Raw genomic sequence first — 250762 nt, 5'->3', positions numbered from 1 at the left:
TTTGTTTGCTGTTTTTTTCCTCTGTTAGACTTTATTTGTATACTTTTGTTGGCGTTCTTGATAATACTAGTTTATAAGTCCTGTTATAAATAGTACCGAAGTCAGTTTACCTACTTACCTTTGAATATTATGAACAATGCTTATTCTGCCTTTGCTGCTATGTTCACGATGCATTTCCAAGTATTAGGGGTAGGCGGGGCAATATGGACACCCTAAGGTTTTTGCCAACTTTACCTGGCAAGATGTCAAAAAAGTTTAGTTTTTTGATACATGTATCCTTTTAAAGTCTATTTAGCATCTATTGCATAAGAATGCTCACGAAGAAAAATTATTTATCCACTTCAAAAAATGTTTTGAAAAATGTTAGTTTTTCATGGCCGTCTTCAAGCATACGGGGCAGAATGGACACCCCCATGGGGCAATATGGACACCATGAGACTTTTGCGAATTTCGTACATTATTTACACCTATAAAGTAATTTCATTACAAAACAACTATTATGGATGAATAATACGCCGAAGTAGTTCATTTTTGTTCAGTTAATTTAAATTCAGGCTGTTTTGGATAAAGCTTCGTTTTTGTCGGCTGTACAGCTGTGCCTAGAACAACTATTTTCCACTGCTGTCGTTTTTTGACCAATTTGTTTCACCCTATGTCTACTATAGTAAACATTTAACCGAAAATATATTGAAATCGAAGAATTTGGTTGGTTTGTGATTTAGGTTATATTTTTCCCTTGCCGCTTCTTTCAAAAAGGTGAGTGTCCATTTTGCCCCGGCAGCAGAAGATATTTCCAAACATGATTTTTGATATAATAAAGAAGAAAATCTAAACATATTAAGCATGTAGATACAGCAATACTACTTGCACGTGTTTTAGGAATATCAGGTTTTAATCGACCTGCAATAAATTAATCATTAAATCTTATTTTAGATGGTGTGAAAATTAAAATTTCCATGCACAAAAAACGGAGGACGCAACTTTTTCGTGTAAAATCAAGTAGAATTTTAATTTAGAATGTTTCTTTCCTGAAACTACGTTTTAGACAAATGGACTATATTCTCTATTCATTAAAAGTTCAAAAAAGTTCGCATATTTCAAAATATTGAGGGTGTCCATTCTGCCCCGGATGTCCATATTGCCCCGCCTACCCCTATGCCATATTACATATCCGTAAATCACCTAATTCAAATGCCATAAAATCTGCTGTTACCATTCTTTGTCAGTCATACACCATTCTCGCTCGGTTAAACGCCAAGAGTCCATGTTTTCGATTGCATTCGGCTGCTGTTGGGCTGGCTGGTCGTTAAGCATGGAATATGAATTGAAGGTACCTACCTAAATCGCATTCGCTCGTTGAAATGCTAATGAGATTACATGACCACCATCGCATCGCCTTGCCATCAGCTCCTTTTATTGAGCCACGCGGCCTAACAACCTACCTACCATGGCCACAGTCACACTGATGACGACGGTGATTTTTTTTAGAAGAAGTATAATTTTATAATGCGATTTCATCGTTTAAGCAAGCCAATCGGATTCGGTTCCTTCCTCATACCTAAGTAGGGCGGAAAAAACCAACTTGGTGTGATTGCCTCTTACAGCCTACTTAGGGCGCGATTAGCTTTCAACGAGCGAGTTAATTTCGAGATTCAACCAAAGTATAAAGCGTAAAACCAAGAAGGCTCTGCCTGCCACACTGTTTAGGAATGCAAATCCTCCGATTTTTCCTGTGCTGAATCTTTACTTTTTTGTTTGTTTGAGGGAGTGTTGTCCTTCGGTTCGGCCTTTCAAAAGCTGCGGATAAGGGGGATGTATGGGAGCGGCCTCGTCCGATGCATACTTGTTTCCGTTTCCGGTTCATTTGGAATATCAGTTTTGTCGGTTTGTCTGAAAAGTCCGAACAAATACCTAGGTATGACTGAAAAAAAAATGTTTAAATAGAAATGAGTATTGCGGCGTTAGCACTAAATTGGTTTCCGAAAAAACTTCATTGCCTTCCGCTGCCTTTCCTATCCGTTAAACATTACGTCGGAAGTAGTGCACTGTGTAGAAAACCAGATTTACTGTACAGCGCACTACTTCAGGCGTTATGTTTAACGCATAGGAAAGGCAGCGGAAGTCAATGAAGTTTTTTCGGAAATCAATTTTGTGCTAAACGCACAATAGTGGAGCAGATTGCTTAGATTGCACGCTGAATTAAAGACCTGGAAAAACGAGCGAAAAGGAGTTTTCAAGAAATGACAACACCAGAGTTAAAGCACATTTACGAAATATGTTTATTATGTCTATTTTTCTTTCTTTTTGTTACTTTTTCATTATTTTTTCCATTTTTTTTTCTTCTGGGTTGTACAGTATAATATCATATGTGACTTTTGTGTCTATGTGTTTCTTAATGCGTTCGGAAATCACATGTTTCTATGGTTTTCGAACTGATTTGTGCTTGACTGTCGTCGCTTGCTGCGACCAGCACACGTTTATTCCATTTTATCTCATCACGTGTTCATGTGTCACAGTGTATCTCCTATTCTCATTTCTATCGGGGGGAAGTTCAACGGTAATGAGTGATGATAATGGAAGTGGAGAGCAAAAGCTGGGACCTAGCTTAGGATGGTTATGAACTTGTCCTGTTCCTCCTCAATGTAGTGTGGTTGTTTTTGTGTCTGTGTCTTAATTTATGCGTTTCAGGAAACCATAAATAGAGTTACTTCTGCTGTCGATGTTGTTTCGACTTTTTTTTCTGCTTGCTTGCCCGTGTTACGGTTGCGCTTGAACAGACGTTCTTCTTCCGATTCGTTACAATCATATCAATTTTGGGAACAAGTCGCAGCTGGCGTTGGCAAAACAGAAAGTCACTGAGTAAATGAAAGTTACATCACATGTAAGCGAAAGCCTCCTTGATTGTTTTTTTTTCTACTTCCATATGTGATTCCATGGCTTACTGCGTCAACAAACGCTGTTTTGCTCCGAAATTGGTGGTTCATGCTGTGCAGAGCAATAGATCTTGCTAATTGACATTATTTACGCGAGAGCGTGCCCACGTGATTTCTTTTTTTTTGCGATGTTGATGGAAACATAAGGAGCGCACTAAACACTTCACGCATCAACTGAAGTCAAAGGGAGTTCCAAGCACGAGTAAAGGATTGAGTGCCTATCACGATTATTAGTTTGTGCTTTTATAGATACAGGAAATTGTTACTCTCCTTTCACAAGATGGGAGCTGGAGGCGCTGTAACAGTGGATGGTTTTCGCACGTCAGTTGTGATAACTATGGATTTTATTTCTCGAGTGCTTGTTGCGCAAGAAGTCAGCCTTAGTTTCTTATTTTGGATTTACTGTGTACGTGTACTTGTGTATTTTATCCCCACTGATCCTCACCGTGGAGGTCAACAATGTTTATTCTGCTTGTTTCAACCGCTAATTTCACTAAATTACTGATATTTTCTTGTCTATTAGCCGATATTTTCTTTTTACAATCCTAATCAAAAGAATAATTTATTGCCAATTTCTCTTCTATATCTTCTTTTTTTTATCTCGTTTCAAATTTCAAAAGCTCGTTACTAGTAATATAACAATATAGGAAACAAAATAGTTATTGTACAATTTGCCAATTCTATGTTTCCAAACTTCGATCAAAATATCCGTTTTTTTTGCCTTAAAAATAATTCACCCGAATGAATTTCGACCAAACCGACCGCTTTGTCGCGAATTTTGTGTGTTTATTCTAGACTTTATTTTATGTTTATCTGTGCCTTTTTCCGCGATGAAAAGGCTTCTCACACATTGTTCTGTCTTTGTCGCCGATGCGTGTTGTCGCGCGTTTTCGCTTCTAATTGTCTAATTTTGTTTACTTTATATATACTTTTTCAATTTTCTCTACATTACCCCTACAAATGTACGACTGCTGCTAATGCATCATCATAAAGTTTTTTCTTCTTCTTGTTTTCCCCTATCCTTTTGTGGGTGATCAATAACCCTACTTGTTTGACAGAAATCTTTCTATAACGGTGACAGCAACATGGATTACCATTTAATTGTTTGTTTACGGTTCGTTTACTTGTCGACAGCTGACAGCTTTTCAGTAGGCTGATTTGGTAAATTATTTTATCTGCGAAGCCCTTTTCTGTTAGGTATGCGTAAGAACAGAATAAAGTACATGTTATATGAGAACAGTTAGGCATAAAACGCGAAATAAAGTTGTTGAACGGCATATGGTTCGCTTACTTTACCCTGAATTCCCCTATTTCTTTGAACATGACCTCATTTTCCATCTCAATCTTCTTTGTTCGTTTTTTTTTTTATAAATTCACGATATTCTTTATCTTAAATTTTGCAAATCAACTTGACGTTGATTTTCTTTTTCAAATTATTTTGGTATTTGGTATACTAACATAAATCGAAATCGAATTCTTCCAATCAAGAAAGTAACATGCCAATCCAACCAACACCTACTTTATTCTGTTCTTTGCTTTTCTGATCAACGCTTGCTTGTTGTTTTTAAATAACCTAATTTATGCCCTTTGCGGATTGGGTTGGAGCGTGTGTTTGTCGGGTTGCTTTGTTGGGCGAATTTCTTCCCCGCGCTGATTGACGTAAAAAGCGGAAAACTATATTCATCTCTACACGCAGTATATATATAGTAGTAGAAGGTATGCTTCTCCAAGTAGATTATCACGATTTTCTTCCTGTTTCAGAATGGACTGTGGTTTCGGATTTTCGGTTTCCATTCCGACGAAGCGATACCATAGAACAGCAACAATGTCCGCGCGGTCAGCCGGTTGAAGAGTGTGCTCGCTGAGCGAGCATGCCATATAGGAGTACCTAGTAATAAGTAACCGACTGCTGCAGCAGCAGCGGTTCCGTTTGAAACCGCGGAATGTTTATGAGATTTTTTCGTTATAACTAAAAGTGGACCGACGCGGTGGAAGCTGTTTAAAGGGTGTCAAAACATATGTGTGCGCGCGCGCGTTATCGCTCGATCATAAACGCAAACGCACCTTGACCCACTGGCCTGCGGGGCACCCGAAATGATATCGTGTGAAAAAGATTGCACCATAAAACGCCATAAGCAGAGTTTTTACTTATTCATGGGGTGGCGAAGCTGTACCTACTTCCTAAAGCGGGCGGGGTGGGTGGTTGTGGTGGTAGCAGATAGTAGGCGCAGAAGACTGCTGTGGGCACAAGAGATGTGATGGTGGTGAAAATGTGCTGCTGAAACACACGTAGCATGCCTTGATTTAGTAACTTCTTTTTATAGGATCACGTCCACGATAAGCGAAACGTTGACGAATGTGTGAAATGATAAAATAAAAAAGGAAATTGTTCACACAGTATGTTGGGTTGTGCTGCACGCTCTTCTTATCCTCGAGGATTGCTTTATTGTTTTGGCTTCTAGCAGAATTCTGGGGGAAATTGTTTGCTTTTTTACGATTTATGTTCGGATTCTCTGGATCTTAAAGGAATTAGTGTGGGTTCGACTCGAGCATTGAATGAGTAGAATTAAAGCATGCCGAAATCATTTCACCTTATGGTTATTAGTATCACAATACTAACCTTAACTGGTGTTATCCAGTTTGGAATATAAAAGATACGCACCCCTTTTAGCTTGATTATTCATAATAAATTGAACTACAATCTACTGTCAGAGTAGCTGAGGCAGAAGTTTTGTTTTAATTGAAATGCCAGAATTATATTGAGTAAATTTATTAACATAATGGAAACAAATAATTTCTGCATGAATTATGTAGCTTGTTATCCAGTTACGTCAATTATTAAAAATTTTCGAGACTTTACCTACTTCGATGAATTTTCACAAATTGTCAGCAGATTTGGTAGAAATCCTATAAAGGCTACTTCAAAGGCTATCTGAAGATTTCGGAAGAGTTCCTGGAGACTGAATTTAAGAGTGCCTTCTTTGATTCCGGCAGTAATCCTACTGGGACTTTGAATTATTCCTGCTAAGAATTCTCCAGGAACTCCCGCATAAATTACTAAAATAATTTGTGCTGGATTTCATAAGGAAATTTCTCCAGTGATTTCTTCAAGGATTTCTCCAAGGATACCTGTTACTGTTACTCATGGATTTTTTTCCGGCATTTCCCCGGAACACTTTCTGTGATTACTTTGGAGGTTATTCCAAAGACTCCTTAGAGAACACCTCCAGTAATTTTTTGTAGATTTTTTTGTTTCAGAAATACCTCCTGTGATTCCTCCAAGAATGTTTTTCAGTTTTTTCTGCAGAAATTCCTTATTTTTCTTGGAATTCCTTCAAATGGTCATCCAAGTACTCCTCCGCGAATTCCCCAAGAAATTTCTCCTTTTCCTAAAAACTTCTCCAGAAATTGTCCCAGTCAGAATTTCTCCAGAGATTCCTCCGGGATTTTTTTTAGGGATTTCTCCAGAAATGCCTCTAGAAATTCCTCCAGTGCCTCTTCAAGGATTTACACCTCTCGCGGTTCAAGAGTTTTGTTTTTTCATGGGATTTCTCTTTTTGTGTAGGGTTTTTTTTAGTTATTTTACAGGAATTCCTCCAGTAATTCATAGAGAAATTCCTCTCGGGGTCTAACCAAAAAAATATCTTGGGATTCTTTCAGAGGCTCTCCCATTTATTCCTGAAAAACTTGTAAGTGTTTGGTTTGTTAATTGGTTGTGTTGAAGTGATTTTGTATTTATATGTGCGGAAATATAGAAAGGACAGGTAGGTTGTGTGCTTGATATTCACGTTTTTCCCTAGCAGTCCCACCTGGCATACAAGTAGGGCACTAGTAGGCGAAACCACCCTGGCTACCACCACCTACCAGCTTAAGAAACCCACCACCAGAGGTCTGCAAGCGACCCATTCAGGCGGCCATTAGGAGGCAGAAATAGGAACCATTACAACAAACCCGAATGAAAGGGTAATGACCGATGGCCCAGGTCAAGAACCTTGAAGGCCAATGAATAAATTCCACTCGCTCACTTGCCTAAAAACAGTTGAAGAGACTAGTTCGAGGAAAAGTTAAAAATTGTGAGCAAATTCAGTTACCCGAAAGCTATAGTGGAAAGAGTGGAAAGACGAGAGGAAGAAGAGGAAGAAGTGAGCGGAAATTGGACATCAGGACCCCGCCGTTTTGGTATAGAAACCACCACATTTCTATTACCGCCCCTACGCTGTCATAGTGCCCCATTCCGGGTGAATTCTGGCATCGTTGTTGGCCGAAGACCGATCCGCCAATATCGGTAGCCTAGGACGCGTGGGAAGGTCCCAGGAAGCTGTAGCGAGAACCCCTAGAGCCATCGCAGAAGCGGAAAGTGGCCAGACGTGGCCGAAGCCGTGAAGAATTAACGGAGAACATCGGCGGCCGTTACCAGGCTGCGAGGAAAGCGTGGTCAGGTGGTTGGTGAGGAGCAGAGGGGCCCCGACGAAGAGAAAAAGGTCAGATTAGCGCATAAGAAAGTGGGAAAAAGTGTAGGATAAGGAGTAGGCCAAACTTGTGTCAGAATAAACAGTTAAGAAAGACAGAATTAAAGTGGGAGTTTTTTGAAAAGTGAAGTGCTTGTGGTTTTCCTGGGTCTAGTGTGAAATTTCCCTGTCCCGCGATAAATTAATGGTAGGCGTGCCGACCCTGAGGCAGTTGAGTCGGGGAGTCTCTTGGACGCTCCCGATTGGCTGACCGACACTTACAAACTTGAACAACCTTTAGGGATTGATCAAGGTATTCTTCTAGGGATTTCTCCAGGGATTCCTCTATAGATTCTTCCAGGATTTTGTCCAGGGATTATTGTAAGAATTTTTATTTTTTAAGAGAATCCAGGGATAACTCTAGGTATAAGTGTGCTTTTCCGTTACTGGTGTCCTCAATACTAGTATCACATGTGCATCATTGACAAACTGTATAAGATGTTTTCGGTGGATAAGGGCTCTTCCTTGTGATCAGGGTTATTCCGATGGGTCACTGGGTCAGATTCTTATAAAAAGGACTGTTTTTCAGTACATAGCATGTTTGCTAATAACATTCGAAATTACATTCACTTTTTCTCATTAAAACATATACTTCGTGCATCGAACAAATTTGGGCCATTTAACCCTATCGGGACGGAGCGCTAAAAGGGAAATTTCCATACAACACAGCAAATTATTTTGTAATTTCCATGCGCGTAATTCTTGGCGATGTATCCATTTTTGAACGTAGTCTTACTCGGATACATCGTTTTCCAACAATTATCACACTCACCATGTACACCCTGCTTGGCACCGTAAAGTGTCAACAAACCCATTCCAGCAGATACTTAGAAGCAGTATCATATTTATCACCTTCCTTCTAACTCGGTGAAATAGCTGAAAGGTAAGGGATATGCCTCACAATCAACGGACCAGTGTACGAATCCATGCCAATATTTTACTTATATATGATTCATCTATAGATCCGGTTCTAGCGATTGCTAGACCTACTCGCGGCGGCTAATTTGTTGCATGAAAATGATGTAATTGTTTACATCACTTTTACGACGCGACTGATGTGCAGCGAAAATGATGTGATATCACAAGAATTTTTTTGCTGCGAAATTGCTCAAACTTGGCGCTCCAGAACACTCAGACATTTTAACATATCAACACTTTTTCTTTGGCATTTGCAAGAACTACTCTTTGTCTTTCGATTCCTATCTTTGTCAAAAAAAAAATAAAAAATAAAAATTTGCGACAGATAAAACTTTTTTATGTTTTTTAATTTTTGCTAACTTTTTGTTTAACTTGTTGAGGTAAATCTCGCACACAACATAAACAGTTTGCTCGCATGCAAGTATAAGTAATGGCTCAATAGTTAAAACAATTTACAAACAATAAACCAAGGACTGAACAGTTGAAAAAATTACGCAAAACTGTTATTGTTCAACATTACAATTGAGCTGGTTCGTTACGAAAGGGTTAAGAACACCTGGATGTGGCCAGCGGACAATCTCCGGATGAATCTCCTACTCATACTGTATACTGGGATTCACCTCCATACTCAATGTTTTGTTGCCTCAAGTATTGACTTTAGCGGTATGGTGTCTCAGAAGAAATATTTAACTAAATATTTTAGAATTTTTACCTTTGTGATTAATCCACATAAAAGTGCGACATAAATTCACTTTTTTCATCAATGGAGGAAGAGTATCGGTGTTTTCTGTTAAGTTGCAGAAAATGTATTGTTGGAAAGTTTTCCGAAAAAAACTATTGCCTTACTTGATAAATTGTAAGAGTTATGTGTCATTTTTGTGGATGATCCCGTAGGATAGTATTTTCGTTATCATTTTTTCTATGAGTTTTCGGATGAAATACACCTCCTTCTGATTTTTTCCCTAACCTTGCGTGTCTCGCGCGGTTGGCCACCACCGTCAGCACCGCGCTGATGCTGAGTACAAAAAGCGAGATTTTTTCAACGTGTTGTACAAAATACAACAGCGCGATCGCTCGACGGTTAGAATAACGCTCCAAGTGGAGCAGAGTCTGCATCTCAACGGAGAAATCCCTTGAAATTTTCTGGTGCTGTTCCTGGAGAAATCACGGAAGGAATTTCGGAGAAACTTACGATTGTAACCAAGGATTGTTTTATTCAGAAATTCTTTCAGGGACTGCTCCAGGAAGGATGCTGATATATTTCAGGAATTTTTGGGGGAATCCACCTAGAAGTCTTGCTGGGATTCCTCAGCAAGTGAGCAATTGCTGAAGAAATCTCAGCTGAAATTCTTTCAGAAATTCCAGCAAGAATTCCTGAACAAATCTTAGAATAGTGAACACCACCCTCGTACAATAAATGGTTACGATCGTAAATCGATAGCTATTTTGTACTACCTATTGTTGTTAAATGTGAACGACGAGCAGTGTCTTGTTCTCTTTACTGCTTCAATAGTAAACTATACGGCACCTAGTGTTTTAGTCACAGCAAGAAAGAAAAACTATAAAACATTATTTAACTTAACGTTTTCTGCGATAAACATGTTGATCAAATATAAAACGTAGTAGGAATATCTGAAGGAATCCAAGTAGGAATTACTATTGGCTTTCCAAAAAGAATTCTTAAGGAAATCATGAAAGAAATGTCTAGCGAAATCACAAGAGGAATTTCCATGGGCATCCTTGGAAGAATTACGTAGAATTACCAGGAAGAAGCCTCTACAGTCTACATGTTTAACGGACCCATTTTATAGGAAGAAAAAAACAGAAAATGTCCCGATTTTGGCAGTCCAAAATAACGTACACCGGGGCAAGATGAATCGCGAAGCTATGAAAATGTTTTCAATACAATTTGGTTGTTTGATTTAAAATCTATGTGTTAAGACATTCAAATTGATTATGATGATTAGATTAACCCGTTGTTCCATCTTATAACTTGTCCCGGTGTGCCTTACAATCAGGAACTGTTATTGTTCCTGAAATTCCTTAAGCAATTTCTCAAAAAAAAAAAACTATAAAATCTTCCAAAAATAACCTTTAAAGTTTTTCCAAATAAATTGAGAGAAGCTAGTATTGCTCACCTTTAGCAAACAAGAATCACGAAGTAGGGCAACAGGACGAGCTATTCCTAAAAATACCTGTGGCAAAATATTGTAGGTTTTCTTTGGAAACCTTTGGTTAACTTAGTTAACTTAGAAACGAGTAGAGAAATTGCAATTCTGAGCCCTGAAGGGTCCTAAAATCAAGGGTTTTACAGTGAGGACCCGGTTTTGTCAGCCCTGGTAGAATTTTGGGCTGGCACGAAAAAATTTTCTGAGCTCGAGCAGCGAGTGGGTGGGATTCTGCTTTGTGGTAAAAAGTTCGAGTGGGTGTTGAGGGCACTGAAAAAAAATGAATCTTAAAGTTTGAATCATAACTTCTAGCTTTTGCTGTCAACGTAAGAAAATGCACCAATATCTGATCGACAAGTATGTTATAACTGATAGGTACTGCCCGAATTGGCTACATTTCCGCTGCCTTTTCTTTTTTATTTCCAAAGCGTTTCTGGACTACTAACCCGAGGCATCACGGAAATTTACAAGACATGTCATGTGAAATTCTGGAAAAACTATTAGGGTAAATCCACATAACATAAGTGAAACTCTGGCTCAAAAAGTTGATGCCTTTCCGTTTCCGTACGCTGGTATACAAGGCATCAAAATCAAATGCATTATAACATTATTGCCATACCATTTTTCAGCGCGTATATATACGGTATTCCATTTTTCATTGCTGTGAAGTAAAACAAAGACCTCATAGATCTAGACTGGCAGCACATGGAGATAAGATCTAAAATAGGATATAAATTGTGTTGAAACTTTGTAAACTCAAGTCAAAAATACGTTTTCTAGCCTTAAATATAAAGGGAGATTGATATGTGAAACGTAGATGTTCCGCAGATTTCAATGAATTTATGACAAATGAAAAAGTGAATTTCCAGCAGCCAGTTTTGCGTATGTCTCAGATGCCAATCTTCGTTCCTGTATACTGGAACTAAAATACTGGTTGGATCAGATGTTTTTTGTTTACCAAAATAAATGACAGTTCGACGCTGTTTATAAAAGATATAACAGTTTCACGTGCTGGAAAAAGGATACAACTTTTACCTTCGCTCTAACTTATGTTATGTGGTAAACCGCCAATTATTGCACACCTTTAAAACTCGCCAGTTATTGCGCACTCCATGCTTTTCTAATGAGGTGTGCAACAATTGGCGAGTTTTTAATGTGTGCAATAACTGGCGATTTACCTTAAGTGCATCACGTCATATAAAATTACACGTTTCATTCAAACTGTTAATATTGATCATTGTTTTCGTTTTTCCTTAGCGATTCTTGCGTACAAACAAGGGGGTATGGGGTGTCAAAAAATCGTTATAACTCTCTTATGTAATAGGGTTCCTGTACCAGTTATCGCATTATTTCTACGAAAATAAGAAGAAGACCGACGAATGTTTCAGTATGTCAAATGATTGTGTTGTTTCCATGCTTTACAGGAAAAACAAACAAACTGAGCAAAACTAATTTTAGTATTTATTATGGCGTGTGCCAATGATAGGAACCCTGTACCAGTTATGGACACATTTTCTTATTTCGGTTCCACTTCGCACTATTTGCATGCATTCCTTATGGGATTAGCCATAACTGGTACACTATGGCGAAATGCGCGAAATAGGGTGCAAGGAAGCCGAAATTATAAGTAAAATGATTTATTTCTATAACAGTTTCAGCAAATTGTGAACTTTGAATGATTGCAATCATCTTTTGTGAGTGTGATCTTGTATTCACACAATATTGCGCGCAAACCCCAAAATTTTATTCCCACCTTTGGGTTTCCGCGCCGAAGACCCAGCGCCAGATTCGGCGACACAGAGACATGACAGCAGTCGCCGGACAGTTGGTAATCCTGATATTTGACGGCGGTCATCCGTTAGTTGTGAGAGTGGATTGTTTTCATGCAAATAGAGCATTTCGCTAAAAACGCACGTGTATTAGGTAAATATTGACAGATTTCTTGCTGTGTTAGTGTGGTACTTAGCGGTTTGCTGTATCGCGGAAGCCATCGCTGGAAGAAAACGTCATGAAATTCAACGAAGCATCGAAAATTTTCAGTGAAAAAAGCAATATTTCATGTTGTTTTTCATCGTTAAAGGTTGAAAATCAACTATAGCCAATTTTGAAGTACTATAGCCATAACTGGTACACTGAGCCTAAATGGTCAGCCTCATCCCACTGATCAATGATATCCCGTGTACATGTGCGGTACATTTATGTTTGGATTGGTTTGGTGGATGGAAATCCCATGCACAAAGCCATTGACTTTACCCAATCTTCTTGAAAATACAAAGACATTCGGAGATAACACAGGAACAAAACCATAAGATGCCATTTCAACAGAAGAAAATCGACACAAAATAGCAATTTGTATCAATCAACACGACTAGTCCTCACAGCTCACACAAAAAAAAGGAAAAAGAAAAGCCAATTTCCAATTTCCGAGAAGAGCCATCGAACTGATAACGGATGGCCTGGCCACACTCGACACTAATCTCAAACTTCTCATCTTCTTCTCGCAATCAAATACTCACATTATTGGAGACAGAAAGGAAGTGGAGAAAGAACATGCACAAGGGTCTGGCTGGATGATAGTCTCCGATCAATGAGACAGACACATTTCTTGTCTGACACCTACTTATTTTGCGGGTTTTGGAGTTGGGCAACGTGTGCACTTGCAGTGTATAGACAATTCATTTGACATTCATGATGAAAAGTTAAGTCAGGATACGGTTAAGACATAGACGATTCCTAGCTAGCTTGAGCGATTCCTTTTGAAAACGAAACTAGAAAGGGGGGAGGGGCATGTAAGGCCCCGACAATAAAATGGAGCATAACAAACGATTTCGAACTCAGCGAGGTCGCGGCTGCGAAACAAATCATCTCCAAAAGGTTAAGGAAGGATTTTGTGACACTTTAGAGTGTAAGAACAATCAACCCACCGCAGTACTATCCGAGCGTGTTTCGTTAAAGTGATAGTTAGCAGTCCGTTTTTCCATTTCCACGTCATGCTAGAACTTCGCCACCTTTTCAGTATTTTCTTCCCCAGCCTACTGCCCGCTGGATGCAGCAAGGATATATGGCTATTGGGTGCGGCAGGTGTGGTACCGCACCGCTGCTGCTGACGCCATGACAAATGGAATACTCGTGTAGAAAGTGCCCGCCCGCTTTCGTTCACCAGGTGTGGTGTATGCGAAAGTGATTATGCTTATGAGCAAAGTGGATAATAGGCTTCCCCACCAAAGCGCGGTTTGATGCGCGCGGTGGCGACGATGGATAATTGGTCCCACAGCAATCATGATTCATTTGTGTGGGGAAGGTGTGGCGCTGCAAACACTAAAATAAAATTGTGTCCAAAATAGGGGATCATCCATTTATCCTTTTTTGCGTTTTCATCACAATTGTGACTGGTTGAAGGTTGCGTGTTGGGAGCTAAAGGGACAGTTAATGGATAGACCGATTCTATTTACGATCGGTTAACAGTTTATTGATTGGGGATTGCTGTATTAAACTTGCTCACGTGCTCAGGAATATAAACTGTGGGAATGGGGCAACAAAACTTAATAATCGCAGCAGGCGGAAGCTTTTACGAGCGATAGAAGAGCACAATGTCAGGAATGGGTGCTTCATTCTTTTATTTGCGTTTCCCGAGAGTTTTTGTGATGTTTTATTATTAATTACTGAATTGCTGGTCATTTACGTTGACGTCGTTGCATTTTTGTGAATGTCATGGCAAATTGCTGAATTGGTCATTAAACCGGTACGCTTTGCACTCATATGTTCATAATGACTGGTAACTGGTGTTACGCTCGGAAGGAGGTGAAAGCACACCTCAACTTCAGTAGAAAATTGTTTGGCAGTGTAGTAGGTTGAAAAATCATTCAAAAGTGATTCAAAAGGAATTCTCGAGTCCGACTTGTACATATATGGATATCCAATCTGATTAGTCAACGCATGTGCTGTTATGCGTCAGCAAAACGCGGTGCGAATCAGCAGACATGTACATAGAATTTGCAGGTCTTCATCTACCGTTGTCTGCGGTTTGTAATTCTTCACTAGTAAAATTCGTAAACTTCTGGGGGAATCCAAGTAAGAATCTGAGAAATAATCTACAATAGGAATTCTCAGAAAAATCCCTGCATAAAATCAAGGACGAATCACGGGTAATTATTATATATTGCCTGCGTATTCAACCAAACTGAGAACAAATTTAAATAATATTTTTTTATATCAGTTTAGCTGTCCCGACAAGCTTTGACTTGCCAAGCTGTATGGGTATAACAACAGAAGGACTTAGCACCGCACTCTAGATTAGTTTTATTTGGATTGTTTTGATTTTCTTCCCAGGTCATAAATTATCAGTAAATTGTCAATTTTATTACTTTTTTTTTTTGTTTAATTTCGTAACTTTTTTCACTTATAAACACAGACAGCAAGAATACGAAACAAACCATGCAAGAGTCATCCTTATCGGTTCATCTTTTCTTTAGCTTTGTTGCCTCAAAGGAACTTCAAAGTAATTTATATAAAAACTAGCTGTACCCGGCAAACTTTGTCTTGCCTACTGCGTTTTTTGACGTTTCAAGTTTCTAGCCAAGCCCAAGTCCCCGGTGGAAGAGGTATAGAAAATCGATTTTCGAAAACTCTCAATTTGTCCATGTTTAAGGCCTCATAAACCTTCCTTGTGTGAAAACTAACAGAACAAAACTAAGACGACCAAAATCGGACCTTCCGTTCGCAAGTTATGCGCGGTCCCACGTATGCCACTGCATTTTTATATATCTACTAGCTAACCCGGCAAACTTTGTATTGCCCATTTCAATTGTGGCTCTTGCACTACGACACTTTAGATTGGTTTAGTTGAGATGGTTTTGAATTTCTTCTCTTCTCATAAAACTTATTATAATTTCACAGTTTTTCTAATGTTTTTGTTTATTTTCTTAACACAGTCACCATGTAAACAAATTAAACAATTCAAAAATCTTGTTGATCATTTCTTTCGTTTATTAGTATTGAAGCCATGTATTCAAAGGATATGTAAACTAATTTGTATACTCATCCGAAGGCCGGCTCCAGAGTCACGTTATCTTCCATTTTGGGCAATTGTTCCCATCTGTTATCATAATCCCAAATGCTTGACTAATGAGAAGTTCAAGCTTCTATTAAAACAGGTCTCTTATAAAAAAAAACACACACACACACCGTTCGTGTTTTATTTGCCTGTATAAATGCAATTTTTGGTTGATTTTATGTGACTTTCCACTCTTTCGTAACAGTATAATTCGAAAGAATAGCCTATTTTTAAAAGAAGGAAAAATCTTTGATGAACTATGCAGTATGGTTGCTAACCAACTCTTTATCAGTGTTAAATTCTACCACAGGTTTAACAGTTCAACTGCCATAAGCTTAACAACAATATGCCACTCGGAAGAAAAACCTTTGTTTAAAAGAAGGGAACATTTTTGTTTTAATTTTCAGTATTTGAAGCACAAATGTAACAGTGTGACTTGACATATTTAACAGCCTATTCCTAAAAAAAGTTAAAATCTCAGATATAGTGAGCATTATAAGCAGCAGGAAGTATATATTGTATGGCAATGAGGGCATGTTGATCATTCTGCCTGATGGCAGTTTGGTTCAATGGCCATTTGACCTAGTATCCATTCGGGATATTGTTCATTTGGTTGTATGTTGTTCGGCCTAATGGCTGTCGGCCGGACACCATTTCCAAATTATGCGTTCATGGATTATGGACATTGTTAGCCTTTAAAAACTCCAGATTCTGTAGAGAATCCTGAGAGGATTCTAGAGAAAATCCAGGTGGATTCTGGACAGAATCCTGGGAGAATCCTGAAAGGATTCTAGTGAGAATCCTAAGAGAACCCTGAATGGATTCTAGAGAGAATCCTGAGAGGATTCCGAAGAAAATCCTGAGAGGATTCCGGAAAGAATCCTTCAGGAATATTGGAAAGAATCCTGCAGGAATATTGGAAAGAATCCTGCAGGGATATTGGAAAGAATCCAGCGAGAATTCCAGAGAGAATCCTGAGAGGATTCCGGAAAGACTCCTGAGAGGATTCTGGAGAGAATTTTGAGAGGATTCCGGAGAGAATCCTGAGAGGATTCCGGAGAGAATCCTGAGAGGATTCCGGAGAGAATCCTGGGAGGATTCTGGAGAGAATCCTGAGAGAATTCCGGAGAGAATCCTGACAGGACCGGAGAGAATCCTGAGAGGATTCCGGAGAGAATTTTGAGGAGATGCCGGAGAGAATCCTGAGAAGATTCTGGAGAGAATCCTAAGAAGATTCCGGAGAGAATTCCGGAGAGGATTCCGGAGAGAATCCTGAGAGGATTCCGGAGAGAATCCTGAGAGGATTCCGGAGAGAATCCTGAGAGGATTCCGGAGAGAATTCTGAGAGGATTCCGGAGAGAATCCTGAGAGGATTCCGGAGAGAATCCTGAGAGGATTCCGGAGAGAATCCTGAGAGGATTCCGGAGAGAATCCTGAGAGGATTCCGGAGAGAATCCTGAGAGGATTCCGGAGAGAATCCTGAGAGGATTCCGGAGAGAATCCTGAGAGGATTCCGGTGAGAATCCTGAGAGGATTCCGGAGAGAATCCTGAGAGGATTCCGGAGAGAATCCTGAGAGGATTCCGGAGAGAATCCTGAGAGGATTCCGGAGAGAATCCTGAGAGGATTCCGGAGAGAATCCTGAGAGGATTCCGGAGAGAATCCTGAGAGGATTCCGGAGAGAATCCTGAGAGGATTCCGGAGAGAATCCTGAGAGGATTCCGGAGAGAATCCTGAGAGGATTCCGGAGAGAATCCTGAGAGGATTCCGGAGAGAATCCTGAGAGGATTCCGGAGAGAATCCTGAGAGGATTCCGGAGAGAATCCTGAGAGGATTCCGGAGAGAATCCTGAGAGGATTCCGGAGAGAATCCTGAGAGGATTCCGGAGAGAATCCTGAGAGGATTCCGGAGAGAATCCTGAGAGGATTCCGGAGAGAATCCTGAGAGGATTCCGGAGAGAATCCTGAGAGGATTCCGGAGAGAATCCTGAGAGGATTCCGGAGAGAATCCTGAGAGGATTCCGGAGAGAATCCTGAGAGGATTCCGGAGAGAATCCTGAGAGGATTCCGGAGAGAATCCTGAGAGGATTCCGGAGAGAATCCTGAGAGGATTCCGGAGAGAATCCTGAGAGGATTCCGGAGAGAATCCTGAGAGGATTCCGGAGAGAATCCTGAGAGGATTCCGGAGAGAATCCTGAGAGGATTCCGGAGAGAATCCTGAGAGGATTCAGGAGAGAATCCTGAGAGGATTCAGGAGAGAATCCTGAGAGGATTCCGGAGAGAATCCTGAGAGGATTCCGGAGAGAATCCTGAGAGGATTCCGGAGAGAATCCTGAGAGGATTCCGGAGAGAATTCTGAGAGGATTCCGGAGAGAATCCTGAGAGGATTCCGGAGAGAATCCTGACAGGATTCCGGAGAGAATCCTGAGAGGATTCCGGAGAGAATCCTGAGAGGATTCCGGAGAGAATCCTGAGAGGATTCCGGAGAGAATCCTGAGAGGATTCCGGAGAGAATCCTGAGAGGATTCCGGAGAGAATCCTGAGAGGATTCCGGAGAGAATCCTGAGAGGATTCCGGAGAGAATCCTGAGAGGATTCCGGAGAGAATCCTGAGAGGATTCCGGAGAGAATCCTGAGAGGATTCCGGAGAGAATCCTGAGAGGATTCCGGAGAGAATCCTGAGAGGATTCCGGAGAGAATCCTGAGAGGATTCCGGAGAGAATCCTGAGAGGATTCCGGAGAGAATCCTGAGAGGATTCCGGAGAGAATCCTGAGAGGATTCCGGAGAGAATCCTGAGAGGATTCCGGAGAGAAACCTGAGAGGATTCCGGAGAGAATCCTGAGAGGATTCCGGAGAGAATCCTGAGAGGATTCCGGAGAGAATCCTGAGAGGATTCCGGAGAGAATCCTGAGAGGATTCCGGAGAGAATCCTGAGAGGATTCCGGAGAGAATCCTGAGAGGATTCCGGAGAGAATCCTGAGAGGATTCCGGAGAGAATCCTGAGAGGATTCCGGAGAGAATCCTGAGAGGATTCCGGAGAGAATCCTGAGAGGATTCCGGAGAGAATCCTGAGAGGATTCCGGAGAGAAACCTGAGAGGATTCCGGAGAGAATCCTGAGAGGATTCCGGAGAGAATCCTGAGAGGATTCCGGAGAGAATCCTGAGAGGATTCAGGAGAGAATCCTGAGAGGATTCCGGAGAGAATCCTGAGAGGGTTCCGGAAAGAATCCTGAGTGGATTCCGGAGAGTATCTTAAGAGGATTCCGGAGAGAATCCTGAGAGGATTCCGGAGAGAATCCTGAGAGGATTCCGGAGAGAATCCTGAGAGGATTCCGGTGAGAATCCTGAGAGGATTCCGGAGAGAATCCTGAGAGGATTCCGGAGAGAATCCTGAGAGGATTCCGGAGAGAATCCTGAGAGGATTCCGGAGAGAATCCTGAGAGGATTCCGGAGAGAATCCTGAGAGGATTCCGGAGAGAATCCTGAGAGGATTCCGGAGAGAATCCTGAGAGGATTCCGGAGAGAATCCTGAGAGGATTCCGGAGAGAATCCTGAGAGGATTCCGGAGAGAATCCTGAGAGGATTCCGGAGAGAATCCTGAGAGGATTCCGGAGAGAATCCTGAGAGGATTCCGGAGAGAATCCTGAGAGGATTCCGGAGAGAATCCTGAGAGGATTCCGGAGAGAATCCTGAGAGGATTCCGGAGAGAATCCTGAGAGGATTCCGGAGAGAATCCTGAGAGGATTCAGGAGAGAATCCTGAGAGGATTCCGGAGAGAATCCTGAGAGGATTCCGGAGAGAATCCTGAGAGGATTCCGGAGAGAATCCTGAGAGGATTCCGGAGAGAATCCTGAGAGGATTCCGGAGAGAATCCTGAGAGGATTCCGGAGAGAATCCTGAGAGGATTCCGGAGAGAATCCTGAGAGGATTCCGGAGAGAATCCTGAGAGGATTCCGGAGAGAATCCTGAGAGGATTCCGGAGAGAATCCTGAGAGGATTCCGGAGAGAATCCTGAGAGGATTCCGGAGAGAATCCTGAGAGGATTCCGGAGAGAATCCTGAGAGGATTCCGGAGAGAATCCTGAGAGGATTCCGGAGAGAATCCTGAGAGGATTCCGGAGAGAATCCTGGGAGGATTCAGGAGAGAATCCTGAGAGGATTCAGGAGAGAATCCTGAGAGGATTCCGGAGAGAATCCTGAGAGGATTCCGGAGAGAATCCTGAGAGGATTCCGGAGAGAATTCTGAGAGGATTCCGGAGAGAATCCTGAGAGGATTCCGGAGAGAATCCTGACAGGATTCCGGAGAGAATCCTGAGAGGATTCCGGAGAGAATCCTGAGAGGATTCCGGAGAGAATCCTGAGAGGATTCCGGAGAGAATCCTGAGAGGATTCCGGAGAGAATCCTGAGAGGATTCCGGAGAGAATCCTGAGAGGATTCCGGAGAGAATCCTGAGAGGATTCCGGAGAGAATCCTGAGAGGATTCCGGAGAGAATCCTGAGAGGATTCCGGAGAGAATCCTGAGAGGATTCCGGAGAGAATCCTGAGAGGATTCCGGAGAGAATCCTGAGAGGATTCCGGAGAGAATCCTGAGAGGATTCCGGAGAGAATCCTGAGAGGATTCCGGAGAGAATCCTGAGAGGATTCCGGAGAGAATCCTGAGAGGATTCCGGAGAGAAACCTGAGAGGATTCCGGAGAGAATCCTGAGAGGATTCCGGAGAGAATCCTGAGAGGATTCCGGAGAGAATCCTGAGAGGATTCCGGAGAGAATCCTGAGAGGATTCCGGAGAGAATCCTGAGAGGATTCCGGAGAGAATCCTGAGAGGATTCCGGAGAGAATCCTGAGAGGATTCCGGAGAGAATCCTGAGAGGATTCCGGAGAGAATCCTGAGAGGATTCCGGAGAGAATCCTGAGAGGATTCCGGAGAGAATCCTGAGAGGATTCCGGAGAGAATCCTGAGAGGATTCCGGAGAGAAACCTGAGAGGATTCCGGAGAGAATCCTGAGAGGATTCCGGAGAGAATCCTGAGAGGATTCCGGAGAGAATCCTGAGAGGATTCAGGAGAGAATCCTGAGAGGATTCCGGAGAGAATCCTGAGAGGGTTCCGGAAAGAATCCTGAGTGGATTCCGGAGAGTATCTTAAGAGGATTCCGGAGAGAATCCTGAGTGGATTCCGGAGAGAATCCTGAGTGGATTCCGGAGAGAATCCTGAGTGGATTCCGGAGAGAATCCTGAGTGGATTCCGGAGAGAATCCTGAGTGGATTCCGGAGAGAATCCTGAGAGGATTCCGGAGAGAATCCTGAGTGGATTCCGGAGAGAATCCTGAGTGGATTCCGGAGAGAATCCTGGGAGGATTCCGGAGAGAATCCTGGGAGGATTCCGGAGAGAATCCTGGGAGGATTCCGGAGAGAATCCTGGGAGGATTCCGGAGAGAATCCTGGGAGGATTCCGGAGAGAATCCTGGGAGGATTCCGGAGAGAATCCTGGGAGGATTCCGGAGAGAATCCTGGGAGGATTCCGGAGAGAATCCTGGGAGGATTCCGGAGAGAATCCTGGGAGGATTCCGGAGAGAATCCTGGGAGGATTCCGGAGAGAATCCTGGGAGGATTCCGGAGAGAATCCTGGGAGGATTCCGGAGAGAATCCTGGGAGGATTCCGGAGAGAATCCTGGGAGGATTCCGGAGAGAATCCTGGGAGGATTCCGGAGAGAATCCTGGGAGGATTCCGGAGAGAATCCTGGGAGGATTCCGGAGAGAATCCTGGGAGGATTCCGGAGAGAATCCTGGGAGGATTCCGGAGAGAATCCTGGGAGGATTCCGGAGAGAATCCTGGGAGGATTCCGGAGAGAATCCTGGGAGGATTCCGGAGAGAATCCTGGGAGGATTCCGGAGAGAATCCTGGGAGGATTCCGGAGAGAATCCTGGGAGGATTCCGAAGAGAATCCTGGGAGGAATCCGGAGAGAATCCTGGGATGATTCCGGAGAGAATCCTGGGAGGATTCCGGAGAGAATCTTGGGAGGATTCCGAAGAGAATCCTGGGAGGATTCCGGAGAGAATCCTGGGAGGATTCCGGAGAGAATCCTGGGAGGATTCCGGAGAGAATCCTGGGAGGATTCCGGAGAGAATCCTGGGAGGATTCCGGAGAGAATCCTGGGAGGATTCCGGAGAGAATCCTGGGAGGATTCCGGAGAGAATCCTGGGAGGATTCCGGAGAGAATCCTGGGAGGATTCCGGAGAGAATCCTGGGAGGATTCCGGAGAGAATCCTGGGAGGATTCCGGAGAGAATCCTGGGAGGATTCCGGAGAGAATCCTGGGAGGATTCCGGAGAGAATCCTGGGAGGATTCCGGAGAGAATCCTGGGAGTATTCCGGAGAGAATCTTGGGAGGATTCCGGAGAGAATCCTGAGAGGATTCCGGAGAGAATCCTGAGAGGATTCCGGAGAGAATCCTGCGTGGATTCCGGAGACAATCCTGGGAGGAATCCGGAGAGATTCCTGGGAGGATTCCGGAGAGAATCCTGGAGGAGGTTGAAATCTCCCAAAAAATGACCACGTTGTTTATGGACAGCCCCTTAGTATTTTTCATACTCACAATATGCAATAGGTTCTCAGATCAGCGGCTAGATATTGGGCTCCGATGCACCGAGATTCCATGAATTCAATGCTACGCAGCGCACTACGTAGTGGATCGGTACCTACGACATCCTTGATCCAATCAAGCAGTATACGCTGGCCGTTAACATTATCGACATGGTCTGGCTAGGGTTAACGTACGGTTTAGTGCAATTGATCCTCAGTCAGGACTTCCTGTGGTTTGCAATTACCTTTGAATTTGTGGTACACCTTGATCGCTGGTAACTTCGTATTTCTCCTGAATAGCGTCAGGACGCTGGCACATCCGGTCCGTCCTTATTGATTTGTCCTTGATCAAACAGACTTTGCCACTGACACCCGGATAACACTTTTGAAATGTTGATTACACATAGCCGTCTCGGCAAACGTCGTACTGGCTGCCTACTATGTTTTTTGACATCCAGTTCCATAGCGAAGTGCCCCGCAAATTAATCTGTATGGGAGACCCCCGTTCCAGAGACCGGAGAGGTCTCACACCAAGCTAAGAACCTTCCCCGGCCCCAACAGCACCCACATACAAAATTTCACACCGATCGGTGCAGTAGTTTCCGAATCCATAGCGGTCAGCAGAGATGTCCATATCCTCAGTGTGGGAAAGAGAAATAGAAAATACACCACTCACGCTGTGCATCTGAACAGGAGCCCTTCTCTTATATGTGGATCCACCACTGCGATTCGGATGCGCGCAAGCTTGGTGGGTAGAAATAAATCTCTTAGCTCCCTGAGCACTGGGCCACACAACAGTGCGGCGAGAGCGATTTAAAATTCTCTTCGGTGAAAGTGTAAAAAATCACCCGGGCGCGCGCTCCAGTGAGGTTTTTGCGCCAGAGTGCGCGCTGCGGTGAAACACCGGAGAGTTCTCGCCCCGGCGACACCATGGTGATAATTCGGTGACTGCTGGGTGAAAACACGGGAGAGCGCTGGAGAGCGATGCGCGTGAAAGAGTGAGCCACACTCGATCCAAGGCGGACGAGCAAGAGCACGCACTAGCGCTTGGTCTACCTACCACCCAAAACAAGAGAAACTGGCTTCTTGGTGTGGTGAAAAATGTTCCTATCCCCAGTGTGGTCGATAAACTGACGCCGCAGTGAATCGCTACGGTGAAATGCCATCTCTGGCGGTCAGACAGACAGACAGACAGACAGACAGACGGAAATCCATTTTTATATATATAGATAGATAGATAGATAGATAGATAGATAGATAGATAGATAGATATCTATAGTTATCTATATACTAGCTGTCCCGGCAAACGTTGTCTTGCCAAGCTGTTGCGGTTTGACAACTGTTGAGGTCAGCGTAGCAACGCACTCTAGATTGATTTAATTTCGATCACGCTGAATTTCTTCCCGGCTCATAAGAAATCAGTATTTTCACTATTTTCATGCTTTTTTAAATGGTTTTCGTAACTTTTTATTACATATAAACACAGCCACCACGAATACGAATCGAACCGTGCAAGAGTCATGCTGATCAGTTCAGCCGTTCGTGACTTTTGTTGCCTCAAAGGGACTTCAAACTCATTTTTATATAAATAGATATATAGATATAGATATATAGATATAGATATAGATATATAGATATAGTAAAACAGTAAGTTTTCCATTTATTATGAAACTTTGGAATTGATTTTTACGTAGATAATAGTAATGAGGTTTACACGTCATGTAAACTTCATTTTAATCATGTAATCTGCATGCTATGATGGTTTACATGATATATCACGTAAATATGTGTTATGTGTCATGTAAACATTTGGAGTCATGTTGAATTACATGACATATAATGGAAGTTTACATGAAATTTCATGACATTTACATTATATGTCATGTAAACTTCTGTGATATCCCACGCTACCATTATGTGCATTAGGGGAACCAACATATTTTGGACACAGCAACGCGCCAATATTTTTTGGACACTTACGGCAAAAACAAATGGAAGTGTCCAAAATATATTGGCGTAACGCTGTGTCCAAAATACGTTGATTCCCCTATATGTCACAGACACATTCTACCGTGACGTTACAACGTTTTGACCGATACGCAGTCAGATTTTCCACTATAATTTATGAAAACGAGCGTAAACCTCAAAATATTTTTTCATATTCGGATTCCTTGTAAAATTTCTGATATATTTGACCCATTGAACATTTAGTTTTCATTAGAAAAACGTGTTCAAAATGCGTATTTGTAGCGTGACGTTACAACGCGCTTGAATCCGACCCTCTCTAACGCGCTACCAACATCTTTAAAAATCTGCTCGGATTTTTATGATATTCTGATTTTTTTTCCACCATTGAAATTTATTGGTTTGTTCTCCAATTCAATGGAATAAAACATTTAAATTTCGGATATGTTTTTATATAATCGAGTTTTACATTTCGTGACGTTACAACGCCCGTTCAGTTTCAAACAGGGTTCTGCTCGTGTTGTAACGTCACGAAAATGCACATCATTTTAGAATCAGAATAATCAGCCCAAATTGCCCTAATTAGTGAATATATTATTGCATTATTTTCACTGCTCCTAGAGCAATTTTATTCTATTGAAAATCCGTTTTGCTATCAGCAGTATGAAAACTCCTTCATGAAGGTTAATGGTGCCCATCTTCGGTTTAGTACCACCCATATTCATCTAATTTTGTCCCAAAGACTAAACCATTGATATTCATTACTTCGCACCGCTAGATATTTAGATTTTTCAGCATAAAACTAATCACGCCGTCGAATTAAACATGTTTTCAATAATTTATGCAATGTCATTGATTCTATTAAAAACGCTTTAAGATGTGCGAGCAGTTATTGAACCAAAGACATACCTGAGGATCTGCATACCACTTAGGGGCATAAATTTCTGTGATTCCAGAGACAAATTGACCTAATTCTGACAAAAAAATTCATCCTATATATGTCAGAGTCATAATTACTTAGAGAGTTAGTGTCTTTGGCAAAGTTGTTTGTGATAAGTCAAATACTTACAGCTGATTTACTATTGGATGTGAGATTCTGACACACTGGGTGACGCCAATTAAAAGTTTACAATAGTTTACAAACGATTAGAATTTCTCAAAAAGTTTTCAACAAATTTTGACTAGTTGAGAAACTCTTTTTTGGAAAAAATTTTTGGGCACTTTATAAAAAGTTACAACATGTTGAATATTTTTTAAATAAATATAAAGCGCATGTTTTTTCAAAATTTCAACTACCATTAGTCAATTGGAAACTTGAACCAAACGGCTTTTAAACTGAAAATTCTTGCCAACAAAAACAACTTTTCCAAAGACATCAACATTCTAAAGGTCTAAAGGGTCTTGAGATATATGAGTTTCAATTTCGTAGGTGTTACGTCTGTTTGTCGGTGATTCTTGTTATATCAAAAATGGATGTAATACTGACGTAATATCCATCCCATATATTCCTAGATCCTAACTATTTATACAGTTGGTGTCCTCGACAAAATTGTTTGGCTGGTCAAGAACTTTCAATGAATTAACTACATCGGCTGTTTTCCTACTCTCCGCATCGACCAATGTGGCGCTAGCTTCTATGCGCGAAAAATCGCTAAAAGTAAATCGCAAAAATATTGTATGGTGAATAGCATCTAAAGGCAAATTTATCGAAGTGGAATATATTATTCGAAAAAATATTTGGTAGTGGTTGTGCACAATGGTGACTACTATTAAGCCTACCAAATATTTTTTCAGCAAAAGCTTTCTATTTCAAGTGATTCAAGTTTAGATACTTTTCACCATACAAAATAACTTTGATTTACTCCTGCTGATCAACTGTGGGTGTGCGCCAAGCGGGTAGTCCATTGATGGGCCGTATGATTTCAAATCCTTCCACTAGAGGGCGCTAGAGGGCATACACATTTTTAGTTTTACTTATCTCAGGATCGTGATTAATTGGAAAGATGGTTGCTTCATTAAAGTTGTTTGGTAGATCAAGGACTTTCAGTTTAATAGCCGTATGGCTGCAAAACGGTGAGTCGATAAGGAGAGCGTCCAACATAGCTCTGGTCCTCACAAGTTCCTACCTCATGCTTCCACGGGTCAAACGATGACAAAGACCGCCAGCTAAGAGTTGTGTGCTTAGCTGGTAGCGCAGCCTGGGCACTGTTGCCCTTCTGACTTCAGCTAAATTGAGGAGGTACGTCCCGAGCGTCTGTTCACCAAGGAGGTGCGGCTCAAACAGCGTCTGTTCTGGCATCCAGCGGCTGAGTATGAAATGCTGTATTGCGTCAGCTATACCTAAGAAGGCAGCCCCTTCAACGCAATGTAGGCAGCGCGGCCCCGGTAAGGTAGCCTGCTGAAAACCTTCAAACACCCAGAAAAGCAATAGTAGAGTAAACGGATTGATTCAACGGCAACAGACCCGGCAACGAATAAAGGACAACGATTGGAAAGTCGGATCTTGGAACGTGAGAACTTTGAATGAACCCGCACGTGTTGGGCTCCTGGCTCGTGAATTGCAGAATGTCGGCGTTAGTGTGGCCGCCATCCAGGAGATACGCTGGCCCAAAACTGGAGAACGCGAATTCCGAGCGGTGGATCCCATCGCCAACACTTCATTCAAGTACCACATCTACTACAGCGGCGGCGATAAGGCAGAACGCGGAGTTGGCTTTATAGTGATCGGGAAGCAGATGAAGCGAGTTATTCGGTGGAAGCCGATAAGCGACCGAATCTGTGTGTTGAGGATGAAGGGCAAGTTCTTCAACTACAGCCTGATCAGCATATATGCGCCAACGAACGACAAACCCGATGACATGAAGGATGAGTTCTATGAGAGCCTTGATAAGGCCTACGGAGAGTGCCCAAAACAAGATGTCAAAATAGTCATCGGAGATGCAAATGCGCAGATCGGCAGAGAAAGTTTCTTTCGGCCTGTCATTGGAACGGAAAGCCTTCATTCTGTTACCAACGATAATGGTCTGCGCCTTGTGACATTCGCTGCTGCTAGAGGGATGGCAATCAGCAGTACCTACTTCGCACGTAAGAATATCCGAAAACACACCTGGCGACACCCGAGTGGTGACACTTGCTCCCAGATAGACCACGTGCTGGTCGACGGGCGACATTTCTCGGACGTCATAGATGTGAGGTCCTACAGAGGCCCGAACATCGACTCGGATCATTATCTTGTAGCCGCTAAAATTCGGGCGCGATTATCCAGCGTCACGAGTTCAAGAAACAACAGGACGATGCGTTTCAATATCCAGCGCTTGTCAGCCGAAGGGGTTGCTGCACAGTACCATCAGAAGCTAGACGACAGGATAGGAGAGACGAACGGATCTGGAGATGTCAACAGCTTGTGGGGAAGTATCCACGAAGCAGTGACAACAACAGCGCAAGAGGTGATTGGTACCGCTCAGCGACGCCAACGTAATGGTTGGTTTGACGAGGACTGCCAACGAGCGACGAACGAAAAGAATGCCGCCAGAAGTCGAATGCTAGTGGCCGGTACCCGGCAGAACAGAGAGCGGTACAGGGTTGCAAGAGCAGAAGAGAAACGAATCCACCGCAGGAAAAAACGGCAACACGAAGAGAGTGTTATTGCTGAAGCGCAGGAAAGTATGGACAGGAACGATATGCGGAGGTTTTATGCAACTGTCAATGGCGCGCGGCACAAGACTGCGCCAGTGCCCGCCATGTGCAATGACCGGGAAGGAAATTTGCTGACAGACAAAACAAAGGTGGCAGCCAGGTGGAAGGAGCACTTCGAAGATTTGTTGAATGGTAGCAGTGAAGGAGCACCCAGGAACAGGATTAACATAATGGATGACAGTCAAGCAGTGGAACCACCAACACTGGATGAGGTTAAAAAGACCCTTAACGAGCTGAAAAACAGCAAGGCTGCTGGGAAGGACGAGATCCCGGTCGAACTTTTTAAGCACGGAAGCGAGCAGCTACATCAATCAATCCATCAGATTATTATAAAGATTTGGGAGGATGAAGAATTGCCCACCAGTTGGTTGGATGGCCTCATATGCCCAATCTACAAGAAAGGACACAGACTGGAGTGTGCCAATTACAGAGGGATTACCCTTTTAAATTCGGCGTATAAGATACTGTCGCGTGTCCTGTTCAACAGACTGCGACCTCTTGAGGAGTCCTTCGTCGGCGAATACCAGGCTGGTTTTCGTGAGGGCCGATCAACGACGGATCAAATGTTTGTCCTGCGGATGATCCTAGATAAATTTCGGGAATATAACTTGCAGACTCACCATCTGTTCATTGATTTTAAAGCAGCGTACGATTCAGTGAAAAGAAATGAGCTTTGGCAGATAATGTCAGAACATGGTTTTCCGGCGAAACTAATTAGGCTAATACGCGCAACGCTGGATGGATCAAAATCAAGTATTCGGATCGCGGACGAAGTGTCTACGTCGTTTGTGACCTTGGATGGATTGAAGCAGGGAGATGCTCTTTCAAATTTATTGTTCAACATTGCACTCGAAGGAGCGATTAGGAGGTCAGGCGTGCAGAGGAATGGCTCTATCATCACACGGTCGCACATGCTCCTCGGTTTTGCGGACGATATTGATCTCATCGGCATCGATCGTAGGGCAGTGGAGGAAGCTTATGCTCCTCTGAAGATAGAGGACAGCGAGGGTAGGCTTGACGATTAACTCTACAAAGACGAAGTACATGATAGCGGGTAGAGACAGAAGCAGGCCTAGTGGTGTTAGTGCTGAGGTAGTGATTGGTGGGGAAGTGTTTGAAGTTGTTGAAGAATTTGTTTATCTTGGAACACTTGTGACATGTGACAATGACGTCTCCCGTGAAGTGAAAAGGCGTAATGCAGCTGCGAATAGGGCCTTTTACGGATTGCGTAGCCAGCTTAGGTCCCGTAACTTGCAAACGCAAACAAAATTCGCTCTGTATAAGACGCTGATTCTTCCGGTTGCCCTCTACGGTCACGAAGCGTGGACGTTAAAGGAGGTAGACCGAAAAGCTTTTGGAGTTTTTGAGCGCAAAGTGCTGCGGACAATTCTCGGTGGGAAACAAGAAAATGGAGTGTGGCGCAGACGCATGAATCACGAGTTGTACCAAGTGTACGAAGATGCGAATATTGTGAAACGTATAAAATACGGCAGACTTCAGTGGGCTGGACACGTAGTGCGAATGTCGGAAGAAAGAATAGCGAAAGCAATATTCAGCAGAGAACCCGGTAGAGGTAGGCGACTTCGTGGGCGGCCGCGAACTCGCTGGCTGCACGCGGTTGAAGAAGATCTACGATCCCTACACGTTCGGGGAAACTGGAGGAACATCGCCCAAGACCGACGAAGATGGTGCTCTACTATACGCTCGGCATTGGAGTAAAGTTACTTTGTAGCCAACAGGGTATCAAGGTAAGGTAGCCGTATGGTATTAATATCTGCCACACAGTGGTGGTAGTTGCAAATTTTCAAAAGCATACCAATTTTATTAATTACCCAAAACACATTCAACAAGCCGTAACTTTTTAAAAAAATATATAAAAAATTCTCAAATTTTGACTGATAATTCCTCATCTTGTTATCTGTAATTTCTACAAATTTGGACTTGATTAATCAGCTCTACACAAAGATGGAGCGCTTTAAGCAGAATCATTTTTTTGACTGTTGTTCTATTAACTCTTATATCTTAGAAATAGGTGAATCAAATCAAATTGAAATTTTGAAAGTAAAGAATTACACGGTCCGACAATTTTTTTGCCCAGCTCCAAATTTCACCTTTTCTGATTGCTTCCGACTAGAAACTCATAAATCTGAAGTTTTGACCCTCCCCCTCCTGGGAGAGGGGAGGGGCATTGATTTGAAATTTTGGAAAATCGAAAAATTTCGAGGTTTTTCGATCGCCATTTCGGCTAAATGCACGATATCAAAAAAGGAAAAGGTTGACCACGGAGCTTTAGGGGTTGTGCAACTACCATGAAAATTTCACGAAGATCCGTCAAGCCATTCTCGAGAAACGGTGTTTTTGCGAAATGATGTTTTTAAGATTTCTTATATTGCACGCAAAGAATCCAACTACTATATGACACAATTGCTGATTTAACCATGCCGTTTAGCATCATGGCGTCTTCGAGGAAGTTTTTCACTACAATAACGTGCTTCTTTTAACCTGTTTGTAAAAATGATCAATCCCCCTAAAAGTGAGATAGAAAAATTACTTTTTGAATTTTTCAAGATACAAGGTTGATGTCTTCACAAGAGTTGTAGAAGATGCTGTTCTGAATAACTTTGTCGAAGACGCCAAGTTCGTAACTCCGTTAGTTTTTAAGATACGTTACGTTTTTGTTACCGACGGCCCCTTGAAAATGTTTTTTTTTTCAATAACTTTTTTTAATTTTGATTCCACAATTCTATTCTCACAGTCTTCAATAGGTCAATCATTTTGACTTTCTAAGAGAGATAATTACTTGTACTTTCGCATTTGTATGGGATAATTTGCTTACAATCGTATTCACTTCTCAACAAGTTGTCTAAGGAATGCCTTTATCAAAACCTGGAAAAAACCAATAATGCCATTTTCACAACATTTTTTCTGAGATCAAGTTTCTTATTTTTTAAGGTTTTTTACGCAACATAAGAACTACCACGCAGTTTCTTAGCCTTTCTGAACACATTTTATTTAAAGTAATTTATTTTTTTAGCTCATTTCATACTTTGGATGGCAAAGCTTGTCATACCACAAAACGAACACAGTAAACAGTAATTAAAACATTCGTTTGCTTTACGTTTGCTGCTACTGGTTTTTAAAGAAATTTGAAACAAAAGCTTTCGCTTTCAGAAGGCCCGTAATAATAGTTCTTGATCAAATATCCAATGAAAATTACTTTTACCAGTCGAGAAATACCTTTTCTTATCTTACAGTAACTTTCATAATGTTTGGAAATACAATATTGTTTATGAGATGTTTTTCCTTTCTACTATGCTATATTTTTTCCTCCTCCTGTTTACAGAGCCCTATTTCTTAAGTTTAGCAAGAAACATCAGCAAAGTTGATATTATTTGCTTCGTTAGAATGTGTATCATAAGAGCTAGTAGAAACTTGTTTGGATATTGTACTCAAATGGAAATGGTAGTCAATCTTTAGTGTAGTTATAATTTCTGAAACAGTCTATACATGTTGCACAAAATACATATTTCCAAATACCATAAAAAATTATCACGATCCGACAAAAAATCAACTTTTCTTCTGCCCAGCTCTGAAGTTTTCTGAATCGTTTATCTAAAACTAAAATATCTCAAGTTTTGGAGGGGCATTAATTTGAAATTTTAAGAAATCGAATATTTTCGAGGTTTTTCAGTCGCCATTTTGTTTTAAAGCACAACATCGGAAAATGTAAGATTTACCACAGAGTATTAGAGGTTGCGCAGCTACCATAAAAAATTCACGAAGATCCGTCAAGTCATTCTCGAGAAACGGTGTTTTTTGCGAAATGAAGTTTTACGTTTTTATATGACTTGTCAGCCTTATAACGTATTAAATCGTTCTGAATGTAATTATGCGTTCTGATCCTGTACTATGCTTCTACAGATTAGAGGACAGACAGAGACACATTTCAAAAACTTTTCAGATATTGTACGCCATCCAAAATACCGTAGAGATCAGGTCGTCAAGATCTACAGGGTCAACTGTAATGAAAAATGTTAGTACATTGAACGTAAATGGCCATTTTTCGTGTTCACAGTGCTCCTGCTACCTCAATACTATGTCGTGAAGTTTCACTGATTCAACGAGGTGTTGTTAATAACCCTAGAGTGGCCAACATGGCCCTGGGTAGCTTTTTCGACTTCAATTTTCGATTTTTTTAATGGTTTTTCTAAAATTACGTAAATATATACTAGAGTGCTGTGCCGAATGTCAAAGCGAGGAGGTGCAGGAGAAGGGGTTTTCTTTATGCCAGTAGATTACTTGGGCGAAATTGAAACACTTATTTCTTTTCCCGTTGCTGCGTTATGAATAACGCTCCTTGAGGCTTCTTAAACCTGACGGGTTCACAAGATATCGTATTTTTTTTCAGAGAAATATATGAAGATGACAAAAATGTTCTATATTTGAAGAAATAGCAGTGATGTTAATTTTTTTTTTTGCTTTTTCTATCAGTAAAATGCTGGTAGAAACGATTTCTACGGGCATGGGTTATTCGACTGCATCTTTTGAAATTTGCGATTCTTTTTCTTCTTTTTTTCTGGTCAACCGACACCGTACGTTATTAATTGCAGTTGATCGTCCGCCTATTCTGGTACTATGCCTAAACAAACACGGACGCTCAGGGAGACTTCCACACAAACTTATTACCCTGCATATAATACCCATTGACACAGGGGACGGCTAGACTTTCCTTCCAAAGTAAGACGTGATAAGGTATTTTGTCTCACCGACTGAGGTGAGAGGTAACCAACCACGCTCACCACTATACCACCGACGCCACTGAGAGATGTGGTTATCAAACTTTACTCTCTATAGTAGTCCACAACAAAAGCAATAGATACAAACAAAACAAGCAGTGCACAATGGTACAGAGACGTATCTGGTTGGACGAAAAGCATATCGGCCAAATTATAAGTTTTTGATTTATGCTGGCTTTGGAGAAGTTTCTTTATTTTTTATACTTTTTTTTTAATATTCGAGGGCCAAATTTTTCTTAAGATCAAATTATGAACTTGTTATTTTTTTATATAGAGCAATGAATGTTCCACAAATCTCTGAATACTTTTAATACTTGTAATATCATACATTTGTGTTTAAGACTAAAATCTCGTATCCTTTTATTTGTTTTTGTAATTATGGCCATTTTAATATGAAAAATTCAATATTTTCAAAATTTACTTAAGGACAGACTTGTTAGAATCCCAAAATGGCCGGCACAATGGCCGACTTTGGCACCTACTCACGATTTCAAGCGCACAAATCTCTTCGTAAAGAAAACAAGCGCTCCTGAGCTTCTTATTTTAAGCATATTACAAGTGAGCAAGGACAGAATAATGGAATGCACTTTTGTTTGAAGCTTGCATTTTGAGATTTGTGCGTCTGAAGTTTTGATGCACTGTTGAAGCGGGATTTCAAGACGTTTGTCCTTAATCGCGTTAAACAAAAAAAAAACATCTTTTTAGTTTCTTCGTTATTAAAAGGTGAAAATTTTATCTTTTGAACAATACTAATGAACTGAAAATCCACTTGAACCATCACAAGATAAGAAGTGCCAAAAATGAACCATTTTTAGAAGAAATCCAAGGATAACTTTTTCAAATTGGCTTATTGAAAACTCCCTAATTTTACAATATTGACAACATAGCTAAATCTATTAGTTTAGGTGAAAAGCTTTTAGTTTAGCTATAGATACGGCACTGGACCATTGTGCAGTGGTTCATTGTTCCATGGTGAAAAAAGAAGAGGAATGTGGACCATCCTGGTCACGCCAATGACAATATAAACATATACGGTCTAATGTTTTAGGATAAACAAACCTACCCAAACATCACGGCATTATGATATCCACTGTATCGATTTTCTATGGAATGGCTGAATTCTAATCGCTGAGGAGTTGATACAGTGTGGTCGATGAGTCGTGAGTCACACGGTGAGACACGTAATTGTCTCAGCACCAACTTTTCAAAAGGGCGTAACTACTTTTGCAATCAATGCCTTCTTACAGAGCTGTGAATCATATTTTATTAATCTCAAGCAATTCATAAACATTAAACGAAAAAGGTGGATTTTTCCTTTCTGTTTGTGCTAGTGGATTGCTCGGGAGGGATGAGATACGATCCACAGCTTTGTGAGAAGACATTGGTCGCAAAAGCTGTAACACCCTTTTGAAATGTTGGTGCCGAGATGATAGATAGGCACAGAATGAAACGGCAAAATGTGAAGTGAGATAAGCGTCAAAACAAAGAGGGAAATCAAACATATAAAAATAGGGAGAACACGGTGTTTGTGGTAGCAGAATAATATTTAAAAAAATCAGTAAGAGCAAAATGATCTCTCGGGATTATTTTTCCATATAAATTTTGGGTAAAAAGTACCCAAAAAAATGAGTATTTCTTGGAAAATTGTTCTGGAAATCCCGAGAAAAAAAATCTAGACCCCCCGATAGAACATGTCGCTCTTACCACTAAATGAAAGGGGACATCCTTAGCTTTCATTTGATGGGTGACTTAGCGATACTGATTTTTTTTTTGATAATATTTTTCGCCACAGACACCGTGAGAAGTTATGTTTGATTTAGAGAAACGAAATTGATGTTGTATAAGTATAGCTAAATTTCAGGATCGTGCAAGTTAAGGTAGTGACGTATCGGATTCGAAACAACTTTATGTTGAACTTAGTTATATGATTACATCTGAGGAAAACTGTAAGTACGATGCAAACATAGAAAGCAAATCAAACAAATTATATTGAACACTCATTACATAGTCAATAATATTGAGACGACAGAGAGTACAGTGGACTTTCAAAGTACGCGGACTACCGTCGACAAACGTTGCTAAGGTAAATTATGCAGAAATTAGTAGGAAGTACGTAAATAATGTTTGATTATTACTTTGGTGACAGATAACGGACGGAGGTAGAAACAGCATTCGGAATAATTAAGATACTTCACATATTTGAGATTCTATGCACGGTGGAGGCAAGCCATAGAGAAGGAAGACAAACCAAAAATTGTAAGTATAGAAAGTTAAAACTTTCTTATAAAATTCCAAAACAGTATAACCCCTGAAATATGTATTTATTTTATATTACAGCTTGATCTATCTGGAAAAGGTTGATTCCAAAAACGGGTTGTGATATTTAGTCCGAACAGGTAATGTAATTAAGTAGCAAGAAAAGTTTGTTATATAAGGGGACTCACTAAACAGATTAAATAACTGCGTACGCCATGATTATCTGATTAATGAAATGATTCATGAAATTGCGAATGATATACTCAAAGATTGCCTTAGTGATTGCGACGCTTAATCAGGATAATATTTAATCATCGGTTTACGCTTTCTAGTGAATCCCTTTAATATTTTAGTGATAAACTGAAAATTTGTCACTACCGGCATATTTTTGTAATGATTTTGATTGAATTTCCTGCACTATATTTTCTGTGTATTGTTAGATAAAATGTCAAATGCAAGCTGTAATCATTCCCCGGATCAATTCTGCTACATTTGCGGAAAATATATCAAAGCAAGAAAAGAAAAACGTTCTTTGGGGACTGATCTTGTTTTACAAGAAGCATATAAAGCATATTTCGGCCTCGATATTGCAAACCAGGATCAAGATTGGGTTCCGCATTTCTCCTGTATGACTTGTAGATTTGTGCTGTTAGGTAAGTAATGTTAACGTTGTTTTTCGTGAATAAACATGAAATATTTTTGGTATTTATCTTTGTTATATATTATGACATAATTTGAAAATATTTTTGAATATGCTGTAAAAGTTGTAGGCATATTTCAGTTTCCTTAATTTTTTCCGAAATTTGTATGTAGTCTCGTGAACCTCTTTTAGTCAAAGTGGCACCAATTTGTTCATTCTCTTAAGAAACATACTCAGTTGACCAAATTAGAAATTGAAATTTAAAATGCGGCTTCTACCGAAGTGCCTATTCTGGACAAGGCAACCTTCCATACTAAAACTATGTTTTTGTCTAGTTATCGCATTTTTTTTTACAAAATTTGGACTACAAATTTGCACTTGGTGTTCCCAGTGTTGGTAAAATCACACTCAAGTCTCACTCATGAATCACTCTTGCGTGAGCGAACTCGCACGCGATTCTGAATCATTTTCTCACGCGCGAGATTTTCATGCGAAATCTCACTCTCGCGAGTCAAGCGCCGAAAACTCGTTTGCTTGTAAAATAAATCCAAATCAATTTAAACATCATTTGTTGTTATTGCAGGCCAAGACCAAACCTTGTCTCATTCTGTCATACAATTGTAAACACTCCGTTGTAAATAATAAGCAGACCAAGAAATAAGGCAATGAGTAAAATCATGAGTCAACTCATGCTTGATTTTTTTGGCGGTGAGTTTGGCGAGTCAAGAATCGCGCGTGAAAAAAACTCAACCATGAGTTTTGAGAATTTGAGTTTTTACCAACACTGGGTGTTACGAGACAGAAGCTTTCGAAGGTTTGTCAAAATATTTTGGTTGGCTTAAACTAGCGTTTCTTCTGATTTTACTTAAAACCAGCAAAATTGCTGAATTTCTGCCAGTTCGTCAGCTACACTTGAAAACAGTGTTTCAAAAATCACGAAATTAAATCATTACATAATAAATACACAACAGTTAAAAATAGTTTTTTGTCTTCCAGAATGGATCAAAGGAGAAGATCGGAGTTTTAAATTTATCTTCCCCCGATTGTGGTTGCAACCAACAGATCATTCCACCAACTGCTACTTTTGCCTAGTAGATGTTTTGAAACACCATGAAGAATCTATTCCAATTATGGATATACCTAGCAGTGGGGCGCCAATTTTTCGTACAGCTCAACATATTCTACCTGTTCCTCCTGGATTAAAACGTGATGAACCTACATCATCAACAACATGCCGCTTTTCTCCGGATCAGTTCTGTTATGTCTGCGGAATTTTTTTAACACGTAGTGCAGAAAAACGACTAATTGATTTGAATGATTTGGCAAGTCAATCGTATAAGGCGTATTTCGGAATTAACATTATAAATCAGGATAAACCATGGGCTCCGCATTACATGTGTGATAAATGCAGAAGAAATTTGACAGGTAACTCATTTTATTATATTTTTTTTTTCAATTTAAAACCAGCAATAAACTTTACAGGATGGTTTGCAGGAGAAAACAGAACAGTCTCACTTACAATGCCTAAATTATGGTTTCAAACTGTTCATAGCGATAGCTGTTATTTCTGTCGTACGGCCAACGCTTCTGGAAGGATCAACGTTACGAGTGATGTAAATTTAAATGCTTCTACTTCATCAGCACCTTCCCTTAATCCTGTCGAACCGCAAATAGAAAGTGGAAGCTACAGTACAATTACCCACGACAGTTCTACAACTATGATCTGCAGCACTGATTCAGAAAACAAAGCTCCACATTTTATCAATAAACAGGATTTGAGTGATCTAACTAGAGATTTAGGACTATCGAAGGAAAAAGCCCAAATCCTAGCATCCAGATTAAAAGAATGGAATTTACTAAAGGAAGATGTGAATATTACAGATATAAGATCTCGTCATAAACCATTTTTGAAATTTTTCACTACTCGAAATGATATCGTTTATTGCTGTGATATAAACGGACTGTTTAAGGCGCTGGATATTGAGCACATTCCAGAAGAGTGGCGACTGTTCATAGATGGTTCTTCGAAAAGTTTGAAGGCAGTGCTTCTTAATAATGGGAACAAACTTTCATCAATTCCACTAGCTTATACAACCAAATTGAAGGAAACCTATGAGAGTACCAGCCTTATACTTCGATTAATTAGGTATGAAAATCACTTGTGGGAAGTAATTGGTGATTTCAAAATGGTTACTTTTCTAATGGGATTACAAGGTAAGTAAGAATTTAGAGCATTCCATTGTATTCGAGTCAGTAATTTCATTTTTTTTACGTTTTCAGGTGGATTTACAAAATATTGCTGTTTTCTTTGTCTGTGGAACAGCAGGGATATTAGCAATCACTTTGTGCGACGAAACTGGCCCAATCGAGAAAAATATCAAGTAGGAAAAGACAACATAAAATATGTACCGTTAGTAGATCGAAACAAAGTGTTAATGCCTCCTCTTCATATAAAGCTCGGTTTGGCGAAGCAATTCATCAAAGCACTTGACAAAGAATGTGAGGCCTTCCGATATCTTCGGGAATTATTTCCTGCCATATCTGAAGCTAAGTTGAAAGAAGGCATTCTTGTTGGTCCTCAAATCAAAAAGATCATAGAAAATGAAAGATTTCAAGAACTTCTTCCTAGTAAAAATGAGAAGGATGCATGGCAAAGCTTTGTATTAGTAACACGGAATTTTTTGGGGAACAATCGAACTGCAAACTATCGAGAATTAGTCGAAACGATGATAGAGCACTTCAGAAAAATGGGATGTAAGATGTCTTTGAAGCTCCATGTTCTACATTCACACCTTGATAGATTCAAAGATAATAATGGCGCATACTCTGAAGAACACGGAGAGAGATTCCACCAAGATTTGAATGAATTTGAACAACGCTATCACGGAAAAAACTATGAATCAATGTTGGCTGATTTCATGTGGTCGACAAAGTACGATCTACCTAATGTTGAGCATCACCGAAGGGTTTCTTATAAATCTTAAAATAGTATTTTCATTGAATCCAGTCTAGCTTGTACCCACAAAACAATTTATAAACTATTTGTTAGATTTTTTCATAATGTCATTTTAAAATAAAATATTATACTGAATAAATTTGTTTAAATTACCAAATCGTCATTTTTCACATGCACACAAGTAATTATCTCTCTTAGAAAGTCAAAATGACCTATTGAAGACTGTGAGAATAGAATTGTGGAATCAAAATTAAAAAAAGTTATTGAAAAAAAAAACATTTTCAAGGGGCCGTCGGTAACAAAAACGTAACGTATCTTGAAAACTAACGAAGTTACGAACTTGGCGTCTTCGACAAAGTTATTCAGAACAGCATCTTCTACAACTCTTGTGAAGACATCAACCTTGTATCTTGAAAAATTCAAAAAGTAATTTTTCTATCTCACTTTTAGGGGGATTGATCATTTTTACAAACAGGTTAAAAGAAGCACGTTATTGTAGTGAAAAACTTCCTCGAAGACGCCATGATGCTAAACGGCATGGTTAAATCAGCAATTGTGTCATATAGTAGTTGGATTCTTTGCGTGCAATATAAGAAATCTTAAAAACATCATTTCGCAAAAACACCGTTTCTCGAGAATGGCTTGACGGATCTTCGTGAAATTTTCATGGTAGTTGCACAACCCCTAAAGCTCCGTGGTCAACCTTTTCCTTTTTTGATATCGTGCATTTAGCCGAAATGGCGATCGAAAAACCTCGAAATTTTTCGATTTTCCAAAATTTCAAATCAATGCCCCTCCCCTCTCCCAGGAGGGGGAGGGTCAAAACTTCAGATTTATGAGTTTCTAGTCGGAAGCAATCAGAAAAGGTGAAATTTAGAGCTGGGCAGAACAAAAGTTGATTTTTTGTCGGACCGTGTTATATATTGATCTTTGATTACAATTTTATTTGAATACAATATGTCCAAAGTGAAAAAAGTTCCAGCTTGTAGAATACTTTTCGAGAAATTCTGATCCCTTGCCTGCTCTTGCAAAATGGAAACTAACGTCTTCTAGTGGCAAAATCTCGCATCTATTGGTAAATCAACTGCAAGTCCTTTACTTACCAAACAACTTTGCCGAAGAAATCGTATTTCTATATAATAGGGATCCTGAGATGTATGAAATTTAAAATTTGTAAGTTCTCTGGCGCCGCCTGTTGGTGGAACTTTAAATCAAACTATCTATCAACTGTAAGTCTTTGACCAACTTAATAACTTTGTTATTTTGTCAGTGTTTCGTCTGTTGGCCACTGATATCACAGAAATTTTCGGTTTGAGTGGTATTCGATTACGATTAAAAAAATTTACCATATCGCAGTACAATTACATCGTAGATTTTGGCCAAACACCATCTCCCCCGTCCTTCAAAAGTATACGTAGTTTATGAACGGGCAACGGTACGCAATTTATAAACGATATCTTGAAAAAGAGCTCATACACATTGAGAACGAAACTATTTTGTAAATAGAACTACGTTTGTCCAATTCAGAAGCCGTCCAAGCCAGAAAGATTTGGTCTATTCCACATTTTTTTTTTGTGACGTTACAATGCAAACTTTAACCAGGTGAAACTCAGGCTTCCGTGAACCGATTTTCTTTCTTTTAGTCTCGTTTGAAAGATCTTTTCGAGTACAAAGAGCATACAAAATTTCATATTTGTAACGTTTTCCATATTTGAATAAAATTTAAAAATGTTGAATTTTCGTGACGTTACAACGCAATAAAAACCCATACTATGATCTGCCATATTTCAGAGTTGGAAAGCTTTCCGATTAAAAATCTTTATATGCTAAAAAATCTACATACATTTATCTACAAATGATAGAAGACTTTTGAAAAATCAGTGTGTTGGTTTTTAAAATACGACAGTTTTGATGAAAAGTGTGCCTAAATGACTTAAAATCACGATTTTAAAGTTAATCTTAATCGTCTTTCAATTTATATTTATTGTCACACTAGTATCATGTCGAATCCATTTTTGGATGACAAAAGTAATGTAGAATGTGATAAAAATGTCAAATATGCCAAATGCCATAACTCAACTTTGAAAAATTGGTATTAATGATACGGGGCCCGTAGAATGTGTCCACAGAATTTTACATTCTTTTTTCGATCTGTGTACTAGTAATTTAAGGACAGACTTGTTAGAATCCCAGTATGGCCGCCACAATGGCCGACTTTGGCACCTACTCACGATTTTGAGGGCACAAATCTCTTCGTTAGCAAAACCAGCGCATCTGATCTTCTTATTTTAAGCTTATTACAAGTGAGCAAGAACAGAATAATGATATGCACTGTTGTTTGAAGCTTGCTTCTTGAGATTCGTGCGTCTGAAGTTCTGATGCACTGTTGAAGCGGAATTTCAAGACGTTTGTCCTTAACATTATTGTCAATTTATGCAAAAGGCGATCTAACTCAATTTGGCCAAAATAGACAACTGAACTGCTCGAGAAAAGCTGAAATCAAATATGCTTCTTGCTCTTTTTCTATCGGTTCCGCATTAACCTTTTGGAGATGAGTTGAGTTGTTGTCCCACAACAACGCTGGCCTCGTACACGCTTATAATGCTCCGTTTCATCGACAGAGACAAATATAACTCATATATGTACAAAATATGTACAACCGTCTCAAGCGGTTTAACAACAAACCATGCGTCTCCATTCGCCAGTTAAAGTGGGTGAAAAGCTTATGAAAATGAACATCAATGACCTTTTTTGCTACCAGATTTCAACGAAGCGTGACCACAAATTAGCATAATATCATACATCATACGTTACACGTCATCAGTTTTGATGCTTTCCGTCTTATACTGCGTCATCATTGATTTGATTAACATATCCTCAAAATATACCTATTTAGCCGGCTTCGCCACATTGGACAAGTGACAAGCCAAACATAGCGCAAGCAGCTCATGGATGACATTATCAATCATGTTTGCTCGTCAACGCAACTGTGCAGAATTGATGAGCTTAATCACATCGACCATCAAAGTAGGCCGCTGCTCATTCAATTTGAAAACAGACAAGTCATGGCTAGCTGTTCCTCTCTCTCCACGGGAGGCTGTATTCGCTGGGATAATACACCATCAAAACGTGGCTGCGCTCCATGACTTGCTGTAATCCCCGTCTCTATATGTGAGCGAGCAGATAAGTAGTTCAATAAACGTTATAACTTGTTGCTCCAGTTCGACAGAAACACTAAACCAAAGTGATCAGCTTTTTAGTTAATAATTTTTCCCCATCCTCTCCGACGTCTTTTGCGGTTTACTGTGCTGTACACTGCTAACCACGACCACCACCTTTGAACACCCATCCCGTGTCCTAACCGAACGGCATCAGGTTTTGACTCTTTTCCGACCGAGCCACAAAAGGTAGTTAAATGTGACGCTTACCTACTGCTGGCTGGCTGTACGGTTCCCGTTCTGCTCGTTGCCTACTCTGTGTGACTGTGACATACGAGTAGTATGGAAGTTGTTAGCTTCGCCGACCGAATGATAGCGCTAGGTACCTACCTATCGGTTCCCGGTTTTCCCATGACCTGTGCTGCGCTGCTTGGCGGCACATATGTAAGGTTACATCTACACTAAACACACATATAATGTATGTTTGTTCAATAAAAACGCTTTTCATGCTCCGGATACGGGGTTTTGTTTCGCTGTATCTTTCCGGGTGTTCAGGATCAGGGACTCCGCGCGCTCGCCGCGCACTCCATGCAGTAAGTCGGTGTCTATTTAGAGGTGTAGATAGTAGACAGAGGGTCACGATGAGCAGTAGCTAGCGGTGCGCCGGGAAACTATCCAGTGGACCGACCGTTCAGGAAGATATGAAGATGTATGACATGGTGCTCGTCCGATTTGCTGTTTCCTCGAGGCACGGTGTGCACATGTTCGACCGATGCGATGCGATGGCACGGTGGTTCGTTCGCTCAAGCAGGAGAGAGAAAAAAGTTTTCAGCTGCTATGGGTTTCCTACATTTCTCTTCGTTTTTTTTGCTCGGTCTTTCCTGCTGCACTGTTATTTTGTTTCTGCTGTATAAATGTTTAAATGCATACAAAAAGTTTCGAGTGTCCTGCACATTTCTGCTTATTTTGAGAGTAGTATACAAAAAGTGTTTAGTGTCTGTTAGTAAGTTGTAGCAAATGTTTACAGAGTAAGTGGGAGGGGGAGGTGGATTTTTTGTGCTCCCGTAGGAAAGAGCTGCCTCTTCTCCCGTGGGCTAGGTTCTCATCATTGTCGGTTGTCTCATTTGTTGTACGTCATTGTTGGACATTGTCTAACGATTTATGCTCGCTCCAGTTCTTTCGATAATAGTTATAATAATCATAAAACGGTGACACGTCGTCGTTTCGGCTCAAATCGGTTCATCATCAACAGTCGGATTGTTTAATTTTACGGGTCACTATTCTACAGTCTATGACGAGCACTTGCTGCTGTTTCACCTAACTTCCGTTTCCGCTGCTGCTGCTACTGCTGGTACCTGCTACTTGCTGCTACGCGGACGTTCAAGAAGTCTTCTTATCCCCGCTAGTCGTCGGCCCCGCCGCCGACCCCGTCGTCGACAAATTCGCATTGTTGACGTCCTCGTTATTGTTGGCACTTGATTCATAACCTGCGACTAGCGTTTCGATTATGAATTTGATAGTCAGCTTGTAAATTCCTTCGACGTTTTGCGTGTATCGATCTCCCAGCGTGTTCGATACCGCCGACAGAAAGGGTTCCTCTATTCTCTGCAAAGGGATAAGAAAAAGACAGATAATATCGTTACAATATGTTAATGCGAGTGATTTATCTTCGATGTGGATCGACGACATGATTTGGGATGATACACGGCATGAGATGGCGCTCCATGGGCGGGAAATTCCCAAATTCCCAGGAGAGCTTCCCGCTCGTAATTTATTTATCGATTCTTGCTGCTTGATTGTGCAGAAAAATGACAACCATAAAGCACAGACAAACAGACGTAACACTCTGATAATTCCCATCGTACACCGATTTAACGGTCAATTTGAAAATTTGATAGTTGGCCAACTTACCACCCGTAGCGCTCGCATCGTTTTTGTTCGAGTTTGACGTTTTCCCACTACCGCCACCTAGTTTATAGTCGGCCAAACTCAGTCCTTTTAGCATTGGGCGAATGTGTTTCCGTGACTATAATTTGAATCGGAAATTGTTCGAAGTGTTACGTCTGTTTGTCTGTGCATAAAGGTTCCTGAAAGCAAGGTTGCAACCATTCATTTGCAAAGATTTACATTCATTTGGTATTATCTCAGTTCAGAAGCATGCTATCGAAAAACAATGTATGGATGAATTTAACCTTGTAGTTTTATCTGAAAGTTTGCCGAATAACATTGGGGTCGCACACGCATACCAAAGTCGTGAGCGAGCTGTGAAGGCAACTCTCCACAGCGTGAATGTAATTTACATTCATCACGTGGAGAGTTGCCTTCACAGCTCGCTCACGACTTTGGTATACGTTTGCGACCCCAATGATATTCGGCAAACTTTCAGATAAAACTACAAGGTTAAATTCATCCATACATTGTTTTTCGATAGCATGCTTCTGAACTGAGATAATAGCAAATGAATATAAATCTTTGCAAATGAATGGTTGCAACCTTGCCTGAAAGTCTTGGAAATCTCATATCAATCAATATCTCTTGAGACTATTAAACGGATTGACCTTATAAATTTCAAAATGACTTTTTTTATCTACCGAAACTGGTGATAACATGAACACCCCCAGCGTTAGTTGTCGTTTCCAATAGAATTATGACAAAATCCTCTTTTGGATTTTTTAAGAATTCTCAGAATATATTTCCGTTGAAAATATTGCATGGTAAATATTTTAGACGGAAATATATTCTAAAAATGAACAATGAGCTCGCTGCACTTTACGGCGAACCCAGCATCCAGACGGTGGCCAAAGCCGGAAGGATACGGTGGGCAGGGCATGTTGCAAGAATGCCGCACAACAACCCTGCAAAGCTTGTGTTTGCAACTGATCCGGTTGGTACAAGAAGGCGTGGAGCGCAGAGAGCACGATGGGCGGACCAGGTGGAGCGTGACTTGGCGAGCATCGGGGATGGAGAGCGGCAGCCACGAACCGTGTATTATGGAGAAATATTGTTGATTCAGTTTTATCTTGAATTTGATGTAATACTAAATAAATTGAAATGAATATTCTAAAACAAAACTTGAAAAACCTATGCGTGTAATATGTGATTTTTTACATCTGGCGTTCTTCAATACCGAATTAGTTTTATCGCATCTGGCCTTTTTGTTCTGTGATTATAAAGAGGCCGACCTTGCCCAGTTTTGGTAGTGGTTACGGTAATGACATCTCAGATCAATTTTCAGCATAAAAGTACATCAACGATAAAACTTTACGAACTTAATGGTACAGCCAAAATGGCCTTATCACAATAACCTTACTTTCGCAAGGAGAATATCTATCTAGGAAACCTTTTGAATCCGATTTTTGTTACTTTCGGTAAAATGAAATGGAAACCTCGCATGACATGCCTCGAGCATGTGTGCTTGTCAAAGACGCAATTATCTCCCCATTAGGAAATACGTCTATTGCAAAGCGTTCATGATTAACAAAAAAATTAATCATGATTAATCATTGATGATTAAAATTCCTATTTCTGTGATAATTGATTACGATTATGATTAATTTGATTTTAGGATGATTAGTGATAATGATTTGATCTTATATGTGATTAGTGGTGATCAATTTATGATTTATCATGATTAATCAATCACAAACAAACAAAACTGGAAGTGATTAATGACTAACTAGATCTGAGTTTTTTTTTTAAATATATTTGGATCAAAAAAGTAAAGCTAAATTTCCTGTTCCCAAGTATAGCGCTCAAGTAGAATTCCTTCTTTTTCCGCAAGTACTTTTGGCAACTGGTCTAGTATTGGGGGGAAGCGTTACTTTTCTTCACGGAATAAGGCAATCCATGACGACTTTTCGCGATGGGGGTGACAGCCAAAAATGTAAACACAGTGTGAGTACTACTTAACAAAGTTTCGTCAAGTGTCGTCGGTGCTTAACAAATTTCTTTGTGCTCAACTGTCACCCCGATCATCGGATGTCAAAAATACATGGTAAACAAAAAAAATCAGCTGATCGCATCTGTCTCATGGATTGCCTTATAATTGAGCGGACTATTTTCCGCGATAAAAAGTGACAGCTCCATTTGAATTGCACGGAAGACGTTACCGGTGTTACACTTTTCTTGTCGTCTGCGAACTGGTAAATAAATGTTGAAGCGGAACCATTACTTGTCCTATCTTTTTGTACAGTACGTACGAAGAATAAACTCAAGGGGTTTCCAACAAGTTAATTAGTGACAAGTAATCAATGATTACTTTTGATTTCTCTGAGTAATCATGATAATCACAAGTAATCATGGTAATCAGAAGTAATTATTAGTAATCCGAGGTAATCAATGGTAATCAGATGTAATCAATGATAATCCATGGTAATCAAAAGTAATCAAAATAATCACAAGTAATCATGGTAATCAGAAGTAATCATTAGTAATCCGAGGTAATCAATGGTAATCAGATGTAATCAATGATAATCCATGGTAATCAAAAGTAATCAAGGTAATCACAAGTAATCATGGTAATCAGAAGTAATCATGGTAATCAGAAGTAATCATTAGTAATCCGAGGTAATCAATGGTAATCAGATGTAATCAATGATAATCCATGGTAATCAAAAGTAATCAAGGTAATCACAAGTAATCATGGTAATCAGATTAATTACAAGTAATCACGAGTAATTAATTGTAATCTTACGACAACCGCAGGTAATCATGAGTAATCAAGAGTAATCTTGATAATCAAAAAATAATCATGGTAATCAGAGTAATCACAAGTAATCATGAGCAATCACGAGTAATCACGGGTAATCAATTGTAATCATATGGTAATCACAGGTAATCATGAGTAATCACCAGTAATTTTGGTATTCAAAAAATAATCATGGTAATCAGAGTAATCACAAGTAATCACAAGTAATCACGGGTAATCAATTGTAATCATATGGTAATCACAGGTAATCATGAGTAATCAGCAGTAATCTAGGTAATCAAAAAATAATCATGGTAATCAGAGTAATCACAAGTAATCACGAGTAATCACGAGTAATCATGAGTAATCACGGGTAATCAATTGTAATCATATGGTAATCACAGGTAATCATGAGTAATCAACAGTAATCTAGGTAATCAAAAATAATCATAGTAATCATGGTAATCAGTGAGTAATCAGAGTATTTTTTTCGGTAGTGACAAGTAATCAGTTTTGTTGGAAACCCCTTGAATAAACTAGCCTGTATAAGAGATTTATGAAAAAAGGAATTACAAATTATATTACACTGGAACCTCTTTTTATGCCATTGGCTGGGGGCGCATAAATTGAAACGGGCATAAAAAAAGGAAAATTTGTACATGAATTAAGTCACGGCTTTTATGAAGGAATGTCGTTCGCTTGCTCTTGGGCATTTCAGATGGCGCCAAGAGGATTCCCAGGAAGTTCCCAGAAAGCCCAACGAAATGGGGTTCCAAGGGTCTTCAAGAGCGTTTCAGGGGATTTCAGAGACATTCCAGAGATATTTCAGAGAGTTTCAGGAAAGTTCCAAGAGGTTTAAGTTTTTTTTTTAAATTTCAAAATGATAATGATGATTTCAAGGGCAATTCAATGGGAATATGGAGTTTTCAGGGGCGTTTTGCGGCATTTCAGGTAGGGTCATATCAGAGGAAAATAAAGAACATTATATGGCTGCAGTGGCTTTCCAATGGATTATGGGGATTTCAGGGGCATTTCCATGCGATTATAGAGGTTTAAGGGACGCTTCAGGGCATTTCCGGGACGTTTCAACGGTTTTTTGGGAAGAGGTATTTGAAAATCCTCTGAAACTTCCTGGAACACGTCTGGAATCCCCCTAGAACCCTCACGGACCCCAAATATCTCAAGTAATAATTTTGATTTCATCGAAGTTTTTTAGCGATTCAAAAACCCTAACAATAAAACTATTGATGACGACTTGAAAGTCTTCTCGAGCTCTTATATGCCTCCCAAGGCCCACGTTTTGGCTAGTTGGCCCAATCTTATTATGATCTATAGGACTTCGTGTGCATACCGGCTTAGGATTTCCAATTGTATCATAGTTTTATCGTATCCCCGATACAACCTTCTAAATAAAATCATCTTCTAACTTGTCAAATACTTGTTTTGTTTATTTTTCACTATCAATGTTCGATCGTCGGAATAAATTATGCTTGGTTGTTTATCCAGCCATTAATTGGAAAGATGCCGACATGAAATTCAGGTTTGTTTTCTATTTATTACGTGTCAGGAGACATGCCACGGGAAATTTGTGGTGAATGTAACTGTGATAATGACAAAAATAAGTGCGCTACACAAACTGTGCATTAAATGGATGGTTAATGCATTTAATTTACTCGGTGGAATTGGGTACAGAAAAGGTTTTTTTAATACATAGTGGAGTTTCAAAGACAAAATGTAGTTTTTCTGAAAATAAAATGACGGAAACGTTTTGAATCTTAAAGTTTGATCTTAAGCTATACGTGAAATCAAAAAATTGAGTAACGATTTTTCAGTATTTACATAAATTATCCCGCCTATGTGACAGGTTTTTTTTGTGATAAAACTCTGTGTTCCTCATGATTTCTCCAATAGGACTAACCCTCCTAATGTGGTCATAACGGAGCTCATGATAGAACTAACGGTTTTATCACAGCATTTCTTGGTCTATGATACGGCCACGAAATCTTTTGTTGGTTTTGTATATTTGTATACTAAAATATCTCCGAAAACAACTGCAAATGCAAGTTTTATTGAAATGGCATATAATAAGTGATAAGTCCAATTCATGACCACTTGCAAGTCTTTAACTGAAGATGTTTATAGCAGAAGTTATATAATAGTTTTATGGAATGCCAAAGGTGCAAAGTAAAAAACTACCACATAAAACTAATATAGAACAACTAGCTTTTTCACATGCTCGTATAAAACCAGGATAAAACATGAATAAACCTTCATGGCATGCTGATTGTTACTTGGGTTGTTACTTGGGATTTCACCTAAGACTACGAAAACACCGAAAACGCCTATGTACCGCCTCTAAAACCCGCTAAAAATCCTCTGAAGCTTCCTGAAATGCCTCAAAATTCTTCCTAAAATGCCCATGGGCCACATGTAACGCACCCGAGATCATCCGAAACCATCAAAAGCTTACCATCAAACCATCAAAAGCCTCCAAAACCTGTCGAAAATCCACTGAAACTTCCTGAAATGCCCCAGAAAATGCCCCTAAAACCTGCTCCGAAAATCAATGTCCCCGGCCTGACCTCCAGGTACCTTTCTGAAACCACTTTTGTATCCCTTGAAACCCCTCTAAGGCCTCTTAAAACGCCCTCGAGATTCCCTGAATCGCCCATAAAAGCTCCTAGAGCCCTCCTGAAATGCTCCTGAGATCTTAAGGTACCCCCTGAAACCTCCTGAATCCCTTGAAACGTCCCTAGGAACCCCTGGAATCCCTTGTGACCCCCTTAAACGCTCCTAAAACTTATTGGTACAGTGCACACTCTGGAATGTATCTGAAACGTCCCTGAGACCCGCTAGAATTCCTCTGGAACTCTCTGAGCCCCCCTGGAATTCCCCTGAGACATCCTGAAACGCACCTGAGACCCCCTGTAATACTCATGAAAATTACTAGAATCCCTGAGATGATCCTGAAAGCCCCTTAAACGCTCTTGAGATCTCCTGGCACACCCTTGAAACACCCGTGCAATTTCTGGTAACCCGCTGAACCCCGTTTTTAACCCCTGAAACCTCCCTTTGTTCGTCCCTATAAACGCTCTTTGGTCGGCATTGCCGTAGTTACCGTCATTATTACATTTTCTTATGCACAATATTGGTTCTGAGTAGCTCATGCATAAAAAAAATCTGTGTAAAGTATTCAGTATTCAGAACAGTATTCAAACTAATTTAAATTCGATCATATATTTCATATGGTAAATCATTTTTTATGATGAATGATTAATGATTTATTATTTGATTGACTAAATTGCGAAAACAGTGTGATTAAGATTAACGATTAAAGGATATTTTGATATAATGATTTTTGATTAATCTTAAGGTTGAAGGTTTCGTCATTGAAATAATCGTCATCATTGAAAATTTAAAAGCAGTTTTCTCGTTCAAAGTTGATATTCATCATGCTGTCAAACAAGTTTTAGCATAAGTATGGCTCACATTTATATAAAAAAAAACAAAAAAATCGAAAGATGCCAAGTCTTACCTCCTGAATCAGTTGTTACGGACTCCCAAAAGCTACGTTTAAAACTTGAGCGATATCGGTTAAATCTAGAGGAGCGCTCAACAAGCTTGAAGTTTGTATGGAAAAACTTGACCAAATGTAGACAGAAAGCCTAAGTTTTTGAATTTTAGGGCCGTAGGTGGCGCTGTAAGCGCCCAATAATTAAAATATTTGATATTCTTGTAGGTGACTATACGCCAAATAACTTTATCGAAGACCGCAAAGTGATCCGACGCCTGCGAGAAAAAATGATACCCTAGAAAAAATCCTCTGAAACTTCCTGAAAAGCCTCTGAAATCCTGCTAAGACCATATCGGACCGCGTATAACTTACCTGATACCCTCCGAAACCCACAAAAATGCCTTCGTAACGCCTCCGTAATGCCTCTGAATACCACCGAAAATGGTTTGAAACTTATTGAAATGCCTCAAAAACCCGCCTAACACCTCTTCGCGCCTCATGTAACGCGACTGAGATGTTCTTAAACCCACAAAAACTTCTTCGTAATGCCTCTGAATCCCTCCGAAAATGCTCTGAAACATCCTGCCAAGTGCCTCAAAAATCCCCCTTAAACCCCCTTTCGAATCCTACGTAACGCATCTGAAACTCTCCGAAAACCCCAAAAGCGCCTCTGCAACGCCTCTGGAACCAGCCTAAAACTAGGACTTTCTGAAACACCTCCGAAACCCCCTTAAGACCCACTCGGATCCCATGTAACGCACATGAGACCCTTGGAAACCCCCCGAAAACGTACCTGTAACGCCTCCAAAGCCTGTTGAAAATCCTCTGAAACTCTCTGCAATGCTTTCAAAAATCCCCTCAGACCCCCAAAACCCCCCTCCCCCCACAGATCTACTGGTACCCTGCTGGAACCCCTTGGGTCCCCCTGAAACGCCCGGTAACCTTCCTTTGCTCTCCCCTATAGCCGTTGCAATAGTTACCGTCATTATTAAATTTTCTTATGCACAATATAGGTTCTGGGTAGCTTTCTAGGGAGCTTTAGCAGGTATCAATGTCAGACAACTTGGTTTAGTAAATATTTTCCATTTTCCATAAGTGTCTCATTGTGTCCAATATGCCCCTGAAAAATAATCTCCAATAAGCTCGTCAAAAAGCAAGTTGAAAGCTAATAGAAAATAGATTATATTACTGCTCCAATCTTAAAATATGATCGACCCAATTTCCAGCGACACTGCTGTGCTGTCAGTTAAAATTTATTTTCTAGAAAATTTGTCAGCTTTTAGTTAAGCTTACATACAAATGTTTTCGAAAAAGTGTCATGTTCAAAAGTTTCTATGACTTATTATTATCTTTTGAATGAGACCTATGTTCTTGAAATCGGACGTAAATTGGCGAAGATATGCGCCAAATAAGTGCAGAATAAATAACCTGATTTTCGGTAAAAAAGAGATAACAAGTGAGCATTTTGACCAAACAACCATATTATTTCAAACTAATAAAATCAAAAAATGTTTCTCTGTAAAATTACTAATAAAAACGAAGAGTTTTGCATCTTTGATATCACAGCGCAACATTTTTTTTGTCTCAACAGCAAACTTATGTGTCTCTGACATATTTTGGGCCGCTGAATCCAAATCCGGGCTCAGATTTGCTCCAGCACGTCACAATTTTGAGCTATACTTCAGTTTATAGGGCAAAATATGCGATTTTGGGCTTTTTTGACTGCATGCCATTAAGCATGGAAATATATTTTTTAAGCAACCAAAGGATAAATTGGCAAATTAACATCTTAATAAACGACTCATACAAAATATTTCGTTTAACCAAATCAAATTCGATAGATTTAAGCATTTTATGTCAGTATGTAAACTTGCATGCAACTTTCGGAGGGTCACTTGTATGGGAAATATCGTACATAACATAAATCGCTCAAAACCATCAAATTCGATTTGGTATAATGAAATATTTTGCATGAGTCGTTAATTTAGATGTTAATTGACCTTTGATTGGTTAAAAAAATATTTCCATGCTTAATGGCATGGAGTCAAAAAAGCCCAAAATCGCATATTTTGCCCTAAAAACTGAGGTATAGCTCAAAATTGTGACGTGCTGGAGTAAATCTGAATCCGGATTCGGATTCAGCGGCACAAAATCTGCCAGAGACACATAAGTTTGCTCTTGAGACAGACCAAAGGTCAATTTTTGTTACGCTGTGTACTGCCGTTCTACACATAGTTGTCCCATGTTATATGGGATTTCCATATAACATGGGACAATCGGGTGTAGAACGGCAGTGTATGTGTAGCAACCAAGACTAGAACGATGTAGCTGTCACTGCTGAACTCAGCCAAATATCAACGGTGTAAGAAGTTCTTGTAGACCGTAACAACTATTGGCTTTGACGGAACCAAAAATGCACTCACTCCAATGGGAAATCCCATTTGTATCTGTCACCAATAGAGTTAGTAAACTATAGAGGACGAATGTCGCTGCTGTTCCCTTTGTTCTCGTTCGCAAACATCCCGGGTATCTATCTGTCAAACTGCATACTTTTTCGCTCTGACACTCATATCCCTCCCTATCTTCGCCAGCAAGAGATATTGCGGCGGCGACGCCAGCGACATTCTCCCTCTATAGTTTATTACCTCTATTCTGTCACCGTGTGCGACAAGAAGTATAAACAAACGTGTTTTGTATCTTTTTTTCTCACGTTTGTCATATGACTCCCGCTAGGCGGCAGCACACTGTGGGATCATTCTGAAAAAAAAGACGATCAAAACCTCTAAGAGCCGTTAAATGACATTTTAGCATATAGGTGTCTTTGGAAGATATGTTCAGAAAAATCTTCTCTATTTTTATGCATTTTCACTGTATGGTAAAACTGTAGGGTGAACCCGAGCAAAAAAATATTTTTTCAAATCTGGAGCTCGATTTGAATAGGTCGTATGTGCTTTTGTCGATATAAAATTCGATCAGTTTATTTTAGTCATTGTAGCAATATTGCAGATGTTTTGCAAACTTTTAATGATGGAACAAAAAGCCTGTTTTGTGAGGATTCTGCTGTATGTATCAACTTTGCTCAATTTCAACGGTTTCCGCTATAATAAGCGAATCCAACTGATCGAATTTTTAATCGACAAAAGCACATACGACCTATTCAAATCGAGCTCCAGAAATTAATTTTTTAGAGAGTAGATGCCTTCAGCAAAGCTGTAGAACAAATAATTTCAAGTAACTTTGCTGAAGACATCATATAGCTTGGACTTCATTTTTAGGGAGAAAATATGAATGTTTAAAAAACAACCTCAACATCAGTTTTTTGAACTTTTCAATGATTATATCGTAAAATTTCAACGTGATATGTTCTACAAGTTTGTAGGTACTACTGGAATACACTATCTTGCCGAAGACACCAACTCTGTAAAATTGAAAATTGCTCCAGTAAACATTTTTTTTGAAATTTTTTCACTATTTTCACTATTGAATATTTTTTGAATAGGCACTTTTTGGCAGCCGTGCTATCAAAATTTCAATGCCTTATCATGTCCAGAATAGACCAAAAGTAACTTAACAATCGGGTCTGATAAGGCACTTTGATTTCTAATGCTATTTTATTAGTCATTTTTCAAAGAAAATATTCACAATTTTCATACAAATCATTTAATACAAACTGAAATCTCACGAAAACTTTTCGTCATTAATATTTGTTAATCCAAATAGTATTCTTGTTGAAATAGCCTACATTTCTAACACTGTGATTGACTTTACATTGAATACCCGACAAAAAATATCACTTTTTTAATTTTTAGATAAGTTAAAAACTCACTATTGAATATTTTTTGAGTAGGCACTTTTTGGCAGCCGTGCTGTCAAAATTTCTATGGTTCATTATGTCCAGAATAGACTAAAATTGACTTAACAATCGGGTCTGATAAGGCACTTTAATCTGAAGCTATTTTAATAATAATTTTCAAAGAAAATATTCACAAATCCCATACAACCTTTCGATATTATTTTTAGCTCATCCAAGTAGTAATTCTGAATAAAAAAAAACAAGTTAAATAAATGTAGACTATTTCAACTGTCAGTGTAATTTATTTTTAACTACAAATTTTGAAAGAGGGAAAAGCCTCTTTGAATGATTTCCTCATCTACGAAATCTTTCTCAAAAAGGCACAAATTATCTTTTCAAAAAATCGTTATATATAATATAAACTTAAAACTAAAGGGTCCTCCGGAAAAGTATTCATAGTCGAGCCGTGATCTTGATGCGGATTTGTCAAGGGATGAACCAAGGTAATATGACGAAGGAATTTTGAACATCAAGGACAGGAATCGACCTAACGGACGCAGTTCTTGAAAACTGGAAAAAATAAATTTTAAAGAGTATCAAACAGCATAACCAATTTTAATAAAATATCTGTGAAGAATTTTCATCATGACGTAAGATTTACAACCTAGAATATCTAGAATAATCTCTAGCCAGTATCTGGGCTATTTCAATGTGATGTAACAATGTTTCACTTGTTTTATTTTATTTTTTTATTTTCAACACAAAACTTGTAGAGGCATTTATATATTTTCGCCTTTTTAGTTTTTCAACCGAAGTTATAATGTTAACATAGCAAATGAAAAAAAAATGTTATCATTGCTTTAGTTCATTAATTAATGTATGTATTTTAACATAAACAAATGATTTGGGAATTACAATAAAAAATTAGATAAAAAACACAGTTATTAATTGGTATTAAAAACTCATCTAAAAATTTAAAAAGCGATATTTTTTGTCGTATATTCAATGTAAAGTCAACCACAGTGTTGGAAATGTAGACTTTTTCAACAAGAGTACTATTTGGATTAACAAATTTTCGTGAGTTTTCAGTTTGTATTAATTGATTTGTATGAAATTTGTGAATATTTTCTTCGAAAAATGACTATTAAAACAGCATCAGAAATCAAAGTGCCTTATCAGACCCGATTGTTAAGTCACTTTTGGTCTATTCTGGACATGAGAAAGCATTGAAATTTTGATAGCACGGCTGCCAAAAAGTGCCTATTCAAAAAATATTCAATAGTGAAAATAGTGAAAAAATATTAAAAAAATTGGTTTATTGGAGCAATTTTCAATTTTACAGAGTTGGTGTCTTCGGCAAGATAGTGTATTCCAGTAGTACCTACAAACTTGTAGAACATATCACGTTGAAATTTTACGATATAATCATGGAAAAGTTCAAAAAACTGATTTTGAGGTTGTTTTTTAAACATTCATATTTTCTCCCAAAATATAAAGTCCAAACTATATGGTGTCTTCAACAAAGATACTTGAAATTACTTGTTCTACCACTTTGCTGAAGACATCTACCCTCTAAAAAAATATTTTGAAAACATATTTTTTTGCTCGGGTTCACCCTACAGTTTTACCATACAGTGAATATGCATAAAAATAGAGACAATATTTCTGAACACATCTTCCAAAGACACCTATATGCTAAAATGTCATCTAACGACTCTTAGAGGTTTTGATCGTCTTTTTTCAGAATGATCCCACTGTGCAGCAGTGCAACGCCGTCAAGGCCTATGAAGCATCGATGCCCAACATGAAAGAAAAGAAGATGTGGTAGTTTAGATGCCATCGAGTAGGCGGTGTGGTTGTGATGGATCATATTATACAAGCTGTCATCAAGAATGGATGTGAAAACTCCACAGGTTTGATATGTTTTAGTATTTTTGACAGAGTAGAGCACCCAGAAATCGCCCACACCCCAGTTTTCGCCTTCTTACTGGATTTTAGGATCTTAGGAATAGGTTAAAAGAGACCCATGCTCAACTGAGCTCAAACTATGTGTGAAATTATTAGAGGTGCCAAAAATCAAAGTGCGCAAAAAATGTATAAAATGCTACACGTACATTATTGCTAATTTAGAGAAAACTTTCCGTTTTACGGTAGAACGAAAAGCTACCGCAGCTGTCAGACTACTGATTTTCACTGAGGTATCATCGATCTACCCTAGCGATGCCTTGGATAGCCTTGGATACGACGCCGATGATCATTGTTTGTTGTTGGTTTTCAGTTCAATTCACCTTGCAAGCATACTTTGATTTGGCCTTCAGTTTCAATGATAGGATGATTTTCATGCCTGCGGTAGGACTTTGACAGCTGCGGTAGAACTCGGCGGCTACCGCAGGGTGGAAATTTTTCTAAAAATCCGCAATATATGTTCACGTACATTATATCAAATACTATCTAAATTGAGTAATACAAAGCTACATAGTTCGAACTTTTGTGGTTTAAAACATTAAATTCGAAAAAAAATCGGAAGGCGAGAACTGGTAATCAATCGCAGCAATCGCCCTGGGCGAACTATCATATACATAATGTTATCGTTTTTCACGCGACGCCAGATTTCGACCCGCCTGTGCCAATTTTCTGAAAAAGGTTGTTTTTTTCAACTTAAATGGTGAGTATACTCAAAATTTAATCACAATAAACATTCATCTACGCTTTAAACCAGGAATCCGAACCAAGTAAGAAATATCGTACATCGTACTTTGCGGATGCAATCGCCGCTGCTGTTCGAAAAGTTCGGAGTAAAGAGATGGGCGTGAATAAAGCAGCTAAGCATTACGGCGTTCCGAGGTCAACTATCCGGTCCCGTCTGAAAATGAAAGATCGTGCAGTGTATCGGTCTGGGCCAATGTCGGTATTAACCTTCACGTACCCGACCCCTAACATCTCATTTTCAAAATGCTGGCATTTCGTCAATTTTCATCCCATTTTTTTTGAAGTTACCCTCTATCGATCATAAATTAGTGCACGTTTATTACAACGAAGTGGCCATGCAATATCCGGAACCATTCCGGATATATTCCGGATGTTACTGGGGTCAGGGAGGGTGCCGAAATGACTAAAAATGATTATTTCGTGTGGTGTTGTGTTTGAACCATCGATTTTCAGCGGAATTTTCATTGCGAACAATAAAACACAACTGCGATAATCAGATTTGAATAAGGTGATCCATCCGGATCACCGTGACAGGTTTCGCGGGGGCCTCATTTGGGACACTTCTGGTTTTCATCCAAAACATGTCGTGCGACATATCAAACTTCCCCAAGTCACCATGACGCTGTATATGGAGAAATCATTTAGCTTTATAGTGTATTATATGACATGCGATTTAAAGTTGTTTTGTCATATAGGTACCATCAAAGTACGTTTAAAGTTGAAAGTGGCGCTACTATTGTTGATTTAGAGCAAGCTTTACTGTGATAATTGCTAAAGTATATAAAATGCTTGTACCATACAGCTAATGCAATGAAATCGTATGGAATGCATACGTAAGGCACCATGTCAACAAAAGAAAAAAAGTTTTTTTTTTTATTTTTCTATCTATTTTTATCTTCTCATAGCTATTCCGATACTCTCGCTCTGACGTTTTTTATTCTAACTCGGACGCGTTAACGCCGTGTGCTATGATTGCCATATATTTAGCACCTGGAAAAATGTGCAACATTAAATAACATATACTCAGCTCGTGCCTTGTTGAGTTCAGTTTTCAGCAGCTCTAAAAAGTTATGCTGGGGTTTTAATGCCATCGGTTATCTTACTCTCTCAAATTCATCCTATTTTGAATCCAGCGATTACAGAGCCCTTTGATTCCACAAACGAAGATAATATAAAGATATAAATTCGTTTGTGTTGATCCTGTTCTTTTTGTTTTCATACATGCTCACTTCAACAAAAAAATAAATAAATAAATAAGAAACAAATCAAACAGCGCTTTAATCCTCGCTTTAATCTTTTCTTTTATGAAATCAGGGCACTATGTTAAATAAGGAAACCAATAAATACCCCATATAATTTTTGTTCTCTCAGCATCTGATATGAAGACAATCCCTACCAGAAACCAAATTTTCACACAGCAACATCTGAGCATGATAATCAAATTGCTACGCAGCAATCCATGAAAATTTGGATTTGTTTTCCTTCTCTTTTGAATTGTTCCGTTTCTAAAAATGTTTTACAGTTTATTTCAAACTGAGGATTTTTTTCTTTTTACAACGATGGAAGCTTTAATAAAGGCATATATCCAGCTTTTTACGCTTGATGAGGGGTGATTCATTTTTGACAGATCTTGCCGACAGCCCATGCAGCAACACAGTAGCCGAGAATTTCAGTTCATTGCTCCTGAGTTGTCAAACATTTTCAACTAGTAGTAACATTTGTTATGATTCAAAATTTATTTATTTTTAGATTTGTCCGCCACCTTCAGCTATAGAACTAGTTGTAGAACTAGCTGTAGAACTAGTTGACACCGAGAAACCGTAATCAGCATTTGTTACACCCGCTCAGCCCCAAGGACCACCCACCCGCATAGGGTCGAATCTTTCCACCGAGGCTTCGTAAGAAAGGAGATACCAATGAATTGCGATTGACGGGTTTTATGAGGAGATTCCGGAGATTCCTATCGTCTATTCAGCTCTATCTATGCCCTACTACAACCGTGTTGGTCTGCCGCCGGAACGTCTTAACCTTTATTTGGCTCTCGTGGAGTGATTTCACAGGCAGGAGTAACACAGGGGACTCTCAGCTGTCTGACGTAGTCTGCCTGGCACGATTTGTTCATCCTGATCACTATGCGGACCCGGAACAACTTCGTTTCCCAATCGACCAGGTTCCCTTCCAAAACCTGGAAGTTCCCTTAGTTTCCATCCGAAGCTATGGATATAACCCTTTTTCTCACCAAATTGTGGTTCGTGTGGGTGTGGATGAGTCTCCGAATCCAACTGAGGCAAGTCTCAAGAGTGTTTCACCACGCCGTCCGTATAGGACTGCTTCAAGAATTCCCACCGAGGATTGTTCCAGGAATTCGTAACCGTAACCGTAACCGTAATCCCCCCAGGGGAATTTGCTGGGAATTTTTGGAGAACTCCTCCGTGGCTCTTCCTGGAGTAATCACCGGTGGGCATTCCTGGAGGAATCTTAAGTAAGAATTTCTGGAAGAATTCGCGAAGGGAACTCTTGGAGGACATACGCATAAGTACAGCGCATTTGGCCCCTCAGCCCCAATGTCGTGAGCGTTTGTTATGAACTACAGCCAGTGTGCACGACTTTGGAGTTGAGGGGGTTGGGGGGGGGGGGGGGGGGGTGAATCGCTGTAGTTACGTGCATGCTGGAGGAATCGAAAATCCTCCGACATTTTCCCTCGGGGAGCTCTACAGTATAGTTCCTTCCGAGAATCCTCTGACAATGTCTCCCACTACCAGTGAACCAAGGATCCTCCAGCAATTCATTTTGGAGAATCTTCCTGGAAATGGATCATGAATTACTTCTGGGGAATCTTTGAGCAATTTATTTCGGACAATCCTGCATGAAATCCATTCGAGAATCAGTTGTCGATTTTTTCCGGAGCAATTCCTTCGATGTTTGTTGTGCTGGTAACAATGGTAACACCATATGAAAATATTTGACAAATGTGGAGCAGTGAACTGAAATTTTGGGTGACTGTGATGCTGCAAGGGCTGTCGGCAAGAACCGTCAAAAATGAATCACCCCTCAACACAGCGTAAAAAGCTGGATAAAGTAATAAATGCTTGCATTATTGATTGTCACACACTTAATTTTTTTCGCTGAATCTCGGCAATTTTTCTTGCTTTTTACCGAGATTGGCACCGCCGAGCACTCAGCAAACTCGTTTTTCAACGGGATCTCAGCAATCGTGTTGTTTGTTTGCTGAGGTTCAGGAAATATTTTGCCGAAATTCAGCTAACAAACATTATTCTTTACCGAGATTCAGTATATATATTTGCTGAGACACGGCGGTGCCAGCGTTTGCCGAGCTCTTCTTAGTGTGCATAAAGCTTTTAACATGGTAATGCTATGGAGCATTAAACAACAGCCCTAGAGAATTATACCGAACTGTCAAAATCCCAGAATGTTTCAATGCTTTCATAATGTAGATTAAACGCTTCATTACTTGACAGATGTAGAAGAAAAGTTATCTTGCATTAGTTAAACTAGGGTATCGGGATGCTTCGTTGGCGTAGTCCCCTCGTTCAGCCTATCTTAACGTTAACCAAAAACTAAAACAAACACGCATAACTGGAGATCGGAAAAGCTATGCGCCAAACAACTTCAACATTTCGTTTCAATTTTAGCACTTTGGAGCATTAAAATTGAATGAAAATGTCACTTTGTTTAGCTTTTGTAGACGCCATGATTCTTCGGTTTAGTGGGTAGTCTATACATAGGGTCTTGTACCATTTGGGCAGGTGTACCTATTTTGGGCACTTGCTGCTATAACTAAGTCAATTTCTAACCGATTGATTTGAAATTTTGTATAGATTTAGGCACGTAGAGTATCTAACTATGTACAAAAATTCAAATCAATCGGTTTGAAATTGACTTAGTTATAGCGGCAAGTGCCCAAAATAGGTACACCTGCCCAAATGGTACAATACCCTATGATCATAAATGTCATGATTCTGGAATATTTCGAATTGACTTTTCGATAACTGAACATTTAAAGACGCTATTTTGAACTTGTATATTTGTTTTCAACTAACTTGATGATTTTGTGGCTATATCGGTCTCTTTCTACTCATAAGTATAAGGGAGTAGAGATCAAAGTGAATAATGAAATAATAGATATGATAGAATTCGCTAGGTAGCGAACAAGTGTAAAAATTTTATAGATGGTGAAATTAGGCAAGTAGGCCATGTATTGAACGAATACATCGAATGCGTGAAACTTCTGCCGTGCGACCTGTGCTTTTAAACAGATCGGCTTGGTTGGTAGTTCATACCACCTTACCAAGACTGGCAAAAGTTTCAGGCACCCGACTCGATATAGCCACAAAATCATCAAGTTAATTATAGAATACGGTCGATAAATCAGTACATGATTTGTTTTCAACGAAAAATAACTATTTTACAAATTAAATGTGGGCCGAATATTGAGGACATTTTTTTCACTATGTACCCAAATCTTGGCCCATCAGTAAAGTGACGTCAACAACATTACTTGCGCATAAAGCAGAAAGAACGAACAGGAAGAAAGATTTTGTGTGCGGAGATTGTAAAAATATAACACAATAATAGGGTTAATTTGTTTTCGTTACTAAATTAGGAAAGAGCTTTAGTTTAAGTGGTTTATTTATAGTTATTTGAAAATTTGGTCCGAAAATGTAATTTGAAAGCTAGATTGGTGACCAAACAGTGATAATACTTCAGTAGAAATATTAAAAAATGAGAGAATAAGTGGTTCTAGCGCTTGGAAAGCAATAGGCCAACGTTGTATCCACTAATAGGCCAACTTTTGTACCGTAGACCAACGTTGCATTCCATCGCATCGAATGTTTTCAACGTAATTAAGTAATATCTTGAATATTTACGTAAGTTTAAGGTACACCGGGGTAAGTTGAAACGGGTGGGGCAAGGTGAAACACGAAGTTTTGAAATAGATTTCAATACAATTTGAATTTTTTTCTTTCGCCAAAAGATTGTTTGAATCAAAAACTATGTGTTATGGCATTCAAGCTGTTCACTATCATCGGATAACATCATGTTAACCCGCTGTTTCATCTTGCCCCACCCGTTTAAACTTGCCCCGGTGTACCTTACTTCCAGTTGGAGAAATATGCACTGCCTAGAGTGCGTGATAGGGTCAATACATCATTTCTAATGCTATGAATTCACGAGTTATGGTCAAAAATGTCAAGGCGGCTGGCATATTAGGCCAAGCAATGGTACACATACCCTATAATACGATTGAAATAATGTTAAGATATAATGCTTGTGGTTACTTGGATCGGGAGCCAGCCTTCTGATACCTGATACAATAAGGAAGTTATTTTTTTGTCCATCTAGTGAGTTGAAATTTGCAAAAGCAACTCATCTCTTGTTCGTTTTAGGGTGTGAACCATTTCGCTTATTCGTTTAACTTTTAGTTAAAATTTGACACTTGGATAGTTATTTGCCATCGAAAAGTTAAAAAATAACCACGACGGCGGTCCATTTGAAATTTGACAGACGAGTAGTTATTTGGAACAAAATACAGTACGCAGCCGAATCATTGCGAACAAAAAATAACTATTGAACTGTCAGGACTAACCCTGCTCGGGAGTAGGGTTATTTTCAAAATAACTATCGAAGTGTCAAATTTTAACTAAAAGTTAAACGAATAAGCGAAATGGTTCACACCCTTAATTGGTTGTTTATTTGAAATATACTTTCCATGGCAGTATCGAATACCTAGTTGGTCAAGGTAGCACCTACCGTCATCCTCTGGAGAGTCTACTTCGCATTCACTGGACCCTACAAAGACGATTATCGGTTTGTCCTGAATAGACGGACGCCGTTTTCGAACAAAGGAAAGACAAACCCATAAATTGTTGGTACAAATGTGTCTCCAATTGTGCGGAATATCAGACTCCTGAAAGTATTACTGGTGACATAAACTGACTACTGAAGAAAGAGACGAATGATGATTAGCTCGAATGGCTAAATAATTGCCAGGGATGATTCTAATCCCGCACCAAATGGAGGATTCCTGTCAGCGTCAGCGGTGGGGGTGGTCACCGGTCTGTTCAGTCTGCTGGCAGTAGCTTTGTTTCTCGCTCTCGTGGTTGGCCGCGCCGTTATTGTCGTCGGTTGCCATCCGGTCGGTGTGGATCAGTTTCACTCACCCCCCGGGGGAAGGCTCTAATTACCGTCACCTAGGTGAGGGCCGCCGCTACCGTTGCTTTTACTGCGCCGATTATGGGCTTCGCACATCTTCATTATTATTATTTCTATTTCGTGTTATTATTTCTACCGTGGCGTCTGACCGACATAATTCTTCGCGCAGGCTGCCTCACCTTCTTGTTATTAAAAGGTGTGCTGAGTGGTGGTTCGTTTTTGTTTTGTGGTTCCTTTATTAAAACTTTGTTAGAAAAAAAACGCGCAATTTAAGTTTTTTTCCCCAAAACAATGTTGGACTCTTTTTATGAAAGCATATATAGCTTACAGGAAACGGCTGTTCACCATTCATAGAAACGTTGAAGCCTATGAAGTGCATGGGCAAAAACAGAACGCAACTGTACTCGAAATGAATCTTACTTACCTTCCCGTAGCTTTATGCACGGGAACGGTGTGTAAAAGAAGACCCAAGTAAACGGATAGCTGCTACCGGGCGGTCAGTGGCTGTTGTTTTCGCACGCATCTCATCTACCACCACCGCACCGGTCAGGGGCGGACGATTTCCGTTTTATTGCTAGATGCCTTCAGGGGCTACCGTGCAGCTTTATGGCCAAAAGTAAGGTTAGTGCAAGCCTGGAATTGTTTTGTTTGGTAATTGCGTGTTTATGCCCAGGTGTGAGAGCAACCTGTCTACTGTTTGCTATGATTATTTCGCTCCAGGTTTCTACGGCATGGCAAACGAGATGCGGCTCCATGGAAACCCATTTCTTTCTTTCATTCAGACCAGTAGGCGGAAACTAGCCGCTCCCATGGAGACGGATGGTTGTCGATGGTGATCGTTGATGGCTTATGACACGGTTGGTCGAGTTGATTGCTATAATCAATATGAATCAACTTTTGTGTACCAATAGGTATGTTTGCTCTGAACTGATGCTACTAATTATTTACCCAATGGTTCAAGCATCCTGCTGAGCATTCAACTAGTAGAAATATGCAATCTGTTCCGGTGGACATGACACAATCAAACGTTGAAATGGGTACATAGTTGGATGACGAATCGTACCATTTGGGCAGAGGCAAGGGCAGAGGTCCTAGGACAATTTCTAACAGTTACACAACTAGATGATGCACCTATCTTACCATGAACAAAGAAAAGAGTCAATTAGTAGAAAATTGCCTGACTTACAGTGGGAAACGTGCATATCAATCCTTGCCCAAATGGACCCACACTAGACATGTTCACATTTTAGAAAATGTCTCGAAACCCACCGGTCAAGTAAGTATCATAATTCTCATGCTAAAATTAACTTCTGGTCAAATTTTCAGCTTGATTGATAAAGATTTCGATGTGCTTCAAGTCGATTTGTTAATTTCGGGCTTTTCTACACTTTGAAAAATCATAACTATTGAACGGAATACATACAATAATGATTATAGTTCGAAATCAAAGCTTATTATACTCCGCAAAAGTCGTCCATACAAACTTAAACGAATCTTGCAAGTTTTATCAGTAATAAATTGAGTTTTGTTCTACGTGGTACCGAAAATTCTGTTTTCTTGGAGTCAAAATGGCCTGGGAAGCATGGAATCATAAAATTCTCTGAGATGAAATATTCTCAATATTCTGGAGATAATCATATAATATATCCCACGATGATCCCCAATCGAGGTTACCCGGAAGCTTTTTATAATAAATTTTTAAAAATGCTGGAAGCCATGCCACACGCCATCACCCACCGAGGGGGCCAAAAAGCACCACAAAGCGCCTATCGAATGGAAAAAATGAGCACGTTAGCATTGGTTTTTCGTTGTTGATGACGATGACTGTTTTCAAATCGTTCTGATTCATCAATGAAATGTAACAAAAACAATCATTGTTTGGCAAGAAGCTTTTTTGAGATTGAGATTTTTAACATGAGAATTAAAATACTTACTTGACCGGTGGAATTCGAGACATTTTCTAAAATGTGAACATGTCTAACCCACACCTTATATTACACAAATAACTATCTAAAAACCCTTATTAATCCACCTAGCGGTAATGGCGCCTATCTCGTGCGTTCGAAAACACATTTCAACAAAACTCAAGTGACATGTTGATAAATATCGCATTTTCATACGTTAAACTGACACGAATGCACGTTACGTTTTTGTTTAACTTATTTTTTTTTATTTATGACATTTTACACTAAGTAAAATGTCATAAATAAAAAAAAATACGTTAAACAAAAATCCATTTCATGGCACCAGAAATCATATCGTTTATCTAGCTTTGATGTTTGATCCTCAAACTCGTAAGAAAAAGCCGTCATCTTAAATTTTGAGCCACCATTTTGGATTTAAGTCCGCCATCTTGAACCCAGACTTTTTCCTCATACCAGATATATTGCATGATTTTAAGGCCTACACCTCTATTATACAGCCGCCATCTTGAATTTGGAGCTGCCATCTTGGATTTTAGATTGCCATCTTGAATATTCTGGTCGCCATTCTTGGAGTTCAAACTTCTTCCTTATACCAAATAAACCTATATTGCATGGTTGTAGGGTCTCAGCCTCCATTAAACAGTCGCCATCTTGAATTTTAGACCGCCATCTTGGATATTCTGGTTGCCATTTTTGAACTCCGGATATCTTCCTCATATCAAATACACCCATATTGCAAGGTTTACGACCTAAAACTCTATTTAACCCGTAAATATCCGAGACGATCTACTTTTGGTAGAAATGCAATTTCTTCTATGTTTTATAACATTTTACCCCGGATTTTTTTTATAGTCAAGGGGAATAGTTGTGCAAAGAAATGCATGATCTACTCTTGTTTTTCTTCACTCTAACGGCATAATTCTTTCACGATTGTATCTGTTGTACCTTATTATAATACGAGTATCTCTATTTGTTGCTATTTGGGTGTCTACTGGCATACAAATGGACCCAATGTATTTTGAAGTATGGGTCACAATTTCTGTAAATCTTAGGATATTTTTTGTAGCGAATGCTCGCGGTATATAATCTACGCTACTGTTAGAACCTCAGAGTGCAATTCTGATAACTTAGCAGCATTCACTTGGTGACCTAGATCATCCAAACTGCTTTGGAGTTAAGACCTTCAAGCTCTACAAGCTCTACTCTTGTATTTCTTTACTTTATGGATGTAATTCTTCCACGATTACCTCTGTTGTATCCCATAATATGTTGAGTATTTCTTTGTGTTCCTTGTGCATCCACTGACATACAAATGATCTTTATGGTATTTGGAAGTGTCGGACATTACCCAAGAACTCCTCTAGGCATTCCTCGGGAATTCCTCCAGGAGTCCCTCCGAAGTTCATCGTGATATTCTCCAAGAATACTTCTACGAGTTTTTAGGGAATGTCTCAGGACTTCCCGTGGAATTCTTCAGCGGATTCTTAGCAGTTTCTCGAAAACTTCATCAGGAGGTATGCTGGAATTCCTCCGAAAGTTCCTCAGGAATTCATCCGAAAATTCCCAGAGGATTCCACGGAAGTCCCCTAGAATTCTTCCAAGAATTTCAAAAACTCCTACTGGACCTTCCCTAAGAATTTCACCAGAGAACCCTCTAAGATTTCTGCCAATAATTCCTTCAGGAATTTTGCCTGAAATTCCTCCAGGGATTTTTCAAGAAATTCCTTCAAAAATTCATTTGAAAAATCTTCCAGAAATTCCTTTATGAATACCTCTTAGATTATTCATAAAACCTCCAGAAATTCCTCAAGAAAATACTCCCGGGACAACTCCAGGGATTCCATCGAGAATAACTGCAAGGATTTCTCCAAGAATTGCCCCGAGACTTCTCCCAAGAATTCCTCCAATATTTCTCAAGGAAATACTTCAAGAATTCCCCCAAAACATTATCCAAAAATTCCTCCAGGAATTTCTCCAGATATTCCTTCAAGAATCCATCCAGGAATTTTTCCAGAAATTCTTTTAAGATGTTCAACAGGAACTCTAATAAGAATTTCTCCAAGAGCTTTCTCCAATATTTATGTCAAAATTCCTCCAAGAATCCGTCCCGGAATTTTGCCAGGGATTCCTTTATAAATTTCTCTGGAAATTCCTCCAGGGATTTTCAATTAAAACCTTCAGAAATTCCTCCTGAAATGCCTATAGGAATACCTCCAGGAATTCCTCCAAGAATTCCTTCGGGAAATCCTCCAAAAATTCGTCCAGGAATTGCTCCAAGACATCTACCAAGAACCTCTCCAACAATCCCTTCTAGAATTCCTTTCCAAGAATACCTGCAAGAAATCTTTCAAGAATTCCTCCAAGCATCTCTCTAGGAATTTTTTTCAGGAATTCCTTGAAGATTTTTTTCAGGAATTCCTCCAAGAATTCCTACAAGAATACTTCCAGGAATTTCTTCAAGAATTTCTTGAAGAAATGTCTGGAGAATACCCTGGAGGAATTCCTGGAGTACTTTCTGCAAGAATTCATGCAGTAATTTTTGAAGGACTTTTTAAAGAATTTCCCAGGGAAATTCCTAGAGGAATTCCTAAGAATTTGCTTGAACTGCCAGGAAATTTTGAAGTTATGTTTTTCATATTTTTTTGAGGAATTTCTGTAGTATTTAATAAAGTATTTCCTGTAAGAATTCATGGAGTAATTCATGCGAGTAATTCCGAATTCACGTTAGGTTTTTCCCGCAAGAACTGGAATTGAAGGAATTTCTGGAAAAATTCCTGTAGTAATTCCTACAGCAATTCCTGTAGGAATTCCTGCAGTTATTCCTGGAGGAATTCCTAGAATATTTTTTGAAGGAATTCCCGAGGTGTTTCCCGGAGGAATTCCTAGATGATTTCCTGTAGTGATTCCAGGAGGAATTCGTAGATTAACTCCAAGAGAAATTCCTGGAGTAATTCTTGAAGGAACTCCTGGAGTATTCGCTGGAGGAATTTCTGAAATATATCCTTTAGTATATCCAGAAAGAATGCCTGGAGGAATCCCTGGAGGAATGACTGATGGAATTCTTGAAAGACTTTAAGGAGGAATTCCGGGAAGAACCCCTGTTGGAATTGCTGGAGGTATACTGGAATAATTTTGTGGAGGAATTCCTGGAGGAACTCCTTGAAATATTTCTGGAGGACACCGTGGAGGAATTTCTAAAGGAATCCCTTGATGAATTCATAGATAAATCAGCAGTTTTTCCAAAAGAAATTCCTGGAGGAATTTTTGGAGAAATTAACCGGGAAGATTACCCGGAAAAATTCTCTGGAAAAATTCCTGAAGTATTCCCTGGAAAAATCCCTTGAATACTGAAGAAATCCCTAGATTAGCTGTTGGTGGAAAACTTGGATGAATTAATGAAGGAGTGGATAGGAATTCCTGGAGGAATACCTGAATGAATTCCTTGATGAATCCATGGAGGAATTCGCGAAGGAATCTCTGGAGATATTCCTGAAGGAATCCTTTAAGGAATCCCTGGAAGACTGTAGGAATCCCTGGAAAACTTCCTGGAGGAATCCCAGGAGAAATTTCTGGAGGTACTCTTGAGAAAATTTCCTTGAGAAGTTTTAAGGGAATGCCTGGCGACATCTGTGGGAGACTCCCGTGGATTCCTCGGGGAATTTCTGGAGGAATCCCCGAGGAACTCCTGCAGGGTTTTTCGAAAAGTTCTTGAAATAATGCCTGAGGAACTCCTGAAGGAATTCCAGCATAGCTCCTGATGAAATTTTCGAGAAGCTGCTGGGAAACTCCTGAAGAATTTCACGGGAAGTCCTGAGGCATTCCCTAGGAACTCGTAGATATTCTCGGAGAACATCACGATGAACTTCTGAGGGACTTCTGGAGGAATTTCCGAGGATCGCCTAAAGGAATTCTTGGGTAATTTCCGACTCTTCCAAATACCATAAAGATCATTTGTATGTCAGTGGATGCACAAGGAACACAAAGAAAAACTAACATATTATGAGATACAACAGAGGTAATCGTGGAAGAATTACATCGATAAAGCAATGAGATACAAGAGTAGAGCTTGAAGGTCTTAATTCCAGAATAGTTTGAATGACCTTGATCACCAAGTAAATGTTACTTAGTTATCAGAATTGTACTCTGTGGTTCTAAGAGTAGTGTAGATTATATTCCGCGTTTCGTTTACACGTTTTCGTTTTACACTGAAATTTCGTTCCTCAAATTGTGACTTTTGAGGCTAGCGGTTGGGGGTTTGGTAGTGGTTAACCCTAAAAACATTAAATAGAATAAAAATTTCAATTTTTTTAGTTACATCGTGGCCCCCTGGACTGGCTTCACGGCCCCCAGGGGGCCGCGGACCACCGGTTGGGAACCCGTGTTTTAGAGCCTAAACCTCCATTAAACAGCCGCCATCTTGAATTTTAGACCGCCATTTTGGATATTCTGGTTGCCATTTTTGGACTCCAGACCTCTTCCTCACTCCAAATATACTCATATTGCATGGTTTTAGGGCCTAAAAAAAGACACTACACCGTCTTCAGCCAGAGGCTGCACAAACTGAACATTACATACACGAGACAACGGACAGCATACATAACACCCAGTGGCCCAATGGAGAATTCTCCGTTTGACGAAAAGTTTCCCCGCTGGAGCGGGAATCGAACCCGCAATCCGAGGCTTACGAAACGCCTAGACGACTGTCGCCGCTAACCGCACGGCCATGAAGCCATTAAGCAGCCGCCATCCTGAAATTGGACCCGCCATCTTGAATTTGGAGACGCCAACTTGGATTTTAGGTCACCATCTTGGATATTTTGGTCGCCAGGTTTGGACTTTGGACATCTTCCCCAAATATACGCATATTGCATAGTTTAAGGGCCTCAAACACCATTAAACAGCCGCCATCTTAGATTTCAGGCCACCATATTGGAAATTCTGATCGCCATTCTTGGATTCCGGACATCTTCCCCACACAAAATATACCCATGTTGCATGGTTTTAGAGCCTAAAACTCCATTATATAGCCGCCACCTTGAATTTGAAGCCACCATCTTGATTTTTGGCCGACATCGTGGAATGTCCGGTCTCCAGTGTTGATTTTTGCACCAAATTTGTCAACCATGCTGAAGGTTATACAAATTGCCGCAGTTTGATGTGTCACATGACTCACATGGGATGCTGGGTCATTAGGCCGAAGGTCATTAGGCCGAAGGCCATTAGGCCGAAGGTCATTAGGCCGAATGGTCATTAGGCCGAATGGTCATTAGGCCGAATGGTCATTAGGCCGAATGGTCATTAGGCCGAATGGTCATTAGGCCGAATGGTCATTAGGCCGAATGGTCATTAGGCCGAATGGTCATCAGGACGAATTGAAAGTTAGCCGTTGTTTTTACCTTTTCCAACAATTTTTGACAAAAACTAGTTTAACAATGGAACTAGAAAGAATAGCCTATGTTTTAAAGAAGGAAAAATTTATGAATTGAATATCAGCAGTTTCAGCGCCAAAAACTATTTCAGCAATGATACTATAAAGAACAGCCTATATTTAAAAGAAGGAAAAATTCATGGGTAAAATATCAGTAGATTCAGCATCAATAAAGTATCTTCGTGCCTGTCACACGATACACACATGCAAAATGGTCATTTGTCAGGCTTTGTCTCAGTGGGGACGTAACGGCAAGAAGAAGACCCAATGACCATTCGGCCTGATGACCATTCGGCCTAATGACCATTCGGCCTAATGACCATTCGGCCTAATGACCATTCGGCCTAATGACCATTCGGCCTAATGACCTTCGGCCGAATGGCCTTCGGCCTAATGACCTTCGGCCGAATGGCCTGACACCCTCCGGAACGCATCGACCGATCCGGATCATTTTAATAGCAATCAAAGCGGTTAAATTCCGGTTCGATTCAAGCTATAATCCGAAGAATCAGCCAATGGGAAGTGCATTAAAACTGAGTAAACTTTTTTGCGCACACATACATACATACACACATACAGACAGACATCATCTCAATTCGTCGAATTGAGTTGATTGGTATATGCGACTTGACCCTCCAAGCCTTCTATCGAAAATTCGTTTTTAAGTGAACATATAGCCTTTCAGTTCACTTTGGTGTATGAGAAAGGCAAACATGTAATTCATGAAAAAAGAAAAGAAAAAGAAACATTTGCTGACAGTTTTTTCTTTAGAATCCTGCAAAAGTAAAACATTATGATTATGGACTCGTTAATCACAGTTCAGAAATCAGAAAGCATAGCTTGGTTCCCCACCCCTATCTGGTACATTACAGTCGAAATTCCACCAACAAAAAGTTAATCGTTCTGAATCTGAAATGTAAATTACAATTTCCAACATTCCATCACACTATGCACACATTTAGCTCTTCAGTCGCTCATTTCTCGGTTTCCAAGCATACATATAATGGAAATAGTTTACATTGGGGTTGTGGCATTGTGTTACTGACAACAATGCGTGCGAGCAAGCGGAATGATGATCATGAGACGAGGAAAACTTCTTGCGAGACGTACCTACATGAATGATGATATCCAACTCTCCGGTGGTGGTGGTGCGGTGTCTATGTCTAATCCTCCAGACATCAAGAGATTCACCAGATAAACAGCATTGCTGTCATTCCGTGGCGTGGCCTCTTGTGCTCTGTTTTCGTTAATTTTACACGAGCGTAGAATTACTGATGGGTATTCGCCGAACCTGCAGAATAGAGTTTATTCCATCCGCTTGTGGTTGTTCACTCACAGTGAGTAGGAATTACACAACAGTAGCTGATGCACAATGAAAAGACATGAGCGTGTCTAGGTTATGTAGTGGATTGAATTGGAAAAAGGCTTATTAAATCATCATGTCCTCTTCTTGGCAAAACTTCCCAACTGGGACAAAGCTTTCCTCTCAGCTCAGTTTACTATGAGTACTTCCACAGGTCTGTTAGCCCAAGCAACACATAGTACATATCTAATCAAGTCCAGTCTACACATACGCAGCCATTCATTGAAAGAATCCTGGAAAATGATTGAATCGACTACTTCTATCATTTTTCTTGTCATTATTAACATTTGTAGTACATCGTAAAAATGTTAAATTCCGGCACTCACGCGGTTGGCCACCATTGTCCAATCGATACCGATCTGGTTTTGTTGCTGCTGTTCTTTGTTGTGCTGTTGTTGCGAAGAGTTTAATCTTGCCTAGTTTGGGTAGCGGCTACGGTTAGGATAGTTCAGATCAATCTTCAGCATAAAAGAACAGCAACAATCAATCTTTGCAGACTTATGCAAAATGGTTCAGCCCAAGTGGCCTTGGTCCAAGAACCTTAATTCCGTAAGGGGAATTTCTATCTAGGAAACCTAGTGAACCCGGTGTTTGTTACTTTCAGTAAAAATGAAATGTCAAAGTCGCGTGTCATGCCTCGAGCCTGTGTGCTTGTCAACAACGCAATAGTTGCTACACTCATCTCTGAACTAACCATCAGAGATGTATGTGCTATCACTATTGATGTATCTGTTGGAAACCTTCACAGGAAATACGTCTAATGTTTGGTTTATATACCGCATGATAAACCATCCCCTACGGATGCTTTCAAACAAGTCATCGCATACTGTACTTCAAAAGGCCTTCCGATAATTGTTGGCAGTGATGCTAATGCTCACCATATACTCTGGGGCAGCTCAGGCATCAATTTGAGAGGCTCCAGTTTGATGGAATACTGAAATAGTACAGATCTTGGATTACTTAACATAGGCAACCGCCCAACCTTTATGGTGTCTGCTAGAGAGGAAGTGTTAGATATAACGCTTTGCTTAGTAGAATTAGTCACGAGCTGACCAATTGGCATGTGTCAGATGAAGAATCTTTATCTGACCATAACTACATCTTTCTTGAACATTTGAATGTTACTTCGCAACCATTGCGTTTCAGGAATCCCTGGTCAACAAACTGGGATCTCTTTACCGATTTGGTTGCGGCCAAATTTCATGGATACTCACCATCCATTGACACTCCAAGTGATTTAGATGATGCCGTTGATACTACAACGACCTTTATCATGAAAGCTTTTGAAGAAGCATGCCCTCTACGGTCTGTGAAGATCACAAGAGGAACCCCTTGGTGGAACTCCGATCTGGCGAAACTCAGGAAACAATGTAGAAAGAGTTGGAACAGACGACGTTCGACTGGTTCGGAGGCTTTCAGGTCGGCTCGCAATGCCTACAGGAAAGCTCTCCGGTCTGCTGAACGATCCGGCTGGAAAAACCTTTGTACAAATGTTTCCAGCTTGAGTGAAGTCAGTCGGTTAAACAAAATCCTTGCGAAATCTAAGGATTTCCGAGTGAACGAACTTCGTTTGCTAAATGGCGATATGACTTCATCTGATGAGGAAGTTCTGGTATGCTTATTCAGCACACACTTCCCCGGATGTGTGGATATTACCTCTTCGGATGAACCTGATGTCTTTTCTTGTAGTTACGATTCCCTGGCTTCGGCTCAGAGTATTGTAACTATGGAATCGTTCGAGTGGGCACTTAAAAGCTTTGCTCCTTTCAATTCTCCTGGGGCAGATGGGATTTATCCTATTTTGCTTCAGAAGGGATTTGATCATTTCAAACATGTTTTGAAAAAAATACTTGTTTGCAGTTTTGCTACAGGGTATATTCCCAAATCCTGGCGGGATATTACTGTGAAGTTTATTCCGAAAGTGGGTCGTGCGTCGTATGAAGAAGCAAAGAGTTTCAGACCTATCAGTTTGACCTCGTTTCTTCTGAAATGCTTAGAACGCATTGTGGATCATCACATCCGTGATGTTCATCTGGCCAACGTGCCTCTTCATGTGAACCAACATGCCTACCAATCTGGTAAGTCCACTGTGACTCTTTTACACAAGGTTGTTTACAATATCAAGAAGGCAATCGTTTAAAACCAATCCTGCTTTCTTAGATATCGAGGGTGCCTTTGATAACGTACCTTTCGATGTCATATAGAAAATCACGCGGGGTCACGGTATATCTCCAGATTTCCAATTGGATTTACCAAATGCACCAAAACAGACATCTCATCTCAACATTGTGTCAAGTAGCGATTAGGAAATTAAGTGTTTGTGGATGCCTCCAAGGGAGAGTATTTGTGGAAGCGTCTTTCAGGTAGTTGAGGGTCGGTGTCGCCAGTATGCAAGGTCATGACCTTTCGGTTAATCCGAGTAAAACATCTATTGTTCTTTTCACGGAAAAGTGTAACCGTTGCGTCTCTTTGATCCTGAAATACAGGGGATGGCCAAAATGTTTGGGATAGGCAACTTTTTTTCTCTCACAATAAAGTTCAACATGCTATAACTTTTCATAGAGCGCATCAACAAATCTCAAATTTTGACTGTTTGTCAACCTATTATATGTGCATCATTGGTACAAATTTGGGCTCGATTGATGAATATTTCGCAAAGTTAGAAACGTTCGGGTAAAACATCTTTTTTCAGACAACTCATTTTTGAACTGTCATATCTCGGAAACCAGTGAACCGAATGGAATGAAATTTTGAACGTGCACTAACAATATGTTAATGCTTCACAAACTATTAAAATATAGATACTTTTTAAACGTTGAAAAAAGTTATAATAGATTGACACTTTTTGGATTTTTCTCGAAAAAATGTAATTTTTTTACATCAATGTCAATAAATTTTGGTGTTGTTATCCAAAGATTTTCCACTTCTGTTCTCAAATTATCTTTAATCAGATATATTAGAGCCTATTTAGATTGAAGGAAGAGCACATTTAATAATTTTTGTGTGGTATTGTAAAATTTACTCATTTTCCTCTATATGGGTTAAAATTTCAACCCGGTATAACTTAATTCGCCGTGAGAAAATATTACATTTTATAACGTCGTATTAAGTACAGTGGCGATTCGCTCGTTGGGTCACGACTGCGCCCCGATTACCGAATCGTGTTCGTTCGTTGGGGCAACTGACAACTGATCAAAATGCTGTAGACACACGCAAGTGACGAGAAATACGTCACGAAACACTCACATACTTGCACAAACGTTCTGTATATAGGAGCTGCGATGCGACGGCGGTCAGACGTCAAACTCGTTTTGACATCGATTTTGACATTGACAGTGCTTTTTAGTTGGGTTTTGCCCCAACCAGTGAACATTCAACTATCGAGACAACCCATCTAACGAGCCGCCAACGAACGAATCGGGACTGTATCAATATATTGTTGATAAACGCTAAAAAATTCATTCAATTCGGTTTACTGGTTTCCGAGATATGACAGTTTAAAAATGAGTTGTCTAAAAATAGTGTTTTACGCGAACGGTTCTAACTTCGCGAAAAATTAATCAATCGAGCCCAAATTTGTTCCAATGATGCACATATAATAGGTTGACAAACAGTTAAAATTTGAGATTTTTTTATGCACTCTATGAAAAGTTACAGCATGTTGATTTTTTTTGTGGGAGAAAAAAAGTTGCATATCCCAAACATTTTGGCCATCCCCTGTAGATGTGACTGAACAGGTAAAGCACGTCTCTTGTTCCCAAGCCTTCCTGGACACCTCACATTGAGTTCAAAATCAAGAAAGATTGTATGGCCTTCGGGCAATACCGGCGAACCTTGGGGTCTAAATGCCAAGTAATATCAAATGGATTTACACAACTTTTGTTCGACCAATTTTGGCCTATGGAAGTCTTGTCTTATGGCAAAAGGGCGAAGTGAGAACGATACCCAAGCAGCACACATGTTACAAAGCAGTGTCGTCAGCGCATGTTTTTGGCTGTACAGAAGTCACATTCATGTAATTCTAACCCATTAAAATGACTCGTGCCCAACCCAAACCTGCGCTGTTTACACGCTTTTGTAACATGTGTGCTGCTTGGGTCCAAGAAACTGTCTATTTTTTTGCGCAACTGCGTTTCAGAGTATTCAGTAAACACTTGTTAAGTGAAACTGACTTGAGAAACCTAGATCTTCCGGATGTTCTGCTGTTCCTAATTCACTGTGGTAAAGAGCTATATGCTTTCTTCACGCTTTATGCGTTATTACAATGCCCTGTTTATTTGAACTCATTATGGTGTTAGTGCCCTCTTCCATGGTATCTTTTCCTATTTCCCTATTTGCCCTATTTTTTTCCTCCCCTGTTGGGGAAATTAAGCCACTGCGTCCAATAAGATGAACTTTTGTGGCATGTCCCGTTTTGATATTCGCATCTAGCCAACTACAGCTGTGTCTATAAAAATAGCAGTGAAAGCCGTTTTCCATACAAAATTACCAACTTTAGCACGCTGTAACTTTATTCTCCTATGAGCGATTGAGCTGAAAACTCAACAGCGAACTACAAATATGGTGCATATTGTAATAGCAAGTTGTCCGTTTTATAAATTGAACAGTCCTTAAGAAAAAAATAAATAAAATTTTCAGAGAATGGCACAGTTTGATTGACAATATAAAATTGTGGCTTGAAGAGCCGAGCATGTATTGTGCGTATCAGGTACCAGAAGGCCGGCTCCAGAGGAACGTTATCCTCCATTTGGGACATTTGTGTCATCACCACTATAAAAGCTTATTTCATCTTTGAGAGAAAAGGGAGGAAATAAGGATTGGAATAGATTTAGGGCTGCAAAACGGTGAGTCGATAAGGAGAGCGTCCACCATAGCTCTGGTCCTCACAAGTTCCTACCTCATGCTTCCACGGGTCAAGCGATGACAAAGACCGCCAGCTAAGAGTTGTGTGCTTAGCTGGTAGTGCAGCCTGGGCACTGTTGTCCTTCTGGCTTCAGCTAGATTGAGGAGGTACGTCCCGAGCGTCTGTTCACCAAGGAGGTGCGGCTCAAACAGCGTCTGTTCTGGCATCCAGCGGCTGAGTATGAAATGCTGTATTGCGAAATGCTGTCAGCTATACGTAAGAAGGCAGCCCCTTCAACGCAATGTAGGCAGCGCGGCCCCGGTAAGGTAGCCTGCTGAAAACCTTCAAACACCCAGAAAAGCAATAGTAGAGGTAGATTTAGGGCAAAGCGCTGGGCTGAGCAGAGGGTGATATGACAAATTCGACATAACTTTCCACAACATGCAAATTTTCATGAAGTTTTTAATGTATTGGAATCTTATACTATTCTACTAAAAGTAAAGCTCAATAGTTGGCCAGTAAGAATGCACCAAGCATTCTCCAGCTTGATAGAGTGAGTTGCCTTGTTTTCATAGAAATTATTAACAAATGTTCATTTAAGTCCTGTGTTGCAATAGCATCACGGATTCGAATAAAGATTTGTCCAGAGTAGTAGAATATTGCTCTCTGAATGATACAGAAGAAAAAATTACTTTTAATTGCATTTCTCATCAAAAATTTAATTCATAAAGATAAATTTTATTTAAAAAATCATACTTTTTTGCTCCATTGATGCAGATTTTCGACTCTAGCGAATTTTATTATTATTTATTTTGTAACTAATGGGGCTTCCCCCTATCCGGCATCAATGAGACCCCCTTCTACAACTGCCTCAGGGTCGGCATACGCGCTTGACTCACCGCGACCAAGAAAACACTTGAGTACCGAATTGCAAACACACTTTCGCACTTTATTTCGACTTTTGTGCACAAGGTACCTTTATTTCCTCCCACTTTCTTACAGCCTATCTCCTACCTTTAATTCCTATTCTCTTCTTCTTCCCTTCCCGCCAGCACTTTCACCACTTTCCTTCCTCGTCGCTGGCTCGTTCCTCTCGTCCCTCGACACTACGACGGCTTCCTTCCTCTTCCTCGTTTGTTTCCGTTCGTGGCCTAACTGGCGAGCGTTCGCGGTCGCTGGCTTGACGATGCCGCCAAGCTCCGGGCAAAATGGCGGCACTCACTCACCGTCGGGTAACGGCACGGTGATGGGCGGTTCTATCCAGCAGGATAGGCGACCTACTTCTGCAGTCTCGGGTGTAGGATTCGAGAACTGCGGTTGACTGAGAGGCGGTAGGACCACGCAAGGGTCTCGGTCAACTACACGCACTCTACGGACTTCACCAAGGTAAAATACAAGGGGTCCTCCGGGCGGTTTGGAAACGAGTAGGTGGCGCATTACTGTTGGGGACGATTGGGACTCTGGTCGGGGGTTCTTACCTGGATATTTCTATTGCCCTGCTTCTTCCACAACCTTTCACACAAAACTTGCTCTTTTAAACTCCTTCCGACTTCTGCTAATTTCTTTAACTTTAGTTTATATTCACTTTTAGTTTGCGAATAGTTTCCTTAAACTCGTCTATACTCTTCTAGTTTTGGCTTGCCAATGATGTAGAGCAATGGCGCTGTCCCAATCCAGACTCCCCGACCGAAGGTTTCCCGCTATGACGAAATTCGCCCCATCATGGCTCCTTATACGCCACCCCTCATGGCTGCCTTATCCTTGAGCCTACGATGTCTGGTGGTGAGTAGCGGAACTAGGGTCAAGTGGGGTAAAATGCCATTTTTCAAACTTTCATCGTTTTCAACGATAATTAGCCTTATTTGTTAGGCTTTCAAAGTGGTAACAGCAACTAGACAATATTTGCTCGATACTTCAGCAAAACTATTCACTAAACTATTGCATTTTCATCGATTTTTAGCTATTTTAAAAACTGATTCGTAAAACGGAAGTGGTGCAAAACGACCATCTGCCATGGGGTAAGATGCCACTTCATGAAAACATTCAAAAATTACGTCCATCAGTTTTCGGGCATTTCCGACTCCTGTTCCCCCCTCTGTCCCGCTTTTTTCGTACCCTCCCCGCAAAACGATGATCGTAATATTTGAATGACCCCTAACATGGAAAGCGTTGACATCAACAACCATGCGTCTCCATGTGTGCCTCAATCTCGTTGGAAACACTTGGCTGGTAATAAAACCACCTGAAAACCTTAATCGCAAGCACGAAAAACCGGAAGTTGCCAATTTTCATAGGGAAATCAAAAGATTTTTCGTGGGTTTGGTGACCTAGCTTCTAGAAGAATGTTCGATGCAAACATATCTTGACACCATTCACCTATAGTAATGATCTAGTCCCATTCAGGAATGATTTTATGAGTTGGGCCATTTTACCCCATCTTGGCATTTTGGGCTTTGTTCCCCTATGTGGTGTGGCTGCTAGCTGTCCGGTGGGCGGTGGGTGGAATTTGGTGATGCTCAGCGGACATTCAAACACCTTCTTGGTATTTTTAACATTGAAACGAAACACTACACCGCGAAAATCTCACAAATCTCGGACAGACAGACACACCACTGGTTACAATTTTCAACATAGTTAATCCTATGTTTTTGTACACCTTATTTAATAATAATCGGATGCAAAGTTTTTATTTCCATTGTTATGCAAAATTTGCATTAGATTGCATTGTTATTTGGAAGAACCTTCAAAGAACGAAACTGTTTTGATTACTGTGTCTGTAATGGCGCACAGTAACCAAACCAGCAATGCTATTAAGAAGCAGTTTTCTGCATTTAAAACCACATTATTCCCACTTTCGACTAGATGCATAAAAAAATGGATTATTTAATATTTGCATGCCCTTTTCGCTTTACAATTGAATTTTATTAAAAAAAATCGAATCTCACTTGAGACTTTAATATCTCAACACTTAATTTTCCAATTGAGTTTAAATTTTGCCAGAATGTTTAATACTCATGCTGCTGCAGCATGGCTCATACTTATCTGGTATTAAAAACGATATACCATATGTGAACAGAAATTTAATACATGTATTTTCAATTTTCAGCAATCGAAAAATTCACCTCATTTAACACCTGGCCGATTTTCTATAAAATAAAACTATTTTTATTCGATTCAAAAATGATTACTATAATGAAAGATGATGTACTGAACAACGTCTTGTAAAATTCATTTTAGTCATGTAATTTTAGTGTTATGATGGTTTACATGATATATCATGTAAATTTGAGTTATATGTCATGTAAAAACTCAGAGTCATGCTGAATTACATGACATATAATGGAAGTTTACATGACATTTTATGACTTTTACATGATATGTCATGTAAACTTCTGTGATATCCCACGCTCCATTTAAGGTACCCCGGGGCAAGTGAGAATTCGGGGCAAGTGAGACCTACAGCTATATTTTTTTATTTTTTTAGTTTTAAGGCAAACATTCTTCATAGAAAACATAGGTATCACACTAACGGATACTTTGAATTAAAAAATTACCATTGTTCTCACCAAAAAGAGCCCATACATGTTATTGTTGATCATATGTAATTTTCAATTCACTAAGTGAGATTAACGTACTCTACTACATTCGTCGTTTAGAAATAAAATAACAAATAAAGTATAACTTTTCCGGTTTCAGGATAATCTTTGGAGTGCTTGCAAATTATTTTAAGCGAAAAAGCTGTAATTTATTTTCATTTATTACCTTTAGTTAACTGCTCTAACTTGCCCCAGTGCATTTCAGCATCTGGGGCAAGTGAGACCTATGAGAGTAAACAAAAACAACTTCATAGTTTGATCTCGCTTTCTTCAGCCTAAGTCGAAATTTACACAAAAGTGAAGTAAATATCGGCGTCTTAAGTAAACAATCGTTGAATTACACTTAATTACTTCTATTCTGATGATGAAGCTATTGTTTAAAATGGTAAAGTCTTGGGTAGAACCGAAAACATCTATTTTTCATACTTTTTCAAATTCTATTATTTTTTTCGTTTTTTGCTGCATAATGAGTTTTTTTCTGAATATTAAGGAACCGGTCATAGAGTATGAAAAAAATGGAAAACGACTTATTCAAAGTTCACGATTTAAAAATCTTTCTTTAATGATCGTAAAATTATGTTAAGGTAAACATAACATCTGTAAATCTTGAAAAATCTTTTGGCATGTTTCATCAACTACGTAATATGAAAAGCAAGTTTGGAAATCTTTCGGCATTTAACCTTAGGGAGCTTTTTGTATAAATAAAATCAATTTGATTTGCACGAGCTGTTAGAGTTTAATCATTTTTTTTTCTCTGTGATTCGTTATTATATGTGTTACGTAATTTATGCACGATACCACAAAACTTTTCCAACATAAATCGCTAAACATAGTTATTCGCATAATATATCTATAATTTATGCTACATTACATATATGTAGCAACTTTATTAAGCCATTTGTACAAAAATTCCGAATAGGTCCCACTTGCCCCGTGATACGGTGTAAATGAAGATCTGATCCACTTTTCATCATATGCATAATATACAAAATGCATAAATGCATAATATACAAATCTGAATGTGTCACCCATCTGGTTTTCCATGCTAAATTTAACAAAAAAAAAATTCAATCGCGATGCGAAATACGAGAACAAAACAAATTTTGCATAGTATTTTTGGAGGCTAAAAAGCTTTGTTATAGGAAAAATCGACCCAGTCTAGAAATTATGTATTCTTGGTCCATGCTTTGCAGCTTGAACCAAGAATATTAACTTTGAAACCTTCCGACAAACTCGCAAAATGTGCGTTCTTCCTTGGAAATGGAAATACGGCCATGGGTACCGATATGAACGAGGCTGAAAATCTCATTAATACAGATAAAACAACTTTAGGACCCTATTGATGATATTTTTGATGATATTGTTCTACCATCTATTGTAGCAAGGCAGCTGCCTATAGCACTGGAATAATCTGAAAAGCGATTTGATCAAGATTGTGCTCTTTACTATTACTTTAGAGCTTTTAGTAGAACTTGTTACTTCAGACTCTAGTTTAATCTAAAAACATTTCACTAATACTTCACTTTTGCAAAAGAAAATAAAAAATGAATAACTCTTTTAAAGAAAACTAGAAAGGACGAGCAAATTCCTTTTAATTCTACTACTGTGCTTATCTTCGGACAGATAGGCCTATTTCGTCTGTGACTTACAGACTTCTTCAGTGTCAAGTGCTCGACTCACAGTCGAGCCCTTTCCCAATATATGATGAGATATGTATATGTAATGTATGCCAGTGTGTGTTGTGTATGTTTTGTTATATATTTGTTTGAAAAACAATCATAATCATGATTAATAAGCATTTATAAACAAAACATTTACCTGATTACTCCTGAAATAGAATGTGGATTAGCAACAAAACATTAAAATAAAAGCACATCAAATCTCGATCAAGTCTCGATCCTGGAATGTTTGCTCACCACTGATCGGCCACTTTAGGCATGAAAACATTAACAAGATCGAAATTTGATGCGGTGGTAGATCTTACGCCGCAACGCACCATTCTAAGGTGATCTACCCACGTTACGGGGCAAAACAACTTTAGGACCCTATTTCAAAGAAACTCCCTATGGTTCACTGTCGCTACTAACGTCACTGCATCCGAGCAATAGGAAGAGCAACTTTCTCGTCAAACTGCTTTGTGTGCGAGGTACCTGCTGGCATCTCATTAGCACATGGCCTCGGTCGCAACCAACAACACACATACGATAGGTATGTAGGTAGTTCCGTAGTTAGCAAACTGGTTCGTCCTCATTGAGCCACCAACCAACCCCCACTCCCACGATCCTGTGATTGTTAGGATGTTGTTGTTTCGACTTCTGTTCTGGCTGCACCATATAACAGCCAGGAAACGACATTGAAGGATATGACGTTTTGTTTACTGCGCTGTCGGCACTTACCCAGAAGTATTCCTGTTTGAAGCCGGGTAATCGCCTGTGGGACGCTCCCACCTGGTGGATGAACTCGAAGAAAGTGTCCAAATCATCCAGGCCCCGGATTCCCTCGTCCAGGGTGTTCATCACCTTGTTGGCGTGCTCCTGCAGCTCCTCCGATGTTGCCTGTTCCTCTTTCGTTTTGAGCTCCTTAAAATTGGCGAACATTTCCAGCAGATCCGAGTGCTCTTCGAACAGTCTGAAATTCGGGGAAAAAGGAGAATGGAAATAGCGTTTGATACTATATTAAGCTGGGGAGCGATTCTGGGAAATGTAAATGAGTAGCAACACTGCTGTTCACACGTGACTATAACACCATCATCAATCAATTTGCTTGAACATGTGTAGTCTAAAAGGCATCCATTACTCAATAATTACACTAGTTTACAGCATTTTTGAACTCGGTAAGCTGATGATCATTTTTGGTGTAGAATCATGCCCTGAGTTCGAAAACGCGAAGGAAAAAAATTACAGTAGAGCGGAAATTTTTTCGACTTTCCATACAAGGTTGATGATTTGAAATCGATTTTTGTTCTATTTTTAAGCAAAGTCGCTCACTTCAAACATCTCATTCTCCGTAATGAATGCTCCGATTGAGCTGAAATTTTTACTGTAACTCGCCTACATATGATATGTCAAATAAACGTCGAGAAAGAATTTTTCAGTTGGTTTTTTCTTATTGAAAAAAATACATTTCTTCAAAAAATTTTGGGAATTTTGCTAAAATTTAAGAAGATCGTCCCTAAAACTCGCCAATATCTTGAATTTCATCAATCTGACGCAAATCCTGTATTCAGATGATCGAATGGTATTGTATTCAGCTTTTAATTTATGGAAAAAGATTTAAAATTGGTTGAACAAAACGCAATATATTTGAATTTTAGTGAATTACATATTTTGAAAAGTTACAAAACTCGATATTGAGCTAAAACTCAAGAACTGTTCTACTTTAAATTTTTTGAAGGTCGGTTTCGAAATCAGTACTAAATTGTGCTTCAAAAATTTTGGTCGTTGACAGAAGTTCACGACTTTCGTTTTATTTTGTAAACTTGTGTTATTGTCACCTAATACTCGTTGGAGTACATATGTACTTGTATGTTGAATTCAGCTTTTCGATACCCATAACATCCTAGCATATGAACGTCTGCACAGACCTATTTGAAATCATGCACGAGAATAGCTATCATGGGAACTCACAAAATTGATTAGGTCCACGAAAGACTTTAATACAAAAAAAAAATAAATAAATAAATAAATAAAAATAAATCTAGCGAATAATGCGATTTGTGGGAATTATACCGGAGACGGAAACATGTAAACATCAGCTTCAACTTTAGCTTTGATGGTGTGATCAGTTCGATTGTCTAGAATGAGTTTTTTACAAGGTCCAGCCGATTTGGTTGCTTCGCTTTTATCATACACACAATGGCGTAGCTAGGAATTTGGGGGCCCGGTGCGGGAGCAAATTTTAGGGCCCTCATGAAAATTACAGATGTACATATTTCTCTCGAGTAATCGCGCTGTTATATTTTGTACAACACGTTGAAAAAATCGCGATTTTCATACTCAGTATTAGCGTGATACTGGCAGTGGTGGTCAACTAACTGACGAAAGGTAAAAAAATATTTTCTGTATTCCTTTATGTATTTCTTCGGGGATTTCTGCAAGGATACATCCCGAAGAATTATGTCGAATTTTTTTTTTTAACATTTTTTAAGAATTGCGTCAATCCTTTAGGAATAAAGTAGAAATTACTTTACCGTTTTCTTTAAAAAAATCTTTCTTAAAGAATAATTTGTCTTCATGAATATTTTAATTGATTAATGAATGAATGTCATTGAGTATTTCTCTAACCACTCCTACAGGAATTCCTACAGTGTTGTCTCTGAGGATGTTTTCAAAAGTACTTCGAGTACTTCAAAAGATTCTTGAGCAAGCTTCATCGAGTGTTCCTCGAAACATTTGTTCAGGAAGTCCACCAGGGGTTCTATCAATAATATCTCTGAGAATCTAAAGATCTCTTGAGAAATTCCAGAAAAAAAAACCACAAAAAATCTACAATGATTCTTTTAGAAGCAAATATACTACCAAGAAATTACATCTGAATTCCTCCAGATGAAGAGAAGTCCTTCTAAAATTTCTTCAAACATTCCTCCATGATTTATTCAGGAGATTCTGCAAAATTCCTTTGATGATTTTTCCACCGAAGTTAAGTATTTCTCCACAGATTCTTCAAGGCTTTCAATTATTACCTCACATAACTCTTTCAGAGATTTTGTCTTGTCATCTCCTCAAGCATTCTTGGCATTCTTTTTAGGACAAAGTATTTGAAGTTTCCTGGTACCTAAACGTTCATTTCATTTATTTAGTTAACATCAAATTCATGATAATACTGAATCAACAATTTGCCGCCATAATACTCGATTTGCAGCTGCAGCTCTCCAACGTCGGTCACGCCCAACACTCGCCAGATCACGCTCCACCTGGTTCGCCCATCGTGCTCTCTGCGCTCCACGCCTTCTTGTACCAACCGGATGGTTAGCAAACACCAACTTTGCAGGGTTGTTGTCCGGCATTCTTGCAACATGCCCTGCCCACCGTATCCTTCCGGCTTTGGCTACCTTCTGGATGCTGGGTTCGCCGGTACCTAAACGTATCCGGCTTAAAATGTAAGTCAATGTTTACTGTGCGAAAGCAAGGATCAAGTAATCCAGTTACAATTTCATCCAGATACGTTTGACGGTTCTCTAGATTTGTGCTCGAGAACATTGGAGCTATGTACTCCAAATACCTTGTCCTTAAAGATATATTTTTTCCAAGGATTCCTTCAGAATTTCCTCTAATGATTCCTTAACAAAATACTGCAGCGTTTTTTTTTTCGAAAAAAAAAATCTGCTAGGATTCTGTAAAGAGTTTCTCTAAGGTTTTACTAAGAAGTTCATTCTAGAATTCGTCCAGGAAATTTCCAAAGGGCCTGTACATAAACTACGTAGACTGTTGAGGGGGAGATGGGGGGTGGGGGGTTGGTGGGGGGTGGCAAAATTTGTATGGACAAAAGTCTACGAGGGGAGAGGGAGGGTCTGAGATGACCAAAAATGAATCTACGTAGTTTATGGACAGCGCCAAAGAATCCATTGGATAATATTTTTTACCTCCAAGGTTTCCCACATAAGTTCCTCTAACAATATTGTCAGAGGAACCTGTAGGAGTTATTTCACTATCCATCAACTCTAGGATATTTCCCAAGGATTCCTTCAGGAATTTTGGCTGGCATTTCTCTGGATCTCTTCTAAAAAATCATTTTAAGTTTCCATCAAGCATCTCAGTCAAGAATTTCAGGTTTTATTAATCATTCCTAAAAATTTCTCCGAAAAAAATGTTTAAAAAATCTCTGAGAATTCCTGGTAGGGTCAACATGCTTTTAGTAATCTTACAATCCCAAATTAATCCTATTCGAAAAAAAAGCGATTACGGCACCGATGATTAGGTAATTCTTCAGGAATCGCTTCAAGAATTCCTGCGGGATTTTTTCCAAGAATTTCTTAAATATTTTTCCAAAAAAAAAAGCGGGTTAAAAGCAAAAAGAGTAGGTGACAAAAACCCACTTTCAAGTAAATGAGGTTTAAAGTTTTTCACCAATTTTTCATCTCATACAAAACGTATGGAGTTTCAAAGTCGACCCAATTTTCTACAATTTATTGTTATTTTTCTAATCATCGTAAAAATAATCTTATAAATTTGCTGAAAGCTTGAAACCGGAAAATTGTTTTGGTATGCTCAACTCAAAATCGTCAAAATGGTCACTCTTCGATTCTGGGTCCCTCAATTATCAAATGATTTTTTCAGAATTCCTTCAAGGATCTTGTAAGAAACTAATGCAAAGGTTTCATCAATCGAATAAAGCATTCCTTGTTTAATTTATTTAATAAATTTTGTAGGGATTCAACGGAGGGTTACTTTTGAGATTTTTCCAGGGCTCACTTTAGGAATTCTTCCATCGTTTTTGTCAAAATTTTAAAGGAATTCCTTCAAAGAGGCCTTTAGAAATTCCTCCCTATCTTTTTTCAGGATTTTTTTTCTAAAGATTGCTTTAGTAGTTCATCCAATAAATGCTCTTGCGATTTCTCCAAACATTCGTTCAAAATTTATTAAAGTATTCTCTAAGAATTTCCTAAATTGATTTTATTCATTCATTCTTAAACTTTCAGGACGCGCGCCTGTTTGAGCCTAAAAATACAACGTGCTCGCGCTGTATACGACGAGCGAGGTTTTTGGCATTGTTGTACTTTTTTTACAACGGCGCGCGTCCTGAAGTGTTAAACTGATTTCCCCAAGTATTTTACAAATGATTTTGTACAAGATATCTTTTGGGAATTCATTTATGCAAGTATTTCTCCATGTATTTGTATAATTTACTTCTGCAAGATTTTTTTCGAAGATTTTTAGATAAATTCCTCTAAAAAATTCCTTAGGCATTTCTGCAGAGTATTTGAGTGTTTTTTTTTTTTTTTTTATAAATGCTTAAGAAATTCCTCCAATTGTTTATTCAAGGATTCAGGAACTCCTTCTTAGAAATTAAAAAAAAATATAATATAAAATAATATACCGCCTCGGCTATATGGGCCAAAGTACCTGTCGAATGAATTTCTTAAGGAACTATTGAAAGACAAACAAAAGTAATTTTTAAATATATAAGCAAAGGGAATATCGGTGAACCTCGTAAAAGTTTCTTGATAAATTTTCAAAGCAATTGCCCAAAGAATTTCGAAAAGTAATGATTTTCAAAAATAATAATGAAAATCAATTTCGAATATTATTGCCGAGAAATTTCAAAAAAGTTAAAGAGTTTTTTAAACAATTTCTATTTGCCAAATGAATTAACCAAAGCCAATCAATTACGTTAGGATTTGTAAAGAATTATCCAGAAGAGGGTTGACGTTTCTCAAAGTAATTACCCGAGGATTTTTCAAACGAATTGTAAAAAAAAAAACTAGCGAAAGGTGGCAGACAAAATTTCTAAATAAATTTCGAAGGAATAAAAAGCTGAAATTCGTAAAGTAATTGCTGAAGCATTTTCGAGAATTCGTTGAAAATTTCCCAAAAGAATTGTCTAACAATTTCGCAAAGTAATTGCTGCATAAATTTTTATTTATAGGTACTTCTAACGGGGATCCTAAAAAAAACTTGAGATTTTTTTACCAAAGGAATAGCGAACTAAATTTCCAACACAATAGCTGAGACAGTTTGTAAAGGAATTGCCACAGAAGTTTTCTAAAAATAATGCAGAATGAAATCAGAAAAAATGCTCTGGGAATTCCCAAAGGAATTTCCGAAGAATTTTTTTTGAGTAATTTCAGGATTAGATATTCTTTAATTAATTGCTGCACTGATTTCCAAAGTGACATCTGAAAAAAAAAAAAAACGAAGAAATACTTCAGGAAATCCAATAAAAAAATAAAGCATCCTTCAAGAATTCTCACAAAAATTCCTCCAGGAAATTCTACTGATATTCTTTCAATGAATCCTTTAGAAATTCTTACAATGGAAATGGAAACCTTTAGAAATTTTTCTGTTGATACCTTTAAATATTTTTCAAACGATAACGCCTGTTTCGTCCGGATTCACTTCGCGAAACTTCTAAAAATGTTTCTTACGATTTCATCAAGCATTTGTTTCAAGTGAGAAACCCCAAGAACTCTTTATTGGATATCTCTTACAATTTATCTAGGAATTACTCAAGGACTTATTTACAAATTCCTCCAAGATTTCCTTCGAAAGTTGCTACAGCGCGCATCAGTGATTGCTTCGGAAACTCCTCAATGTGTGTCTGAAGCAATTTCTTCAATTATATGTATTCCCAAGAATTCCATAAAAAGTATCTTAGAGATTTTCACTAATGATTCTTTTGGGGCTACCTCACATAATCACTTCAGCAACTTTCCAGAAGAATCCTTTTGGAATTCCTTCATGATTTTTAAAAGAAATTTCTCCAAGATTTTCTTTTTGCAATGCCTTTAAGAAAGTCCAGTGAAGATTAAATCTTTTTCTTCAAGAATTTTTTTTCAAGCTACATTACAAAGATTCGTTTAGGGATTTCTAAAAGTTTTTTTTTCAGATTTTCTTTCAATATAGGTATTCTTTTAAAGATTATTTTTCGATTTGCTCCAAAGATATTGAGGGGAATTCTTTGAGAAATAATTTATGCATTGCATCATTAGCTCTTCCAAAAAGCTCTTTGTTATCAATTTTTTTATTAGGATTTCTTTACTTAAATTCCCAATACACTCCTTGTATTACTAGTTTCATAGTACTGTTGTAATCCTTCAAGAATGTCATCAAGAATGATGGGATTCATGAAGACGATTCTTCAAAGATTTTTTTAGAAATTCCTCCAAAAATTCTTGCAAACATTTCTACAAAAATTCCTTCGAGAATTCCTCCACAATTCCTTTAGAAAATTTTCCAATTATCCATTCAGGTATTGCTCCAAGTATGATTTCCGAAAATCATTAAAAATATTTTCCATGAGGAACTCCTACAAGATTATTTCTTGGATAAATCTCTAAAGAAATCTTAGAAGAAATTTCTTAAGGTTCATCTGAGGGATTCCTTGAAGGACTTTAAGACATAATCCTTGTAGGATTTAATGAAGGAATCCGAAGAGGTATTCCTGAACAAATGGTTGAAGAAATTAAAAAAAAAAACTTGCAAGAATTCCTCAAGGATTTCTTGAAAAGTTCCTGCAGAAATGCTTGGAGGAGTTCCTGAACTAATCATTGTAAGCATTCCTATATCAATGCTTAAAAGAATTTTTGAAGTAATCTCTGAAAAAAGTTTTAAGTTAATCTTAGAAGATTTTTTGTAGAAGTTTTTGAAATAACTTATTTACTATAGTATTTACCTTACCCGAAGAAATTCCCGCAGAAACCATTCAAGAATACTTGGATAGAAATACTTGATGCAATAGTTGGAGTTCGTTGATTGCACTTATTTTTTATACGAGAGCAAAAATAATTGACTAACTATTGCTATTACGGTTTTGACGTGACATGTGTTCAGATCTTAATTTTCATAAATGGGACCCCTGAATTTCAGCTGCTACCTTAAGCTAAGCCAACAGCTATGTTTGGTCCTTTGGTTAGGATGTCACTGACATTTTATAAGGCACATGAATTTTGCTTCCATATCGGTACTGAATTTAGTAAATTTATATTTTGATTTCTAGCACATTATTTCTTGTATTTTGGGGCCCCTGTAGGTATCCCAAATAGCAATCATCGAATTGATCAAAACTAAACTAACTAAATTACATGAATAAAGTGTGTATATTTATAATTGTTAAAAATAGGATTTCAAATTAGTCAATCTTTTGATAATCACGAAGGGGCCTGGAAATACCTATCCACAGATCTGCAAGTATATAAATAAGTTCAATACTTGTAGCAAACTTTCACTATTTAAAGAACTTTATTCAAACCTTCTCTGATTTGGAGGCGCCCTGAATTCGGGGGCCCGGTGCGGACCGCACCCCCGCACCCCCCCCCCCTTGCTACGCCACTGCATACACATTTGAGGTCATCTGATTGCAATTGGACAAGGACTGTGCTTCTTCTCGGTACAAACTTTGTTCCAGTAGGGACGTTACGCCAAGAAAGTAGTAGTTGAAGAAGAACCAGAAAAAGATGGAAATGGAGAATAACAATAAGAAGGATGAAACTTTCCCTGCCTTTTTTTATAATTTCAGCACTGCAGCGATACAATAGGTTAGTTACGTTCCTGTCGTGTCGCAAACAAGCAGTCAGGAGAATCTGGGAAAAACTTCTTTTAAGTTGTCCACTTGAATGAGCTACCACATACAACTTTCGAAAGATTTTTTTTTCTTTCGTCGTAAAGTAGAAAACAAGCCGACACGATCGATCTTAATTGAATTAACTCCCAGCGGCAGCAGCAGCAGCAGCATGACAGACAGACAAAGTCTCGGAAGTTTGCTTCCTCAGACGACAGGAGGAGAGCCACAGACAGGAGCCAACACATATTGCAATAGAAACACCGGATGTGTAAAACGCGACGGTTAAGTTACGTTCAGATGCTCGGATGCTGCCGGTTGCTAGTTGCATGAATATTGGATGGAGCATAAAAGTTGCTCGAAGTTGATAACTTCGTTTGGGAGGACACTTTTGAAGTCTGCTGTTTTCAATTCTTGCTTCAATTGAAGAGAAAAAAAAGTACTGGAACAGAATAAGGATATCAATTATGCATTGCGTGACACAACATTTTGTTCTTTTCAGTTTTATTATTTCCAGTCTTGTAGAGCCGAGGTGAGGTGACAAAACAAATGACGTCAGTTGGCGAAGATGAAATGCGGAATTTGATGCTTTGGGGAGATTTATGTGTTTTTTTGGTGTATTCTATAGAGCATAATTCCCTAAAGAAACATCATTTGGCGGTTGAAGTAAAATTTGAATGGAATGTTTATGCCGAGGCATTCCGCAATAACCAAGTTTCATGGCTTATGGAGCAAGAGTCACGATAATTTATTCATCACTTTCATTCCGCTTGTCATATACAATGAGTCACTTTAAAAACGTTTCGCCGCCCTCTTTTTCAAGTCATAAAGCCTTGTCATTCATAATTCCTCTGATTCCGATTTCAGTGAAAAACTACAATATATTGTAGACTAGACCAGACTAGACTAGACTACTCTTCTCGTACTGGTTGTGGAGATGCAGAGTGCTCAAGATCTTTAGTGGCAACAATCATCACACTTTAAAATTACTTTTCCCTCCCATTTAGAAATTCAACGATTTAAAAAAAATATCAACAGGAATATAACTGGAATGTACCAGCGCTTATTCATTCGGTTCTCAGTGCAATTTATATAAGATCTTGTCAATCACATTACATAGTTTTGAACCTGTGATAGGTTACTTCAGTTTGAGTCATTGAATTAGAATCAATAATTTAGCAGTTTTGTATAATTCAGTGGTTCTCACCCTACGGTTAAGGGCCAAGCGAATTTCACAAGAACTGAAGTTGTGAGGATGAAATGAATAGGCTTTTTTTTGTATTCTGCTGCTTCAGGGAGCACCTATTACAATGTAGATGTGTTGTAAAGATCAGTGGTTTCCAATCTGGGATCACGGGACACAATAATTTCTCAAGCATAAGGAGCAGTATCTTCAATATAGATACATTACAAAAATCAATGGTTCCTAATCTGGGGTTACGGGCCGCTAGCATTTTACAAGAACCGAGAGTGCTAGAAAAAATGGGACATCTTAAGGTCATTGGTCATCTCATGGAGGAATATCTTAAATATAGATGTATTGCAAATACCAGTGGTTTTCAATCTATTTATGAGTTATAGTTTAAAATCTGACCGAAAAGGCGTCAAAACGTTGTAATATCACGGTAGAATGTGTCAAATATATGGAATGTACACTACCCATCAAAAGTATGGACTCCACGAAAAAATATTGCAACACTAACCGCTGCTAATCGAGCGGAGTTTAGACGTGGGTAACGACGGATAGCAGCGAATCAATGCGGATTTTTCCGGTTAGCAAAAGAAGTGTTATTCCCTCTGCTTGATTATGAAGTTAATCAGGTCTGAATCACTTGTTTGTTGTGTGAATTATAGCTAATTCGCTTGAACATGAAGTGAACCCAAGAGTGAACCAGACCTAAATCACTTGAATATAGAGTGAATCAGATCAAAATCACTTGAATATGAAGTGAATTGGACATGTATCGCTTCAATGTGATGTAAATCAAACGCAAATCACTTCAATATCCCTTTTGGGACGGAGCTCAAAAAAGTGAAATTTCCATACAAATTGCTCAACTTTGGCTCTCCTGAACTCTGACATTTCCCAAAAAAATCAACCATTATTTTTCCTCATTTGAAAGAACTAAATACTCTTTATCTTTCGATTTCTAACATTGACTACCTAGATAATTCGGGAATAAAAAATATGCGACAGATAAAACTTTTTCATGTTTTACGGTTTTTGTCCACTTTTTGTTTACCTTGTTGTGGTAAATTTCACAGGCAACGTAAACAAAAGTTTGTTTGCACACATTCAAGTATAATGTGAACCAGACCTTAATCACTTGAAAATGAAGTGTATTATCCTGAATCATTTGAATATGATGTACAATAGACCTGAATCACTTGAGTATGAAGTGAATCAGACCTAATTCGCTTTAATATGAAGTGAATCAGACCTAATTCGGTTGAATGTCCCTATATTCAAGTGATACAGAATATGTTGTAAGATGAATCTGTATAACTTGAATATGATGTAAACCAGACCTGAATCACTAAATAAAATATGAACTTCAGGATGAATAAAGTTTATCGCGACTTGTAACATGATCCGATAACGATAGATCCCGCGATAAAGCGTGCATCAGATGTTTAATTGCTCTGTGATACGAGCACAGCGCGAGGGTGTCGCATCATGCTATCGCAAGAGCAACGGCTATCTTTGATTGTTTGTTTGGTGTATCATTTATCGTTAGAAGTGAATTTCTTCCATCCTTTATATGAAGTAAATCAGGTCTGAATCACTTGAATATGAAGTGAATCGGAACTAATTAGTTTGAATATGAAATAAATTGGACCTGTATCACTTAAATATGAAGTGAATCAAATCTGAACCACTTCAATATGTGCAATATGACGGTAATTGTCTTAAAAAAAATATGATGTAAAACAGACCTGAATCACTAGAATATTAAGTGAATGAGGTCTAAATATGAAGGGAATCTGAACTAATTAGTTTGAATATGAAGTGAATTGAACCTGTATCACTTGGATATGAAGTGAATCAAATGTAAACCAGACCTGAATCGATATGCAGTGAATCAGACCTAATTTTCTTGAATATGAAATGAATCAGACCTGAATCACTTTAATATAAAATATATTGCACCGGGTCCCGTAGCGTAGTGGCTACACGTTTGCTTCATAAGCAGATGTTCATGGATTCGATCCCAGCCCCGGCACTTTCGTCAGTTGCTCTTTCCCCCTGAGAGCAGCTGACACTGACCCTCGTCTGAGCCCATGGCTCAAATGAACCCGGATACTTGGACATCGGTGAACGGCAACCCATAATGGATCTCCAATCGGACTGGAAACAGGAACAACCAACAGCCACACATTAACATTCTCGAGCTCATCATTCTATCATGATAGGGTAGAAAGTGAAAGCAGCGCAACGGCCACCAGTTCGATGTAGTACAATTAGAAATAGAATAAATTTAGGCGCTGTACAAAGTGTATGTACAGCTTCCAATTGGAATCGCTCTGTAAATCAGGTTAAGTGATTGAAGAATAAAAAAACGCATTTAAAAAAAATGGATCTTTATTACTTGAATACGATGTAAACCAGACCTGAATCGCTAAAATATGAAGTGAATCAGGTCTGAATATGAAGAAAATCGGAACTAATAAGTTTGAACATGAAGAAAATTAGACCTACATACATACATTTATTTGTTCAACATCATTAAGACAAGACATAATCAACAATAGTACGCCACAATGCTCTCCATCCTCGGTCGCGCCCAATGCTCGCCAAGTCACACTCCACCTGGTCCGCCCATCGTGCTCTCTGCGCTCCACGCCTTCTTGTGCCAACCAGATCCGTTGCAAACACCAGCTTTGCAGGGTTGTTGTCCGGCATTCTTGCAACATGCCCTGCCCAACGTATCCTTCCGGCTTTGGCCACCTTCTGGATGCTGGGTTCGCCGTAAAGTGCAGCGAGCTCGTGGTTCATCCTTCTCCGCCACACACCGTTCTCCTGCACACCGCCGAAGATCGTTCTTAGCACGCGTCGCTCGAAAACTCCGAGTGCTTGCAGGTCCTCCTCGAGCATGGTCCATGTCTCGTGCCCGTAGAGGATCACCGGTCTTATCAGCGTTTTGTACATGGTGCATTTGGTGCGTGGGTGAATCTTTTTCGACCGCAGTTTCTTCTGGAGCCCGTAGTAGGCCCGACTTCCGCTGATGATGCGCCTCCGAATTTCTCGGCTCACGTTGTTGTCAGCCGTCAGTAAGGATCCGAGGTAGACGAATTCCTCCACCACCTCGAAAGTATCCCCGTCTATCGTAACATTACTACCCAGACGGATCCGGTCGTTTTCGGTTCCGCCTACCAGCATGTACTTTGTTTTTGAGGCATTCACCACCAGTCCGACCTTTGCTGCTTCGCGTTTCAGGTGGGTGTACAGTTCTGCCACCGTTCCAAATGTTCTAGCTATAATGTCCATGTCGTCCGCAAAGCACACAAATTGGCTGGATTTTGTGAAAATCGTTCCCCGGCTGTTGAGCCCGGCTCGTCGCATCACACCTTCCAGCGCGATGTTGAAGAGTAGACATGAGAGTCCGTCACCTTGTCGCAGTCCCCGGTGAGATACGAATGAACTGGATAGTTCTCCCGAAACCCTTACGCAGTTTTGCACGCCGTCCATCGTTGCTTTAATCAGTCTAGTCAGCTTCCCAGGAAAGCCGTTTTCGTACATGATTCTCCATAGCTCTGCGCGGTCGATACTATCGTATGCCGCTTTGAAGTCGATGAACAGGTGGTGCGTTGGGACCTGGTATTCACGGCATTTCTGGAGGATTTGCCGTACGGTAAAAATCTAGTCCGTTGTCGACCGGCCGTCAATGAAGCCGGCTTGATAACTTCCCACGAACTCATTTGTTTTAGGTGACAGACGACGGAAGATGATCTGGGATAGCACTTTGTAGGCAGCATTCAAAATAGTGGTCGCCCTGAAGTTCTCACATTCCAAATGGTCGCCTTTCTTGTGAATGGGGCAGATTACCCCTTCCTTCCACTCCTCCGGTAGCTGTTCGGTTTCCCAGATCCTGACTATCAGCCGATGCAGACAGGTGCCCAACTTTTCTGGGCCCATCTTGATGAGTTCAGCTGCGATACCATCCTTACCAGCTGCTTTGTTGGTTTTGAGCTGGTGAATGGCATCCTTAACTTCCCTCAGCGTGGGAGTTGGTTCATTTCCGTCCTCCGCTGCACTGGCGTCGTCGTTTCTTCCGTTGCCGTGGGCTCCCGTGCCTACGTTCTCCACGCCGTTCAGGTGCTGATCGAAGTGCTGCTTCCACCTTTCGATCACCTCACGTCCGTCCGTCAAGAGGCCTCCGTCTTTATCCCTGCATATTTCGGCTCGCGGCACGAAGCCGTTGCGGGATGCGTTGAGCTTCTGATAGAACTTCCGTGTTTCTTGGGAACGGCACAGCAGTTCCATTTCTTCACACTCCGCTTCTTCCAGGTGGCGCTTTTTCTCCCGAAAGAGGCGGGTCTGCTGTTTCCGCTTCTGTTTGTAACGTTCCACGTTCTGTCGAGCCCCTTGATGCAGCATTACCGCCCTCGCTGCGTTCTTCTCCTCCAAAACCAAAAATTAGACCTGTATAACTTGAATATGATGTAAACCAGACCTGAATCTCTTGAATATGCAATGAATCAGGTCTGAATCACTTAAGTATGAAGTGAATCAGACTTAAATAACTTAAATATACAGTGGATCAGACCTGCGTTGAATATGATGTATACTCGACCTCAATCACTTGAGTATGAAGTGAATTAGATTATGACTTTTTGAACCATTTTGCCGAAGACTTGAACTTTCTATCTTATCGGGAACGCGAGGTAGAGTTGGTTACCCAAGCAGCACACAAGTCACAAAGGAGTGTCGACAGCGCAGGTTTTTGGTTGTACAGGAGCTACATTAATGTTATTCTAACTCAAAGGCAGAATAAGTTGAAAATGACTAGTGTCCAACCAATAACTTGCGCTGTCGATACTTCTTTGTGACTTGTGTGCTGCTTGGGTAAAAATACTCATTTTTACATGCTCATTAACATCACCTAGAGGCCGAATTGCTAATAAAACTGTTTGTCTTTATGGTGTCAACGGCCTTCTGAACTTTGCTGAAGATTATTTCTTTGCAGATTATCAGGATTTTGAATTTACTAGTTTTCAGGTGATGCTATACTTCTTTGGGGGTTATGTAATATTCAACTGAGTGTTGTAATACTTTTTTAAGTGAGTTCGTACTTGTGACGAGTGGTATATATGCTCCTTGAGACGCAGAACCTAAAAAAATCTCACTCTAACTTAGATTTTTCAGCTTTTGAGAAGTACAAGTTCCTTAGGCTTCACAAGCTTTCAGGTGGGCTTCAGGGGGCCTCAGGGGGTTTAAGCGATATTCCAAGGGATTTAGGCGTTTCATGTGGTTCCAGGAGGCTTCAAAAGCTTCAGGAGAGCTTCAGGGAGGTTTCAGTAGCGTCTCCGGGCGTTTCAAGGGATTTCAGAGGAGTTGCTGGGAGTTTTAGAAGGCTCCACATGTTTTCTGTGAGTTTCAAGGCATTTTACCCTCCTAAGATGTTAGGCTAGGCGCACCACCATAGCGTAGTGTACGTTCAGCAAGCTTGTCTGTGTCATATTGACCCCAACATCCTACTAGGGTTAAGGGCGTTTCTGTAGGTTGCAAGGGGTTCCACAGAGATCTAGAGGGGCCTCTTTTCGACCGGATTTAAGGAGTTTGATGGCGTTTCAGGGGAATCTTAGGATACTTCAGAAGCTTCCAGGGAGCTTAGCTTAGCTCTTTGGTGTTCTGCAGGGGCGTTACCCGTGAAGATTAGATGACCTTTACTCAAAGGAGTTTTTAGAGTGCTCAAATAAGCATTGAACATAGCACTTGACATCACTTTGTTGCATGATGCTGTCTAAGCGTGAATTTCATTTGCAATGTATCAACAGATCATTGAGTCTTTCCAGCTCAACGCACAAATCTCGTGGACGCGATCTTTTTCATTGAAATGAAATTTTGCTCGTTTCGAGTTTCTATCTGGAAATGATTTTCACGTTATTTGTTTTGCAATATTATCGCTGGGGTTGAGTATGGATAAAAAAATGCATTCTTTCACATTCATTTTTCAATAACTTCTGTTTCTTTGTATGGAACAGTCCCTTGATCATTGGAATGTGATCGTTGGTAATGCATGCACAAATGTAGAAAAAATATTTGGAGTTCATCAATTTTCCAACCAAATTTGTTCCGCATTGACAACAAAGCAAGCTAATAAAGGTCTGGTCAAAAGAAAAACTAAAAAATGAAACTTTTAAAGAAAAACTAGAAAAGGACGTGCAAATCCATTTTTATTCCACTACTTTGCTTATCTTCGGACAGATAGGCCTGTTTTGTCTGCGACTTACATACTTCTTCAGTGCTCGACTTGAAGAAAACCTCGCATTGATTATGGTATTTATACTATACTACTTTAGACAGCTGACTTCCTGCCTCAAAATTGGCCAAGTAGCCAAAGCTAGTGAAAAGCTTCAAACTATTTATTTTGTTTTTTTTTTTAATTTTTATTTTTCATCGATTTTTATGGCTTTCCAAAGGATTTTTTTTTGAGATTTCTGATATACTAGATAGATTCTGAGTACAAGTTCCAATTAAAAAGCTATACATATTTTATTTTCCTACATCCAAAATCATACTTAAGTTACAGCGAATTAAAAAAAATGGACATTGTAAGACATGTTTTTCGAGACGGTCCGAAAATTCATATACCTGAGAAATAACTGATCCGTTTTTGATAAAAACTTGGTAACTTTAGTAAAAAACCTTCACCGGATTCCAATAAGATATTCGAACTTGTACTTGGGATCTATTTTTGATATCAGAAATCTCAAAGATAGGAATAGCATAGCATAGCATAACATGAATACTTGCTCAAATCTTGGATGAAGTTGCAAAGTAGAATATATCCATTGACATTGCTGATGTCGCTACTATCTACAGTGTCATAGACCCACTCAGCTTCACACACCTGGCCAAGTCCTTGCAAGCATTTATAAATCCCATCATCAACTTAGAAAGAGCCCAGAACTGAAGCAGCTACCAATAGATGAAAGGATGTTAAAAATAGCGAATTTTCAACTTGTAGTTATATAACAAATGTATATATACTGAAGTAGAATTATTCGTAAATAAATAATATTAGAAAGATCTCACCAATTGTTTTGTGGTTTTTGTGGTCCAATGCCGATCATCTTATTGTCTATGATTAATGTTCCTCACATATTTTCTGATTTGCCTCATTTTCTTTCCGAGTGAGAGGCAATCTTTGACACATGAACCATTCTATCACTAATCGCTCCCGCGCACATATTAAACCGCCGTCAGCACAGGTCAACTCTCGGTCCAAAAGGGTGTAGATAGAAATTGAATCACAGTTCTCCGACGACCATAAAATATCTTATTCGTTCACCGACCACGTCACTGTTATCATCGTTTGGCGCTGGACCAAAAAAAAAAAGCACGGATCAAACAAAAACAATGAAAATGAACGCAGATTTGAACATAATTTACGCTTTAAGAGCCGCAAAAAAAAAAAAAAATCCGATTGCGGGAGGCTGATTGGAAAGAACTTACCAAATTGTATTATGTGGACAATTTGGTAAGTTCTTTCCAATCAGCCTCCATCAGGGTAAAGGAGGTATTTTGGACCCCTTTAGGAAGTGGATGGACAATTCAGCGAAAAAAGAAGGCTTTCAACATAAATCATGAATAATTTTTGTGGGCATTAAGTAGAGCAACATGTTTTCTGTTGAAAAAGGCCAAACAAAACTCAAAATTGTTGTAGTAAATACAATAAATACCAAACTCCTAAAGGATCTTGGGCTTCTATTTTGGCTCACCTGATTTTATTTTGGACCACCAAGTGAATATATTAATTGCATGATGAAATGAAGGCATCTTAGCAAAATTTTACACATAGTTAAAATTACGTGAGTATTACAACTTTATTTTTCGGTTTTTTAAGCTGGGAATATCCAAAAATTACGTTACGTTCAAAAAGGAAGAAATTTTGTTGCAATGGCCAGTTTTTTACACATTGTAGATCGATGTTTCATAAAAAAAAATACGTAAATCGTGAATTCATTGACTATTGCATGACATCATTCACCATCTAAAAATTACGTAACACTTTATAGGAAGCGTGGAAGTCTAGTGATTTTGCTAAATATAAGGGCATTCTACACATATTGTAAAAAGTGGGAAGGCCATCAAAAATAAAATAATTTCAATGATACGTAATTAGTCAAACATACATTAGATAACACATTGTCTCACTCATCAAGTAATTGCCGAGAAGGACAACTGTTCAAAACTGGATGGCTGAATACCTAAAATTTGAACTTGGCGAAAACTTGTTAGGACACAAATCGAAGCCATAACAAACTCATTATAAAATAAACGTATAACAACCTAGGTCACGGGAGGCCCCAACGTATTCTATTTATCTGTTTTCAGAGTACATAACGTTGGCATGAATGTTTTCTCCCTTTAGAAGAAACTGAAGAGGTCAATCTGACAGCCCAAGCAACATACATGGTTACAAAACAGTCACGGCAGCGTACGTAGGGGTTGCACAGAAGTCACTGTGACTTACTTAGCAACCATTACCTGCGCTGCCGTGACTGTTTTGTAACCATGTGTGTTGCTTGGGAGGTGGGCCAAAATATGTGCCCATATGATTATGATGAACAAATTTTGGCCATACCTCAAACCACCATTTTAGTAAATATTATTGCTCCACCAAGCTTAAGAACAGTTAACATTGAATTCTAACAAGGTTCTAACTACATTCAGGACGTAGCACCCAACGCGGCACTCTGATCTTCCTTCTCTTCCAGAGTTCGTAATCACTACCACCGAAAAAACACACTTTTTGTTTTCCTTCCAAACAACGCACTTATTGAATTAATGTTTTAAATTGAAATATTAATAACACTCCAAATCGGCAGAATCATCTTCCAAACTTCTTGAAAATGCTGACAGGCGGAAGGCAAAAACACAGCACGAGACATCAGAAATCTCAAAGATAGGAATGCTTTGAACAGCAATGAAAAATTGAAATTATATGACATTCAACATAGATCCGCGATGAATATTTTGGTTAATGTATTTTTTTTCTTAAAGCCCTTCGAATATCGTTAAACATCTTCGAAAACATCATTTCAATCCAACAAACCATTTTCGAGTTATAGTTATTTGAAGAAGAAAATTAGTTTATTTTTTCATTCGCCCTTTTCAAAAGTTAGGTGAGGAGAAAAGGTTACAAATTGATGCGAAAGTAAATGATTCACGAAATCCGGTGCAATAACGAAACATCCATCAGATTGGAAAATAGCAAATCAAAAATGACAATTTTTCGTGTTTTGAGCTGGAAATTGTAGATCCAAATGTCTTTAGTCCATGGAATTCTCGGATACTCTTAGACAATTATTGAACTGGTAAGTAAAGAAAGCCCTTGAGCACCTAAGCAATAAACTGTGGAAATGTTCAAACAGATACTTCCATTTAGGATATTCTGCACTATTTGCACTGCTCTGTACCCATGAAGCCCCAATTAACGATGTAATCAGCATGCCAAAAAGTCAATCAATCATCAGGTCGAACCGCTCTTCCATCCTTCGTCCACCACTTGCCGACTCGTCTGATTTGCCCAGTCCCGACCCAACTGCAATCGTGTCAAATCTAATTTAAAAACTCCCATCTGGAGCAGAATCAAAAACCTACTAGGCGAGCGCCATATTCAGCGCACACAAGTGGTCCCCATCAGTGTCAGTACAGTGCCACAGACGGTAGATTAGGAAGGCTCCACTGACAATTCTAGACTACTTAGATCGATATATACGAACAAATTGAACTTTCCAGTGGGTAGCGTTTGCGCGCTCTTGCGTCGCCACTTGACTGCCTCCACCCACGTATATTTAATGTTTGCATGGGCATTGGGCCTGGGGATGGAGTAGGAAAAGGCCATCGAAATACATTCGCTCGAAATAAAAAGAGGAAAAACGAATAGGGCATCGCGCGCGAAAAAAAAATCTGTGCGTTACTCGTGAACTGCTTTCTAATGGACGTATTTGAGCACATGTATCAAACGGCTCTCGTTTTTGGCAGTCTGGCACAGTCAGTGGCACGTAATACAAACGCAAACGTTCGCCCTGCTGGCTGCTGTGACGACTTCGAGTTTCGGATTCAATAGGATAGATGCTGAATCGATTGGCAAATTACTTTCCTGAATCGAGAATGGAAAAAAAGTTATATGAGCATGAGACAATAATAGCTATTAGCTTCTAGCCGGTTACTATCAATGGGCAATGGGCGACTAAAAGGTGAATGAGATGAAACTGAACGGCCTTTGCATTTCTATATTGACGGGATCAACAAATAATGAAGAAATGTCCGAAACAGTGGATTTTTTAAACTTTGTGAACAAAGCGCAAAATATACAAAAAAGTTTAGTTTTCCAAATGTTTATAGAGAACAAAGTTTCTTAGCTGACATAATCATATGGCTTTAAAATGTGGACTTTAATAACAGGAATCGTAGCCGTAGGTAATTTATGTAGGGACAGCTGTTGAAGTAAAATGGAACGGGCTCACCAATAACCCCTTTCAAATTGATTGAATTGGCTATTTGAACTGTGACAAGTGGGCAGCTCTTCTTTCCTAGTCAAATTTCAGTGTTTATTTTCCACTTGTTATGATTATTTACTCCTTCGCAAGCAACATCCTACTCCTACTGTCTATTTCGGCAGTGCAAACAAGTTGCGAGATAGCGAGGAAACACATCTGTCACGACCAATCAAAAAGAAATTATCGGGATTGGCGAGATCGAGTGGCTGGTTGGTGGGCTGCCTGTCCTGTCGGAAGTGGTGACAACCAACTCGATTCTAGGGAAAATGTACTGCAGATGCGGATGAACGGATTAGAATCCATTTGGTTTCATATTTTCGGAACGGACGGACAGAACCACCGCTACAGAGGCGACACGGTTCCGTGGAAAGCCAAGTACGGATGAAATTTACGACATACGACGACTGTCGCATGTTTAGAACCCACGCTAGCTCAGAAGCAGGAGAATTTAGGCGTGTGTATTTTTATTCCAAATCACGTCACGTCATAACATGGAAGGCTGCGTGCGGACGGCCAAAATATTGCCCATATGTGTATGTTGTCCCATATATATTTTGGCATTCATGGTTACACAATTTATGTGTGCTATTACAGTTGCTGACTAGTATTTCGTATTGCAAATAGGTTGCTATGTAAATCATGGTGTCCTTGTCTTATCATTTTGTTAGGAAGTCATAATGTACCTATACAAAAGTATTACAAATTTCAAGCTTTATGCTTCGGGTCATTAGATGAGCTAAATAATCTGTATTCATGGTTTCCACTTTCTGTTAACATTTATACCAAATAGTTGGCGCATAACAACCATGCGTGTCCATTTCCTATTTCTTTTATCGTTCATTAGGTTGTGAAGCTCGATGCCCCTATACGAATACCCGAGTAGAAGGGAATAGCAACAGCATAATATAATGTGTTATTTTGGAAAAATAACTGAGTAACGGAGAGAGTTATTTTCATGTTATTTACATAACATATCCTGTTCTAATCTTGTCTGTCATAAGCGGCAAAATAACAAAAATTATAACAAAAAAATGTTCCTGGAAGACCTGTTTTATAACATGTTTTGTTAGTTTCAATAACAACTTAATAACAGCGATTTTTGAAAATATTTCAATAACAAATTTTGATATGAATAAGTTATTGATACCAAACTAAAAACAAAATTTGCTTTTTTTCTGTTGCGGATAGAAACTCCTCCAAAGTCCCATATGAATTCAATGGGATACACAACAATAGCATCTATTGGGACGCTATTGTTGTCGCAAGCGATTGATTATCGAAAACAGAGAGGAACAATAGTTTTCGTTTTTTTTTTTCAAATAACTTAAGATGAAAAACTACCGACGTTTAGAAGCTCTTTTTTAGGTGGTTCATTGTTTATAAGATTAATTTACATTATTACCTCATTGATTGACACATTTATCTAAGTGAATCTAAGTAGGATCAATGCAGTGAAATCAATAAAAATAAAAAGTTTAAAAATATTAATCAATAGCGTTCTTCTTCTTGATGACTTATTTTTTTACATTTTTGTCGAAAAAGTGTTGTTCGTCCTTGAATTCCAACATTTGATCCAAAATGTTCCATAAAATGGCTAACACTCTATTACACTCTCTATATTCATATTCATACTAAACTGAAATTGGGACAAAAAAAAACAGATATACTTTTCAAAGTGCTTATAAAACAAAAAAAAATTCTCTTACAGTTCCTCACGGAATGATGTGAACAACGAAAATCTTGAATGGTGTAGTTTTGATTGCAAAGCTAGTTATGTTGTAATATTAATGATCAAATGTTTGTACAGTCTCAATGACTCAGTAATAACTGAACTTGTGCTACAACAAAATATGTTATTGAAAAGTAATTTAAAGAAAATATACCAAGAGCACGATCATAACAAAATAATATTGTCCAACAGAACATGTTATGGAACGGTGATGACTTAATAACTTAATAATAACAAACCGAGATATAAAAACAGTTTTTGTGATTCCGTTGTTATTTTTTTGATATTTTCCTCTGCTCGGGTAAACAGATAATTATAAAAATAACCTTTTTAACCCTTCAGCGTGCGCGCTCTTGTAAAAAATACAACACTACCAAAAAACCTCGCTATTCTTATAAGGCGCGAGCGCGTTGCAGTTTCGATTGCTTGATGGCGCGCGTCCTGAAAGGTTAACATATAGAGAACACTTCGCTATCACTTTTGAACTTTTAATAGAACGTTTTCACTTAAAACACTACAATTAAAAAACACTTTAATTTTAAAACACTTCACTATTATTTCACTTTTGCAAAACTAAAAAAAGATAAATTTAAATAAAAACTAGAAAGGACGAGCAAATCTTTTTTGATTCCAATTCTTAGCTTATCTTTGGACAGATAGGCCTATTTCATCTGCGACTTACAGACTCCTTCAGTGTCGAGTGCTCGAATCGAAATATAGAGAATAGTTTTCTTCTAGGAAATCCTCCAGTGGTTCTTTTAGGAATTTCCCGGGAATAACTCCGAAAATTCTTAAGCGATTCCTGAAGGAATTCCTGCAGAAATCTCTCCCATTCCCCCAGAGATTCTTCCATGAAATACAGCACGAATTCTTTCAAATATTCCTCTAAGAGTTCCTTCAGGAAATCCTCAAGGAATTCTCCCAGAGATTCCTCCACAAACCTCGACGAAGATCCCTACAGGAAATCCTCTAAGAATTCCCTAAGAGATTCATCCAAAACTTTCTACAGGGAATGCTCCATGAATTCCTTCTGAAATACCTTCAAGATTTTCATCAGGAACTCATCCAGGAATGCCTCTAAGGATTCTTCCAGGAACTCCTTCAGGGACTCACCCAGGAACTCTTTTAAATATTCGTCCATAAATTCATCCAAAGATTCTTCCATTAATTCCCTCGGAGATTGCTGCAGAAATTGCTCCAAGAAGTTCTCCAAAAATTCTTACAGGTAGCTATTCCTCCCGGAATTCCTCTTGAAATTCTTCACAAAATTCCTTCAGAGATTTTTTTCAGTAGTGCCTCTAGGGATTCCTCCAGGTATTCGTCAAGGGATTCCTTCAAAGATTCCTCATGAGATTTTCAAAGAATCCCCAAGAACTTCTCCAAAAGCTTCCAAAGAGTTTCCTCAAGGATTTCCTCTAAAAAAACCTGCAAGGATTTCTCCATAAATTCCTCTAGAAGTTCATCCAGAAATTCCTCCAAGGCTTCCTTCAGGGATTTCTTCAGGAATTCCTTCAGGGATTCCTCCAGGAATTCCTTCAAAAATTCCACTAAGAATTCCTTCAAGGACTCCTCCAGGAATTCCTTCAAGGATCCCTTTAAAAAATCCTTCAAGGATTTCTCCAGGAATTCCTTCAAGGAGATTCCTCCAAAAATTCGTTTTAGGATTCCTCCGTGAATTTCTTCCAGGTTTACTCCAGGAGTTTCTTCCAGGAGTCCTCCAGGAATTTCTTCAAGCATTCCTCCAGGAATTCCTGCAGATAGATTCCTCCAGATATTCCTTCAAAAGTCCTAAAGAAAATTCCTTCAAGGATTCCTCCAGGAATTTCTTAAAAGATATCTGCAGGAATTCCATCAAGGATTTCTCCAGGAATTTCTTCAAGGATTCCTCCAGGAATTCCTTCAAGGATTCCTCCAGAAATTCCTTCAAGAATTCTTCCAGGAATTCCTTCAAAAATTCCCCCAGGAATTCCTTCAAGGATTCCTCTAGGAGTTCCTCCAAGGATTCCTCAGGGAGTGTATTTAAGGATTCCTCCAGGAATTCCTTCACGGATTTCTCCAGAAATTTCTTCAAGGATTTCTCCAGGAATTTCTTCAAAGATTCCTTCAGGAATTCATTCAAGGTCCAGCAGTTCTTTCAAGGATTCCTCATGGAATGCCTTCAAGGATTCCTACAGATATTCCTTCAAGCATTCATCCAAGAGTTCCTTCAAGCATTCCTCCAAGAATTCCTTCAAGGATTCCTCTAGGAATTCCTTCAAGGATTTCTCCAGGAATTCCTTCAGGAGTTCTTCCAGGAACTCCTTCGAGGGTTCCCCCAGGGATTCCATCAGAAATTCCTCGAGGAATTCCTCCAGGAATTCTTTTATGTATTATTTCATAGTCAATAAACAAATCGGCAACGAATTTCTGCAGCTGTTTCTCCAGAGATTCCTCCAGGAATTGCTCCGTGAGTTGCTCCATGAATTCCACTAGAGGGTCGTCCAGAAATTCCTTCAAGATTTCCTGAAGAAATTGCTGGAGGAATCCTTGAAGGAATTTCTGTAGGAATCCCTGGAGGTATTCCTAGTTGAATCTCTGGAGGAAACTCTGGAGAAATCCCTGCAGGTTTCCCTGGAGGAATCCCTAAAGGAATTCCTGGAGGATTTCTTAAAGAATTTCCTGAAGAAATCCTTAGCGCAATTCTGAAAGAATCCCTGGAGGATTTCTTGGAGGAATTCTTGGATGAATCTCTGGAGGAATCCCTGGAAAAATTCCTGTCGTCATTTAGGTAGTAAAAAATATTGCAGGCAAAATGCAACTTTAGATTGGGCAAAACCAGAACCTTTGCCCTTGGAAAGCATCCAGACTGGCGCCTAATGACAATTGGACAATGTTAATTTGCAAAAGTTTGTAGTTATTCATTTTTCTAAGTTTCTTTAAAAGTTAGATTCTAGTATTTAGAACAGGGGTTCCCAACCTTTTTGAGGTGGCGACCCCCTTTAGAATTGTCAGAACATCTGCGGCCCAATAAAAAAATTTAGAAAAAAATATGAGTTAAATGAACAAAACTGAGTTTTTGGGTACAGTGACGTAGCCAGAAATTTACTGTGTGAGGGATTTTCGAACATCAATGATACTTTTTTTTATTCGACATACACATTTCATAAAAATGATGACATGAACATTCAGTTTGAGTCGTAGCTGAAAAATAGCGGCGCAGCCGAAAATTTTTTCTTCGGAAGGCGTTTTATACTGAAAATTTATTCCTTAGATTGTGGCTTTTGGCGGTATACAAAATTAAAATTTGGTATAATTTGCACAAAATAGAATAAAAATTTAACATTTTTTTTGGTAACATCGCGGCCCCTCTAGACTGGCTTCACGGCCCCCCAGGGGGCCGCGGACCACCGGTTGGGAACCCGTGATTTATAAGAAAGAAATTCCCCGTGACTTTTTCGAAGACATTTTGCATTTCAAGTGCCTCGCTAAGCCCGGAAATGATATTTCAGATTCAGACATTTCAGCAAAAATTTCTTCAATAAATCTTCCAGTTTTTTTTTCTTTTTTGGATAAATTGATCAATTGAATTTTGTTTTCAAAAATACTTAATTGAGTTTCAGGGGTTTTCAGGAATAACTTCAGCGAAAGTTTTTTTTCACTTTAGTTTAATGAAAAAATATGATCGCAGCAAGCCGTGCGTGCGGGCGGTTGTGTTTTCGAATCGTCTGTCGTGTTTTTCTCGGTTCCGCGTTGTTTGGATTTGCCCTTTCGAATCGTGAAACGGCTGGTGGGGCTACGCCATCCGGCGAGGTTTACGAGTCGTGTTTGCGTAGATTCTGTATTTGCAGTTCCGGTGCCACAAGTGAAAATTGGGAAAGGTTTGCGTTTTTCCGCGTGGGGTAAGGGGACTGGTAGGGCTACGCCATCCGAAAGTGTCGTTTGGAAAGTGCACATTTTTCGTGCCAAAATCCTGCAAATCCTTTTCATTTTTCGTATTTATCGTGAGTGTTCGGGCGGTGCCGAATTCAGTTGTCCGGGAGAGCTGTGATTAAAGTGAAACTACTTCAAAATCTGGATATTTATCATCGTGTGAGAATTTGTGTTTGAACGGGCGCGGTGCTGGAACACAAAAATGCTGACTAACTGCGTGCGCGACGGTGGTGAGATGAGGAGCAAGCCTGACTGCGCTGTAATGACGTTCTCCTGACAACACCGAGGAACAGCAATTTCCAGATAAATCGGTGAGCCCGTTTCAAACTACATTTTCCTTTTTTTCCTTAAGAGGGCATTCATAAACTTCGAGAACTAATTTTTAGTTACGCAATGTTTCCCTTGCACCCAGTTTGTTTCATTTCAGAGAGCGAGTAAAGGCGCTTAAGCCTAGGCATTAGGGCCAGGACACGGACCAAATACCTGTGTTCCATCCCAGGAAGCGAAGGACCAAGGGGTGACTTTAACCTTCTTAGCCTCGTCACCCCCATCGATTTTCACTTATTTTGCTTTCTCAAAAGCTGAGTGGTTGGTACGAGATATCCCCACTTAATGGCTTTATTGTAAAAACAATAACGCTGCACAGTAGGCCTGGCCGCTTTAATGCTTGTAATGCATTTCCAATGTACTGCAAGCATTAATAATGACAAGAAAAATTATAGAATTAGTTGATTCTATCATTTTCCAGGATTCTTTCAATGAATGGCTGTGTATGTGTAGACTAGACTAGACTAGACTTTAGTTCAATGAAAAAATATTTCTCAGAAGATCTGCAAAAAAAATCCTTAGGCGAACATGGACATAGACGGGAAAGGCCATTTCTGAAGAAATCTCTATATGAGTTTTTGTTGGAAACTCTGGAAGAATCTAAGCTGGAATATCCGGAGGAACAGCTGATGATGATCCGGAAGACATTTCATCTAAAATTTACAATGGAATTCATAGAGTATTTCTTGCAGGAATTCGTGAAGCAGTACGTGATGAAATGTCTGCACGAATTTATGGCGCATCACTTTAAGAACGTCTAAAAGAATACAAGAAAAGTGGAGTGGACCTGGTGTGATGGTTAGAACACTATCACGCCGAGCACCTTGGATCGAATCCCACTGCCGACATACTCACAAAATGTGGGTTTCTTCCTTCGGAAGGGAAGTAAAGCGTGGGTCCCGAGATGAACTAACCTAGGGTTAAAAATCTCGTTAATACAGATAAAAAAAAATACAAGAAAAAATTTTGGACTTTCTAAGGAAACCTCTGGAGAAATTTTCGATGAAGTCAACGGCAAATCACAGACAAACAGACGTAACACTCTGATAATTCACATCGTACACCGATTTAACGGTCTTTTTCAAAATTTGATAGTTGGCTAACTGCCCAACTGTGGCACTCGCATCGTTTTTGTTCGAGTTTGACGTTTGCTCACTACCGCCACCTAGTTGGTGGTCGGCCAAACATAGGCCTTTAAGCATTGGGCGAATATGTTTCCGTGACTATGATTTGAATCGAAAGTGTTACGTCTGTTTGTCTGTGGGCAAATTGTCAAACGGAATACTTGGAGAAATGTCTAAAGGCATTCCAAATTTATGATTCTCTGGAGGAATTTTAGAGGAAATTCATGAAAGGATTTCTAGAGGAATTCAAGCAGAAAGTTATAGATCAATCTCTAGTGAACGTGGAACAATTCCGGAAGGAAGCAATTGCATTAATGGAAGACTTTCTAAGTGATGTGAGAGATTTCTTCTTTCTGATGGAATCTATTGAGTCTTTCTGAAGGAAATTTTGGTCGAATGTCTAAAGAAAACTTTTGAAGATATTTTGAAAAAATCCCTAGAAGGATTTCTTAAGGAATTCTTAGAGGAATTTTTAAAGGAATCCCTGGAGAAAATCCCAGAGAAAACTCTAGTAAATTTCTAAAGAAATTCTTTGAAGATTTTCTAGCAGACACCCAGGCAAAAAATGAGCAATAGAAGTATTGATAAAAAAGTATCAACGTCTAGCAGAATTTATGAAGGAATCTGTGGAAGAATTTCTAAAGATATCCTTGAAGAAAATTTCCAAATTTATATCTGGAAGATTTTTTATAAGAAAATTATGGACGATTTTCCAACTAATACATGCCATGGAGAAATATCAGATTTAACTAATTGACTAATTAACTAATTTACTCATTAACCAACTAATTAACTGAATAACTAGTTGTTTAATTAATTCCTAAATCAGCCTCCTTGGAAGATTTTCTGAAGGAATCCGTCGAGAAACTCCAGAAGAATGTTCGATTTTGTTTGAAGAATTCCTGAGGAGTTTCTGTGAGAATTTCTGGAGGAATTCTTTGGGAGCTATTCAAAAAAAAAAAAAAATCATTAGATAATTTTTTGGCAAAAATGTTTGGTTGATTTTCTGTAAAATAAAACCACAAGCAATTCCGTAGAAATATCTGGTTATATTTATGAAAGAATTTCTGGTATATTAAATTTGTTTTGAGGAAAAAATAATTCACTGACAGTTTTTTGAGTGAATACGATTTGAATGGTTTCTGTTGGGTTTACAATAGTTCAAGCCCAAAAATTCTCTGGAAACAGCAATTTTATGAACTGAAAAAGTAACAACTGAATGTATGCCAATCAAAATATCAAAATCTTAAAAAAGATATATTTTCAACCACAACCAATAAAACAGGCAAAAGGTTATTGTTACCATAACAAATTGCAAATGCTCCATAGAAAATCAAAAAGCGCTCCATAAATAATGAACATATGTTCCATGAAAATGTGCAATATTACCAATAAATAATTGAGTATGGAACGTTACTTTATAAAAAATGTACCGGTTAAACATAAAATTTTCTCATGAAAAATGCAATTTTGTACCAATAAATAATACTGAAATGCAATACAAATACAAATGCTCAATAATAAAATGCAAATGCTCCATAAAAAATTAAAATTGTACCCATAGTAAATTGAATATTGCTCCATATCAAAATAAAATAGCACCATAAAAAATTAAAAATCACACCATAGGAAATAGATAAATGCTCCATAAGTATTATAAGTATTATCAAAAATGAAAATTTCTTCATAACATTAAGCATCTGCACCTCTAAAGTGGAGCTATGTTAAACAATTCAGCACTGCCGAATTTAAATCATGACAATATGCTATCTATGGAGAATTTTCAATTTTTCATGGAGCAATTCATATTTAATATGGTGCAATTTGATAATACTTATGGAGAATTTATCTATTTTCTATGGTGCAATTTTAATTTTTTATGATGCAATTTAGTTTTTCTATGGAGCAATATTTTTTTTTTTTTTTTAATTTTTTTTTTTTTTTAAGTGTACCCTCCGCTCACCCCCACACCAAAGAGCTCACACTGAGAGCCCTCTGGTAATGGACACTTACTAACAAAAAAAAAATACAAAAATAACGCGGAGAACAATGATAACTAATTCAAGAAATGTGAATTCCCAGTGGAACTATGTTCCTTTGAAGGGATTCACTAATTAAACTAATCTAGAGAATTAAACAAAACTAATAGACTAAGCATATAACCTTGTGATAACGTTTGTGGCTTATAACTTCAAATTGATTATTTTTCCTTTAATTTAAGTGAAAAAGCAGGCAAAAACTAGCAGGAGCCAGAAAAACCTACATTTATGAAAAGGTTGACACACTATACGATATATTCGCTTACATTCCGTAGTAAATATTGCTTAAACTTTCTTTTGAAGAGGATTGTATTCGTTATGCCTTTAATGTCAGAAGGGATGGAGTTGAACTTTGAAGGGCCATAGTTTGTTATGCAGATAAGGCCCAGGTTCGTGTTCACTCTGTTTCTCAACAGTTCATGTGCATGTCTTGTGGTACGTATATTTGCTCTATTTGGAAATTCAATGTTGTGATGAAAGTTACGATTGTTCAAAGCATTGTGTACATACATGACAGTGTTAAAATCACGTAAACCAAGAATTGGAATAACATTATGATGCAAATCAGTGTAAAGCGAAGTCGTTGAAAACAGGGGAGATAAATTGAAAATAACTTTGATACATCTATTCTGCAGCACTTGAACCTTTTTAAGTTTTGATTTGGAAGCATGACCCCAAACTATAATTAAATACTGTAGGATAGAATGTATGCAAGCGTAATAAAATTGCAGTAAAGCTTCCTTATGTACAAAACACCGAACTCTTTTCATCAAGCCGCACAATGATGAAACTTTTTTCAGAATTTGTTTTATGTGAATATCCCAAGAAAGACAAGAGTCTAAGTGTATCCCCAAATTTACTATGGGTACAATTTCAATTTTTTATGGAGCATTTGCATTTTATTATGGAGCATTTTTATTTTATTATTGAGTATTTCAGTATTATTTATGGGTACAAAATTGCATTAATGAGAAAACTTTATGTTTTACCGGTACATTTTATATAAAGTATGGAACGTTTTAAATTATTTATGGGTAACATTGCACATTTTCATGGAACATATGTTCATTCATAATAAAGCGCTTTTTGATTTTCTATGGAGCGTTTCTATTTGTTTATGGGTGCAATAAATGAGCTGCCATAAAACATCGAAAAATGAGTTAATATGTAAATATTCTTGGTCCATCGTTTGTGGTTTAAACCAAGAATCAAGGTAGGCCTTTAGGAGCCTATTGAAACTTACAAGGATTGTCAGTGTATTTAAAGGGGTCTCAGAGGGCTTCAGGGTAGTTTCTGAGGGTGTCCGGTCATTTGACCGAATGCCGTTTGGCCGAATATCATCTGACCGAACGAATTCCGTTTCGCCAAATCATGATCAAAAGAATTTAGTGGCGCAGTTCAATTCTGCGCAACCTCACGGGGGTGATTCTTCGTCACGAAAAGCACTGCTCGATTGATAGCTCAACACTAGCGAATCTGGTGGTAGAAGTTAAGCTTTCTTCTACATTGAGCATAGGGAAACGGCGTAGCACGCTTTGATGATTATTGATTTTCCCATGGAAATTCATTCAAATCTTTTTCTCCAAGTGACAATTGAACGACTTCCACCTCGAAACTTCAAATTTGTTCGTAGATACACATCTATTCTGTGGTAACCTGCTGGCTGCCAGTATGATCATCAGAAATATTTCCTTTTTTACCTATGATTATGATTCCTAGTTTAACCATTAAGAGATTAGTAGGCGTTGAACACCATAATTGGGGAGTGGGTCATCATACTTTTTCTCGTTTCAGAGAGCGAGTAATGGCGCTTAAGCCTAGGCTTTCGAGCTTGGACATGAGGCTCAAATTCCTATGTCCCATCCCAGGAATAAGAGGAACGACGGAGTGACATTAACCTTCTTAGCAAAGTCGCTCCCAACGAATTTAATTAACATTCATATTACATACTATGCTGAGCGGTTGGTACAGGATGTCCCCGTTCTAAAGCTTTATTGTGGCATCAATGTCCACATCAAGAAGCTGCACAGTAGGCCTGGCCGCTTCAATTCTTTCACTATATTTCCGATGTACTGCAAGCATTGATAATGACAAGAAAAATGATGGAAGTAGTCGATTCTATCATTTTCCAGGATTCTTTCAATGAATGGCTGTGTATGTGTAGACTAGACTAGACTAGACTAGACTAGACTAAGAGATTAGTAGGCGTTGAACATGTGAATATTTTTGTTAGATATATTTTTCTTCTTTGAATCATAGTCTGTTCTTTCAAGTCATGCTGATATAGAAAACAATGGCATGATCACTTATGTTCAAAAATCCCTTTTCGGCCAACCGGCACTCGGGCAAACGGCATTCGGCCAAATGACCCGGAATCTTTTCTGGAGGATTAAGAGGGTTTCAGGATTTTTTAGTTGTGTTCCAGGGAAGTTTTAGTAGAGATTCTCTGGGAGCTTCTGGATGCGAGGTCCTAGAGGCGTTTCATGGGGTCTCAAGATGATTCAGGGTGTTTCGTTGGAACTCAGGGGGTTTCAGGTGGTTTCAGGAATGTATTAGGGGGCCTCAAGGGGTTTCAAGAACGTTTCAGAGAGTTACAGGAGGATTCAGAGGGTTGAAGAAGACACTGGAGGTTCTCAGCGGGTTTTGAGGATTTCAGGAGCGTTTCAGTGTCGTTTCAGGGGCTATAACATATTCAAATGGTATCTCAGAGAGTTTCCAAAGAGTTTAGGAGCATTTCAGAGGTGTCTCAGGCGATTTTATTTATTTTCATTGATATTCGACCTCAAAGCTAATCGATGATTTTTCGGTCGTTGCCAAAAGATGTTAGAAAAATGTTGATTGTATAGTTCTTCTACAACAAAACATGTAGTTCCACTTTCCTGGCATGAACGGCTAAGGTGTTACTAAATCTTTTTACAGACGGAGACAACAGAGATGAGCGAAAAAATACTTTAACTTTAAAAATAAAGGAATTGCAAAAGTTGAACCTCTGTCGAGCAACACTGAAGTTTGAAAATGCTAGCTATTCAGTTCGATAATTCTACTAGATGAAATCGCATGCATGCCAAAGCTGCCTTTATCCTTCAATAATATCAAGAATTTACAACCAGCTGCTCGGCAGCAAACATTAGGTACATACGTTCGTTTTCACCATCCGCAGCCCTGTCACAACATTTCCTCATAAAGGATCACCCCAAGGATATTATAGAAGGATACCCACACATTTTCGTCGAATTCATGGCAGGGCTTCCTTTTCACTGCATAAGAATGACTGGAAATTTCATTTCAGCCCCGCATTTCCACGCCAAGACTAAATCGGGCACGTATGTGCCGCCTCACTCTTCCATGCGGTACGGCGAAATTGAAACTGGATCAAAGAAAACGCGTTACTTGAGAGAAGGAAATTCAACTTTTCGCCGGAAAAATTGCTGTAATTAGGCTCATACATATCATATGCAAATACATATGTCAAAAATAAAGAAGACCATTAATTTACATTCTAGAGAAATCACAGTAAATGTCCTTTGATCTTGTGTTCCTAGAAATATCGTGACTGTCTTCACACTCAGTCACGCTTCACGCTTGGACAACAATAAAATTGAGAAGATTAAATAGTGAGATTGAACACTTCCAACTGTAAATGAAGTCTTATCACATCGTAATCATGACATAATTTAGTGTTACAAAACCAAAACAAACATCAGCTAATATTTTCCGCACGTCATAATTCAAAGCCGCTAAGTGAATGTCGAGATTATTTTTTTTATCTACGCCCACACGACCAACAGCACCTGGCTGTCGTTGTTTCTTCCGGTCATTACATAATGCTGCACCGGCAGCGACTGACTGGCTTGCTTTGATCACATCAAGTAAGTGGATGAATGAAGCATTACTAATGTGTTGCCCTCCAGAGCTGACAAAGCAAGCTCATTGCTCATAATTATTTACAGTATAACAGCGGATTAAGCTTTGGCTTGTGTTGCGGGTGCATACTTACCTAATAATTATGTACTTTTTCGTGTGTTCATTCATGTTTTTATTAGGTATTAAGATACTTTTAGATCGTTTTCATTTCATCATTTTCTGTAGTGTCAATTGCTTATAATTTTGTCCGAGTTTATCTTTATCATTTACCTTTTATCAAAAACAACTAAAACTGAGTGGGGGTAATTGGGTGATAGTTGGTTCCGCCGCGTGGGATTACATGGTACCAATTAGAAGATGATGAAACATGATGATGATTCTAACAACTTGGTCTAGGACGAACCGACGACGGAACGATCTAGGAGGAGAAAGCTTTCGAAAACGACAGAATAATAGCTGTTGATTTGCATAAATTCATTCATCAGTCTCCCTTTAGCTTTATGGCGCTGTTCCATCGTGTCTGGAATGGAGTTGAATGAGATATTTCATTTTGACTGTTTCGGATCCCTGAAGGCTGTATTCCCATTTCAAACACGCACTTCGTGGAGTTCGAAATTAGCGTGTGAGGGTCAACGATTAGCATCCTAGCACCGTTCGGGGTCCTGCTGATTTCATTTCGCGTTCTCAGGTTTAAACAATGGTGTTTAATTTGTAATATGGGATGGCAACAGAGGCGAAATAATTGGGTAAATATGTTCACATGCCAACAGTTCACAATCAAATTTCAATTGATTGACTGATATTGGTTCTGTTTTGCTTGTAATTTAATTTTGAACAGTGCCAGGTATGCGTTGTATTCGCTGTGTGGAATTATCTGAGAGCTGCATCGCTAACTAGGCTGCAATGCTACTAAGATGGTATTTTTTTTGTATTTTTGTAAAGTTTGGGATTTACATTTACAATAATGGCAAAACAACTGTCTGTAGTATCGCTACTGGCACTGACTTGCCCAATAGGGTACTGCATGTCTTTCATTCTTACAGAAATTTTGTAAACAACAAGGCCAAGAAACGTCAAAATCCCATACAAACTCAAAGCCATGCAGTGCTCTATAGGGTATTTTCCAGGACCTCCTTCCGGGATTCTTTCAGGAATTACTTCAGGAATTCCTTCAAGAATTCCTTCAGAGATTTCTACGGTATTTAAACCAGTAACTTCTTCCAGGATTCCTCCAGGAACTACTTCCAAGATTCTTTCGGGACCTCCACCAGAGATTCTCCCGGGATTTTTTTCTAGGCTTCTACCAGGAATTGCTTCTGGAATTTCCTCAGGAACTCCACCGTGGATTTCTTCGGGAACTTTTTCCGGGATTCCTTTTGGAACTCTTTCTGGGAAATTCTTCTGGAATTCTTTCAGAAACTGCTTCCAGAATTTCTTCAGGAGTTCTTTCCAGAATTCATCTAGGAACTCTTTTCTGGACTCCTTCATGCTTCGTTTGGAATTCCTGCAGATCCTTCTGGAAAAGAATGGAAAAATCCTCCAGAAGTTTATTAGGGAGTATTTTAAGAAATTCTTCTTGCAGTTTTTATTTTATGTGTATGGATTTCCTCATGAAGTTCCTACAGGATTTCCTTAAGGAAATACTCCAGCAAGTTTCTACTGGTTTTCATCAGAAGCTATCAGGAAAGCCTGGAAGATTTCCGAAACTCCATGAGATATCCCTTGAAGTTCCAGAAAGAATTTCAGAAGAAATCCTGGAAGGACCCCAGAGGTAACTTCAGAAGGAACCCCAAAAAGAATCTCAGATATTTCTCCCTGATGAATCACAGAAGAAAATCTCTGGAAGAATCCCAGGAGTACTTCCTGGAGGAATCCTAGCAAGTGCTCTTGAAGAAATGAAAGTTGTCTTAGATGTCAAAACTGGCTGAGCGGCCATTATTTTTTCACCGTGAGAAACTCTGAAAACAAACACCCCCCCCCCCCCCCCCAGCAAATTCCTTTGAAATTTGGCTTCCTCTGCTTTTCTCTACAAACTAAACGTCCTGCTTAACCTTCCATTATATAAAAACCTTGTAGGGCACTGCATAAAAATCTCTCCTTCTCTTTCACTCTTACAGAAATTTTGTAAACAACAAGGCCAAGAAACGTCAGAATCCCCTATAATATCAAAACAATGCAGTGTCCTATGGTCCACTGCACGAATTTATGCTCGCCTGCTTACTCTCACAGAAAATTTGACATTTGAACGGTGCCGACACCTCTCAAACGTCAAATTTCGTGTGAGAGTAAGCAGGCCAATATAAATTCGTGCAGTAATCCATTGAATTGAGCACTGCATGACGCGGTTGCCAAGGATTTTTTTAAGTCTGTGACGTTTCGTGGCCTTATCGTTTACGATTTGGACTTTATTCTTTGACTTCCTCAGTGTGATTGAAAATTCTGTGGAATTCCAACGATAACTTTTAATGGAATTCCTTATGGAGTTACCTACTCTCAGGAATTCCATATAGAATTCTTCCATTAGTTCCTTGATGACATCTCCTAACAAATTCATGTTAGTAGGTATTTCAATAGCAGTTTTAAGAATCTTCTCCCAGATTTCCTCCTGAGTTTCCACCAGTAACCCCTGAGTTTTCCACCAGTAACCAGTGAGTGTGTTGTGGATTGGCATCTAAGCCGAAAGAGAAATGAGTTTGTGAAATAAGAGTGTTCACGGTGCGGCTTCGGAGTCAGTTTCTATTCCGCAGAACCATTACTTGTTCTCTGGCATAGATGGTTAAAGCGCCGGTCTAGCGAATACGGAGTCGAGGGATCGAATCCCACCAGAACGCGATTTTTTTTCGCAAATTTCATTTCTCAATTTGTCAATTAGCATCATTACGTGCCTTCTAATTACAAGTTTTTCCAGTATGTTTCAGACATACTAGCAAATCTGGTAAAATTTCAATAAAATGGGTTAAATGTTGTATTTTAACTTGTTAATATTCCTTTAATATTAATGCACATTTATAGGGCTCTGGCAGAATGGTGGCCCGCAATCCTATTTCGATTGCCAACATTCAGGCCATTTCGGGCCGTGATTAAGTACTTGTAAACCTTTCCCTGGCACAGACTTCAAGTTATAAAACTCTAGTGATGAAACCCGAATCGGGATGCCCCCTTAGGATTAGAAACTCCTAGACAAAACTCAAGCTATGAAAGCAACTAATGCTGCGAACAAAAGGCAACCTGCTAGAGAAAATACGATTACAGGATTCACTAATGGACCAACAACATTAATGAAATCTTGTCATCCTGTCATCGGAAATTGTTATCCACTAAGGATAACAGGGCAAGATTTATGTTCTGTGTTGTATATGTCCATATGTGATGTCTTTTTTTATAACGCATTTGTAGTTCTCCACTATAGATGTCATATTTCTAATATACATTTGTAGTGCTCTATTATTGTTTCGTGAGGAATTCCACGGAGTCATGTCAGTCGATCCTGAGCGACCATTTCAAAAATATCTGAAACTTTGCACAGTTTTTCAATTTCATCTAAATCGTCATTTTTCGATATCAAACCTTCATATTCACTCACGACTAACTTTTCAGAAGGGTGTATGCTAAAACAGCTCAAAAATATTCTAAAAGCTGTACAGCAAAAACGGATTTTTCGATTGTTATGAATTTTTCAGCAAAGTTAGATAACTAAATGATGATTCCTTAGAAAATATACACTGTAAAAAATTTATTTTTTTACTTAAAAAAAATATGATTTTTGTCACAAAAACTCAAATATCTCAAAACCCTATCTTTTTACCAACGTTAATTTTTTAGGGGAAATGGCCCTTTATATCAGCTATCTACCATAATATTTTGGTGATGGTAAACTGATAAACAAAAAAGTTATGACATTTCAAACATTTCACAATTTTTACATTTAGTAACAAAAAAAATTTTTTTTCTGTGTAAATTATTTTGAGAATTATTTTTTGATGCTGATTTTATTGTAAAGGCTACCGCCTGAATTAAACAAGTTGTTTTCATGATACTTTTGTTTGATTATTCATAATTTCTATAGTATCTATTTGAAACTTAGACGCGATCCAGTGTTTTGATCAAAAATATTGAGAGTGTCATACTTTTTATTGTACGTGACTGGTGAAAAAATCCCTGATAGTGTTGAAAAGCTGTTGATTATAAGAAAAATGGAATTAAACTTATTTTTAAGACAAAAGCTGTATAATAAAAGTTTTATATACGCGTATACGTCTAGTTTATCTTCAAAAAAATACCTCTTAGAGAACAGACTTTATGATCGGAAGAATGCGAGTAACTTCAACAACAACAAATGCATGAGAGTTACCTACCACGTGAAAATCCATCGCCCAGTTCACACTACCCCCACCTGGTGGAAATGTTTCACGAAATACTGCGATGTGCAATATCGTCATCAGAAGGCGCTAGTGTGAAACGTCAAACGCAAAGAAAAATGATGGGCACTCTTCTGGTTATGAAAGCCACAACCAAGATTCAAAATGATCGTTAAAGGCGTGGTCAATGAAAATTTCGTCAGTGTTACGTTTGTTTGTCTGTATACATACCATGACAATGCTCACGAAAAAGCAAAATAATACTACCGCTATGGATATTAAAAATTTTAAAGTAAATTTTTTCTACAGCCAAGCAAACAACACCAAACTAGTCAGTTAAAACTAATAAGTGATTTCGTTTATTATAATCTAACGAACAACATGAACAGTCGCTTTCTCAAAGGTCTTCAACTCAACTCTCTCTTGTAGACCGTTTGATGAAAAAAAAATGATCAAAGGAGTTACGAAATCTCACCGAAAGCACCATAGATAATCTGAAAGAGACTGGTTATGCCCAAATTGAATCCAAATTTACGCATTTGCACGTCCTGCCGTCTAGACTTTGACAAACGAGCCATCTGTATATCATCGGTAAAGCAGGGCGTAGGAAGTTCGAAAACGACAACAACTGAGAAATTGCCAGAAGTGCTAAGTGCAGAGAGTCATGTCACCGTACCATCAGCGACATCAGTTTAAACAATTAATCACGCCCCTTTTCAAAAATGCTTTGATATATACTTCAACATCTATACCCATTTCAATATTTTTAACGTTGCAAAACACGCTTTCAACATTCATTTTGAAGAAGAGGGAAAACACTTGTCCTCAAATGTAACAGCAAATAATGAATAAACGACTAATGCGCGGAGGGCGTGATAAAATCGGAACATTACTGTACATATAATATACATAATACATAATAAAAACAGCTTGTTTTACTCACGCAAGGCCATTAACAATAAAATCAGCATCAAGCTGCGATTTCCGGCCGAAATAAAGGCAGGAACAAATCTCATTTTCTTCTTTTGTCACAGCGCTCGTTGACTCGTTAAGGGGGAGGATGATAAATAATAAATGTATTCGATGGAAAAATATCCAAACAATTAGGCAACATAGATAAACTCATCGGATTTATTAAGAAAGTTTCTGTGGAACTCGAATTACACCTTAAATTTGTTGATTTTCTTGAACATTTTATTTGTGCCCCCCTCAAAATGTTGAATTCCGACCAAAATTTTCCGAGGGGGCGGTGACATAAGAGAAAATCGAAATTTGTATTAGCCTAATTTACACTAAAAAAAATTATTACTAAATGTGAAAATTGTGAAATGTTTGAATTGTCATAACTTTTTTGTTTATTAGTTTATCATCACCAAATTTTTATGGTAGATTGCTAATACAATGGACCGTTTTCCCTAAAAAAATTGCGTTGGTAAAAAGATAGGGTTTTGAAATATTTGAGTTTTTGTGACAAAAATGATATTTTTTAATGTTAAAAAAGATTTTTTTTCACAGTGTATATTTTCTTAGGAATCACCATTTGGTTATCTAACTTTGCTGAACAATAAAATCAGCATCAAACTGCGATTTCTGACCGAAATAATTTACACAGAAAAAAATATTTACCAAATGTGAAAATTGTGAAATGTTTGAAATGTTATAACTTTTTTGTTTATTAGTTTACCATCACCAAATTTTTATGGTAGATTGCTAATACAATGGACCGTCTTCCCTAAAAAAATTGCGTTGGTAAAAAGATAGGGTTTTGAGATATTTGAGTTTTTGTGACAAAAATGATATTTTTAATGTTAAAAAAGATGTTTTTTTCACAGTGTATATTTTCATAGGAATCACCATTTAGTTATCTAACTTTGCTGAAAAATTCATAGCAATCGAACGAACCATTTTGGCTGTACAGATTTTTGAATATTATTGAACCATTTTCACATACACCCTTTCGAAAAGTTAGTCGTGATTCAAAATAAAAATTTGATATCGAAAAATGGCGATTTAGATGGAACTGAAAAACTGTGCAAAGTTTCAGTTCAATAGAAAATCATGAATTAAAAAATTTCCTTAATTTTGATGCTGTTGCTTGGAATCGCTGTAATAATGTTCCTTCTGGGATTCATGTAGATGTCTCTTTTGGGAATTCTACAGAATTTTCTTCTGAAAATCATCAATGACATTGTTCTAGGATTTCTACAACGAGGTTCTGCTGGATTCATCCGAGAGCTTTGTTTGTTTCTCCTCAAGGATTTCCTTCAAGAGTTCCTTCTGGGAGTTTTCTCGGAGTTTATTCAGGAAATTTTCCAGAATTTTTTTTGCATTCCACCAAGAGCTCTTTATGGGAATTTTCCAGGATTTTTTTGTTCTTGGAATATTCCACGAGTACTTTCTGAGAAACCTCCAGGAGTTTCATCTTTGAATCTTTTAGGAGTTTCTCCAGCATATTATATTAATCCTTCTTTAGTTTCTTTAGGGTTCCTTCATGGATTTTTTTCGAGATTTTTTTCTGGGTCTTTTACATGAACTTCTTCTAAGAATCCCCTTAGAAATTCCTTCCGAGATTCCTCCAAAAGGTTATTCTGAAATTTCTATGGATGTTGACTCGGGAGCTGTGGCAGATAGTTCTAATAGATTCTTCAGATTCTTAAGCATTATTAATATAGAAATTCTCTTGAAATTCCATATAGAATTCTTCCATTTATTCCTTATTATTTTTTTCCACAGAAGTTCCTTGATGAAATCCCTTAACTAATTGATGAGGTATTTTTCCAACAGTTTTTAGAGATTTTCTCCAAGATTTCCTTCTGAGTATTCTACAGTTTCTTTTCCTTTTCTCCAGGAAATCCTTCTGGAAATCCCACACAAAATCTGGAGAAATTGCAAACCTTACTCCAAGAGGATACCCTGGAGAATGTTCATAGAGGATACTCGTAAAAATCCTGGATAATTCCCGGAGCTCCTGGAAGGAATCTTTGAAGAATCTGGGAGGCAGTTTCTGGAGGATTCCCAGTAGGAGTTCAGGAAGGAATCCCAATGCATAGTAGGCCAGGAACCAGATTTACGAGGGAAGATGCATTCAGCGCTTTCAAAAGAGTTTTTATATAAACAAAGTTGTTCCTGAAAATAAGACCCTTTTTACAATATACATGAAAATTATGCCTAAAACTTTTGCCAGTCTTTGTAAGGTGGTATGAACTACCAACCAAGCCGATCTGTTTTAAAGCACAGGTCGTACGGCGGAAGTTTCACGCATTCGATGTTTTCGTTCAATACATGGCCTACTTGACTAATTTCACCTTCTATGAACATTTTCAAACTTGTTCGCAACCTAGCGAATACTATCATATCTATGATTTTCATTATCCACTTTGATCTCTACTCTCTGAGTAGAAAAAGACCGATATAGCCATAAAATCATCAAGTCATGAAAATTAGGGTGGTCCATATTTTCAAAGTTGGAAACCAAACTTTTTTATTTGCAGGATTATATCTATATAAATTCATTAGCGAAGTTGTAGATCTATCAATTTTGAGCAAGTTTGCTGAAAACAGTTTTTATGTACACGCTCAGAAAACCGTTCTGATAAACGTGAACAAACAAACGCAAATATGAGAACAAGCAAATATACACCGTGAACTGGAACTACACTCTTAGAAAAAAACATGTAAATTTAAGTTCACTTGGATGCACATAAAAGGAGCGGCCCGTTTGACACAAATTTACGTCTTCTATGATAAATAAAGTCGAGCTAGCAATCGCTAGAGCCGAAGCGATAAACAAAACATATGTAAGAAAAATAATGACCTGGATTCGAACTCCGGTCCGCTGATTGAGAGGCACGTACTATACCTCTCGGCTGTATCACCGAGTTGTAAGACAAACGATTGATGTAAAACTGTTTCTACCTATCTGGTCAGATAGGTTTGTTGACATCTTGTGCAACCAACTCGAACTTACATGATGGGTGTAAAATTGAGTCAAATTTGCCATTCAGTCATGAAATGTTTACGTACGTTGATGGTTTACGTCACGTGTAAATTCCTAATTTTTTAAGAGTGAGTTCCAGTTGTCAATATGGGCGTTCTAGAAAACGTGAAATCTAGTTCACGGTGTACATTTCTTATTGTTGTTATCGTCGCTTTGCATAGTTCCCGTTTGTTTCCGTTGCCGTGACTGGGAGTGTACGTATATCGGAACAAATTTTTTTGTGTGTAGCTTTGAACATGATCGATCTAGAGATTTTTTCTGAGTTAGCTTAGGGTGGTTCAAAAAAAAGAAAACCGGTTTATGGCTGTATCTTTTTCAGTTTCAGTTTCCCATCAAAGTCGCCCAAGAATCACTTATAGAGCATTTAAAAACACGTCGTTTCGTGCGCGTTTAAAAATGCTATTTTTTTTTCTAGAAAATCATCAATATCTTTTGAACGGAATGACGTAGCAACATTCTCGGCGCACAAAAATGTGTGTTTTTGAAAGCTCTAAAAGCGTTTTTTTCCCACTCGATCATGTCTTCTATATCATGTACTGGGAAACAATCAACCATAATTCTAAATAAAAAAACATCTTCCAAGAAACAGCTGACAGGCGTAAGCGTAACAAGATCGTAGGTCTGGGGGAATGGCCATGTCGGTATACATTTTTATACTCCAGAACTACTACAAAATGCTTATCGCCTGAATATCGTGATTTTTTTAGGGAATGGATTATTCTGAAGGGAGCCAGGCTCCTCTGGCCACCCCTATTTACGCCAATGGTGACCGGTAATATGATCCATTCAATACTGTGCTTATTTAGCATTTTTAAGTGATTATTTTAAGTGATTATAAATGTCAGGTTCTTCTTCTTCTTCTTCTTTATGGCTCTACGTCCTCATTGGGACTTGGCCTGCCTTGCTTCAACTTAGTGTTCTTTGAGCACTTCCACAGTTATTAATTGAAGGGCATTCTTTGCCCGTCATTGCATGAATTTGTATATTGTGATGCAATTACAATGCTACACTATGCCCAGGGAGTCGAGAAAATTTTCCCGAACGGGAATCGAACCCGCCGTCTCCGTATTGGTGATCCATAGCCTTCACCACTAGACTAACAGGAGAATGTCAGGTACGACAAGCTGTTCAACAGCATTGGCAGTAGTATTCGGCTTATAGGCACAGGGCTTGCATGCAAGATAGCGTTATAGGTATATCCATTACTGCCTTCTTCAGTGTTTACAGTTCACAGGGCTTATAAACACTTGAAAACCTTGTTCAGAGCTTATTGGCACTGATATTCTGTTAGGGTAAACAGGTATAATATGCCCCCCCCTAAGCAGAAATGGCAATATATCTAAAATTGGCGCCTTATTCCATCTATTGTCCACTGCAAATCGTTGTTTCTAAAGTCAGTGAAGTGTTGCATGAGAACTTTACCTCTGGAGGGGCGGCTATGGAAGCTTTGAAACGTTTTCAGATAACGTTCCAAAATTTACCTTATCAAAACAAACGGGGCAATACGCCCCATCAAAAGAAAAACGTCCAGCCCCGTGATAAAACTGTACCAGAGGATATTTCCACCACATGCTTATCCTAGGAGGGTCTTTTGACAAGTGTTTAACTGCATAAAAGTTGCAAAATAACATAAGCGAACAGAACTGGCTTCGTTTACAATAAAGCCAGCTTGCAAGAGGTAAAACATTACGCCAAAAGCCTCGATTTCAGACTTTTTGATATTTTTATTGCTTTTCTATACCAATCAACTAACGGCTCAGCTTGATGGCAATTAATCATCAATATTCAAGATTTCCAATCGATCCCACCTGCAAAAAGCGCTTAAATCGCTAGAAAATGAAGGGGGGCGTTTTGCCCCGGTGGGGCGTATTATACCCTTTTACCCTATATGGTCTTTTAGTGTTCACAGCAGTGCTTAGTGGTTATCTGGAATATATTCGTGCTTGCCTCACGATTTATACATGCAATATGCTCATTGTCAGAGAAAGCTTTCAGGTAATAAATATGGAAGTGCTCACAGAACACTAAGCTAGGCTTTGTCTCAGTGAAAATTTCACATCATGAAAAGGAAAAAAAAGTGTGTAACACAATATTTAGGTCATACAATAAACAGATGATTCAATTCAATTGAATTTCATTTCCCAACTGCGACCACCTTTCAACCAGTCCCGAAATTAATTATTGGTTTCCTATAGGTAGGTATGCATCACCCAGCCCCTGCCTTATCCAAACAAACGGCTCCCTCATCGACAGGTAAAACAATTGCACGGCACATCAAAGCAATCCACACGATCGGTATACGCTGCTACGCAGCACACCCCCACCCCCACTCGCCAGGAATGGCCCTGAGAACCCATTAGGTAAATTAATGTCGCCTTAGGTAGAGTAGAGAGACTGTCGCCAGTTGTTGTTTGTATCCCTCACCACACATCCACCACCCCACCGAATCGGACACATACGCGCACCGCACACTTTGACCCTGATGTGAGGGTAGGATGAACTCATTTGGGGTTTTCCCACCCCCTCTACCGCTGCGGCAGTAATGTTCTAGCTGTTTATATGTGTCGCTTCCTATCAAGTCATAGACTCTGAGCAACAAAGCGTAGCTGGCCATGCTTTTCATTGCACCAGCCAACCATGAATGGGAGCCGAGCCGAGCTTATCACAACATATACACGCTAAAACAGTAAATGACGGTCCCGACAAAACATGTTTACAGTTTGCAGTTGCCTAATCGTGGAATCCTCTCATGCAGAAGATGTTGACTATATCGCGGGCTCGATAAGGAGATTTTCTTATGGAACGTTCGTCCCCCCTTTTATACTTTCGACACTAATAAATTCCTGTTTTATTCCTGCATGCATGTCTGCCAGACAGGACCATGAATACGGATAGCTTCTGGTGGCATGGGAAAATCAAAGAGGGGGAACGGAGTCGAATGGAGACGGTGGTGACAATGTCGCAGCGTGAACCCGAGCATGGGGATGGGGTTCACAAAATAAATGGAGCAACCAACTACGTTGAAAACAATCTGGAGATTACCCCGGCCTTCTGTGTTGATTCCCATCACAATGGAACCGGATGCCGAGGATTAGAAGAATGATTTATTGTTGATTGTTGCGAAGATAAATTCACGTAATTTGACGATGATCACTACTATCTATCGAGCAATAGAATGAGGTGGCCTGTCAGTTGGCACTCATAATTCACTCGGAGGGATTTGCCTGCGGGACGGAGGTTAGGCATCGGATCGGATTGCCATGAATCAGGATTAAGGAAGGTATTAATTTTCATTTTGAAGGTGTTAAAAATACTACATTTCAAAATGGTATGACCTCTAAGCTAAAGTGACCAGACGTCCCGGATCCGCGAAACCGCTTCAATGTTATATTTCCAAATCTATGTGTTTGATGTCTGTCAATGTTTCTACGCCATTGTCAGATTAGTGCCTCTACTATATTATCCACTAGATAAATTCCAGGTTGATTAGTTGGAAGTAGGGGGACGCCCAGTCAGCAATTTGGTTTCTATTACATATATCGAAATTGCAGCTGAAATAGTCACACATATATAGCACCAAAGAAATCGTATTCAATGAACGAAACAGGCATATACATACTAAAGTGGAAGCCATATAGAAACATATACATATACGATTACTGCGATTCCATCCAATATTATTTACGATTTCTCGAAAAATTTCTACGATTTCGCCGATTTCCTCCGTCTAAATATACGATTTGCATGATCTTATTACGATTGAATGTACCGATATACGACTCAAGATTTTCAATTAAAAAAGCAATTGGTGTTCGATGGGAATCGAACTTAGGTCCTTTGATTGAGAACTGCGCGTTATCTCTATTGGCTATATTGCCAAGATGGAAGTAGAGAGTTCAAAGTGAATGGGATGAAACGAATAAAAATTAGCATGATACGGTGCAGGACTTGCGGTGGGAGCGTTGTTGTTGTGCGTGGAGTGGAAACAAAAGTGGTACCGTGCAAGAGGCTCGGAATTCACATCGCTGTTAAAATCTATACACCCTAATATAAGTGAGCTGGTGTATGTAAATAGTATGAAAACCATGATGAAAACTTACATATTTGGTTGAAATTATTGCTACCATAGTTGGCATGTGTCAACAATAAAAAAAAAACAAATTTGTGATGAATAAAAAGTTTTCCTCTCCTCCATCATACAAATATGTAAACAAAACCATTTACAATTTCCGAGATTGAAATTCGACTATTAAAAGTGCAGTAACAATTATATGCGACTGTAAAAATGAATATACGATTTCTACGATTTCGTTCACTTTGAATACGACGCAAATATGACACAAACGATCAATATACAATATTCTTATCGTTGTATACGATTGCACCGATTTTGATCATACCTCTAGGAAGGCAGCTCGATTTAGCAGATTTATTAACGATGTAAAGCGACAATTTTCACGATTCAAAGAAATCACATATGCGATGCTATCGAACTTGAAGCTCAACACTCAGAACGTATAATTGTTTACGATTCTATCCGATTCTGTGCGATCCTAGCACCGTTTATGATCGGAGACGACTATATGAAACGAAATCGAAATTGTAATTTCATTTCGCATCAAATGCGATTTTACGCAATCATTGTCAACAAATATACATATTACTATACAATTCTGATTCAATATATGAAAATATACGATTTTTTCCACACAATGATTAACGATATATGGTTGGCTGGGCGACGCCTTTGAAAACTGTGGCATTATTTTATGGGTCATACAGTATTTGAAAGTCTGCTCTTTTCCGGCAAATTTTCTAAATACTCAATGTGAACCTTCCTGTTGCATCACGTGGGGATCAGCTCGCTGACGTATTGTACAGTTTGGGTCAAAAATGACGCTAATGCCAAAGGAGGGTTAAACTCAGTGCTGTCATGGTAAAATCAGAGCTGATTACTCACGGTTTCCGAATTTGAGCGCCCCTATTCGGGTACGCCCCCAAGGAAATGACTTCACTGTCGCGCCTAAATGTTAGGTATTCCGGAAAAACCAATTCACCTATTCACGATTTTTTTCTGTAGTTATCGCAAAAAGTACTAGCTGGAATTCTTTACAATTACCTCCAGGGATACCGCCAAAAATTTCTTTGATGATTCTCTACACGCAAAAAAATCCGTTCCGATATACGTGCACTCCCAATCACGGCAACGAGAACAAACGGGAACTATGCATAGCAACGATAACAACAATAAGAAATGTACACCGTGAACTAGATGTCACGGTATCGAGAACGCCCATATTGACAGCTGGAACTAGTTCCAGTTTACGGTGTATATTTGCTTGTTCTCATATTCGTGATTGTTTGTTCACGTTTATCAGAACGGTTTTCTGAGCGTGTAAGGACTCATCAAAAATTCTCGGAAATGTTTACAGAATTAAAGATTCTCGCAGAATTTCTTAGAATGATTTTAGCAAGAATTAAAGATTACTCTTAGTATCCCATCAGAATGAATTTCGTTGAACATTTCTCCAGAGACTCCTCCCAGCGATTCATTCAGGAAATCCGACAGGAGTTTTCCCTTGGACTTCTTTAGGAGTTTCTCAAAGGATTTCTCAAAAGATTCACCTAGAATTCACGGGTTTCTTCGGAAATTGCTTCCAAAATTTCTTCTGGGGTTTCTTAAAGGACTCTACAGAAAATTCTTTCAACGATTGCTACATAAGGTCATGCTGGTATTCCTTCATGTATTTTTTCAAACATTTCAGCAGGAATTCCTCCAGAAATATTGCCCGACATTTTTCTAGATCTCACCTACAATTTTTATATGTATTTCTTCAGAGTTTATTTTTTTCAAGAATTTATTCAAACGTTTCTTCAAAAGATGCAATTCCAGGAGCATTTTCATCTCAAAGATTCGGCGATTCTTTCAGAAATTTCTTAAAAGTTTTCCTTTAAAAATTCAGAAATATTTCCAGAATCTTTTCATGAATTGTAGCCTTAATTTCTGCGGAGATTTGCTTGGGCATTTAATTGTAAATTCTTCTTGAATTTCTCAAGAGAACTTTTTCGGCTTCGCAGTCATCAAACGCAATCAAACGACTAAATATCGTTCTTCATCCGACGTTTCGGTGTTTATTACACCTTCTTCAGGGAATTCTACAATTAAAACGAGACATCATAAGCCAATTATAATAAGCTAAATAACATTAGAGCTCACAGAACTCGCAATCGAGGTGAGGTCTAATGTCATTTAGCTTATTATAATTGGCTTATGATGTCTCGTTTTATTTGTAGATTTCCCTGAAGAAGGTGTAATAAACACCGAAACGTCGGATGAAGAACGATGATTAGTCGTTTGATTGCGTTTGATGACTGTGAAGCTGAAAAAGTTCCCCAGTTATAAAGAATTTTCAGTCGATAGCGCTCTACGATTTCTCAAGAGATTCTTCTGGAAATTCCTCCAGGAGTTTCTCCAATAGTTCCTTCAGGCTTTGCTTTGGATTTTTTCAGAATTTTTTTTCAGAATTTTTTTCAGATTTTTTTTATAGGTTATCTTAACAATTGCTGCAGAAATTACTCCAGAATCTATTCATTAGCATTTTTCAAGGAATTTTTTAAGATTTTTTTTCCATTAATAACTGTAGATGGCTCTGCAGTTCCTCCAGGTATTATTTCAAATATTCCTAAAAAATGATTTTTTTTCAAAATTTTCCAGAAATTTCCTTCGAAAATTGTATAATATGTTTTTCTGAGAATTCCTTCAGAGATATCACCAGAAGTTCTGCCAGGGATTTCTTCAGAAAATGCTCCAAAGATCCCTCATAAATTTGTGGAGGGATTTTCCTGGATCCATCCAGAAATGTTGCAAACAATATTTTTTTTTTAGAGAAGTAGGAAGGTATCTTAAGGTGTATTCACGAATTCTCCTAGGTATATTCATGCAAGAATTGATCAAAAGATAACTTCAGAAATTACTTCAGCAGTTTTGTCCAGGAATTCTCTAAAAAAAATATAATTTCTTCTCGGAATTTTCAAATATATTTCCAGGAGTTTTTAGGGGGTTCATTAAACAAACCATCAGGGATTTTTTAAAAGAATTCTTCTGTAATTTTTGAAATAACTTCTGAAAATTTTCAGGAGGAATATTTGAACAATTCTGCTGGTATCTATGAAGACATCCCAGGAGATATTTCTGATGGAACCGCATGAGCGATTTCTTGAAAAAAAAAAACATTTTTGTTATTTCCTCAGGAATCACTGAAGAAATTTCTCAAAGAGTTCTTGGACAACCATTGGGAATAATTTACGAAGCAATCCCTGTAGGATTTGCAATGTTTTTTTTTGAAGAATTTCCGGGAAATTCCTTGGAAAAACATTTGAAGAAATCCCTAAAATTTCCAATAAATCTCAGGAGAGACATATATCTTCTCCAAGGAGTTTCGTAAGAAATCCAAGTAGAAATTTGTGGAAGATACCCTGAGGGAATATCTGAAGAAATCTTCAGTAAAATCCCTCTAGAAATCGTAGGAAGTTCTTTTAACTGAATCTCTGACGGAATCTCAGAAGAAATCCTAGGAAAATTCTTGAAGGAATCCTCAGAGTTTCCTAAGAGTTTCCTGGAGAAACTTCTCGGGAAATCCTTGGTGTATTTATGAAAAATATATTGAGGGATTTACAAAAAAAATCTGGAGAAATCCTTCAATTAAATTTTGTAAGATTTTCTGAAAGTATTCCCGAAGAAATCTGTGGATAAATTTCTTACAAAAATTACTGTAATAAATAAGCATCTGCAAAGATCCCTAGAAAAAACTCTTGAGATATTTCTCAAGGAGCTCCGTAGAAATTCCTACAACATTACTTTATTATTAATATTTTTAAAGGAATTCTTGGAGAAATTTCCGATGAATTCATGTCCCTGGAAGAATTTTTAAAATAATTCTTGGTGGAGTTAAGTCTTTTATTTCTAGAAAAAAAATCGCCGTAAGAGTTTCTGAAACAAACCTTGATAGGTAGACCGAATTCCTGGAATAGTGAAACCTATAGAAGATTTCCTTCGACAAGGAATCCTACAACAAATTTATGGAAGAATCTCATAAGATTTTTTTTGAAGGAATCTCCAGGGAAGTTTCTAACAGAAAAAGAATCCCTGAAAGTATGTGCAGCAGTATCTGAAGAAATCTAGGCAAAGTTTTATAAAAAAAAAGTTCCCAGATCAATTCCTGAAGTAATCACTAGAAAAAAAAAGAAAAAAAAGAAACTCTACAGGAAACTAAGGAAAAACTAAAGAATAGTTTAATATAAATATAGAAATATTCTTAAAGATTTCTTAGAGAACTCTACGAAGGCATCCATGAATTTCTTAAAAATTCCCTGAAAAATTTTGTGAAAGAAACGCTGCAGAAATTTCTAAAGAAAAACCATGAGAATTTTTAGGTAAATTTCTGAAGATATCCAAAAGAAACTAAAGAAACCCGAGGAGGAAATTTTCGAATAAATCTTTGATAGTTTTTTTAAGAAGCATGTAGAGGAATTTAAAGAGACATTTCTGAAAGAATCCCCCAAAGTATTTAATTTATTTGTAGGGATTTTTGAAGGAATCCCTGGAAGAAGTCCCAATATCACAGAGTTTTTAATTGTAAGTGTGAGCGCACACAAAAATTGGAAAACTCTTAAAAGTAATGTTTTCTTCATTACGAGGCCACAGAAAATCGTAGACGGTTTCTTACATTCAAAAGGAGAAATGGTAATGGACATGGTGTGAAGGCACACAAATTGTAATATTCACATGAATTATCACTCTATGTTTGTGAGAACGCAGAAAGATTAGAAGCATGATATAGATGATTTAATTATATTCAGGAGGGCAGAATAAAAGTCCATTAGTATGAAAAAGGTCACACACATCGGGATATTTGCTTACAGTATTGGAAAGAAAAAAGTAAACATTTACTGATTTCCACACAAAAAAGCCTTGTTTGGATGTCTATATCTTTGGTGTCTATGAACAGATTGAGTTGAAACTTTGACACGGAACGAAGAATGACTTGTATTTTTAGTTTCTATTTAGTTCGAGCCATTTCATGGGAAAAAGTAGAATATCTGTTTGTTCCATTTTAATAATAAAAAAATAATTTTGTAAAGAAAAGATCACTATTTTATTTAGAGTCTCATTCGCTTCTCCAAGATCATAAAGCTACTTTTTTTCTTACACAATGAGGGCTCCCACTCCTCAAGCTCCGCAAGCTTAAAAATCAATATCAGGACGGAAATTTTCTCTTCATCAAACGTCTAAAATCCCATAGGCGATTTTTCTTTATTAGCAGAGCGTAAGAAAAATTTCCAATATCACAAAAGAGATTCTTCATACAAGTATGTGAGATCGAAACAATTATATATTTTTTCTTTCATATACAGGGAATAGACAAAATGATCGGGACAGGCAAAATTTTCACTTTACAAAAAATGTTCAACTAGCTGTAACTTTTCGAAAAATGCATCATAAATATTTTCAAATTTTTACTGTAAGTTCTTCAACTAGTTGGGCTGCAAAACGGTGAGTCGATAAGGAGAGCGTCCAATATAGCTCTGGTCCTCACAAGTTCCTACCTCATGCTTCCACGGGTCAAGCGATGACAAAGACCGCCAGCTAAGAGTTGTGTGCTTAGCTGGTAGCGCAGCCTGGGCACTGTTGTCCTTCTGACTTCAGCTAGATTGAGGAGGTACGATCCGAGTGTCTGTTCACCAAGGAGGTGCGGCTCAAACAGCGTCTGTTCTGGCATCCAGCGGCTGAGTAAGAAACGCTGCACCACGCCCAGCTAGATCCAAGGTGGTAGCCCCATCAGCGTGGTCGTCCCAGTGTTGGTTGGGACGTTAAACAGAACTGGCACGATGGCCCTCCGGCGAGACAGGAGTGTTGGCGTAGGCCCAATAAGCCACCCGTAAAAATCCCCATTGCGAATAACATAGGAGAAAATACGACTCGATACAATCGGCAAAGACCCACGCGACGAAATAAGGACTACGATTGGAAACTTGGAACATGGAATTGCAAGTCACTAGGTTTCGCAGGATGTGACAGGATAATCTACGACGAACTACATCCCCGCAACTTCGACATCGTGGCGTTGCAGGAACTTTGTTGGACTGGACAGAAAGTGTGGAAAAGCGGGCATCGAGCGGCTACTTTCTACCAAAGCTGTGGCACCACCAATGAACTGGGAACAGGATTTATAGTGTTGGGCAAGATGCGACAACGTGTGATCGGGTGGCAGCCGATCAACGCAAGGATGTGCATATTGAGAGTTAAGGGCCGCTTCTTCAACTACAGCATCATCAACGTCCACTGCCCACACGAAGGGAGACCCGATGACGAGAAAGAAGCGTTCTACGCGCAGTTAGAGCAAACATACGATGGGTGCTCGCCGCGTGACGTGAAAATCGTTGTCGGCGACATGAACGCGCAGGTAGGAAGGGAGGAAATGTACAGACCGGTAATCGGGCGAAATAGCCTGCACGCCGTTTCGAATGATAACGGCCAGCGATGCGTAAACTTTGCAGCCTCCCGTGGTATGGTAGTCCGAAGCACCTTCTTCCCCCGCAAAGATATCCACAAAGCCACCTGGAGATCACCCGACCAACAAACAGAAAATCAAATCGACCACGTTCTAATCGACGGTAAATTCTTCTCGGATATAACCAACGTCCGCACTTACCGCAGTGCGAATATAGATTCGGATCACTACTTAGTCGCTGTATGCATGCGCTCAAAACTTTCGACAGTTATCACCACGCGTCGAAGTCGAACGCCGCGGCTCAACATCGAGCAACTTCGTAACGTAGAAGTGGCTCAAGACTACGCGCAGCAGTTAGCAGTGGCCCTACCAACGGAAGAGCAGCTTGGCGCAGCTACACTTGAAGATGGCTGGAGGGACATCCGATCCGCCATAGGTAGTACCTCGGCTACAGCACTAGGCTTCGCGACTCCGAATCACAGAAACGACTGGTACGACGGCGAATGTGAACAGTTGAAAAACGAGAAGAATGCAGCATGGGCGAGAATGCTGCAACACCGTACGAGAGCGAATGAGGCACGTTACAAACAGGCGCGGAACAGGCAGAACTCAGTCTTCCGGATGAAGAAGCGCCAGCAGGAAGAACGAGATCGCGAAGCGATGGAAGAGCTGTACCGCGCTAAGGACACACGAAAGTTCTACGAGAAGCTGAACCGCTCGCGCAGAGGCTTTGTGCCACAAGCCGACATGTGCCGAGATAATCACGGGAATATTCTCACGAGCGAGCGTGAGGTGGTCGAGAGGTGGCGGCAGCATTACGATGAGCACCTCAATGGCGACGTTGCAAGTACCGAAGGTGGCGTAGTAACAGATCTAGGAGTATGTGCACAGGACGAAAGACTTCCGGCTCCTGACCTTCAAGAGATTGAGGAGGAGGTTGGCCGGTTGAAAAACAACAAAGCCGCTGGAGCAGATCAACTACCAAGTGAGCTTCTAAAATACGGTGGAGAAGCACTGGTGAGAGCACTACACTGGGTCATTACCAAGATTTGGGAGGAGGAAGTATTACCGGAGGAATGGATGGAAGGTATCGTGTGTCCCATCAACAAAAAGGGCGACAAGTTGGATTGCGGGAATTACCGCGCGATCACACTACTGAGCGCTGCCTACAAGATACTCTCTCAAATCTTATGCCGCCGTCTATCACCGATTGCAAGAGAGTTCGTGGGGCAATATCAGGCTGGATTTATGGGTGAACGCGCTACAACGGACCAGATGTTCGCCATCCGCCAGGTGTTGCAGAAATGCCGCGAATACAACGTGCCCACACATCACTTGTTCATCGATTTCAAATCGGCGTATGATACAATCGATCGAGAACAGCTATGGCAGATTATGCACGAATACGGATTCCCGGATAAACTGATACGGTTGATCAAGGCGACGATGGATCGAGTGATGTGCGTAGTTCGAGTATCAGGGACACTCTCGAGTCCCTTCGAATCTCGCAGAGGGCTACGGCAAGGTGATGGTCTTTCGTGCTTGCTGTTCAACATTGCTTTGGAGGGTGTAATAAGAAGAGCGGGGATAAACACGAGTGGGACGATTTTCACGAAATCCGTTCAGCTGCTTGGTTTCGCCGATGATATTGATATTATTGCTCGTAAATTTGAGACGATGGCGGAAACGTACATCCGACTAAAGAGTGAAGCCAGGCGAATCGGACTAGTCATTAATGTGTCGAAGACAAAGTACATGCTGGCAAAGGGCTCCAGGGAGGAATCACCGCGCCCGCCACCTCGAATTCATATCGACGGTGATGAAATCGAGACGGTTGAAGAATTCGTGTACTTGGGCTCACTGGTGACCGCCGACAACGACACCAGCAGAGAAATTCAGAGGCGCATTGTGGCAGGAAATCGTTCTTACTTTGGACTCCGCAGAACTCTACGATCGAATAAAGTTCGCCGTAACACGAAGTTAACCATCTACAAAACGCTGATTAGACCGGTCGTCCTCTATGGGCACGAAACATGGACCCTACGTGCAGAGGACCAACGCGCCCTTGGAGTTTTCGAACGGAAGGTGTTGCGTACCATCTACGGCGGAGTGCAGATGGAAGACGGGACTTGGAGAAGGCGAATGAACCACGAGCTGCATCAGCTGCTGAGAGAACCAACCATCGTCCATACCGCGAAAATCGGGAGGCTACGGTGGGCGGGTCACGTCATCAGGATGTCGGATAGCAACCCGACTAAAATGGTTCTCGAGAGTCATCCGACCGGTACAAGAAGACGTGGAGCGCAGCGAGCTAGGTGGATCGACCAAGTGGAGGACGATCTGCGGACCCTACGCAGAGTGCGGAACTGGAGACAAGCAACCATGGACCGAGTGGAATGGAGGCGGCTACTATGTACAGCAGAGGCCACCCCGGCCTTAGCCTGACCGGTAAGTAAGGTCTTCAACTAGTTGTGTATCAGTGGACAAAATTTGGAAAAGATCGGACAATTCTTCACGAAGTTATAAAGATTTTCGAAAAATATAAAATTATCCGATAGCCAACTTTGAGCTGTTATATCTCCGGATTCAATGAACTGATTGCAATGAAATTTTGACCATTCATGACTTATATAATGAACTCTAGAAAACATTTGACTTAACTTGAAATTTTAACAAGCGGAAAAGTTATAGCGATTTTATTTTTTTTCACGATTTTTTAGTAAATTGGTCTATTTTTAATATGCATGCCATTACTTTTTCAATTTATTGGCGGCTATGTTGTTACTTTCCTTCAAAACGCATTTATATATAAGTTAATTTGAGGGAAAATAAATGAACTATAATTTGCAGCTTGAATTTTGAAACGATGTTGATGTTTTAGATAATTTGGTGTTTTATTAGAAAAATAATCTAATCGTTATAATTTTCTTCCGCGTTAAGAATATTAAGTTAAGTCAATGGTTTTTCATAGCTCATTATACAAGTCATATATGGTCAAAATTTCATTGCATTCGGTTCATTGAATCCGGAGATATAACAGCTCAAATTTGGCTATCGGATAATTTTACCTTTTTCAAAAATCTTTATAACTTCGTGAAGAATAGTCAGATCTTTTTTAAATTTTTCCACTGATACACAACTAGTTGAGGAACTTACAGTAAAAATTTGAAAATATTTATGATGCACTTTTCGAAAAGTTACAGCTAATTAAACATTTTTTGAAAAGTGAAAATTTTGCCTGTCCCGATCATTTTGTCTATCCCCTGTATGAGGGCGCCTTGCTCGTACCCAAGGAAGGGGTTTTGGGGGTTAAACCTTTCCCATCACCCAAGTTCCATTTAGTAGATGTCCCTCCGCCTAATTACATAATGTACGAAAAAACGCTCCTTTGCCGCGTTTTCTGTGCATGAGACTGGAGGGCGCAAACATATCGAAAAAACCACCTAGGCGATCTTCTTATTTCAGTAGCGCGGAAACACATCTTTCGCCGAGAAGCTTGTTTATTACACGTATGGAAGCACAAAAAATAATTCAAAAAGCTTGGGTTGTTCTTTTTATATTTGCGAGGGCGCTCATACTAAGAGTGAGTTTTTTTCTGTTTGACCTCAAGAGCTGGTTACTCAGTGAAAACTCGATGATACCACTGGTTAAACTATGTGTTAAACGTTGTTTAGTCTAGTCTAGTCTACACATACACAGCAATTCATTGAAAAAATCTTGGAAAATGATAAAACCCACTAATTTTTCTTGTCATTATTAATGCTTGCAGCACATCAAACATGTATTACATGTATCAAAGTGGCCAGGCCTACTGTGCAGAGTAGTTATTGTTATTGAAATCAGAGAACAGCGGCATCTCGTACCAACCGTTCCATATACGTGGTATAAATTTGAAATGATAACGGTGGGAGTGACGTTTCTAAGAAGGTTAACGTCACTCCATGGTCCATAGTTTCCAGGAATGGGGCACAGGTATTTACGCCGTTGAAAATGTATTTACTGTGCTCCATTCTACACTCACTATACAATGAATACATTTGACGATAAATAATATAATATCCTGTATTAAAAGGAAGTAATGCGTCTCTGAAATTATTATTTGTAACATAAAATACCTTTCGCCAAATGGCCGAAACAGTCTCAAATAAGTGGGATGTGCCACAACTTTTTACATTCCGTTTAAAAGTATCAAAGAAGTAGTCAGTTCGTCACTTAAAATCAACGATCATATAATTTTCAAAAGCATTACATATTCGTTAGTGTCACGAACAGGAAAGTGTCACCTGATAGAAATTTATTTGGTTTTATATTTTCCGCAGCTCACTGCTCGATGAAATTAGTTTCGTAATTAGATAGTCAGTCTCAAGTCAAGTTCTCGAAATTATCGCCTTCCTTGCACTATGCCCGTCGTCCCATTAGATCACAGAACGTCAATATATCTGGCTTGACACACTCACTTTCTCTCTATTTCTCCCTTGATGCGTTTTGCGGCTCTTTTGAAAACTTCGAACTTCTTGCAGCTTGCAGCCGTAGTCAGTGAATCAAACATCGCGTCGCCTTCGAGCGATTCGCAAGTCAGCTTCTGCTTTTAATTACCTCGCAACTTGTTAATTATTTCATTTTCTTTTGGTACAAGTTAGGTAGGTACCTACCGGGACAACGCCGTCAGTCAGTCCATTCTCTTTGATGACTGGGAAAACTACTTCGGTGACACAAGTCGACAAAATTTCGCTTTTGGGTGAACCTTGTGCCGACTAAAAGTTCTTCCGGATGTCACGTGTACTTTCTGAGCACTTGCGGCTTACTTTTTGAACATTAATTGTTAAACACTAGTGAACAAATATTCATTAGCAGCCAAATTCCATTAGGAAAGCACTAGATTGAATTGATTTAGTATTTCTTGAGTTTCAAGCATTTCTGCAGTGCTGAAAATTCCATTTCGACATATCCAGATTCAATCACCCACAGTTCATTTTAGAAGCTGATCCTGAAAATATGATCCTGTATGGAAAACTTGTGCGACTAAACCAGTTCTACAAGAAAGTAACGGAAAACCCGCTCTTACTTTGATATTTCAGGCCAATGTCATCAACTATCTTCGAAAAATTCCAATTGATGTTCATGATGAATATCAATTGACATTTTTCGAAGATAGTCGATGACATTTATCTTGAATATTGGACATAGAGTGGTTTTTCTGTGACTTTCTTGTAGAACTGGTCTAGCCGCACAAGTTTTTCATACAGGATCATATTTTCAGGATCAGCTTCTGAAACGAGCTGTGGATGATTGAATCTGGATATGTCAAAATTACATTCTTAGCACTGTTTTTAACTCTATAAATAAAATACTGTCATAATATTCTTGTATTTCTTGAATATCACCAGATACACGATTCGAGAGATTTTAATCAAATTCACTACTCAAACCATGAAATATCTAGAGTGCCGAACCACTTGGGCAGTGACTGTTATTTTGGGCACATTTTTGCTTTGACTCAGTCAATTTCAAACCATTGGCTTGAATTTTTCTACATGGATAGAAACCATAGTTTTGTTGGAGGTGGCACACCCTAGTGCAACATTAACGTGGTCGTCACAATGCGATTTTCTAATGGCTACAGACGTTTGAATTTGAACGTTAATCACGGTGTGCAGAAGGTGATTTATTCCCGATATCTGACAGCTTTTTGATGACGTAATTCAAATCGTTCATATGTGTCTAGTACTCCACACCAATTTGATCAATACGGAAAACGATAAGAACGACGTCACATGTTTACATCCAAAATCAATGTTTTCATTGGTTACTAGCCTGCCTTGTGATATTTATGCCGTGTCGTTAATGTGAAAATCAATCGCAGCAACCTGGTTGCTTTTATGTACCTTTTGTATTTTTTTTTTCAAACAAATCTTTCTCTGCGTTTAGTCTTGTAGTAGTAAAGACGTGTTTTTCATTTGCTCTCGAACCTGGTTCTGACTCTGCTAGTCCTCGAACAAGTCTCACCCCTTGTAAAAAACTAGGCCAATTGGTTAAAAATTGACTGAGTAATAACGGGAAAGTGCCCAAAATAGAAGCCCTGACGAGATGGTTCCCCTTTCCTCATTCAATTCATATTCAAATAAAGTTATTTACATAAATCATGGTCGTCAGTTTCACCAAACAACGCAGAACCTTTGCAACACTTACCATAAATTTAGAACCGAACGAGTGTCGATGAAAGTGTTACGTAAGAGATCTGTGCTGTGTGACACCCAGAAACTTTTTTTTCGTCAGACACCAAAGTTAACTATGCTTACCTGAAAGTAGAAATTCACCCCCCCCCTTTTCCGCTCAACCAGAGCTTGTGGACTTGATGGTTGTTCGAGAATCAACAACGAAGCAGGATCGAATAAAAATGTATTGATCATGGTTCACGGTCGATGAAACCCAACTAACAATTGCAAGGCATAAACAAGCAAGCTTGCTGACTTGTTGCTCGATAATGGTAATGATAGCTGAACTATAATCATGCTCTACACATTACTGTTTGAATGATATTTCAACTTAACAAATAGTCAATATTCGACTTTCCTCATCGGTATTAACAATGATAAATTATAACACTTTTTAAAAGTTCAACAAGCGTTGATGCCTCTCCAAAACAGTTTAACAAAACATTTGTATGCTTCTTATTAAACTGATGTATAAACAGCAAAACACGTGTTTTGGGCTGAACAGCTGCTGAAGTATAAGGCGTTGTTCAGTTGATGTGCTTTGCAAATTCACCACTGCTGAACACAAGTTTAGGAGTTATCGTTATTGAGTCAAGGGAAGTTTACGTTTTGCTTTGGGTGCTACAACTTACCATCTCTAGGATGGCGCAGATAGGAGAGTTCAACATTTTCCTATTTGATTTATTCTCACTCATTTATGCCAAAGCTTAATTAAAGCTTTCCTGTATATTTGTAAAACGCTTTTCACAACAAACAGTAGGTAGGTACAAAACACTACGTTAGTTGAGCCCTTCCCAACTAAACTACAAACTTAAGCTCCAAAATAACAATTCTTGTATTACTTTGAGAATGCACATGTATGTGGATACTTTTCCATACCTACTTAGCGTTGAACATCTTTTAAATACCACCAAAAAACAAGAAACATATTTTAGGACGGCTACAAGAACGTTCTCAACCCAAGGAACAGTCACTCATTTAACCAACATTGCAATGACATTTTTATTCCACATTTGATTGAATTAGAGTTTAACATTATTTCATCACACTTGTAATCAGGCGTTGTTCAAACAAAAGTGGAGAACTTATTCAGCAATCTTTTCTGCAAGCGCGAAACAGGCTTTACAGTACAGGAAGTAATCTGTGTTATATCAGGCTCATATTAAACTTGAATTCAGCTATAATAACCTGCTGAGAAAACAAAAACAAATTGAAGTGCGAGATGCAATTATAGTCCAATCATGTTTATTTGTCGCATCTAAACGCATTAGGAACACACAAGCTCTTCTAAAAATTTCTCAACTCGGGATTTGAACTCGTGATCTCCCAATTACCCGACGCATGCCTTGTCAACTACGCCATCCTGGAATTAATAAGCTGCTCGGTGAGAGTGAAACATCTTTACAAAGTAGTGAAAGATCAATATTCAGATTTATGGAAGGTTGTAAATATTTATTAAAAAGATTTGTGAAGAAGATTACAACTTTGAAATTGCTACGAAAACTAGCAAATGTTTCGAATATTTTGCATTTGTTCTTGCACACTTCAATACATATTTAATAATGAGGAACGTTCCAGACTCCAGTACCGCTCTATTATAATCACTTTGACCTGTCATTCGATCGAAAAGTGATAATCGAACAAATAAATCATAAATCCGTTTATGTAGCTTACTGTTAAACCATTATTGAACGTTCCCACAATAGCTGAAGTATTAAACATCAAAAGCTTTTGTTCAACTTATGTAGACCACAATAATCAGCTATCGAAAACTGTGGAACATAAGCTTTTTAACACGTAGAAAAAAGTTTTTCTTCAGCTTATATTAAAGCTAAGAAGGACAAATCGAACAAACAAAATTACTGACGTTTGTTAAGCTTATAATTAAATTGCTGTTCACATACGTGCCAAATGTTGCATTTTGGCTTATTTACAATGTAAATAGCATCATTTCAGCTTATTATTCAGCATTTGGTTCTGTTCAGCTGCGGATGTTATAAACCAGCAATAGTTCGATATGCATGCTTATTTATGACTCTAAATTGTTCCTTGGAAAGCTTATTAAAATAAATTGTTCCTTGGGATGCAGTAAAACAAGACAAAATTCGTCGGATCCTATCACACATCCTTACGTTTCCAGAATAATGTTTAACAACAATACCAGTTTGGCGAGGAATATGATGGTATTGACAGAGCAGATATTTCGATCTGTTATTTTATTGTACAAATAAGTTCAGTTTAATATCAAGTTTAATATCAACATTGTGATTTATCGACCGTATTCTATTTATAACGTAATCATTTTATGGATTTATCGGTCTTTTTTCTACTCAGATAGTAAAGGAGTAGGGATCAAAGTGGATAATGAAAATGATAGGTATGATAGCATTCCAGGACTGAAATTGATCCATGAACGCCGGGATCATAGAGATAGAGCTCGAGTTTAATCCACACCTACCGACGCTTGAGAATACCATGTTACTAAACAAATATAAAAGCCAAGATGTGAGAAGATTCTGCGTCATAGTGTGCGACCTTATGAAATTCATTCTAATTATCATTTTTCAAATCAATTCGTATAATTTGGTGAGTGATTTCCGTTTTGAAACTTTAGTGCCTAAACGTTGACCAAACGTATCCTTTGAATTTTATCCTTCCACTAACAACACCCCAATGAAACTTTAATTTCTGCTCGAACTTTCGAATGTTCGAAACAGCAAAAAGAAGCGTCAATATTCTCATGCCCCACAGATTCCAATCCCTGAACTCCACCGTTTCTAAGGCACTCACCAGACAGTTCCGACGGTGTGGCAGCGTGGGGGTGAAAGCTCACCCTTTGTGCGATGAACAACTTGTGAAGGTTCTTTGTTATTCAAATTCTTTCAAGATTTTATGAAGGTGGGGCAGAGAGGGCGGGGGCCGTTTATTTCAGGTTGACACATTGGCAGTAACAAAGTAGGACGAATTTCGCGCCAACTCGACCAGCGGTTGGCAGCACTCTCTCAGAATCGAACGAAACTTTGTGGGCATAAACAATAGGTCTTTCTAAGCAACTTAGCATATTTTGTTTTTCGAAATTTGCCAAGAGTAACATTTGAAGAGGGCCTAATTTTCTTCATAGATTTGTTTTAAATCGATGTAACCCAAAAATGACAAGACGTACAAAAAAGTGTTGTAAGGCGGACTATCGTGAAATTCCATGAAGTTTTTTAGAAAAATATTCAAAAATTACAAAAATAATTCCTACACTGAAAAATAAAGGTTTTAAAAATTAAAATCGATATTACAAAAAAACCCTATGTCTTTAAATCGATGATTTTTTTTCTGAAGAAAGGTATTTCAATTACCAACATTTTCTCCAAGCAATGTTGCTGTGACAGTTTTTCTAACAAAAACTTTTTTCGTTTTTACATTGATTGAATATTTTTCATCGTGTTTCGTGCCAACATGACCATATATAGGCTCAGTAGCCTCTCATCAACCAATGAAATTTTATTGATATTTGAAAATTTGTTTGAAAAGCAATTTTGCATAATTTAACATTTATCTAGACTTACTTTTGAAAAGGGTGTATTAGGGTGGCCCACACTTATATGGAAAACCTAAGATTGCAAAAATGCCGAAAATGCGCTCAACTAGCTTGAAGTTTGTATGGGAAAACATGGCCAAATGTATGGAGAAATCTTAAGCTTTTGATTTTTGCCACTAGGTGGCGCTGCAAGTGTTCAATTGAAAAAACCTTAGCTATTCTTGTAGGTGACGATATGCCAAACAACTTTGTCGAAGACCGCAAAGTGATCCGACGCCTGTTAAAAATGTATACCCTACACTGAAATAAATTTTGTTGTGGAAACTACTGATTCCATAGAAAAATTACTAACCGTACCTATGATTGTCAACCGACAGCAAAATCTGTTAAGGTAACTGAAATATGCTTGAAATTACAATGCATTGTAAGTAAATTCAACTAAAAGCGTAGTCGTCTCAACAACAAAACATTGTTAATTTTTCCTGCACACGCATTTTACGACACAGTGTGGTTAAAAATACAATGCTCATTTGTTAAATTAAGATTATTTTTAGTAATGTTAACTGCACTGCTAGTTAAGTTGACAGTGTTTTAGTAGAATTAACTGGAAATTGTTGTCGGTTGAGAATCATAGGTACGGTTAGTAATTTTACTATGGAATCGGTAGTTTCTACAACAAAATTTATTTCAGTGTAGGTAAAGTGAGGTGATACATTATTATCGTTTTTCCAATAGGTACATGTAAAGGAATATCAATAATGAAATACCAATGCTTCGCCTCACTGACGGAGCACTTACGGGTCTTCAACAAAGTATTTGGCATATAGTCACCTACAATAATACCAAAGTTTTTATTAATTGACCACTTACAGCGCCACCTAGCGGAAAAAAACCAAAAGCTTGAGATTTCTGCATACATTTGGCCAAGTTTTCCCACACAAACTTCAAGCTCGTTGAGCGCCCCCTTAGGGCTATGCACAAATTATGTCACGCTTGAGGAGGGGAGGGGCGAAGTTTTGCAGAACGTGACGACTCATACAAACAATGGTGAGGTGCGTGACATAGAGGGGAAAAAGGTCGAATTTTGCGTGACATAATTTGTGTATCACCCCTAGACTTACTCGATTTCGCTCAAATGCTGAATGTAGCATCTGGTAGTCCAAAACAACTAATACAGGAGGTAAGACTTGGCATTTTTCGAATTTTATGTTTTTTTTTTTAATATAAGTGTGGGCCACCCTAATACGCCCTTTTCAAATGTAAGTCTAGATAAATCTTAGATTATGCAAAATTGCTGCTTAAACAAATTTTCAAACATCCTTAAAGTTTCATTGGTTGATGAGAGGCTACTGAACCTATATATGGTTATGTTGGCACGAAACACGATGGAAAATATTCACACAATATAGACATGAAAAAAGTTTTTGTTAGAAAAACTTTTTTTCCTTAAATATGTCACACTTTTTTGTAGGTGTTGTCATTTTTGGATTACATCGATTTAAAAAAAATCTATGAAAAAAAAGTTAGGCCCTCTTCAAATGTTACTCTTGACAAATTTCGAAAAATAAAGTATACAAAGTTGCTTAGAAAGACCTATTGTTTATGCCCACAAAGTTTCATTTGATTCTGAGAGGGTGCTGCCAGCCCCATAGAAGAGTTGGCGCGAAATTCGTCGTAGGTAGCAGCCATGGTGACCCAGCTGGAGCTGGTGCTGGCTGACGCACACAAAAATCTCGGAGCGAATTGGCTAATTAGTTAGTAACTTTTTTTTTCGAGTATGGCTGTCGGTGAGGGATTACTTGGAGAATGAGAAGGGACGATTTGCTTGCTCAATGACGGTTGAAGTGCAAGAGAAGTGTGTATTCAGTGGTAGGAGTAAAATAATGCACATGGCGCTCAGCGAAAGTTGTAATTGATGCATTTCAAGCAAACTTAATGGTGATAAGAAGGCAAATAAGTTCGTATTTTCTGAGATTTAGAATGGGCTTGCTTAACCCTCGAGTGATCGTGCTGTTGTATTTTGTACAACACGTTGAAAAAAAATCTCGTTTTTTGTATTCAGCATTAGCGTGGTGCTGGCGGTGGTGGCCAACCGCGCGAGTTACGGAAGCTTAATGTACTATGTGGTATGAGATCTCAAACTTTTCAAGCTCGTGACCCACTTTTGTTCATATGTAATGGAATTTGGCGACCCACCATCATACATCTGTTAAAAATTCACATAATAATCATTTTCTATTATCACATTGCAGCGCTAGCTTTATGATAAGCATCTGACAAACTGTGACTAGCTTGGATACGCTACATTCAAAGGCTTTAGTTTTTCTATATTTTTCACACAACCAGTTGTCTTTAAAAAAAAACCTAGCAGCCTTTCTTGTACCTTCGGGAAACTATTTCGATCAAACTCAAGTGACATGTTGATGGATATCACACTTTATCCGTTTCACAAAAATCCTACTCATGGGCATGGCACAAGCAAAGTACGTTACGTCTTATAAGCAGAGATGGAAAATGATGAAGATTGCAGCTGAGCATGGTGTAGGGGAAAGTGGGGCAATATGCCATTTTTCAAACTTTCATCGTTTTCAATGATATATAGCCTCATTTGTTAGGCTTTCAAAGTGGTAACAGCAACTAGACAATATTTGCTCGAAGCTTCAACAAAAATATTCACTAAATTATTGCATTTTCATCGATTTTTTGCGATTTCAAAAACTGGTTCGTGAAACGGAAGTGGTGCAAAAAGCCCATCTGCCATGGGGTAAGATGCCACTTCATGAAAACATTCAAAAATTACGTCCATCAGTTTTCTGGCATTTTCGACTTACTTTCACCCCTCTGTCACGTTTTTTTCGTAAACTCAATACAAGGAGTGTCACCCCTTTCCCCACTAAACGATGGTCGTAATATTTGAATGACCCCTAACATGGATAGCGTAGACTTCAACAACCACGCGCCTCCATGGGTGCCTCAATCTACTTGGAAACACTTGGAAATGGTTGCTTTCGACTGTGGGAACTTTAGCTGGGAAACGTGATATTCTCGGCCTTTGCAGTCTTAAAGAGCAGCGAGAAACGATATTCTCTCTACATCCGACGGTTTCGGTAATATATTTTACCTTTTTCAAGGATTCTAAAATTTTGAAAAATTAATTTGCAGTTCATGATTTCTGACTCACCCTATTGCTTACAGAGGTTACGTTCTCTTGTACATGTATAGTAATGCTCTACATCGGATAGTCTAGGTACATGGGTTTCGAGATGGCGCCCGTTGCGGCTGTGGACATTATAACATCTTAAATATAGTTTTGTCTGGTTTAAGTTATTTCCTACTTACTGCATGTGTCGCGAAATTTTTGCGAGCTACTGTATCGTGGGAGGCTTTTTGCTATAAAAATCTAGCTTTTTGGCTCGCGTTCTATGCTATAATCGCACTGTTTTATCGCCTACGCTTTTGACCTAAACAGTTTGTGGCTGTTTTCGCTAACTTTTGTTTGAGTATGTGTTAGTGTTGGATCATCTGGAATTTTGTGTTGTGGTGTGGGTGTGTTCTTGTGTATCATGCCTATTTCGTATTTTGTTTATATTTCCTATTTCGTAAATTATTCCAGCGTAAATCGGATGTAGGCCTTCAGTGTCTGTTCTTTTGTTTACACAATTTTTGTTACTTGCTATGTGGCCCATCTCGAGAAACTGTAGTGTGTGTGCGTTTACATTTTTGTCTAATATCTTCACTTTTTTCAGATCAAATCGATGTTGTTTGTTGATGCTGTGGTTCATCAGTGCAGTTTTCTCCCCTAGAGCAACAATTTGTGGGTCGTTTGCATCGCTTCCTTGTTCCAGCAGTTTTTCCAGAGTGTTGTAATGTGTTTGGTGTCCGTATATTCTAGTTTTTAGGCGGTTGGTTGTCATACCAACGTACGTAGCTTCACAGTTGCTGCATGGAATGATGTAGACGACATTACTCTGTTGCTCTGGTGGGACTGGATCTTTCACCATGGTGAAGAGCCAAAAAGCTAGATTTTTATAGCAAAAAGCCTCCCACGATACAGTAGCTCGCAAAAATTTCGCGACACATGCAGTAAGTAGGAAATAACTAAAACCAGACAAAACTATATTTAAGATGTTATAATGTCCACAGCCGCAACGGGCGCCATCTCGAAACCCATGTACCTAGACTATCCGATGTAGAGCATTACTATACATGTACAAGAGAACGTAACCTCTGTAAGCAATAGGGTGAGTCAGAAATCATGAACTGCAAATTAATTTTTCAAAATTTTAGAATCCTTGAAAAAGGTAAAATATATTACCGAAACCGTCGGATGTAGAGAGAATATCGTTTCTCGCTGCTCTTAAAGACTGCAAAGGCCGAGAATATCACGTTTCCCAGCTGGAAACACTTGGCTGGTAATAAAATCACCCGAAAACCTTAATTGCAATCACGAAAAACCGGAAGTTGCTAATTTTCATTGGGAAATCAAAAGATTTTCCGTGGGTTTGGCGGCCTAGCTTCTAGAAGAATGTTTAATGCAAACATATCTTGACATCATTCACCTATAGCAATGATCAAGTCCCATTCAGGAATGATTTTATGCGTTGGGCCGTTTTACCCCATCTTGGCATTTTCGGCTCTGTTCCCCTACAATATTTAGAAGGTGATATCTTCCGGAAAACTGACAGGTTTTTTGATAACGTAATTCAAATCGTTCAGAGGCGATCTAGTACTTCACATCAATTTTATCATGTGAAAAACGATTAGAATGACGTCACATGTTTACATCCAAAATGTATGTTTACACAGGTTACTAGTCTGCCTTGTGATTTTTATGCCGTGCAGCTGAGCAGACACAAACCAAAACAATCCTTACTCGTGAACAGCAGGGGCCCGAGAATACTCGCACTTCTTTATTTGTGAGTAAACGAGGCTGGCAAGCACTCGCATGTGATTCGCGAAGCTTCGTGTGTTTTTTTTTGCATTTTGACGAAAAACGCATTTTAACGACTGGCAGTGCTGCTTTTCAGGAACAATGAAATATAAAGCATTAGTTTATGTTGGATAATCACTGGATTTGCTATTATAACCACAATAAAATGCACTTCCCGCACCTCCACTAGTTCTTCACGAATAAAAACTCATGAGTGTTTCTGTTTTTGTTTTGCTTCTTACTCACGAAGCAGGCGGGTGCGAATAAACTCACACACTGTTTACTCTTGGAATCGTGAGTAAACCTTGTGTTGACTTTACACTCGCGAATTGCTTCATTATAACAGTAATTCCATCACTGCTTATAAGCTGAACGAAGCATTGGTCATGGCTTGTTTAGGTTATCCTCATGGTGACTTTAACCCCCAATAAATGGGGTCGTCCATAAATGACGTAGTTTTTTTTTGAAGGGAAGGAGGAGGGGGGGGGGGGTGGTTGGGAGTTGGGTTTTTGTAATTTTATGATGAAGTGTGACGATAAGGGGGTAGAGGTTTGTGATATGCTACGTAGCTTTCTACTAAGCCTATTGAAAAAAGTAATTCGTTATTATTTAAATTTTTACTTGCATCATTCCGTAGCGTAGATTGTAAAACATATATTAGATCAATCTTTTTTTCATTTACATTGATGCAAATAACAAATAATGGAAATAAATACCAACTTCCTCCTTTTATGAGACATGGATAACGATACTCTGAAATGGTTAATGGTTGGAGTCCTATTTGGGGGGGGGGGGTTGGGGGTGGTCTGATCTGATCTGATAAAATTGGGGTTAAATAATGTTTTTTTTCTGAAACTCCTTCTTGGATTTCTACAGAAACTCCCTCTGGGATTCCTTCTGATATTCTTTCAGATATTACCCTCTATGCGCTACAACTTTGCCGAAAACCGTATTCAAATCTGGTACTTCATTTTTATTCTTAATCACTTAACCTTATTTACAGCTCTATTGTCCACTAGGGCACCACGTGAGCGATTTCAATTGGGTTGTTTAGTGAATAAAATATTGCTATTTTCTATAGCCTAATCGAAAGAGTTCATTTTTCTGAGTATAACGTGCTTTTATTGGATTTCAATACCTTTGTTTTGATGGTTAAATTAACCAAACAGTTTTAATTTTCGTGGATAGAATGACAGTTCAATCGATAAAATGACAGTTTGACCCGAACCCCATACAAACTTTAAATGCATTTTAAAAATAGTTCCCGGACTCCAAAAATTATGAAATTTTGGATTTCGACTAATTTTAGGGCGGAGAATCTGATTATGAAATAATCTGGATACCCCTAAAGAACCCAATTGACAGCTGTACCTACAGATTGTACAGCGCCTAGATGTATTCTATTATACTTTATCGAACTGGTTGCCTTTCTGCTGCTTTCACTTTTCTACTTTATACATGGTAGAATGATGAGCACAAGGATGATAGGTGGCCGTTGTTCCTTTCCAGTCCGATTGGGTGTCCATTATGAGTAGCAGCTCACCGATGTCCAGGTATCTGGGTCCGTTTGAGCCATGGGGCTCAGAAGAGGGTCAGTATCAGCCGCTCTCGGTGAAGAGAAATTGACGAAAACTGCAAGTGTTGGGGCTGGGAATCAAACCATCCGCATATGAAGCGAACGTGTGACCAACTACGCCACGGGCCCCGGCAATGGTACTTCATTTATTAGTTATGGATTTCTATCCAACTGCAGAAACTTTCACAGTGATCCTTCAGCTTCCCAGCAGGCAACATTGCTGCACATGGCTGTTGATGTTATTCATACAAAATTATGGTATTCGTTGCTGTTATTTTGCCTCTTCTGTCTCTTTAATGAACTATTTATGCTTAATATCTTCATATGTTATTTTGTTGCTATTCTATTCTCCTCGGGTGCCTGCATTGCTCTGTGTTTTTCAATATGTTCAACGTTCAACATTTTTTTTTCAACAACAATGCTCGAATGGTTGGATCATCAAGAGCAAAGATTTTCATTCTGGTTAAAAATCGATAATTAATTAATGAGCCGTCCGTTTTGAATGCGGTCTTCGGCAAAGTTGTAGCTCATAGAGGAGCCTAGAAGTACTCGGGATCAATTAACCCTCTAGGGTGCTTGGGGGATTGCTATGGTTGATGGAATGAGGAACATCGTTTCTCCATAGTAATTCTCTTATAAACTTTGAAGGGCTTGTGCAGGCTCAATTTTCAATCAAATGAGCTCAAATTTCGGGAGGAGAATAGAATCTGCTTACAAATCGAATAAGCGGTAATAATAATACACATGCACACATACACACATTTGCTCAATTCATTGAACTGAGTTGATTGGTATATGCGACTTGACTTTCCGAGTCTTCTATCGAAAAATCGTTTTTGAATGAACATTTAGCCTTTCAGTACACTTTGGTGTACCAGAAAGGCAAAAAAAATAAAAATAAAATATGAGAAATTGCATCCAGTTTCCCAGATATTTCTTGTAAAATTCTCTTAACGATTGCTTTTTTCAAGAATCTTATTTCAAGAATTTCATCAAAAATTTCTTCAGGGCTTCGTTGAAGAAATCCCTCCCCTTTCCGAGATTCTCAAGGAAATTTTACGACAAATTCCATCAAGAATTCCTTTAGGAATTGAATAGCATGATTCTTCCGAACTTTTTTTTTTATATTTGCCGGGAATTTCTGCAGTAATTTATTCAGAAATTTATCAATTTTATCCATTCTCCGGGTATTTTTTCCAAGATTTTTTTTGAGAATTCCTCCAGAGATTTTTTTGCAAATTTTTCCTTTCAATTTTTACGGAAGTTCCTGCGAGGATTCTTTCAATAATTCATCGAGATAATCCTATGAGAATTCCTCCATCGATTTCTTGAGCAATTCTTTCATGGATTCTTCGGAAATAGCTGGAGGGATTTCTTCAGCAACACATTTTTCCACGGAAGTTCTAGAATCAATGAGAATTCCTACAGAGGTTCCTTTGGAAGTTCTTCAGGATTTCTGCGGATATTTCTTCAAAAATTCCTCCACAAGTTTTTTTTTTTTGAAAATTATACAAATTCTTCCAAATATTCATTTGACTTTTCCTTTACAATGTAGTTATATCCTTGTTCTATTATTACTAATGATTACGATGATCATTTTGTTGTATTTGGTTTATGTTTATTAACAATCCCATACGTAAACCATACAATCATGACACTGTCGATTATCTTAATTGCTTTGCAGCACACCAATTCCTTGTAACCCCCGTCAACACTTCCCACTGACTGTATACATTTGGCAAAGCTAATGAAATCAAATCACCACACGGCGGCATGACAAATTCAGCGACACACCTCTGACTAGAGCAAATTGCCTCCTTATTTGTACAAACACCTACGCTGAAAGCAGTCTGCTCTGCGAAACCTTCAGGATGGGAAAATCAAACCGTTACGGTACGCTGATAAGCCACACACCAACTGAAACCTAATGAATCATGCAGTGATATTTCCCTCGACTCTCTCTCTTGTTGCCTTCCAAGAATTCTGTTGAACGGTTCCATTATGATCCGGATGCCAGTTTTCTCGCACGTATTTACTTTGATCAAAAGGAACCGTTACGATGTTGGTCGGTCCCTTTCCAGATAATCCTCGGGGCAATAATCCCAGCGCTTTTCCACGAACAAATCATCTTCCGGCACGGCGGATTTATCCTTGTAACATTTCAACAAGGTAAGAGTGAACGGAACTGAAACGGCCGTCGCCATTACAATTTACTGCAACGGTTGTTTATCTCAAGTTTTCCTACAGCCCTCTATCCGATGTTCTTTGAACAGCGCAGTCGTAAATTACCAAGTGGGCCGAAAAATTTACATCAAATCGATAACTCTGCAACAAGACTGAATCCATCGAACAACGGTATGGGTTGGGTAGGTATAGGAGACTCATGATCCCCGCACTCAAATCGAAACCGTTCATGCTGACGAAAACGAGGACTGCGATGACGACGGACAGAGCCTGATGGGAAATCGTGTGCCCCATTTCGAGGAATCGTTGACATATCCGCCTCACGCGCTTGGGGTTTGTTTTATGCGTGTTTGGGTACCCGAATGTGGAAAATGTACAATTTTGGGGAGATTGTTTCATAATGCTCCGATAACTATAAAAGGAAGATGCACAAGAGGAGACAGATAATTCAAGCTATAGAATTCATAACCTATATAAGATGTTTCGTATTATGTAGTTACAGTTTGACGCTCATAACTCATTCTATAAGCAAACTTTAGAAAAATGAAATATCTTTAAGTTATACATTTTTATTTTTAACATGAATTTCCTAGACGTGTTCCATCAATCCTGTAATGTGCGCCCCTACCTCCTAAACATACATCCATGTTTTCCCAAAAAACTTCTTATGATGCCAACAACAAGGCACCGGTCGCTAGAGAACCAGAGACGAGTGAGTAAAATAAATAAAAACCTTCCTTCGCCCAAGCAAGAAGCTTATACCATGTGGCTTCGGTCCGCCATAAAGAAAATTGATTAACTATAAACACGTTTAACGAGCCTGATCCATTCATCGGTCCGACTAAGTTTGGGCTTGACGCTAGACTAGGTAGGTAGGTAGACGTCACGACACTCGAGCACAATCATCGGTCACAAACCATTATTGCATGACTTTGGTTCTATGGCTCTATGAATGACGAAAACAGGTGCGTGCGGTGTTACTTTGAGATAGTGTCTTTTAACCAAGGATTTGTCATAAGAACTTTCTACTAATGATTGATCGACCCACCTAGATCGCTGCGCTTCACGTATTCTTGTACCGGTCGGGAGACTCTCGAGAACAATTTTAGTCGGTTTGCTATCCGGCATCCTGATGACGTAACCCGCCCTCCATTGCCTCCCGATTTTCACGGTGTGGACGATGGTTGGTTCTCTCAGCAGTTGATGTAACTCGTGGTTCATTCGCCTTTTCTAAGTCCCGTCTTCCATCTGCACTCCGCCGAAGATGGTACGCAACACCTTCCGTTCGAAAACTCCAAGGGTGCGTTGGTCCTCTGCACGTAGGGTCCATGTTTCGTGCCCATAGAGGACTACCGGTCTAATCAGCGTTTTGTAGATAGATAACTTCGTGTGACGGCAAACTTTGTTCGATCGTAGAGTTCTGCGGAGTCCAAAGTAAGCACGATTTCCTGCCAGAATGCATCTCTGAATGTCTCTACTGGTGTCGTTGTCGTTGACGAATGAATTCATCAACCGCCACGATATCAACCCCATTGATAGAAAATTCGAGGTGGCGGGCGCGGTGATTCCTCTCTTTGCCATCATGTACTTTGTCTTCGACACATTAATGACTAATCTGATTCGTCTGACTTCACTCTTTAGTCGGATGTACGTTTCCGCCATCGTCTCAACTTTACGAGCTATAATATCAATATCATCAGCGAAACCAAGCAACTAAGCGGACTTCGTGAAAATCGTTCCACTCGTCTTTAACCCCACTCTCCTTATTACACCCTTCAAAGCAATGTTAAACAGCAAGCACGAAAGATCATCACCTTGCCTGCGAAATTCGAAGGGATTCGAGAGTGTCCCTGATACTCGAACTACGCACATCACTCGATCCATCGTCGCCTTGATCAATCGTATCAGTTTATCCCGGAATCCATATTCGTGCATAATCTGCCATAGCTGTTCTCGATCGATTGTATCATACGCCGATTTGAAATCGATGAACAAGTGATGTGTGGGCACGTTGTATTCGCGGCATTTCTGCAACACCTAGCGGATGGCGAACATCTGGTCCGTTGTAGCGCGTTCACCCATAAATCCAGCCTGATATTGCCCCACCCAAGTAACACACTTGTCACCGAAGAGTCACGGCGGCGCAGGTTTTTGTTGCGCAGAAGTTATTGCGACTTACTTTTAGCAAGGTAGTATTTATTTGTTAGAATTAAGTCATAGTAACTTCTGTGTAACAAAAACCTGCGCCGCCGTGACTCTTCGGTGACAAGTGTGTTACTTGGGCACGAATTCTCTTGCAATCGGTAATAGACGGCGGCATAAAATTTGAGAGAGTATCTTGTAGGCAGCGCTCAGTAGTGTGATCGCGCGGTAGTTCCCGCAATCCAACTTGTCGCCCTTTTTGTAGATGGGACACACGATACCTTCCATCCATTCCTCCGGTAATACTTCCTCCTCCCAAATCTTGGTAATGACCCAGTGTAGTGCTCTCACCAGTGCTTCTCCACCGTATTTTAGAAGCTCGCTTGGTAGTTGATCTGCTCCAGCGGCTTTGTTGTTTTTCAACCGGCCAACCTCCTCCTCAATCTCTTGAAGGTCAGGGGCCGGAAGCCTTTAATCCTGTGCACATACTCCTAGATCTGTTACCACGCCACCTTCGGTACTTGCAACGTCGCCATTGAGGTGATCATCGTAATGCTGCCGCCACCTCTCGACCACCTCACGCTCGCTCGTGAGAATATTCCCGTGATTATTTTGGCCCATGTCGGCTTGTGGCACAAAGCCTCTGAGCGAGCGGTTCAGCTTCTCGTAGAACTTTCGTGTGTCCTTAGCGCGGTACAGCTCTTCCATCGCTTCGCGATCTCGTTCTTCCTGCTGGCGCTTCTTGATCCGGAAGACTGAGTTCTGCCTGTTCCGCGCCTGTCTGTAACGTGCCTCATTCGCTCTCGCACGGTGTTGTAGCATTCTCACCCATGCCGTATTCTTCTTGTTCTTCAACTGTTCACATTCGCCGTTGTACCAGTCGTTTCTGTAATTCAGATTCGCGAAACCTAGAGCTATATAGCCGAGGTAGTACCTATGGTAGATCGGATGTCCCTGGTTTTTTATGGCACTCCGGAATCTTATCAATGGGTTTGTTAATATTCCTGACAAACTTGTAGATTTGCGTTACGATTTTTCTTATATTCCTCTGATTAGCCATCAAGGTGAATCAACCCTGATGGATGCCGGTCAGCACAACCCGTTCACAATGTGTAGTTTGTGACCGATATAGGGTAGTGAACCACTTGGGCAGCTGCCAGTATTTTAGGCACTCTTCGCTATAACTCAGTCAATTCCAAACCAATTGACTTGAAATTTTGTTCACGGCTAGATACTATACGTATCTCATCGCGTTCCAAAAATTGTGTCAACTGGTTCAGAATTGGCTGAGTTATAGCAGAAAAGTGCCCAAAATAGGACCCCTGCCGAGATGGTTCCACTTCCCTACCCGCTTAGAATTCAAATATGTGGAACTTGTTAGAACCAATATCCCATTAGTCTGTTCATGAATTTTGAATCAATTTGTTTCTGGTTTTGATCGGTGTTTAGAGATTGTGTTTCAATAATAGCTATTTATAAACCTATTTCTTCCCACACATTTGCTATTCTTGTGGGCAAATTCCGGCGCACGTATTTCGAGTTTTCTGCAAAACGTGAAACAAAAGCTTGAAATTGGTATTTTGATTCTTTGGGGTACAGGAAATCAGGAAATAGGAAATCAGAACGATTTTATTCTTTAGAATCAAATAACCTGTTAGCAAGCTTTAAATCGGGTCAAGGGAAAAGCCTTAATGATAACAGAGATAGAGATTTTTTTCCTGATAAAACGCGTATTCGGATCACTGTGCCATGGTCATTGTTTGCACTTATGAGAGTGCTAAAATACACTCTTTTCGCTATAACTTTTTGTTTTTTTTTTCAATATTTTTCAACCAAATTTTAACACGAATATGCTTTTTGTTGATTCTAATTTAGGGCTTCGTTAGGGATTATTGGAATGCCGGAATCAGAATGGTCCATTGGAATTAACCGTTTTGGGAAAAGTGAGTTTTCGACATGAGAACAATTTAGTTTTCAGACCTAAGTGATCTGGAATGATAGAAAACATGTCTGAAAGTCCATCCCGGTCACTAAGCACCATGGATCCAGTTTTACGGATGTTCCGGGGAACCGGTCCCGGGGTCAATTTTTGAATATGATTCAACACCATCATGCGACACCTCAAACTTCATGATTTGTAACCTGGTTTTGTGTTATCCGAATACTTCTGGCCATACGCGTCAACTTGTGACTTAAGGGGGGGGGGGGGGGGGGGGGGTTGGTAGATCAAAATACAACTTTTCTCGATTAAATGCGCTAGTTTCCACGTGAATATGCCTAATTTGGATAAACTGCATCGATTTTGACAGTATTTCATCGATTTTGAGAGGCCTTGCCCCCCCCCCCCTCACTAAGTCACAAGTTGCCGCGTATGCTTCTGGCCATTTTGGAACCGATATGTGGATTTCCCGGGAAACCGATTCCGGTGGTTCCCGGATAATTTTTTCGATAGTAAACAAATTCCGTCAAGCGACACCTCAAATTTCGTTTTTTTAGCTATCCGAAACAGTAGTTGGTTCATTGTTGGACTCCTCGAAGAATTTCTCTAGGAAAACCTCTATCGGTTCCTCCAGGGATTTCTAAAGCTATCCCTTTATAGGCTCATCGAGATATTAAATATCTCGATGAGCCTATAAAGGGATAGAAGCAATTTTCTTCAATTAACTTACCAGGTAACCACTAAGCATTTGAATAAGCCGTGTATCAGCCCGTATTATGCATTTAAACTGCTTGCTGCCCTACATAAGCAGTTAAAATGCATAACTGCCTTGAGTTAGCATAAGCTGTGCTGCTCAAATGCTTTTGGCTGTTAATTAGCATTTAATCTGCTTCAAGTGTTTTCACTTGGGAGCAATCAGAGTGCTTTCCAACTGCTCTTTAAATGCTAGGAGCAAAAAGACTGGGAGATATGTTACGCATTTGGCAACACATATTGTCTCTCTCTTACAGAGCCTATGCTTCTGTTTACAAATTTGTGCATCTTATTTGTTTCTTCATGTTCCTCTACTCATCCAAAAGCACCAAAGAAAACATTACTGCAGCTGGATTGGTTTGGGAATTTGTCCATAAAAAAATCACCAATTATTTATCATTTCGTCGGAAAATGTATGCCGAATAGTGGATGCTTTGGTGGATCATAGGATTGTTTGAAAGAGGGCAGAAAGAATGATATTACATAGATATTTAAAAGAAGGGATCGTAATCTTCTACCACAATGAAACATCTCAATGAAAACAAGTTGTTGATGTTGAATCTGAAGCTGTTATCGAATCATTATTTATATTGGCGATTAAATCAACGCACGCCACCGGAACAGCTTTAGCATCGTGGATCAGGAGCAACAGAATCAGAAGCAGATATGATTCATCAATCTCCGGATCGTAAGTTCAAACCTACATCATTATAAAAATCAGCAAAAAAATACCACATAGCACCGGCTGGAATATGGATGGACGATGAAGCGGGAAGCAGGCTGAGAGAATGAGAAGCAGACTTCAATCTATTTTTGTTTTTTTTTGCTCGACGAGGCGTTACGCTACTTTGACATTTCGTCACGACGTTATTTTGCCAAAACCTGCTGTAAGGTAGCACTATAGGCGCATATACGGCTAATTAGGATTAAACGCCTTGTCGTAAAGGCTACTATAATGCTGAAGGAATGCTATTTTAAATGCTTACTGGTTACTTGGGTTCTCTTGCGATTCCTCCAGGAAGTCCAGATGGGGTTTCACTAGAAATTGCAGAGATTCTTCCAGCAATCCCTCTTAAGATTCCTCTACACAGATAAAAATAATGAGATTTACACGTCATGTAAACTTCATTTTAATCATGTAAACTTAGTGTTATGATGGTTTACATGATATATCATGTAAATTTGTGTTATATGTCATGTAAACTCTCAGCGTCATGCTGAATTACATGACATGTAATGGAAGTTTACATGATATTTCATGATCTTTACATGATATGTCATGTAAAATTCTGTGATATCCCACGCTCCAATCATGTGCATCATATGTCCCATAATTTAACACTCTTTTTTCGATCTGTGTAGAAACTGCTGTTGGGATTGCTTCAGGAACTCCTAGTTGGATTATTCAAGACAATCTCCTGGGATTTTTCTATAAGTTCCTCTAGTGATTTTTCCAGGAATTCCTTCAGAGATTTTATCTAGTGATTTCTTCAGAAATTCCTCCAAAAGCTCCTATTGGCCTTCCTTTGGGAATTCGAGAGTCTCTTACTATGGTTTTTCCAGCAATTCTCCTAGAATTCGTTCAGAAATTCTAACTGTGGTACCTTTAGGAATTCTACTAAGGATTGCTCTAGTCTAGAGTTTTCTTCTAGCGTTCCTGCTGGGATTCTTCCTGGCAATCTTCCTGGCAATCTTCCTAGTAATTTTCCGGAAATCCCTTGGGTGATACTTCCAGAGATTTCTTCAAGGATTTAGGACTTCCTCTTAAGGTGAAACATCAAGAAATCCCATTGCAGTTTTGCATACAAACTTTAGAGGCACATATCTGACGAACGAAGCGTCGAATAAAGCCGCACTTGATAATCCTGGCTGTGCTCACTTGCAAAAAGAGGCAGCTTTTCCAAATCGACCGCATTTGTTTACGATTTTTTTTTAGATTTGTGCTCTTGAAAACGCGAGTAGGTGTCCCAGTCGGCCATTGTGGCAGCCACATTGGTACTCTTTGAAGTTTCTCCTTAAGATTTCATTCAGGGGTTCTTCCAGAAACTTCTGATGGGATTTCTCCAGGAACTTATATTGGTCTTTCTTCATGTATTCCAGCTGGGATTCTTCAAGCAATTCTAACTGAGGTAGGTTTTTTCACGAATATCCTACGGAAAATTCCTCTAGGGATTTCTCTTGGAATAGTTGCAGTAATATTCTCGGGAAATCTCACTGGACTTTACCTATGGAGACATCCAGAATACCTCTACCGATTTTTTTGATTGAGAATTGTAGTAGGTATTCCTCCATGAATTTATCTTAAAACTTCCCCTATTCCTAATGGGGTTTCTCCAATAATTTTTGTAATGATTCCTCCAGCAAAATCATACTAGAATTTTTTCTGAAAATTCCTTCTATAATACCTTCCAGAACTCTACAAACTTCTCCAGAAATTCTTTAAGAATTCTTGTAGAGATCATTCAAGACAATCTGGGATTATTCCAGAAGCTCCTCCGATAATTCCTCCAGGAACATCTTCAGAGATTTAATCCAGGAATTCTAGCTGGAACTCCTCAAGCAATTGCAACTGTGGTTCTACCATTCTTTCTAGGACTCCTCCAGAAGTTTTTACTGAAATACTTTCAAGAATTCTTCTACGGATTTTTCTAGAGATTTCTCGTGCAATTCCTTCACGTAATTCTTCACTGTGATTATTCATGGCAATATTTATGAGATTCTGCAATCTTTTTGCATAAACTCCATAGTTGGTGAACAACGAAGGCTGGATGGAGAGAAAGTACAATTTTGATCGCATGTTTGAAGTTTTTGACCCTGATCGAAGTTGGTGGCGAGTCGGTGGATCAGAAGTTTGACCGGGATCGATTATTTTTTATACAGACGGTTCAAAAATTTATCAACAAAGTGACAGCAAGAGTAACTGGCACTGAATTAGACTTGTCGATACCCATGGGAAACTATCCAACTGTATTCCAGGTAGAAATTCAAGCAATTTTGGAATGCTCTAATGTATGTTTGCAAAGAAACTTGGCATTCAAATATATGTATATTGTTTGACAGTCAAGCGCCATCAATGTTTTGAAGTCAGCGACATGTATGCACATCAAAACATGTTTGGGAGTGCATTAAATCATTAAAGCACTTCAACAACTCTTCCTCCGTAATTAGGTCAACGTGTATTCGGTTCCTGGCCATTGTGGAATTGATGATCATTAAATATCCGATGAGTTAGCAAGGCTTGGATCATCCCTTCAGTTCATAGGGTCCGAACCTGTTTGTAGGCTATCTACCTGTGCACTGCGAATGGAGTTCAAAATAAGGAAATCTTCGAAACTAGCGAATAATTTGAAAAACACTTGTATATCCAGGCAAACATGGCGATCCATCGTTCCAAATGTTTCTATGAGTTGTAAAATACTGAATCTTTCCAAAAAAGGTCTTAGCGTATATACTGAGCTTATAACAGAAAATTGTCCGAGCTGATATCACTTGTAGCTTGTGGAAAAACTTAAAGATGATATGTGTCGCTTTTGCGGCACAGATTACAACAAGACGTTAGTTCTTCGTCAAAGGGCTGTTGGAACCCTCTGACATTTAGAGAACAACACCCAGTACGGTAGTGCAGTTCATTCGAAATGTCGAACCGTGCTGAATTAATGCTATTAATCAAACGATAACGATCATTCACAATAGTGGTACGTCATATATCCAGTGCTGAAAATGTCATTTCGACATATCAAAATTCAACCATCTGCAGCTCATTTTAGAAGCTGAACCTGAGAATATGGTATATGTAAATCTTGTGCGGCTAGACCAGTTCTACGGGAAAGTCACGGAAAAACTGCTCTTTTTCGAATATTCAAGGTAAATGTCACGGACTACCTTCGAAAAATGTCGACTGATATTCACCATGAATTAAACGACGGTTAAATAATACTTTTCTATGGATGACAAAATTTTCACCAAAAATTTGGTAAACTTTTGCATTGAGTACACCCGCTGTTCGCGAAAGATATCCTAGTTCAATTGAAAATATCATGGGGATGATTATATTCTGTTTTGACAAATCTACAACGACGAATAGCATGATTTAATTATAGGGCAAAATTTGCTGTTTACACTTCGGGTAACATGGGATCTTTATTTTTCACAAGCTTCTCAATAATTTTGAAGTGTTAATTAACACTCCAAATACCATGATCAGAAAAAAGTGGGAACTTTTACTTTCAGCAGCTCGTTCTCAGCCGCCTGTGAACCGATTCTCAATTTTCTTTCAGGGATCTTCGACCCAACATGTCTACTTTTATTTTATACAAAATTCATGTTTTTAGGGATGCTCAGTTTTTCTCCAGAATAGCGTGAGTGAGGAACGTTTTTAAAAAACCTCATAATTTTCGATTTGCATGCTAAATTTTAGCGGTGACCACGACAAATGACTAGAAATCGGCATATATTTTGAAAAGGCATAATGTAGAGGTAGTATGAGATTTGCATAGCTTTCTTGAACATTCCTAGCCACAAATGAACGCGGCTCTCGACCGGAAAATACTCCAGTGCCCTTGATAAGCATCCTAGAGAGTTGGAGTCTTCAGCAAAGTGTTATATATTGACTGGTACTACATTTAAACGTCTTCGGTTTTGATCTAGATCTGCTGTAAGTGATCTAGATAAGTTTTATTTTTCTATATGACTCTCTAGAACTCTCGAAATATGTACATCCTAGATGGTTGAAGTCTTCGGCAATGTTCTCTGGATTGGTAAGTACTAAACTTTTACGTCTTCGGTTTTGATCTAGATCTGCTGTAATTGATCTAGACAAGTTTTTTTTCTATATAACTCACTGGAATTCTCGATATGCATCCTAGATGGTATAAGTCTTCAGCAAAGATCACTGGATTGGTAAGTACTATACTCTTCCGTCTTCTGTTTTGATCTAGATCTGCTGTAGATGATCTAGATAAGTTAAGTTTTTCAATTTGACTCTCTCGAACTTTCAATACACTCCCTAGAGCGTTGCAATCTTTGGCAAAGTTCTTTGAGTTGGTTAGTACTACACTTTTACATCTTTGGTTTAGATCTAGATCTGCTGTAATTGATCTAGATAAATTTTTTTTCTAAATGACTCTCTAGAATTCTCGTCATGCATCCTACATGGTTGAAGTCTCCGGTAAAGTTTTCTGGATTGTTTGGTACTATACTTTTACGTCATCGGTTTTGATCTAGATCTGCTGTAGTTGATCTAGATCAGTTTTATTGACTCTCTAGAACTCTCAATATGCATCCTAGAGGGCTGCAGTCTTTGATAAAGTGCTCGGGATTGGTTGGTACTACATTCTTACGTTACAGTTTTGGTCTAGATCTACTGTAACTGATCTAGATCAGTTTTATCTTTCAAAATAGCTCTCTATTGCTCTGGATAAACACTTTGAAGGGTCGAAGCCTTTGACAAAGTGCTTTGGATAGGTTGGTACTACTTTTTTACGTCTTCGGTTTCGATCTAGATCTGATCCGGATTATTTTCGTTCTGAGTATCTTTCAATGGTTCTGAAGATGTATTCTAGAGCATTGTAGACTTCGACAAAGTGCTTTAGATCGATTCGCGAAACATTTCCGCATCTTCGGTTTTTATCTTAGATCTTAGATTATGCACGAATACGGATTCCCAGGTAAACTGACACGATTGATCATGGCATGGATCTAGTGATGTGCATAGTTCGAGTATCATGGACACTCTCGAGTCGTTTCGAACCTCGCAGAGAATTACATCAAGGTGATGGTCTTTCGTGCTTGCTGTTTAACATTGCTTTGGAGGGTGTAATAAGGAGAGTGGGGATAAACACGAGTGGTACGATTTTCACGAAGTCCGTTCAGCTGCTTGGTTTCGCCGACAATGTTGAGCTCGCAAATTTGAGACGATGGCGGAAAAGTACTATCGCCGGTAATGAAATCCAGGCGGTTGATGAATTCATGTTCTTGGGCTCACTGGAGACCGCTGACAACGACACCAGCAGAGACATTCAAAAACGCATTGTGGCAGGAAATCGAGCTTACTTTGGACTCCGCAGAACTCTACGATCGAACAAAGTTCGTGTTGCGTACCATCTGCTGTGGAGTGCAGGTGGAATCAAGGGCGTAGCCAGAGGGGGGCAGGGGAGCCCCCCCCCCCTGGCCGACAGATTTTTTTTATTTGAGCCGACACAAAGATAATCAATAATTCAAGAGTTCCAGAAAAAAATATTAAAAAAAAAACAATTCCCTAACTATTCTAATAATTGAGGTTTTTATCCACAATTATCAAACCTTTTTTTCTTGAGAATCACAGGAAATTTCGCCAAGTATTTCTCCAAGAAATCTACTCTTGGATCTACTTCAATCTAATCACAGAATTAAACCAAATAACAAGCTTGGTTGAATGGTTAAATTTTGTGATGTTTATTCAAGAATACAAAAACAGCATGCCAAGTTTCCGGTAGGGAAAAGAAGGACTTTGTAGAATTATATGCTGCTATAGAGTGCAGTTATGTGCTACAAGAATTTTCACTTGTATTCAATTCAAACAAACGTCATGCTAAGAGAATAATACCTGGGATTCTTTACAAATTCTTTCAAGGACATCTCCAGAAATCCTTAAGGAATTTATTCAGGAACTTCTCCAAGGATTCTTTCAGAAATTCCTCAAGGTACATGTCCAGGAGTTTCTCTTTCGTGAATTCTTCCATGAACATCTTGCAGGGTTCAGATAGTTTTTTTTCAGGGTTTGTTCCAAGAAATGCTTCCAGAATTCCTCAGACGATTCCTTCAGTTTTTTTACAGATACTTCTGCAAGGATATATCGATGAATTCCTTTTGGAATTTTCCATAGCTTCCTTCAGTGATTCTAGCATGGATTGCTCCAGAGAGTTTTTCAAGAATTCCTGTATGGGTTTCACGAGACATTCCTCCGGAAATTTCTCCTGGGATATCTTTAGAAGTTCCTCCAGTGATTGTTCTAGTGCTTCTTCCGATGATTCCTCCAGGAATTTCCAGGAGTCCCAAAAATCATTGTACAAAACATTCTTTTGGCAAATATGAGCCAGCCAAGGGTTGCAAATCTCTTTAATAAAGATAATAATAAATAATAACATTCTTTTGGGAGTTCATCCAAAGATTCCAACAATAATTCGTCCAAAATATATTGCAGACGTGGATGCATTCATTTTTTTTTTTCCTATAGAAATTCTATCAAGAATTTGTTAAGAAAGCTTTCCTGGGATTTCCTAAGGAATTCATCATGGGATTGCTTCCAGGATTCCTCCAGGTTTTCCTTCAAGCATTCCTCCAAGGATTCATCCGGGAATATATTATGTGTTTCTTTCAAAAACAACTCCAAGAGTTATTTAAAAGAATCATCCAAGGGTTCCCCCAGGAACACTTTTTAGAATTCCTTCAGGAGTTCTCCAAGGATTCCATCTGCAATATCTTCAGAAATTTTTACTGGGATTTCTCCATGAATTTCTTCAGAGATTCCTCTACGAATTATTCCAGAAATCGTCTGGGAATTCTTTCAGAAACTCCTCCAAAAAATAATCCAATACTTCCTCCAGGAACTATTTAGAAATTCCCTTAGGAATGCTTCTAGGAATTGCTTCCAGGATTTCTCCTTGGGTTTGTTCAGGAACTGCTACAGGGATTCCCCAAGGAGTTCTTCCACGAACTCTTCTTAGAATTCCTTCAGGATTTCTCCAAGGATTCCATCTGCAATATCTTCAGAAATTTTTACTGGGATTTCTCCATGAATTTCTTCAGAGATTCCTCTACGAATTATTCCAGAAATCGTCTGGGAATTGTTGCAGTGATTCCCCTCAAAATTCATCCAAGGATTAATTCAGAATTGTGTATAGAGATTTCTCCAGAAATTCCTCCAGGAATTCTTCTAGAGATTCCTCCACGAGTATGTCTAGAGATTCCTCCGTTAATCTCTACGGGTATTCTTCTAGGATATCCTCCAGGGATTCCTTTAAGAATTTCTTCAGGGCTTAACTCGGGACTTCCTTCTGTGATTCTTTCTGGAACAACTTATTTTAAACATCCTCCAAAGATTCTCTCACGAACTCTTTTTAGGGTTCCTCCAGCAACTCCTCTTTCTATTTTTTAAGGAACTTTTTAAGGAATTGATTCAGTACTTCCTCCAGGAACTGCTTAGAGATTCCCTTAGTAATGCTTCCTGAATTTTTTTCCGGGTTTCCTTCTGGAGTTTCTTCAGAAACTCTTCTAAGGATTCCTCCCGAATTTGTTCAAGAGCTCCATCTGCGATTTCCTAAGGAATTATTTCTGATATTCCTATACAAATTTCCTTAGAGATTCATCCACGAATCTCTTCAGGAACTCCTCTAGGAATTACTCCAGGAAATCCTTCAGGGATTCCTTGAGAATTTCATCCAGGATTTTTTCTAGGAATACCTTTTGGAATTTTTCCAGAAATTCCGACAAGAAATCTTCCAGTATTCCCTCCAGGAATTGCTACAGGCATTCCTCCAGGACTTGCAATAAAACTCCTCCAGGAACTTTTTTTAGTGATTTTTCCAGGGATTTCTTCAGAAATTCGTTCAAGGATTTCTCCAGGAATTCTTCCAGAGATTTCTCTTGAAATCCCTCCGGAAATTTCTCAGGCAATTTTTTCAAAAATTTCGCCCAGAGCTCCTCAAGAGATTCGCCCAGAAATTCATCCAGAAATTGTTGACGGAATTCTTACAGAGATTCCTCCTAGAATTCCTTCGAAGATTCCGCCAGCAATTGCCAAGGAGAACCTCCAGCAATTCCTCCAAACATTAGAACAAATAAATTATTCAAGAAATTTCAAAATTTCAAGGAGACATTTGAGTCGCCCAGAAAATTTCTTAACAAATCCGATAATTGGTGATTTTGCCCAATTGTTTGAGTATTTTTTCATCAAATACGTTTATTATTTATCATCCCCCCCCTTGACGAGTCAACAAGCACTGTGACAAAATAAGAAAATGAGATTTGTTCCGGCCTAATTTACTGAGTATCAGCAATGATTTTTCAACTTGCTGAGTCAGCCAGCAATTTTGACAGTTGATCAGCAACGTTGTACTGAAATTCAGAAAAAATATTGCTGAAATTGAACAATTTATTTTGCTGATTTTTTTGTGCTGGAAGCATTTCAGAAATTTTGGTGTGTGTCCTTCGGAAATTATGTCAACTTGGAGATGAACCAGCCGCGGGCTGAAAATCTCCTTAATAAAGCTAATAATAATAATTATGTCAACAATTTCTCCAGGAATTTTTCCAGGAATTCTTCTGGAGATTTTTTCAGAAATTCTTCCAGGAAATTCTCCAGGAATACCCTCAGGAATTTTTCAGGGATTCCTTCAGTCAATCCTCCAAAGATTCCTCCAGGAAATCCTGCAGAAGTTCCTCTAAGGATTTTTCCTGGAAATCCTCTAGGGATTTCTTAATAAATTCTTCCAGGAAATTCCTGGAGGAATGCCATCAGTTATTTTTCAGGGATTCCTCCAGGGATTTCTTTAAAAACTTTCAGAAATTATGTCAGCAATTCCTCTAGGTATTTCTCCAGGAATTTCTCCCGAGATTCCATCAGGAATTGCTCAAGAGATTCCTCCAGAAATTTCTCCATGAAAAATTTCTTCAGGAAATTCTTTGAAGATTCCTTCAGGAAATCCTCCAGAAGTTTCTCCAAAGATTCTTCCAGGAAATCCTCTTGGGATTATTTTCAGAAATTCTTTAGGATTTTTTCAGGGGTTCCTCCAGGTATTCCACCAAGGATTTCTCCAGAGATTCCTCCAGGGATTTCTTCACAAATTTCTTCAAGGATACCCCCAGGGATTCCTTCAGAAATTCCTTCGAGAATTTCTCCAGGAACTCCACCAGCAATTCCGCTAGAAATTCCTCCTGGGATTCGTTCAGCAATAGAAAAATAACAGAAATAGAAACAGAAATCTCTCAGAATTCTTCTGGAGATTCCTCTAGATATTCATCCAGTAATTCTTTCATGAATTCCTCTAGAGATTCCTCCAGAAATTTCCACAGGAATACCACTAGGAACTCCTCCATTTGTTCCTCTGGTATGTTATCTAGGAATTTCCCCTTCTTCAGGAATGCCTCCAGGAAATACCCCAGGAATTTCTTCCGGAACTTCTTCTATACTACTAATGGAATCCTTCAGGAATTATGCCAGCAATTCGTGCAGGAATTTCTCTTGGAAATCTTTCTGGGATTTCTTCAGAGATTCTTTCAGGAAATTCTTCAGGAATGCTTTGAGGAAATTTTCAGAGATTCCTCCAGACATTCCTCCAGGAATTAAAAAAAAAGACACGGACAACGTCTTCAGCTTTCAGCTGTACAGACTGTTATAAACTTAACATTACACAACGGACAACGGAGCATGCACCAGTGGAAACGGGGAAGAAACTATTCTCACGAAAAGTTTCAACGCCCGAAGCGGGAATGGAACCCTCACCCCATAGCATGGTGCGATTATAAGCTTGGTGACCCTAACCGCACGGCTACGAGGTTCCACTTTATTTCAGGGATTGCTCCAAAAATTTATCTTTTTTTATTATTATTATTTTTTATTTTTGTGTATTCTAACTAGTTGCTAATTCTACACTCCAAAAATTCATCCAAAAAGTTGCTCAAGGAAATTCTCCAGGAATTCCTGCTGGGTCTAATCCAAGAATTCTTCCAGGAATTACGCCAGGAATTTGCTCAGAAGTTTCTACAGGCATTCCTCCAAGGATGTCTTCACAAATTTCTCTAAGATTTCCTCTAGGAATTTTTAAAAAGATTTCTTATGAAATTTTACTACGGATTCCGCCCAGAATTCCTCCAGGAATTCCTCCAGAATTTCCTCCAAGGAACCCTCCAGAAATTTATCTAGGATTTCCTCATGGAATCTCTTCAGAAATTTCACTAGGTATTCCTCCCATAATTTATCCAGGAATTCGTACAGGTTTGTTTTCTGAAATTCTTAAGGGATTCCTTCTGAAATGACTGATGGTATTTCAATCGGAGATTTTTCCTTCTTTGAGCATTAGCTATTCGTTTGAGTCATGCTGTTATGGAGATTCGATGCCATTACAGCTGCCAACAATGTGATCAGAGATTTTTCTTTCTTTTAAATATATGCTATTTTTTGGAGAAATACTGTCATAGTTATGTAGGCGATGAATAATGCATACTTTAGCGCGGAAAAACAGTCCTAACGCTTTCCGATTCCGAACATAGTAACGGAAGCATGTTCGTCCAGTGAAACATCAACCAATGAGCGATAGTGTGCGTCAAGTGGCAAACTCAAGCAAAACCAATGCAAGTGTCAGGGCTGAGTGGTCGGCCATCTAGCAAATTTTCATAAAGATCATTATATCAGTGTACGATATGAATAATTAGAGTGTTATGTCTGTTTGTCTGTGATATTAGTGTTATTATGTTATTTCAGCCCTTTGACATTTTCAGCCTTTTGTGATTCAGCCTTTCGTAATTCAGCCATTTGTTATTTCAGCCTTTCGTGTTTCAGCTTTTTGTACGTAACCCGTTACAGGAGATCTAGACCAAAACCTTAGACGTAAGAGTGTAGTACCCATCAATTTAGAGCACTACAGCAGCTCTCTATGACGCATACAGCATATAGACTATCTCTGACGCATATAGAGAATTCTAGAGAGTCTTGTAGAAAAATAAAACTTATCTAATCTAATTACATAAGATCCTTGTCAAATGCAAAGTCGTAAGAAGGTACTACCATCAAATCCAGAGCACTTTGCTGAAGACTGCCACCATCTAGGATGCATGCCGAGAATAAGAGAGAGTCATAAAGAAAAACAAAACATATCTAGATCAACAACAGCAGATCTAGATCGAAACTGAAGTCGTAAAAGTGTAGTACCAACCAATCTAGGGAACTTCACCGAAGACTTCAACCATCTAGGATGCATAACGAGAATGCTAGAGTAATTTAGATAAAAAAAACTTATCTAGATCAATTGCAGCAGATTTAGATGAAAACCGAAGATATAAAAGTGTAGTACTAACCAACCCAGAGAACTTTGTCGAAGATTGCAACCCTCTAGGATGTATATTGAAAGTTCTAGATAATCATATTGAAAAACTTAACTTATCTAGATCATCTGCAGCAGATCTCGATCAAAACCGAAGACGTAAAAGGGTAGTACTAATCGATCCAGAGAACTTTGCTGAAGACTTCAATCATCTAGGATGCATTTCGAGAGTTCTAGAGAGTCATATAGAAAAATAAAACTTATCTAGATCACTTACAGAAGATCTAGATCAAAACCGAAGACGTTAAAGTGTAGTACCAGTCAATATATAACACTTTGCTGAAGACTCCAACTCTCTAGGGTGCTTATCAAGGGCACTGGAGTATTTTCTGGTCGAGAACTGCGTTCATTTGTGGCTAGGGATGTTCAAAATAGCTATGCAAATCTCATACTACCTCTACGTTATGCCTTTTCAAAATATATGCCGATTTCTAGTCATTTTTCGTGATCTCCGCTAAAATTTAGCATGCCAATTGAAAATTATGAGGTTTTTTAAAAACGTTCCTGACTCACGCTATTCTGGGGGAAAAACGAGCATCCCTAGAAACATAATTTTTGAAGAAAATAAAAGTAGAAGAGTTGGGTCGAAGATCCATGAAAAAAAATTGAGAATCGGTTCACAGGCGGCTGAGAACGAGCTGGTCAAACTAAAAGTTCCCACTTTTTTCTGATCACGGTATTCCGCGTAAAGTTTTTTATCACGGTATTTGGAGTGTTAATAAGAAGAAGAAGTGAAATTAGAATTATACGCCACTAAACATGTAATAGTTTTCTTAGGAAAATTGGTCACCGTTATAAAATATGTCAACACGGTTGTTTTTGACTACTGTAATCTCCCTAACTTTAATAAAACAATTTTACTAGCATAACCAATAGATGCTATTTGTAAACAAAAAATCACCTGGTTTATATTTTGCTTATACATTTTTCTAGCGCACTTCGGAAAAAGTTCTATTTTTAATGCAAACGTTAGAAGTATTTCCACAAGTAGCTGAATTTCTAGCTTTAATAACGTTTTCACCTAGCTTCGCATGGAAATTAAGTGGACGATACTCTTTGTTCTACGAATAATGCCGCTATCGAGATCACCGGATTCCTCACCCATGTGATTATTATTTTCACCACGCTTGCTTTGATTGCATGCCGAGAGTGAGCGATAGATAATTGGCAGCAGTGTTTATTGTTTGCATTGACACATTTTGTGTTGCGTAAGTGACATGTAGTTTTTGGATTATCACATTATGCAATTAGCAACTGTAGAATCGATAACATTTACCTTTGTTTACCAGCCAAAATGACTGCACGCGCGTTTGGTTTTGTTTGAGCAGTTCATTGGGAGTTCATGACACGCATTGATGTTCCACCCGGAGCAAAACACGAGCATTCTGATTGATTTGTGTTTAAATATTAATGTATACACGTTATGAATAATGGTGTTTAATTGTCGAAAAGAGATCATTGCTCTTTTCTCGATGAGAACTTAACCTTCGATAATTCGCCTACGAGTTGCTCTGATTGCTTCGATCCCAGGGGGCCATATATCGCTAAAAAACCAGAGTACTCGATTGCCTTTTTGAACATCAATTGCGCAAAAAAGTGTTACTGGGGTACGAATCATCTAAGCAGAAATAAAAAAACGCCGATAAATAATAGAATCTGTTTGCCAACGAAAAATAACTCTCGTACTACGCACTTCATAAGCATCGCACCCTCCTCGAAGAGGACCCATAATTAGGGCACCATTATAATATTCCAATCGCCTTCGCCGCAAGCAAGTCCAGCCCATGACGGCATTATTAGTCTGATTTATGCATACCGTCGTTGTCAGCCAAAAATAAAACTTTTTGATTCAAGTTACAAAACTGATTAAAAGTTTGTATTTTTACCCGCCATCGCCCCCCCCCCCCCCCCCCCCCCACAACTTGCGGAAAACCGTGACAAAAGGAAACAATGTGGCGCAGACAGGTGTCCGGAAAAATATCGCCGGTCAACCGCACTTCCTCTCGACGACGACGCGACGTGACGGACACATGCTTTCATTTGGAACGTGATGCTTTCCGATGCAGTTGCGGTATTTTGGACAAAGAAAGTTGTCTGAATTAAATTCTTTTCGAGCTGATGCGATTTAAACATCATTTCGTTATTTTTCTTATTAGTTTTTGAATTGTGAATAGTTCTTGTATTGACTTTTGAATTTCCTCTGAATTAATACGATACAAATTTTGTCAGACTTTATATAAGCAAAGACAACCGTAATTAGTTTTATCTGCAACCTGTGTCTCATCGCCAATGTCATGCCTTGTTGAACTCACGGCGCTGATCAGAACTGGCATATACAAAGACTATGCCTACCTACCGAGAATTCCTACATTGTAGATGCGCGTGTAAAAATGGCACAGAGGAATGCGTGACGTCCAGCCCTAATGTCGTCATCGCCATTATGATATCCAATAAGGAATCAAATGACATGCCATAAAGTGGCCGGCGTGGATTTAAATTAGCATTGTCTTTCCGTTCCGATTACGGCAGCGATAAGACCAGACCAGACCAGACCAGACCAACCTCTCGTTGTGTTGTTGCTGATGTGCTGCGTTGTTAGATTTTACGAGGAGCAGCCCAGGCCCAGGGGCTTTATTTTGGTGTCCTTAAAATAGCGAGCTATTTGTGCAATAAACCGTCGACCCCTGGGGGATCATCAGGAGGCGCACAGGCCAAAAACGGTCAAATGACACGCAATCATCATCGTAGAGATAATACTAAACCATGAAAAAGCCCATGCTGGGTCAAACTGCGCTGACTGGCGAAAGCAGCAATTTGGCGCTCAGCATGTTTGCGGATTTTACAGTGCATTATTATCTAGCTGTCGCGCTGGTGTGGAATGTCTCGTGCTATGTCGTTCGTTGTTATCACATAAATGACGGAAACAAAACAATATTAAGCTCACAAAATGTAGAAATTGGGCTGCCGGACGCTTTCATATTCTTGGAATGCACCCGCCACCCTGTTCGGAGAATTAAAGAATCGTGCGTCTCGATGACTGTGCCTTCCTTCACAGATTTCATACTAAAAGGAAATGTAATGTAGGTACATAATCCATGAAGTAAATTTCATCTTGTTGTTCGCCGAATTGATGATTTAAAGGACGGAGTATAGCATTTAGTGGGTCTATTTAAGGTTTCCTAAAAACTTTCTGGAGCATAAGTTATCGAAACTACCTGTATAACTTGTGTGTTTGAATAAAAGTTATGATTACACAGTCTCATGCAACTATGTGATGTCAGTTCATGGTTTAATGTTTGTTTTAGAATCTCCCTTGAATATAGATCATCGAATTTACAAGCTTTATCAGTCTTCAACGTCCTGGGACAACTCCTTCTGAATAAGTGTAGAATTAGCCTAAGCTAAAATACACGTAAATAAAATTAAAAAAAAAAATCAAAGATCCTTCTGAAATCACCTGAAACGTAAACGAAACGCTTTAAAAAACATCTAAAATTCCCCTGAAGTTCACCTCTGAAAGCAGTGATTCAAAATCTAGTTTCAAAACCTGTAGGCCCCCATAAACCCCTAAGAACCTCCTGTTACGACCTTCTGGACCTTCTGAAACGCACATAAGACCCTCCTAAGCAACAAAAAACTCCCGCTCGCCCCCTGTAACACACCTGAGATTCTCGAAAACTACCTGAAAACGCTTCTGAAGCCCCGGAAGTTGTGCCGGAAGTAAGTTCTATTTTTTTGTCTGTATTAACGAGATTTTTAACCCTAGGCTAGTTCATCTCGGGACCCACGTTTTACTTCCCTTCCGAAGCAAGAACCCACATTTTTTTGTGAGTATGTCCGGAGTGGGATTCGATCCCAGGTCCTCGGCGTGATAGTCAAGTGTTCTAACCACCACACCAGGTCCGCTCCACAAGTAAGTTCTAAATTCCAGCAGAAGATTTTCAATACGAAAAGCTTCTTAAATGTCGCAGTAATAAAACGATCTCGCGATCAAAATGCTGGCACTGGAAATCTAGAAATTTCTCCATAAGTTTTTGTTAGCAAATTTATTCAGAATTCCATGGGGATATAAGTGTTTCTCCCATATTAATATATTTGCTTTAGAAATTCGTGGTATACTTTAGGTAAAGATATGATGAAGCCACACCTTGAAATTTCAATAGTTTAAATCCGAAGAAGCGATTATCTGTTTGTACTGAAATGTTGATGCGTTGGTCACCCCCACCGGATAACCAATCGATCTACTTTTCAGCACAAACCGACATTCGATTCTTCAAATTTGTGCTATTGAAAATTCGAGATGTGGCTTTGTCATATATTCACATTGGAACTCTGGCAGGGATTCATTCTTTTTTTTAGGAAGTCATGCTAGGAATTCCAGGAATTCGTTTAAAATCGTGGTAAGAATTCCTGGAAGAATCCCATAAAGAATTCCTGGATGAATTCTAGAATGAATTTCTGGAGAAATCCCAGACAAAAATCCTGGGCGAATCACCAAAGCAGTTCCTGAAGAAATTCCGGATGAATTCCCTGAGGCATTTCAGAAGAAATGCCTTGAAGAATCTCCGAAGAAATTCCAGATGGAAATCCTGGAGGAATCTCCAAAGGAATTCCTGGAAGAGTTCCAGAAAGAATTCCTACGGGAACACCAAATGGAATTCCTTGTGGAATTGCAGAAAAAAAATGCTAATAGAAATTCCTGGAGAAATCCCCGAAAAAAATTCTGAAGGAATTCCTGAGGTAATTTTATAGAAATTGCTGCAGGAATTTCGGAACAAATACCAGATATTTCTGAAGAAATTTCTAAAGGAATTGCACGTGGAAATCCTGGACGAATTTATTGAAGAATGGAAACACTAAGATGGAAATTCTGGCGGAATGTGCTATCACGGATTTTTGAGAATTTATTCTGGAGCATCCCCAGGAGTCTCTTCGATAATATCTTCAACAGTTCCTTCTGGAAATTATCTATCTAAGATATTCCGTCAAAAGGATACTTTTTTTTCTTGATGGATTTCTTCAAGAATTCTTTTTGGAATACTTAACTGGCGGAATTCCATCCGGATTCCTTTATTATTAAAATTTCTTCGGGAATTGCTGTTCAGATTTCTCAAACATTTTCAGCAGGAACATCTCCAATTATTAACTTTGGGAGCCGTCTAGTAATTCGTGTAGAATTCTATGCAGATATTAAATAAGCCATATTCTATTAGGGTGGCATTTTGGGGTTCGCCATTAAAATGGCCATTTTGAAAATAGGGTGGTTCAAAAAAACAAAATATCTCATTTTTTTTATTTTCTAGCCGTCATAACTTTTACTTAAACCAATCCACCGAATTGCAATCTTTTTTGACGAATGAAAAGATTATTATTTATAGATTCAAGAAAAAATATTGCAAACAAAATTCGTTAACACAAAAAAGATCAGAATAACAGTTTTTATGATTTTCACAATGTTGGACCATAACGACTATACTTTTTTTCACTTCCTCACGTAAGTTTTCCTCTTTTTACATAACATATAACAAAATAAATGTTCTTAAAGTCGTATTTGGGCCGCATTTTTTGTTTTTTGAAAATTGCAAGTTTTTGCCCATATACGTATGGGCTGACCATGCGAGACGGGCTTGGTGGTCTAGTGGCTACCGCTTCTGATTCGTATGCAGAAGGTCATGGGTTCAATCCCAGGCCCGTCCTTTTCATCCTACTTTGTATCTTTCTATCCACTTTCTCTCGCTCTCTCTTCTCTACATATACAACTCATGTATATTCATATGTTCATAGCCATCGCTAGAACCAGAAACGAATTGAAAAAAAGTCGTTTCCCTCCCTTCCAACTTCTACTCACAGCACAGTGTATATATAACGCCTATAAGTTATGCAACCAAAGCGTGCTGTGCCGCTTGACCTTATTCACCTTATTCACCACACAATCTATCACGAACACTATAAATAACCCCTATCCATGGATCGCATCACCGACCCAACGGTGACTCCCAGATCTTCCATCCTTTCCGTCTAAAAATACCCCAGTCCGTGCGGGTTGTGGGGACGCAGAGTGCTCTCGGTCTCTAGTAGCAACAACCAGTACACTTTAACATTCCTTTCCCTTCCCAGCTGACTATAAGGACTTGGCCGGCGCCGTTATTGATCAAATATGCATGAGCTGCTAAAATTGCACTTTGAGAATAAGTGGAATGTTCCAGCCCCTTATTCAGTTGGATCTCACGGAGGAGCAACCATTGACATGTATAGTCAGAATTGATCGAAAAAAATTGATCGATATACGTATGGACTGACCATGCGTCTCCATCACTTTAAAATTGTCGCTTATTTTTTATTTGTATGACCATGGCCTACTGGGCGAATTTCAGTCAGTAAAAAATAAAGTGCCAGCGACCTGCTGCAGAGTGACAATCCTCCATTAATTGCTTCAGGCATTCCCTCTGAATTCTTCCATTAATTCCTTTTCATTTTCCTACGGAAGTTTCTTCTCAGATTCCTTCTAGAGTTCTTTCTAAGATTCAGTCAGGAGCTCCTTATGAAATTCCTTTGGAATGCCTTCAGAGATTGATCTAAGAGTTCTTTCCAAGATTTCTCCAGCGGTTCCTTCTGGGAATTTTTCCAAAAATTCTACTATGATTTTTCAAGGAGTTCTTTCTGAGATTCCTCAAGGTATTTCTTAGAGTTTTTCTTGGATTCCTCCAGGAACTGCTTCGAGGATTCCTCAGGAGTTCCTTTACGAATAGCTCCTGAAGCTGCTTCTGGGATCCTCCATAATTTTCTAAGATTGATTAGAAGTTGCTTCAGGGTTTTATCCAAGAGTTCCTTCAAAGATTCATAATTCTGGGAATTTCATTCAGCATTAAACGTGTCCTTGTCATTTAAGACGAATTTCTAGAGGAATCCTTGGAAAAATCTCTGAAGGAGCCACAGCAGGAATTTCTGGAGGAATCCATAGAGAAACCTCTTAAGGTATCTCAAAAAGAATTTCTGTAGGCATCTCAGCAGGCATTCTTGGTGGATTTCTGAAGGTATCATTGGATTTGAAGGTATCCTTGAAGAAATTATCAGAGGAATTATTGCAGAAATTTTTGGAGAACCCGAGAAGAATTCATGAATTTTTTTTTGGAGCAGTCCCTGGAAGAATCACAGCAGGAAATCACGAAGGAACTTCAAGTGGGCTACCTAAAGAACTTCTAGAAGAAATTCCTGAAGAATCTTTAAAAGTATTTCTTCTTGAATCCCAGCAGGAATTTCTAAATCTTTGAAGAAATTCTCTTAGAAATCCTCCAAAAAATCCAGATAGAATGATTCTAAAAATTCTTGTTGGGATTGCCTCAAAGGTTTCTCCCAGGATTCCTATATCTTGAACATCCCTAAATGACCGTGCATACTTTTTGTATTCGGCAAGGTCGCTCGATCGTACTGACATTGTAAGGGGGATTAGTCTTGATCAGTGAGAGCAATAATTCGGTCGTATTCAATTTCTAATTATATAATATACGTCTTAAGATTAACTATCGTCTTTTCACACCTGCGATGTCCGAAGTTATCGTCCAAAAGGCGTTTCTCTTTCTTGGATTGCGATAATTCAATCCAATTACCTATTTAGCGTGGTTCAAAAAATCGTTTTTGTCCACAAGCTTATTCGATTTGCATCCAGATTCTATGGCTTCTCCCAAAATTTGAGCTCATTTGATTGAAAATTGAGAGTGTACAAGCCCTCCAAAGTTTGTATGGGAATTACTATGGGAAAAAGAAGCTTTTCATTCAATCAACCAGAGTATTTCCCCAAGTGCCCTAGAGGATTAGTTGACCCTTGGTTCTCCTAAGCTACTCTATCAGCTACAACTTTGCTGAAGACCGCATTCAAATCGGATGCCTCATTAATTAGTTGTCGATTTGTATCCAACTGGACAAACTTTAGCAAAGATCCTCCAGCTTACCAGCATGCAACATTGTTGCATATGGCGCCAAAGATAGCACACTGAAATCATGGCTACTATGTTTCACTGCAAAATGCAGTGATGCCCACCGATTAGTTTAATCATCATGAGTAAAGATTTCGATTCTGGATAAAAATCGGTAAATAATTAATGAAGCATGCGATTTGTATGCGGTCTTCGGCAAAGTTGTAGCTGATAGAGTAACCTAGAAGTACCAGGGGTCAACTAACGCTCTAGGGCACTTGGGAAAATACTACGGTCGATTGAACGAAAAACATCGTTTTCCATACAAACTTTGGAGGGCTTGTGCAGTCTCAATATTCAACCAAATGAGCTCAAATTTTGGGAGAAGCCATAGAATCTGGATGCAAATCGAACAAGCGGTGTGGAGCAAAAACGATTTTTTGAACCACGCTAAACATATCTTTATTGTGAATTTTCCAAGGGATTTTGTAAAAATTTCTCCAAGGATTGCTTTACGAATTTCTCTTGGAGTCTCAGCAGATATTACTGTCATGATTTCTCCAAGAATTTTTGCTGGGATTTCCCCATCGCTAAACTACCATTTTTGAGCTTGGTTAGTTGATGAGCATTTTAAGTCTAGAATCGTGTCCTAGGTTCGATAATGTAAAGGAAAAAAAAACTATAGTAGAGTGGAACTTTTTTCGACTTTCCATATTAGACTGACGATTTGAGAACGATTTGTTCTATTTTTAAGCAAAGTTGCTCATTTTATTCATGTCATTCTCCGTAGTCAATGCTTGAATTGAGCTAAAGTTTTTTACTGCAAATCGCTAACATCTTATATTTCGTAAAAAAAATTTGGAAATTTCGCTAAAATTTAAGGAGATTGTCTCATAAATTGGTAAATATCTCGACTTTCATAATCTGACGAAAAAAAAATGATATGCAGCTCGCTTCAGGAAATAAGTGAGAAAACCATTAAATTTGAGTGAGAGTTTCCCATGCCTTGAACTACGCGCAAAAAAAAAAAGATATTGGCTGAAAGGCAATGCGTTTGAATTTTAGAAGATTCATTATTTTTAATATAATGGTAAAAGTTCACGCCAAGTTTTTCGTTTTTGCTTTTGGGAGTCCTCAAAAAAAAAAAAAACCTGGAGAACTGAGGAATTCTAGCGAAACCTCCTGGTGGATTCTATCAGAAATTTCTGAAGAAATCACAGTAGCAGAAGTCACTTGCCGCCTTTTTCATGCCGCTAAATATTTTTGTATTTACCAAGGATAATGAGTTAGGAAAAAAACTGCCAGTGCTTGTGACTGTAATTGCATAAGATATTCCAAAAATAATTACTGCGGTTCAACTAGGGGATGATACACAAATTATGTCACACTTTTTGTATGAGATCTCACGAATTTTAGTAAGGGTCGCTACGTTCTGCAAAAAACCCCTCCTCCCTAAAAACGTGACATAAAATGTTCTAGCATATTTATATGTTCTCTGCTGATACGGAGGTTTCAGAAGTATTTTAGGGTGCTTCAAAAGTTCTCAGGGTCCATATAGCCGATGTGGTAAGCGCACGGGCATTCAGCAAGACCAGTTTTCTAGCCTGGTGAGGAATTTTAAAATTAAAGAGCCTCACAAAAATACAGTAGATATATTAGCCATTTCATAGAGAATCGATATTGTATTTCTCAGAATGGTCAGATGGTTTGGTTTTCCATATGCGTAAAAGTGTTGCATAATGTAACACATTATGCAACAGAAATGTATTGCATAATGTGCTACATTATGCAACCCTTTTCAATGTCCAAGAATGATTTGCGATAAAGAACTTCTTATGCCTTCTACGCTTCTCACGCTGATTTCATTACTATCACTACATCTGAGTTGCCGTTCTTATTCAAATCAGTGAAGATTCAAAGTTTAGTTCGGTTGGAAAGTAGGGTATATGTACCATTCCTTGGCCTAATTTGCAAGCCGCATTGACATTTTTGACCATAACTCATGAATTAATAGCATTAGAAGTAATATGTCGACTCTATTACACACTCTATGCAATGCATGTTTCACCAATTGGAAGTAAATTAACGTAAATATTCAAGAATTTACTTAATTAAGTTGAAAAGATTCGATGCGATGGTATGCAACGTTGGTCTATAGTACAAAAGTTGGCCTATTAGTGGATACAACGTTGGCCTATTACTTTCCATGCACTAGAACCACTTATTATCTCATTTTTTCAATATTTCTGCTGAAGTATTATCACTGTTTGTTCACCAATCTTACTTGTACATTACATATTTGGAGAAAAATTTTCAAAAAACTGTAAATAAATTACTTAAACTTAAGTTCTTTCTTAATTTATTAACGAAAACAACGCAACCCTATTATTGTGTTATATTTTTACAGTCACCGTACACAAAATCTTTCTTCCAGTTCGTTCTTTCTGGTTCTTACGCAAGCAATGTTGTAGACGTCACTTTATCGCTGTTGTTGACGTCACTTTACTGATGGGCCAAGATTTGGGTACATAATGAAAAAAATGTCCTCAATATTCGGCCCACATTCAATTTGTAAAATATTTATTATTCGTTGAAAACGAATATACAAGTTCAAAATAGCGTCTTTGACCGTCGCATCAAATGTTCAGTTATTGAAAAGTCAGTTCGAAATGTTCCAGAATCATGCCATTTATGATCATGTGTATAGACTACCCACTAAGCCGAATAATCATGGCATCTACGAAAGCTAAACAAAGTGACATTTTCATTCAATTTTAATGCTCCAAAGTGCTAAAATTGAAACGAAATGTTACAGTTGTTTGCCGCATAGCTTTTCCGATATCCAGTTATGCGTGTTTGTTTGAGTTTTTGGTTAACGTTGAGATAGGCCGAACGAGGGGACTATGCCAACGAAGCATCCCGATACCCTATTACAAGCAATAACAGAAGCTCCAGCACCAGCTTGACGACGACTCGACGGAAGCCCGAAAATTTGTGACAGAATGGGTCACAGAGTCACATGCTACCTGATCGAACACATGGGTTCTCTCGCAGCATAGTGATGTAGCTGCACCAGATCGTATTCAGAAGATATTTTTTGTAATTGCAAAAAAAAATATGTATGCAACTCGTTGCCAAACTCGCAGTGCTGTAATGGTTCATAACCGCACTGATTTACGTTGCGTAATGAGCCATTACAGCACTATTTTCAGTTTTGAATAACTTCTTGATGCTTTCTGGACGCAGTTTTGAAAAAATGTGACAACTGTATGGTATAACCTGCTATGGTCAGACTTTCTTGAACATGGCTATGAACAGCAGTGTACGGTTGTATACCATTTCACCGAAAATCATTTCGCGGAATTTTTTTTCGCGGTGTAACATTTCGCAGAATGCATCATTTCGCCGAATACCATTTCGCGGAACGACTTTTCGCGGAATGTACTGTTTCGCGGAATACCATTTCGTGGAATTTAATACTTTGCAAATAATAATGGAATAACACATTATTTCCTCTGCTAAACTTTACTAGCCCCATCACCGATTCATGCGCAATCATAATCACCTCAGCTCTACGATTGTACTAATTGATGTTAAATCTGTTACTTTTATGATCAAAAATTCACCTTCTTTGATTCGTAGGCTGTTCCTTAGAGTTCTGAACGTCAGGCCAAAAGCCATTCGGCCGAAAGTCTTTAGGTCGAATGGGAATGAGGCCAAATAGACATTAGGCGTAATGACCAACAAGCCATCGTTGCCATATAAGTTGTATTTCGAGCGCTTATATTGCTAACTCTTTAAGAGATTTTAATTTCCTTAAAATAAGTCTGTTCTTTCCAGTAACATTGTTGTTTGGTAACTGAATTGTTATTTTTTTTTTATCTTTTACAGTGACCCCACACCGTTTAATCACCTTAATTTTGTACACTATTTATGAATCACCATGTTGATCAAATGAGTGATCCATGAACTGTGGTTATTTTTGCCGATTCATAAATTGTGGGGTCACTGTACCTTCTTTTTTTCAGAGGCTGTTCATGTGGTGTGTAGTTTTTAATGATCAAATTGATAACTCTATAGGAGATTTGATCTTCTTTTGATAACAGGCTGTTCTTTCAAGTTTACTGTTAGAAATGTTGGCTAGTGACCAAACTGCCAACTTATCTGAGATTTTTCATTCTGTCGAAAAAAGGGCTGTTCTTCAGAGTAACACTGTTGGTGAGTTTTTCGGTGACCAGACTGCTGGCGTTAGTGATTTATCCTTCTTTAAAACAAGGGCTGTTTATTCAAGTTGCACTGGAGTTATCTAATTGTAATTACGCCAAAATAATGCTATTTGTTAGCAGTGTGACAGCGTAACCCGTAAGCCAAGTAACTCTCCTTAGTGATAACTTTACCAGATTTCTCTTTTATTTTTATTTTTAGTATGTTCGAACTAACTCAAACTGTTGTATTTAATAGATATTAGAAAAAAATCACATTTTTGTATCACATCTTTCAAACAAACGCTGTTTTTAACAGATATGTATACTGTTATGTTCAATACGAAACTTTTCCTTCTTCTGATCAAAACTGTTCCTTCATAAATTGTATGCATTATACTTATTTTGGCATACAGTGACCGGCACAAAAAAGATCCACCATATAGTGATTTCAGTTTCTGGTGAAAAATACATTCAAAAATGATAAAATATACCTTTTAATGAATGCATGACAGTTCTCAAACTGTTAGCTGTCGAAAGCAGGTACGCTACAGTAACCGTGCTGTCAGTTTAGTTGGTAGCATTATGAAATATTCCAAATTTATAGTATAGTTTTATAGCAAATTCAAATCGAAACATTTCAAACAACGTAGGGTAAAACTAGAATGTATCACAATAAAATTAGTCAGTAAGAATCGAACCTTCGAGAAATAAAGTTCTTTCCTCCAAAAGCCAAATAAAGTGAATCCAGAAGTGTAGAAGAGTAGTTTTTTGTGTGGTGAATCTTGTGGTGCCCAGTTCCGCCGATAGAGACCGGCCTCGGTAGTGTTCCGCCCGTGTGTGACCCCAATCCCAGCCGGAAGCCACGATCCTGCCCTATCAATGCACTATATCCATTTTACATTGTTTTAGTGATCTGTGTTGAAAAATATTTGGTTTTTGAGGAATATTATGATTTTTGATAAGATTGAGAAAATTGCTTAAAAATTGGGTATGACAGAAAAAAAGATCCACTTAGCAATTAATTCTGAAACTTCTAAATTTCGCCATAGTTTCACACGTTCTGCTTCTTGGTTTATGCTGTTGTGATGTTTTTGGCATGTGAAATTTATTTTGACATGAGTTTTATCAATTTTAGGGTGATATGGGGCGAGTTTATTTTTCATGGTTAATATAATAGGTAAAATTTTCCCTAAACTACAGAAGGGTGGTGTCTTCAGCATATATATTCCTAGCATTCCAACGAAAAATATTGCAGAAGACAGCTAGATGATCTGACGCTTTATTTTGTGTAAACTTTTGATTCTGAGAATATGTGTATTGAAGCGACAGTGGAATTTGAAGTTAAAAGTTAACATTTTGATTGAACACCCATGTGTACCACTTACAATACATTGAGTTTTTGTAATTATCAATGTGTATATGATAAAATATACCTCCAGCAAGCTTTAGTACAAGCAGATGGAGGTGATCATTGCGATACACAAACATGAAAGAGTTTCGAGTTATCAAATAATATCACATAATCCTTAATAATCTTCATAACATGTGCATTTCTTTGCATTAGTCGACCAAAACTCATAAAAATTGTACAAAAAAGTACATTCCTGTATGTCTGCAAGCTGAATTATTGTTGTATTGTAGATTAATAGCATTCATTCTTGCTCAAGGTTAGCTTCTGTAGTTTAGGGAAAACTTCACCTATTACATTAACCATGAAAAATAAACTCGCCCCATATCACCCTAAAATTGATAAAACTCATGTCAAAATAAATTTCACATGCTAAAAACATCACAACAGCATAAACCAAGAAGCAAAACGTGTGATAATTTGGCGAAATTTTGAAGTTTTAGAATTAATTGCTAGGTGGATCTTTTTTTCTGCCATACTCAATTTTCTCAATCTAATCAAAAATCATTTTATTCCTCAAAAACCAAATATTTTTCAACACAGATCACTAAAACAATGTAAAATGGATGTAGTGCATTCATTGAAAGATATATTTTATCTTTTTTGCCTTTCTCGTACACTAAGTGTACTGGAAAGGCTATATGTTCACTCCAAAAATGACTTTTTGATAGGAGGCCCGGAGATTCGAGTCACATATACCAATCAACTCAGCTCGACGAATTGAGGTGATGTCTCTGTGTGTGTATATGTACAAACGAACTCACGTCACTTTTCGGCAGTAAATCTCAACCGATTTTAATGACCGACGGTTCGTTCGATGCGGAATCTGGTCCCATTGTTTGCTATTGAAAATGGTTCGGATCGGTCCAGCCGTTCCGGAATTATGGCCATTTAGGCGTTCCGGATCGGTACCCCAGGAAGGGGCTAGATATGAAAATGCAACAAACCCACGCATGCGACACATCAAACCACGGCATTTTCGATAATATGATGAACGGTAAGCAAGAAAATAGTCTCAGACCATATCTGAACCGGTAATGTTCCGGAACCGGTTCCGTATGTCCCGCCAGATGTGGCCAAATATAAAAGTGAACCGAACCCATGCATGCGACACTTCAAATCGCGGCTCCTTAGGCGACCTGATGAATGGTTAGTAAAAAATAGTTTTGGACCATATTTGAGACAAGCGGTGGTGTTCCGGAACCGGTTCCGGGTTCCCTCCGGAAGTGGCCAAATATTTTTTTTGTCTTTATTAACGAGATTTTTAACTCGAAGCTAGTTCATCTCGGGACCCTTCCCTTCCGAAGGAAGAACCTACGTTTTGTGAATATGTCGGGAGTGGGATTCGATCCCAGGCCCTTGGCATGATAGTCTTGTGTTCTAACCATCAAACCAGGCCCGCTCCACCGCCAAATATTTAAGTGAACCAAACACATGCATGCGACACATCAAATCGCGGCTCCTTAGGTAGCCTGATGAACGGTTAGCAAGAAAATAGTTTCAGACCATATTTGGGACAACCAATGGTGTTCCGAAACCGGTTCCGAGAGTTCCGCTGGAAGTGGCCAAATATAAAAGCGAACCAAACCCATGCATGCGACACGTCAAATCGCGGATTTTCCGATAACTTGATGAACGGTAAGCAAGAAAATAGTCTCAGACCACATAAGAAACTACCGGTAGTATTGCAAAACTAGCGTTGGGTGCTTCGTCGGAATTCAAAAGTGAGGAAAATTAAAGCAAGCGATAGATATCTTGACAAAACTAAGACGATCTCATCCAATCACATCTTTTCAGATTCCTGAGGTGTAATAATGCAGAAGGATTGGTCAACGTTGTATGGGAAAATTAAAATTTAATCGTAATAACTCCGAACAAACTTTTTCAATTCTCTTTCGCGTCTAAAATGACTGCGTAAAATTTTTGTGCGACTGGTTGCTCCCTCACGCACTGTAATGTGGTTGAATGTTGAATGGGATTCAGTATGAAAAATTTCAGTTACTTGCATGTTTTTGTCAAATTTTACATGCATCTTGTAGCCAATGATAATAAAATATAGCGTGTGTAGAAGTGTGTAGAAAATACTTGGTCGAAAACCGTTAAGGTATCTGTGTTTGTGAAAAAGTTGTATCGTCTTGGTGTTGATCGGCCTCCAGTGATAGTGAAGGAGGTCAAGCTGTCAACTGAGAGGTCTGATATTTTTCAGCTCTTTCTATACGTTGAACATAACGTCGGAATATGTGCCATCAATTTGAAGTCAATTCAATGATGGCTCTGATAAAATTCTATGTAAAGTATTCTCATGATTCAGGAACATTTCAGCTCACGTCAACGGAAACGTCATGAGTACATATGATACACATGAGTACATCCACCACTAGGTGGATCAATCCGGGTTTTGTATGTTGTTTTCAATAGAAACTGAAACCACTATATGGTGGATCTTTTTTTGTGCCGGTCACTGTAACTGCTAAATTGATATTATGAGAGAATTTCCCTTCTTTCATTCATAGGCTGTTCTTTCTGCTACAATTATGAATTTTTGATATGAAGTATTCAATTATTCATGTGCTGATTTGAATTTTGAATCTCATCGTGTTGTTGTCTCTCGATAAGTTTAATTGTTTGCTCTTATTAACGATTTTCCGCGAAACGGTACATTCCGCCAAATGGTTTTCGACGAAACGGTGCATTCCGCTTAAAGGTTCATTCCGCCAAATGTCGTTCCGCGGAATGTTACACCGCGAAAAGGAATTCCGCGAAATGGTTTTCGGCGATATGTTATACAATCGTACGCAACTCGGTGCAGAACTCGATTTTTACAGCAATCGTCGTAATAGGACACAATCAGGAAGTACTAGATTTGTAGTAATGAGCTGAATTTTTGTATGGTGAGAAGGTGAATTCTCCGTTTCTGCAAGGAAATGGTGCAAACAGCGTGGGTATTATGATTCATTGCCTAATTTGATGCTGTTTGAGAAAAACTTTGGGCGACATTGTTGTTGTTGTTTCCATTTCTTGCAATGTAAACAATACATTTACCCAAAGTTTTGCTCAAATAGCATTAAATTAGGCAAGGAATCATAATACCCACGTTTCTTGCACCATTTCTTTGCCGAAACGGAGAATTCACCTTCTCACCATACAAAAATTCAGCTCATTACTACAATTCTAGTACTACACCGAACGTGTCCTATTATCCAACTCGGCAAGCCTCGTAGGATAAATGTACGACTCGTGCTGTAAAAAGCTTCATTCTGCACCTTGTTGCGTTAACTACTACTGCAAACTCTGCTAAATATAGTCCTATCTCAGTTCTTCTAGAGTTTTAATTCATTTATGGGAATGCATTATTAACACCAGTTTAACTTATGTCAAGATGCTCGGTTATTGGTTATTGGTAATTCCATTTGGAATTCACCGCAAAATAGTTATTTATGCAACAAGTTGCAAAATGATGATTTTTTCAGCAAGAGTCGTACATTTATCCAACGAGGCTTGCCGAGTTGGATAAATACGACGAGTGCTGAAAAAATCGAGTTTTGCAACGAGTTGCATACAAAGTTTTTTGTAATTGCAAAAAAATACCCATCCAGTATAATCCTTGGTATAATCTTGCTACACATACATATATCAATACGAACCACGTGGCAGCATTCATGCGCGTCAGCGTGGTGCTTTTGTTTGATCAGGTAGGCTATGATAGGGTAGGTGTCAGAAATTTGCAAACTCCCGTCGTCGTCGTCGTACCGCAACCGCACCTTGGGCAAGATCAAAAGCTATCAAAAGTAGCTTCAGCTGCTGCTTCTACGCCTGATCTGCAGTCTTAATCTGAATCTGGATAGTCCTGATTTAGATTCGAGCTCATTAGAGGATGTAGAAGTAGTAGCTGTGTCTACGGTACCCTCAAAAGTTATCGAAAAGTGGGCTCTGGCAAAGGTGCCGAAAAGTGCTACTTTTCAGCACTCTTAAGAGTGCCGAAAAGTAGTACTTTTCGGCACTTTTGTTTTAGTGAAGAAAAGTAGGCCGTTTCAACGTTACAACCGTGAGTGAAAAGTAGGGGAAAACGCAACGCAATTACAAAAATACATTTTTTTGTTTTAAACATGGTATAACCTGAATTTGAGTAAATATGATGATTTTCTGACTTTATGGAATGATTTTTATAAACGTGTTTTATCTGCATAAGACTAAACCGTTACTTCAGAGAAAAACGTATAAAATTCCTTTACTTTTAGATAAAAATAACAAACACAATTTTTGAATCACTTGTGTTATCGTTACATCCCATCATCGCACAGAATATAGTTATCGTGAACACGTGAAACCAAGTGTAAAAGTTTCACATAATGGTACAAAAAGTCACTCCTGTCGACATGTTCTATCGTCGCTGCCACACGGGTAAATCAGTTTAGCTAGTTGACCTGCTACATGTACCGGCAAAATGTACCATCTAGATTCCATAATAGTTTGCTGCATCTCTACTCTATACTCACTTGATAAACATGTGGATCCCGGTCGTCTCCATCGCCCGGCTGATGCCCTTCCACGAGGCCACCATGGTGTATTTCTGTTTGGCAGTGAGCGGCAACCGGCTATCCGTGGGGGGTGGTCCACAGGCGTCCAGACTGGGCACGTTGTTACCTTTGGAGCCCCCGTTACTGCTGGCTAATTTCGTTAGTTCACAACCCATGGCGCTGCTGCCGTGTGTTTGTTTGCCTATGTTTGTGTGTTTGTGTGTGTATGTGTGTGCGACGGGGCCACCACCAATAATCGATTAGTTTCGCGTTTTTCCTTTGCTGCAACCGATTATAATGGGAGCCTCCGAAGGAAGAACCGAACGTGAACACTTGATTCCTCGCTTCTCTTCTACGCGCGCCGATAGTTGCGGCCTTCAACGAATTCCATTACTCCCATCTCATCCTGTGCTGGAGACGGAGACTCTGGCTGGCTGGCGACCGGGGACACGTATCACTAGAGCATCCCGTATCAAATCATGAAGGCAATTTATTTCCCCGGTCCAAGGTCCCAACCAGGAGAAGAACTTCGACGATGCACACGCTCACTAATTAATGCTTCCACTCACTTTTCGCCGGGCTTAAGTGCACCAGTAATTGGAAAATAACACTTCACACTTTGCTTTTTCTCCTCCACTTCTAGGGGTGGGTGCTCGCAAATCTCAGCACGGCCGAAGCCTTCCACTCATTCACTCACTCATGTAATTCCGTGGTTGCGATCGAAGAAGACGTCCCGCATACAAAACAGATTATTTGGCTCCGTCCCAACGAAGGTTTCGAAACTCTGCCCGAATCTCACGATAATTCTCTCTCACGTGGCCCTGGAATTGTGCAGTCGGTTTTCACACTTGATTACACCTGTGATTTACCCGAATATATGTATGTAGGCACGGAACCCCAACATGTACGTTTCGGGTCCGGATTGATCCGGAAACGGTTGGGAGAGATTCCGTCGCACCGTCGTCATCACACACGTACCACATTGGCCGGCGGCGGCGGTGACGAAGGGTCTTTAAAAATTGATTAGCTGTCGGTAGTGGTGAAACGGAACCCTCCGAGACCGGGCGGAATCCATGAATGAAAGACCCCCTTTTCGATGCGACACATTCACTCACAACCGTACTGTACTGTGCTGTGCTGTTCTGAACTGACGATGGGTGGTGGCTGATGGCGACGGGTGGCTGTCTCGGAACGGTGGGTGCCCAATAGCAGGGAAAATCATTCGTCGTGTCGTCAAAGACGATGTCTCGATATCGTTCAGTCGTTCACTCTCGATTATGTATAGGTAGGAGCACCGACGTTGCACAGTTGGCTAGAATTGTGGAATGCTGGTCAGAATTGTACTGATAAGTGATGATGGTGTTGATGCTTGATCTATTGATGTTTTGCGAACTTAAAACCAAATATTTCAATATTTAGCTTCAATTCACCCAACTTTAATAGTTTTTTTTACATGCCTCCCCTTATCTATCTAAATATACTGAAGGGGTAACTAACAGTTGGCAAAAATTATGTTTTTGGTTGAAATATTATAGCCTCATTTTTTAACAGATGAAATATACATTTCAATCGAGAAATTGAATTATGCAGTCACGTTTTTTACGCAGGGGATAGGTACCGCGTTAAAAAAAGTCAGTTCAAAATTCAAAAAACCACGTAAAAAAGTCTCACCATTTCTCGACGAATCATGCAAAAATAAGACGATGAAATTTTTATTTGTATGGAGTTTTCATTTACGCGGCCGCGTAAATGAAAACCGCGTAAAAAAGTCCTGACTGGATATTAAAAAAAATAATGCATGCGGCTCTGCATCAGTAAAAAGTATCGATACAATGATTTTTGCTGCTGCACGTTTACTTCATAAGTGGATGGTCATGGGTTCGATCTCAGCCCCGGCATTTGCAGTTTTTCGTCAATTGCTCTTCCCCCCGAGAGCGGCTGACACCTGACCCTCTTCTGAGCATATGCTCTATCGGACACGGAAACTTGTATATCGGCTATCGGCAACTCATAAATGGACCCCCACTCGGATTGGAAAAGGAACAAGAGTCCCCCATCAACATCTTCGTGCTCATCATTCTACCATGGACAGGGTAGAAAAGTGACAGCAGCGCAAAGGCAACTAGTTCGGTATAGTAGAATTAGAATAGAATACATTTAGGTTTAGCTGCACAAAGTGTAAATGCAGCCTGTCTATTGGAATCGCTCACGCAGTGCCCTAGTGGATAAAAGAGCTGTAAATTTGGTTAAGTGGTTGAAGAATACAAAAAAAAAAAAACGTTCATACGGATATATCAGTTAAACAGTTAAACTCATCAGTTATCAGTCATCAGTTAAACTTTTACTAGAGGCTAGAGAAGAGAATTGTCGTATGAAAATAAGACACAAAACAATCGACTTTTTTTTTTTACCAGCACGAAGTTAATTGTTCGAAAATCGCAATGCGAGACTAAACAATTTTTCAACTCGCTGTGTATGATCTTATCATATTCTGTTTATATTGAGACAAACCTATGTTGCATTGGCTGAACTGTAGCAAAAAATGCAGTATGCGATATTGTCGTTATGGTTACCTATCGCAAAATAAACGCAAAATAAATGAATAGCCCCAAAAAAGTTATGGATAAATGTATGTAAGGAGGCTTATTATCATAACTTTTGATATCGTTTCAAAAAGCCTAGACTTGACAGTCAGGGAATTTGGTGGATATCGGAACGAAGGCCGTGAACTGCAACACTCGGTGAGTTGAAGCTAGTACGCGAATCACATGAAAGTTTGCGTTATCAACTCAAGCAATAGGATCATTATCAAGCTGCTATGAAGTTCCAAATTACCTAAAGAAACGTCTCGTTGAAAAGAACAAGCAGGCATGCACTTCGGAAGAAGATTTGTGCGGGCAGTTCATCAAGCGTAACAAGGAATGCTAAGACTTTGACTTCAAACGGCGGACCAAGAGAACTAAATTCAAGTACAACTTCAAGTAACACTTCTAAACTAATGCAGCCGTCAGCGGCAGTACGTAACAGAAAAGGCATATTCATATCTACATGATGAGGTACGTCAGGTTATAAATCGGTTGCCTCTCTTTCCCTCCCCGAAAGTTGCCCAACTAGCAACGGAGTTGCTGTTATGTTCACAAGAAACACGTATGTTCTACTAGAATCTCAATACGTACCGCTAAGGTGTCGTGCCGCGAACTGACTATGCAGGGATAACGACAGAAGCATCCTGACAGACGGATATGCGGCGATCAAAGGTGGAATCAGCACTACGACGAACACCGGGAGCAACAACGAGCCAACTCCCACGTTGAGGATCGTAAAGGACGCTATCCAGCAACTCAGGAACAATAAGTCAGCAGGTAAGAATGGTATCGGAGCTCAATATAGGCCCAGGAAAGTTGGCCACTGTCTGCCCCGGTTTGATAGCCAGGATCTAGGAAACCGAACAGCTGCCGGAGGAGTAGAAGGAGTCGTTTGCCCCATTTATGTACAAGAAAGGTGATAATTTGGAGTGCAAGAACTTCAGAGTGATTGCAATTCTGCAAGCCGCCTACAAAGTGCTATCCCAAATCAACTTCCGTCGTTTCAAGTCGGCTTGGTTGACGGCCGCCCGATTACGGATCAGATCTTCACTGTGCGGCAAATCCTCCAAAAATGCCGCGAACACCAGGTCCCAACGCATTACCAGTTCATCGACTTCAAAGCGGCGTACGACAGTATCGACCGCACAGAGCTAAGGAAAATCATGGACGAAGACAAGAAGGCTCTCATGCCTGCTGTTCAACATCGCCATGAAAGGTGTTATTCGACGAGCCGGGTGCAACAGCCGGGGTACGATTCCCAAGTAACACAATTTGTTATAATTCTGTATATAATACATGTTTCATACAAACATCCATGTTTCGTTTCAAATATGGGAAACGTATTTTCATACACTTATATAACCGAAAAAGCGCAAAAAATGGCGGCTTATAAAACATCTTTGATGTTACTGAAGATGTTTTTCAATACATTATTATATCATAAAATTATGTATCGAATATGTTCTCAGCAACATCATAACAACTTACTTATTGCTGGCACGAAATTAATATTTATTAGCCACGCACAGAAAATAAATATGGCATCTATTATAAATGCAGTATTTAGTGATGGCTCAAAATAATTATCGGGCCTTACATTTCGTTTGTAATTTACCATCTCGATGTTTGGGCACTATGACTTAATTTCATGTGCCGTTCAAAATTTATGGTGAAATAAGCACTTTTCCTCATCATAAATTCATTCGCTTTCCATCGGATTGGAAATAAGAAGAAAGTTTTTTGACATCTCTGTGGTTTGTAACAAATTTTCAAACACATTTTCAGACATGCAACATGGTGGCTTCTTGTCAAAGTACCGTCAGAATGTTTTGGGATATTATTTTCAATTATGATGTATAAATGATGTTCTTTTAGACTGTAGAATAGACCATTCCCGTGAAATTTTTTTATGCGTTCAACGGTTTTCCGCCAATTTATAGAGCAAACTTTCCCAAGGAACCCATATGTTTTGAGGCCTCTAACTATTGAAAAACAGTGAAAAACCTGCGAAGTAGCACTTTAGCTCTACTGTCTCCTATTAATTATTTCACCCCAATTTCCATTGCACCCCAACTTTCTCTATGCCTCGACCACAGCGATGTGGTGAGTTTTTTTTTATCAGCAAACTGTCAAAGTTTGTTTTGTTTTGCATCCAGTTTCAGTTTTTCTCATTTCCGCGTATCGAAAAAATCGACGGAATCGACGTTTCACCATGTACGATTCGGATTCCGTTGGCCCTGTTTCCCGGATCCGAGAGCAGCACATCGAGAACCTGGATATTTAAGTAGATGCCAAGATTGCATTTATTGTTCGTCGCCAGCCATCAATCAAACCGTGCCTGCGGAGGAATCAAGTCGAGCCATTTTCAAGCCTCATCTAGTTAAGAACCCGGTGGCGGTGGAGCGGCTGATGAAGCCAACGGTATGCTGATCTATAACCAGGAAGCAGGTTCATCTGACGGAACCGAAAGCGGAACAGTTCTATCGAGGCCACGGGAGTATTTTTTCTACCGGAGGCTGATTTCACTGAGTGGCCCGCTTGAGGTGCTGGTTGGTGCTGTCGGGTCGAGAGAAAATGTGAAAAATAGATGACGAGAGGTGATGAGACCGACCTGAGAGGACCGACAAAAGTGTATAAACCATCCAACCCTGAATGCATAAGGAGTTTATATAGACTGACAGAAATGCCAGTCATTGTTCTGAATCGGTAGGATCCTTCTTGACCGAGGTGGCAATACGAAATCAGTAGCTTCCTCCAAACAAGACCACCACAAATAATTACGAGTGAAACCGGCATCATCGTCAAAATATCAGAAGGACATAACGAAGTTTGAGGAATCTTCATGGCGTGGCGAAGGCCCCGAGAGTCGTTCCAAAAAATGGTTGCATTTTCGTCGGGGCTTCAACCTTTTCGGAGTCTCGGCGAGTTCAGCATATGTTGTATGTTTTAAGCAGGTTACGATTGATAATCGACCGACGGAGAAAAAAACATTTTGTGGCAGCATATGAAGGCTTTTTGAACAAACGGAGAAACGCGGAAGGAATTTTACGGTTGCTGGATAATAGATAGTTGCATTCGTGCAGCTGGTGAAGGCTGAAGTAGACCATGGTGCATTTGATTTTGAACAATATTTCGGGAGATGTGATACATATTACCAAAGTTTGCAATAATCTAATGATTCGAGTTAGGCGTCGTCCTAAAATCTACGTTAAGCTTTGACTTGATCTTGATCTGTTAGTTTTCATCCAAGGAAGGATATGAGGCAAAAAACTTTGATTGAGATTTTTTTAAAAATCGATTTTTCATGCAATTTGCGTACGGGGACTTCCCTGGCCAAGTTCACAGGGGTTGACGGTATTAAAGTGAAGGAGTTTTATTTTAATTATTGTAATGTAGTGTTCTTTAGTTAAACATATCACCTTTTAACACTTTAATGCGCCTCCGACGGTTCATCACGAACCGGCTGCTGCTGATGGAGTATGGCTGATCATATGCATCAGACATGCTCGATAAACACGGAGGAACCGCCGGGGCTCATTAGAGTCTATACCCAAGCAATAGTTCCATGTCGGTTGGATTTGAGAAGGTTTTGATGATCGTTACAAATCCTCATAAAAGTATTATAGGATTTGTGACAGGTTTTGGAACCTTTTACAGCCATCTGACTTCAAAATGTTGTTTGGGCTCTATTTCCCACGTTTCTCGGTTGATTTTGATTAGTAATTTATTAATGTCATAGTCGCTTTTTCGAATTTTTACAATGTTAGTTGGTCATATTTTCTTTATAAAGCAACTAGCTGTCCCGGCAAACGTCGTACTGCCTGCCTACTGTGTTTTTTTTTGACGTACAGCTCCTTAGGGACGTCCCCCGCAAAGTCATCTGTACGGGAGCCTCCCGTTCCAGAGACGGGAGAGGTCCCGCACCAAGCTAAGAACCTTCCCCGGCCCCAAAAATACTCACATACAAAATTTCACACCGATCGGTCCAGTAGTTTTCGAATCCATAACGGTCAGACAGACAGACAGAAAATCATTTTTATATATATAGAATCAAATCGACCAAAGAATTAATGGGAAGGAGAATTGCAGCACTTAATTGTGCTGATAGATTCGAAGCTAACACATTCACATTTTCTCAACGAAAAACGGCAATTATGTAAGATTTGTTCCGTATTCATATTTGCTCCATTTCCATACTGAGTAAACATTTTTTTGTTTTTTTTTTTCTAGGTTTCTAGTTGCACTCTGAATAGAGTTGAAACCTCTACACTAGACCCGAAGATAGAAAAGAGAACGTAATCTTTCAGAAGCAGTTTGCCAGCCGTACGCGTAAAATGATATCCATTAAGACACTGTTGCCTACTGACTCAGAAAGTTACGGTAGAAGGTTGGAAAGTTTTCAATTGGTCAGTCAGTCAGGATTTGCCTATGTAGTGTTATGGTCACACGGTTTGTGTTTGTCGTCTTGTTCGATTTTGTGGTATGGTTCAATATGTTTTTCTTCTCGTTAAGTCAGTGGTCGTATGTTTGTTTTTTCATCGAATCAATCAAACCCTGTATGTTAAAATATAGTCGATCCTGTGTCAAATTGTTTTGTTGATTTCGCTAATCGTTTCTACTTCTCTGTGTTCATCTCTTGTGTCCTTAAATTGTCATAGGTCCAAAATCCACAGAAACATGCAACTGAACTTCTGATATTTTTCTGTTGGTTCAAAATACCATCTAAGAGATTAACAAAAATACGTCAAGTTGGTCAGTTGATTGCAATAAAATTTTAAAATGATAAAGATTGCTTGTCAACTATTATGTATTCGTCTCCCTACAAATACTATGAAAAATGTTCAAATTCGTTCAATTGTCCTATCGGTCCTACCTAGATAAACCATGTCATTTTCTCAAGCGTAGCCTAGAAATGTCAACCTAGTCATACACAAGTAACGTTGTTCAGTTAATAAAAAGCAGTCAGCTTTTGTCCAAAATGTCACGTCGAACGCATTGACGTCAACAATGCGTTTAAGTGTTCGCACGTTAGCTTCGAATCTATCAGCACAATTAAGTGCTGTAAATCTCCTTCCCACTATTAATTCTTCGGTCGATTTTAATTGCTTTATTAAAAAAAAAAATATGACCAACTAACATTCTAAAAATTCGAAAACGCGACTACGACATTAATAAATTACTAATCAAAATCAACCGAGAAACGTGGGAAATAGAGCCCAAACAACATTTTGAAGTCAGCTGGCTGTAAAAGGTTCCAAAACCTGTCACAAATCTTACAATACTTTTATTAGGATTTGTAACGATCATCAAAACCTTCTTAAATCCAACCGACTTGGAACTATTGCTTGGGAATAGACTCTAATGAGCCCTGGCGGATCCTCCATGTTTATCGAGCATGTCTGATGCATATGATCAGCCATACTCCATCTGCAGCAGCCGGTTCGTGATGAACCGTTGGAGGCGCATTAAAGTGTTAAAAAGGTGATATGTTTCACTAAAGAACACTACATTACAATAATCAAAATGAAACTCCTTCACTTTAATACCGTCAACCCCTGCGAACTTGGCCAGGGATTTCCATACTGAGTAAACATTTTATAAATTTATTTGGAAAATAAAAAAACTTTACGATTTGAGTAGTCCCAAAAAAAATATTAACACAGAGATCTGAGTCAACAGAATTTACTTAGTTTTATTCATATGGCCTATTGGCTAATTTGCCGATATTTTTCATTTTTTTCGTCATGGAGTATGTTTTAACAGGTATACTAACTGGATGAACTTTATTTTAAGGACAAACGTCTTTGAATCCCAGTTCAACGATGCACCAGAACATCAAAAGCACAAATCTCAAGATGTTAACAACTACCGATAGTATAACTTTTATTTCGTTCTTGTTCGCTTATCATAAACTTAAAATAAGAAGAATGGATGTGCTGGTGCACGCTTTCGTTCGATTTGTGCATTTATAATCGTGGGTAGGTTCAAAAGTCGGCCATTGTGGTGGTCATCTTTGGGATTATAATGAGCTTGTCCTTAATGGATCACGAAGTTGTTTAGATAAAATGCATCATAAAACCTGTAAAACAAAGTGGTACTCGTTTTGCCCCGTCCTACCCTAAGAGGTAGTTTTAGCAAAAAAACGGAATTAACGGAAACGGATGCACACTACTCAAAACGCAAGAAAAACGACCATTCCCCGGCAGTTCTGGACTCCGGTCCCCCTTGTAAATAAATAGCACCAGCACTAAGACCAGCACCTTCATATTCATTGGGTTCGAGGTTTGTGCGTGTTGGCATTCCCAGTACCAGGGAGCGCTGAAGCACTGGACCGTATCAACAACTCGAGTCACAGGGATAGAGAACAAACTTATTGTACTGTCATTATTATTATTCTTTGTCATTCTTTCCAAGTCTTAACCTAAATACACACGTGTGAAAACAATCCTCCCGGTTGTCCGAGTTTTTCTACCGATTCCGACGTGTCTTGTTGTTGCCACTCTGCTAAGGCCGTTCCCTGGTTCCAATAGGTTATGGGCCCAGAGGTGGATCGTAGGAAACCGGAGTATTTTTCGCGAAAATAGTGAAAGTTTTTGTTCTGGTCGATTGTCGCGGTGGTAGCGGCGGTATCGGCGGCGTCGCGACGGCGTTGTTTTCGTTTTTTCGTGCGTGTGCGGTTTGTCGGGACGGTTTGTTAATTGTGCTGGAGCGGAATGGCAGACGTGGGGAAGTTTACCCTCGCCAAGCTCAACAACAACAACTATGCGACGTGGAAGTTTGAGGTTGAGATGCTTCTCACAAGAGAAGATTTATGGCATGTTTTGGATGAAGCTAAACCCGAGCCGGAGACGGTCGCTTGGCAAAAGGCGGACCGAAAAGCGCGTGCAACAATCGCTCTGAGTGTGGAACCGAGCCAGTACACACTCATCCAGGAATGTAATTCAGCTCGTGAAGTCTGGGACGCGCTTAAAGGATACCACGAGAAGTCAACGACCACTTCTCAACTCTCGCTGCTAATCAAGCTGTGTGATGCGAAGCTCCAGGAAGGCGGAGATGCCGAAAAACATTTGCTGGAAATGGATACGTTGTTTGGTCGTTTGCAGAATGTTGGTCTTACCCTGGACGAGAAGCTGAAGGTGGCCATGGTGCTGCGCAGTATGCCGCAGTCGTATCACTTTCTAGCATCAGCACTAGAGGCACGACCGGATGCTGACATTACAATGCCACTCGTAAAGTCGAAGCTTTTGGATGAATTCCACAAGCGATGTGAACGGGACGGTGCTACTGCTGAACAGGTGCTCAAAACACAGAAGTCAAACAGGACGTGTTTCTTCTGTAAGCAGCCCGGGCACTTCAAAAAGGATTGTCGGAAGTGGCGGGCGACGAAAGCGACTGAGCATGCAACGGAATCTACAAAGAGCAGCAAGTCAAGTAGCGGTCATCCGAGCAAGTTCAAGGCGAAACAAGTAACGAACACCGAAAGGGAGCCGGTGAGCTTTCTCGTGCAGGAGGAGGGGTACGTAAGTCAGTCGTCACCAACGCGAAAACAATCGTGGACCGTTGATAGCGGTGCGTCGTGCCACATGGCGAACAGTGAAGCTTTTTTCGACACTCTGGACGAGTCTAATTGTGTTCAGGTCATGATGGCAAACGGGAATCATACTAAATCTGGTGGACATGGAAGTGGTTGTGTAAAGTGTGTGGACGGCACTGGTCAGCCGGTGGACATTAGGCTGAACAACGTCTTGTATGTGCCAGAACTCGATAGTGGACTAATTTCAGTGAGTAAGATTACGGACAACGGCTATGACGTGCTGTTCAAGCCGAATGTTGTTGAAATTATTGACAAAACGAAGAAAGTGGTGGCGTTAGGTGAACGTAATGGTGGGCTGTATGTTCTGAAGGACCAGGAATGTGCGGCGGTGTCCAAAGGAGGCCATTCGATGAATTGTCAACACACTTGGCACAGGAGATTCGGCCATCGTGATCCAGCGGTTCTCGATCGGATTTTGAAGGAGCAGTTGGCGACAGGAATGAAGCTGGTCGATTGTGGGCAAAAGATTCCTTGTGAGTGCTGCCTTGAAGGAAAGTTTGCTCGTCCACCATTTCCTCAGCAAGCTGAGCGCAAGACCACTCAACCTCTGCAGCTCATTCATACGGACTTGTGTGGCCCAATGTCAACAGTCACCCCAGGCGGCAACAGATACTTTATGGTGCTGATTGATGACTTCAGTCGGTACCTAGTACTGTATCTGCTGAAGGAAAAGAGCGAGGCAAAAGACTGCATCAAAAGCTTCGTAAAAATGGTCGAAACCCAATTTGGCCGGAAACCACAAGCTATTCGTTCGGACCGAGGTGCCGAATTCGTAAATAAGGAGCTTAAGCAGTTTTACAGTGATGAAGGCATTCGGATGGAGCTCACAGCCGGTTATGCCCCTCAGCAAAATGGCGTTGCTGAGCGCCGGAATAGATACCTGCAGGAGATGGCGGTGTGCATGCTGCTGGACGCCGGACTTGAGAAACGGTATTGGGGCGAGGCAATTGCGACTGCCGGGTACATACAAAACAGAATGCCATCAAGATCTGTCGGTAAGACCCCGATGGAACTCTGGAACGGCCAGAAACCGGATCTGAGTGGGCTGAAGGTGTTCGGATGTGACGCTTACGTTCACATTCCGGATGCAAAACGCAGAAAATTGGATAACCGTGCTGAGAGGCTGAAGTTCGTCGGATACGCCTGTGGATCGAAGGCGTACAGGTTCCTGAACATGCGTACGGGGAAGATCATTATCAGTCGTGATGCGAAATTCCTTGAGCTCGGTGTTGAGTCTCAGGAGGAGCAGAAACCGGAAGTGATGCCATCTTCAACGGAATCGTTGGCGGTGCCGGTGTTCGACGACGGCGACAACATGGAAGAAGTGAGTGAAGATAAAGATTCGTCGGATACCGAAGAAGATGAAGTGTTCAGTTGTGAAGAGCCAGATGGCGAAGAAACTGAGAATGAAGTGAGTGCTACAAGGCCAAAAAGAAGCACCGCGGGTGCTTTGCCGAAGAAACTTGATGACTATGTGGTGGGCGTGGCAAAAGTTCGGGCAAAGGTTGAGGAGCGTGACCCAAGGGGTTATAAGGAAGTGTTGAAAAGTGAAAATAAGAAAGAGTGGCTCAAGGCAATGGACACCGAATATGAATCGCTTATGGCAAAAGGTACGTGGCATCTCGTTCCTTTGCCAACAGGACGCCGAGCAATCGGATCGAAGTGGGTGTTCAAGCAAAAGAAGGACTCAAATGGTGAAGTTATGAGGTTCAAAGCTCGCCTGGTAGCCCAGGGCTTTGAACAACGTTACGGTGAAGACTTTGATGAAGTGCATGCGCCTGTTGCCTTACAACAAACATTGAGGGTGCTACTGACGGTAGCTGGCCACAAGAAACTAATAGTGCGACACGTGGACGTTAAGAATGCATATTTGAACGGGAAGCTCGAAGAAGACATTTTTATGCACCAACCACCTGGATATAGTGTAGCGGGCAAAGAAGAGCTAGTGTGTAAACTGGACCGCAGCATTTACGGACTAAAGCAAGCCGCGAGAGTCTGGAATGCGACAATCAAGAAGGTGCTCATCGGACTCGGATTTCAGCAATCGGAGGCGGATGCTTGCCTGTTCAGCATGCAACTGTCTAACGGTGAGTGGATTTACCTTTTAATATATGTTGACGACATGATCTTGGTGTGCCGCAATGGAGATCACATCGAAGCTGTCGAGGAAGCTCTGCGAAAGCATCTGGAGATCTCTTCTCTCGGGGAGATAAAACAATTTCTCGGAATCAACGTTTCAAAGGACGCTAAGGGGATGTACATGCTGAGTCAGAAATGTTTAATTCGTGAGGTAGCGGGTCGATTCGGGCTAACGGATGCAAAGCCTTCGAGATATCCGATCGATCCAGGATACTTTCGTTCTGGTGACGGAGAGAAGCTTCCAGACAACAAACAATATCACCAATTGGTGGGCGCTCTACTCTATATTTCGACTAACTCACGACCAGACATTTCAGCGGCAGTCTCAATTTTGAGCCGCAAGACCAATAGCCCAACACAAAGAGACTGGTTAGAGCTAAAGCGTGTTGTGCGATATTTACTCGGGACCCAGGACTATCAACTGAAGTTGGACAGCGATCGTTCGAAATGCTTAGAGATGATTGGGTACAGCGACGCGGACTGGGCTGGTGATACAACCGACCGGAAATCCACTAGCGGGTTCCTATTCCAGTTAGGCAAGGCGAGTGTCAGTTGGGCTAGTCGGAAGCAAGCGTGCGTAGCGACGTCGACGATGGAAGCCGAATACGTCGCTCTTTCTGAAGCAGCTCAAGAGGCGACCTGGCTCCGAAGACTGTTGGCAGAACTTGGACATGCTCAACGACAACCGACAGTTCTATACGAAGATAATCGCAGTTGCATCGACTTTGTATCACTGGAGCGGCAAAACAAAAGGAGTAAGCACATCGATACCAAGTATTACCACGCCAGGGATCTCTGTAGTCGTGGGGTCATCCAATTACGATATTGCCCGTCAGAACATATGGTTGCAGACGTTTTTACGAAACCCCTCGGCGCTATGAAGATGAAGTTGTTTAAGGAGAAGCTCGCTGTGTGTCCAGAAGGCCAATGAAGACATCCAGTGATCAGCGAGGAGGAGTGTTGGCATTCCCAGTACCAGGGAGCGCTGAAGCACTGGACCGTATCAACAACTCGAGTCACAGGGATAGAGAACAAACTTATTGTACTGTCATTATTATTATTCTTTGTCATTCTTTCCAAGTCTTAACCTAAATACACACGTGTGAAAACAATCCTCCCGGTTGTCCGAGTTTTTCTACCGATTCCGACGTGTCTTGTTGTTGCCACTCTGCTAAGGCCGTTCCCTGGTTCCAATAGTGCGTTTGTGGATGCCGCAGTTTTGCAACGGATTCGGTGCTCTCCTGGTAGGTATCAGCTATTTGCGGGCCCGCTCTAATGCTTCCACGATGTACGAACGGAACAGCTCCTGGTGCAGCACGTAGGCGCTCACGTCTCCGGCATCCAGTTAGCGAACCTCCGCTCCTGGCCAAATATCCTCCAGCTCCAGCAGCTGCCCGGTGGAATGGAAGTCTTTGGTGCGTACAACAATGATCAGCGAGGTGTCGTACGGGACAAGTTCTTCAAATGAATGCACTCGTCCGTCATGCCGCGCATGAACTGGATCGTTTCCAGTTTCCATCTTGGTCCCGTTCCGCCTTGGTTGTATCGACGAGTTCCTGCTTTTCCAGTGAAGCCACATATTCGTCGATGTGGCGCTTCCATTTTCGGAGTTGCTCCAGCTCATGAACTTGATTATTTTGGCGCCCAGCGATTTCGAGGGAAGGGCTTCCGCCGGTATCTTGGCTTTTACTGCCTTTAGCTCGTCGAGTTTCTCTTGGTTCAGTTCGCAATATGTCTTGACATCCGAGAGCAGCTTGTGCAAGAGGGGCTTTGAAAGATTGGGGACACGTCGTCGGCTTCGTTTATATTCCCGTTCGGGTGTGATTTCGCCGGTTTCACGCGTTGTGGGTGACATCCTGATTTTGTATGCATGGTTGAGTGCGCGAAGAGACATCCATCGGATTGGGTCTTCCGGAACCAAAATGCTCGACTGCGGATGAAACCCTGCTGGTGATCCAAGATCTACAAGTTTCTGGCTGATGTCCTCGGTTTACACGAACGTGATTCAGCCAAAAAGATTAGTGATAGTGATACTGAGGAGCAGGTCGTGAACTGCTCAATGGATTCCCAGCGGACTGTTTCCTGAGGATGAATGCGCACACGGATGTAGGGTGGGATTTCTGCGTAGTGATGATTTTTCCCAAAGGCCGGAATGTGAAAAACACAGAATTCCTGCTGCTTGACATTTGTAACTGTAAACAAACATTGTAAAAAGGGTGAGGTGAATAATAAGTTCACCACCTCATGGACTTATCCACCGATGAACCGAATTCATCGCGGTCCGAGAATTTTGACACTAGAGCGGGGCCGTTCCAATCAGAATTGGACGATTCTGATTGGAACAGACCCCGCTCTAGTGTCAAAATTCTCGGACCGCGATGAATTTGGTTCATCGGTGGATAAGTCCATAGGGCTACCAAAAACTACTTCGCATGATGATTTTGATTCCAAAAAGTGGTGAAATTTCAAGTTTTCAAAAATTTGTATGAAAATTTTGAGTGCATATATCAACAATCTAAAAAAGACAAAACTCATAAAAAATCAATGCCTTTCGAAGAAAAATATAAAAAAGGGGGGTAAGGTCAGACGGGAATGGTCTATTTGTCTTCGTTATCAATAAGGAAATTATATTTTTTCATTACATATTTAAAATGTTCCAGATGGATAATTATTGACAGAAATATCAGTAGATGAACAAACGGCTATATATAAAAATGGTAGTGTGAAACTTTTGAGCAGGCACTGTAATTGGTCTGGCCTGATATACGGAAAAACTCAAAGTTCTAGAAATACGTTCAAATTACGACTATTATACATCTCAATAACATGTTTGTCGAATACCACTAAAATCGAATGAAATACATTGAAAAAACATCATAGCAACGTATTTTGAACATCTACTTCTCAATAGCATACGACGTTGTCATTTTTGGTTTTGGATGACCTGTTTTGAACATAGGTATAACAATAACAAAGTTTGAGTGCGTTTCCTAGAACGAATATTAATTAATTGTTTTAGTATGTTTCGCGGGATCAAAAATAGTGTAAAAACTGTGCTGGTAAGTGAGATTTAGCTGCCACGTAAGTACCCCCAGTGATTTTTAGGTGACGGGAGGCCTGCTTTGCAAATAAATTTGAATGGTGGCGCCCATCTTTCGAGCCATGGTGACTGTGGTCTGCTTGGTGGTCTGTGCCAAGTTTTCTAGAGGCTATTAACATACCCATTTGTAACTAGCGGGATCAAACCGCAAAGCATAAAATTAAAGTTGCTATCGTATTTGGATTGCTTTGAATTTTTAAGTGAAAGAGATGTTTCTTAAATAGTGATCAAGTCAGTGAGAAGAGCTATCAAACTGATAATGTTGTACATTAACGTATTTAGTACGTGAAAACAACGTTTTAATAACATGTTTGAGCTCAAAGGTTATAACTATGTTCTACTGATGTTATACATATCATCTTCAATTGAAGCAAAACGATGACACAAATATCTTGTGTAACCAACGTTAAATTTACGTTATTTCAACTTGTAGTGAGGATGATAACATTTTTCAGTAACTTGTTATTGCCAAACACAGTTATAACATGATTTCAACATAATATGTGTACAAATACGATTATAGTACTATACTACAACGTCTTTTTTGAAGTTTATTCTCAAAGATGTTTTCTGTGTTACTTGGGTTTCTCAAAATTCCTCTAATTCGTCTGTTTTGTGGATGGCAAGGATATCATTATATTATAGAACATTTGGAACCGTACACCAGCCCGAAACGTGTGCAGTAGACCTGTTCACTTTTTTTGACCTACCCGTGTCACATCAAATTACCAATCCACATGCAAAAACAAGGCTTCAGTCCAAAAATGAGCCAAATTGATAAAGGTTTCGAGGTGTATCAAATCGATTTTGTGTTTTTTCGAGCCTTTTCACGAAAATGTACTTCAATATCCAGAAAATTGCACCAAAAAGGTACCGAAAATACCGTTAAAATATAGTTAGAACAATACTATACAACTTTGCTGAAGACACTACGGTATTTAAATTGCGTATTTCAAAGTTATTCAATAATTTTCATTAAAAAATCACCAAAAAATACAATATTTTAACGAATTTTCATGTAAAAGTCTTGTAATTTTACATTGGTTTAGGTGACTAATTTTATGAGCTATTGCTTTAATGTGTTACGAACATTTCGTCCATACATCATTTTAGTGTAGAAATTCGTTTTCATTGACTAATTATCAAAAGTTTGTCACGTTGATACTAAAAATTGTACAGGGTTGCCAGCATGAAATAAAACAAAGTTACCCATGATTTGAACGTCATTACACTTCTTTGTCTCATCTGCATCAGTCTGAATTTGGTGCAGTTGGTTGAGCATGAGATTGTGGATTCGAAGATTCAAGGTTCGAGTCCTGGAATAGCATTTTTTTGCGTCTCGATCCTGCTATAAGTTGATGAAACTACGCACTGCATCTCATTGCAATTTGGCATCATAGCATTGTTTCGGAACCGTAGAATGCATAGTAAGAATGAAGTTTCCCTTCATCGTGTAGTTGTGCTGATTTGTGGGTAGATAGATAACAAGTAAGCTCCACCCATAGTTGTCTGTAAAATGTTGCATCCAGAAGCAGTTCCATCATCGTATTGAATTGTTTTAGCTAAATTGATCATTATCAAACAGATGCTCAATATTTCGCCCAGCTGATCTCGTCGACACGATTTATTGTCAACAAGTATAAACTAAATATGTATCTAGCTAGTCCTGGAATGGGCTTAATTGGCAGGTCCCGATCATTATTATTTGGGAGATTGCGTGTAAGTAATGGCAGATTCATCATCCTAACTGCTACAAAGAAAGAAAAAAAAAGTTTATCATGTATTTGAGAGCTTGAACCTGGGACCTTCTGATCCGCAAGCTCGAGCCTTACCATCTGCACCATTTCTGATACTTAAATCAAAAGACATTAGAATACGATGGCATGACATCTTAATCATGGGTAACTTTGTTTTAATTCGTGCTGGTAACTCTGGGCGATTTTTAGTATCAACGTGGCATACTTTTGATAATTAGTCAATGAAAACGAATTCCTACACAAAAACGATGTATGGACGAAATGTTCGTTACAAAAAGGAGTAATCGCAAATTAATTTAGTCACGTAAAACAATGTTAAATTACATGACTTTGATATGTAAAATCATAAAAATATCGTGTTTTTTCGCGATTTTTTAACTAAAATTGTTGAATAACTTCGAAATACGCAATTTAAACACCGTAGTGTCTTCGGCAAAGTTGTAGAGAATTGTTCCGACTATATCCTAACGGTATCTCCGGCATCTTTTCGGAGCAATTTTGTGAATTTCTGAGTAAATTTCTGTGAAAACGGCTAAAAAAACACAAAATCGATTTGATACACCTTTAAATCTTCATCAATTTGGCTCAATTTTGGACTGAAGAGTTGGTTTTACATGCGGATTGATAATTTAATGTGTCACGGAGAATCGGAGAAAAAAAGTTTCAAAGTGAACAGGTCTAGTGTGCAGCAATAATGGTCGGACTCTGATGGTGAATGCGTCAAGAACGAAGTATATGCTGGCTTGCAGAACCGCGAACCTAGCGCAAGCCTACACGCTTAGAAATTCTGAAACTTGCACGAAACGGAATCACCAAAGAACGTAAACGTTTTCAAGACTGAATCACAAATTGGACTCAATTTTACGCGCATCATGTAAGTGCTGGTTGGCTGCATTAGATGTCAACAAATTCGTTTCACCAGAATCGTGGGATCGGTATCACGTGCATCACCCATCTTCTTACTCGGTGAAATAGCCGAGAGGTAAGAGATGTGGCTCACGATCAACAGATCCGCTGTTCGAATCCATGCATGGCATTATTTTACTTTTCTATGTTTCATCTGTCAAATCGGTAGCGATTGCTAAATGCTAAGAAAAATTAAGTTTTATTTTAGGGTGTCTTGAAAGACGCAAATTTACATGTTTCAACCTCTAAATTTGTGTTTTTTTTAATGCTCGTATACGTCAGGTTCAGCACACTTAAAATTACATGACATTTTCTAGGTGTGTAGATAGCAATGTTACGACAGACTGGAAAACTTTCAAGGTGGAGGAAGACTTCGTCTTTCTCGGATTCTAATTAACGGCAGAAAATGCACCATGTACAAAACTCTATTAAGACCGGTGGTCCTCTACGCACACGACGCACATGGACCGTGCTCGAGGAGGACCTGCAAGTACTCGGAGTTTTCGAGCTACGTGTACTAAGGACGATCTTGCGCGGTGTGAGAACTTCCGAACCGATCACAATTCTTAATGTGGCCTACAAAGTGCTATCGCAGATCATTTTCCGTCGTCTTTTACCCAGAGTAAATGAGTTTATGGGAAATTATGAAGCCGGCTTCCTTGACGGCAAATCCATGATAAATATCGTGAACTCTAGGTTCAATCTGTTCATCGACTTCAGGGTGGCGTACAACAGTATTGACCACGCAGAGCTGTGGAAAATCACGGAGGAGAATAGGTTTCCCGGGAGCTCACTAGACAAAGCGACGATGGACAGTGTAAAAACTGCTTATGGCACAGTGTTCAAAAGTTTTTCTGCATGTTGAAAAGCGTCTTTTGATAAAATTTAATTAATGATTAATCCACCTAGAAGTGAGAATGTGAACTATCCCCAAAACTTTTTTTTCAGGATAGCTTCAACAGATAAATTCCTAGAGTTTTGTAACCTTCTACAAACTTGTACAGGACATTAAAATATACATCTCTTTCAAAGGCACAAGGTCAACTTTCACCTTAAGTAACTATTTCCGACCCAAAATGGCGCAGATGGCTCAGTCGGCAGTTGAAAGATTAGAATCTTCACTATCCCTTGAGAGTGGAATCCCAAGTGGGCAATACTGGGAAAGGTGGTTCAAAGACAAAACGAAAACTTAATATTTTGCCTGTAACAAAACAATAATATGAAAGCCCGCAGTAACTTTCACTGCATTGTGTAATTTCCGGAAATATTTTTACTACATTTTTGTTTTAAACAGCATTTTGATTGATGATTTAGAATCCCTATTGTTTATTATCAGTTGATCAGGCAATTTCTGATCAACTTGAGTTTTCTTTTTTATCAAGTGAATGATAATCAGGTAACAGGACATGATATCATTTTGTTATCCACCTTAGTTCTGGTACAGGCACTGATGATGCACTACGTTGAAGCTTTTTCTTCTACTTTATCGAAGATGAAGCGAAGAGCACGTGATGTTGTTGCTGTTGTTCCTAATCGGTGCATCAGAGGGAAAGTCTACTATTTGCTGCCATGGGTCGTTTACCAGATGTTCGTTTCATTAGAGTAGATGCTCAGAAGAGGGCCAGTGTCAACGGACGGGTTGCATCTGATTGATGAAAAACTTTTCGCCAGCAGTTGGGTATTGAACCCATGACTATTCGCTCGTAAAGCAAACGTGCACGTTCTCATGACCACTAAGCCCCAGTAATCGAACCTATTAAACTCCAGGAAGAATTAATAATGCATCCTTAAAGCAATTTCTAGAGGAATTCCTGAAAAAATTCTTAGAGGAAGTCACTGAAGGAATTCCAAAAGAATGCAAGTGGAAATTCCAGGACAAATTTGATATGCCGGAAAACTCTTGAAGAAAATTCTAGAGAAATTTCAGGAGGAATTTCTAGAAGTATTCTGAGAGAAATCTAAGGAGAAATTCTTGAAGGAATCCCGAGAAGAATTCATTAAGGTATCCCGGGAGGAATTTTTGAAGGAATCCTGGGAGGAATTCCTGGAGATATGTGTGGAGTAGCTATTGATGGAGTTCTTGGTGGAATATACCTGGAACCCTTGAAGCAACTACTGGTAGGCCTCTAGGGAATCCTGAAGATATTTCTGGATTCGTGATAGAATTTGTGTAAAAATCCCTGAAGACGTCCGGAAAGGGACCAAGTAAGATGATCCCGTACAGAATTGTTTTTTTTTAGAAAAGCTGCTATCAATCATTTTTGCGGTTTTGTCGAAGACGTCAACTTGGTATCTTTTTGCTGGACTAAGATTATCAGTAAAACATTATTTTCCCCTTTAGCACCAGCTAGTAGAAACATGTCTTACTAATAACTCCATCAACCTGCAAATGCTTAGTCAGACGAACATCTTTGGAGAAAACACCAAATTTAAATCTTTTCGTTGGTGTACAGAAGCGCCATCAAGTGAAACAATTTTGAATCAGAGAGTAGAAAAACTACCGTAAACCGGGGTCAAATTGATCTTCGGGTCGAAATTGATCACACGTTTTTCGGTTAGGTTTAGCATATTTTAAGTAATTTCCTTTCAACTATCGTGCAGTTGGGAACCGATACTAAACGATACTTGGAAGCTGTTTGAAGAATGTTATATCTAACAGAAAATCGCCTGATCAATTTCGACCCGGAGATCAATTTGACCCCGGTTTACGGTACTCCTTCTGAATCGCATCCAAAAACTTCTTCGGTGGGTGTTTCCTGAAACTTCTTCTGGCGATTACTACGTAAAGCAATGCCAGCAGCGAATTTGTCTAAATTTCTTCCGGAGGCGAGATTCTTCCTGAAATTCCATATCGGGATCTCTCTTGAAATTCATGCTGGGGATTTCTTTAGAAACCCTACCTGAGTATTCCTCCAGAATTTTTTTTTCTAGAATTTGTTGGGCTTCATGGCCGTGCACCGTTAGTGGCGCCATCCGTCTAGGCATTTCGTAAGCCTCGGACTGTGGGTTCGATTCCCGCTTCAGTCGTTGAAAACTTTTCGTCAAACGGAAAATTCTCCTCTGGACCACTGGGTTTTTTGTGTGTTGTTCGTTGTATCATGTTTGTGATCGTTCAGTCTGTGCAACCTCTGGTTGAAGACGGTGTAGTGTCCTTTATTAGAGAAATTCTCTCAGAAATTCTTTGTAGGAATGTTGTTTTAAAGGAATTCCTACAGAAGTTTACTTTGGGATTAGTGCGAGAATTCCTTCTGGGACGGATCCCAAAAGGAAGTTCTGAATAAATGCCACAAAGAACTCATGATGGAATCTTGAGATGATGGAATCGTACGACTTTACCTAGAGAAACCCGGAAACAATCCTAGAGTAGTCCCAGAAACAACTCTTATATTATTATTTGCTTTATTAGGGAGATTTTCAGCCCGAGGCTGGTTCATCTCCAAACAACTCTATGGGGAAACCTAAAAGTAGCTCTGGAGGACTTTCAAGAGATTTCCCAAAGGTATCCCAGAAAAAAAAAACTCTTCGTTAATGAAATCCCAAAGGAACTTCTGAAATACCTGTGGTGGAATTCCTGGTGGATTTTCAGGGAGAAATTTCAATATGAACATCTGTGAAATCCTCAGATGAAACTTATTCTTATTCTTCTTCTTGGTGTTACGTCCCGACTGAGACATAGCCAGCTCCTCAGCTTATAAACTAAGAGCTTCCTCTGTCCATGACCATTTTGCATGTGTATATCCAAAAAAGTTAAGAAAATTTCTTTTACAAAAAGTTTCTGGACCAACCGGGAATAGAACCCGTCACTCTCAGCATTAAGAACGCCAAGAAAAATCAGCCAGAAATTTCATCTAAGGATCCCTATAGGAATTCCTTCCGTAATTTCTTCCAGAAACTCTCGTTGGCAATTCATTCACGAATGCTTTCTGAGAATTTCTAGAGATTCCTTTATGGTATGTGGACATGAAATTGCTTTGGAAGTTATTTTACAGAAGTTCATTCGAAGATTCCTTTTAGAATTCCTCCTCCGAAAGGAGTAAATAAATTCTTTCTATTGATTTCTCCAGGAACTTCTGAAGTATGTAGTCCTTAAAGAAACCCCAGGATAATTCTAAGCAACAAAACTCAAGGAGGGTTCCCAGAAGAACTACTGAAAAATTTTAAGGAGAAATTCCTGACAGGTTCCAAGAAGTAGAACAGAAAAACGTATCCCAAAAAGATGTCCCAGCATGAGCATGTCATGATGGAATCGGACGAGTTTACCGCGGGGAACTCGAGAATATTCCTAGAAGAATCACAGAAACAACTTCTTAGGGAAACCTAGATGAAGCTCTGGAGGACTTTAAAGTTATTTACTAAAAGTATTCCAAAATAAATCACTAGAGGGACCCGTAGAGGGATTCTTGGAAGAATCTCATACTTAACTGAAGGAAGAATTCTTTGATAAACTTCTAATGGAAATCTCAAAGGAACTCTTGTAAAATTTCTTGAGGAATTTCTGGCGGATCACGTGGATTGCGTAATCATATTTTGGAGTTTCTTCTTGAGGGAACTCAACAAACATACTTTTTAACGAATTCTAATGCCTAGAGTAATCTCAAAAGAACTTATGGGAGAAGCCCTCACGATTTCCTAAGGCTGTCTCAGAAGTAACTCATACTGCAATTTCAGTAGGAATCACCGAAGAACTAGGTAACTCCGAGAAGAATCTCTGGGAGAAATTGCTGCAGAATGTTTGGGATGATATTCCGAAGAAAATTACGGACAAATCCAGTCGAAAGATTCAAGAGTTGAAAGTGGTTGGCGCGCAAGGTTATTTCTACTTGTTTGTATCGATTAAGGCCTCCTAATTGTCTAGTGAATAAGGCTTTATTCAGAGACGGTAGGTTTGATGACCGATCTCAGCGTAACTTGTTTGGCCAGTATGAGGATCTTAGTATTTGTAACGCCACAACTGATACTAAGCCTGTTGTACAGACTAAACATACATTAACAAGAGGGTACGGACAACACATATGTATAACGCAAAGTCAAAGAGTGAAGAATTTTCCGTTTGTCGAATAGGGTTTCCTCGACTGGAGCGGGAATCGAACCCACACTCGGAGGCTTACAGACATGAGCGAAACTACCGGGGGTGTCGGGGGTGCCAGACTCTAGGGGGTAGTTTAAATGTATTGCTGTGAGATTTTTTTTCTGTTCGGATGAGCCACTGCGACCAGCATTTAGATCTTTTGTGGCAATACCTGTATCCTTAGTATTTAGTGCATGCCGTACTACTCCATTGTCATTGAGAGGCAATGGAGCATCGATTTCTGTACAGATCTTGTTTTGTTACCTCAGAGGTTCGAGAAATCGAATGTGATGAAAAAGTACCGTTTTCACAGGGAAATAAATCCTAGCGAAAGTGCGCCCTTAATCATACATGATCGATTATATTTCTGAGAAAAACAAAACGGTAGAACTGATATTTGTCCATGCATCGAAACTCTGGCTTCATCCGTGTCTTGCTCCTAGTTTAGTCCCAGGGCAACATTGAAAATCCCGGGGCTTTAGGCTAGTTGCAAAACGCTGACAAATTAGAGAATGTGTTTGGTAATAAGAACTCACGTGAGTCCTTGTATCACCAGTACTTATCAGTCCTTAGTAGGTTATTACGCAATTAGATACGCAAAGCATGTTTATTTTCCTCACATCAAGTGTAGTCTCGGCGAGGACAGACCGAGTCTTTAACTATACGTAAGGCAAAATAAATGCAATCTTAGAAACTGTCACTAGTATCAAGGGCTTTGTACCATGAATCCTTATTACCAAAACGCATTACCCTAGCTTAACAAGCTGAATGTCACCAGGGGTGTCCGGCCATTTGGCCGAACGCCGTTTGGCCGAATGCCGTTTGGCCGAACGCCATTTGGCCGAATGCCATCTGGCCGAATGGGTCATTTGGCCGAATGCCGTTTGGCCGAATCGTGATCAAAAGAATTCAGAAGAAGTCTTCGACGTTCTAATTCCCAATATGATCATCAGAAATATTTCCTTCTTTTAATAATAGGCTATTCTTTCTAGTTTTGATATTCAGTGCTTAGTTGGCGTTAAAACTGCCTATATTTTATCAAAGACTTTTCCTTCTTTGACTCATAGGCTATTCTTTCAAGTTATACTGAGGCTGGGAACGGGGGCATGGTCACCTAAGTTCATCATTCATTTTTCGGCCAAACGGCATTCGGCCAAATGGCGTTCGGCCAAATGACCCGGAACCGTCACCAGGGTTCAGTTTGGTAGATCTTACTTCATTACGCAACCCAAAAGGGAGATCTACCCACGTTACGGGATCCGTTAAAGATCGAGCATGTTTTAAACCCCCTCAACTATTCATCCCTCAGCACCGGTTGCCTGACATCTTGGATTGGGGTTCCCTGTTTGGTGGACTTTTACCCCCGGAACAGGGGGTCCGTAGTGCTATTCTAAGCCGGCAACTACACGGGCATTGCTGTGAGATATGGGGCGATAACTGATGAACGGATGAACTAATGAATATTTGTTTGTAATGCACCCCTTGGCAAAAAAAAATCGTAGTTTCGCCAATGCTTACAGAATGTCTAGATGACTGACGCCGCTAGCTGCATGGCCACGAAGCCAACATATACTCAATAATAAAATAGGAGCCAGAGTGAAAAATGCCAACATAAAGAAAATATGAATTAAAATATGGTTTCCGAAACCACCAACCCCATTTCCCTAATCGAACATTTATTTCCGCCAACGATTCACCAATCCCGCCTCACTGTGCAACGGACGCCTGGTAGTTGACCAGCGTTGGCAAGATATACTACCATCGAGAGTTCAGGCTCGGGCTGCTTCGCACGAGGCCATGGCCTCGCATATGTGCACAACACGTACGTCTCCCGTGGGACCTGAATCGCTTCGGCGTGGGCAGGACTGCCAGATGAGACCCGAACCCCAAGCAGCTCAACAAACGACACACTTTATATACCGCTGGCTGATAAGAACGAAATTCCAGGCAGTTATTGTTCTTCTTGTTCCGTCTGAATTCTTCTTGGTTCACCAGCAGACCCAGCACAACTCTCAGTCCAGCACTTGAGTGTGCGAAGGCTTTTCACCACCTCTTTCCCCACTCCCACCAGGAAAACACTGGGCACTATTGTGATCCCTCCCCCACTCCGTTCGACTACACTCACTTTTTGGTTTCGCAATGCACAGCAAATATGGCTCCGGGAATCACTTTTATGAATTTGTTTTCACCTCGTATCCACAGGAAAATGCCCCACAGAATGCAAGATAAATCTCAACAGCTTGTACGTGAGATAAACAATGATTCCAGCCACGACAAACCCTTTTCTTCTCATCAATACATTACGCTGGAACGCGAGGTGCTTTCGAAATTGATTTTTCCGAACTTAATTTCCCTTCCAAAGCCCGTTTCCGCTACTCGCTGTGCTCTGGTAGAAAACCGCCGCGCACGAAGACAGGATTCCCGAATGTACTTCCTGTTTCCTCGTTCACACCGGCAACTCCCGCCACATGTCCATTCCACCCAACCGTGAAACGGGAACCCAAAACACACCATCCACCAATCGGCTCCACCACTTCGATTAACAACTGACCCTCGTCAATGGGAAAAATGCACCACGCTCACTCGCAGCACACGACGCGACGAATTCTAGCTGCACCTACTTTCGACCCCGTCTGTTGTTCATTCAACACTAAACGACCAAACACCGCCAGTTAGATAGCCCAGCACCTTTGCATCCACTCACTCACGCTCCCACCGCCGACGACGGCGACGACAACGACGATGCGCGCATGTTCATCACTGTTTCCGCGCTCGGGATGAACTTGTGTTCCCACCCACCCAAACACTCCAGACAGATCCGGTGAGTGACCGACAACCAACAACCACCCGTTAGCATGCCGTGAAAAACTAGCACCACCCACACGCACACATTCCAGCAGGCTGCTGCTGCTGCTGCTGAGTTATGGCGCGGATGCTCCCCACAGCCTAGAACCGTCAACACCGACGACCGGCTGCGGACCATGTGATGTCGATGACGACGCGCGGCGGCGGTGCTGGCTGGCGACGGGGATGGGGACGCATGGTGGTCCAGCAATGACAAAACAGGTGGTCAGGTTTTCATCCGCTGCTGGTTGTGGGAGCTCACTGAAATGATGCGAAACAGGAAACGAGAGAAGAAGAAGAAAAAAAGCGTTGCAATAAATACTGTGACTTTTGTGGTTTGGGAATGAAGGTGACAGGATCGTGACAGAATCATAAATTTACTAGATTGGGACGGACTGTAACGTATGTGGTGATAAGAGCATTCACTCCAATGGAGTGTTTCTTTGGGAGCACGCTTCGATAGTGGGGATCTGCTCTTATTGTGGCTCTGGAATGCGCGCAATTCAAGGCAAAACACAGCTCGATGATAGAAGATTATTCAATTTTGGTCGAATTTGTTGCTATGGAAATTGAATCACCATACTTTAATTTGCAAATGTGCAAATTAAAGCACGGTGCCTACGGTATTGAGCGGTAGTTGTTAAATGATTGATGCTGGTCACGTATCGTATCGAACTGTCGATTATAAATGGTTAATGGACGTCATACGAGTTGTATCGGTACGGTACGTGTAAGAAAGAAACCATTGTTTGTGTTACGTATTTGGCCATAGTATCGACGTGCAAGCGGTTTTGTTCTCACTTGTGCTAGGGGGGGGGAATAGGGGATGATTGATTCCCCTTTTTATTGAACCCTTAAGATGTCTTTAAAATTGAGCTGTACTGCCCGAAAGCTATATGTACTGAGCATAGAAATTGTATACTGTTGTTTGATGATAGGCAGTGCTGAAAAAATCATTTCGTCATATCTAAATTCCATCTCCTACAGCTCATTTTAGAAGCTGAACCTGAGAATATGGTATATGAAAAACTTGTGCGGCTATACCAGCTCTGCAAGAAAGTCACGGAAAAACCGCTATTTTTTTTTGAATATTTAAGGTAAATGTCACGGACTACCTTTGAAAAATGCCAAATGATATTTACCGTGATTATCATTGGCATATATCTAAGGAAGTCCGTGACATTTACCTTGAATATTCTAAAAATATCGTTTTTTTCCGTGACTTTCTTGCATAACTGGTCTAGCTGTACAAGTTTTTCATGTACAATATTCTGAGTTTCAGCTTCTAAAATAAGCAGTAGGTGATTGAATTTAGATATGACGAAATGAACTTTTCAGCACTGATGGTAGGTACATCGATAAATGGAAACAGTATCTAACGTTTTTAAGCTTGAATTGGTTTATTAGTTCACATGCATTTTCATTACGATTCTGATGTAAACTCAACAAAATCTTGCGAAAGTTTGACTGACCACGAAAAAGGGAAATATGAGTGTGATCAATATAAACCTTCGGTCCATCGCGCTGTTGTACTTTGTACAATACATGATAATTGTCTGCTATTACTTTGTTACCTTGTTTTCTTTTCTTTTGATGCCAAACCCAAATGTATTCTACAAGCAACTTATTTGGAATATTATGAAACCGATTTTGAAAACAGTATAACCCCTTGAAGTGCGGAAAATTGAAAATCGCATTATTAAGAGTGCACTATATGTGATTTTTGGGTCTCCAGATAGCCTAGTGGTTAAGGCTATGGATCGCCAATCCGGAGACGGCGGGTTCGATTCCCGTTCCGGTCGAGTCAATTTTCTCGACTCCCTGGGTATAGAGTATCATTGTACTTGCCACACAATGTTACAAAATTCATGCAATGGCAGGCAAAGAAAGCCCTTCAATTAATAACTGTGAAAGTGCTTCAAGAACACTAAGTTGAAAAGAGGCAGAACTAGTTCCAATGCGAACGTCGAGCCACGAAGAAGAAGATATGTAATATTTTAAAGACAGCTAAATGTCAACTATTATATTACAAAGCCCTAATGCTTTAGGAGATTTTTTTTTATTACCGTACGGGTTTGTGTCAAAAGGTATCTGATTTTCATGAAACTTTTTCCACAGGCAGGAGTCATGGAAAAATGAAGAAAAAAAAATTGAGAAAAATTCAGGGTCACCTATTTTCCCGGAAAACTCAGGTAGAAATTTCTTGTTTTCCCCTGACATTACTTACTTTGAAAAATCATAACTCAAGAACGAAGCATCGTAGAAACAATGTTTTTTTTAGAAAATGAAAGCAAACTTTCTCAGAAATCCAAAAAAAATATGAACTGAACAAAGTTTTTCACAAAATTTTCCACAGTTGAGAAAATTCGTAAAGAAAAGCCGAAAAAAACTATGCCGGAACTCGGGGAAAATTTTCAAAAAAATATTTTAGGGAAGATTATTTCATAGACTTTAATTTCTGAAATTTTAGGAATGCACTTTTTTTTTCGTTTTTGAGTTATGGCCAATTTTTGTTTAAAAATGTCCAAATGTGCCATATAAGCCTTTCTTTGAAAATCTTAGCTCAAAAACGAAGCGTCGTAGAAACAAAGTTTTTTAAAGAAAATAATAACAAATTTTCTCAGGATTCAAAAAAAAATATGAAGTGGAAAAAGTTTTCCACAACATTTTTACAACTCAGGAAAGAAAAAAAATGCATTCCAAAAATTTCAGTGATCAAAGCATCTGAAATCACCTTCTCAAAAATATTTTTTTGAAAATTTTCCACGAATTCCGGCTTTTTTTGAATTTTCTGAACGGTGGAAAATTTTGTTAAAACTTTTTTTTTATTCCTGAGAAAATTTTCTTTCATTTTCATCAAAAAACTTTGCTTCTACGATGCTCCTTCTTGAGATATGATTTTAAAAAAAGAGGAATTCCACGGGGTCATGTCAGTCGATCCTGAGCGACCATTTCAAAAATATCTGAAACTTTGCCCAGTTTTTCAATTTCATCTAAATCGCCATTTTTCGATATTAAACCTTCATATTCTCTCACGACTAACTTTTCAAAAGGGTGTATGCGAAAATAGTTCAATAATATTCTAAAAGCTGTACAGCAAAAACGGATTGTTCGATTGTTATGAATTTTTCAGCAAAGTTAGATAACTAAATGATGATTCCTTAGAAAATATACACTGTAAAAAATTTATTTTTTTACTTTAAAAAATATGATCTTTGTCACAAAAACTCAAATATCTCAAAACCCTATCTTTTTACCAACGTCAATTTTTTAGGGGAAATGGCTCATTATATCAGCTATCTACCATAAAATTTTGGTGATGGTAAACTGATAAACAAAAAAGTTATGACATTTCAAACACTTCACAATTTCAACATTTAGTAACAAAAAAAAATTTTTTTTCTGTGTAAATTATTTCGAGAATTATATTTTGATGCTGATTTTATTGTAAAAGCTACCGCCTGAATTAAACAAGTTGTTTTCATGATATTTTTGTTTGATTATTCATAATTACTATTTGAAACTTAGACGCGATCCAGTCTTGTGATCAAAAATACGCGTATACGTCTAGTTTATCTGCAAAAAAAATACCTCTTAGAGAACATACTTTATGATCGGAAGAATGCGAGTAACTTCAACAACAACAAATGCATGAGAGGTACATACCACAGACAAACAGACGAAACGCCTAGAACAATTTTCGTGAAAATCCATCGCCCAGTTCACACTACCACCACCTGGTGGAAATGTTTCACGAAACACTGCGTTGTGCAATATCGTCATCAGAAGGCGCTAGTGTGAAACGTCAAACGCAAAGAAAAACGATGGGCGCTCTTCTTGTTATGAAAGCCACAACCAAGATTCAAAATGATCGTTGAAGGCGTGGTCAATGAAAATTTCGCCAGTGTTACGTTTGTTTGTCTGTATACATACCTGACAATGCTCACGAAAAAAACAAAAAAATACTACCGCTATGAATATTAAAAATTGTATAGTATTTTTTTTCTTCAGCCACCAACACCAAACAAGTAAGTTAAAATTAATAAGTGATTTTGTTTATTATAATCTAACGAACAAGATGAACAGTCGCTTTCTCAAAGGTCTTCAACTCAACGCTCTCTTGTAGACCGTTTGATGAAAAAAAATGTTCAAAAGAGTTACGAAATCTCACCGAAAGCACCATAGATAAACTGAAAGAGACTGGTTATGCCCAAATGTCCACATTGTGTACAAAATTACGCATTTGCACGTCCTGCCGTCTAGAATTTGACAAACGAGCCATCTGTATATCATCGGTAAAGCAGGGCGTAGGAAGTTCGAAAACGACAACAACTGAGAAATTGCCATCAGCGACATCTGTTTAAACAATTTAATTACGCCCCTTTTCAAAAATGCCCTGTAATATTCTTCAACATCTATACCCATTTCAATATTTTTAACGTTGCCAAACACGCTTTCAACATTCATCTTGAAGAAGAGGGAAAACACTTGTCCTCAAATGTAACAGCAAATTAATGAATAAACGACTAATGCGCGGAGGGCGTGATAAAATCGGAACATTACGGTACATAGTATATTATATTATATGTATATATAATATATAATAAAAACAACTTGTTTTACTCACGCAAGACCATTAACAATAAAATCAGCATCAAACTTCAATTTCCGGCCGAAATAATTTACACTAAAAAAATTATTACTAAATGTGAAAATTGTGAAATGTTTGAATTGTCATAACTTTTTTGTTTATTTTCATGGTAGATTGCTAATACAATGGACCGTTTTCCCTAAAAAATTCAAGTTGGTAAAAAGATAGGGTTTTGAGATATTTGAGTTTTTGTGACAAAAATGATGTTTTTCAATAATAAAATAGATTTTTTTTCACAGTGTATATTTTCTTAGAAATCACCATTTAGCTATCCAACTTTGCTGAAAAATTCATAACAATCGAACAATCCGTTTTTGCTGTGCATATTTTTGAATATTTTTGAACCATTTTCACTTTTGAAAAGTTAGTCGTGGCTCTAAATAAAAATTTGATATCGAAAAATGGCGATTTAGATGGAACTGAAAAACTGTGCAAAGTTTCAGTTCAATAGAAAATCATGAATTAAAAATTTTCCTTAATTTTGATGCTGTTGCTTGGAATCGCTCAAAAGGCTTATATGGCACATTTGGACATTTTCAAACAAAATCGGTTATAACTCGAAAACGAAAAAAAGTGCGTTCCAAAAATTTCAGCAATTAACCTTTGCGTCACCAACGTATTTTGCGCACTCAAAATTTGATGTTCATTTAGCTCTATTTTCTTCAACTTTCACCCGATTTTGACGAAAATTTGACTTAACAACCGGAAATTACTGCCGTATCATAGAATGCATCGGTTGGGCAAGTTGGTTTACCGGTTCCGAATTTATACGGAAACCCAGTGGGGTACGTCGGTTGGCCAAAGTAGACCGCCTTCAAACATTTTGCTCTACAACAACGTTTTGGTTATTTTTTTCAATTTGTGGCTTATCCTTGGTAGATCGATCATAGTAGAACCTAAATAAGGTCTTGAATCTCTTAACGAAGTGTGTTTTCACGAGTTGAAATGAATTTTGAAAATTCTGACGGAAATCGGTAAACGCCTGTATGCAACGTCTTGTAATTTCATGTAGTTAGAACTGTTGTGTCCAATGTTTGTTAATATAAATTTCTAAAGCAACTCAAAAAGAGAACTCAATAAACGTAACTTTAGAGTTTTCCGGCTACGCAGTCTTTAATAAGCTAACGACGTTTGTTGTTATCCCAACGTTTCGACGCTTGGTTGGCGTCTTCCAAGCGTCGAAACGTTGGGATAACAACAAACGTCGTTAGCTTATTAAAGACTGCGTAGCCGGAAAAACTCTAAATTTACCCTACAGTCGTTCAATTACCAGTTCAATATACGTAACATATAATAATAAGCTGATGTACAGTTAAAAAAAATACGCAGTTTATGATTTGATTGCAAAATTCAGTGCGTGCAAAAAATCTATCAAAATTACCCAGTTTTACGGTACCTCAGAATCCGGAACAGGCCACTATAGTTTCAAATGACTTCAAAGTATCCGAAGATACGAATACTTCATGATTCAGATGTAAAAACTTATTGATCCATACAAGATCTGTAAAAAACAACGAAAATGTCTTATTTGGATGACTAACGTACCCCACTGGATTTCCGTATAAATCCGGAACTGGTCATGCAACTTCACCAACCGGTGCATTCTATGAAATGGTAGTCATTTCTGGTTTTTCTGTCAAAATTTTATCAAAATCGGGTAAAAATTGAAGAAAAGAGAACCAAATGAACATCAAATTTTGAGTGTGCAATATACGTTGGTGACGCAAAGGTTAAAGCTTATGAAATAACCCTCTCAAAAATATTTTTTTTTGAAAATTGAGTTCGGGCATAGTTTTTCCGGCTTTTTTTTTACGAATTTTTTCAACTGTGGAAAATTTTGTAGAAAACTTGGTCCAGTTCATATTTTTTCTGGATTTGCTTTCATTTTCTAAAAAACTTGAGTTATGATTTTTCAAAGTAAGTAGTGTCAGGGGAAAACAATAAATTCCCACCTGAGTTTTCCGGGAAAATAGGCGACCCTGAATTTTTCTCAATTTTTTTTTATTCATTAATCCATGAGTCCTGTCTGTGGAAAAAGTTTCATGAAAATCTGAGACCCTTCGGCCTAATTTGTACGATAATAAAAAAATGCCCTTTAGCAATATGGTGTCTTCGGCAAAGTTACAAGGACCTACAGGACGTGACCTGAATAATTCATATTTTAACCGATAGGCAGCGCTAGTGAGCATGTAAGATTTATATCTCAGATAACTCAGCTTCCTGAGAACTTAGAAAGATGGAAAAAGTTGTTTAGTAGGTCATAGACTTACTGATTAAGATACGTATGGTTCGGAGCTCCACACCTAGGTGGCGCTAGTAAGTATTCAAATTTTATAGCTTTTGTATCGCAGGATCCTGATACTTAAGGCGAAACTGGAAGCATTTTCTCATTTTTTCGGTTTTTGATTTTTTTTAAATAACGAACTACGAAGCAATATTTTCAAAATCGGTTTTTGTGCACATGTAGAGTATGGATCAAGGTATCTTCTGAATTTTTTTGAGGTGGAAAATGTTTTCCAAAATATTGCTTCGTTATTTAATAAAAAATCAAAAACCAAAAAGTGAGGAAATGCTTCCAGTTTCGCCTTAAAAAGATGGTTTTTTCGGCAAAGTTATTTGGTAAGTCAAAGGCATATCGATGATTGGCCATTTGATTCAGAACTCCACCACAAGGCGGCGCTAGTGAGCATGTAAATTTCATATGCCCTACATTTCAGGATCTTGATTACTTAGGAAGATTGTGTATTTATCAAAGTTGTTTGGTAGGTCAAAGACTAAATGGTGGAGAGCCATATGGATTGGACCAAGGTAAGTAAAAGGAAGGTAATCCAACATGCTAGATCACACAATCCGCCATATTGGAATGTTAACTGACAGCTGGAAAGTTTGTTTTGGTTTGGAAGTTAATCAATAACAGCACGCCATGAACCTGAAAGCACCTGAAAGTTGTCACTTCATGTTGTATTATGCTAGCGAGTTGATATGGCGAGCTTGTGTCGCAATTTCTAGCAGAGAAGATAATCATTCCAACGACTTGCTCTAGAGCAATTCCCGTCCACTGAGAAATTCTGAAATCCTGCTGGATTTTTTGGAAAAATTTAGAATACATGGGGCCTTTGGGTAAAGTTTACAGTTCAAACCAAGCTGCCGGAGCTTCACCGTCACGCCTTTCCTCTAGATTCTGATCTTCAAATTCAGCTTTTTTGTTTAAATTATTAGGTAGCAAATATCGATATGCGTATTGTTAATGCTGTTGTGTCGAAATCATCCAAATAAGTTGATTTTTCTCGTCAAAATTAACTTGGAATCCTAAAACAAACAGCTGTTCTTCCACTGCGACAAAATTTTTCACTTGTGTATGGGTAAACAACAACTCCTAGCAACCCTAGCAACCCCACAGAAACCGATAGAGCACAGCGTAAACAAACTCGCCAGCAGTCACCTCCACCACCCCCGCCATAAACCTCTCCCGCATCTACTGACTGCGTATATGCTTGTACCTTCAATTTAATTTACCTTGGATTGGACCTCCTCGTCTAGGGGGCGCTAGTGAGTAACCAAATTTCAAAACTTATATATCAGTGTAATAATCACTTAGAAAGATGGTGTCTTCGGTAATGTTGTGTGGTAGGTCAAAGACATTTGGTTCGGAACTCCACATATAGGTGGCGTTAGTGAGCATTCAAATTTCATAAATCATATATCTCTCAGGATAATTTCGACATAGGGTAAAAAGGTATAATTCGCCCCACCGGGACAAAACGCCCCCCTTCATTTTCTAGCAATTGAAGCACTTTTCGCATGCGAGATCGATTAGAAATCTTAAATATTGAGGAATAATTGCCATAAAGCTGGTCCGTTAGTGGATTGGTACAGAAAAGCAATAAAAATATCAAAAAGTCTGAAATCGACGCTTTTGGTGTAATATTTTATCTCTTGTAAGCTGACTTCATTGTAAACGAAGCTAGTTTTGTTCGCTTGTGTTATTCTGCAACTTTTATGCAGTTGAACACCTGTTGAAAGACCCTCCTAGGATAAGCATGAGGTGGAATTATCCCCTGGGACAGTTTTATCACGGGGCTGGACGTTTTTCTTTTGATGGGGCGTATTGCCCCGTTTGTTTTGAAAAGGCAAATTTTGGAACGTTTTCGAAAAACGTTTCAAAGCTTCCATAGTCACCTCTCCAAAGGCAAAGTTCGCATGCAACACTTCACTGGCTTTAGTAACAACGATTTGCAATGAACAATAGATGGAATAAGGCGCCAGTTCAATATATATTGCCATTTCTGCTTAGGGGGAGCATATTATGCCTGTTTACCCTAGTTGTTTAGTAGATATGGGGCTTACACTTTATGTGCTGTTTCATGCGAAATTCCATTACAAGGTAACGCAAAAATGCCATTATAAGGTAATCAAAAAATTTTCTAAACATGCAAATGGATGGAGTTCCACAGAATGTTTTCAAGAAGCTGTATTTTTTTTTCTGGCGGTCATAATTCAACCAAATCGAATATATTTTGAAGACTAATAGATACGTTATAAATGTGCAAAATTTAATTTCATTCGGTTCGTTTACTCTTAAGATAGAGTATTTTACATGACGACAGTCAGATATTGAATATTTTACTAGAAGTGCATAACTCATGTAAAGCTCTTCAATCACACTCAAATTTGAACACATTATTGTAATCAACTACCTGTGTAACTAACAGTTAAAATTCGAAAACTTTCGGAGCAAGAAAGAAGAAGCTCAAATCAAACGGCCAATCATGTGAAAGCTCTGGATTGACCAACCAACCTTACCAAAGATACCATTTTCCCGAGTTATCAGATATACAATTTGCATACTCACTGCGACCATTCAACTGAATGCACTTGATCTACTCAACCGCTTTGTCAAAGGTACCATCTCTAAGTAACCAGGCTCCTGAGAATTATTACATATAAAGCTGACATGCTCACTACCCGCATAATTACGAACTGTAAATGCAGCGTTTCTCATACTGTAGATTACTATTAATAATTGTCATTTAACCATTTTTAAAATGTCCGAGATAACAGTAAGCTAACCATACCACGTACAGATTTACCAGTTTGACAAATGGTAATCCGCGAAATTGCAGTATGAGGAATAGGCGGTTAAGATAGATTACCATAAAAAATGGCTCGTTTTCTCGAACAAATTTTTCGCAAAACAGTAAAGGATACGGTCAATTTACTATCCCGTTTTTTAAGCAATTCACTGCATGACAAATGATTAGAGAACAGTAAAACAATAAATCTGGAACGGAAACGAACAATGACTGTGGTATTGTTGAATTATGGTCATTTATGGTATATTAAACTTATGGTATATGATTCTATTGCATTTAAACCGTAAAAAAAAAATTGTTATGCGTTCAAAAAATGTTTTATTCTAAAAATATTCCACCTCGGCTGTATTTAGAAAGCGCATTACTTGTGTCGCCCTCCACGCATAATCCGGTCCGGAATTACCCGATTGCATGCAATCCTGGATCCGGTGGCACCTACGATGATTATGGGATCTTCGTGTGGATGGAGGCGGATTCCGTACAATATCTGCATACATCACGAGAGATCCTTCTCACCTTCCTTTTGCGGAATCCCTCAGAGTTGCAAAGAGTTAGGCGGAATGTGGCTCATGCTGTTGGCGAATTCTGCAATATAATTTACATCCAATGAGTTATATGTACCACCAAAAAAATAAAATGGAATAATCATGCAAAACTTACCGCTGTCTAATCCAGGCTACTTCAGATACTTCGACAGGTTTATCGCAGCAAATTTGTAGTTGAGTTCTTCATTCAACACATGAGTGACCTCACGAAAGATTTGATTTTTTTTTCTGCTACGAAACTGCAAACTGCAATGTATGGTATTTACTAATACTAATGTGTGCAACAGTTTGGCTAACTGTTAAATTTATGTGGCATACAGTGATATACACACGTGTTTGTGTGTTGCGCAAACATAATCACAAACCATTTGAGAAATGGCCATTCCATATTCCCACCATGTCTCACAAGTTTTCATCGCTATAATATCTAACCATATCTGCACAGTATAACATACTGTTACAAATTAGTATGAGTTACTTAGACCGTTTCTAATGGTCAAATGCTTCGAGTTTCATAGTTTTCAACAGAAGAGTACCTGATTGTGGTACAGTAACATTAACAGAAACAGGAGACATTCTGTTTGAAACAAACGTAATTTTCTATGCGGGTAGCGCTGCCTTGTGGTGAAAATTCGAACTAAGTGATCAATCATCTATATGTCTTTGACCTAACAAACAACTTTGCCGAAGACACCATATTTCTAAGCAATTAGAATTTCAAACTAAATGGCGGCCAAACATCTGTAAGCCCTTAAGTTACTGAACAACTTCACCGATGATACAATATACAATATAAAAAAAGACAATTACACCGTCTTCGACCTTGCGCGGCCTCTACAGACTGAACATTACAAACATTTGACAACGGACAACACATATCACACCCAGTGGCCCAGTGGAGAATTTTCCGTTCGACGAAAAGTTTTCCCCGACTGGAGCGGGAATCGAACCCACACTCCGAGGTGGAATTTCGAATTACAAGGCAAACCATCTGTAAGTCCTTGACCTATCAAACAACTTTGCCTAAGACATCTTTCTAAATAATCAGGATCCTGAGATACATAAGATATAGAAGCGCTGGTCAAGCAGTTTAGCTCGATAACAACGACGTTAAGTATTATACAATTAGCAATTCCTTAAGTAAAGATGACATCATGAAGAATTGCAGGTAGTTTAGTGCTTAGTTTTGAGGTAAAAAAACGAAATAGGCAACGAATGACTTTCAAAAAAAAAAAGGAAATCACGAATCACAACAATGTTACATTAGTTAAATAACTCCAAAATTTGTAAACAAATAGCGATTACGTAGAAAGGAATTTGTCGACCTTCGTCTTTCGTAATAATAAGGGGATAGAAGAAAAGAAAAGCGAAGGGTTTGGCCCATTGAAGCCTGTAATAACCTATATAATATTTAAGTGCAACATTCAAACATACTATGGGCACTTATTGCTCCTCATTTTGTCGGGCTCATGCTGTCTGATAATATTTTTCCTATTTTTTTTAGTATTGCAACGATTTAACGAGGACGGATAAAAAAGCGGATAACCATCCATTACCACTTAACGTGAACTATTTAGGATGCCGGACTGCAGGAAACTGACAACTGACCACAGTCATTGTCAATTGTAAATTTAGTGGTCATAAAGGGAAAGTGGAAAAGAATAATGCGTTAAGGAACTGTTAGAAAACTAAGAAATAAGACGGCGATGCAAAAAGATGGAAAACTTAAGCCCATGAGGCTCATCAGAACTGTGTGAGGACGTTACAAAATCAATCGACTTAATTTCGAACGGGACGGTGGAGAAAATATCCGTCATTGCTCTGTTGTTACCAAGATGTGCATAAGCTGATTGTATTTCCGCCACTTCAATGCGATACAAATTAAAATTACCGTCTTCAAAATCGGAATAGTTAGAAAGGGAGGAAAGATAGGAAAACTAACACGGCGTCCCGCATCACCTTGACCGTTTAAGAGGAGACGATAGATGGATGCCATGGAGTAGATTAAAACAGCAAGAGGGGCAAGGTAAGACTGCAGAGAACCAGCAAACGGTCAAAGCACTCATGTGACTACCATGAGAAATAATGGTTTCTTGTTTGTTTACATCAAGTTTACGGATAGCTTAAATGAGTGTCTTAAATAATTGGAAAGGTTTTAAATGTCAGATAGTATTGATTTAGAACAAACAACTAAACAATAGTAAAGAATAAGAGGAATGTAGTAGTGTCCACATTACTATCGTGAATATCTTGTGTAAATGAATCTTAGAGTGTATGCTGTCACCTACTCGTAGATGAATGACATGTAAACAAATAATGTCAGTTCTGTTTTCTGTTTAGAACAACATCGCGTGAAGATGTGTCTCTGCAATTGTATCCGAAGACCAGCATCCGACAGTACATTACCGTCTATCCCCGTTGGTTTGAACGACACCTCATGCAAACCAACGGGGTTCATTTTTAATTTGTACTTCTTGCAACCCTGTGGGCGTTGTAAAATACACTGCTGGCAACCTTATTTGGGGTTTTGTTTCTGCGTTCCGTTTCACCTCGTTCCATGAGCTTAGCTTAGCTTAGACTGACTGCACATATCTATGGTTGCTACTCCGTGATTGACTCGAACCAATGACAGTTGCACAATGAATCAACTGAATTATTGACTCGGAGTGGTCAACATTCTCACTGTGCACGCTTCAGAGGCTTTCTTTAACAGTACAATAACGGCGCCGGCCACGTCCTTGCAGTCAGGTTGGGAGAGTGAAGGAATGTTAATAGCAACCTTTGTTATGTGAAAGCTGGCGTTTACCGCACGTCTCCACCAAAGGCTGCAGGAAGGAGTGATTGTTAGTAGGGCAGGTATCGTTGGGTCAGGATGCACCTTGATAAGTAATATGACCTTTTGAAGTTGCAGTATGTCGTGCAGACTGCAGTGATGTTGTTCGCTTCCCGCGGAAAGCTCAATATTTCCCGTGGTTGCTCAATATTTACTACAAATGAAGCAACAAAGTGCTATTGTTCGCATCGCGCGGAAAGCAAACAATCGACCACCCACGTCAGGTGATCGTTTAATATTTACTATTAAAGACTCGACAACATATACAAACTTAAGCGCTATTGCTCACTCCGCGCGGAAAGCAAACAATCAGCCACCCGCGTCAGGTGGACACTCAAGATTTACAACAAAAGACGTGACAAAACATGCAATCTGATGCGCAATTGCTCGTTTCACGCGGAAAGCAAACAATCGACCACCCACGTAAGGTGATCGCTCAATATTTATGCATAAAAATGCATACAACAAATATACATGGACAGATACATAGAAAAACAATATGTCGTTAAGAGATTGCACAAAAAAAATGAAATTCAATAAAAAGAAGAGATTGTTCACGATACGATGGTCACTCACGACACTGACCCGTGGCACGCTCCGTGATATGATCACGACGGTAGAAATCACAGCCGTGGGAGGAACAAAACTGTTCAAAATCACTGGCGAAAAAGTCCACCAAATGACGACGACGACGACGGGGTTAATTTATCTCACTGGACTTGGTCACTTCGGACTAACCGACCGACAGGAAAGCAAAAGAAGCGTGCGTTCGATTTCAATTGCTTTATTATACTAACTGGATACTGCTGTGTGTTCGATCTGTGTGGTGCTGGACGATCGATCCGTTTTCGGCGATCGTATCGAGTGTGAGTGTAGTGTGCAAGGTAGGTGTAGGGTAGCTACAATAATTGTTGGCGAGTAGTATTTTATTTTATATAATTCAAATATTAATGGTAGATCGTAACAGAGATAATTTGTAAAATGCCATCCCGAACAGTGACAAAATGGAACAAAAATCCAAGTCGATACTCATGGTGACGAGCTATACAAAGTCAATGAAAAAATATTTGGAAAGAGGATATCATAAATATATGGTATAAAACTGAATTAATACAATAATTGATGTAGAATCCATAGAAAGAGAATAACAAGGAACAAACTCACCGGATAATCGCCTGCCATCAATCGAACTAAAACTGCGAAACGAAGAAAAAAAAAATCGGAGCACCGAAAGCAACGCACGCGCGAATCCAGCCTCCAGTTGCCGAGCCGTCACTACACACACTCACGACCATTTTTCCTTACTTAAACAGCCCAAAAAGAAAATTTTGTCGTGCGTCTCCACCACAATATGAAGTAGAAGTCTTTAGTTCAATCCACACAGGGATGAACTGAACGCGACACTTAGAGTTATATTTACTAAAGCATGTATCGTAGGATCATGATTCACTTTGATCATATAACTTTTTGTTTTTAAATCATGCCGTGAAGACTTTCGCGCTATTGTTCACTTTACGCGGAAAGCAAACAATGGATCATTCAATGTTTCTTCTCAAAACTTAATATAGCCTGAAAAAAAGAGTCAGCGCCGTTACTTGAAGTGACGGACTACACAAAGTATTCTTTGGAGAATACAAAAAGTCTACGTAGACAGTCATGTGATTTTACAACGAATATTCACAATAAAATAATAGCATGAAACGAGCTCACTCATTTATGTGTCTCCATCGCTGGTTGTCTGTGTATCACGACGTCGAACAAATCACAAAAGCAAGCGCGCACTAATGTGGATGATTAGCTGTAAAGCTACCGCACAACTCCGATCTTTGGCAACCGCACGACCGACCCACTTTTACTGGAACTAATTTCGGCTCTAACACACGCGTGCCATACACTAGCTGTATATGTAATGTACCCTTACATTTGAATCTACGTGAATGCTTTAAAATCGCAACTTCGATTTGGTGCTCCGCGAAGGCACCACCGGCACATAATGATAAAATGCGGAAAAAAAAGAACGACCACACGCGCGTCGACCAGGAGGCTTTACGAAACTCCGAAATGCTCACTTCCGAATTGGGGACTACGAAGCAAATTACCACAGTTGATCATGTGCGTGAAGCGCCGATTTTTTAACATGGGGAAGCATAGGAAGTCAATTTTAAAATGCTTCTAAAAAATTCAAAACATTATTTAATTAAAAACGGATTGATGTACGGGTTAAGAATCTTCGTTTTCTACACAATCAGTACCTAATCTGGGAAAAAACTTTTTAATCAAAATTATATGCTAAAAAGTTTGCTAATTGAATTTCTCATCACGTGCACCAACCCGCTTTTAATTAAATATTGTTTTGAATTTTTTAGAAGCATTTGAAAACTGACTTCCTATGCTTCCCCATGCTAAAAAATCGGTCCTTCACGCATACAGTAAACTTTTTCCAGGTGGCAGCAGCGTACCTTCGAACTCTCGAATAGAAAATAGAAAAAAACGACCACCGAAGCAAACGCGCGCGACACCAGCACCCAGACGAAATCCCACCACACACTGATGCACGCCAGTGTTGAGAATACTCACTTGCGAAAAGTTATACTGACTTGCTTCTATCTCAGTCCAGAAGCATGCTATCAAAAAATGATGTTTGAAGGGCTTTTAGATTGTAGTTTAATCTAAAAGTTTTCCGAATAAAGTAAAGGTTGCAGACGCATACCAAAACCGTGAGAGAGCTGTGAGCACAAGGTGAGTATAATTTACACGAATTTTACTCACCTCGTACTCACAGCTCTCTCACAACTTTCGTATGCGTCTGCGACCTTTACTTTATTCGGAAAACATTTAGATTAAACTACAATCTAAAAGCCCTTCAAACATCATTTTTTGATAGCATGCTTCTGGACTGAGATAGAAGTGAGTATTCTCAACACTGATGCACGCTGGGTCCGCCGCCGTCGAAATGCTCACTTTCAAATAGAAAAAAGAAAAATAATCGAACGACCGAAGCAAAAGCGTGCGACACCGGCACCCGGACGAAATCCTATCACACACTCTCCGTTTCACCCCGTTCCATTAGCAGAACAAAGTTTGAACCATTTTTAGTTTGAACGATATGCAGATTAGCGGGGGTCAAATTAAAAAGTGTTCAGATTACGTGTGGTCAAACTGTTAACGCTCCTGAATGGACCTTCTTGTCTCTATAAATAAGCGTACTTTGAACCTCCTTCTTGTGTTTATTTTCCTTTTACCAATTTGTCATGTGGATTCTACTTTATTGCTTTTCTTTGACCTGAGATTTGTTTCCACCAACAACAATGGCACAGAACATGTAGAAGCTATAGGAATGTGTCCCAAAGTAATCCTTCTTTCCCAAAGAAAACAAACTGCTTGAGCTACATCGTTGTCAACGTCCCGAAGCAAAAACTTGATTTGTCTACGTATCGTCACAGGTGCAATCTCAGCTCCGTGACTATTGTCAAGAGAGACGCCAAACAAGAAGACGACGACAATGGCCCAAAGGGTGAATAACAATCTCTCCTTGTCGTCACGGCGGTGGAAAGTTCTCCCCCTAATATCCAGTGAGGTGATATTTAATTCAGCAAACACAATTTAACCACAAGCCAAAACCCAGTGTTCTGCTTCGTCCTCACCGTGCATCTAGAAAGCTTCAGCCGAGGAGGATCCTCAGCCTCTGCTGTCAACCTTGGTGGAGCATTCCATCAAAGCCACCCAGCCACCAGCCAGCAGAGGCAAAAATGGGAACGAGTGGCACTCACCATGAGCTTGAAGCACTTCTGTGGGCTCACAAGTTGTGCTGTGGTGAGTGGCTCTTATGTATTGATTTTCATCCAAGCATCGTCCTCACGAGGGAACAACGACTTGTGGTATGGGTACATACAACTCATCCGAGCAGGCGACACATACCCATACACTCGCAAAGCAAGGAGAGCAAACATGATGGGGAGCACATGACATACTAGGACCGTTATGATGGGAAGCGAAGCAGTCGCTGCATAGTGGGAGGAAAAGTTCCACACTAGGAGGAACCCTACAAACGACGACAGGAAGTGCAATGGAGGAGACTTCGCTGTTCGCTCAGCACTGATGCCAGTGTGCTCGTTGGGATCTGCCCGGATTTGTGTGTTTATGCTTTGGGGCACACGGGGGCTTTTGCTCCGTTTCACTCGAAGCGGAAGAGAAAACGAGGACAAAACCATCAACAGAACAGCAGCGGCGCTGCACACGGTAGCTTGAACAAAGTCGCCCACCGACCAAACGACCGACGACCGACCGACCGACCGGTTTGTTGATTCTAGATGAAAGCGAAAATCTGGATCAATTTTTGTCACTTTCTTTCGAGCATCACTTGGTGCAAACGTTCCTCCGTGTGGTTCGACAATGTGGTGACGACGACGGCGATGCGATGGATGGCTGTTTAGTGCTCTTTGTGGCTTGCACCGTTTGAACAGTTCTGGATAATGCCTGGCCTGTGTGCTTGAGCCTGGATCAAAAGGATGATGAAATTAATGTCTCTGTACCAAGCTCGGCTGCTTCGGAAGGACATTAAAAGAGATTGGGGATATTATGGTCACCTGGAGTATTATCGGATTTGTTACTGAGAGCGTTTGCACTGTTACTAATGAACTGCTCTTTTGAGATTGGTGTTCACAACGGTATGAGCGCTTACTTATAGTAAATTATTTACTGGTTTACGTAAGTGACCTTGTTTTCTGCTTCGTTTTTGCGCTGCTTTAACAATGTGGTGTCATCGTGGTTATTCTAAGTTACTCACTGGGTAACCAACTCTTGAGTTCAAACCAAAAAAAAAATAACTCCCAATAGCGCCAAGGATTCTTTTAAAAAAAATTCAGGGATTCTTTTTAAAAATTCGTCCCGTTATCCCACAAATTCCTCCTGAAATTTCTATACGATCTCTTTCAAAAATCTATTAAAGTTTCATTCAGAAAATTTCTTCAGATTTTTAATGGTTATTTTTAAAAATTCATCCAAAAATCCTCCAAGTTTTCTTTATTAAAATATTCCTCCAGCGATTCCTTCAGAAAAAAACCCAGATTAATCCACCTAGTGGTGATAGTGCCTTTTTCGTCGAATATGTTCTCAAGATTTTGTTATCGCCATAAGCTTCCTGAATCCTGAGAATACTCTAGAACTAAATAAATCTCATTTTCCGTGTCAATAATTGAGCTCAATCCATCAACGCAAACCATAGTTACAGCATCTCAAACTTGGCCATTTTGTATGAAAATCAGCGTTTGTCCGATCAATTATGCACCACAGTGTACACATAATCAACTACCTTCCGTAAAAATTTCATGAAAATTTGTAGAGAAACTCAAAAGATATGAATCGGCAAACATCGCACATGGAAAATACGAAAAAATTTCACTAACACACCAGTAGCTTTCAAACCAATTGATAAAAATTGATGAAATTTTGCAAGAAAGTCTCTCTATAAGTATCGTAACTGATAATAAAAATTCATAATTATCATCACAGAACTTTGAACTGTAGCGTAGAAGTACCATCTACTATGCGAATGGAAATTGGTCACGATTGTACAAAATGCTGAATGTTTTTCATCCACAGTTAAAAGCAATGCATCGATTTTTATGAAATTTGGCACAAAAATTGAACATACACCAAAGAGTTCTCAGTCAATTATTTGGCCAATTTCACCGATTTATTACAGAGCTGCAGCCTTACTTCTGTGTCCCGATTATAGCGGATACAGGCTTTACTGCCCGTAATCTCAGGTGTGATCAGAGACAATTTTTTTGCTGCCCGTTTATCTGGTTATCGAACATTTTTGTTGATTTGATGTATCGCATGCCTGGTTTGGTTCACCTTTTTAATTGGCCTCTTCCGGTGCGACACCTGGAACCGGTTCCGGAATACAACCGGTTCAGATATGGTCTGAAACAATTTTCCTGCTTACCGTTCATCTAGTTATCGAAAAAGCCGCTCTTTGATGTGTCGCATGCATGGGTTTGGTTCCCTTTTTTTAATTGGCCACTTCCGGCAGGGCACCTGGAACCGGTTCCAGAACACTACCGGTTCAAATAAGATCTAAAACTATTATCCTGCCTATCATTTAACTGGTTATCGAAAAAGCTGCTATTTGACGTGTCGCATGCATGGGTTATGTTCACTTTCTTATTTGGCCACTTCCGGCGGGACACCCGGAACCGGTTCCGGAACACTACCGGTTCAGATATAGTCTGAGACTATTTTCCTACTTCCCATTCATCAGATAATCGAAAATGCCGTGGTTTGATGGGTCGCATGCATGGGTTGGTTGCATTTGCATATCTGGCCCCTTCCTGGGGCACCGGTCCGGAGCACCTAAATGGCCATAACTTTGGAACGGCTCGACCGATCTGAACCATTTTCAATAGGAAACAATGGGACAATATACCACGTCGAATGAACCATCGGTCGTTGAAATCGATTCATATTTACTATCTAAAAATGAGGTGACCTTTTTGTACACATACACACACATACATACACACAGACATCATCTCAACTCGTCGAGCTGAGTCGATTGGTATATAACACTTGACCCCTGCGGGGGCTCTATCAAACAGTCGTTTTTGGAGCGAACATATAGCCTTTCGGTACACCTTGGCGTACGAGAAAGGCAACAACTTCTAGAGACTAAGAAACGCTGCCATGAATGTGAGAAATCCTTCAAGATTTCATCCACCATTAAAACATTCTTAGTTTCCTATAGAATTTTCCCCAAAGTTTTCCCCACGAAACCTTCCCTGGATTCTTTCCGATATTGCTCCAAAGATTATTTTAAAAAATCGTGCAGAAATTATTTTTGGAAAATTTTCCACAGATATATTTTGAAAACTCTTTGGAACATCTTTCATAGATCGCTTCAGACTTTTATACGAAATTCTCCTTCAGAATTTTTTTTCCAAAAATTCCCGTAAAAAGTTTTAGAAATTCTTTCAGTAATTCTTTGAGCAAATCAAAAATTCCTCCAAACTTTTCAGAAAAAAATCTTCAACATATTCCACAGAGAATCTTATAGAGATTCCTAAATATATTCTAAAAAAACTCTTTTCGGAAATTTCCCTGTAGATTCCTTCAAAAATTCATAATCAGATTCCTTAGTAATTTTGTTCAATGATTCGATGAACCTAGCAAATCTTGTATGGATTTCTACCGAAGTCAATCCATGGATTCCTTCCGAAGTTACTTCACGACTTCGGTCTTAAATCTACCAAAGTTTCTTGAAGTAACTCCTTCGGCCTTTTTTTTTCAAACTCCATTTGGAATTGCTTTAGATTTGTTTCTGGGGATTCATTAAATAATTTATCGAAAATCTTTTCATAATTTTATACAGCCCATAAATGTTTTTAAAGATTATTCTTCCAGCGGTTTCTTTAGAAAATTTCACAGATGTTCCTTCAGAAATTGGTTCAGATACTTCTTAAGTAAGTGCACCAGATATTTGTTCTGGAAGTTTCCAGGGATTCCATTAAAAATTCCAACATGAATGTGTACAGAAATTTTCTTCAGTGATTCAGGCAGGGATTCTCTACAGCAGGAGTTCATAAGAGATTCCTTCAGAGTGCTTCAGAAATTCTTCCAAAGGTTTCTTCAAGAGTGCTTTGAAATAATCCTTTTAATTGATTGACGGTTCCATCAAAAATATCTTATGGGATCCATACGTTATTTGTTAAAATATTCTACCAGGGATTTTTCAGAAATATTTCAAAATTGCACAAAAATGACTGAAGAATCATTTAATGAATTTCTGAATGAATTTCTAAGAAATCCCTGGAGAATCGTCACAAGAAATCCCCTGAAAAACTCCTGGAGATGGAAATCCCTAGAAGGAATGTTTGATTTTTTTTAGAAATTCCTGGACAAAAATTCCAGGAGCATTTTCTGAAGTTATTTGAGCAATTACCAGATGAATGACTATGCCTAGGAGAATATCTGAAGAAACACCTCAAGATACACGCTTAATTCCGAGAAAAAAAAAATCGTGAGAGACTAAGAGAGGAACTCTGCCATTAATTTCAATCAAAAAATGCTTGAGATACTTTTGAAGGGATTCCTGGAAAAGACAAATTATCAGATTTGTTATACAATTCCTGAAGGGAAAACATCCTAAATAATAACACAGCGCAACATTTCTTTTATCTCAAGAGCTAACTTATGTGTTTCTGACAGATTCTGGGTTGCTGAATCCGAATCTGGACTCAGATTTAGTCTAGCACACCACAATTTTGAGCTATATCTCAATTCATAGTGCAAAATATGCGTTGTTGGGTTTTTTCGACAACAAGCATGGAAATATATTTTTTTCAAGCAATCAAAAGGTAAATTGATCAAATAACATCTAAATTAACGACTCATGCTAAATATGTCGTTTTACCAAATCAATAAGTTTGCTCTTAAGACAGACCAAAACTTAATTTGGGTTAGGCTGTGTAAAGGGAATTCTGCAGAAGCGAATTTTGCATCATTGAAGAAAAAATAATTCTGACAGAAATCTTTTGATTAATATTGTGCATCCTAGCTTAATCACTCAGATCCTGCTGATCTGAATCAGCCGCCATAAGATTGCGCCCGTATGATTTGTACACGGCGGCTGATAGCTCCACCCGGCGGCTGCAGAACAGTTTTAGCCAAGGTGCACACCGTGTACAAATCATACGTGCGCGGTCTGGCGCGATCTGAGGCTGCGCGTTTCGAACGCAGCTTGCTGAGAATCTAAGATAAGCGCGACAATACTTGGTGGAATTGAAAATCTTTCTGCAGATATGCATAGAGAAAAAATGTGATTTTTTGATTATCTTGAATTTCTGCAAAAAATATTAAAAAAATCTTTGGAAAAAATCTGATGGTCTAAAAAAAACCCAAAGCAATGCTTTGAGGAATACCCGAAAGAACGATTTGGGAAACCTTTGGAGAGAATTCCAGAAAACTCTATTGCGAAATGTTTAGAGGAATTTTCAAATACATCTACGAGAAAATTATCCGCGCCTTCCAAATAAACGAATAAGATAAAAAAAATCTACGAGAAAATCCCTGAACAAATGAACATTTTGAAAAATAAATCTAATAATTTCTGAAAAAGTTTCATTAAAAATGTCTGATTTTCTAAAAAAAAACCTGGTGGAATTAATGAAAGAATCTCTGAATATTTGTTACGTTTCTGAAAAAAAAAGTTTGGTGACATTCATGGAAAAACCGTGGAGAAATTCCTAGAAGAATTTCTGGAAAAAATTCTAAAAGAATTTTCGGAGAAATTTCAAAGGAAAACGTTTGCCAAAATTCTGACTGTATTTCTGGAAGAATTCCTTCAGAATGTTGGAAGAGCTACAACCATGAACTTATGTAGCAATTCCTTACAGAATCCCCAGGATAAGTTCTCGAAGAAATGTCTGAGGAAACCCGTGTACTTTTTTCTTGATGATTTTTTTGAAAAAAATCTTGAGAAAAACCTAAAGAAGTGATCAGGAAAATACATGGGGGAATTCCTGAGTGAATCATAGGAGGAATCCCTAGGGATTTTTTCAAAAGAGACCCATGAACAGGAATGCATTTTAAAACGGTGAAAATCCAACATGAATGTGTCCAGAAATTTCAAAAGAATTCTTATTAAAATTCATTCATAAGAATCCTGCGAATATTTTCTTTCTGTAAGCATACCAGATTTTTTTTTGATAAATCCTCAAAGAATCCCCGAAAGAATTTCTGGCAGTGTTGCTGAAGGTAATCCAGGAGAATTTTCTAGATATATACAGGGTGTTAGGTTCGTGAATGCAAACTTTTTAAAGGGTAACTGGCTATAACTTTAAAATGATCAAATTTATCGCAGTTTTTTACACTTATTCGAAAGATTACACTAGTTTACAACATTTTTGAACTCAGTAAGCTGATGATCGTTTTTGGTGTAGAATCATGCCCTGAGTTCAAAAACGCAAAGGAAAAAAATTACAGTAGAGCGGAATTTTTTTCGACTTTCCATACAAGGTTGATGATTTGAAATCGATTTTTGTTCTATTTTTAAGCAAAGTCGCTCACTTCACACATCTCGTTCTCCGTAATCAATGCTCCGATTGAGCTGAATTTTTTACTGTAACTCGCCTACATATAATATATCAAATAAACGTTGAGAAAGAATTTTTAAACTGTTTTTTTCTTATTAAAAAAAATACATTTCTTCATATATTTTTGAAAATTTTGCTAAAATTTAAGGAGATCGTCCCCAAAACTCGCCAATATCTTGAATTTCATCAATCTGACACAAAACCTGCATTCAGATGATCGAATGGTATTATATTCAGCTTTTAATTTATGGAAAAAGATTTTAAATTGGTTGAACAAAACGCAAGATATTTGAATTTTAGGTAATTCCATATTTTAAAAAATTGTAAACCTCGGTATTGAGCTAAAACTCAAAAACTGTTCTACCTAAAATTTTTTGAAGCACGGTTTCGAAATCAGCGATATTGCTGTGTGCAATCAAAATGCAAATATCAAATGCGGGAGCACCAAATGCGGTAAGATTTTCTAACAAGTAACCCGATGTCAACCGGAGCTTTCGAATCCTAGGGAGGCGGTGATATTGGCTATGGTTGCTACGTTGCCTTTGGTAACATGTGTTACCGCGTTTGAAGCGCATTTGGGCACCGTTTGCATCTTGAACGCACACAGCAATAAATTATGCTTCAAAAATTTTAGTCGTTGACAGAAGTTCACGACTTTCGTTTTATTTTGTAAACTAGTGTTATTAAATATTCTTTCAAACGGCATCTTTGAATCGATTGGTTTAGTCAAATAACTAAGTTTCCTAGAGCAAATAGCTCAAAAGTAGTGTGTTTTAGTTTGTTTTTGTCAATTATCTTTGAAACATACGTAATAAATTAAAATTTCTTCTTAGGCAAAGTTTTGACCCCTGTTTCACTCTACAATTCGTTCTTTGACACTAAACTTCTAGCTTTTATTGTTTTCTTGCAATTTCGATTTAAATGTGCGGCACAGTGCGCAAAAAAGTGCTAACCTTGACAGTTGCAAATTTATGATCTGAAATGCGATGTTTAAATCGAAAATGCAAGAAACCGATAAGAGATAGAAGTTTGATGTCAACGAACGAATTGTAGAGTGAAACAGGAGCCACGCATTTTTCAAAGATAATTTACAAAAACAAATTAAAACACACTACTTTTGTGCAATTTGCTCTAGAAAGCTTAGTTATTTGACAAAACCAATCGATTCAAAGATGCCATTTGTTAGGAAATTCAATAATCTTTCGAATAAGGGAAAAGAATTCCGATAAGTCTGACCATTTTCAAATTATATAGCCTGCGTACTTTAGTATCGGTACACTTTCAACCGGCTGCATATCAAAAACGGTTTCACATGGAAAAAAGTTTTGTTCGAAGCAATTGAAGCTTATCTATTGTAGTTTGTAGGAAAAATATAAAATTTGCTATTTTTACTTTTTCAGATGAACTTTTGATCTGACTTCGTAAATAGTGCCAGTTTTTATCTGCACAAATTGAGAAAAAACTAATCATCGTCAGAAAATTAGACTTAGACTTTAATATATATTTAAAGTAAAAAAAAATGTTTTCGCATAAACTGTAGTTCGGCAAATGCGCATACGTGAAGGATACTATACGAATAGTATTGGTATACAAGAAACCAATGTTTTGACGCAGAACAATATGAATAATCGTGGCTCGAAAGCTGTAAGGACGATTGCTGACGAGATTCGTTGGATGTGTTTGAATGGCGTGAAATATTTCACGAAATCTTCTATATATATAAAAATGCAGTGGCATACGTGGGACCGCGCATAACTTGCGAACGGAAGGTCCGATTTGGGTCGTCTTAGTTTTGTTCTCTTAGTTTTCACCCAAGGAAGGTTTATGAGACAAAAACATGAAAAAATCGAAAGTTTTTGAAAATCGATCTTCCAAACATTTTGACCGGGGACTTGGTCTTGGCTAGAAACTTGAAACGTCAAAAAACGCAGTAGGCAAGACAAAGTTTTTTTTTTTAACTAGTTCGTTTATTTATGGCTCAATCGCGTGCAACGCTTTACGGAGCCGAGATTCATTTTTTTGTATTCTATTACATACAACGTTATTGCTTTCTTATGTCAAGGTTAGTACTGGGAGGAGGCCAGGGTACTCGTGGCTGCTCGAGGTTAGCGGGTCACATAATTTTTAAGGAAAGGCATGGTCAGGATCAGGTTTCAGGGTTTGCAGTAGCACATCCGGGAGGTATAATGGCTTTTGGCGTCGCCTCTGGTGTTGGCATGGGCTTGTCACGGATTCTCATCTGCCGGATGGCCAGGAACATAACACAAAAGGACAAAACACAGAGAAAAAAAAACTGAAGCGAAAAAAAAAAACACAGGGAGATTAAACCTTTATACAACACATGCGAAGGAAATCATAAATGGACTGCATATAGATAAGATCACGGGTTCCCAAAACATCTCTTACTGGAACAAAGGGTTGTCTACCTCGGGCCTCAAGGGTATCCAATAGTAGCGCTCTGGAGGCGTCATTATCCGGGCATTGCCAAACTACGTGGTCGATGTCATCATAACCGGAACCGCACTTAGTACAAAGATTGTCGAGCGCAAGATTTATTCTATGCAAATGTACGCCTAGCGAGTAATGGTTGGACATGAGTCTTGACATCACGCGTATGAAGTCTCGACCTACATTCAAACCGTAATGCCACGCTCGCAAAGAAACATTAGGAATAATAGAATGTAACCACCGTCCCAGTTGGCCATCTCGCCAATCATGTTGCCAACTTTGAAGAGAACTTTGACGAACCAAATAGAAAAATTCATCATGTGAAATTCTTCTATCATATATCTCGCCTTCCTGAGCGCCCACCTTTGCGAGAGAATCCGCCTTCTCATTGCCATAAATTGAGCAATGTGAGGGGACCCATACAAAGGTAATCTTGTATGATCTTTCGACCAGTGCATACATCTGCTCTCTTATTTTTGTAAGAAAGTAAGATGCATGCTTTACAGGTTTCATCGACCGGAGTGCCTCAATAGAACTAAGGCTATCCGAGAAGATGAAGAAATGGTCTGCGGGCATGTTGGAAATCATCCCCAAAGCGAAGTCAATTGCTGCCAGCTCAGCAACATAAACAGAACAAGGTTCTTGAAGTTTCCGGAAGGCGGTGGAGTTTTCATTGAAGACACCGAAGCCAGTGGATCCATTTATTCGAGACCCATCAGTAAAGAATCTCTTACAGGAATTGACATTTTGGTACTTTTCGTTAAAAATGCGAGGAATGGATATACACCGAAGTTGATCTGGTATTCCCTGAATAGCTTGTTTCATGGACAGATCGTATTTAACAGAGGAACTGTCATTGGTGAAGTGTACACGAGGAGGGTTATAACTTGGTAGGCTTATGTCAGACGACATGTAGAACAGATAGATTCTCATGAATTTTGACTGAGTGTTCAAACTGAGCATTTCTTCGAAGTTTTCAATAACGCGTGTGTTGCTCACTCCACACTTGATAAGTAACCTTAGCGAGAGTTCCCAGAAGCGGTTCTGGAGAGGTTTCACCCCTGCCAGGACCTCTAGGCTCGCATTATGCGTTGAGTGCATGCAGCCAAGGGCAATACGCAAACAACGATATTGAATTCGTTCCAGCTTTATTAGGTGGCAGTTTGCTGCTGAGTGGAAGCAGAAAGAGCCATACTCAATAACAGAGAGAATAGTCGTTTTGTAAAGTTTTATGAGGTCTTCCGGGTGAGCACCCCACCATGTTCCGGTAATTGTGCGTAGAAAATTGATCCTTTGTTGACATTTTTGCACCAAATACTTGATCTGGGTACCCCAAGTGCCTTTTGAATCAAACCAGACCCCAAGGTATTTCGAAGTCAAAGATTGGTCGATTTCAATTCCCAAAAGATTGAGTTTCAGTTGGGCTGGGTTCCGCTTTCTAGAAAATACAACCAATTGAGTTTTTTGCGGAGCAAACTCGATCCCCAAATCTCTTGCCCAGATTGACAGATTATTTAGAGAATTTTGCAATGGTCTTTGCAACATTTCAGCATGTGGGCCTTTTAGAGAAACCACAGCATCATCTGCAAGTTGTCTTAGCGTGCATTGTCCTTCCAAGCAACTATCAATGTCTTTCACGTAAAAATTATAAAGCAAGGGACTTAAACATGAGCCTTGGGGAAGGCCCATGTAGCTAATTCTGGAAGTTGTCAGTTGTCCGAGATTGAAGCTCATATGTTTTTCTGACAACAAATTATACAAGAAATTATTTAAAATTCCTGGAAGTCCACTATTGTGCAGTTTTTCTGACAATATTCCTATGGAAACAGAATCAAAGGCGCCCTTAATATCCAAGAAAACTGAAGCCAGTTGCTCCTTTTCCGCAAAGGCCAGTTGAATATCTGTTGAAAGCAACGCTAGACAATCGTTTGTTCCTTTGCCCTTGCGAAACCCGAACTGTGTATTTGAAAGCAAGTTATTCGATTCGACCCAATGGTCGAGTCGCGATAAGATCATTTTTTCTAACAATTTCCTTAAACATGATAACATAGCAATTGGGCGGTATGAATTATGATCAGACGCTGGTTTACCAGGCTTTTGAATAGCTATTACTTTGACCTGTCTCCATTCTGGCGGAACGATGTTGTTCTCCATGAATGAGTTGAACAGATCTAGTAATCGTCTTTTCGCGATATCTGGGAGATTCTTAAGAAGATTGAACTTGATCATATCGCGTCCCGGAGCGGAGTTATTTGATGAAAGAAGAGCCATAGAAAATTCCAGCATAGTGAAGGGTCTGTCCAGAGAACCGTTTGTTGAGGATGTTTCCCAAGAAATCGGTTGTGCTGGGACTGAGTCTGGGCAGACCTTTTTCGCGAAGCTGAATATCCAACGGTTGGAGTATTCGTCACTCTCATTAGAAGAACAGTGGTTTCGCATGTTGCGAGCCACTCTCCAAAGCGTTGTCATTGAAGTTTCTCTAGAGAGGCCCTCAATGAAGTGTCGCCAATAACTACGCTTTTTCGCTTTCAGCAGGTTCTTCAGCTGTTTTTCGAGCTTAGCATACTCTTGATAAAGATCTGAAGTACCATGCCTACGAAAAGCTTTGAAAGCATCAGATTTTTTAAGATACAACTGGGTGCAATCATCATCCCAGCCTATTGTGGCTGGTCTTCTTTTGAAGGTTGCACTTGGAACTCGTCGTTTTTGTGATTCTAATGCACTCTTGTATATCAGTTCAGACAGGAATCGATACTCATCCAAAGGTGGGAGGGGGTTGAATGATTCGATGCCAAAAGATACCGCTTCTGCAAATTTTTGCCAATCGATATTCCTTGTGAGGTCAAAAGGAACCTGAATTGGTTGGTCTGACCTTTCACTATTATGCTTTATGGTGGTTATAATGGGCAAGTGATCACTACCATGAGGATCCTCGATTACCTTCCACAAGCAATCGAATGATAGTAAACTTGATCCCAGTGATAGGTCGAGACGACTTTCTTTGCCGTCAGATGCAATACGTGTCACTTCACCTGTATTTAAAATGTTCAAATTGAAATCGTCGCACAAATCATAGAAAATGGCCGCTCTATTATCGTCATATGGTTCGCCCCACCCTGTACCATGTGCGTTCATATCACCCAGAATTAAAACTGGATGTGATAGTGTAGAAACCGCATTCCAAAGATGACGGCGGTTAATAGAAATTCTTGGAGGAATGTAAACGGAAGCTACGCAAAGATCTTTACCCTTTACGTTTATTTGGCAAGCGACGATTTCTACGCCAGGATGAGTTGAGATTGGAATTTTATAAAATGAGTAACTTTTTTTGATCCCCAAAAGTACTCCTCCGTAATGATCATCTCGGTCCTGGCGAATAATGTTGAAATCGTAGAAGTTGAGTTCGTCTTCAGAAGAAAGCCATGTTTCACAAAGTGCAAATATATCACAATCAGAGTTGTGAATCAAAAATTTAAACAGGTCTAATTTAGGTTTTAAACTATGACAGTTCCACTGTAGTACAGTGATCATATCTTGAACCTCGGTTGATGAATTATCCATCAAAAGATATGATCGAAGCAAGGAGGGGCCATGATTGTGTCAAATTCCGAAGATACTCTTCTACTGCTTGGAGAAAAATGTCTAGTATGCCTCTGAAGGAGTCGGAAAGTCCGAGGGCATCATATAAGCGATCCACGAGGGCCCTAAAAGTGAACAGTCCTCGTTTGGGCTTGATAGGTTTTGCTGAAATGCGAGGAGCTTTTGTGGCTTTTTTCTTGCCACCTTGTCGAGAATTTCTTATTGAAGTATACTTAACAGTTGGAGGCGGAGGTTCTAGGTCCTTGCTACAGCAAGGAACTGCGCCTTCAGAGACCTGCTTCTTCGGAGTTTTTAAATTCCCTCCGCCTCCTTTGGTAGTTGTCAAACTTTTGAGGGAAGACTTTAAGAAAACCTTTCGGCGCAATCCCGGAGAAGATGGTGACTTCCTTTTTCCGGATGCGTGTACCTCCGAAAAAGATCCACCCTCATCAGTTTCGCCATCGTCCTGATCATCGGAAGACAACTCCTGATAGGGATTTTCAACTGGGACAGCTGACTCAGACATTATAGCGGGCGGATTCGATGATTTCACCATTTCCGCGTATGTCTTCTTGGAGCGCTTGATTATGGAGCGACTCTCATTTTGAATACGCTTTTTATAGGCCGGGCATTTTTGCAAGTCGTGAAGTTCTCTACCACAGTAGCTACATTTTTCAGCTTCCTGTGAGCAAGACTCGTCGAGATGAGCTTGGTTGCATTTGGTACAATTAAAAACCTTCGGCCTAAAAAAACGTACTGTGTAAAAAGCATTATCAATTACCACAAATTCTGGGAGGACGGAGCCTGGGAATGTCACTCGAAAAGCCCCTGACGGTGAGTAAACTTTCTTGTCACCTTCCATGGATGCCTTTTGAAGAGGTTTGCAATCAAGAATACTCACATCAGCGATCGACCTTTTATTGAACCGGCCTACACCGGTCTTAATGGCGTCGCAGGTCAGCGTTTCGTCGAGGATCTTCCCCTCCACCTCCACTTCTCGTGCATTTATGTATAGGGCATATTCACATGAGAACAACTCGTGCTGGACAATTTCATTTGCTGCTTTGTAACTAGGTGCGGTTACACGCAGCTTGGACTGTTTCACTTGGTGAATAACAGTCCCGGGATACTTACGCGTCAGCTCTCGAGAGATTGAGAGCACATTCAAAGGTTTGCATTTGCGCCGGAAATAGACAACCCAAGGCCCAGGCGAAGATGGCTGGTAAAACCGCGTCCGAGCAATAATATCTTTAGGAGGCGATCCGCCTCCATTCGGATCGTCCATGTAGTACCAGTGAAAAGAATTGTCAGACAAAAGAGGCACAAAACAAGCAACAAAGAAGGTGCGACGATTACTCTTTATCCCTACTGGTAACAGATAATGACATGATCTCGAAATTTTTTGTTGCAGACAAAACGAAAACTGAATTTGTTGCGTACTTTTCAACTCGTGAATAATCAATTATTGCTAACCGAAAGTCGAAACTGTTTGATGATATAGCTTCACCAGAGTTGCAGTGTTTACCGACTAGAAGTTACCGTTCGAAAATCGCAATGCAAGGCTTAAAAATCTCTAAACTCGTGGTGTACGATGTTAATCCCATTATTTTCAAGTTGGGACAAACTCATGTCGCATGGGTTTGTTTGTCGCAACAAATACAGGTTGCGACATTGTCATTATTGTTGCGCGATGGTTGAATTTTGATTCACTGTGTAGTACTAAAATCTACCACAAGCAAAAGACAATTGTCTATTGCAAATTAACTTTTATATTGACGCACACTATATGACACGTCAACTAAATGATAATAATAATAAGCAAAGGGAAGACGAGAAAAAAAAAGAAAAAAAAAACTATTTACAACTTCTCAAATCAACTTTCAAAATAACTTTTATTTTGACGCACACTGTATGGGGCGTCAATAAAATAATAAAAATAATAAACAAGAAAAAAAATAAGCAAAAAAAAAAAAAAGCAAACTATTTACAACTTCTCACTTTGACCCACAGGTCGTGAGTTGAGAACCACTGCTATGGACTAGCAGACAGACAACTATCACTTGATCACGTGATAGACTGCGGCGGTTCGGTAACAATAGAACGAGAGCGTATGTCGAAAATACTTATCCACAGGCTGTAGGTAGCTTTTCGATGATGACGACTCGGGGGTACACACAGAGTGGAGTCTGTTGCTGTTGTTCGTCGCACCCTCCGTACTCACTGCCGCTTTCGATGTTGTCGGGCCCACGAACGGTGGCGTGGGTTAATAATTGATGGTGGAATCGTACACAAAAATGTGTCGACTTCCTTCACGACGATCGCGATTCGCCTAAGACAAACACTTTCGTCCTCGGTGGGGGAAAACGCGGGATATAAAAAACCACTTCTGTGGAGAAAAAAACTCCACCGGCTACGGAAACGATTGTCTGCGATGGAGACGCGGTAAACACAACCGGCTACTACAAGCGATCGGTAAGGAATGAAGACAAAGTTTGCCGGGTACAGCTAGTTTTTAGTAAAACTGAATCTACTCAGAAGTTTTTTATTTGTGATCATAGAATTACATCTATAGTTTTGTAATCTATATGGTTTTCAGTGTTATGCATGAAAACTATCTTATTTTAGGTTTATAAGGAGGAGTTTGCCTTATGACTGTTAATTTCCGACAACTGAGCGGGAAAACTGCTAACAAATCCGAAAATAACCCATGTTCCAGTTTAGGTTATGTTAGTCCACTAGAATTAGGGAATTGTAGATCCAAAAAACGATCCCAGGAAATATATTTTCATAAAAAAATACTTTGAATAGGCCATAGAGGACGTAGAGGTCTCTACATACCTTTCTTAGGTGTCCACCTCATGCTATTTTACTATATAAGTGATGTTCCGTCAGATGCAAGCTAACTAGACGTAAATTTGAGCCGAAGAAGCCCAAGAATGACAAGAATATTCGAATAAAAAGCGTGGAAAACGATAATTTTCCACATTTAGAAAGATTGTATAATTTGAAGCGCAAGCAATTTAAGCGATTGCGCGCTGATTACATGGATTCAACCTATTAACTACCATGCGCCACCTATGCCTTCCATTTGCTGCCGTAGATAGTAGGATGGAGCCCCCTGGTATTTAACTAGAATTCAAAGCGGGAAATGCCAGAGGTCATATTGCCCCACCTCAAGGTGTGCTTTGCTCCCAACTCGGCAAGCCTCGTTGGATAAAATCATCATTTTGCAACTCGTTACATAAATAACTATTATGCAATGTTCAACACATCTGGGTTGCATAATGTTCATAATGAAACTCAAATGAGTTGCATAATAAACATATCGCAACTCATACTGGTTCATTATGCAACTCATACGGAAAAATCGGCCATTGTGATATTGAAATGAGTTTTATAAAATAGAAATTATGATACTGAATTACATAAAATAGTTTTCGATGATATTTTGACATCTCTTTAAATGGATAGCTGCTTCAACGTTCAGTAAGTTAACAGTGCTTGCTATCTGTTATTATGTTTCCTCAATTTTCCTATCTTCTATCTTTCTATGACTTTTTGATAACTCGAACATCGTACTCCTTTAACACCCGTTGAACCAAGCTACATGACGCGACGTGTCGCAGCATTTTAAAGTGGATTATCGCAAAGTCGAGATCCCAAAACCCAAAACCTCGAAATCATCGGAATCAAAACAATAAAATCCCTGGAGCTTAATCATGCCTGTTCATTGTTGAGCTCTTTCGACACGAAGAGGTAAACATTTCCGAGAATTCGATGGCGACGTGCCTGGATCACTGCTGGTTGGGAAGCATCGCTGACGTTTGCAGCTGTAGTAGTACTAGGTACTCATTCCCATCCGTTATTTGGACGTGGAAAAATACACTGGAGTGTATTTAAACATTTCCGAACATGCATGCAATATAAAACGTGAGGAAGGCAGAATAACTTTAATGTTTGTGTCCCTATCGGTTGACCTAATTCCCCAACTACGACGCCCGAAACGTTCATTTTATATTGTTAGAAAGCGATACGATTGTTCATTTTTCGGTTTCAGTTGATTCCCTCTTAGTTTTCACCTCCTTATCGGGAGGAAAACGAGCCTTTATGTGCCGTTGCCGTGCCGAGCACCACCGAAGGGAAATTGGAAAGTCCAATCTTTTCTTTTCGCCACAAAGTTGTTTGGCACGATGGAATTCCATTCGCCGGAAAAGCCCGGAAGGTATTTAACGGTATACGGGCCTGAATGGAATCGGAAACTTGAATACACTGAGGCGTGAAGATGAAACAAGCCGGCGGATCATCCCCGTCGTGCATAGAAGAGGCAACTCGGCTTGCGCGCTCCTGGATGTAAATCGGATTGATTTCATGGTTTATTTGTGTTTTTGTTCCGTGTTGATTTTTGAAATTGTGTTGTGAGGTGATTTACATTTCGTTATTATTATTATGCCATAATCCAATAAGCTCATGTTACAAAACATATCGGTTAACCTATTATGATTTGTATGGTTTCAGGCACCTAATTTATTGATAATAAATATCGTTAAGAGTTGATATCCGTAAGCAAAACACGTTTTCTCTACTGCATCATATTACACATTGGCTTGATTTTATACAAGCCTATTTGCAATCGAATACTTTATCGAATCGAATGAAGGATTTCATCCTTTATCTAAGCTTAGTACGAATTCCTGCAGATTTTGTCTGTGTTACTTTGTTATAGGTTTGTAGCATCAAGGGGCATCAAAACGAATGGAATAGCTAATACTTACAATCAGTCTTTTTCTCAATAATCACAGGAAATGGAAGCCATAAGCTATCAACGCTTTTTAGTGAATTTTGACGATGATTTTGGTGAGGCTTTCTTTGGAATGTTATATCTACAGGGTACGGAAAACGGATCACGCCGAAAAACAAACGCTTTGTCCTAAGCGGTGCATGTTGGTAACAAAGGCGCTCCGCAACAAACGCATGTCAGCCGATGAGAGCAATAAAACAAATACACAAGTTTACAAAATAAAACGAAAGTTGTGAACTTCTGTCAACGGCCAAAATTTTTGAAGCACAATTTAGTGCTGATTTCGAAACCGACCTTCAAAAAATTTTAAGTAGAACAGTTTTTGAGTTTTAGCTCAATATCGAGTTTTGCAACTTTTTAAAATATGTAATTTACTAAAATTAAAAAATATTGCGTTTCGTTCAACCAATTTGGAATCTTTTTCCATAAATTAAAAGCTGAATACAATACCATTCGATCATCTGAATACAGGTTTTGCATCAGATTGATGAAATTCAAGATATTGGCTTGTTTTAGGGACGAACTCCTTAAATTTTAGCAAAATTTCCAAAATTTTTTGAAGAAATGTATTTTTTTCAATAAGAAAAAACCAACTTAAAAATTCTTTCTCGACGTTTATTTGACATATCACATTTAGGCGAGTTACAGTAAAAATTTCAGCTCAATCGGAGCATTGATTACGGAGAATGAAATGTTTGAAGTGAGCGACTTTGCTTAAAAATAGAACAAAAATCGATTTCAAATCATCAGCCTTGTATGAAAAGTCGAAAAAAATTCCGCTCTACTGTAATTTTTTTCTTTTGCGTTTTCGAACTCAGGGCATGATTCTACACCAAAAATGATCATCAGCTTACCGAGTTCAAAAATGCTGTAAACTAGTGATATCGCTTGCCGTGCGTGTGCTGATATCCCGACTTTTCTGCTGAAATTTTCGACCCACATTATCGAATTCATAAGCATTTGGACGAAATAAGACTCTTGCAAACCTCAGAGTTGAGTTTCAGTTGTAAAACAATGCGAAAATCACGGTGTGAATAGAACGAGCCAAATATTCCTACCGTTTTTGTTGTGAACAAACTCGGGAGCGATTTTATCATTATCTGCTAACGAAAAAACAAAGCGTTGTTGCTGTGCCTTCTTTGTTGCCTATTTTTCGCTTGCGGTGGCATATTCTTCGTACACTGTATATCTATAATACTTTAGACCATCCATCTTAAGCAAGTATTTAGTGGACCGAAGACAAAGTTTAGTAGCCAAGTTTATAAGGCTTATTCCACAAATTACTCAAATGGAAAAGAACGTACCTCTGGCACCGACGTACTGATGATTCATTCTCTATTCCAAATGCATCGCCTTGGGAACAACTCGCTAGTGTAGTGTACGGTTTGGGTCAAAAATGACCTTAATGTTCAATTTAACCCTTAATCAGATTCGTTCCATTCTCTTATAACTTGAAAAAAAAAATTAATACCATTTTTTATTAATTATTTATTTGGCATCTTGCCATGTGTGTTTGGGTTACACTGCTAGTTGTTCGAAATTGCAACTTGAGTGGCTGAACGTTGACAAAACGTCTTATGCGGCCATTATCTTCCATGTATTTCTTGAACAACACATAATATGATGTGATAAATATGTATAAAAGGATAAAGTGATGTCTTTGCAACTCTCTTACCCGACGTCTCCATGGACTGCACTAAACAGAAATTGAATAACATCTTTTAACCCTTTGGAGCCGGAGGGGTCATATGTGACCCCAACATAGAACCGGCTGTATAGATTCACTCATTCGATAAAACAGAATACTGTCTTCAGCAAGTTGCTGCAAATTAAGTCCTCTATTAGGAAAAAATGGGCATATTTGCATTTGGGGCTTCATTGATAACCTAGAACATCCTGAAGACCATGGAATTGGGAAAAACGAAATTACTGACATATCAGTTGATCTAAAAGCAGAACTTTGATGTGGGTTACGTTTATATGGATTCGTTTAACCTTTGCCAAGAGTATCAAAAGGCGTTTCATGTTCTAGGATGTTGTAGGTGTTCCAAACTGTCCTATAGAGAAATCCTTCAAATCTACAAGAGTAATTTTATGTATTTTCGCCACAAATAATAGAATTGCATTACCTAGGTACTGGGATCCGTGAAGCTCTTGACATCTACAATTTCATATAGAGACACTATAGGGATATTCCAGGTCAGCCAAACTACCTTGGAGTTCAGAACTTCAGGTTCTACACTCGTAACAAGAGCCATATCTGTTATACTGAGTAACGTTGCATAATCAACCGCAGTTACTGGAGTAATCTGAAGTCTACTAGTTAATTACAAACCTTTGCGACATTCAGGATCGTCCAAATTGTTCTATAATGAAGTCCTTCAAATCTACAAGAATAACTTTATGTGTTTTCGCCATGGATAATAATATTGCATCGTGCACAGCCCTCACTCCGGAAGCACTGATGATGACAAAGACGCATTTTACGCGCAGCTCGAACGCGAGTACGACCGCTGCCCAAACCACGACGTCAAGATCATCATAGGGGATCTAAACGCTCAGGTAGGCCAGGAGGAGGAATTCAGACCGACGATTGGAAAGTTCAGCGCCCACCAGCAAACGAACGAAAATGGCCTACGCCTCATCGATTTCGCCGCCTCCAAGAACATGGCCATTCGTAGCACCTTCTTCCAGCACAGCCTCCCGTATCGTTACACCTGGAGATCACCACAACAAACGGAATCGCAAATCGACCACGTTCTGATTGATGGACGGCACTTCTCCGACATTATCGACGTCAGGACCTATCGTGGCGCTAATATCGACTCCGATCACTACCTGGTGATGGTTAAACTGCGCCCAAAACTCTCCGTTATTAACAACGTAGGGGAACAGAGCCCAAAATGCCAAGATGGGGTAAAATGACCCAACTCATAAAATCATTCCTGAATTGGACTTGATCATTAGTATTGGTGAATGGTGTCAAGATACGTTTGCATCGAACATTCTTCTAGAAGCTAGGCCACGAAACCCACGAAAAATCGTTTGATTTCCCAATGAAAACTGGCAACTTCCGGTTTTTCGTGCTTGCAATTAAGGTTTTCTGGTGATTTTATTAGCAGCCAAGTGTTTCCAACGAGATTGAGGCACGCATGGAGGCGCATGGTTGTTGATGTCTACGCTTTTCATGTTAGGGGTCATTCAAATATTACGACCATCGTTTTGCGAGGAGGGGAGTAACACTCCATTTATTGAGTATACGAAAAAGCGGGACAGAGGGGGGAAAAGGAGTCGGAAATGCCCGAAAACTGATGGACGTAATTTTTGAATGTTTTCATGAAGTGGCATCTTACCCCACGGCAGATGGTCGTTTTGCACCACTTCCGTTTTACGAATCAGTTTTTAAAGCCGCTAAAAATCGATGAAAATACAATAATTTAGTGAATATTTTTGCTGAAGTATCGAGCAAATATTGTCTAGTTGCTGTTACCACTTTGAAAGCCTAACAAATGAGACTAATTACACAAGTTTACAAAATAAAACGAAAGTCGTGAACTTCTGTCAACGACCAAAATTTTTGAAGCACAATTTAGTGCTGATTTCGAAACCGACCTTCAAAAAATTTTAAGTAGAACAGTTTTTGAGTTTTAGCTCAATATCGAGCTTTACAACTTTTCAAAATATGTAATTTACTAAAATTCAAATATATTGCGTTTTGTTCAACCAGTTTTAAATCTTTTTCCATAAATTAAAAGCTGAATACAATACCATTCGATCATCTGAATACAGGTTTTGCGTCAGATTGATGAATTTCAAGATATTGACGAGTTTTAGGGACGATCTCCTTAAATTTTAGCAAAATTCCCAAAATTTTTTGA

General features: G+C 39.2%; 2 protein-coding genes across 7 annotated transcripts; one reads left to right on the top strand and one right to left on the bottom strand.

Annotated features, from left to right (window-relative positions):
* The first annotated feature begins 28840 nt into the window (after nucleotides 1–28840).
* Nucleotides 28841–39223, top strand: LOC115268078 (uncharacterized). The gene is made up of 3 exons (XM_062856681.1): nucleotides 28841–36935; nucleotides 36993–37724; nucleotides 37791–39223. Exons 1-3 carry the CDS (start codon nucleotides 36641–36643, stop codon nucleotides 38492–38494), a joined length of 1731 nt encoding a protein of 576 aa, XP_062712665.1. The 5' UTR covers nucleotides 28841–36640; the 3' UTR covers nucleotides 38495–39223.
* A 3774-nt stretch (nucleotides 39224–42997) lies between these two features.
* Nucleotides 42998–213025, bottom strand: LOC109425926 (neuroglobin). 6 transcript variants are annotated; one of them, XM_062856687.1, is made up of 4 exons: nucleotides 212799–213025; nucleotides 186830–187671; nucleotides 82053–82284; nucleotides 42998–43229 (listed from the first exon to the last, which is right to left on the bottom strand). In XM_062856687.1, exons 2-4 carry the CDS (start codon nucleotides 187024–187026, stop codon nucleotides 43005–43007), a joined length of 654 nt encoding a protein of 217 aa, XP_062712671.1. In that variant the 5' UTR covers nucleotides 187027–187671; nucleotides 212799–213025; the 3' UTR covers nucleotides 42998–43004. The 6 variants fall into 6 exon arrangements, with proteins under 6 accessions (XP_062712671.1, XP_062712669.1, XP_062712667.1 ...); XM_062856685.1 differs by lacking the exon at nucleotides 212799–213025 and adding an exon at nucleotides 212551–212660; XM_062856683.1 differs by lacking the exon at nucleotides 212799–213025 and adding an exon at nucleotides 212511–212659.
* Between the last annotated feature and the right edge of the window lie 37737 nt (nucleotides 213026–250762).

Source organism: Aedes albopictus, chromosome 3 (assembly GCF_035046485.1).
Source record: "Aedes albopictus strain Foshan chromosome 3, AalbF5, whole genome shotgun sequence".
NCBI lineage: Eukaryota > Metazoa > Arthropoda > Insecta > Diptera > Culicidae > Aedes > Aedes albopictus.
The sequence above is the reverse complement of the archived record's forward strand: the minus strand, read 5'-3'. Positions and strand labels throughout refer to the sequence as shown.

Bases quoted from the DNA above. Each gene is read 5' to 3' on its own strand.
- LOC115268078 (XM_062856681.1), top strand. From the start codon at position 36,641: ATGGATATACCTAGCAGTGGGGCGCCAATTTTTCGTACAGCTCAACAT. The intron at 36,936-36,992 runs GTAACTCATTTT...TAAACTTTACAG, and splicing joins ATGCAGAAGAAATTTGACAG to GATGGTTTGCAGGAGAAAAC. The intron at 37,725-37,790 runs GTAAGTAAGAAT...TTACGTTTTCAG, and splicing joins TTTTCTAATGGGATTACAAG to GTGGATTTACAAAATATTGC.
- LOC109425926 (XM_062856687.1), bottom strand. From the start codon at position 187,026: ATGGGTTGTGAACTAACGAAATTAGCCAGCAGTAACGGGGGCTCCAAA. The intron at 82,285-186,829 runs GTGAGTATAGAG...CCCGAATTTCAG, and splicing joins GGGATCCACATGTTTATCAA to ACTGTTCGAAGAGCACTCGG. The intron at 43,230-82,052 runs GTAAGTGCCGAC...ATCCCTTTGCAG, and splicing joins TCAAACAGGAATACTTCTGG to AGAATAGAGGAACCCTTTCT.